Genomic DNA, 262833 nt, shown 5'->3' on the forward strand with positions numbered 1-262833 from the left:
CGGCGGACATGTTTAAACATCACTTTTTCTTGCGGCAGCCATATTACTGGAGTCTGAATGCACAGCAGACATTCTTGAATAGGATGACACATTCCTGCGGCGGACATACTTTAAGAGTCTGAATAAACGGAATATTGTCTGTATGTCAATTGGATCCAAAACTTGGTCATCTCCAGATCGGATATAAAACAGAGGAAGGATATGTTTTTTCTGAACATATCCTTCCTCTGTTTTATATCCGATCTGGAGATGACCAAGTTTTCTTCTCCAAAGCTCCAATCACTAATTGTAACTTACATGCTGTGCAACACACACCTTTTGGACAATATCTGAATAGTCATGTTAATTGATCACAGGAAGTGATGCGTACATCACTTCCTTTTAGTTTGGGTATATAAATATGGTCTGTCTCTAGTCTCAAATCACCCCTTGATGAAGTCCAGATAGGACGAAACGCGTTTGGTGCTACTCTTTGGTCTAACCTCACCACAAGTTAAGCTATTCGATTCCTCTTTTATATCCTTTTGAACGCCTTTATTTCTTTTTGTGCTTTTTAAACTTTTTAAGTATTTTTTACCCTCTGTGCTAAAGTGATACTTCAAAGTTTTTTAAGTAATACATATAGTTTTATGTCACCATGCTCCTTTCTTTTCTTTTTTAAATTTTATTAATCTTTTTAATTGTATTTTTTTATATGGGTCATATGAATAGGTTTTTATATGAGCTTGTATGTTTTTATAACCAGTTTTGTATAGTGCGTCCCACTGCAATAAATTTGTACACATTTTTTATATCACCACTCTGCTTTTAGCATTTATTCGGCACCTTTGGTCGCTCTCTACCGCCTCATCCTTTGTCCACATATATATATATATATATATATATATATATATATATATATATATATATATATATGTCAAGTGTAACTTAGAAAGGTGAAGACAGAAAGAAAAGTGATATGAGATGAAAACACCAGCATAATAAAAATATGAAGAAGGTAAATTGCTCCTACAAAGTGTACATCATAACGTCAGCCGATATAGCCTCACAAGGAGGCAGCAGATAGGAACATATGACATTGAGTGAGCGTAGAATAATAACAATAGAATACAGGATAACATTGCAAAACAATATGAGGACGTAAAATGCAACAGGACTGGAACTGGATGGAGAACACTCATTAAGGCGCAGTGAAAGTCAAGGAGGGGGTACTCATGCCGTCACTCAGATCTGAGAGGAGGCAGGGTCAGAAATATCAACATGCAAGGCCATATCCACATCTCGGAGAAATGCATCCGCATCAGAGGGGTTCTGAAAGTCATAAAACTTGTCATCCACATAAATACGAAGCCGAGCTGGATAGAGCAATGCAAATTTTTTCTTTTCTCGGGCCAGGTGAGCACAAACAGGAGCGAAGGCTTTTCTAGCATGAGTCAATTCTGCAGAGAAATCCTGAAACAACAAAAGCTTCACCTATGAGACAATTGCTGGAGCTGTGCAGAAATATCAGACACTGCTTGTGTTAATAGAGGACCCATAGTGTGCTTTATTGCGTCAACCATGTCTGAGTAAGTGATGGGAGAGTCAGGGGGGGCAACACACCTGAGGATTATTGGAGCAGTCTGGGTCACAGGCAGTCTTCTTAGGCGCAGGAGAAGCAGGTGGTGTGGTCGTGCCAGGTGCCATATTAGGATCAGCCCTGCATTTCTCTTGCCGGGTAGGCTGTGATTTGACAGGGGTGGACGGTGTCAGGAATTTCTCCATGAGCTAGTGAATAGCATCGGTGGTTACCCTGGGTGACGGTAGAGGTAGTGGGGTATGTGCCGGGAGAGCCGCAGGCACTGTCAGAGGTCACCGGCGGGCTGCAGATGTAAGCGCCGTGAAGGAGTGCGTCACCTGATGAGAGTGGAGCCGGTGAACGCCGCCCACAGGCAGAGGAGAGCTCCGGGAAGGAGCGCGGCAGCTGCGGAGAATGGGGCCGGTGAACGCTGCTTACAGGCAGAGGTGAGCTCCGGGATGGAGCGCGTCAGCTGTGGAGAGTGGAGCAGGTGGACGCAGCCCACAGGCAGAGGTAAGCTCCGGGAAGGAGCACGGCAGCCGCTGAGAATGGAGCCGGTGAAAGCTCCATGTGCAGGAGGAGGGTAACGCTGGTGGCCCATTTCCAAAGAGGCTATAAATAGCCTTGTAAGAGAGTATATTGTCGGGCAGGTCCTGGGAGCTCAGACACCACGCTGTTTGCAGCATGAGGCCGGAACCAGAAGTCTATTCTTATCTTTAATTATTTGTGAAGTATTCCAAGTTTTCATCATTCATCCATTGCACCCATCCCCCACCTCAGTCTCTACAACGTATCATACACCTGTCTCATTACATTGTATTACTATATAGATTTATGATCCTGAGCAGCACATTTGATTAGAGTGTGTCAGAGGGGTGTCTCTGCCACCTACTTGGGGTGTTTCTAGCACCACCCAGGCAGCATGTCAACCACTGTTTTCATGTCATGCTACTCAAGGAGGCATGGTCAGTCGACTGTGATATATTTGCCTCTTCTTAATTCTTGAAGATGGGTGGTTGTGATGTTTGGCTGCACAAATCACTGAGAATTTTGGTAGGCCAACATTGCTGATTGGTTGTGTCACAAAATCCCATTAGTGACCAAATGGGAATTTCAGCTGGATGAATAGAATGTATAATCTGGCAAAAATCATTATTTAGTAGCTTAATTATAAAAATCAGAGGATTCAGCTTACCTGCTATCCTAAGGGTCAGTATGTTACATTGGATGTGGTAGTCCTCTTCGCATCTATTCAGCAGCCACCAAGCCTCCATAGACATCAGCAGGAGAGAAGTAGAAAGCAATGGGTTAATAGGGCACAATTAGAAGAAGGGAGAGGCAGGAGAAAACAAAGGGCAAGAGGAAACTTGTAAAGTGAACAGGGGGAAATATAAATACAAAAGAGGTCAAAGAGAGACAGAAGGGGAGACACAGGTACACATACAAAATTAGAGACAGACACAACTCTGGGCAAAGAACGGCAAAATAAAAAACACAAATAAGAGTCAGAGATACATACACAAAGGTGGGGCAGTGTACTTATAGGAAGATATTGGCGCAGCCAAGCAGGGAAGAGACTATCACAGATAGTGGAAGGGTAGAGGCATCCACAAATAAGGGAAGGAGAAAGACTGGCACAGACAGGAGACTGATGCAGACAGAGAGAGAGCAGGGAAGTTGGTGTAGACAAGGAATGGTAAGAGACTTGTTCAGACAGAGGATGGGCAGAGAGGTGAAGGTCACAAAGGATAGCGCAGACATGATAGACAGAGAGGAGTAGGCAGGGAATGGGCAAAGAGGATAGCACATACCAGGAATGGGCAGAAGCTGACACAGACAGGTGATGGGCGAATAGGCTGGCACAGACAGGTGAAGGGCAGAGGCTGGCACAGATGGCAAGAGTGAAAAAAAACCTGTACAGGCAGATGATGAACAGAGTTGCTGGCACAGGTAGGAGAAAAGGCAGATAGTATGGGCAGAGAGGCTGACACATAAAAGAAAAGGGCAGAGAGGCTGACACATACAGTAAGTAGAGAGGTTGGCACAAATATAAGAGAAGGTAAGAAAAAAATACACCTACAGTGAGAGACTTGTTTTCCTTGATTCAGTGGTTCCTAAACTTTCTAGAGTCACAGCTCCATAGAGGCTCAGCACATTTTTCACAGCATCCCTTGGCCAAAAGTGTCTTATTGAGAAATACAGCAAAAAATATTCAATTACAGTACCTGTCATCTGTAGGTGCAAGTATGTGCTGGTGGACTGGTGGGGTAATTCAGATCTGATTGCAGCAGCAAATTTGTTAGCTAATGGGAAAAACCATGTGCACTGCAGGTGTGGCAGATGTAACGTGCAGAGAGAGTTAGATTTGTGTGGGTTATATTGTTTCTGTGCAGGGTAAATACTGGCTGCTTTATTTTTACACTGCAGTTTAGATTTCAGTTTGAACACACCCCACTCAAATCTAACTCTCTCTGCACATGTTATATCTGCCCCCCCTGTAGTGCACACGGTTTTGCCCATCAGCTAACAAAATTTGCTGCTGCAATCAGATCTAAATTATGCCCTGGGTTGGTGTCAGGGCCGAGTGTTTTTGTGAATCCGTTAACCCTGGACCAATCAAAGGTGTAGGTGCTGGTGTATGATGAAAGCAGGGAGGACGAAGAAGTTCCGTTTCATATATTTATTAAAGGCAACAATTCCAGTAAGGAGTTAAATGACAATTATTAGTCACTATATATATATATATATATATATATATATATATATATACACACACACACACACACACACACACACACACACACACACACACACACACACACACACACTGACGTATTGCAATGAATGGTATAATGATAAGCATGAACAGTCTTAAAGATGCATTGAAGAAATGTTCATACAACAGAGTTTGAACAGGCTTGTGAAGAATTGTTCAAATGAAGCAATGACAGGTGCCAAACTGTAAGGAGTGTTAACTGGATATTGTAGACATAAATGAATAACTGTAGATACTTATACTGAAGCTTAAAGGTTAAACTGAAAGGCTGTGAAGAATTGTCCTTGATTGCAGCAACAATGAAGATACAATACTGAATAGAATACTTGCAAATTGTGAAGATAACACTTGAAGCTCTGTGAAACTGCAGCAGACGACAATGGTGAAGAATGAGTTAAACTGAGAGCTGATTAAACGAGCACCTGAGTTTAGTAGAATCTTCCAAAGGCTGTGTGATTGAAGCAGGCAGACAGGGTAACCTCTCACAGGCTCTGGAAATCCACTTGATGCCACTGGGAGAGCGATTGACTGACAGCACAGCAGGGAGCTGGTGGATCTTTTGCAGTGAAGGCTGCAGGCAGACCTCTGGGAGCGGGGGCGAAACTGGACCACTGGAATCGCACAGAAAACCACGGAGAGAGCACAGAGCTAGGGTACAGAGTAACTACAACAGTGCTGGCTCAGAGTAACATAATCCCAGCCTACTTAAAGGCAGCACAAGCACGGGATTGGCTAACACTTACCCACAGGTGTTTCACAAGTGCTCTCATGTGCTCATTTGGTCTCCAACATGCCGCCTCCTATACTGCAGACACACAGCGGTGCCTTTGGCCATTTGGTCCCCGCACTCCCGGCTCCCAGAACCTGCATCACCTCTGCCGCTGACCAAGCCGCGTCCCCACACAGCCTCACAGCACTGCGAGCAACCGCGCTGGCAGCGGACGAACCCCAGAACCCGCAGAGGTGAGTGATCGGTTCGTGACAGTACTCCCCCTTTAAGAGTGGTCTCCGTTCACCTTTGAGCTTTGTCAGGATTCTTGGAATATAATTTTTGTACCAGTCTTGGAGCGTGAACATCTTCGGCAAAAACCCAGGACCTCTCCTCCGGACCATAACCCTTCCAATCAATCGGAAACTGCAGACATCCATATCGACAACATGAATCCACAATCTCCTTTACCTCAAATTCCTCATCCTGCAAATAGTGAACTTTAGGAGGTTTGGACAGGGCAGTACAAAACTTATTGAGAATCAAAGGTTTCAACAACAATGTATGAAAGGCGTTAGGAATTTTCAAAGAAGGTGGCAACTTGACTTTGTATGACACAGGATTGAGTACCTTTTCAGTGGGAAATGGACCAATAAACTTGGGACCAAACGTCTTAGAATGAACTTTGAACTTAAGATTGCGAGTAGAAATCCAAACATGGGTCTCCTACCTTGTAGTTTGGTACAGCCTTACGTTTTCTATCTGCAAAAGATTTAGAACGAGCAGAGGATTTAATCAATGATTTGCGCACACAACTCCAGATTCTAAACAAACGTTGAAGCACTTGATCTGCTGCTGGAACCTCTTAAGCTGGCAACGGATGGAGCTCTGGCACACAAGGATGAAAACCAAAGTTAGTATAAAACGGCATAGATTCTGAAGACGAATGAAAGAGATTATTATGAGCGAATTCTGCCAATGGAAGGTAGTCAATCCAATCATCCTGTCAGGAAGATATATATAACCGAAGAAAGGTTTCAAGATCTTGATTTACTCTCTGTTTGTCAATCTGTCTGGGGATGATATGCCAAAGAAAAATTCAACTTAATGTTTAAAGATGAACAAAGCGACCTCCAAATCTTGGCTACAAACTGTGTTCCCTGATCAGAGATGATCTCTCGAGGAAGGCCATGCAACTTTAAAGATCTCAGAAATGAACAATCTGGCTAGTGAAGTGGCTGATGGAAATCCAGTTAATGGAATGAAATGCGCCATTTTCGAAAATCGATCCACAATCACCCAAATGGTATTCCGCCCTTTTGATGGAGGTAAATCGGTCACGAAATCCATTGAGATATGAGTCTACGGTTGTTTAGGTATAGATAACGGATGTAACAAACCTGGAGAACCCCATGGACTCTTATGTTGGGCACATTTAGAACATGCTGCTACAAACTCTTGAACATCGGCTTTGAGACGTGGCCACCAGTAAGACTGTTGAATAAATTTGAGAGTCTCTAGGACCCCAGGGTGACCCATGAAAGATGAAGAGTTCGAAGGTTTGTGGCGACAAAGGTTTTGGCAGGCGGAGGAACTGGGACCGGAGAAGTTCGAATCGTTAGAAAGGACGTAGGACTCACAATGGCATGATTTGTGGTAGCATCATTTGATTCAGAAAAATTGAAAGATCGAGAAAGGGCATCTGCTTTTTTGTTTTGAGACCCTGGACGATAGGTGAGCTTAAAATTAAATCGGGTGAAGAGAAAAGCACATTGAGCTTGTCGTGGATTCAAACACTGAGCCGACAGCAGATAAAGAAAATTCTTATGATCAGTATATACTGTAATGGGGTGTTGTGCTCCCTCTAAAAAGTATCTCCACTCCTCAAATGCCAATTTGATGCCAAGTAATTCCTGCTCCCCAATTGCATAATTACGTTTGGCCAGTAGGAACTTACGGGAGAAATATCCGCAGGGATGGACTTTTTTTTTATCTTCAAAGACTTGTGACAACACAGCTCCCACTGCTTCTGTAGATGTGTCTACCTCCACTAGAAAGGGACGGTTCAAATCTGGCTGTCGAAGAATGGGGGCTGACACAAAGGCTTGCTTTTAATCGGAGAAGGCTTTGATTGCTTCAGAAGACCAGTTCGTGAGATTTGCTCCCTTGCGAGTCAGGGCTGTGATTGGAGCGGCCAATGTAGAGTAATTCTTAATGAATTTCCTATAAAAATTAGCACAGCCAAGGAATCGCTGAATCCCCTTGAGAGTTGTAGGAGTGGACCAGTCTCGGATAGCTTGTACCTTTACAGGATCCATAGATAGCTCTGATCTGGAAATAATGTAACCAAGGAACGATATAGAAAATACTTCAAATGTACACTTCTCCAACTTACAATATAGTCTATTTTTCCTCAGGCGGGTCAGTACCTCTTTAACTTGGTGATGGTGAGACTTCAGATCCTGGGAGAATATTAAGATATCATCCAAGTACACTAGTAAACACTTGTAGACAAGATCTCGAAAAAGTTTGTTTACATAGCTTTGGAAAACTGCAAGAGAATTACAAGGTATTCGTAATGCCCATCCCGGGTATTAAAAGCAGTCTTCCACTCGTCCCCTGCACGGATGCGGATTAAACTGTAGGCTCCACGAAGGTCTAATTTTGTAAACACAGTAGCTGCCTTTACCCGATCGAATAATTCTGGAATTAACGGCAATGGGTACTTGTTCTTCACAGTGATCTCATTAAGTCCGCGATAATCTATGCATGGTCGTAAACCACCGTCTTTCTTCTTAACGAAGAAGAATCCGGCTCCTGCAGGTGAGGAAGATGGTCTCATAAATCCTTTGATTCAATTCTCTTGTATATGGGGGTCATTCTGATCCGTTCGCTCGCTGCTTTTTATCGCAGCCGAGCGAACAGGTACCCACTACGCATGCGCCGGCGCCGTAGTGCACCGGCGCATGCCAGACGGTTGAAGGCCGTAGCTGGGCTGCGATCGCCTCTGCCTGGTTGACAGGCAGAGGCAGTCGCTGGGCAGGAGGGGCGTAACGGCGTTTGCCCGCCATTTCGTGGGCACGGTCCAGCCAACGCAGGTGTGGCCAGACCGTGCGGGGAGCAGGCCGCAGCAGCTGCGTGACATTATACGCAGCCGCTGCGGGCCGGGGAGCGATGAGTAGCTCCCGGCCAGCACGCTAAAGCTGCGCTGGTCGGGAGCTACTCATGAAGTGCAAAGGCATCACCGCTGTGCGATGCCTTTGCACTTCTGCGGGGAGGGGGGGGGGGGGCGGCACTGACATGCGGGGCGGACTAGCCCTGTGCTGGGCATCCCCCTGCATGTCAGTGTGAATGATCGTAGCTGTTCTAACTTTAGCACGGCTATGATCATCTCGGAATGAGGGCCATAATCAGACATAGCTTGAGTCTCTGGGATGGACAGCGGATAAATTCGCCCCCTAGGAGGTGTTTTGCCCGGCACCAAAACGATTGGGCAGTCCCATTCGCGATGAGGGGGTAAGGATTCTGCCGCTTGATTGATAGACTGTAGGTAAATCGGGAAGACTGACTGACCGAAGGGGTATAATTGAAGCTAAATAGTCCTTGGTACAAGATTCACCCCACAAAAGAATTTCCATGGTTTGCCAGTTGATTTGTGGATTATGTTTCTGCAGCCAAGATAATCCAAGTATCACATCATGAGAGGCTTTGGGAATCACGAGGAAGGAAATATATTCGGAATGGAGCACACCAACTTTCATCTTGAGACATACGGTTTGATGAGTAATTATGCCGTCTGGAATTCGACTTCCATCCAGCAACTGCTACTTTCAGAGGCACGGTTTGAACTTTAGCTTTTATGACAAAGGCTGAGGTGATGAAGTTCTTGGCTGCACCGGAATCTAGGAGAGCTGAAACTTTAACTGTAGAACTCAGAGCTTCTAAACGAATAGGCAAAGTTGTCTCTTTCCCGGAACGTGATTCCAAGGTAACTCCTAGCTTTACCTCTCTTGAGTAAGCTAGGAGCGAGAGTTTCCGTCCGGAGTTTGCAAGACTTAATGAAATGTTCGGAGGACCCGCAGTACATGCAGAGGTTACCCTGTCGACGTCGAATTTGTTCCTCCTCCGTAAAGGCGAGAGCGCCCGATCTGCATTGGCTCTTCTGTCGTTACAGGAGACTGAGATGAAAAAGAATCTTGTCGAGGTCTGGGACGATAGCGCGGACTAGATTGCTCTGCCTTGGATTTCTCTAAACATCGCTCTCTGAAGCGCAGATCAAGTTTATTGCAGATGGAAATTAATTCATCCAGCTTAGTTGGCACATCACAAATGGTTAAATCATCCTTGATTCTTTCTGAGAGTCCATTCCTAATGCTGCGACCAGGGCCTCCTCATTCCAGTTTAACTCTGAAGACAACGTGTGAAACTGAATAATATATTGACTAACGGGACGTAAACCTTGACGTAGACGGAGAATCTCCAAAGATGCAGAGGTGGTTCTACCTGGTTCATCGAAGATTTTCCGGAAGGGTTGATATGAACTCTTTATAATTAGAGAGAATAGGATCTCCCCTCTCCCACAGTGGCGACGCCCACTCCAAGGCCTGACTGGACAGGAGGGCAGTAATATATGCAATCTTAGAACGGGCTGATGGAAAACTAGCAGACAACAGTTCGAACTGGATCTCGCATTGGTTCAGAAATCCTCTGCAAAGCTTTGGGGTTCCGTCAAACTTACTTGGTGAAGGTAACTGCAGACAAGACATAGGCACCGTCACTGGAGAAACCGTTGCGGAAGCCGAGACAACCGGAGCTGGAACTTGAACTTGTGGTGTCTTTATAGCCGTATGGAGAGCCTCCAAATGATCTGCTATAATTTGCATAAACTGAACTATTTGTGTCTGTATGGACTCCTGATTTTCCAGTTGGGAAAGGATGTTTACCGTAGCACCGCCCTCTGCGAATTGGTCACCCGACGGATCCATGTGGCCAGTGCTTACTGTCAGGGCCGAGTGTTTTTGTGAATCCGTTAACCCTGGACCAATCAAAGGTGTAGGTGCTGGTGTATGATGAAAGCAGGGAAGACGAAGAAGTTCAGTTTCATATATTTATTAAAGGCAACAATTCCAGTAAGGAGTTAAATGACAATTATTAGTCACTATATATATATATATATATATATATATATAATAATAATTTTGCTTATATAGCGCTCTTTCTCCAACAGGACTCAGTGTATATATACACTGACGTATTGCAATGAATGGTATAATGATAAGCAGGAACAGTCTTAAAGATGCATTGAAGAAATGTTCATACAACCGAGTTTAAACAGGCTTGTGAAGAATTGTCCAAATGAAGCAATGACTGGTGCCAAACTGTAAGGAGTGTTAACTGGATATTGTAGACATAAATGAATAACTGTAGAGACTTGTACTGAAGCTTAAAGGTTAAACTGGAAGGCTGTGAAGAATTGTCCTTGATTGCAGCAACAATGAAGATACAATACTGAATAGAATACTTGCAATTGTGAAGATAACACTTGAAGCTCTGTGAAACTGCAGCAGACGAAAATGGTGAAGAATAAGTTAAACTGAGAGCTGATTAAACGAGCACCTGAGTTTAGTAGAATCTTCCAAAGGCTGTGTGATTGAAGCAGGCAGACAGGGTAACCTCTCACAAAACTCTGGAAATCCACCTGATGCCACTGGGAGAGCGATTGACTGACAGCACAGCAGGGAGCTGGTGGATCTTTTGCAGTGAAGGCTGCAGGCAGACCTCTGGGAGCGGGGGCGAAACTGGACCACTGGAATCGCACAGAAAACCACGGAGAGAGCACAGAGCTAGGGTACAGAGTAACTACAACAGTGCTGGCTCAGAGTAACATAATCCCAGCCTACTTAAAGGCAGCACAAGCACGGGATTGGCTAACACTTACCCACAGGTGTTTCACAAGTGCTCTCATGTGCTCATTTGGTCTCCAACATGGCCGCCTCCTATACTGCAGACACACAGCGGTGCCTTTGGCCATTTGGTCCCCGCACCCCCGGCTCCCAGAACCTGCATCACCTCTGCCGCTGACCATGACGCGTCCCCACACAGCCGCACAGCACCGCGAGCAACTGCGCCGGCAATGGATGGACCCCAGAACCCGCAGAGGTGAGTGATCGGTTTGTGACAGTTTGTCCACATATTTTATGATTACCACCAGCACTGGTATTGCCTATCACATTGACCATAAATAATCTGATTTGGTCCTGGACCATCAACCTCTTGCATGCCTTTAAGTGTCAAGACACTCAGGGGGACATTTACTAACCCGTGATAAGAGCGAAGAAGTGAGCCAGCGGAGAAGTTGCCCCATCAACTAATCAGCAGCCCTGTATAATTTTATAGTATGCAAATTATAGATGTTACTTCAGTGCTGATTGGTTGCCATGGGCACTTCTCCACTGGCTCACTTCTCCACTCTTATCACTGCTTAGTAAATGTCCCCCTCAGTTTGGAAACCACTGTGTTAGGATCTGTAAGTGGACTCCTAGCAGCATTATTTGTATCAGTGTTTTTGCTTCTTAGCTGTACCTTTCCTTCGATATCTTCTATGAAAAATAAGTATTATTTGCTATACCCTTATTTCCCTCTGTTTGATTATTCCTTTTATTTTTTCTTTCACTTCTATTCTTAAAAAGGTTTGTCCCCTATTCCTACAGACTTTGGCATCTTCTCCTCAGCTTGTGCATTTGCATCAGCGTCGGTCCATTTATGCTGGGACAATGTTTAGAAGCTCCTGACACCTTACACCTGCATTACTGTCATCACACAAGGTGATTGCAGGTGTGAGTGCAGAGAACTGGGTGCCTCTAAACTAGGGGTGGGCAAAATACGGCCCGCGGGCCGGATGCGGCCCGCAAACCGATCCTGTCCGGCCCACTGCCTCCCACCAGCGAGCAATGACGAGCGGCCCGAATGGCTGAGCTGCTTGTCATTGCTCTGAGCTGCAGTACCTCCAAGCTGCCGGCGGCGCCTCTCTCCCCTGCTGCTGCGTTTTAGCACCCTCCTCCAGAGTCCCCAGTGACAACGGCTGGGTTCAGCCGAAAAGGGGCGGAGCTACATGCCGAGGAGGGGGCGGGGCTACACGGGACCTCAGGGGGCGGAGCTACACGGGACAAGAGCCAGACTTGTACAGAATAGATCCATCCTTCCTGCCACTGCCAGCCAGCCAGATCAGTAAAGTTAATGGAAAAGTGAGTGAGAGAAAGAAAGGGGTGTGTGTGTGTGTGTGTAATAGTGTGCGTATATTTGTGTGCGGGCAGTGGCGTCAGTCTGTTTTTAGGTTTGGGGGAGAGATCTTTAGCTCTCGCTGTACCAACCCCTCCCGTGTTCTGTCACCATGTCACCCCCGTGTTCTGTCACGTATAACCCCCCCGTGTTCTGTCACTGTCACCCCCCCTGTGTTCTGTCACTGTGTCACACCCCCCGTGTTCTGTCACCGTGACACCCCCACCGTGTTCTGTCACCGTGTCACACCCACCGTGTTCTGTCACCGTGTAACACCCACCGTGTTCTGTCACTGTGTCACACCCCCCGTGTTCTGTCACTGTGTCACACCCCCCGTGTTCTGTCACCGTGTCACACCCGCCGTGTTCTGTCACCGTGTCACCCCCACCGTGTTCTGTCACCGTGTCACACACCCCGTGTTCTGTCACCGTGTCACACACCCCGTGTTCTGTCACTGTCACCCCCCTCCCCGTGTGTTCTGTCACTGTGTCACACATTTCCCCAGGGGCCATAAGACACTGGATAATTTGCTTGCTGCACAATAATTATCCTAAATAAAATGTTAATGTGTAAAAGGGGGCTCTACCTGCTGTAATGTGTAAAAGGGGCTCTACCTTCCATACTGTGTAAAAGGGGCTCTATCTGGTGTAATGTGTGTAAGTGGCGCAATTTGAATAATGGAGACTATTGTGCAGCCTAATATGAATCTGTATTATTTCTCTGACGTCCTAGTGGATGCTGGGGACTCCGTAAGGACCATGGGGAATAGACGGGCTCCGCAGGAGACTGGGCACACTATAAGAAAGATTTGGTACTACCTGGTGTGCACTGGCTCCTCCCTCTATGCCCCTCCTCCAGACCTCAGTTAGATTTCTGTGCCCGGCCGAGCTGGATGCACACTAGGGGCTCTCCTGAGCTCCTAGAAAGAAAGTATATGTTAGGTTTTTTATTTTACAGTGAGACCTGCTGGCAACAGGCTCACTGCAACGAGGGACTAAGGGGAGAAGAAGCGAACCTACCTGCTTGCAGCTAGCTTGGGCTTCTTAGGCTACTGGACACCATTAGCTCCAGAGGGATCGACCGCAGGACCCGTCCTTGGTGTTCGTTCCCGGAGCCGCGCCGCCGTCCCCCTTACAGAGCCAGAAGCAAGAAGATGGTCCGGAAAATCGGCGGCAGAAGACTTCAGTCTTCACCAAGGTAGCGCACAGCACTGCAGCTGTGCGCCATTGCTCCTCATACACACTTCACACTCCGGTCACTGAGGGTGCAGGGTGCTGGGGGGGGGGGGGGGGGGGCGCCCTGAGCAGCAATAAAATCACCTTGGCTGGCAAAATAACCACAATATATAGCCCCAGAGGCTATATATGTGGTAATTACCCCTGCCAGAATACAGAAAAAAGCGGGAGAAAAGTCAGCCGAAAAAGGGGCGGAGCTATCTCCCTCAGCACACTGGCGCCATTTCTCCCTCACAGTTCCGCTGGAAGGAAGCTCCCTGACTCTCCCCTGCAGTCTACACTACAGAAAAGGGTAAAAAAGAGAGGGGGGGCACAAATTTGAGGCGCAGTAAATATTATAGCAGCTATAGGGGACATAATTCAGTTAGTCGCTGCATTATATAGCGCTCTGGTGTGTGCTGGCATACTCTCTCTCTGTCTCCCCAAAGGGCTTTTGTGGGGTCCTGTCTCCTTTAAGAGCATTCCCTGTGTGTGTGTGCGGTGTGTCGGTACGGCTGTGTCGACATGTTTGATGAGGAGACTTATGTGGAGGCGGAGCAGATGCCTATAAATGTGATGTCACCCCCTGCGGGGCAGACACCTGAGTGGATGGACTTATGGAAGGAATTACGTGCAAGTGTCGACTCCTTACATAAAAAATTTGACGACATGCCAAATGCGGGACAGCCGGCTTCTCAGCTCGTGCCTGCCCAGGCAATTCAAAGGCCATCAGGGGCTCTAAAACGCCCACTACCTCAGATGGCAGACACAGATGTCGACACGGATACTGATACCAGTGTCGACGACGATGAGTCAAATTTAATGTCCACTAGGGCCATTCGTTGCATGATTGAGGCAATGAAAGAGGTTTTACACATTTCTGATATAAACCCAGGTACCTCAAAGAAGGGTATTATGTTTGGGGAGAAAAAACTACCAATAGTTTTTCCCCCATCTGAAGAATTAAATGAAGTGTGTGAAGAAGCGTGGGCTTTCCCTGATAAGAAATTGGTGATTTCAAAAAAATTACTAATGGCGTTCCCTTTCTCGCCAGAGGATAGGTCACGTTGGGAAACTCCCCCTAGGGTGGATAAAGCGCTCACACATTTGTCTAAAAAGGTGGCACTACCGTCTCCGGATACGGCCGCCCTAAAGGAACCTGCTGATAGAAAGCAGGAGGCTATCCTAAAGTCTATATATACACACACTGGTGTTATACTGAGACCAGCTATTGCTTCAGCCTGGATGTGCAGTGCTGCTGCTGCTTGGTCAGATTCCCTGTCAGAAAATATTGACACCCTGGACAGGGACACTATATTGCTAACCGTAGAGCATATAAAAGACTCAGTCTTGTACATGAGAGATGCACAGAGGGAGATCTGCCGGCTGGCATCTAGAATAAGTGCATTGTCCTTTTCTGCTAGGAGAGGCTTATGGACTCGGCAGTGGACAGGGGATGCAGATTCTAAAAGGCACATGGAAGTTTTGCCTTATAAGGGTGAGGAGTTATTCGGGGATGGTCTCTCAGACCTTGGTTCCACAGCAACAGCTGGGAAGTCAGCATTTTTGCCCCATGTCCCCTCACAGCCTAAGAAAGCACCGTATTATCAGGTACAGTCCTTTCGACCCCAGAAAAACAGGCGGGGAAAAGGCGGGTCCTTTCTATCTAGAGGCAGAGGAAGGGGAAAAAGGCTGCACCACGCAGCAGGTTCCCAGGAACAAAAGTCCTCCCCCGCTTCTTCCAAATCCGCCGCATGACGGTGGGGCTCCACAGGCGGAGCCAGGTACGGTGGGGGGCCGCCTCAAAAATTTCAGCGATCAGTGGGTTCGCTCACGGGTGGATCCCTGGATCCTTCAAGTAGTATCTCAGGGGTACAAGCTGGAATTCGAGGCACCTCCCCCCCGCCGTTTCCTCAAATCGGCCTTACCGACAACTCCCTCGGGCAGGGAGGCTGTACTAGAGGCAATTCACAAGCTGTATTCCCAGCGGGTGATAGTCAAAGTACCCCTACTTCAACATGGCCGGGGTTACTATTCCACACTGTTTGTGGTACCGAAACCGGACGGTTCGGTGAGACCCATTTTAAATTTGAAATCCTTGAACACATACATAAAAAGATTCAAGTTCAAGATGGAATCGCTCAGGGCGGTTATTTCAAGCCTGGACGAGGGGGATTACATGGTATCCCTGGACATCAAGGATGCTTACCTGCATGTCCCAATTTACCTTCCTCACCAGGAGTACCTCAGATTTGTGGTACAGGATTGCCATTACCAATTCCAGACACTACCATTTGGACTGTCCACGGCACCGAGAGTGTTTACCAAGGTAATGGCAGAAATGATGATACTCCTTCGAAAAAAGGGAGTTTTAATTATCCCGTACTTGGACGATCTCCTAATAAAGGCGAGGTCCAGGGAGCAGTTACTGGTCGGAGTAGCACTATCTCGGGAAGTGCTACAACAGCATGGCTGGATTCTAAACATTCCAAAGTCACAACTGGTTCCTTCCACACACTTACTGTTCCTGGGGATGATTCTGGACACAGAACAGAAAAAAGTGTTTCTCCCGCAGGAGAAAGCCAAGGAGCTGTCATCTCTAGTCAGAGACCTCCTAAAACCAAAACGGGTATCGGTGCATCACTGCACACGAGTCCTGGGGAAAATGGTGGCTTCATACTGTCACAACTGAGGGCCTGAGCTGACGGAAGGCAGCCTCAGTTGTAGGGGCTGAGATGTACCGGAACCTGGGAGGTTGTATCAGACCCCTGGACATGTAAGTAACATGAAGAGAAACCGCCCGAAGGCGTGACCACGACAACTTGAGTAAAAGTCAATGATATTTATTTATGACAAACTCCATGCATCACAGTAGCAGTAAAAGTAACATAAAAATCAGCAGAGAAATAATAATACAGTTCCTGGGTACTACAGGGTGGCAGGGGCCACAGAGCTCTGGTGGTATGAGACAGTTCTTATTATCTGCAAGTTGGAAAGTCCTTACCAGGCTCAACTGTAGCAATGAGGAAAGCCCAGGGTCGTACCAGCTGGTGTTCCAGGGAAAGCTGGACTGCTGTAGATAAAATGCTGCTGTGGGTACTGGTTAGAACCAGACAGGTGTTGGCACGGAGTGGATACTGGCTGGAACCAGTTAAATAATAAATAAAGCTTGAGAGCGATGCAATGTAGATGAAATGTAGAATTTGAGAGCGGAGAAATAATAATACCGGTGGAGAGTGGTAAACTGCAGAAAGGACACCGGCCCTTTAAGAGAAGCTGTACACTGCTGGAAGCTGAGCTGGAAGCAGGTGATGTTGTAGCTGGAAACAGGTGAGTCCAGTATGGATCGGAGAGTCAGGCTACACCGCAGATGGAATGCTGGTGCGGGTCTCTATAGCAGAAGTCTGGAGACAGGAGCTGGAACCTGGAAGACATTCACAGAAGAGAGACAAACTGGAACTAGGTTTGACAACCAAAGCACTGACGCCTTCCTTGCTCAGGCACAGTGTATTTATACCTGCAGCAAGGAAGGGATTGGCTAGGCAATTATGCAGATTAACAAAACTGACAACAGATTGGAGGAAATGATCAGCTGACAGAATCCAAGATGGCTGCGCCCATGCAGACACTTGGAGGGAAGTTTGGTTTGTAATCCATGTGGTCTGGAAAACAGTAATGGCGGCGCCGGCCACCGGAGACAGGAGACGCCAGGCTGACAGATGCACATCCAACCACGCGGACACAGCGGAGGCCGCGGCTGACGTAATCGCCACTCTGAATGCAGAAGCTCAGGGACGGCGGCGGAGGCCGCGGGAGACGCCATGCCAGATGTATAAGGCGTTACTGTGACTGCGTCCAGAGAGACAGGCGAGGATGCGGGAATGTGCACATCAGGATGACAGATGGGATCCGGTCCTGGAGCGCTGAGCCAGCCTTAGGAGGCATCTGATAGGTAAGAAATGGCGTCCAGATACCCGGATCGTGACAGCACCCCCCCCTTTAGGAGTGGCCCCAGGACACTTTTTGGCTTTTGAGGAAACTTGGAATGGAATCTCCGGACCAAGGCAGGAGCATGGACATCAGAAGCATTGGTCCATGAACGTTCCTCAGGGCCATAACCCTTCCAGTCAATAAGATACTGAAGTTGACCGTAACGGTGACGTGAGTCCAGGATCTTGGCTACTTCATACTCAACGCCTCGTTGAGCTTGGACTTTCGGAGTTGGAGGAAGTGAGGAATGAAACCGATTCAAGATTAGCGGTTTCAACAGGGAAACATGGAATGTCCTGGGTATCTTTAAGAAGGGAGGCAACTGGAGTCTGTAAGCAACAGGATTGATGACTTGATCAATTTTAAAAGGACCGATGTAGCGAGGTGCAAACTTCATACTGGGAACTCTTAACCTCAAATTCTTCGTGGATAACCATACCCGATCACCCACCTTGAGAGCAGGAACTGCTCGACGCTTCTTATCCGCAAACTTCTTGTACCTGAACGATGCCTTGAGCAGAGCTGATCGTACGCTCTTCCAGATATTGGCAAACTGATGCAAGGTGATATCCACTGCGGGAACAGAAGTTGCTGGAAGCGGTTGGAACTCAGGGACTTTAGGGTGGAATCCAAAGTTGGTGAAGAATGGTGTTGAAGAAGATGAAGAATGATACTGGTTGTTATGACAGAACTCGGCCCAGGGAAGTAATTGAACCCAGTCATCTTGAGAGGAGGACACATAGATGCGGAGGAAGGACTCCAAGTCCTGATTCACCCTCTCAGTTTGACCATTGGTCTGAGGATGGTAAGCCGTGGAAAACTTTAGCTTGACTTGGAGGGCTTGACATAAACTTCGCCAGAATTTGGCTGTGAATTGAACTCCTCGATCTGAGATAATTTCTTCTGGAAGACCGTGGAGTCGAAAGATCTCTTGTATGAATACTTGAGCCAACTTGGAAGCTGACGGAAGGCCGGTGAGAGGAATGAAGTGTGCCATCTTGGTGAACCGGTCAACTACCACCCAGATGGTATTAAACTTGTTGCACATGGGCAAATCTGTAATAAAATCCATCGACAAATGGGTCCATGGACGACGGGGAACAGATAGTGGAACCAGTTGCCCCGCAGGCGACTGGCGGGATACTTTATGTTGAGCACACTTTGGGCAAGATGCAATAAACTCCAAAACGTCCTTTTTCAGAGTTGGCCACCAATAGGACCTAGAGATAAACTCCAGGGTTTTTTGGATACCTGTATGTCCGGCAAAGCGGGAAGCATGGGCCCAATGCATGAGCTTCTTCCTTAGTGTCGGCTTCACAAAACTTTTCCCTGATGGGGGCGTAGAGTCCATCCCTACCGTGGAGAATGCCAACGGATTTATAATAGGATGCTTGTCTGAAGACTCTGACTCATTTTCTTGCTCCCATGAGCGGGAAAGGGCATCGGCCTTGCGATTCTGAGAGCCCGGACAGAACTGGAGTTTAAAGTCGAACCTGGAAAAGAAAAGTGCCCATCTGGCCTGACGAGGGTTGAGACATTGTGCGCCTTTCAGATATAGAAGGTTCTTGTGGTCTGTAAGGATGGTGATTGAATGAGAAGCTCCCTCCAACAGATATCTCCACTCCTCTAGAGCGAGCTTGATGGCTAGCAACTCCTGGTCGCCAATGGCATAGTTGCGCTCAGCTGGGGAGAACTTCCGTGAGAAGAAACTGCAAGGATGTAAATGGCCATCTTTAGCCCTCTGAGATAACACCGCTCCTACTCCAACGGAGGAGGCATCCACCTCTAGGATGAACGGAGAGTCGATGTCAGGCTGTTTCAGGACAGGCGCAGAGATGAACCTCTGTTTTAAAAGATGAAAAGCTTGCATGGCTTCTTCAGACCACTTGGACGGGTTAGCACCCTTCTTGGTGAAAGCAGTAATAGGCGCCACAATGGTGGAAAAGTCTCGTATAAACTTTCGGTAATAATTGGCGAACCCCAAGAACCTCTGGACCCCTTTGAGGGTTAAGGGTACCGGCCAATTCTGGATTGCTTGTAGTTTCTCAGGATCCATCTCTAGTCCGGAACCGGACACAATGTACCCTAGAAACGGAATGGACTTGACTTCAAAGACGCATTTCTTTAATTTGCAATAGAGATGATTGACACGGAGACGGGACAGAACCTCCTTTACCCAAAAACGATGTTCCTCTAAATTGTTGGCAAAAATGAGGATATCATCTGGATAGACCACGACATGACGGTATAGAATGTCTCTGAAGATCTTATTGACGAAATGCTGGAAGACAGCTGGAGCATTGCTCAATCCGAAGGGCATGACGAGGTACTCATAATGTCCGTCACGGGTGTTAAATGCGGTCTTCCACTCGTCACCCTCACGGATCCGGATGAGATTGTATGCACCTCTCAAGTCCAGCTTTGTAAAGATGGTAGCTCCGCTAACTCTGTCAAAGAGCTCAGTAATCAGGGGTAAAGGATAGCGGTTCTTGATGGTAATGTCGTTCAAACCTCTGTAGTCGATGCACGGCCGCAGACCACCATCTTTCTTTTTTACGAAAAAGAAGCCTGCGCCGGCTGGAGAAGAAGAAGGTCGAATGAACCCCTTTGCTAGGTTCTCTTTAATGTATTCCTCCATAGAATGCGTCTCAGGCAGAGACAACGGATAAGTTCGGCCTCGAGGTGGAACCTTCCCTGGAACGAGATCAATCGGGCAGTCCCATTCTCTATGAGGAGGAAGGATATCAGCAGAAGCTTTACTGAACACATCCGTGAAATCTTGATATGGAGGAGGTGGAACATCAGACGACCTGGGGGAGGAAGAACAGACAGGCAATACTTTGAACAAACATGTCTCAGCACAGGAGGAACCCCATGCCAGGATTTGCGTAGTCGTCCAATCAATTGTAGGATTGTGAAGACGGAGCCATGGAAGGCCCAGGACCACAGGATGTGTGGCTCTTGAAATCACTAAAAGTGAAATAAGTTCGGAATGAAGAACTCCCACTCTCAGACGAACTGGTAGAGTCCTTAGAGCAATAACTGTATCAAAAATTTTACTGCCATCCACGGCAGTTAAGGAAAAGGAGGAAGGAAGTCTCTCGGTGGGTAGGGACCACCGTTTAACATAGGCTTCGGTAATAAAGTTCCCAGCTGCTCCGGAATCCAGGAGGGCAATGACGTTTTGATAACGTTGAGCAACTTGAAGCGAGACTGGGAGATTACAATCTTGAGGAGATGGAGAGGAGATCATTACTCCTAGCCGGCCCTCTCCTTGGCGAGCTAGGATTTGGAGTTTTCCCGGACGTTTGGGACAGGCATTAATAGTGTGAGACGGAGCTGCACAATACAGACAGAGAGACTCAGAGAGACGTCTTCGGCGCTCAGCAGGAGTTAAACGGGAATGGCCAATTTGCATGGGTTCATCTTTAGTTGGTGACAGTTGGCGAGGAGGAGGAGCAGAAGATTTTAGAGCAGATGATCTTCCACGCTCAGTTGCTCTCTCTCTGAAACGTAAGTCAACTTTTGTACAAAGTGAGATTAGCTCATCTAACTTGGAGGGCAAGTCTCTGGTAGCTAACTCATCTTTAATACGCTCGGATAAACCATGCCAGAATGCAGCATACAGGGCCTCGTCGTTCCATGCCAGTTCAGATGCCAGGATCTGGAACTGTATAAGATATTGTCCCACAGTATGTGATCCCTGGCGTAAACGGAGAATCTCAGACGAAGCCGAAGCTACCCGGCCTGGCTCGTCGAAGATGCGCCTGAATGTTGACACGAATGCAGTGTAAGAAGATAGCAGGGTGTCGGACCTCTCCCATAACGGTGATGCCCAGTCAAGGGCTGAGCCACTGAGAAGTGAGATGATGTAGGCAATTTTTGTACGGTCACTGGGAAAATTGCCAGGTTGTAGCTCAAACTGAATCTCACACTGGTTGAGAAATCCCCTGCAGAATCTTGGAGATCCGTCAAATGTTGCTGGCGTTGGAAGATGAAGACGTGGAGCAGAAACGGGTAAGGTGGGTGGGGTTATAGTTGGAGTCACTGTGGTTGACGCCCCAGATGCGCCTGATCCACGGAGAGTTGTCTGAATCCCATCCAGCCGAGTAGAGAGATCCTGGAGACAGCGGATGATGTGGCCCTGTGCAGCCTCCTGATGTTCAAGTCGGGCTGCCAGTTCTTGCATCGGCCTGGCCGCTTGATCCTGGTCTCCGGCTGGATTCATTTGGTCAGTGCTTACTGTCACAACTGAGGGCCTGAGCTGACGGAAGGCAGCCTCAGTTGTAGGGGCTGAGATGTACCGGAACCTGGGAGGTTGTATCAGACCCCTGGACATGTAAGTAACATGAAGAGAAACCGCCCGAAGGCGTGACCACGACAACTTGAGTAAAAGTCAATGATATTTATTTATGACAAACTCCATGCATCACAGTAGCAGTAAAAGTAACATAAAAATCAGCAGAGAAATAATAATACAGTTCCTGGGTACTACAGGGTGGCAGGGGCCACAGAGCTCTGGTGGTATGAGACAGTTCTTATTATCTGCAAGTTGGAAAGTCCTTACCAGGCTCAACTGTAGCAATGAGGAAAGCCCAGGGTCGTACCAGCTGGTGTTCCAGGGAAAGCTGGACTGCTGTAGATAAAATGCTGCTGTGGGTACTGGTTAGAACCAGACAGGTGTTGGCACGGAGTGGATACTGGCTGGAACCAGTTAAATAATAAATAAAGCTTGAGAGCGATGCAATGTAGATGAAATGTAGAATTTGAGAGCGGAGAAATAATAATACCGGTGGAGAGTGGTAAACTGCAGAAAGGACACCGGCCCTTTAAGAGAAGCTGTACACTGCTGGAAGCTGAGCTGGAAGCAGGTGATGTTGTAGCTGGAAACAGGTGAGTCCAGTATGGATCGGAGAGTCAGGCTACACCGCAGATGGAATGCTGGTGCGGGTCTCTATAGCAGAAGTCTGGAGACAGGAGCTGGAACCTGGAAGACATTCACAGAAGAGTGTCATGACTAAGGTTTTTGTGAACCCGGTGCTAGCGAAGTCTGCGCGGGCGACTGGAGGACTACACGAATACCACCACTGACCTGGTTTTGGAAGTGTTGTGGACTCGGGGTCTCTTCCGGTGACTGGGAAGAGGAACCGCGGCAGAGATGGCCGAATCCAAGTTCTCCTCATGCAGGATGAGGTCGGCAGACAGGAAGCACGTGTGGGCGCTGAAGGTCTCCTGAAAGACAGAACTGGAAAGGCGCTGATGAATCAGTGAAGAATAACAGGTACAACTGTGCTAAAGGGCACGGGGTGCTTGGGGACACTGAGGTGCTTGGAGACACTGAGGTGCTTGGAGACACTGAGGTGCTTGGAGACACTGAGGTGCTTGGAGACACTGAGGTGCTTGGAGACACTGAGGTGCTTGGAGACACTGAGGTGCTTGGAGACACTGAGGTGTTTGGAGACACTGAGGTGCTTGGAGACACTGAGGTACGTAGAGGCACTGAGGTGCGTAGAGGCACTGAGGTGCGTAGAGGCACTGAGGTGCGTAGAGACACTGGGGTGCGTAGAGACACTGGGGTGCGTAGAGACACTGGGGTGCTGAGGCACGGAGGCACGGAGGTGCTGGAAGCACGGAGGTACTGAGGCACGGAGGTGCTGAGGCACGGAGGCACGGAGGTGCTGAGGCACGGAGATGCTGAGTCACGGAGATGCTGGAAGCACGGAGGCACGGAGGTGCTGGAAGCACGGAGGTACTGAGGCACGGAGGTGCTGAGGCACGGAGATGCTGAGTCACGGAGGTGCTGGAAGCACGGATGCACGGAGGTGCTGGAAGCACGGAGGTACTGAGGCACGGAGGTCCTGAGGCACGGAGGTACTGAGGTGCTGAGGCACGGAGATGCTGAGTCACGGAGGTGCTGGAAGCACGGAGGTGTTGGAAGCACGGAGGTACTGAGGCACGGAGGCACGGAGGTCCTGAGGCACGGAGGTACTGAGGTGCTGAGGCACGGAGATGCTGAGTCACGGAGATGCTGGAAGCACGGAGGCACGGAGGTGCTGGAAGCACGGAGGTACTGAGGCACGGAGGTGCTGAGGCACGGAGATGCTGAGTCACGGAGGTGCTGGAAGCACGGAGGCACGGAGGTGCTGGAAGCACGGAGGTACTGAGGCACGGAGGCACGGAGGTCCTGAGGCACGGAGGTACTGAGGTGCTGAGGCACGGAGATGCTGAGTCACGGAGGTGCTGGAAGCACGGAGGTGCTGGAAGCACGGAGGTGTTGGAAGCACGGAGGTACTGAGCTCTGGAGATCCCAACTACAACAGTAGTAAAACTGAAACACGACAGCTGTGGTTTTCAGTGGAGAACATGGAATTCAGTACTGTGCCTTTAAGACGAAACATTGCAGTTGTGCCTTTACATTGAGACTCAGGGAAATGGTGAAATCAAATGGCAACACACAAGTAACCATACAGGAACAAGGGAACAGAGTTTCCACAGGAACTTAGGTACAATGGTTACCTTAAGGGAGCTCAGCATAAAGACTCTCACAAGGCTGTATGTGACACGAGGAAATGGCCCAGATTCCAACTCAGCCTCCTGATTTATACTTCCTGGTCCTTGATGATTGGTGGGCAGGATTAGGTGATGTCACTGTCATGTGACTACTCTAGCCAAGGCTGTGATGTAGAATGAGGCCTAGCAGGCCAAGAGAACACTGAAGCCTGGACTTCTGCAAAACACAGGATGCTTGCTTTTAGATTACTGAATTCAGCCTCACACAGGAGATCACCACAGGTGGAGCTGATTACCTCTCAGGCAGAGAACTCAGGAAACTCAGTGCTGACAAGCTGTTTAACTCCGTGAGTGAAAAGACACAGGATCCAGGACAGAAAGCAGGGGTAAGTCACCAAATATGAGAATTACAGTCAGGATTGTGACAAAGAGAGACAAACTGGAACTAGGTTTGACAACCAAAGCACTGACGCCTTCCTTGCTCAGGCACAGTGTATTTATACCTGCAGCAAGGAAGGGATTGGCTAGGCAATTATGCAGATTAACAAAACTGACAACAGATTGGAGGAAATGATCAGCTGACAGAATCCAAGATGGCTGCGCCCATGCAGACACTTGGAGGGAAGTTTGGTTTGTAATCCATGTGGTCTGGAAAACAGTAATGGCGGCGCCGGCCACCGGAGACAGGAGACGCCAGGCTGACAGATGCACATCCAACCACGCGGACACAGCGGAGGCCGCGGCTGACGTAATCGCCACTCTGAATGCAGAAGCTCAGGGACGGCGGCGGAGGCCGCGGGAGACGCCATGCCAGATGTATAAGGCGTTACTGTGACTGCGTCCAGAGAGACAGGCGAGGATGCAGGAATGTGCACATCAGGATGACAGATGGGATCCGGTCCTGGAGCGCTGAGCCAGCCTTAGGAGGCATCTGATAGGTAAGAAATGGCGTCCAGATACCCGGATCGTGACACATACGAAGCAATTCCATTCGGCAGGTTCCATGCAAGGACCTTCCAGTGGGACCTCTTGGACAAGTGGTCGGGATCGCATCTTCAGATGCATCAACTGATAACCCTGTCTCCAAGGACCAGGGTGTCTCTACTGTGGTGGCTGCAGAGTGCTCATCTTCTAGAGGGCCGCAGATTCGGCATACAGGACTGGGTCCTGGTGACCACGGATGCCAGCCTTCGGGGCTGGGGCGCAGTCACACAGGGAAGAAATTTCCAGGGACTTTGGTCAAGTCAGGAGTCGTCCCTACACATAAACATTCTGGAACTGAGGGCCATTTACAATGCCCAAAGTCGGGCAAGGCCCCTGCTTCAAAACCAGCCGGTTCTGATCCAATCAGACAACATCACGGCAGTCGCCCATGTAAACCGACAGGGCGGCACAAGAAGCAGGGTGGCGATGGCAGAAACCACAAGGATTCTCCGATGGGCGGAAAATCACGTACTAGCACTGTCAGCAGTGTTCATTCCGGGAGTGGACAACTGGGAAGCAGACTTCCTCAGCAGACACGACCTACACCCGGGAGAGTGGGGACTTCATCCAGAAGTCTTCCTACTGTTAGTAAACCGTTGGGAAAGGCCACAGGTGGACATGATGGCGTCCCGCCTCAACAAAAAGCTAAAGAGATATTGCGCCAGGTCAAGGGACCCTCAGGCGATAGCTGTGGACGCTCTAGTGACACCGTGGGTGTACCAGTCGGTTTATGTGTTCCCTCCTCTGCCTCTCATACCAAAGGTACTGAGAATAATAAGAAGGCGAGGAGTAAGAACGATACTCGTGGTTCCGGATTGGCCAAGAAGAGCTTGGTACCCGGAACTTCAAGAAATGTTAACAGAGGACCCATGGCCTCTACCGCTCAGACAGGATCTGCTACAGCAGGGGCCATGTCTGTTCCAAGACTTACCGCGGCTGCGTTTGACGGCATGGCGGTTGAATTCCGGATCCTAAAGGAAAAGGGCATTCCGGAGGAAGTCATTCCTACGCTGATAAAAGCCAGGAAAGAAGTAACCGCAAACCATTATCACCGCATTTGGCGGAAATATGTTGCGTGGTGTGAGGCCAGGAAGACCCCTACAGAGGAATTTCAGCTGGGTCGTTTTCTGCACTTCCTACAGTCAGGAGTGACTATGGGCCTAAAATTGGGTTCCATTAAGGTCCAGATTTCGGCTCTGTCGATTTTCTTCCAGAAAGAACTGGCTTCACTGCCTGAAGTTCAGACTTTTGTAAAGGGAGTGCTTCATATGCAGCCCCCTTTTGTGCCTCCTGTGGCACCTTGGGATCTCAATGTGGTGTTGAGTTTCCTAAAATCACATTGGTTTGAACCACTTAAAACCGTGGATCTGAAATATCTCACGTGGAAAGTGGTCATGTTATTGGCCTTGGCTTCGGCCAGGCGTGTGTCAGAATTGGCGGCTTTGTCATGTAAAAGCCCTTATCTAATTTTCCATATGGATAGGGCAGAATTGAGGACTCGTCCCCAGTTTCTCCCTAAGGTGGTATCAGCTTTTCACTTGAACCAACCTATTGTGGTGCCTGCGGCTACTAGGGACTTGGAGGATTCCAAGTTACTGGACGTAGTCAGGGCCTTGAAAATTTATGTTTCCAGGACGGCTGGAGTCAGGAAAACTGACTCGCTTTTTATCCTGTATGCACCCAACAAAATAGGTGCTCCTGCTTCTAAGCAGACTATTGCTCGCTGGATTTGTAGCACAATTCAGCTGGCGCATTCTGCGGCTGGATTGCCGCATCCTAAATCAGTGATAGCCCATTCCACGAGGAAGGTGGGCTCATCTTGGGCGGCTGCCCGAGGGGTCTCGGCTTTACAACTTTGCCGAGCTGCAACTTGGTCAGGGGCAAACACGTTTGCAAAATTCTACAAATTTGATACCCTGGCTGAGGAGGACCTTGAGTTCTCTCATTCGGTGCTGCAGAGTCATCCGCACTCTCCCGCCCGTTTGGAAGCTTTGGTATAATCCCCATGGTCCTTACGGAGTCCCCAGCATCCACTAGGACGTCAGAGAAAATAAGAATTTACTCACCGGTAATTCTATTTCTCGTAGTCCGTAGTGGATGCTGGGCGCCCATCCCAAGTGCGGATTGTCTGCAATACTTGTATATAGTTATTGCCTAACTAAAGGGTTATTGTTGAGCCATCTGTTGAGAGGCTCAGTTATATTTCATACTGTTAACTGGGTTTAATATCACGAGTTATACGGTGTGATTGGTGTGGCTGGTATGAGTCTTACCCGGGATTCAAAATCCTTCCTTATTGTGTCAGCTCTTCCGGGCACAGTATCCTAACTGAGGTCTGGAGGAGGGGCATAGAGGGAGGAGCCAGTGCACACCAGGTAGTACCAAATCTTTCTTATAGTGTGCCCAGTCTCCTGCGGAGCCCGTCTATTCCCCATGGTCCTTACGGAGTCCCCAGCATCCACTACGGACTACGAGAAATAGAATTACCGGTGAGTAAATTCTTATTTTTTTGCCCACACCCCTTCCACATGAAGCACGTCCATATATTTTTGGCAAGTGGAGGGAGCTGCTATTTTGTATGTGGCCCTCGGATACTGACAGGAAATGTCAAGTGGCCCCTCAGCTGAAATAATTGCCCACCCCTGCTCTAAACACTGCCGGCATAAATGGACTGGAAAAGTATCCCCAGTGAGGCAGTCCGACGCAGATTTGCATATCTGATTAACTTCTTTGGGGTATATTCAATAAGAGTCGGGTCCATTCCGACATGCAGTTGGCCCTATTCAAAAGAGGCGGCCAAATCCAACTGTTGAATTTGGGCACTCCCGTTGTCATGGCCTGCTGCTGTCAGCGGCGCCTGGGGGAGGGATCTGTCTGCGGCGCCGGGAGGAGGTGTTATCGGTCCGCCGGGAGGAGCGATTTACGGACAGCCGGGAGGAGGTGGGGGCGGCCAGCCGGGAGGAGTTGTTATCGACACCCCTGGGGGGAGGTAAAGGCGGGCTGCCGGGTGGAGTTGAAGGCGGCCACCCGGGGGAGACGGGGGATCAGCGGCTGCAGCAGCGGAGGCTCATGGCTGTGTCCACCCGGCTCCATCAAACGGGATGTTGCTTGCTAGAGCCGGGTGGACGCTGCCGCTGGGTCCCTGCTCTCCCCGCTGCTCCCCCGTCTCCTGCTCTCAGATCACTTATCTCAATCCGATTTTTTTTAAAGTGGATTGAGATTGTCGGAAACGGGGCTAAAACCTGTCGGGTTTGGCCCCGCTTCCGACAATGCACGCTGATCGCCGGCTGAAGCCGCCGATCAGCGTGCATTCCGACAAGTCGGGTTTCCCGACTTGTCGGAATAAATGGGGCCGTAATGAATAGGTCGGAACCCCTTCCGACCTAAAACTGTTGGAAGCTGCCGTCTTTCCGACAAGACGGCAGCTTCCGACAGTTATTGAATATACCCCTTTTTATTAATTCTACTATATTAGTATTAATCTGTTATTTGTTACCATTATTTATATAGCACATACATATTCCCCAGAGCTGTACAAAGAGTATGTAAGTCATTCACATCAATCCCTTCCCCAAGGGAGCATAAAATCTATATGCCCTACCACATGGACACATTAGAGTTAATTTTCTCTCTGAAGCCAATTAACCTGCCTTTTTGGACTGTAGGAGGAAATGGAAACCCATGTAAAGACTGGGGGGAGACACAAACAAACTCCACACAGATAGGCAGTGACCAGGAATTTAACTTGTGACCTCAGCGCTGTGTGGCAGTAATGCCAACTACTACACCATCTGTGCTGCCCTATGTGCACTTGCAATTCATCCAATTTTTTTAGATGGTTGTCTGCCCCTTCCTTATCCAAACTTTTATTAACAGCTAAAGTCACTAAAGATGTATTTCAGAATTATCTGCAGCAATATGTTTCTTTGCACCAGTATCAGTTTTTAAGTTAGTTTCTAATTATTCCTCAAATTATCTTTACCTGATGTTATCAGCCATGACCCCAGTGTCTGGTTCCCCCTTCTAGAATGCAGATCAGAAACATTTAATCCAATGGTGGCCAGCGCTAACTCAATGTAGCCTTTTAGGGGCCACTTCAGATTCTCTTGGTTTTGCCCTGTCACAGTCTATCTGCAGTGGGCAAATATTAACCTTAAACTTTATATTTCTAAATCTGTGGGGTATATTTACTAAGCTCCCGATTTTGACCGAGATGCCGTTTTTTCTTCAAAGTGTCATCTCGGTTAATCTCGGTCATTTACTAAACACTAATCACGGCAGTGATGAGGGCATTCGTAATTTTTTGCAAGTTCAGGTAAAAAATTACGAATGAATACACCATCGGTCAAAACGCGGCTGTTTAAGTATGAATCTCGGTCATTTACTAAGAAGTGCAAAGCCAAAAAAGAACAAACACTGCCGTGAAAAATTTCAACTCGTAAAAAAGTGCTAAAAAAAAACAGAACTTTTTTTTTTATTCGTGATTGGATAGGCATGCACGGATCCATGAGATCCGTGCATGTATATCAGTGGGAAGGGGTGGGAAAGTGCTTATTTTTAAAAAAAAAATTGCGTGGGGTCCCCCCTCCTAAGCATAACCAGCCTCGGGCTCTTTGAGCCGATCCTGGTTGCAGAAATATGGTGAAAAAAATGACAGGGGTTCCCCCATATTTAAGCAACCAGCATCGGGCTCTGCGCCTGGTCCTGGTCCCAAAAATACGGGGGACAAAAAGAGTAGGGGTCCCCCGTATTTTTAAAACCAGCACCGGGCTCCACTAGCTGGACAGATAATGCCACAGCCGGGGGTCACTTTTATACAGCGCCCTGCGGCCGTGGCATCAAAAATCCAACTAGTCACCCCTGGCCGGGGTACCCTGGGGGAGTGGGAACCCCTTCAATCAAGGGGTCCCCCCCCCCAGCCACCCAAGGGCCAGGGGTGAAGCCCGAGGCTGTCCCCCCCCCATCCAATGGGCTGCGGATGGGAGGGCTGATAGCCTTTGTTGTAAAATAAAAGATATTGTTTTTAGTAGCAGTACTACAAGTCCCAGCAAGCCTCCCCCGCATGCTGGTACTTGGAGAACCACAAGTACCAGCATGCGGCGGAAAAACGGGCCCGCTGGTACCTGTAGTACTACCACTAAAAAAATACCCAAAAAAACACAAGACACACACACCGTGAAAGTATAATTTTATTACATACATACACACATACATACATACTTACCTTAAGTTCCCACGCAGGTCGGTCCTCTTCTCCAGTAGAATCCAAGGGGTACCTGTTGAATAAATTCTACTCACGAGATCCAGGGGTCCAGGCTCCTCGGCAAATCCAGGGATAATCCACGTACTTGAATAAAACAAAAAAACGGTTGCCCGACCACGAACTGAAAGGTGACCCATGTTTGCACATGGGTCACCTTTCCACGAATGCCAGAAACCCACTTTGCCTTCTGGCTAAGTGGGTTTCTTCAGCCAATCAGGGAGTGCCACGTTGTAGCACTCTCCTGATCAGCTGTGTGCTCCTGTCCTCACTGACAGGCAGCACACGGCAGTGTTACAATGTAGCGCCTATGCGCTACATTGTAACCAATGATGGGAACTTTCTGCCCTGCGGTTGACCTAAAGTGACGTCACCGCTGAGCAGAAAGTTCCCATCATTGGTTACAATGTAGCGCATAGGCGCTACATTGTAACACTGCCGTGTGCCGCCTGTCAGTGAGGACAGGACCACACAGCTGATCAGGAGAGTGCTACAACGTGGCACTCCCTGATTGGCTGAAGAAACCCACTTAGCCAGAAGGCAAAGTGGGTTTCTGGCATTCGTGGGAAGGTGACCCATGTGCAAACATGGGTCACCTTTCAGTTCGTGGTCGGGCAACCGTTTTTTTGTTTTATTCAAGTACGTGGATTATCCCTGGATTTGCCGAGGAGCCTGGACCCCTGGATCTCGTGAGTAGAATTTATTCTACAGGTACCCCTTGGATTCTACTGGAGAAGAGGACCGACCTGCGTGGGAACATAAGGTAAGTATGTATGTATGTGTGTATGTATGTAATAAAATTATACTTTCACGGTGTGTGTGTCTTGTGTTTTTTTGGGTATTTTTTTAGTGGTAGTACTACAGGTACCAGCGGGCCCGTTTTTCCGCCGCATGCTGGTACTTGTGGTTCTCCAAGTACCAGCATGCGGGGGAGGCTTGCTGGGACTTGTAGTACTGCTACTAAAAACAATATCTTTTATTTTACAACAAAGGCTATCAGCCCTCCCATCCGCAGCCCATTGGATGGGGGGGGACAGCCTCGGGCTTCACCCCTGGCCCTTGGGTGGCTGGGGGGGGGGGACCCCTTGATTGAAGGGGTTCCCACTCCCCCAGGGTACCCCGGCCAGGGGTGACTAGTTGGATTTTTGATGCCACGGCCGCAGGGCACTATATAAAAGTGACCCCCGGCTGTGGCATTATCTGTCCAGCTAGTGGAGCCCGGTGCTGGTTTTAAAAATACGGGGGACCCCTACTCTTTTTGTCCCCCGTATTTTTGGGACCAGGACCAGGCGCAGAGCCCGATGCTGGTTGCTTAAATATGGGGGAACCCCTGTCATTTTTTTCCCCATATTTCTGCAACCAGGATCGGCTCAAAGAGCCCGAGGCTGGTTATGCTTAGGAGGGGGGACCCCACGCATTTTTTGGGGGGATTTTACATTGTTTAATTAAAAATAAAAAATAAAAAGAACCCCAGCACGGATCACACAGATCCGGCCGAGATTGATTGTAAAAAAAAACGGCAGTGTTTTGCTAATCACTGCCGTAAAATTAGGTAAAAAAAAACGAATGACATCGACATCGGAAGAAAAGAAAAACACGAATACGACAGCTTAGTAAATCCATCGTAATAAATTCAAAAAGTTGCAGTTTTACACTGTCGATGTCATTCGTGATTGAACTTTGACCTATTTTCGGAAATTACGAATGTTAGTAAATGTACCCCACTGTGTTAAAACAAGTAGCTCTGTTTGTAAAACATTTGGATGGAGCGCCTGAATTTCTCATGCTTTGTCCAGGGGGCAGTATTTCCGGGGTGAACACATTAAGCACATCTAAAGTTCTTTGAATGGCATAGCTGCAGATTTCCTTATATGGTTCAGCTTGTCTACTAACTATTTCAGGGAAAACATTGCAGGAGACAGTTTATTATTGGTTTTGGAGGCAGACAAATGTGTGATTAGAGGATACTTCATACAGTAGTTCCTGGCACTTACCTCATAGCAGCTCATAGACAATTAATACCATCCTCTTGGACATAGTTAAGCTGGCGCTTTGTACACAAGTGATCTCACTCTACAGCTGCACTAAGGGGCATATGTACTTATTTTCGGGTTTCAGGACAGATAATTATAATTTCTTATTTTCGCGGCAATAAGAATTTATACATCGCCCGAATGTACTATTCAGGGATATGGGTTGGAAAGGAGCCATCCCTGTAATGTGTTAAAATTATCACAGACGTGATTATTTCACTTCTTCTTTGGAGTTCTGCACATGCGCAGTCTGTTGAGCATACGTGTGCAGTGGCCATTGCCAGGATGGGTTCCGGAGAGAGGAGAAAGAAAGGGATAGGTTGCAGATATTAGCAATACAATATTACATATGATTAATAATCAATTGCCCACTGGTAATGTTGGGAGGATAGGTAATGTAACCTGAGCCGAGTGATTGATAATGATAATCAGTTTATTGATTTAAACAGAAAAAGTTCCAAAATTTAACTTTGAACTATTTTAATGATCAATTCTGCCAATCAGAATGGATCTCTGACCACCAGAGCCTTTCCTGGTACTGGCACAGTGCTCTGAAAAATGTATTCAGCCATATTGGGTGCCAGAACGGTGCTATGACCACAGTAGCCAGCCATTCTGGTTTAGAACAGACTCAGTTTAGAAAATGTGCCCGAAGGAGCCGGTCACAGCTAGGGGAGCTCTACAGAGCTTCTTTAGAAAAGTTTATTTTAGAGTTTGTTTTTTTACAGGGAGGCTGCTGGCAACAGCCTCCCTGCATCGAGGGACTGAGGGGGGAGCAGTGTCCGCCGTGCGGGGTTTGAGCCACTGTCTCCGCTGACTGTACACTGAGCTCCAGAGGGGATAGATCGCTCCCCACCGCAGGGGAGCGTTCACCCCGGCAGCATGCCGCCACCCCCTTACAGAGCTGAAGTGTGGCGAGTGAGTCATCGGCTCCCTAACAAGGGAGAAAGCGTTGGTGATTCAAACCATGGTCCGGGATGTCTTGATGCCTGCCAGGGTGTTTTTTCATCAGTGCATCCGCCTTCTGGGGAAGATGGTTGCCTCCTACGAGGCTCTGCAGTACGGAAGGTTTCATGCTCGATCCTTTCAACTGGATCTCTTGGACCAGTTGTCGGGATCTCACCTACACATGCACCAGAGGATACGTCTGTCTCCGAAAGCCAGGATTTCGCTCCTCTGGTGGCTACAACTACCACACCTTCTGGAGGGCCGAAGGTTCAGAGTTCAGTACTGGATCCTTCTAACCACGGATGCAAGTCTAAGAGGTTGTGGAGCAGTCGCTCAATGGGAGACCTTCCAAGGAAGATGGTTGAGTCAGGATCTTCCGATAAACATCCTGGAGCTAAGAGCCGTATATAACGGCCTTCTTTAAGCAGCACACCTTCTACAGGGTCGGGCTGTTCAGGTGCAGTCGGACAACGTGACCACAGTGGCCTACATAAACCGACAAGGCGGAACGAAGAGCAGGGCTGCAATGTCAGAGGTGACAAAAATCCTCCTCTGGGCAGAAAGGCACGCTGTAGCGATGACCGCAATCTTCATTCCGGGAGTAGACAATGGATATGGGCCTGAGATTGGGTCCCATCAAGGTCCAGATCTCAGCTTTGTCCATTTTCTTCCAGAAAAAATTGTCTGTCCTCCCTGAGGTTCAGACCTTTTTGAAAGGGGTTCTGCACATCCAGCCTCCCTTTGTGGCTCCAACGGCACCCTGGGATCTTGATGTGGTGTTACAGTTCCTGCAATCGGATTGGTTTGAGCCTCTACAGGAGGCTGAAATCAAGTTTCTCACGTGGAAGGTGGTAACTTTGTTGGCCTTGGCTTCGGCTCCACGTGTGTCGGAATTGGGGGCTTTGTCCTGTAAAAGACCCTATCTGGTCTTCCATGAAGATAGGACGGAACTCAGGACTCGTCAACAGTTCCTTCCTAAGGTTGTGTCGGCATTTCATATCAACCAACCTATTGTGGTGCCAGTTGCGACTGACTCCTCAATTGCTTCAGAGGCCTTGGATGTTGTGATGGCTTTGAAGATTTATGTGAAGAGGATGGCACGTCACAGAAAATCTGACTGTTTGTCCTCTATGATCCCAAGAAAAGTGGGTGTCCTGCTTCTAAGCAGTCGATTTCCCGCTGGATCAGGTTCACCATCCAGCATGCATATTCTACGGCAGGATTGCCGTGTCTAAAATCTGTTAAGGCTCACTCTACTCGTAAGGTGGGTTCTTCCTGGGCGGCTGCCCGGGGTGTCTCGGCTGTACAGCTTTGCCGAGCAGCTACTTGGTCTGGATTGAACACGTTTGCTAAGTTTTACAAGTCCGATACTCTGGCCTCTGATGACCTCAAGTTTGGTCAAGCAGTTCTGCAGGAGCCTGCGCGCTCTCCCTCCCGTTCTGTGAGCTTTGGTACATCTCCATGGTACTAATATGGACCCCAGCATCCTCTAGGGCAGGCATTCCCAACCACGGTCCTCAAGGCACACTAACAGTGCAGGTTTTAGTGATATCCAGGCTTCAGCACAGGTGACTTAATTAGTAGCTCAGTTATTTTGATTTAACCATCTGTGCTGCAGCCTGGATATCACTAAAACCTGCACTGTTGGTGTACCTTGAGGATCGTGGTTGGGAATGCCTGCTCTAGGACGTAAGAGAAAATAGGATTTTGGTTACCTACCGGTAAATCCTTTTCTCTTACGTCCTAGAGGATGCTGGGGACTCCAAAAGGACCATGGGGTATAGACGGGATCCGCAGGAGCTTGGGCACACTAAAAAGACTTTGACTGGGTATGAACTGGCTCCTCCCTCTATGCCCCTCCCCCAGACCTCAGTTAGACTTTGTGCCCAGGAGTGACTGGACACACACTAGGGGAGCTCTACTGAGTTTCTCTAGAAAGACTTTTGTTAGGCTTTTTATTTTCAGGGAGACCTGCTAGCTACAGGCTCCCTGCATCGAGGGACTGAGGGGAGAGAAGTCAGACCTACTTCTGCTTAGTTAAGGGCTCTGCTTCTTAGGCTACTGGACACCATTAGCTCCAGAGGGTTCGATCACTTGGTTTGCCTAGCTGCTTGTTCCCGGAGCCGCGCCGTCACCCCCCTCACAGAAGCCGGGTGAGTATTAGAAGATCCGAAGACTTCAGTGACGGCAGAAGACTTCAGTAACGAGGTACAGCGCAGCGGTAGCGCTGCGCTCCATGCTCCCACACACACCACCACCGGCACTCACAGGGTGCAGGGCGCTGGGGTGGGCGCCCTGGGCAGCAGTTACTGAGGTTTTTAAAACTGGTGAAAGCCATATTCGGTGCCCGGGCACCGTATATAAGACCCCCGCCAGTATAAAGAATTTAAATTTGAGCGGGACTGAAGCGCGCCGGGAAGGGACGGGGTTTAGCCGCACAGCTCACCAGCGCCATTTTCTTCTCTCCACAGCCGCTGCAGAGAACGCTGGCCCGGACCTCCAGGCTCCTCGCAAGTAACAGGGAGCAAAACGGGGGGGGGGGGGGGGGGCACAAATAATTTTGGTGCTTTTATTGTTATTATACAGCGCTACTGACATATATTATTGTGTGTAGTATATGGGCGCTGGCATACTCCCTCTGTGTTTCTCTCTCCGGGCTTCCCTGTAGGCTGTCCCCTTAATTTGTCCAGTGTGTGTGTTGGGTGTCGGTACTTGGTGTCGGCATGTCTGAGGCTGAGTGTTCCTCCCCGGAGGAAGTTACTGGGGGTGCAGAAAAGGAGCTGGAAATGGCGCTGTCGGCACAGCCGACTGCTGATTGGGTTGCTATGTTGAGTACACTTAGGGGGTAATTCCAAGTTGATCGCAGCAGGAAATTTTTTAGCAGTTGGGCAAAACCATGTGCACTGCAGGGGAGGCAGATACAACATGTTCAGAGAGAGTTAGTTTTTGGTGGGTTATTTTGTTTCTGTGCAGGGTAAATACTGGCTGCTTTATTTTTACACTGCAATTTAGAATGCAGATTGAACACACCACACCCAAATCTAACTCTCTCTACACATGTTATATCTGCCTCCCCTGCAGTGCACATGGTTTTGCCCAATTGCTAACAAAGATCCTGCTGCGATCAACTCAGAATTACCCCCTTAATGCTAATGTGGCTTTGTTGTCTAAGAGGCTGGATAAATCTGATTTTCAGACACAAACATGGAGAAAATCCATGGAGGATGCTTTGGCTCAGGTGCAGACCCCCTCGTGGTCACAAAAACGTTAATTTACCCAGATGGTAGATACAGATGCCGACACGGACTCTGATTCCGATGTCGATTTTAATGAGGCTACTTTACACCCAAGGGTAGTTAAGAGTATTCAGTACATGATTGTGGCTATTAAAGATGTCTTACGTATCTCTGATGAACCGGCTGTTCAGGAAACAAGGATTTGCCTTTTTAAAGGGAAAAAACCTGAGGTGAAGTTCCCCCCTCTCATGAAATGAATGCTCTTTGTGAAAAAGCTTGGGAGTCGCCGGACAAGAGGTGGCAGATTCCCAAGAGAATTTTTATGGCGTATCCTTTCCCCTCTGATGACAGGGAAAAATGGGAGTCGTCTCCGAATGTTGACAAGGCTCTATCCCGTTTGTCCAAGAAGGTGGCGCTTCCGTCCCCTGACACGGCTGCTCTCAAGGATCCGGCAGATCGCAAGCTGGAGACGTCTTTGTAGGCCATTTTCGTTAATACTGGTGCATTGCTCAGACCTGCTGTGGCGTTGGTATGGGTGAGTAGTGCTATTGCTAAATGGGCTGATAATTTAGCTTCTGATATGGATACCCTTGATAAAGATAATATTCTTTTGACTCTTGGTTATATCAAGGACGCTGCAGATTACCTAAAGGATGCGGCGAGGGATGTTGGCCTCTTGGGATCAAGAGCCAATGCCATGGCGGTCTCGGCCAGGAGGGCGCTGTGGATCCATCAATGGAATGCTGATGCCGACTCCAAGAAAAATATGGAAGCTCTCCCCTTCAAAGGTAGTGTCTTGTTTGGTGACTGCCTGGCTGACCTGGTGTCTACCGCTGCTGCGGGTAAGTCATCTTTCCTTCCTTATGTTCCCACACAACAGAAAAAGGCACCCCATCAACAGATGCAGTCCTTTCGACATAATACAAACGAGGTAAAGGCTCGTCCTTCCTCGCTTCAAAGGGTAGAGGAAGGGGAAAGAAGTCGCCTGCAGGATCAGGCACCCAGGACCAAAAGTCCTCCCCCGCCTCTACCAAGTCCACCGCATGGCTCTGGGGCTCCCCTGCAGGAGTCCGTGCCGGTGGGGGGCCGTCTCCGGATCTTCAGTCAGGTCTGGTTTCAATCAGCCCTGGATCCTTGGGTCTTAGACATAGTGTCCCAAGGGTACAAGCTGGAGTTTCAGGAGATGCCCCCCCGCCACTTTTTCATATCGGCCTTGCAAGTTTCTCTTCAAGAAAGAGAAGTAGTAAATGCTGCGATACAAAAGTTGTGTCAACAGAGGGTTGTTCTTCCCGTTCTCCCGTCCCAACAGGGGGAAGGGTTCTATTCGAGCCTCTTTGTCGTTCCGAAGCCGGATGGTTCGGTCAGACCGATTCTGAACCTAAAATCCCTCAATCCATACTTGAAAACTTTCAAGTTCAATATGGAATCTCTTCGAAGCTGTGATCTCCAGCCTAGAAGGGGGGGGGATTTTATGGCATCAGTCGACATAAAGGATGCCTACTTACACGTCCCGATTTATCCTCCGCATCAGGCCTTCCTGAGATTTGCGGTGCAGGATTGTCATTACCAATTTCAGACGTTGCCGTTTGGGCTTTCCACGGCCCCGAGGGTTTTCACCAAGGTTATGGCAGAAATGATGGTGCTCCTTCGCAAGCAAGGGGTCACAATTATCCCGTACTTGGACGATCTCCTGATAAAGGCGAGGTCAAAGGAACAATTGTTAAAGAATGTGGAACTCTCCCTGACAGTTCTGCAACATCACGGTTGGATTTTAAATTTGCCAAAGTCTCAGTTAATTCCGACGACTCGGCTGCCCTTCCTGGGCATGATCCTAGACACGAAGCTTCAGAGATTGTTTCTTCCGGAGGACAAAGCTCTAGAAATACAGACCATGGTCAAGCAGCTTTTGAGACCGTCAAGAGTGTCGATTCATCAATGCACTCGAGTGCTAGGGAAGATGGTGGCGGCTTACAAGGCCATTCCGTTTGGCAGGTTTCATGCCAGGGTGTTTCAGTGGGACCTACTGGACAAATGGTCCGGGTCTCACCTACACATGCACCGGAAAATAAGTATCTTCCAGGGCCAGGATCTCTCTCCTGTGGTGGCTGCAAAGCTCTCACCTCCTAGAGCAGGGATGGGGAACCTTCGGCCATCCAGCTGCTGTTGAACTACACATCCCAGCATGCCTTGCAACAGTTTTAGCATGGCCAAATAGCAAAACTGTAGCAAGGCATGCTGGTATGTGTAGTTCAACAACAGCTGGAGGACCGAAGGTTCCCCATCCCTGTCCTAGAGGGACGCCGTTTCGGAATTCAGGACTGGGTCCTGCTCACCACAGATGCAAGTCTCTGAGCCTGGGGCGCAGTCGCGCAGGGAAGTAGTTTCCAGGGAAAAAAGTCAAGCCAGGAATCTTCTCTCGACATAAATGTTCTTGAGTTAAGAGCCATTTACAATGGCCTCCTGCAAGCGAAGACCTTTCTTCGGGGTCTCCCTGTACTGATCCAGTCGGACAACATAACAGCGGTGGCGTATGTAAACCGCCAAGGCGGAACAAGGAGCAGGAGGCCACAAGAATTCTCCGCTGGGCGGAACAGCACGTGAGCGCTCTGTCAGCAGTCTTCCTAACCGGGCGTGGACAACTGGGAGGCAGATTTTCTCAGCAGACACGATCTCCATCCAGGAGAGTGAGCTCTTCATCAAGAGATATTTGCAGAAGTGACAAGGCGTTGGGGAACTCCTCTGATAGACATGATGGCGTCTCGCCTCAACAAGAAACTTCCGAAGTATTGTTCCAGGTCAAGAGACCCCCGAGCCTGTGCAGTGGACGCCCTGGTAACTCCGTGGGTGTTTCAGTCGGTGTATGTTTTCCCTCCACTTCTTCTCATTTCAAAGGTGTTGAGGATCATAAGGTTCGGGCAATACTCGTCGCTCCAGTTTGGCCACGGAGGGCCTGGTACCCGGATCTTCAGGATTTACTAGTGGAAGATCCCTGGCTGCTTCCTCTAAGAGAAGACCTCTTACTGCAGGGCCCCTTCCTATTTCCGGACTTACCGCGGCTGCGTTTGACGGCGTGGAAGTTGAACGCCAGATTTTAGCTTGGAAGGGTATTCCCAGGAAGGTCATCCCCACTCTTCTTAAGGCTAGGAAGGAGTTCACGGCGAAACATTATCACCGTATTTGGAGAAAATATGTGTTGTGGTGTGAAACCAAAGCAGCTCCTGCGGAGGTGTTTCACTTGGGTCGTTTCCTCCATTTTTTGCAGGCAGGCGTGGATGCAGGCCTGAAGTTGGGTTCCATCAAGGTGCAGATTTCCGCCTTATCTATTTTCTTTCAAAAGGAATAGGCCGTCCTTCCTGAGGTTCAGACTTTCGTGAATGGAGTGCTGCATATCCATCCTCCTCCATTTGTCCCACCAGTGGCGCCGTGGGATCTTGAAGTGTGTCACTGACCTGGGTTGGGGGTGTTGTGAACTCGGGGGTTCTTCCGATGGTCGGGAAGAGGAACCACAGCTGGGTCGGAGCAGAGATGGCCGGATATAGGTTTTCCTCATACAGGACTCTGACAGTTAGAATTGGTGTAAAAATGCTAAAGAACTTTATTATGGGACGGGAGCAATACAGCGACACATAAAAGGGAGAGAAGTTGTGGGTGATGTCCAAGGTTACTGAAGAAATTGTGAGCGATGTCTACAGACACAGATGAATGAAGAACTTGTGAGCGATGGTGAAAGACACTGATGAATGAAGAACTTGTGAGCGATGGTGAAAGACACTTGATGAATGAAGAACTTGAGAGCAATGGTGAAAGACACTTGATGAATGAAGAACTTGTGAGCGATGGTGAAAGACACTTGATGAATGAAGAACTTGTGAGCGATGGTGAAAGACACTTGATGAATGAAGAACTTGTGAGCGATGTTTAAAGACGCTGTTGAATGAAGAACTTGTGAGCGATGGTGAAAAACACTTGATGAATGAAGAATTTGGGAGCGATGTTTAAAGACACTGTTGAATGAAGAACTTGTGAGCGATGGTGAAAGTCACTGAAGAATGAAGAACTTGTGAGCGATGGTGAAAGACACTGAAGAATGAAGAACTTGGGAGCGATGTTTGGAGACACTGTTGAAGGAAGAACTGGTGAGCGATGGTGAAAGACACTGATGACTGCACTGCAAAGAAACACGCTGGTTGCTGGGAACTCTGGAAACTTGGCTTCCGAAAGACACCCTGAAACGCTGGAAGCACTGGAGTACAGCTGCAGGGAGACACACGGTGAACAGGAGCACTGGCATCCACTTTAGGGGAAAAGACGATACTCAGGCGCCGGGGCTCTGCCCGGCATCTGGTTTGAATTCCCCGCCTTTTCGCGATTGGTGTAGCGGATAGGTGACGTCAGCCGCTCTCCGCCCCCCGTGACGCCGGACGTCATGGCGGCGCCCACGCTCCGGGGAACCGCCGGGAGCCACGCCAGCTAGACGCCGGAACCCGAGGACAGCCGGAGGTGAGAGCCGCCGGACCGACCAGCAGACACGCAGGGGTAAGCGTGGCCACCGCTGCCCCTGGCGTGTGACAGTACCCCCTCCTCCAGGAGTGGCCCCTGGACACTTCCCGGGCTTAGTTGGATGTCTGGAATGGAAGATCCGCACCAGTCGGGGGGCCGTCACCTCAGTAGCATTGACCCAGCTTCTCTCCTCAGGACCATAACCTTTCTATTCTACCAAATACTGTAGATTCTTGTGAAGATAACGAGAGTCAAGAATAGCTTTGATTTCAAATTTCGTTCCAGCTTCAGTCTCTACAGAGGTTGGCCTAGGGGATTCTGAATGGAACCGATTCAGAATAAGGGACAGAGGAGAGAGACATGGAAGGAATTTGGTACCCGAAAGTGGGAAGGCAATCCCAATTTGCAGACAACCGGGTTCAGGACTTGCAACACTGGGTAAGGACCAATGAACCTCGGAGCAAACTTCATAGCGGGCACTCTTAAACGGAGATTGCGGGTAGAGAGCCATACCCTGTCGCCAACTTTGTATTGAGGAGCTGCCCGTCGCTTCCTATCCGAAAAGAATTTGTAGCGACCGGAGATTTTGTTGAGGTTAGCGTGAATCCTACTCCAGATTTGACTGAAGTGTCGGAGAGTAGAGGCTGCAGCAGGAACATCTTCCGGAGGACAGACGGGTAGTTCTGGAACTTGTGGATGGAATCCATAATTAATGAAGAATGGGGACTCGCCAGTGGAAGAGTGGTACAGATGATTATGGGCAAATTCGGCCGAGGGAAACAGTTCCGCCCAATCATCTTACGAAGGAGAGAGATAAACGTGGAGAAAAGTCTCTAAATCTTGATTAACGCGTTCAGTTTGTCCATTGGTTTGAGGATGGTAGGCAGATGAAAACTTGAGCTTTATTTGTAAGGCTGAACAGAGGGCCCTCCAGAATCTTGCAGTAAACTGCACCCCCCGATCAGAGACTATTTCCAGAGGTAACCCGTGCAAGCGGAAGTGTTCACGGATAAATAATAAAGCCAACTTGGGAGCCGACGGTAGCCCGGTTAAAGGAACAAAATGTGCCATCTTAGAAAAGCGGTCAACAATCACCCAGACGGTATTGTGACTCTTGGAGAAGGGCAAATCGGTGACGAAGTCCATAGAAATATGGATCCAAGGCCTCTTAGGAATGGACAGTGGATGAAGCAACCCCGCTGGAGGCAGCCGAAGAATTTTGTGCTGAGCACATTGAGGACAAGAGTTGACATAATCTTGTATATCCTTCTTCATAGTGTCCCACCAGTATGACCTTCGTAGAAACCCCCACATTTTTTGAACTCCAGGATGTCCGGTGAACTTGGAGACATGAGCCCACTGCAGCAACCTTGGTCGAAATCTAGCTGGTACAGACATTCTCCCAGGAGGAGGACCCAGAGCGGTGGGAGCTGCCGAAATAGAAACTGGACTGAGAATCAAAGCCTTTTCAACAGAATTCTCCTCATCCGAAGCTGTTAAGGAATGAGACAGAGCATCAGCCTTAGTGTTAAAAGTCCCGGCCCGGTACTTAATGACGAACGAAAATCGAGTGAAGAAGAGTGCCCATCTAGCCTGTCGGGGATTCAGGCACTGGGCCGTCTTGAGGTACAGCAAGTTCTTATGATCGGTGTAAATTGTAATTAGGTGTTTAGCACCTTCCAATAGGTATCTCCATTCTTCCAGAGCAGATTTTATTGCCAAAGGTTCCTGGTCTCCAATGGTGTAGTTTCGTTCAGCAGGAGAGAACTTGCGAGAATGGAAACCACATGGATGTAACTTCCCGTCAGAGGAGTACTGTGGAAGCACGGCACCGATGCCTACTGAGGAAGCATCGACTTCCAAGAAGAATGGTTTGGAAAAATTTGGTTGCTGGAGTACCGGAGCGGACATAAAGGCTGCTTTCAACTGGGCGAACGCTGCCACAGCTTCGGAAGACCAGTTACTTGGGTCAGACCCCTTCTTGGTTAGGGCAGTAAAAGGTGCCACAATGGTAGAGAATCCCTTTATGAATTTCCGGTAGTAGTTTGCGAAACCCAGAAATCTTTGTACCGCTTTCAAGGAAAGAGGCTGAGTCCAGTCCCGTATGGCAGTAAGTTTTTCCGGATCCATGCGAAGCTCCGTACCTGAGATGACATAACCAAGGAATGGAATTGAAGGGACCTCAAAGGTACATTTGGAAATTTTGCTGTAGAGATGATTCCTTCGTAGACGAAGAAGTACCTCCCTGACCTGTACTCTGTGCTCTGTGAGATTCTTAGAAAATATCAGAATGTCATCCAAGTATACCACTACACTTAGGTATAACATATCTCGGAAGATTTCATTCACAAATCCCTGGAAGACGGCAGGGGCATTGCTGAGGCCAAACGGCATTACCAGATATTCGTAATGCCCGTCCCTGGTATTGAAGGCCGTCTTCCATTCGTCCCCCTGTCGGATACGTATCAAGTTATAGGCTCCCCTTAAGTCGAGCTTGGTGAAGACATGGGCTCCGCGAACCATATCAAATAGCTCCGTGATGAGCGGCAAAGGATATTTGTTCTTAATGGTGATATCATTGAGGTCACGATAGTCGATACAAGGTCTCAAGCCTCCGTCCTTCTTCTTCACAAAAAAGAAGCCTGCACCCGCCGGGGAGGTAGAGGGGCGGATGAATCCTTTCAGCAGATTAGACTTGATATAATCCGACATAGCTTGGGTCTCGGGTAATGATAAGGGATAAGTGCGTCCCCGGGGTGGCATTTTCCCTGGGATGAGCTCAATGGGACAGTCCCAGGGTCTATGGGGTGGCAACTGATCGGCCGCCTGCTCCGAAAACACGTCTGTGAAATCCCGATAGGCCTCTGGAATGAGCTCCTCATCCGACTTGGAAGATGCACGAAGCGGATAGACAGGAGTGAGACAATTAGAATGACAAAATGAACTCCAGGATATTATTTGTGACGACTTCCAGTCGACGTGAGGGTTGTGAGTTTTAAGCCAAGGAAGACCAAGAACCAGATCGTGGGGCATCTCCCGAATCACTAGGAACTCCAGATGCTCTTGATGCAGAGCTCCAACCTGCAGCTTGATCGGCACTGTGCGACTTGAAATAAGACCATTAGAAATTTGAGTACCATTGATGGCAGTCAATGTAATAGGTCGTTCTACAGACCGTAACTGTAAACCCAGATTCTGGACACAAGAAAGGGAAACAAAATTCCCCGCAGCCCCAGCGTCCAGCAGAGCCTTAACAGGTTTGGCTATAGACTCAGAAAACAAAGACACGGAGAGTAAACAGTCCACTATCGGAGAAGATTTAGATGTAACCCCTAACTCGACTCCTCCAGAACCAGCTAGGACTGCCCGTTTCCCGGACGGGACTTGCAAAACTTGAGAAAATGATCCGCGGCTCCACAGTAGAGACAGAGTCTACCCTCACGACGGCACTGTCATTCTTCCGGGGACAGCCGAGATCGATTGATTTGCATGGGTTCGTCTGGACTTGGGGTAACCGTTTGTTTAGATGGGAGAGCCCGGAATCTGTATCGATCTGACCGACTACGTTCGCCACCTCGTTCCTGCATGCGAAGATCCACCTTCACACAGAGTGAGATCAACTGTTCTAAAGAATCTGGCAAATCCCTAGTGATCAGTTCGTCATTAAGACGGTCGGACAGCCCGTTCCAGAAAGCGGCCCGGAGAGCATCATTATTCCAGCGCAGTTCAGAGGCTATGGTCTGAAAATGAATCACATACTGTCCCACTGAACGGGAGCCTTGTCGGACTCGGAGCAAATCTGAAGAAGCAGCGGTCGTTCTGCCGGGCTCATCAAAGATCCTTCGGAAAGACGCGATGAAATTGGTGTAGCTGGAAACCAAAGGATCAGATCGCTACCATAACGGAGATACCCAATCCAACGTTGAACCCTCAAGCAAGGAAATAATGTATGCCACCTTGGACCGATCCGTGGGGAAGTTGTGTGAGAGAAGTTCAAACTGTACCTCGCACTGGTTGAGAAAACCACGGCAATTCTTCGGATTCCTGTTATAGCGAGAGGGAGTGGGGAGCTGAAGGCGTGACCTGGTTCCGGGCAAGGATTGAACATTACCAGGGACAACTACTGGAGCGGGTACTGGGGCTGGAGCCGGAACTACTGAAGCCAGGGAAGCCTGAATTTGATCCAGCCGGCCGGATATTTCCTGGAGATACTGCATCACCTGGTTCTGTGCCGCCTCCTGACTCTGAACTCGGGAAACCAGGTCCTGGATGGCGCTTGCCTCTGGGTTCCGATCCCCCGGGTCCATGAGGCCTGAGTATACGGTCACTGACCTGGGTTGGGGGTGTTGTGAACTCGGGGGTTCTTCCGATGGTCGGGAAGAGGAACCACAGCTGGGTCGGAGCAGAGATGGCCGGATATAGGTTTTCCTCATACAGGACTCTGACAGTTAGAATTGGTGTAAAAATGCTAAAGAACTTTATTATGGGACGGGAGCAATACAGCGACACATAAAAGGGAGAGAAGTTGTGGGTGATGCCCAAGGTTACTGAAGAATTTGTGAGCGATGTCTACAGACACAGATGAAGAACTTGTGAGCGATGGTGAAAGACACTGATGAATGAAGAACTTGTGAGCGATGGTGAAAGACACTTGATGGATGAAGAACTTGTGAGCGATGGTGAAAGACACTGACAAATGAAGAACTTGAGAGCGATGGTGAAAGACACTTGATGAATGAAGAACTTGTGAGCGATGGTGAAAGACACTTGATGAATGAAGAACTTGTGAGCGATGGTGAAAGACACTTGATGAATGAAGAACTTGTGAGCGATGGTGAAAGACACTGATGAATGAAGAACTTGTGAGCGATGGTGAAAGACACTGATGAATGAAGAACTTGTGAGCGATGGTGAAAGACACTTGATAGATGAAGAACTTGTGAGCGATGGTGAAAGACACTGACAAATGAAGAACTTGAGAGCGATGGTGAAAGACACTTGATGAATGAAGAACTTGTGAGCGATGGTGAAAGACACTTGATGAATGAAGAACTTGTGAGCGATGGTGAAAGACACTTGATGAATGAAGAACTTGTGAGCGATGTTTAAAGACACTGTTGAATGAAGAACTTGTGAGCGATGGTGAAAGACACTTGATGAATGAAGAACTTGTGAGCGATGTTTAAAGACACTGTTGAATGAAGAACTTGTGAGCGATGGTGAAAGACACTTGATGAATGAAGAACTTGTGAGCGATGTTTAAAGACACTGTTGAATGAAGAACTTGTGAGCGATGTTTAAAGACACTGTTGAATGAAGAACTTGTGAGCGATGGTGAAAGACACTTGATGAATGAAGAATTTGTGAGCGATGTTTAAAGACACTGCTGAAGGAAGAACTTGTGAGCGATGGTAAAAGTCACTGAAGAATGAAGAACTTGTGAGCGATGGTGAAAGACACTGAAGAATGAAGAACTTGGGAGCGATGTTTGGAGACACTGTTGAAGGAAGAACTGGTGAGCGATGATGAAAGACACTGATGACTGCACTGCAAAGAAACACGCTGGTTCCTGGGAACTCTGGAAACTTGGCTTCCGAAAGACACCCTGAAACGCTGGAAGCACTGGAGTACAGCTGCAGGGAGACACACGGTGAACAGGAGCACTGGCATCCACTTTAGGGGAAAAGACGATACTCAGGCGCCGGGGCTCTGCCCGGCGTCTGGTTTTGAATTCCCCGCCTTTTCGCGATTGGTGGAGTGGATAGGTGTCAGCCGCTCTCCGCCCCCGTGACGCCGGACGTCATGGCGGCACCCACGCTCCGGGGAACCGCCGGGAGCCGCGCCAGCCAGACGCCGGAACCCGAGGACCGCCGGAGGTGAGAGCCGCCGGACCGACCAGCAGACACGCAGGGGTAAGCTCGGCCGCCGCTGCCTCTGTCGTGTGACAAAGTGGTGTTGCAGTTTATTATGTCTCACTGGTTTGAGCCTTTGCGTAAGGTTGAGTTAAAGTTTCACACTTGGAAAGTGGTCATGCTTTTGGCTCTGGCGTCTGCCAGACGAGTGTCCGAGTTGGCGGCCTTGTCTCACAAGAGCCCATATTTGATTTTTCATTCGGATAGAGCGGAATTGAGGACTCGTCAACAATTTCTGCCGAAGGTGGTCTCTTCGTTTCACATAAACCAACCTATTGTGGTGCCTGTGGCTACGGATGCTGTGGCAGTCCCAAAGTCTCTTGATGTTGTCAGAGCTTTGAAAAATAAGAATTTACTTACCGATAATTCTATTTCTCGGAGTCCGTAGTGGATGCTGGGGTTCCTGAAAGGACCATGGGGAATAGCGGCTCCGCAGGAGACAGGGCACAAAAGTAAAGCTTTTACAGGTCAGGTGGTGTGTACTGGCTCCTCCCCCTATGACCCTCCTCCAGACTCCAGTTAGGTACTGTGCCCGGACGAGCGTACACAATAAGGGAGGATTTTGAATCCCGGGTAAGACTCATACCAGCCACACCAATCACACCGTACAACTTGTGATCTAAACCCAGTTAACAGTATGATAACAGAGGAGCCTCTGAAAGATGGCTTCCTAAACAATAACCCGAATTAGTTAACAATAACTATGTACAAGTATTGCAGATAATCCGCACTTGGGATGGGCGCCCAGCATCCACTACGGACTCCGAGAAATAGAATTATCGGTAAGTAAATTCTTATTTTCTCTATCGTCCTAAGTGGATGCTGGGGTTCCTGAAAGGACCATGGGGATTATACCAAAGCTCCCAAACGGGCGGGAGAGTGCGGATGACTCTGCAGCACCGAATGAGAGAACTCCAGGTCCTCCTTTGCCAGGGTATCAAATTTGTAAAAATTTACAAACGTGTTCTCCCCTGACCACGTAGCTGCTCGGCAGAGTTGTAATGCCGAGACCCCTCGGGCAGCCGCCCAAGATGAGCCCACCTTCCTTGCGGAATGGGCCTTAACAGATTTAGGCTGTGGCAGGCCTGCCACAGAATGTACAAGTTGAATTTTGTTACAAATCCAACGAGCAATCGACTGCTTAGAAGCAGGTGCACCCAACTTGTTGGGTGCATACAGTATAAAACAGCGAGTCAGATTTTCTGACTCCAGCCGTCCTTTAAATGTATATTTTTAAGGCTCTGACAACGTCCAACAACTTGGAGTCCTTCAAGTCGTCTGTAGCCGCAGGCACTACAATAGGCTGGTTCAGGTGAAACGCTGATACCACCTTAGGGAGAAAATGCGGACGCGTCCGCAGCTCTGCCCTATGTCGAATGGAAAATTAAATAAGGGCTTTTATAAAACAAAGCCGCCAGTTCAGATACTCTCCCGGCCGAAGCCAGGGCCAGTAACATAGTCACTTTCCATGTGAGATATTTCAAATCCACATTCTTTAGTGGTTCAAACCAATTGGATTTGAGGAAATCTAAAACTACATTTAGATCCCACGGTGCCACCTTAGGCACCACAGGAGGCTGTATATGCAGTACTCCTTTGATAAAAATCTGGACCTCAGGGACTGAGGCCAATTCTTTTTGGAAGAATATTGATAGGGCCGAAATTTGAACCTTAATAGATCCCAATTTGAGACCCATAGACAATCCTGATTGCAGGAAATGTAGGAAAACGACCCAGTTGAAATTCCTCCATCGGAGCACTCCGCTGCTCGCACCACGCAACATATTTTCGCCAAATACGGCGATAATGCTTCGCGGTGACTTCCTTCCTTGCCTTTATCAAGGTAGGAATGACTTCTTCTGGAATGCCTTTTCCTTTTAGGATCTGGCATTCAAACGCCATGCCGTCAAACGCAGCCGCGGTAAGTTTTGAAAAAGACAAGGACCCTGCTGAAGCAGGTCCCTTCTCAGAAGTAGAGGCCACGGATCGTCCGTGACCATCTCTTGAAGTTCCGGGTACCAAGTCCTTCTTGGCCAATCCGGAGCCACTAGTCTTACTCCTCTTTGCCGTATAATCCTCAATACCTTTGGTATGAGAGGCAGAGGAGGAAACACATATACCGACTGGTACACCCAAGGTGTTACCAGCGCGTCCACAGCTATTGCCTGCGGATCTCTTGACCTGGCGCAATACCTGTCCAGTGTTTTGTTGAGGCGAGACGCCATCATGTCCACCATTGGTTTTACCCAACGGTTTAATAGCATGTGGAAAACTTCTGGATGAAGTCCCCACTCTCCCGGGTGAAGGTCGTGTCTGCTGAGGAAGTCTGCTTCCCAGTTGTCCACGCCCGGGATGAATACTGCTGACAGTGCTATCACGTGATTCTCCGCCCAGCGAAGGATCCTGGCAGCTTCTGCCATTGCCCTCCTGCTTCTTGTGCCGCCCTGTCTGTTTACATGGGCGACTGCCATGATGTTGTCCGACTGGATCAACACCGGTCTTCCTTGAAGCAGAGGTTCCGCCTGGCTTAGAGCATTGTAGATTGCTCTTAGTTCCAGAATGCTTATGTGAAGAGACTTTTTCAGGCTCGACCACACTCCCTGGAAATTACTTCCCTGTGTGACTGCTCCCCAGCCTCTCAGGCTGGCATCCGTGGTCACCAGGATCCAATCCTGCATGCCGAATCTGCGGCCCTCCAATAGATGAGCCTCCTGCAACCACCACAGAAGGGATACCCTTGTCCTCGGCGACAGGGTTATCCGCAGGTGCATCTGAAGATGCGACCCTGACCATTTGTCCAACAGATCCCTTTGCATGGAATCTGCCGAAAGGGATTGCTTCGTAAGAAGCTACCATTTTTTCCCAGGACTCTTGTGCATTGATGTACAGACACCTTTCCTGGTTTTAGGAGGTTCCTGACCAGGTCAGATAACTCCTTGGCTTTTTCTTCGGGAAGAAAAACCTTTTTCTGAACTGTGTCCAGAATCATCCCCAGGAACAGCAGACGAGTTGTCGGCATTAATTGGGATTTTGGAATATTCAGAATCCATCCGTGCTGCTTTAGCACCTCTTGAGATAGTGCTAAACCCATCTCTAGCTGTTCTCTGGACCTTGCCCTTATTAGGAGATCGTCCAAGTATGGGATAATTAATACGCCTTTTCTTCGAAGAAGAAATATTATCTCGGCCATTACCTTTGTAAAGACCCGAGGTGCCGTGGACAAACCAAACGGCAGCGTCTGAAACTGATAGTGACAGTTTTGTACAACGAACCTGAGGTACCCCTGGTGTGAGGGGTAATTGGAACGTGGAGATACGCATCCTTGATGTCCAAGGATACCATAAAGTCCCCTTCTTCCAGGTTCGCTATCACTGCTCTGAGTGACTCCATCTTGAACTTGAACTTCTTTATGTACAGGTTCAAGGACTTCAGATTTAGAATAGGCCTTACCGAGCCATCCGGCTTCGGTACCACAAAAAGAGTGGAATAATACCCCTTCCCTTGTTGTAGAAGAGGTACCTTGACTATCACCTGCTGAGAATACAGCTTGTGAATGGCTTCCAAAACCGTCTCCCTTTCTGAGGGGGACGTTGGTAAAGCAGACTTCAGGAAACGGCGAGGTGGCTCTGTCTCTAATTTCAACCTGTACCCCTGAGATATTATCTGCAGGATCCAGGGATTTACCTGCGAGTGAGCCCACTGCGCGCTGTAATTCTTGAGACGACCGCCTACCGCCCCCGAGTCCGCTTGCGAAGCCCCAGCGTCATGCTGAGGCTTTTGTAGAAGCCGGGGAGGGCTTCTGTTCCTGGGAAGGAGCTGCCTGTTGCTGTCTCTTCCCTCGTCCTCTGCCTCGTGGCAGATATGAATAGCCTTTTGCTCTCTTATTTTTAAAGGAACGAAAGGGCTGCGGTTGAAAGGTCGGTGCCTTTTTCTGTTGGGGAGTGACTTGAGGTAGAAAGGTGGATTTCCCGGCCGTAGCCGTGGCCACCAAATCCGATAGACCGACCCCAAATAACTCCTCTACGCATCGCCTGTCCACTGTCGTGTCCATAAAGCTCTTCTGGCCGAAATGGACATAGCACTTACCCGTGATGCCAGTGTGCAGATATCTCTCTGTGCATCACGCATATAAAGAAATGCATCCTTTATTTGTTCTAACGACAGTAAAATATTGTCCCTGTCCAGGGTATCAATATTTTCGATCAGGGACTCTGACCAAACTACCCCAGCACTGCACATCCAGGCAGTCGCAATAGCTGGTCGTAGTATAACACCTGCATGTGTGTATATACCTTTTTGGATATTTTCCATCCTCCTATCTGATGGATCTTTAAGTGCGGCCGTCTCAGGAGAGGGTAACGCCACTTGTTTTGATAAGCGTGTTAGCGCTTTGTCCACCCTAGGAGGTGTTTCCCAGCGCTCCCTAACCTCTGGCGGGAAAGGGTATAAAGCCAATAACTTCTTTGAAATTAGCAGTTTTTTATCGGGGCACCCCACGCTTCATCACACACGTCATTTAATTCTTCTGATTCGGTAAAAACTACTGGTAGTTTTTTCACACCCCACATAATACCCTGTTTAGTGGTACCTGTAGTATCAGCTAAATGTAACATCTCCTTTATTGCCAAAATCATATAACGTGTGGCCCTACTGGAAAATACGGTTGATTCGTCACCTTCACCACCGGAATCAGTGCCTGTGTCTGGGTCTGTGTCGACCGACTGAGGCAAGGGGCGTTTTACAGCCCCTGACGGTGTTTGAGGCGCCTGGACAGGCACTAATTGAGTGTCCGGCCGCCTCATGTCGGCAAACGACTGCTTAAGCGAGTTGACGCTATCCCGTAATTCCACAAATAAAGGCATCCATTCTGGTGTCGACCCCCTAGGAGGTGACATCCTCATATTTGGCAATTGCTCCGCCTCCACACCAATAACGTCCTCATACATGTCGACACACACGTACCGACACACAGCAGACACACAGGGAATGCTCTATACGAAGACAGGACCCACTAGCCCTTTGGGGAGACAGAGGGAGAGTCTGCCAGCACACACCAAAAAGCGCTATATATGACAGGGATAGCCTTATGATTAAGTGCTCCCTTATAGCTGCTTTTATATTAATATATTGCCATTTATTTTGCCCCCCCTCTCTGTTATACCCTGTTTCTGTAGTGCAGTGCAGGGGAGAGACCTGGGAGCCTTCCTGACCAGCGGAGCTGTGACAGAAAATGGCGCCGTGTGCTGAGGAGATAGGCCCCGCCCCTTTTTCGGCGGGCTCGTCTCCCGCTATTTAGTACATTTAGGCAGGGGTAAATATCTCCATATAGCCTCTGGGGCTATATGTGAGGTATTTTTAGCCTTTTTAAAGGTTTTCATTTGCCTCCCAGGGCGCCCCCCCCCCCAGCGCCCTGCACCCTCAGTGACTGCCGTGTGAAGTGTGCTGAGAGGAAAATGGCGCACAGCTGCAGTGCTGTGCGCTACCTTAAGAAGACTGCAGGAGTCTTCAGCCGCCGATTCTGGACCTCTTCTTGCTTCAGCATCTGTGAGGGGGCCGGCGGCGTGGCTCCGGTGACCATCCAGGCTGTACCTGTGATCGTCCCTCTGGAGCTTCATGTCCAGTAGCCAAGAAGCCAATCCATCCTGCACGCAGGTGAGTTCACTTCTTCTCCCCTCTGTCCCTCGTTGCAGTGATCCTGTTGCCAGCAGGAATCACTGTAAAATAAAAAACCTAAGCTAAACTCTCTAAGCAGCTCTTTATGAGAGCCACCTAGAATTGCACCCTTCTCGGCCGGGCACAAAAATCTAACTGGAGTCTGGAGGAGGGTCATAGGGGGAGGAGCCAGTACACACCACCTGACCTGTAAAAGCTTTACTTTTGTGCCCTGTCTCCTGCGGAGCCGCTATTCCCCATGGTCCTTTCAGGAACCCCAGCATCCACTTAGGACGATAGAGAAATTTATGTCGCCAGAACGGCTTTTACTAGGAAGACAGAGGCTCTGTTTGTCCTGTATGCTTCCAACAAGATTTGAAATCCTGCTTCTAAGCAAACTATTGCACGCTGGATTTGTAGTACGATCCAGCAAGCTCATTCTTTGGCTGGGCTGCCGTTGCCGAAGCCATTCTACCAGGAAGGTGGGCTCATCTTGGGCGGATGCCCGAGGGGTCTCGGCGCTTCAACTTTGCCGAGCAGCTACGTGGTCGGGTTCAAACACTTTTGCTAAATTTTACAAGTTTGATACCCTGGCTGATGAGGACCTTATGTTTGCTCAATCGGTGCTGCAGAGTCGTCCGCACTTTCCCACCCGTTCTCGAGCTTTGGTATAGACCCCATGGTCCTTTTGGAGTCCCCAGCATCCTCTAGGACGTAAGAGAAAATAGGATTTTAATACCTACCGGTAAATCCTTTTCACCTAGTCCGTAGAGGATGCTGGGCGCCCATCCCAGTGCGGACTGTTCCTTGCAGTTGAGTTGATACTGGTTATTTTCGGTTACACATGGTTTGTGTATCAGTTATGTCAGCTTGTTGCTGTGGTTAGTTCATACTGTTGTCTGGTTTCATGCTACTCCAGTTGTACGGTAAGTTTGTGGTGTGGGCTGGTTTGTTTCTCGCCCTTAGTTAACAAAATCCTTTCCTCGAAATGTCCGTCTCTCCTGGGCACAGTTCCTATAACTGAGGTCTGGGGGAGGGGCATAGAGGGAGGAGCCAGTTCACACCCAGTCAAAGTGTTTTAAGTGTGCCCAAGCTCCTGTGGATCCCGTCTATACCCCATGGTCCTTTTGGAGTCCCCAGCATCCTCTACGGACTAGGAGAAAAGGATTTACTGGTAGGTATTAAAATCCTATTTTCTCGTAGTCCATAGAGGATGCTGGGCGCCCGCCCAGCGCTTCTTTGTCCTGCAGTGGTTCTTTGGTTCAGTACTGCCTGGTTCCTAGGTAAGTTCTGCATTCTTTACTGTTCCAGTACTGTTTCAGCTGTTGCTGAGTTTTCCGGCATGTTGGTCGGATTTGCCTTGTTGTATAAGCTGGTATGACTCTCGCCACTATCTGTGTATTTCCTTCGCTTGAAGTATGTCGCCGCCTCAAGCACAGTTTCTAGACTGAGTCTGGTAGGAGGGGCATAGTGGGAGGAGCTAGCCCACACTGTTAAACTCTTAAAGTGCCAATGGCTCCTAGTGGACCCGTCTATACCACATGGTACTAATATGGACTCCAGCATCCTCTACAGACTACGAGAAAAGGATTTACCGGTAGGTAACCAAAATCCTATTTATTCTACTTTAACTGATTTACACACTCCCTCCCCACATTGGCTCTCATTGTTTCTGCACTCATTTCATATACTGTTCACACCATTGCTTCAATTACTGCCTGTTATGCCACTGTGCCCTGTTGTGCTCTTACATTTTCTTCCTGTAACCCCTACTGTATGCTATACCTATACTGACTCTCCATCAATAAACAAGTGGTTCCACCACGGATTGTGCATGAACTGCATCTCTTTTTGCTGTAGTTACTGTTCCCTACTTTGTGCCATGTACTTCCACTCCACTGTATGCTATGCATGTGCTATACCTGCACTGAAGTGCATCTTCTGTGGTCAGGATGTACGTCACGTGGATCTATTCATACAGGGTTTATCATACCGCCACAAATGTGTCAGTTTTCCCAAGTATGCCTTGGGTCCGTGTAAGGTCTTATCTTGCACAGTAGCTGCCTCACCTGGTACGCTTGTGGATGGGATGAAAAATACATGGACCTAATGGTTATGGTGGGACCCTACTCCAAGCGTCAGGATGCTGCAATTACCATGTCTTGTCATCTCTTCTAGGCGTGACCTATTTCATCCACGGTAATCCTACGTACTGCGCCCAAGACGGCTGCCTCATTTAGTACCTTTCGTGTGTGGAATATAAAAACCGTGGAAGTTATTACCCAAAATGCCTGCACCAACCCTGCAATATGCTTACTGTGCTCTCTAGGTTTTGCCGTTTTAATTATTTCTGTGTGGTTTTTCTATTTTCTGTAATACCAAATCCTTTGTAAATTGTACCATGTTTCTGATGTCTGTAAAACGACTGAGCCCTAAGGGAGAAAAGCACTATATAAATAAAAATAAGAATTTACTTACCGATAATTCTATTTCTCGGAGTCCGTAGTGGATGCTGGGGTTCCTGAAAGGACCATGGGGGAATAGCGGCTCCGCAGGAGACAGGGCACAAAAAGTAAAGCTTTAGGATCAGGTGGTGTGCACTGGCTCCTCCCCCTATGACCCTCCTCCAAGCCAGTTAGGTACTGTGCCCGGACGAGCGTACACAATAAGGGAGGAATTATGAATCCCGGGTAAGACTCATACCAGCCACACCAATCATACCGTACAACTTGTGATCTAAACCCAGTTAACAGTATGATAACAGCGGAGCCTCTGAAAAGATGGCTCACAACAATAATAACCCGATTTTTGTAACTATGTACAAGTATTGCAGATAATCCGCACTTGGGATGGGCGCCCAGCATCCACTACGGACTCCGAGAAATAGAATTATCGGTAAGTAAATTCTTATTTTCTCTATCGTCCTAGTGGATGCTGGGGTTCCTGAAAGGACCATGGGGATTATACCAAAGCTCCCAAACGGGCGGGAGAGTGCGGATGACTCTGCAGCACCGAATGAGAGAACTCCAGGTCCTCTTTTGCCAGGATATCAAATTTGTAGAATTTTACAAACGTGTTCTCCCCTGACCACGTAGCTGCTCGGCAGAGTTGTAATGCCAAGACCTCTCGGGCAGCCGCCCAAGATGAGCCCACCTTCCTTGTGGAATGGGCCTTAACCGATTTAGACTGTGGCAGGCCTGCCTCAGAATGTGCAAGTTGAATTGTGTTACAAATCCAACGAGCAATCGCCTGCTTAGAAGCAGGCGCACCCAACTTGTTGGGTGCATACAGTATAAACAGCGAGTCAGATTTTCTGACTCCAGCTGTCCTGGAACATATTTTCAGGGCCCTGACAACTCCTAGCAACCTGGAGTCCTCCAAGTCCCTAGTAGGTGCAAGGCACCACAATAAGCTGGTTCAGGTGAAACACTGACACCACCTTAGGGAGAGAACTGGGGACGAGTCCGCAGCTCTGCCCTGTCCGAATGGACAAACAGATATGGGCTTTTTTGAGAAAAAACCACCAATTTGACACTCGCCTGGTCCAGGCCAGGGCCAAGAGCATGGTCACTTTTTATGTGAGATGCTTCAAATCCACATATTTGACTGGTTTTAAACCAATGTGATTTGAGGAATCCCAGAACTACGTTGAGATCCCACAGTGCCACTGGAGGCACAAAAAAGGGGTTTGTATATGCAATACTCCCTTGACAAACTTCTGGACTTCAGGAACTGAAGCCAATTCTTTCTGGAAGAAAATTTACAGGGCCGAATTTGAACCTTAATGGACCCCAATTTGAGGCCCATAGACACTCCTGTTTGCAGGAAATGCAGGAAACGACCGAGTTGAAATTTCTTTGTGGGGCCTTCCTGGCCTCACACCACGCAACATATTTTCGCCACACGTGGTGATAATGGTGTGCGGTCACCTCCTTTCTGGCTTTGACCAGGGTAGGAATGACCTCTTCCGGAATGCCTTTTTTCCCTTAGGATCCGGCTTTCCATCGCCATGCCGACAAACGCAGCTGCGGTAAGTCTTGGAACAGACATGGTACTTGCTGAAGCAAGTCCCTTCTTAGCGGCAGAGGCCATAAGACCTCTGTAAGCATCTCTTGAAGTTCCGGGTACCAAGTCCTTCTTGGCCAATCCGGAGCCATGAGTATAGTTCTTACTCCTCTACGTCTTATAATTCTCAGCACCTTAGGTATGAGAAGCAGAGGAGGGAACACATACACCGACTGGTACACCCACGGTGTTACCAGAACGTCCACATCTATTGCCTGAGGGTCTCTTGACCTGGCGCAATACCTGTCCCGTTTTTTGTTCAGACGGGACGCCATCATGTCCACCTTTGGTATTTCCCAACGGTTTACAATCATGTGGAAAAAACTTCTCAATGAAGTTTCCACTCTCCCGGGTGGAGGTCGTGCTGAGGAAGTCTGCTTCCCAGTTTCCATTCCCGGGATGAAAAACTGCTGACAGTGTTATCACATGATTTTCCGCCCAGCGAAAAGTCCTTGCAGTTTCTGCCATTGCCCTCCTGCTTCTTGTGTCGCCCTGTCTGTTTACGTGGGCGACTGCCGTGATGTTTTTCCCACTGGATCAATACCGGCTGACCTTGAAGCAGAGGTCTTGCTAAGCTTAGAGCATTATAAATTTACCCTTAGCTCCAGTATATTTATGTGGAGAAAAGTCTCCATACTTGATCACACTCCCTGGAAATTTTTTCCTTGTGTGACTGCTCCCCAGCCTCTCAGGCTGGGCTCCGTGGTTACCAGCATCCAATCCTGAATGCCGAATCTGCTGCCCTCTAGAAGATGAGCACTCTATAACCACCACAGGAGAGACACCCTTGTCCTTGGATATTGGGTTATCCGCTGATGCATCTGAAGATGCGATCCGGACCATTTGTCCAGCAGATCCCACTGAAAAGTTCTTACGTGAAATCTGCCGAATGGAATTGCTTCGTAGGAAGCCACCATTTTTACCAGGACCCTTGTGCAATGATGCACTGTTTTTAGGAGGTTCCTGACTTGCTCGGATAACTCCCTGGCTTTCTCTTCCGGGAGAAACACCTTTTTCTGGACTGTGTCCAGAATCATCCCTAGGCACAGCAGACGTGTCGTCGGGATCAGCTGCGATTTTGGAATATTTAGAATCCACCCGTGCTGATTGTAGCAGTATCCGAGATAGTGCTACTCCGACCTCCAACTGTTCCCTGGACTATGCCCCTATCAGGAGATCGTCCAAGTAAGGGATAATTAAGACGCCTTTTCTTCGAAGAAGAATCATCAATTCGGCCATTACCTTGGTAAAGACCCCAGGGTGCCGTGGACAATCCAAACGGCAGCGTCTGAAACTGATAGTGACAGTTCTGCACCACGAACCTGAGGTACCCTTAGTGAGAAGGGCAAATTTGGGACATAGAGGTAAGCATCCCTGATGTCACGGGACACTATATAGTCCCCTTATTCCTGGTTCGTTATCACTGCTCTGAGTGACTTCATCTTAATTTGAACCTTTGTAAGTGTTCAAAAACAAATTTTTAGAATAAGTCTCACCTAGCCTTCTGGCTTCAGTACCACAATATAGTGTGGAATAATACCCCTTTTCTGTAGTAGGAGGGGTAATTTAATTATCACCTGCTGGGAATACAGCTTGTGAATTTTTTTCCATACTACCTCCTTGTCGGAGGGAGACTTGGTAAAGCAGACTTCAGGAGCCTGCGAAGGGGAAACGTCTCGACATTCCCATCTGTACCCCCGGGATACTACTTGTAGGATCCAGGGGTCCTGTACGGTCTCAGCGCCATGCTGAGAACTTGTCAGACGCGGTGGAACGCTTCTGTTCCTGGGAATGGGCTGCCTGCTGCAGTCTTCTTCCCTTTCCTCTATCCCTGGGCAGATATGATCTTATAGGGACGAGAGGACTGAGGCTGAAAAGACGGTGTCTTTTTCTGCAGAGATGTGACTTAGGGTAAAAAACGGTGGATTTTCCAGCAGTTGCCGTGACCACCAGGTCCGATGGACCGACCCCAAACAAGTCCTCTTCCTGTATACGGCCATACTGTGCCGTTTGGAATCTGCATCACCTGACCACTGTCGTGTCCATAACATCTTCTGGCAGTTATGGACATCGCGTTTATTCATGATGCCAGAGTGCAAATATCCCTCTGTGCATCTCGCATATATAGAAATGCTCTATAGTCAATAAAATACTGTCCCTGTCAAGGGTATCAATATTTTTAGTCAGGGAATCCGACCAAGCCACCCTAGCTCTGCACATCCAGGCTGAGGCGATCGCTGGCCGCAGTATAACACCAGTATGTGTGTATATACTTTTTATTATATTTTCCAGCCTTGTCAGCTGGTCCTTGAGGACGGCCCTATCTATAGACGGTACCGCCACTTGTTTTGATAAGCGTGTGAGCGCCTTATCCACCTTAAAGGGTGTTTCCCAACGCGCCCTAACATCTGGCGGGAAAGGGTATACCGCCCATAATTTTCTATCGGGGGGAACCCACGCATCATCACACACTTTATTTAATTTATCTGATTCAGGAAAAACTATGGTAGTTTTTTCACATCCCACATAATACCCTCTTTTGTGGTACTTGTAGTATCAGAAATACGTAACACCTCCTTCATTGCCTTTAACGTGTGGCCCTAATAAGGAATACGTTTGTTTATTCACCGTCGACACTGGATTCAGTGTCCCTGTCTGTGTCTGTGTCGACCGACTAAAGTAAACGGGCGTTTTAAAACCCTTGACGGTGTTTTTGAGACGTCTGGACCGTACTAATTGTTTGTCGGCCGTCTCATGTCGTCAACCGACCTTGCAGCGTGTTGACATTATCACGTAATTTCCTAAATAAGCCATCCATTCCGGTGTCGACTCCCTAGAGAGTGACATCACCATTACAGGCAATTGCTCCGCCTCCTCACCAACATCGTCCTCCTACCTGTCGACACACACGTACCGACACACAGCACACACACAGGGAATGCTCTGATAGAGGACAGGACCCACTAGCCCTTTGGAGAGACAGAGGGAGAGTTTGCCAGCACACACCAAAAACGCTATAATTATATAGGGACAACCTTATATAAGTGTTTTCCCTTATAGCATCTTAATATATATATAAGCATATCGCCAAATTAGTGCCCCCCCTCTCTGTTTTAACCCTGTTTCTGTAGTGCAGTGCAGGGGAGAGCCTGGGAGCCTTCCCTCCAGCCTTTCTGTGAGGGAAAATGGCGCTGTGTGCTGAGGAGATAGGCCCCGCCCCTTTTTCGGCGGCCTCGTCTCCCGCTCTTAACGGATTCTGGCAGGGGTTAAATATCTCCATATAGCCTCCGGAGGCTATATGTGAGGTATTTTTAGCCAAAATAGGTATTCATTTGCCTCCCAGGGCGCCCCCCTCCCAGCGCCCTGCACCCTCAGTGACTGCCGTGTGAAGTGTGCTGAGAGGAAAATGGCGCACAGCTGCAGTGCTGTGCGCTACCTTTAGAAGACTGAGGAGTCTTCTGCCGCCGATTCTGGACCTCTTCTTACTTCAGCATCTGCAAGGGGGCCGGCGGCAAGGCTCCGGTGACCATCCAGGCTGTACCTGTGATCGTCCCTCTGGAGCTGATGTCCAGTAGCCAAGAAGCCAATCCATCCTGCACGCAGGTGAGTTCACTTCTTCTCCCCTAAGTCCCTCGTTGCAGTGATCCTGTTGCCAGCAGGACTCACTGTAAAATAAAAAACCTAAGCTAAACTTTCCTAAGCAGCTCTTTAGGAGAGCCACCTAGATTGCACCCTTCTCGGCCGGGCACAAAAATCTAACTGGCTTGGAGGAGGGTCATAGGGGGAGGAGCCAGTGCACACCACCTGATCCTAAAGCTTTACTTTTTGTGCCCTGTCTCCTGCGGAGCCGCTATTCCCCCATGGTCCTTTCAGGAACCCCAGCATCCACTAGGACGATAGAGAAATTATTATAATTTAAGAATGGATGAGACTAGGGCGTGTTTGAGAAAGAGGGCACAGCGCCAGAAGAGAGGTACAGATTGAAGAGGCGTGTGAGGTGGAAGCTTAACGCGGGGAAGGGGGTGGGGGGTTGAAGGCCAAAGGTTTGAAATTTGTGAAGTCAGAAATTTTATAATGGTGGGTAAAAACTGCTGGACTGAGAGGGGTAGGCGGTCCAATAAAGGAGGTAAGGGAGAGCACCTTTGGATTGTCCAGTATGATACTGAAGTCACCAAGGATAAGAGAGGGAATATCAGAGGAGAGGAAGTGGGGAAAACAGGTGCCAATGTTATCTAGGAAGGGGGAAGAGTGACCAGATAGAACTGTGATATGAAGAAGAGTGTGGACCTCAGGGGTGAAATAATACATTAGGTAGAGTGATGCACCTAACACATGAGGGAGAGATATATAAACAGTAATGGTAGAATGATGGATGAGGATGAAAATGGTAAAATTACATATATAAATAATTGTAAAAACATATACAGTACGTAGATAATGGAGGCTAGAGCAAGTTTGGTAGATCAGAAGTATGGGGTAAAAAAAAACATGAGAGAAAAGCAAGCATACTTGAATATAGGGAGTGAACCAGGTGGTCCAGAGACCAAGAGTTTGTAAATATAGTCAGCTGGTGAAGCAGGCAGAGTATTATGGAGGGATGGGACCCATGATACTGCAAGATACCAGGTAAGTTATAGATCCAACTAGAGAAGGATGCCAGCAATGAGGAGTTGGAAGTACCCAGTCCAGGTGAAGCATAATAAAAGCACTCATTGGAGGCAGAGAGTAGGTGCATCCGGTGAGCGGTGTTGCCTGACGGGAGTGGATAAGCAGCAAGGTCAGAGCAGTGGGGGCCCAGAGAAGGTGGCCTGCAAGAGCAGGGGATCAGGAGCATGGTTGGAGTGTCCTCCCTGACTGGATGATTGTTTTCTACCTCATTCCCTTTCAAGTCATCCTTCACCTGACTCTACTCTTTCTGCCACATCCCCCTTTCCTTTACCTCCCTCATTTATTTCATCTGCCTAACTCTGTTATCCTTTCTTTAACAGCCTCAGTAGTTTTAACTCTCCCCCATGTACCTGCCTCACTTCCTTTATCTATTTAACACCTCCCCCTTGCCTGCCCCCTCCAACTTTACTCCGTCCTCTGCCTACTGCTCCCTATTCCCATCACAACCTCCCCCGCCAGTCACTACTAGTGTAATAGCACACACACTTACACGACTCTAGCTACAGGGACACCCATAACACTACTGCATGAGCCTGGGGCACACTTTTGCGGACCTGTGTGACGTCAGTGCTAGGCCTGTGTGCGTTCAGTTCTCTCTCCCTGACAAGGGGGTGCTGTTGCTTTATACTGCCTGAGGCTCTTCCATAGAGTATTCCATGCTGTACTCACTATATCTTCCTGTATTATGTAGTTTGTTGTGGGTGACTGATAAAACAGGTTTCGGGGCAGGGACTTATAAACATTACATGGCTAACATTCCTAAGAAATTAGCTTACAGACATTGCAGATATAATAATACATACCCAATATTATGCGAGTGAATGGCTCAGACACTTAAGAGCCCAATGTCAGCACCCAGAATTGATGGCTAAGGTACTGGGAGCCCCAAACCCGCAACTGGAAGGCATGTCTAAGGTACTCAAGAGCTCTTCTTTGGTACCCGGACGGGTTGGCTAAGGTGGTCAGAGCCCCATTCCGGCACCAGATGGATACCGTACTCAACTTCCCATTCCAGCATATAGAATGGCTTGGTAAGGAGGCCAATGCTCCATTCCAGCATCTAGAAATGCTGGATAGCGTGCTCAGTGCCCCATTACGGCACCTGTAATGGTTGGCTATGGTGGTCAGTGGCCCATTCCGGCTATTGTGGTCACTGGTCAGTGCCCAATTCCGGCACCTGGAATGGCTGGCTAAGGTGGTTTGTGCCCCGTTCCAGCACCTGGAATGGCTGGCTAAGGCTGATAATGGTGGTCTCAACATGATTCCTAGAACATATAGATAGTGTATTGAGCACCCTATTCTGGTACCTGGAAAAGCTGGGCAAGATCAGCATCCCATTGCAGCACACAGAAAGGCTGGATAATGTACTCATTGCCCCATTCCAGCGCTCGGAATGGCTAGCTAATGGTCAACTCCCTGTTACGGCTAGCTACAGGATTTTGGTCAGAACACTATTCCAGTATCCGTAACATCTGCATGGTGTATTTAGCACCCCATTTTGGAACCCAAAACAGCTGGCTAAGGTGATCTGTGCTCTGTTCCCGGCCCACACATGGAACGACTGATGGTAGTCCATGTCGTTTCGGCACCCTGAACGGCTGGCTTAAGTGGCTGTTCCAGCACTTGTAATGGCTAGATGGTGAGAGCACCATTCTGGCTGGCAAAATTGATGATTCAAATAGTCCACAGTTCTAATTTGGAACTTTCTATGCAAGAAATACCTGGAGCTCGAATAAGAAGTGAATAAGAAGCTGGAGCTTGAATAAGAAGTGAATAAGAAGCTGGCCGAATAAGAAGCTAACTTCAGCCTCGTGCAAGAAATTGTAATATTTTTTTTTAAAATCAATAAACTGATTGGCATTCCCAATCGCTCAGTCAATCGCTCATCCCCCGACCTCCCAACATTATCAGTGGGCAAAGGCTAATTAATCATATGTAATACTGTATTGATCAGATATCTGCCCACCATCCTTGCTCCCTCGTATACAGCACGTGTGTATAGATTAGTAGTAGTGTGGTAGCTGCCATCTCCTGGTGTCCGGGAGCAGCCGCTGCAGGTTAGGAGGCTGTAACATCTCGCCGGCACATTCCCGGGTGCGCTGTGCACAGAGCAGCGCTTGGCTCAGTACAGGGTCTGCTCCGGTCCGGAGCAGCAGCTTCATATGGGGAGGCTGTAATCTCTCCCTCCCCAGTGACATCTGTCAGCAGCACAGCACCGGGCGGGATCACGCTGTCACTGAAGAAGGGGGCGCTGCAAAGAGAAGAGCCGTTCCGGAATCTGTAGCGTTCCGGTTTTTACCTACTCCTCAGATAGATTACTGTCAATGCACATAGCACCTTTCCCCATTTCGCACATCACAGGGGGGCGGGGCCGGGCGCCCGCTTCGGTTACAGCTGCTACAGTATATCCGGATAAGATGGCGGCGCCCTCTGTGCTTTGGAGGCGGCTCCGGGGTCCCGGGCTTATGGCTCTACTTGCCCGCCTCTGGGGCTGGGACCGTGCGGCCAGGTATGCGCCAGTGTCCCCAGGCGGCTGTGTCCCTTTAATCTATGTATTTGTCCCATCATACCCTACTTGCCCCGGGCACAGGGTAACTGCTCTCTGCTGTGCTAGCAACGTCCATCTTATTTATATTCAAATACCCACTGTATATGGTAGGGCTTCCGCTGTGTGCCTGCTGTGCAGGGGTGCTACTGCCCTCACAGCGGCTGCCATGCGTACTCCACCGTCTGCCTAGTAATACCCCCAGGGTCAGTATATCTATGTAACTGCCCGGTGTATGCTCATGTGTAAATACAAGTCATCACTCCTTGTAATACCCCCTGCGTCTGTATATGTCACAGTAATACCCCTGAGTCTGTAAGTCTTACAGTAATACCCCTGCGTCTATATATCACACAGTGTATCACACAGTAATACTTCTGCGTCTGTGTATCACACAGTAATAACCCTGCGTCTGTGTATCACACAGTAATACCTCTGCGTCTGTGTATCTCACAGTAATACCTCTGCGTCTGTGTATCTCACAGTAATACCCCTGCGTCTGTGTATCTCACAGTAATACCCCTGCGTCTGTGTATCTCACAGTAATACCCCTGCGTCTGTGTATCTCACAGTAATACCCCTGCGTCTGTGTATCACACAGTAATACCCCTGCGTCTGTGTATCACACAGTAATACCTCTGCGTCTGTGTATCTCACAGTAATACCCCTGCGTCTGTGTATCTCACAGTAATACCCCTGCGTCTGTGTATCTCACAGTAATACCCCTGCGTCTGTGTATCTCACAGTAATACCCCTGCGTCTGTGTATCTCACAGTAATACCCCTGCGTCTGTGTATCTCACAGTAATACCCCTGCGTCTGTGTATCTCACAGTAATACCCCTGCGTCTGTATGCCTATGTAACTGCCCTGTGTATACTCGTGTGCAATTAAATTTATTGACTCCTAGTAATTCCGCGGGTCATATAGTAGTGTGTACTCAACTTTAGTGTGAATGCAGGGACAGATGTAAATGACAAGTATTTGTTGTACTGCGCTGCATAAATGGTGGCTCTATATGAATTATTTTAAATTAAAATGATTTTAATGAAACTCTCAGTAGAGTCCCCTATTCTGTAACTATATAACTGCCTGATCTACTCAGATACAATTACACCTAATATATGGTAGTGCCTCTATTCTATACCTGTGTAACTGGCTGGTATATTTATGTACAATCACACCTTCTTTCCTGCTGGTAGAGCTCCCCCTGTTCTATACCTATATAGACTACTTGTGTACAATAATACCTTCTGTCACATGGTATTGCCCACTGTATCTGTAACTGTATAACTGGTAGAAATACTATTCGCACCTAAAGTAGAGAGGTACAGGAGCATATGGATCAGAGGTAGCCAATTTGGGCGTACTAAAGTTATGCATAAAGTGCGTAGGGGACATTCCGTGAGGGAGAGGGCCCTGCATTTGCAACCTTACAATAGAGGGGTTGGGAATGTTCACACATGAAGAACTTCTGGGACTGGAAATGAAGATTAGGTAAATTCACTAAGGTGGGAGTTTTTTTTAGAACTGGTGATGTTGCCCATAGCAACCAATCAGATTCTATCTATTATCTTCTAGAAGCAGCTAGATAAATGTTAAGTAGAATCTGACTGGTTGCTATGAGCAACATCACCAGTTTAAAAAAAAAACTAAAGGGCTTCATACACTAGAACGATTAAGCCCGATTTCATCCAATTTCGGGCATTCAGGCCGATGTATCGGGTGAAATCGGGTATTTCGGATGTGTTTCCGATCCGATCCGCGTTCCCATGAGGGTCGGATCGGCTCCCTTAGATCGTTAGTGCTCCCTGTGATATGTTGGTTCCCGCAGGCATGGCTGGGATCGCATAAGATATATCACATGCAAAATGTACCAAATCTTATGGCAGACATATCGCTGTAGTGTATGGGGGCCTTAAAACTCCCTCCTTAGTAAATTTACCCCTCTGGGTGATATCTGGTAATGCTGGTGTAGGTATTGTAAGGTTGGGTGTAGAATAGAATAACTTGTGTGTAGCAAGGGCAGGTTGGAGGTATCCATACAAGTGAGCACTATAAGTGCAGACCAGGCCTAGTGGTGCAGGGAAATTGAAGTAGTGTGGTGAATGATGGCACGAAGGCCTACACGGTAAACTCACAATAGCCAGAATTCTTTATCTGATGAAGAAATATTGCAACTTGAAATTATGATAGTTCAATTAAAGTGGCTAAGTAACTATAAGGACTCTAAACTTTTTATTTCTTTTTGTGGTGTATTCTTTAATGTACTTATTAAAACTGCATAAGACCAGGATCATTTTAGCATTGCTCTATCCTCAGAGGCTGCTCCATGGTTAGTTTCACAGGTTTTGCATAGGGTATAGTTTGGGAAGTAGGACCAATGAAATCCATAATCCTGGACATTGCTCTCCTAGACACAACCCTTCTGCGGTTAGATCAAACCCATGAACAAAAATGTTAATCACTTTAAATATTATGCCCCTTTCACATCGTACAAATAACCCGGTATCGACGCGGCATATTGCCGTGTCGAAACGTGTCAGTGTGCGATGTGAAAGCTCCTTTGCTGAATTAGCGGGTCGCCTGACCCGGTAATTCAACCCGGTTAAAAAGAAGGGTTATTACCGGGTTGAATACCGGGTCAGGCGCAGTGTGAATGGGAGCCGTTTCGATGCAACACGGCTCCCATTCACAGCATAGGGAGAGGCGGCGCAGGAGATGAGCTCATCTCCCAGCGCCGCCTCCACCCCCGCACCTGCTGCTGCTGCCCCCCAACCCCCGCTGCTATGGCAACCGACCCGGTATAATGCCTGGTCGGTAAGCCACCAAAGCAGAGCCAATGCCGGATCCCACCCGGTAAGGACACGTTTCTTACCGGGTGGGATGCGGCATTTGCGATCTGAAAGCGGCATTAGTGTAGTTGCTGTTAATTGCCTTTTCTCTCGCAGCTAGAAAGAAAAATGTTTTTGTTTAGGCTGGGTACACATTAAAGGTCCATACACATTAAGCATTAAAGGTCCATACACATTAGATGATGTCGCTTTGTGAGCGACGTCGTCTAGTGTTTCCCCTCCCGGGCCGGCCGGCCGGTCGGCGGCTGACTGTACTGTACACACTGAGCGATATGACTGCTCATATCGCTCAGTGACGTTACGCCTCCGCCTGCCGTGCATGCAGCTCCTGGACGACAGTCCAGATTGAGCATGCATGCACTGCCAACAGCGACGATCCTTGCCGACCTGCGGAGCCGCACATCGGTCGTCGCTAGCGGTATACACACTTGCTGATAAAATGAGCGACGTCGCTCAGGGAGGGGGAAAATGAGCAACGTCGCTCATTTTATCAGCAAGTGTGTATGGGCCTTAAGCGATATATTGGCCGATACATTGTTCCAATTTGCATCATAAGAATATATCGGCCATATTGTTCAGTGTGTATGCTCAATCGGTTCTGCACATGCGTCAGGGATGTTGTTCCATCTGAAATGCTGCATGTCAGATGGGATTACTCAGCTGACGACGCTAAGAAGGTGAATGCAGGATGTAACACTATATTGTGCAGTCGTACACCGGATTGTGAAGTGTGTACAGCCACTTGATATATCGGTACATCAGTCCTCTTGGGTGGAATACACCGCTTTCTGATGGGGATACGGTCCTTCGGTCGACATCTGCAAAAGGTCGATATGAGCATTAGGTTGACATGTCAAAGGTCGACATGAGTTTTAAAAAAATATTATTTTTTTTAACTTTTTCATACTTTATGATCCATGTGTTCTATGATTGGGAATATTAACCTGTGCCGAGCGCAGTGGAGTGAGAAACCTTGCCTGAAGCATGCCAAGCAGACACAGTGCACTGATTGGGGTTTCCAGTCACTTTACAAAGAAAACAACACCAAAAAAACTATAAAAAAAAAACCTCAAAAACTCATGTCAAACTTTTTAAATGTCGACCTTTGCCATGTCAACATGCTGACCATGTCGACATTTGCCATGCGTCGGCCTAAATAGGGTCGACCCAACAAACCCATTCCTTCTGATGTGTACCACACCTTAATCTGCATTCCTCAGGCATGTGGCACCCACAGTAGTTGAATTCCTCAGGGCAGAGCAATTACCTGCGGATAAATGAATCTGCCCTTTTATCTCTTAATAGAGCTTTCCTTGCAATCTTACTGAAGAGCAGATTCAATTAAGCAGCTCGTGCTGCGCTATCCAGCCAGTTCTGACAGCTGATTACTCCTCGCATCTACATAGGCTACGGGAAGAAATCAGCTGCTGTGAGTTAATGCGTGTGGCCCTCTCTAGCGGACAGCAGATTAAGGTGTGGTACACGTCAGAAGGAATGGGTTTGTTGCGTCGACCCTATTTAGGTCGACACATGGCAAATGTCAACATGGTCGGCAGGTTGACATGGCAAAAGGTTGACATGAGTTTTTGGGTTTTTTTTCTCACACGTCCTAGAGGATGCTGGGGTCCACATTAGTACCATGGGGTATAGACGGGTCCACTAGGAGCCTTTGGCACTTTAAGAGTTTGAGTGTGGGCTGGCTCCTTCCTCTATGCCCCTCCTACCAGATCCAGTTTAGAAAATGTGCCCAGAGGAGCCGGTCACAGCTAGGGGAGCTCTGCAGAGCTTCTTTAGTAAAAGTTTAATTTAGAGTTTATTATTTTACAGCAACAGCCTCCCTGCTTCGAGGGACTAACGGGGGGGGGGGGGGGGAGTAGCGTCTGCCCTGTGGGGTCTGCGCCACTATCTCCGCTGACAGGACACTGAGCTCCTGAGGGGATCGAACGTTCCCGGTAGCATGCCGCCACCCCCTTACAGAATCAGAAGAGGTGAGATATGGCGGCACAAGGGTAGGAGCGCAGCTCTGAGCGGCTGCCCTTCGGGAAGGCTCAGCGGCACACAGTGTTGGCGCTTTGAGGGCCGTCCTGAGCCAGCAACTTAATACCCTACACTGGTCACAGACGCTAACTAGAGACTGAATCCCCAGGCTAGCGTCACAATCCTCCGTACTCAGACGCTCAACAGGGGACGGAATCCCCCACCTTGCGACGGAGTCCTCAGGCCAGTATAAAGAATTTATGCGGGAAGACGCGCCATCTTCAAGGGGCAGAGCTTCTCCTCAGAGTGGACCCAGCAGCATTCAGCGCCATTTTCCTGCCTGCAGTTCCTGTACACAGACGCTGACAGAGCTGTCCCTCAAAGCAACTCCAGCTATCCTGTGCGGTACCAAGGGGTTGTAGAAAGGGGGGGAGGTGGTGAATTAGATCTGTGCAACTATTACAGTACACAGTGGGCGCTGATAAGGGGTGTCCTTTATATATAACAGCGCTGTGAGTGGGTTGGCTCTGATCTCTGTGTCTCTCTTGCCACTCTCAGGGGGGAAACTGTCTAACATACCCTGTGTGTGTGGAGTGTTTGGGGTCTCCTGTCGGCTATGTCCAGGGACTCCAGCTGAGGACATGTCCTCTCAGGATGATCTCATTCCATGTAATCAGGATTGCAATGTTGTAGTGCAGATACCAAGCAAGGGAGCCGGAGTGGTTATCCTCTATCAAAACTATGATTTCTCAGATTTCTGCTAGGGTTGCTCAGAATGAATCTGCAACTCAGGTTTTACAGAATTCTATGGCTGTGTGTTCTGGTTCTGTCACCTCAGGCCCCCCCTCTGTGGGTTCCCACAAACATGCTCTTGCCCAGATCATGCAAGACGACACGAATACCGACTGACATGGCAGACGGTGATGGGGATGTGCTCGGGGGGGCCGCACTCTTGCAAAAGGGGTGCAGTTGATGATAGAGCCTATTAGAGATGTGTTGAATGTTACTGATACAGCACCTGAACAGGTTGAGGAGGCTTACTTCACTGACAGTAAGAACGCTTCGCTAACCTTCCCTGCGTCCAAAGAATTAAATGGTATATTTGAAATAGCATGGGAAAATCCAGAGAAAAAATTCCAGATCCCTAGGAGGGTTCTGGTTGCTTTCCCCTTCCCTGAGGAGGATAGAAAAAAATGGGAAAACCCACCAATAGTGGACGCTTCTGTATCCAGACTCTCAAAAAAGGTGGTTTTACCTGTCCCAGGATCAACCGCCTTGAAGAAGCCAGCTGATCGCAAGATTGATACTATGCTCAAATCCATATACACGGCTTCAGGGGCGATACTCCTTCCTACTATTGCCTGTGCATGGATTTCCAAAGCTATAGTAAAGTGGTCAGGCACGTTACTTGAGGATTTGGATACATTAGATAAGAGTGACATTAAATTGTTTCTCCGTAACATTCAGGATTCTGCAGGTTTTATGGTGGAATCCATGAAAGACCTCGGTTCAATGGCTGCATGAATTTCTTCCATGTCCGTCTCAGCTCGTCGAGGACTGTGGCTGTGCCAGTGGTCCGCCAACGCGGAATCCAGTAGAGGTGTGGAGACCCTACCCTGCACAGGTCAGGCTCTTTTTGGGGTAGCATTGGATGTGTGGATCTCCACGGCTACAGCGGGTAAGTCCCCTTTTCTTCCCTCAGCAATGAAGAAACCTTTTTCTTCACCTGCATCTCAGTCCTTTCAGGTTTCTAAACCAAGAAAGATCAAACCGGCCAACACCTTCTTTAGAGTGGGCCGACCAAAATCCAAGAAACCTGCTGCGGCAGGTTCCCAAGAACAGAAGCCTGCTTCAGGTGCGCCAAAGTCCTCCGCATGATGGTGGACAGCGCAGCCTGGAGTTAGGGCCGGTGGGGGCGAGATTCAGACATTTCACTCACGTCTGGGTGTCATCCGGCCTGGACCCCTGGGTGCTAGATATTGTGTCCCAGCGGTACCGGCTGGAATTTCAAGATCTCTCTCCTCATCGGTTCTTCACATCGGGCTTGCCAGCTTTGCCGGCAGAAAGGGCTACCCTACAGGGAGCCATCCGGAAGTTGGTGGAGGCACAGGTCATTGTACCAGTCCCTCCTCAAATGCAGAACACAGGTTGCTATTCGAACCTTTTCGTGGTACCGAAACCGGATGGTTCGGTCAGGCCCATTCTGAACTTAAAATCACTAAACCCCTTTCTGAGGGCGTTCAAGTTCAAAATGGAGTCTCTAAGGGCAGTGATATCAGGTCTGGAAGAGGGGGAATTCCTGGATATCAAGGATACGTACCTCCACATTCCGATTTGGCTGCGACATCAAACTTATCTCCGATTCGCTCTGTTGGACTGTCATTTTCAGTTCCAGGCCCTACCATTCGGCCTCTCCGCAGCACCAAGGGTTTTCACCAAGGTGATGGTGAAAATGATAGTTCTCCTCCGCAGGCAGGGGGTGAACATAATTCCGTATCTGGACGATCTGCTGATAAAGGCATCGTCCAAGGTGAAGCTGTTTCAGTCAATAGCTCTCACGACCCAGCTTCTCAAGGAACATGGTTGTATCCTGAATATCCCAAAATCACATTTGGAACCAACCAGGAGGTTGTCCTCCCTGGGAATGATTCTTGACACAGAGGTGCAGAGGGTGTTTCTTCCAGAGAAAAAAGCGTTGGTGATACAATCAATGGTCCGGGATGTCCTGAAGCCAGCCAGTGCATTCACCTTCTGGGGAAGATGGTGGCCTCTTACGAGGCTCTGCAGTATGGAAGGTTTCACGCTCGGTCCTTCCAACTGGATCTCCTGGACAAGTGGTCGAGATCCCATCTACACATGCACCAGAGAATATGTCTGTCGCCAAAGGCCAGGATTTCACTCCTCTGGTTGCTGCAATTACCTCATCTTCTGGAGGGCCGCAGGTTCGGGATTCAGGACTGGATCTTTCTAACCACGGATGCAAGTGTCTGGGGCTGGAGCACAGTCACTCAAGGGGAAACCTTCCAAGGAAGGTGGTCAAGTCTGGAAGCCGGCCTGCCGATAAACATTCTGGAACTAAGAGCCGTCTACAACGGTCTTCTCCAAGCGGCCCATCTTCTGAGAAATCGGGCCGTTCAACTACAGTCGAACAACGTAACGACAGTGGCTTACATAAACTGACAAGGTGGAACGAAGAGCAGAGCTGCAATGTCAGAGGTAACAAGAATCATCCTCTGGGCAGAAAAACACGCGTTGGCGCTGTCAGCAATCTTCATTCTGGGAGTAGACAACTGGGAAGCGGACTTCCTCAGCAGACACAATCTCCATCCGGAGGTGTTCAAGGAGGTAACTGATCTTTGGGGCGTACCCCAAATCGACATGATGGTCTCTTGTCTCAACAAGAAGCTTCGGCGGTATTGTTCCAGGTCGAGGGACCCGCAAGCAGTGGCGGTGAACGCCCTAGTGACTCCGTGGGTGTTCCAGTCGGTGTACGTGTTTCCTCCACTTCCACTCATTCCAAGAGTTCTCAAACTCGTAAAGAGAACAGGAGTTCAAGCAATCTTCATTGCTCCGGACTGGCCAAGAAGGGCTTGGTATGCGGATCTTCTGGATCTACTGCTAGAAGAGCCAAGGCCTCTTTCTCTTCGGGAGGACCTGTTGCAGCAGGGGCCGTTCGCCTATCAAGACTTACCACTGATACGTTTGATGGCGTGGAGGTTGAATGCCAGATACTAGCTCGGAAGGGCATTCCGAACAAGGTTATTCCTACCCTGATACTGGCTAGGAAAGGAGTAACGTCTAAACATTACCATCGTATTTGGAAAAAAATGTGTCTTGGTGTGAGTCCAAGAAGTTTCCTATGGTTTCAACTGGGACGTTTTCTCCTCTTCCTGCAAGCAGGTGTGGATATGGGCCTGAGGTTAGGATCCATAAAGGTCCAGATTTCGGCTCTATATATTTTCTTTGAGAGAGAAAATCCCGCACCAGAACTAATAATAAATGAATGAATGTTAATATAAGGGGTTAAGCGTTAAATTTCCATTGAATATTCAAATAATTTTGACGCTGGTGCTACCTACTGATCTGAAAATGTATACAAAGAAGAAAAATTGTGGCAGAGATCAGTTTACCTAGGTGCACTCTACCCCCTTAATAAATCTAATCTATGATATTTTTACTTTAATAAATTGTAATTTTTGTTTTTTTTACAAACATAAGGTACCAATAATCACATGGAATGTCATCCTTTATTCTTAATATCCCATATGGTATTATAATGCTAGACGCCCAGAAGAAGCTCTAACAAAGAGCGAAATGCGCATAGGTTTAGCCGTGCGCCGCTAATGTTAATGTGTTGTTTCCTAAGCTCCTAATTGATCTATCCATGTACCGTACATTTATGTGATAGCTTTGTACCTTAAGAAAATATATACTTAAAGGTAGTGTTACCCGGAGATTGTCATGCACAATGACAAGTGACCATAGGAGGAGGGCATGAGGACTATATGATTAAATTTAGGCTGTCAGAAATTTGTATCTTTTTGCTTAATAGTTAGCTTGGTTTGCCTTGTGTGTGAGCTGGTGTGAATCTCGCCACTATCTGTGTAATCCTTCTCTCGAAGATGTCCGTCTCCTCGGTCACCGTTTCTAGACTGGGTCTGGTAGAAGAGGCATAGAGGGAGGAGCCAGCCCACACTCTCAAACTCTTAAAGTGCCAGTGGCTCCTGGTGGACCCGTCTATACCCCATGGTACTAATGTGGACCCCAGTATTATCTACGGACTACGAGAAAAGGATTTACCGGTAGGTAATTAAAATCCTATTTTTTATATATATTTTTTGTGGTGGTTTCTTTGTAAAGTGACTGGGATCCCCAATCAGTGCACTGTGTCTGCTTGGCATGCTTCGGGCAAGGTGCCTCACTCCGCTGCACTTGGCACAGGTTAATATTCCCAATCGTAGTCCAAGTGGATCGTAAAGTATAAAAAAGTTCCAAAAATGAAACAAAAATGTGAAAAACTCATGTCGACCTAATGCATGTCGACCAATAGTGCTCAACCTAAAAACCGAATACCGTGGCAGATTGGGCATCAGGCCAACTTTATTTTAATCCAGCTTCTTCTACACAAATGTGCTGGGTGTGTGGGATGGGCTTATCCCTAATGCAAGCTGCCAATTTGAATAAACCTTTCCAGGAGGCTTCACCTTAAACACTGCACACATTATTTTGGTAGGATGGTTCTATTACAAGCAAACAGTTTGTTTGTTTTTGGGGTTGTCCGTCTCGCTGTTGTGGGGGCCTGCTCAGGTGATCTCACGCTGAGGTTTCTCCTTTGGTTATTTAGTAACATTTCCCAGAAGTGAAACATCTGTTGAATCAGTGTGGTAGGCAGCCCTCATATCCTGCAGGGTGAGCAATTGCCAGCCTGTTATCCTTGAGATCCCATCCCCCTCCCGTGACTCTGCTTGAGTTGGACAACTTTTGGGAACTGACAGAACCACAGGAACTTTATATCAACAAATTACTGGTGGTTTGTCTTGTGACTCTGCCAGCTGTGTAGAGAGATAGACATCTATATGATTTTCTGCTGTATGCAGGAAGTGCACATGACTTATAATCAGTATGAAAACGTGTGTTAACAAGTCTGATCATAGCTACCTACCCTTACTTGCAATCTCACTATTTCATCAGATTTACGCAAATTGAATACTCATAGTTTCTAATTTGTAAAATGTGATCTCATTTTGTTCAACTACGTCTTAGTAGTCCCTATTGTTTTACACTAAGAGTCTAGTTGTGTTATGTGTCTCAGAGTCTGCAGTTTTGTTTTTTATGTTGTGTTAATTAGATCAGCAGTTTATTTCACCAAGCATTTGAAACGGAGAACGTTGGTGTATTTGGAAGGTAGCTAAAAAATTGAGTAAGCATTCTCCCACCAGTTCTGGCTGCTGCGTAATATTTCTACTTAGTCCTTATCATAACCCCACCCTAACGCCCCACAATCCATACAGACACGCACGAAAAGATTTGTGAAACCTGGTGAGTATAACAGGCTCAGGTCACTCCTGCAATTCAGAGGTGACCAGTTGGTAGTGATTCCCTTATTTGTATATCTTGTCCAGTTCTTTCCTCTTCGTGCAGAATGTGGGGATGTTTACAGTTGGGCCACCCCACGCTTTCAAGTGTCTGGAATGTTATGATCAGGCAAGAGTCCATGTGTGGTGTTACGTAATGCTTCCATTAGTAGCATATATAGAATTTTTTGCCGCTCTGGCGAAAGTTTTGTGTGGTAAATATTGTGCTGTCACCTTTTATGTGTTATCATTATGTTACTGCTGGCCCCATTTTTTACGATGGGCTCCATGGGCCACATTAAAAATCAGCAGGGGACGTTGTTTCTTCCGTATAAAGATACGTCTAGCTGCTATATTTGACTGTCTGTGTCTAGATTTGTGTATTACTCTATCCTATCTAGGAAATAACTTCTGCATTCTCTCAGTGTCTTTAAAACTCTAAAACCGGACACACAGCACAGGGTGATTGGTTCAGACATGTAGTGCCCAAAGTGGGCATTCCGGTGGCTTTTTTCATACTGTTGGAAGCTGACCAGGCGTATGGCTATAATCTTGTCCCATTTATTATTACTACCTGAGCTGAGCTGCTGGAAGGCAGCTGGCTGACAGATCACTGTGGAAGCATGTACTGAGCATGGCAACCTAATAGAATGGAGCTGTGATCATCCAATCAGGTGCCACTTTTATGCTGTACATCATGTCTGTGCAACCTAAGGAAAAGATTTGGTTAAGTGCGTGTTAAGTCTCACGCTGTTTTATTGGACTAAAGTGCAATAACCTTTAACTTATAGCCCCGTGATGAGCATAGGGCTTGAAATCTGTGATTTTTACATCATGCTCCATCGTCTATCTAATTGATCGCTCTCTCTTCATCCTAGTCACACCATGGGGCAAACGAAAATAAGTAATGTTAAGCCGCAGCCCCCCCTCCCCCTCCTCCCTTAAATGTCTTAGATTTAGCTACTCTTCCGCTAACAAATGTGGCTTTGTAATGGTTTAGGTAATTATTAAGCTTTTAGATGGGTTTCTGAAGACTAATATTTTTTTTATTGTCAGATAAAGGATGAAGTAATGGGTATATTATTTGCTGAATTGCGTAATGTTTATCCCTGTATCTTTGGGAGACAGGATGCCTATTAGGAGTAAAAAGATAGGTGAAACTGGTAGTATTGCAATAACTGATTCCCTTTGCTTACGCATTAGAGTGTTACACAATAATTGTTGAAGTTGGCTTCTTTGCTCCAGTCAGTGTTTTGTTAGACGTGTGCAAGTGTTCTCCATCTATACTGTAGTATTGTACTGGGTGGATCAAATACAATTCTGTGATGGTTGAGTATCCCATTAAACATTAAAGGTAACGGAAAGGATAAATGTTACAAAGAGAGACTACTACAGTAGAAGTGCTGTTCAATGCATCATGTGAGTGTCAGCAAATACTTCTGGGAGAAACTAGTTAAGTAACAAAATACATAAACCCAGCATATAAGAAGTCCTTCATCTAGGTGGTAGCAGCAGTTGCATGATACTAGCCGCCTGATGTGTATTCAGAAATAGCAATGTTTCTAGTTCAAATAAAGTAATGAAACTTTTTCCTACGCTACTTCATGGCAGCCATTACTCTGGGATTACATCCCATTCCCCTAGTTCTAGACAGGAAGTTTTTTCACCTTTTTAAGGACCGCCCACCTCAGGTATATAGCTCTACTCCTCCCCTTCCTCCTTAGTCTTTTTTCCTGTCTCCAAGTTAGGATGTTTGTTTGATTTTCTCTAAGGGCTTACCTCTGTTATTATACCCAGGTATGCGCTTCTTGGAACCGTGGCTGGAAGAGGGGCACTCCCTGGGGAGAATGGCAACGGTGGTGCTAGGGGCGGACAAGTAAGTCCCCATTTCTAAGCTTAATGTCCCCGCTGCTATCACTTTACAGCTCCAGTCCCATCGTTCAGTTTCCCTGTGGAGCGGTGTGGCTGTGCGGCGCTAGGTCCGAAAATTCCGCTGGTGGGCGTAAGTGCTGTGGCATGTGAGCTGGGTGGTTGGCGGCGGGCAGAAGTGCTTCTGATGTGGCTGTCCCAGGATACGTTGCGGGACGGTCTGCGCATGCGCCCGCCTTCTATGGAGGTCAAAGGATTTAAAAATGGCGCAGCACACCGAAGCAGCATGGCGGAGCAAAACCCCACTGCTTAATAGGTTTTCTGACTGGATTTAATGCCGCTATGGATAAAGAGCCTTTTCCCCAAAAGCTTATAGATGCCCGAAAGCGGTAAGTCCTCGTTAGAGGGGACGTTTTTTTATTATTATTATTATTATTATTAGTCAGGTAATTAGTACTGGTTCTTAAGTGTGTCCACCTAAGAAGAGAAACAGTAAGAAGAAGCATCTTAATAAACAATGTGCGGCCTGTGATTAAAGTTTTCCCAGGAAAGGAAAATACTGAATTTTGTCAGGACCATGCAGGAGATAGTGCACCTGTTTTGAATCAGTCTAAGCAATTACGAAGTTTAATGGACTGGATGAAGAGATCGTTTGTTACAAAGGAAGAGTTGTGTGAGATTCAGGACACTAAGAGGTCTAGATCTCAGACTAGTTTGGAGTCTGTTTATGAAGCTATCTCACCTGAATATGTTTATGAATATGACTATCGGGGGTCCTCAGTCTGAAAAATTACAGGAGGATGTTAGATCACTCAATTTGGAACTTGTGGATAGTTTATTAAAAAATATCTTTAAGACTATGAATTATAAAGAACCTGTTGAGAAAGATGAAGATCAAGATATCTTGTTTGGAGACAGATCTAAAAGAAACATGTTTTCCGGTTCACAAAGCGGTAAAGGATATTGTGTCCAGAGAGTGGAAAAATGTGGACAAAAGGTTAGGTAACATCAAGAGAATTGATCGTATGTTTCCTATCAAGGATGAGCGATTTGCAAATTGGTGTTCTGTTCCTAAGATTGATGCTGCAGTTACAGAAATGGTGTCAAAAATTACCATCCGCTTAGAGGATGGGTCTGTGTTAAAGGATGGCATGGATAAACGCATTGAGAGTGCTTTAAAAAATTAGCAGTATCTTTAAAATCAGGCATAGCTATTGCCTTGGTCTCCAGAGCCTTGAGAATTTGGGGTTCCACAGTGTCTAATGATTTAGAGGAAAAAATCTCAAGACAGTACCTGCAAAGAAATTTGTGCATTATGATGAAAGCGGTTGAGTATCTGTGTGAAGCCTCACTGGATGTGTTAGATTTTGCTGCAAAGTCTATGTATGCAGGAGTGATGTTGTGATGGGCTTTGTGGCTTCACTTATGGGCAGCAGATATGCACTGTAAAAATATACTTGTCTCTTTGCCGTATGAAGGTACTTTGTTATTCATTATTAAATTGGAAGCAATCATACAGAAAATGTCAGGGGGTAAATCAGCTATATTACCTCAGGACAAGAGAAACATATATTCTATTCCATCTTCTAAGCAACACTTTAGAGAAGCCAGAAGTTATAGACTAGGGTGTACTTATGGAAACAGATATGCTTCAGGTACTACAAGACAGTCCTTTCGATAGCCTTACAGAAGAAGTGGTAGAAGGCAATGACTATATGGGAGTTTGAACATATTTTCCGGTAAGAGGCAGACTTCGGGAATTTATCAGTCATTGGCAAGAATCGGTGCAAGACCGATGGGTTTTGGATGTGATATCTCAGGGATATCGCAGTTAAAGAAAGTATTCTATTCCCAGATATTTTTGGTAGAAAAGGTAATGGGGGGTTTCAAAACGATTCTGGGTCGCAGACAACTCAACAAGTTAGTAAAAAACAAAGAAGTTCCATATGGAAACCCTAAAGTCCATTCTGCCTGGTATAAAGAAATAGGATTTTATGGTATCAATAGAACTAAAGGATGCTCACTTCCATGTTTCAGTAGCCGAGCAGTCCTGAAAATATCTCAGATTCTGTGTCCAGGGAAAGCATTTCCAGTTACTCGCCTCCCGTTTGGGCTTGCAACGTCTCCAAGGACATTTACAAAGGTTCTCTCGGCTCTCATGGCCTTTGTAAGAGGTCAAGGCATTGCAATATGGTCATACCTGGATGATCTTCTGATATTTGGAGAGTCAGGAGAAATGGTAAAGAAAAAGCTCTCGACAAAACATTGTGTATCCTGCAATATCACGGATGGATGATAAATTGGAAAAAAGAGTCCGTAAAAAACGACACAAAAGATACAGTTTTTGGGGGTAAAAGTGGATACTCGTCAGTATGTGGTAACCTTATCCGAAGAAAGGTGCAAGAAAATTCAGGATCTAGCTTTTTTGATAAAAATATGCAACAAGATAACATTACGTCTGGGAATGCATTTTCTGGGAATGATGTCTTCCACCATAGGTATAATTCCTTGGGCAAGATGGAGGATGAGAGAATTACAGTGGAACATAGTAAATTACAGCCGAAGAGGAAATTTGTGGGTTACCATGTAAAACTACTTTAGGCAGCAAGAGATTCCCTATCCAGAATCGAGAGACAGAAAAACATCTCTGTCCCATCCTCATTGCCTGGTATTAACAAAAGACGCAAGTGCAACCAGATGGGGGGCACATTTATTACATCAAAGTTGCCAAGGTCGGTGGAGTTCCCAGGAGATTAAACTCTGTTCAAATCAAAGAGAGATGAGGGCAGTATGGAATGCAATAAAATACTTTCAAAAACAATTGATAGAAAACCATCTAAAGATATTCTCAGACAATGTAGTGGTGGTAGCGTATATATCAACCGGCAAGGTGGCACAAGAAGCTGTTTACTTCTCAAGGAAGTGGCAAAGATTTTGGAGTGGGCAGAAGTTCATCTCAAATCATTATCAGCGCTACATGTACCAGGAAAAGACAATGTAGTTGCAGATTTCCTCAGCAGGCAAGAAGTATTGCCAGGGGAATGGGAGTTAGACGGCAAGGTCTTTCAAGAGATTATAAGCAGGTTTGGGCAACCTCAAGTGGATCTTATGGCTACAAACCTAAATGCAAAGGTTCCTCTCTCTTTCTCCCAGTATCATCTTCCAGGAACTGGAGGGGTAGTCGCTCTTTCAGTGGCATGGAACTTCAAACTGGGTTACATGTTTCCCCCGTTCCCATTAATAATGCAAATTCTGAAGAAAATCAGGGAGGATAAGGTATGAGTTATAATAATAATTCCGTACTGGCCGAAGAGAGTATGGTTTCCATTAGTGATCAGAATGGCGGAGGAAGGACCATGGATACTTCCAAGAACGGTGGATTTATTACATCAAGGTCCGCTATTTCATCCACATCTGCGACAGCTTCGCTTACCGGCAAGGAAATTGAACTGGAACTATTGAGAGAAAAGGGTCTAGCTGAACAGGTTATTGATCTCTATTACAGTCAAGAAAGAAGGTATCCTCTAATAATTTATTGTAGGATCTGGAAGACTTTTATTTCTTGGGCTGATTCAAGATTTGATGTCAAAAAAGCGGAAACACGACAGCTATTACAGTTTCTGCTTGGCGGTTTCAAAAAAAGGCTTGGCAGTGTCAATCATTAAAGTTCGGATAGCAGCTCTCAGTGTGTTATTGGACAGAAGGCTGACTGAAGATGATCTTGTGAGAAAATTCTGCCAGGCAATTAAAATAATATGATCTTAAATCAGATCAGTACTAGCTCCTTGGGACTTGAATTTGATATTAAATGCCTTAATGCTACCTTTTGAACCATTACAAGACATTCCAGTTAAATTCAACATACATGTTGTTGCTCACACCTTCAGTAGCGCGCCACACACATCAAATATATTAATACAGTTATTATACCAATAGGGGTCTTCGCATAGTCCCTAAATTTCAGTCCTAAATTCTTCTGATGGGGCCGTACTTTTTTGATCTCCGTGTGTATATAAGAAAGAAACACAATAAAAATGTCTCGGTTCATATATAAAATGGATTAATAACAAGTGTTAATAATAATGGAAGGTCCTATTCCTTTCCCAATATGGGTGGTGATCACTTCGTGATGGAAAATTTAACTGGTTCACCTCTGTGTTGAATATTCAATCGATGCTCACACTGTTCTTACATGAAGCTTAGTAATGACGTACTCATCAAGGTTTCTTTTTATAATTCTATCACCCAAAAACAATCCACAGTGTATGCTTACACGAATAATGATGTTTCTACACGTGCAAAGGTTTCTTTTTGGATCCCTGTTGACAATTCCAATCTCCACTCATCGGTTTGTAGTTTGATTGGAGGCACATAAAGTGGAAAGGAAGGTATTAATTTTATCTCTGTAGGTATACTCCTCTCCCCTGGATATACAGTCAATTTTAGGCTTAAGTTAAGTTACTAACTTGGAAGGTAGTCTTTCTAACTGCTATCACCTCAACCGAAAGAGTTGGTGAGTTGCAGGCTGTCTGGGCAGAAGAGCCCTATTTGAATTTTTTTTTTCTTTTTTACCAGATAAAATTGTTTGGAGAACAAATCCAAATTTTCTGCCTAAGTTAGTGTCAGAATTCCATGTGAACCAGGAAATTATTCTGCCTTCCTTTTATCCTCAACCACAAAACAAGGAAGAGGAAAAATTGCATTGCCTGGATTTGCTACGAGCAATTTCAATCTATCTAGAGAGACCTAATAGGCCCTACACACTGGGCGATATTACTGAAAGATATGAGCGATCTTGTTCATTAATGAACGAGATACCGTTCATATCTTTCAGTGTGGAGGCACCAGTGATGAACGATGTGCGGCCCCACGCTCGTTCATCGTTGGTGCCCCGTTGCTTGTGCATGCAGGCCAATATGGACGATCTCGTCCATATTTGCCTGCACTGCTATGGAGCCGGGTGACGGGGGGAGTGAAGTTTCTTCACTCCCCCCGTCACTGCCCTTCCGCCGCCGGGTCGGCCGTATCCGCAGTCGGGCAGCCCAGCGGTGGATCGCATAGTGTGTAGGGCCCTTAAGGGTTTTCGAAAGACAAAACATTTGAGTAATGGCTGCCATGAAGTAACGTAGGAGAAAAAAAGCAAATTATACTTACCGATAATTTCTCTGACGTCCTAGTGGATGCTGGGAACTCCGAAAGGACCATGGGGAATAGCGGCTCCGCAGGAGACTGGGCACAAAAGTAAAAGCTTTAGGACTACCTGGTGTGCACTGGCTCCTCCCCCCATGACCCTCCTCCAAGCCTCAGTTAGATTTTTGTGCCCGAACGAGAAGGGTGCACACTAGGTGGCTCTCCTGAGCTGCTTAGTGAAAAAGTTTAAGTATAGGTTTTTTATTTTCAGTGAATCCTGCTGGCAACAGGTTCACTGCACCGAGGGACTAAGGGGAGAAGAAGCGAACTCACCTGCGTGCAGAGTGGATTGGGCTTCTTAGGCTACTGGACATTAGCTCCAGAGGGACGATCACAGGCCCAGCCATGGATGGGTCCCAGAGCCGCGCCGCCGGCCCCCTTACAGAGCCAGAAGACAGAAGAGGTCCGGGAAATCGGCGGCAGAAGACGTCCTGTCTTCAATAAGGTAGCGCACAGCACCGCAGCTGTGCGCCATTGCTCTCAGCACACTTCACACTCCGGTCACTGAGGGTGCAGGGCGCTGGGGGGGGGGGCGCCCCGAGACGCAATAAAAACACCTTAGATGGCAAAAAATACATCACATATAGCTCCTGGGCTATATGGATGCATTTAACCCCTGCCAGTTTTTCCTTAAAAAAGCGGGAGAAAGGCTCCGCCCCCTTCTCGGCGGCCTATCTCCTCAGCACACTGGCGCCATTTTCCCTCACAGCTCCGTTGGAGGGAAGCTCCCTGACTCTCCCCTGCAGTCCTGCACTACAGAAACAGGGTAAAACAAGAGAGGGGGGGCACTAATTTGGCAGATAAATCAATACAGCAGCTATATAAGGGAAAAACACTTATATAAGGTTATCCCTGTATATATATATAGCGCTCTGGTGTGTGCTGGCAAACTCTCCCTCTGTCTCCCCAAAGGGCTAGTGGGGTCCTGTCCTCTATCAGAGCATTCCCTGTGTGTGTGCTGTGTGTCGGTACGTTGTGTCGACATGTATGAGGAGGAAAATGGTATGGAGGCGGAGCAATTGCCTGTAATAGTGATGTCACCCCCTAGGGAGTCGACACCTGACTGGATGGTCTTATGGAAGGAATTACGTGATAGCGTCAGCACTTTACAAAAGACTGTTGATGACATGAGACAGCCGGCAAATCAGTTATTACCTGTACAGGCGTCTCAAACACCGTCAGGGGCTCTAAAGCGCCCGTTACCTCAGATGGTCGACACAGACCCAGACACGGACACTGACTCCAGTGTCGACGGTGAGGAAACAAACGTATTTTCCAGTAGGGCCACACGTTACATGATCACGGCAATGAAGGAGGTTTTGAACATTTCTGATACTACAAGTACCACAAAAAAGGGTATTATGTGGGGTGTGAAAAAACTACCCGTAGTTTTTCCTGAATCAGATGAATTAAATGAGGTGTGTGATGAAGCGTGGGTTTCCCCCGATAAAAAACTGCTAATTTCTAAAAAATTATTGGCATTATACCCTTTCCCGCCAGAGGTTAGGGCGCGTTGGGAAACACCCCCTAGGGTAGATAAGGCGCTCACACGCTTATCAAAACAAGTGGCGTTACCGTCTCCTGATACGGCCGCCCTCAAGGAACCAGCTGATAGGAAGCTGGAAAATATCCTAAAAAGTATATACACACATACTGGTATTATACTGCGACCAGCAATCGCCTCAGCCTGGATGTGCAGTGCTGGGGTGGCTTGGTCGGATTCCCTGACTGAAAATATTGATACCCTGGACAGGGACAGTATATTATTGACTATAGAGCATTTAAAGGATGCATTTCTATATATGCGAGATGCACAGAGGGATATTTGCACTCTGGCATCAAGAGTAAGTGCGCTGTCCATTTCTGCCAGAAGAGGGTTATGGACGCGACAGTGGTCAGGTGATGCGGATTCCAAACGGCATATGGAAGTATTGCCGTATAAAGGGGAGGAGTTATTTGGGGTCGGTCTATCGGACCTGGTGGCCACGGCAACGGCTGGGAAATCCACCTTTTTACCCCAGGTCACCTCTCAGCAGAAAAAGACACCGTCTTTTCAGGCTCAGTCCTTTCGTCCCCATAAGGGCAAGCGGGCAAAAGGCCACTCATATCTGCCCCGGGGCAGAGGAAGGGGAAAAAGACTGCAGCAGGCAGCCTCTTCCCAGGAACAGAAGCCCTCCCCCGCTTCTGCCAAGTCCTCAGCATGACGCTGGGGCCTTACAAGCGGACTCAGGCACGGTGGGGGCCCGTCTCAAGAATTTCAGCGCGCAGTGGGCTCACTCGCAAGTGGACCCCTGGATCCTGCAGGTAGTATCTCAGGGGTACAAGTTGGAATTCGAGACGTCTCCCCCTCGCCGGTTCCTGAAGTCTGCTTTACCAACGTCTCCCTCCGACAGGGAGGCGGTATTGGAAGCCATTCACAAGCTGTATTCCCAGCAGGTGATAATCAAGGTACCCCTCCTACAACAGGGAAAGGGGTATTATTCCACGCTGTTTGTGGTACCGAAGCCGGACGGCTCGGTGAGACCTATTTTAAATCTGAAATCCTTGAACACTTACATACAAAGGTTCAAATTCAAGATGGAGTCACTCAGAGCAGTGATAGCGAACCTGGAAGAAGGGGACTATATGGTGTCTCTGGACATCAAGGATGCTTACCTCCATGTCCCAATTTGCCCTTCTCAACAGAACTGTCACTATCAGTTTCAGACGCTGCCGTTTGGATTGTCCACGGCACCCCGGGTCTTTACCAAGGTAATGGCCGAAATGATGATTCTTCTTCGAAGAAAAGGCGTCTTAATTATCCCTTACTTGGACGATCTCCTGATAAGGGCAAGGTCCAGGGAACAGTTAGAGGTCAGAGTAGCACTATCTCAAGTAGTACTACGACAGCACGGGTGGATTCTAAATATTCCAAAATCGCAGCTGATTCCGACGACACGTCTGCTGTTCCTAGGGATGATTCTGGACACAGTCCAGAAAAAGGTGTTTTTCCCGGAGGAGAAAGCCAGGGAGTTATCCGAGCTAGTCAGGAACCTCCTAAAACCAGGCCAAGTGTCAGTGCATCAATGCACAAGGGTCCTGGGAAAAATGGTGGCTTCTTACGAAGCGATTCCATTCGGCAGATTCCACGCAAGAACTTTTCAGTGGGATCTGCTGGACAAATGGTCCGGATCGCATCTTCAGATGCATCAGCGGATAACCCTGTCTCCAAGGACAAGGGTGTCTCTCCTGTGGTGGTTGCAGAGTGCTCATCTTCTAGAGGGCCGCAGATTCGGCATTCAGGACTGGGTCCTGGTGACCACGGATGCCAGCCTGAGAGGCTGGGGAGCAGTCACACAGGGAAGAAATTTCCAGGGCTTGTGGTCAAGCATGGAAACGTAATTTCACATAAATATCCTGGAACTAAGGGCCATTTACAATGCCCTAAGTCAAGCAAGGCCTCTGCTTCAGGGTCAGCCGGTGTTGATCCAGTCGGACAACATCACGGCAGTCGCCCACGTAAACAGACAGGGCGGCACAAGAAGCAGGAGGGCAATGACGGAAGTTGCAAGGATTCTTCGCTGGGCGGAAAATCATGTGATAGCACTGTCAGCAGTGTTCATTCCGGGAGTGGACAACTGGGAAGCAGACTTCCTCAGCAGACACGACCTCCACCCGGGGGAGTGGGGACTTCACCCAGAAGTCTTCCACATGATTGTGAACCGTTGGGAAAAACCAAAGGTGGACATGATGGCGTCCCGCCTCAACAAAAAACTAGACAGATATTGCGCCAGGTCAAGGGACCCTCAGGCAATAGCTGTGGACGCTCTGGTAACACCGTGGGTGTACCAGTCAGTGTATGTGTTCCCTCCTCTGCCTCTCATACCCAAGGTACTGAGAATCATAAGAAGGAGAGGAGTAAGGACTATACTCGTGGCTCCGGATTGGCCAATAAGGACTTGGTACCCGGAACTTCAAGAGATGCTCACGGAGGACCCATGGCCTCTACCTCTAAGAAAGGACCTGCTCCAGCAGGGACCCTATCTGTTCCAAGACTTACCGCGGCTGCGTTTGACGGCATGGCGGTTGAACGCCGGATCCTGAAGGAAAAAGGCATTCCGGATGAAGTCATCCCTACCCTGATCAAAGCCAGGAAGGATGTAACTGTGCAACATTATCACCGTATTTGGCGTAAATATGTTGCGTGGTGTGAGGCCAGGAAGGCCCCTACAGAGGAATTTCAACTGGGTCGTTTCCTGCATTTCCTGCAAACAGGACTGTCTATGGGCCTAAAATTAGGATCCATTAAGGTTCAAATTTCGGCCCTGTCGATTTTCTTCCAGAAAGAACTAGCTTCTGTTCCTGAAGTTCAGACGTTTGTCAAGGGGGTACTGCATATACAGCCTCCTTTTGTGCCTCCAGTGGCACCTTGGGATCTCAATGTAGTTTTGGGGTTCCTAAAATCACATTGGTTTGAACCACTCACCACTGTGGACTTAAAATATCTCACATGGAAAGTGGTAATGCTGTTAGCCCTGGCTTCAGCCAGGCGTGTCTCAGAATTGGCGGCTTTATCCTATAAAAGCCCTTACCTAATTTTTCATACGGACAGGGCAGAATTGAGGACTCGTCCTCAATTTCTCCCTAAGGTGGTTTCAGCGTTTCACTTAAACCAGCATATTGTGGTACCTGCGGCTACTAGGGACTTGGAGGATTCCAAGTTGCTGGACGTAGTCAGGGCCCTGAAAATATGTTTCCAGGACGGCTGGAGTCAGAAAATCTGACTTGCTGTTTATCCTGTATGCACCCAACAAGCTGGGTGCTCCTGCTTCTAAGCAGACTATTGCTCGTTGGATTTGTAGTACAATTCAGCTTGCACATTCTATGGCAGGCCTGCCACAGCCAAAATCTGTAAAAGCCCATTCCACAAGGAAAGTGGGCTCATCTTGGGCGGCTGCCCGAGGGGTCTCGGCTTTACAACTTTGCCGAGCAGCTACTTGGTCAGGGGCAAACACGTTTGCTAAATTCTACAAATTTGATACCCTGGCTGAGGAGGACCTGGAGTTCTCTCATTCGGTGCTGCAGAGTCATCCGCACTCTCTCGCCCGTTTGGGAGCTTTGGTATAATCCCCATGGTCCTTTCGGAGTTCCCAGCATCCACTAGGACGTCAGAGAAAATAAGAATTTACTTACTGATAATTCTATTTCTCATAGTCCGTAGTGGATGCTGGGCGCCCATCCCAAGTGCGGATTGTCTGCAATACTTATACATAGTTATTGTTACAAAAATCGGGTTATTATTGTTGTGAGCCATCTTTTCAGAGGCTCCTCTGTTATCATGCTGTTAACTGGGTTCAGATCACAAGTTGTACGGTGTGATTGGTGTGGCTGGTATGAGTCTTACCCGGGATTCAAAATCCTTCCTTATTGTGTACGCTCGTCCGGGCACAGTATCCTAACTGAGGCTTGGAGGAGGGTCATGGGGGGAGGAGCCAGTGCACACCAGGTAGTCCTAAAGCTTTTACTTTTGTGCCCAGTCTCCTGCGGAGCCGCTATTCCCCATGGTCCTTTCGGAGTTCCCAGCATCCACTACGGACTATGAGAAATAGAATTATCGGTAAGTAAATTCTTATTTTTGTTTCTTAAAGATACATCATGGCAGGCTATAATAAACGGCTCCGGTATGAATGGTCGACCATGTTATGGTCGACAGTCATTAGGTCGACCACTATTGGTCGACATTGACATGGTCGACATGGACACATGAAAATGGTCGACACATGAAAAGGTCGACATGAGTTTTTTGGTTTTTTTTTTTACTTTTTTTGGTGTCGTTTTTTGCGGAAAGTGACTGGGAACCCCAATTAGTGCACCGCTTCGCTCGCCATGCTTCGGGCATGGTGCCTTCGCTCCGCTACCGCTTCGCTCGGCACAGATTACCGTTCCAATCGTAGTCCACGTGGATCGTAAAGTATGGAAAAGTTCCCCAAAAGAAAAAAAAGGTAAAAAACTCATGTCGACCTTTTCATGTGTTGACCTTTCATGCGCCGACCATTTTCATGTGTCGACCATGTGCCCATGTCGACCATGTCAATGTCAACCAATAGTGGTCGACCTAATGACTGTCGACCATAACATGGTTGACCATGTGAACGGATACCATAATAAACCCTCCCTTAGTATGTTTTTTCACAGTACCGAAATGTGAGGAGACGCTCAAAAAACTGAGGAAGGGGAGAAGTAGAGCTATATACCTGAGTTGGGCGGTCCTTAAAGGTGAAAAAACTTCCTGTCAAGAAGTAGGGAAATGGGATGTAATCCCAGAGTAATGGCTGCCATGAAGTATCTTGAAGGAATGAAATTATCGGTAAGTATAATTTGCTTTTCTCTAACGTCCTAGTGGATGCTGGGAACTCCGTAAGGACCATGGGGAATAGCGGGCTCCGAAGGAGGCTGGGCACTCTAGAAAGATCTTAGACTACCTGGTGTGCACTGGCTCCTCCCACTATGACCCTCCTCCAAGCCTCATTTAGATTTCGTGCCCGGCCGAGGTTGGATGCACACTAGGGGCTCTCCTGAGCTCTTAGAAAGTTATAGTCTTAGAATTTGTTATTTTCAGTGAGACCTGCTGGCAACAGGCTCACTGCAGCGAGGGACTAAGGGGAGAAGAAGCGAACTCGCCTGCTTGCAGCCGGATTGGGCTTCTTAGGCTACTGGACACCATTAGCTCCAGAGGGATCGACCGCAGGCCCAGCCTTGATGTTCGGTCCCGGAGCCGCGCCGCCGTCCCCCTTACAGAGCCAGAAGCAAGAAGATGGTCCGAAAAATCGGCGGCATGAAGACTCTGTCTTCACCAAGGTAGCGCACAGCACTGCAGCTGTGCGCCATTGCTCCTCTCACACACTTCACACTCCGGTCACTGAGGGTGCAGGGCGCTGGGGGGGGGCGCCCTGAGGCAGCAATAAAAACACCTTGGCTGGCTAAAATACCTCAATATATGGCCCCAGGGGCTATATATGAGGTAAATACCCCTGCCAGAATTCCATAAAAAACGGGAGAATAGGCCGCGAAAAAGGGGCGGAGCCTATCTCCTCAGCACACTGGCGCCATTTTTCCCTCACAGCTCGGCTGGAGGGAAGCTCCCTGGCTCTTCCCTGCAATTCTACAGTACAGTAAGAGGGAAAAGAGAGGGGGGGCATTAAAATTGGCACTGTATACAGTATATTATATAAAAGCTATTAGGGACATAACTCAGTTAGTCCCTGTATATATATAGCGCTCTGGTGTGTGCTGGCATACTCTTACTCTGTCCCCCCAAAGGGCTTTTGTGGGTCCTGTCCTCGTTTAGAGCATTCCCTGTGTGTCTGCGGTGTGTCGGTACGGCTGTGTCGACATGTTGAATGAGGAGGCTTATATGGTGACAGAACAGAGGCCGATATATGTGATGTCACCCCTGTGGGGCCGACACCAGAGTGGATGGATAGGTGAAAGGTATTAACCGACAGTGTCAACTCCTTACATAAAATGGTGGATGACGTAACAGCTGTGGGACAGCCGGCTTCGCAGCCCGCGCCTGCCCAGGTGTCTCAAAGGCCATCAGGGGCTCAAAAACGCCCGCTCTCTCAGATGGCAGACACAGATGTCGACACGGAGTCTGACTCCAGTGTCGACAAGGTGGAGACATATACACAATCCACTAGGAACATCCGTGACGTGATCCCGGCAATAAAAAATGTGTTATACATTTCTGACTTTAACCCAAGCACCTCTAAAAATGGGTTTTAGGTTTGGGGAGAAAAAACAGGCAGTGTTTTGTTCCCCCATCAGATGAATAAATGAAGTGTGTGAAAGCGTGGGTTCCCCCGTTAAGAAACTGGTAATTTATAAAAAGTTACTGATGGCGTACCCTTTCCCGCCAGGTGGATAAGTTACGCTGGGAGATATCCCCTAGGGTGGATAAGGCGCTCACACGTTTGTCAAAAAAGGTGGCACTGCCGTCTTAGGATACGGCCACTTTAATAGGTACCTGTTGATAAAAAACAGGAGGCTATCCTGAAGTCTGTTTTTACACACTCAGGTACTAGACTGAGACCTGCAGATAGTGCTGCTGCAGCGTGGTCGGTGACCCTGTCAAACAGGGATACTAGTTGGCAAACATAAAAACATATTAAAGACGTCGTCTTATATATGGGGGATGCACAGAGGGATATTTTGCCGGCTGGCATCCAAAATAAATGTAATGTCCATTCTGTCAGGAGGGTATTAGAGACCTGTCACTGGACAGGTGATGCTGACTTAAAAAGCGCATAGAGAGCCTTATAAGGGTGAGGAATTATTTGAGGATGGTCTCTGGGACCTCGTATCCACAGCAACTGCTGGGAAGAAATAATTTTACCTCAGGTTTCCTCACAGACAAAGGTACAGTCCTTTCGGCTTCAGAAAAGCAAGCGGGTCAAATGGCGCTTCCTTTCTGTACAGAGACAAGGGTAGAGGGAAAAAAGCTGCACCAGTCAGCCTGTTCCCAGAATCAAGATTCTTCCCCCGCCTCCTGTGAGGCCACACCATGACGCGGGTGCTCCACAGGTGTAGCCAGGTACGGTGGGGGGCCGTCTAAAAAATTTCAGCAATTAGTGGGCTCGCTCACAGGTGGATCCCTGTTTCTTTCAAGTAGTATTTCAGGGGTACAAGCTGGAATTCGAGATGTCTCCCCCCAGCCGTTTCCTAAAATATGCCTTGCTGACAACTCCCTCAGGCAGGGAGGCTGTGCTAGAGGCAATTAATAAGCGGTATTCCCACCAGGTAATACTCAAGGTGCCCCTACTTCAACAAGGACGGGGTTACTATTCCACACGGGTTGGGGTACCGAAACCGCATGGTTCGGTGTGACCCATGTTATATTTAAAATCCTTGAACACAAAAATTCAAGTTCAAGATGGAATCGCTCAGGGCGGTTATTCCAAGCCTGGACGAGGGGGATTACATGGTATCCTGGGACATCAAGGATGCTTACCTGCATGTCCCCATTTACCATCCTCGCCAGGAGTACCTCAGATTTGTGGTACAGGATTACCATTACCAAGTCCAGACACTGCCGTTTGGACTGTACATGGCACCGAGGGTGTTTTATCAAGGTAATGGCCGAAATGTTGATACTCCTTCAAAAAAAGGGAGTTGTAATTATCCCGTACTTGGACAATCTCGTTATAAGGGCGAGGTCCAAGGAGCAGTTGGTAGTCGGGGTAGCACTATTTTGGAAAGTGCTACAACAGCATGGTTGGATTCTAAACAGTCCAAAGTCACAGCTGGTTCCTATGACACGTCTACTGTTCCTGGGGATGGTTCTGGACATAAAACCAGAAATAGTGTTTCTCCCGGAGGAGAAAGCCAAGGAGTTGTCATCTCTAGTCAGAGACCTCCTGAAGCCAAAATAGGTAGCGGTGCATCATTGCACGCGAGTCCTGGGAAAAATGGTAGCTTCCTACGAAGCAATCCCATTAGGCAGGTTCCATACAAGAACTTTTCAGAGGGACCTGTTGGACAAGTGGTCCGGATCGCATCTTCCGATGCATAGGCTGATAACCCTGTCTCCAAGGACCAGGGTATCTCTACTGTGGTGGCTGCAGAGTGCCCATCTTCAAGAGGGCCGCAGGTTCGGCATACAGGACTAGGTCCTAGTGACCAGGGATTCCAGCCTTTGAGGCTGGGAGGCAGTCACACAGGGAAGAAATTTCCAGGGACTTTGGTCAAGTCAGGTTATTTCCCTACACATAAATATTCTGGACCTGAGGGCCATTTACAATGCCCTGAGGCCGGCAAGGCCTCTGCTTCAAAACCAGCCGGTACTGATCCAATCAGACAACATCACGGCAGTCGCCCATGTAAACCAACAGGGCGGCACAAGAAGCAGGATGGCGATGGCAGAAGCCACAAGGATTCTCCGATAGGCGGAAAATCATGTGTTAGCACTGTCAGCAGTGTTCGATCTTCTCAACAGACACGACCTCCACCCGGGAGAATGGGGACTTCCTCCAGAAGTCTTCCAATAGGATTGTACACCATTGGGAAAGGCCACAGGTGGACATGATGGCGTCCCGCCTCAACAAAAAGCTATAAAAGATATTGCACCGGGTCAAGGGACCCTCAGGCGATAGCTATGGACGCTCTGGTAACACCGTGGGTGTACCAGTCGGTTTATGTGTTCTCCCCTCTGCCTCTCATACCAAAGGTACTGAGAATAATAAGAAGGCGAGGAGTAAGAACGATACTCGTGGATGGCCAAGAAGAGCTTGGTACCCAGAACTTCAAGAATTTATATCAGAGGACCCATGGCCTCTGCCACTCAGACAGGACCTGCGGCAGCAGGGGCCCTGTCTGTTCCAAGACTTACCGCGGCTGCGTTTGTCGGCATGGCGGTTGAACGCCGGATCCTGAAGGAAAAGGGCATTCCGGAGGAAGTCATTCCTACGCTTACTAAAGCCAGGAAAGAGGTTACAGCAACTCATTATCACCGCATATGGCGAAAATATGTTGCATGGTGTGAGGCCGAAAGGGCCCCAACAGAGGAATTTCAACTAGGTCGATTTCTGCATTTCCTGCAAGCAGGAGTGACTATGGGCCTTAAATTGGGTTCCATTAAGGTACAGATCTCGGCTCTGTCGATTTTCTTTCAAAAAGAACTAGCTTCAGTACCTGAAGTTCAGACATTTATAAAAGGAGTGCTGCAGAGTCAGCCCCCGTTTGTGCCTCCTGTGGCACCTTGGGATCTCAACGTGGTGTTGAGTTTCTTAAAATCACATTGGTTTGAACCACTAAAAACCGTGGATCTGAAATATCTCACGTGCAAGGTGGTTATGTTATTGGCCTTGGCTTCTGCCAGGCGAGTATCAAAGTTGGCGGCTTTGTCTTGTAAAAGCCCTTATTTGATTTTCCATATGGATAGGGCAGAATTGAGGACTCGTCCCCAGTTTCTCCCAAAGGTGGTGTCAGCGTTTCACCTGAACCAGCCTATTGTGGTGCCTAGGCTACTAGGGACTTGGAGGACTCCAAGTTGCTAGACGTTGTCAGGGCACTGAAAATATATGTTTCCAGAACGGCTAGAGTCAGAAAATCTGACTCGCTGTTTATCCTATATGCACCTAACAAGCTGGGTGCTCCTGCTTCTAAGCAGACTATTGCTCGTTGGATTTGTAGTACAATTCAGCTTGCACATACTGTGGCAGGCCTGCCACAGCCAAAATCTGTCAATGCCCATTCCACAAGGAAGGTGGGCTCATCTTGGGCGGCTGCCCGAGAGGTCTCGGCTTTACAACTTTGCCGAGCAGCTACTTGGTCAGGGGCAAACACGTTTGCAAAATTCTACAAATTTGATACCCTGGCTGAGGAGGACCTGGAGTTCTCTCATTCAGTGCTGCAGAGTCATCCGCACTCTCCCGCCCGTTTGGGAGCTTTGGTATAATCCCCATGGTCCTTACGGAGTTCCCAGCATCCACTAGGACGTTAGAGAAAATAAGAATTTACTCACCGGTAATTCTGTTTCTCGTAGTCCGTAGTGGATGCTGGGCGCCCATCCCAAGTGCGGTTTATCTGCAATACTTGTACATAGTTATTGTTAACTAAATCGGGTTATTGTTGAGCCATCTGTTGAGAGGCTCTATTGTTTCATACTGTTAACTGTGTTTCATATCACGAGTTGTACAGTGTGATTGGTGTGGCTGGTATGAGTCTTACCCGGGATTCAAAATCCTTCCTTATTGTGTACGCTCGTCCGGGCACAGTACCTAACTGAGGCTTGGAGGAGGGTCATAGTGGGAGGAGCCAGTGCACACCTGGTAGTCTAAGATCTTTCTAGAGTGCCCAGCCTCCTTCGGAGCCCGCTATTCCCCATGGTCCTTACGGAGTTCCCAGCATCCACTACGGACTACGAGAAACAGAATTACCGGTGAGTAAATTCTTATTTTTTTTTAATGCATATACTAACATGCAGGTATGTATAGTGATAGTAGTTTCTTCTGTTATATATTTCAATGTCTGCACAAAAATATAGTATGCATAATATAGAGCGTTACCTGTAAGCAACACGTTTTACTATTAAAGATATATATATATATATATATATATATATATATATATATATATATATATATAATATATAGTAACGAACATTTGGCACTCGGTGGACTTGTAGTTCATCAGAAAAATCACAGCAGAAACATCTGAACTTGCAACGTTTCGGGTTTATTACCCGTCTTCAGGCATCACAAACATAGATCTATGTTTGTGATGCATGACGGCGGGTAATATACCCGAAACGTTGCAAGTTCAGATGCTTCTGCTGTAATTTTTCTGATGAACTACAAGTCCACTGAGTGCCGTATGTTCGTTACTGTATGCTGCTAATTGGTTCCTGGCTCCGTGGCAGATGTGGATTTGATCGGGAGTGCCTACCAGCTCGTGAAGTGTGTGTGTGTGTGTTTATGTATGTGTGTGTATATGTATGTATGTGTGTGTATATATATATATATATATATATATATATATATATATATATATATAATATTATAAAAAATTGTTTTATGTTGGATAGAAGTAGAATAGGATAGGCAAGACTCGCACAATTATTAAGAACAAAAAAATGGAGAAAATCCTTGGTGGTATAAAGGTCAGAGACTATCAGTGTTGCTAAGGTAGCAGGCAGCAACGCATTAGTATATTGTCCAGAATTGGAGATATTGGACCCGAACTCATTTTTCTCATACGTCCTAGAGGATGCTGGGGTCCACTTATTGACCATGGAGTATAGATAGTTCCGCAGGAGCCATGGGCACTCAAGACTTTTCAATGGGTGTGAACTGGCTCCTCCCTCTATGCCCCTCCTCCAGACTTCAGTTTTAGAAATGTGCCCAGGAGACTGAATGCACTCTGAGGAGCTCTACTGAGTTTCTCTGAAAAAGACTTGTTAGGTTTTTTATTTTCAGGGAGAACTGCTGGCAACAGACTCCCTGCTTCGTGGGACTGAGGGGGCAGAAGCAGAACCAACTTCCTGAAGAGTTTCATGGCTCTGCTTCTGGCTGACAGGACACCATTAGCTCCTGAAGGGAACTGAATGCTAGCTGTGCCTAGATGCTCACTCCCACAGCACGCCGTCACCCCCCTCGCAGAGCCAGAAGTCTGAAGACAGGTGAGTATGAGAAGATAGATCTTCTAGCAACTAAAGTGACGGCTGAGGTACAGCACGGCTGGCGGGAGCGCATCGCGCCATTGCTGCCCACACACACAGTGCACTGCAGGGTGCAGGGCTTGTGGGGGGGGGGGGGGGGGGGGTGCCCTGGGCAGCAAAATATTACCTTAAACTGGCGCAATGGGGGCATAAGATGCTGCTGGCACAGCCCTACCCCCGCCAGTATAAATATTAACAGACCTTGCGGAGTGAAAAACGTGCCATTTGCGGGGGCGGAGCTTCTTCCTCAGGCAGCCAGCACACTGCTCAGCGCCATTTCTTCTATCTCCTCAGCTGCAGAGACAACGCTGGTCCTTTCCTCCACTTCTGGCAACAAGTACAGGGTGCAAATAAGGGGGGCACAAAGCGTTTGGTGGTGCATTACTAGTGTGAATTACTGTGTAAAAGCGCTGTTGTCTGTGGGCATTCTGTGTTCACAGACATTACATACTGGCGCTGGGGTTGTGAACTGGCTGCTCCTATACTGTGTCCCATTGACAGATTTTGCTATGGGTCTGTCCCCTTATAAGTCCCAGTGTGTCTGTGAGTGTGTGCTGTACACGTGTAAGGCATGTCTGAGACAGGGAGTTCCTCCCCGGAGGAAGGCATTTTAGGGACACAGAGCCTGCATGGGTGAAAGAAATACGTGACAGTATGCATCTTATTAACAGGAGGTTAGATAAGTCTGAATCTCAGGCTGCATGCTGGAGAAAATCTGTGGAAGATGTGATTTTTCAGGACTCAGTTCTTCCTTCTGCAGGCGGCCCCTCTGGGTCACATAAGAGACCATTTGTGAATACTGATACCGACACAGACTCTGATTCTTGTGTCGACGATAGTGGCTCTAGAGAAATAGATCATAAATTGGCAAAAAATATACAATATATGATTGTGGCTATAATGGACGTGTTGGAAGTTACAGAAGCCACTCCTGTACCTCAGGAGAAGGCGTATTTATGTAAGGAAAAGAAATCCAAAGTCACGTTCCCTCCTTCCCACAAGCTAAATGCTCTCTTTGCAGGGATGTGTGTGAATCCTGAGAAAAAAAAAATTCATATTCCTAAGCGGATTCAGGTAGCTTACCCTTTCCCAGCAGAGGACAGGAAAAAATGGCAATCGCCCCCTGTGTTAGTGCACTATCCAGGTTGACAAAGAAGGTTATTCTCCCTGCACCGGCATGGCTTCACTAAAAGAGCCGGCTGACCGTAAGATGGAAACTACATTGAAATCCATTTATGTTGCCAATGGTACACTGCTCAGACCCACTATTGCCTGCGCGTGGGTCAGTCGCGCTATTGAAAAATGGTCAGAAAGCGTGTCTTCAGAAATTGACACGGTTGATAAAGATGAGATACTCCTTAAGTTAGGGTATATCAAAGACGCTGCCGCCTACATGCTAGAAGCGATGAAAGATATTGGACTCTTGAGTTCACAAGCCGATACCATGGCGGTATCAGCTAGGCGGGCATTGTGGATTCGCCAGTGAAATGCGGATTCCAAAAGAAACATGGAGGCTCTTCCATATAAAGGTGAGACCTTATTTGGCGATGGTCTGGATGCGTTAGTCTCGGCGGCTACTGCAGGTAAGTCAACGTTTTTGCCCTCTGCACCTGCATCGGCAAAAAAGACCTATCACACACACATGCAGTCCTTTCGGCCCAATAAATACAAAAGAGCGAGAGGTTTCCCCTTCTTTGCAGGAAGGGGAAGAGGAAGGAGAAAGAAGCCCACACCGGCTCCAGGTTCCCAGGAGCAGAAGTCTACCCCTACTTCTGCCAAATCTTCAGCATGACGCTGGAACTCCCTTGCGGGAGGCCGCTCGGGTGGGGGCACGTCTAAAACTGTTCAGCCAAGGTTGGATTCTGTCTGGCCTGGATCCCTGGGTATTGCAAATAGTATCCCAGGGATACAAGCTGGAGTTTCAAGACGTTCCCCCATGCCGATTTTTCAAATCAACCTTGCCAGCTTCTCTTCCAGAAAGAAAAGCAGTAACAGCGGCAATCCAAAAATGATGTCAGGACCAGGTCGTAGTTCTGGTGCCTTTGCCGCAGCAAGGGGAGGGGTTTTATTCAAGCCTCTGTGTAGTTCCGAAGCCGGACGGCTCGGTCAGACCGATCCTGAACCTAAAAAATTTGAATCTCTACTTGAAACGGTTCAAGTTCAAGATGGAATCACTCCGGGCAGTGATTTCCAGTCTGGAGGAGGGGGATTACATGGTGTCGGTAGACATCAAGGATGCTTACCTGCATGTTCCCATTTATCCTCCTCACCAGGCCTATCTGAGATTTGCGGTTCAGGATTGCCATTACCAGTTCCAGACGTTATCTTTCGGTCTCTCCACGGCGCCGAGGGTATTCACCAAGGTAATGGCGGAGATGATGGTCCTCCTTCGTCAAAATGGAGTCAATATAATTCCTTATCTGGACGATCTCCTTATAAAGACGAGATCCAGGGAGCAGTTGTTACAAAACATCACGCTCTCCCTGATGATATTCCAACAACACGGTTGGATCATAAATTATCCAAAGTCACAATTGGAACCAACAACAAGATTGTCTTTTCTCGGGATGATTCTGGACACGGAAGTTCAGAGTATTTCTTCCGGTGGAAAAGGCTCTGGAAATCCAGAAAATGGTAAAACAATTATTGAAACCATCCAGTGTGTCGATCCATCAGTGCATTCGGTTGTTGGGGAAGATGGTGGCGGCCTACAAGGCCATACAGTTTGGCAGGTTCCATGCCAGAGTATTCCAGTGGGACCTGTTGGACAAGATGTCGGGATCCCACCTTCACATGCACCGAAAAATAGTCCTGTCATCAAAAGCCCTGATTTCACTCCTGTGGTGGCTACACAGTCCGCACCTACTAGAGGGACGCAGATTCGGGATTCAGGACTGGGTCCTGGTAACCACGGATGCAAGTCTCCGAGGCTGGGGAGCTGTCACTCAGGGGGAAAGCTTCCAAGGAAAATGGTCAAGTCAGGAAGCCTGCCTACACCTAAACGTGCTGGAATTGAGAGCCATTTAAAACGGCCTCCGACAAGCGGTACATCTTCTTCAAGATCATCCCGTGCAGATCCAGCTGGACAATGTAACAGCAGTCACGCACATAAACAGGCAGGGCGGAACGAAAAGCAGAGCAGCAATGGCAGAGGTGACAAAGATCCTCCTCTGGGCAGAAAGGCATGCAAAATCTCTGTCAGCAATTTTCATTCCGGGAGTAGACAACTGGGAAGCAGACTTCCTCAGCAGACACGATCTCCATCCAGGAGAGTGGGGCCTCCACCAAGAAGTCTCCGCAGAGGCGACAAGTCTTTGGGGAGTTCCTCATTTAGACATGATGGCATCTCGTCTCAACAAGAAGCTTCAGAAATATTGTTCCCGGTCGAGAAACCCTCAAGCAATAGCAGCGGATGCGCTAGTGACCCAGTGGGTTTTCCAGTCAGTGTATGTCTCCCCTCCACTTCCGCTGATCCCAAAAGTTCTCAGGATCCTAAGAAGAACAAGGGTTCGAGCAATCTTCATTGCCCCAGACTGGCCAAGGAGGGCTTGGTACCCAGATCTTCAGGAGTTGCTCATAGAGGATCCTCAACCTCTTCCTCTTCGCGAGGACCTGCTGCAGCAGGGGCCGTGCGTGTATCAGGACTTACCACTGCTACGTTTGATGGCATGGCTGTTGAGCGCCGGATCCTAGCCCGTAAGGGTATTCCGAAAGAAGTAATTCCCACACTTATTCAGGCCAGAAAGGAGTAACGTTGAAACATTACCACCGTATTTGGAGAAAGTATGTGTCTTGGTGTGAATCCAAGAAGACTCCTACGTTAGAGTTTCACTTGGGACGTTTTCTCCATTTTCTGCAGGCTGGTGTGGAGGCGGGCCTCCGATTGGGGTCAATCAAGGTCCAGAATTCGGCCTTGTCAGTTTTCTTCCAAAAACAATTGTCCTCTCTTCCAGAGGTTCAGACCTTCGTGAAAGGCGTTCTGCACATCCAGCCTCCTTTTGTGCCTCCAGTGGCACCATGGGACCTTAATGTGGTGTTGCAGTTCCTTCAATCGGATTGGTTTGAGCCTCTACGAGAGATAGAGTTGAAGTTTCTCACTTGGAAAGTGGTGATGCTTTTGGCATTGGCATCCGCACGGCGGGTGTCTGAATTGGGGGCCTTGTCTCACAAGAGACCTTACCTGATTTTCCATGAAGATAGAGCAGAGTTACGAACTCGCCAACATTTTCTTCCAAAGGTGGTTTCTTCTTTCCACATAAACCAACCTATTGTGGTGCCAGTGGTTACTGACACGTTCACTGAGTAAAAGTCTCTAGATGTGGTTAGAGCTTTGAAGACTTATGTCGCTAGAACAGCTCGAATTCGGAAAACAGAGTCTTTGTTTGTCCTGTCTGCTCCCAACAAGATTGGGTGTCCTGCTTCCAAGCAGACTATTGCATGTTGGATCAGAGGTACGATTCAGCAAGCTCATACTACGGCTGGATTGCCGTTGCCGAAGTTGGTGAAGGCCCATTCCACTAGGAAGGTGGGCTCATCCTGGGCGGCTGCCCGGGGGGGTCTCGGCATTACAACTTTGCCGAGCAGCTACTTGGTCTGGGTCAAACACGTTTGCAAAATTCTACAAGTTTGATACCTTGGCCGATGAAGACCTCAAGTTTGGTCAATCGGTGCTGCAGGTTCATCCGCACTCTCATGCCCGTACTGGAGCTTTGGTATAAACCCCATGATCAATAAGTGGACCCCAGCATCCTCTAGGACGTATGAGAAAACAGGATTTTAATACCTACCGGTAAATCCTTTTCTCCTAGTCCGTAGAGGATGCTGGGCGCCCGTCCCAGTGCGTACTTTACCTGCAGTTTAGTTATACACAAGTTGTGTTATGTTAGTTTCAGCTTGTTGCTGCAATTGATTCATGCCTGTTGGCGTGTGTTATGTTGATTGCCATGTGTGCGGCATGGTTGAGGTGTGAGCTGGTATGTTTCTCACCACTAGTATTAAAGTAAATCCTTTCCTCGAAATGTCCGTCCCCCTGGGCACAGTTCCTATAACTGAAGTCTGGAGGAGGGGCATAGAGGGAGGAGCCAGTTCACACAATTGAAAAGTCTTAAGAGTGCCCATGGCTCCTGTGGAACAGTCTATACCCCATGGTCATGAAGTGGACCCCAGCATCCTCTACGGACCAGGAGAAAAGGATTTACCGGTAGGTATTAAAATCCTGTTTTAACTGACATAGAAATTATAAAGACTACAGGGTAAATTTGCTAGGTGGTGGTGTTCAAATCCAATGCGTCTTCTGTGCTTTCAGCTACAGGATTTAAACGGGCAATAATATGAAATATAAAACCAGTCCTTTTATATTTTTAATTTCTCTTACAGGGGTCCACATTTCTCTTACGGGGGTCCACATTAGTACCATGGTGTATAGACGGTTCTTGGGCTTTTTAAGAAATCAACAGTGTGCACTGGCTTCTCCCTCTATGCCCCTCCTACCAGTCTCCGTTTAGACAATGTGCCCGGAGGAGCCGGTCACGCTTAGGCACCAGACTGCCTGCTACGTGGGACTTAGGGGGAGAACGGTGCAACTTCTGAACTCCTGAGGGAGTCATTCGCAAGCCCCACCACGGCGAGCGTACCCTCCCGCAGCACACCGCCATCCCTAACAGAGCCAGAAGATAGAAGAGTGGCGAGTACAGCACCAGCGTCCCGGATATCAGGTCGCCGGCGGGAATGGCGGCACAAGGGTAGGTGCGCAGCTCTGAGTGCAGGCTGCGCTCCAGGGGACTCAGGAGGACATACAGTGTAGTGTGTCCCACTGTGAGGGGCGCGCTGAGCCACCACTGATTACCCACACTGGCTAACACCCCTAACAGGGGTTTTAACCCTTTGTTAGGCATAAAAATTACCTTAGGCCAGTCTAAAAAGCGGGAAGCCGAGAGCCATTAAGGGGGCAGGGCTTCACTATGAGCAGATCCAGCAGCTCACCAGCTCCATTTTCCCTCTGCAGCTTACACTGACAGGAATCACAGGGAAGCGCAGCTCCTCCACAAAGATTCCACGTCTCCTCAGTGGTACCAGGGGATCTTAGAAGGGGGGGGGGGGAGAGTGTTGTAGTATATTAAGCCCTGTTAAGGGACTTAGTGTGGCGACCTAGCTAAGTTTTACTTGGTTACAGGGGCGCTGTGTGGCTGGCTCCAATTTCTGTGTCTCCCTGAGGGCTCTGTGTGGGTTAAACTGTGTTTTCCCCTTCTGTCTGTGGGTGTGTCTGTGTCCCTTCACGTTACCATGTCCAGGGACTGTGTTTCCTGCACAGCTGAATGTCTTTCCTCCCCCGGAGACTCACTACCCTGTACTCAGGATAGTGCACATTCTCAAGTTAGTGGGGCAGAACTCCCATGGTTAGCTTCCATTAAAGGGATGATATCTAATATTTCTACTAAATTTATCCCATAATGAGAAAGAGTTGCATATTTTAATACAGTCTATGGATGACCTGATGAATAGAGATTCAGTTCCCATACCAGGGTCTCAAATCACCGCCATTTGCCCACAAAAGCGTACTCTGGCCCAGCTTATGCAGAGGAGGGTGAAGTGGATGCGAATGGGGGGGGGGGGGGGGGGGATGCGGTCCTGTCACTAGGAATACAGGCCCTGATAGAGGCTATCAGAAATGTCCTGCACATTCCTGACAAGATGGCGGAAGTAGAGGAGGAATCTTTTTTTAATGTAAAAAAATGAAATCTTCAGCTACTTTTCCTTCATCAAAGGAATTGAATGCCCTGTTTGAAGAAACTTGGGCTAACCCTGACAAAAAATTTCAGATCCCTAAAAGATTAACTTACTTCCTTACCCTTTCCTCTGGAAGATAGAAAAAAATGGGAAAACCCGCCGATTGTGGACGCATCGGTATCTAGGTTGTCACGTAAGATAGTCTTACCTGTTACTGGGGCAGCATCCTTAAAGGACACAGCTGACCCCAAGATTGAGAACACTCTCAAATCGTTATACACTGCTGCTGGGGTGGCCCAGAGACCCACTATTGCTTGTGCATGGATCACTAAAGCTATTGCAAAGTGGTCAGGTAACCTAATTGACAGATTAGATACCTTACCCATGGGGAAGCTAGATTTATTCCTGCAGCATATTCAAGACTCTGCTAACTTTATGGTTTAGGCCATAAAGGGAATTGGTTTGCTCAACGCACGCATCACTGCCATGGCAGTGTCAGCATGCAGGGGCCTGTGACTACGCCAGTGGACTGCGGGTGCGGATTCCAGGAAAGGCGTGGAAAACCTACCATTCACAGGTGAGGCTCTTTTTGGAGATGAACTGGATACGTGGATATCCAAGGCTACGGCGGGTAAGTCTACGTACCTTCCTTCCGCAGCACCCCCAGCTAGGAAAACCTACTCTGCTACCTACTCTGCTCCCACTCTGCAGTCCTTTTGGACAGCGAAATTCAAAGGCAAAGCCAAAGTTTCTTCTACAGCCTTCAAAGGTAATAAAGGTAACCCCAGAGAACCTGCAGCTGCCAGAAAACCAGCAGCTGCAGGTTCTCAGGAACAGACCTTCGGGTCTGCTTCCTCAAAGCCTTCAGGATGACGGTGGTCCGCACTGCCTGGTAGACAGGCAGATGGGAGCTCGGTTACGTTATTTCAGTCACATTTGGGCAACATCTTGCCAGGATCCCTAGGTCACACACCCTATCACCCAGGGATATAGACCTGAGTTTCAGGAACTCCCACCTCACAGATTCTTCAAATCAGGCTTACCAGCTTCTCCGGAAGCAAGTACGACTTTTACAGGCAGCAATCCAAAAACTGGTACAGACTCGAGTCATTGTCCCAGTTCCAATTCAACTACACAACAAGGGATATTACTCCAGCCTGTTTGTGGCACCAAAACTGGACAGTTCGGTAAGGCCCATTTTAAACCAAATCAAATCACTGAACTCGTATTTAAGGGTGTTCAAGTTCAAGATGGAGTCTCTGAGAGCGGTGATCTCAGGTCTGGAGGAGGGGGAATTCCTGGTGTCTGGACATCAAGGATGCATTCCTTCATATTCCGATTTGGCCGCCTCATCATGCTTATCTACGGTTTGCACTACAGGACTGGCACTACCAGTTTCAGGCCCTGCCATTTGGCCTCTCCACGGCACTGAGGGTATTCACCAAGGTAATGGCAGAGATGATTTTTCTCCTCCGCAAGCAGGCAGTGAACATAATACTGTACCTGGACGACCTGCTGATAAAAGCGCCTTCCAGGGAGAGGTTGTTGGACAGCATTGCTCTCTCAACCCGTCTACTTCAGAATCACGGATGGATTCTGAACCTACCAAAATCCCACCTGGAACCAACACGGAGGCTTCCGTTCCCGGGGATGATGATATGGAGGAACAGAATGTATTCCTTCCGTTGGGAAAGGCATTGGTAATCCAGTCGATGGTGCGTTATGTTCTAAAACCAGCCCGGATATCGGTGCATTTATGCATTCGCCTTCTGAGGAAGATGGTCGCCTCTTACGAGGCTCTGCAGTGCGGAAGGTTTCATGCGAGGCCCTTCGAGCTGGATCTGTTGGACAAATGGTCCGAATTGCATCTTTACATGCTCCAGTGGATACGTCTGTCGCCAAAAGCCAGAATTTCTCTTCTGTGATGGCTTCAGACTTCTCACCTAACCGAGGGTCGAAGGTTCGGGAATCTAAATTGGATTCTGCTAACCACAGACGCAAGCCTCAGAGGTTGAGGAGCGGTCACCCAGGGGGAACAGTTCCAAGGAAAATGGTCAAGTCAGGAAGCCATTCTTCCAATCAACATTCTGGAACTAAGGGCCATATACAACGCTCTTCTACAGGCATCGCATCTTCTTCAAGATCAAGACATTCAGGTTCAGTCGGACAATGTGACGGCAGTAACGTACATAAACCAACAGGGCGGAACGAAGAGCAGAGCAGCAATGTTAGAGGTAACAAGAATTCTCCTCTGGGCAGAAAGACACGCGGTGGCGCTGTCGGCAATCTTCATTCCGGGAGTAGACAACTGGGAAGCGGATTTCCTCAGCAGACATGACTTCCACCCGGGAGAGTAGGGCCTTCACCCACAGATGTTCGAGTCCTTAACACGTCGATGGTACATTCCACAAATAGACATGATGGCCTTTGGTCTCAACAAGAAGCTAAAGCGGTATTGTTCCAGGTCGAGGGACCCGCAAGCAGTGGCGGTGGACGCTATGGTGACTCCATGGGTCTATCAGATGGTTTACGTGTTTCCACCTCTTCCACTGATCCCAAGAATTCTCAAAAGAATAAAAAGGGAAAAGGTTCAAGCAATTCTCATTGCTCCGGATTGGCCAAAGAAGGGCCTGGTACGCGGATCTACTGGAGATGCTCCTAGAGGACCCGTGACCTCTACCTCTTCGAGAGGATCTACTGTAACAGGGGCCGTTCGTCTTTTAAGACTTACCATGGCTACTTTTGACAGCATGGAAGGCATTCCGGACAAGGTTATTCCAACCCTGATCTAAGCCAGGATAGGGGTAACGATAAACATTACCACCGTATTTGGAAAAAATATCTCATAGTGTGAAAACAGGGTATTTCCTGCAGTGGAATTTCAGCTGGGATGTTTTCTCCTTTTTCTACAGTCGGGTGTGGATGTGGGCCTACGTTTGGGCTCCTTGCAAGTCCAGATTTCGGCATATCCATTCTCTACCAGAAACAATTGGCTTCCTTCCCTGAGGTTCAGACGTTTTTGAGAGGGGTTATGCACATCCAACCGCCCTTTGTGCCTCCCACGGCACCTTGGGATCTTAACGTGGTGTTGCAGTTCCTACAATCGGAATGGTTTTAGCCTTTACAGGAGGTTGACGTAAAGTTTCTTGCGTGGAAGACCGTTACACTGTGGGCCTTAGCTTCTGCAAGGCGTGTGTCGGAACTGGGGGCGTTGTCTCACAAAAGCCCCTATTTGATTGAAGTTAGAGCTGAACTCGGAACTCGTCAGCAATTTCTTCCTAAGGTGGTGTCTGCGTTTCATATCATCCAACCTATTGTGGTTCCGGTGCTTACTGACACCTCTGCTACCTCAAAGTCCTTGGATGTTGTGAGGGCTTTGAAGATCTATGTGAAGCGGACAGCTCGTCACAGGAAATCTGACTCGCTGTTTGTTCTCTATGATCCCAAGAAAATTGGGTGTCCTGCTTCAAAGCAGTCTATTGCTCACTGGATCAGGATTACTATCCAGCATGCTTATTCCACGGCAGGATTGCTGGTTCCTGAAGTACAGGCCTACTCTACTATGTAGGTGAGTTCTTCCTGGGCGTCTGCCCGGGGTGTCTCGGCTTTACAGCTCTGCCGAGCAGCTACTTGGTCGGGGTCGAACACGTTTGCTAAGTTCTACAAATTCGATACTTTGGCCTCTGAGGACCTTCAGTTTGGTCAATCAGTTCTGCAGGAACCTCGGCAATCTCCCACCCGGTTTGGGAGCTTTGGTACATCCCCATGGTACCAGTATCCTCTAGGACGTAAGAGAAAATAGGATTTTAATTACCTACCGGTAAGTCCGTAGAGCAGGGCTGGCCGAACCAGTCCTCGAGATCTACCAACAGTTCGCATTTTCCAGACCACCTGGCTAGTGCACAGATGTAGTCATTACTAATTAAGATGTGCTGCATTCATTCCTAACTGACAATTCTACAGATCTCCAGGAGGCCTGGAAAACATGAACTGTTGGTAGATCTCGAAGACTGGTTTGGCCAGCCTTGCCGTAGAGGATACTGGGCGCCTGCCCAGTGCTTCATTTTCCTGCACTGTTACTTTAAGTAATGTTGTTGGTTCAGCTGTTGCCGTTTCTGTTCATGGCTTTCCTCTTGTTTGTGTGTGCTGGTTCGAATCTCACCACTGTTCTGTTACATCCTCCCTCAGGATATGTCTGTCTCCTCGGGCACAGTTTCTAGACTGAGTCTGGTAAGTGGGGCATAGAGGGAGGAGCCAGTGCACACTGTTTATTTCTTAAAGTGCCCAAGGCATCTAGTGGACCCGTCTATACCCCATGGTACTAATGTGTACCCCAGTATCCTCTACGGACTACGAAAAAAGGATTTACTGGTAGGCAATTAAAATCCTATTTTTATTGCCCCTTTAAGTACAGTGGGCACAACACTGGGCGTTACTGCTTTGAAAAACAAGATCCACCATGTCCTGTTAATTAAATCCGTTCTCACAGAGCAGCTGTCATTCTCTGTGGTTGCCACAGCACATTTTGTGTCTGTACAAGTATTCTTCAATTTATTCAATTGGTTCAAATCATCAGAGGCAGTCATGGAAAATTTCTAAGAAAATACACAGGATAACTATAAACCCAATAAAACAGTGTGTGAGGGAGTAGTAGATGTTGGTATAGAGAGTCTCACCAAGGCTCATAATGGCAAACAATCATGGTTTGCACAGGGGTATACAGAGTGGATTAGTGTCACTGGTGGGAAATTACAGGCGTAAGCAAGAGGACCAAACACAAGTAACAATCCCCTAAATTATTGTTTAATTGGTTTGCTGGTTGGATTTTCCTACCATTGTTGAGCCCCAGGGGTTACTATATACAGCCATATTACTCTTATGTGATAGATTTCACCATTTTGAAGTGTTGCATTTGGATATATCGGAACCGCTGTGAGGAAAATAGCTTCTGAAGCCACAATGTTGTAGTCTGTTATGGGGGGAAAAGTTTAAGTATAAACTGAGCATCAGAATTTTGTGTTTCAAGCCATATTATTGGCCCTCCACAGTGCTCAAGCGTAATGGATACTTAGATAAAACATCAACTATCTTGCTTTGTGTTATGACTCATTAATGCAGTAGCGCTAACAAATTTTACTTCAGAAAGTCCAGTCGTGATAGTCTAATGGAGGATATTTGATATACCCATACACTCCTTCTCTTAGATCCAGCCAACACAAACCTCTTGATTCTAAAGTGGTAATTCAGTTCTTGTTAGAACTACTTCAGTCAGGCTTTTGTTCCCAACATTCCAGAGACAGCACTGACTAAGTGAATGATCTGGTCAGGTACGTTTTAACAGAGGAGGGTGCCCGTGTGCAAACTTCGGGTAGGCCCACTCCTCTCTACGGTGCAGTGGGCTCTAGCATTGTGCCACAGCCCATTCTTGGTTCTCATCTTACTTATCTAATTACTCTTTCATTGTTTCTCTGAATTCATCTCTCCTTTACTACCTCTATCAGTTGGAGTACTGCAAGGCTCAGTCTTGGGTTCACTGCTTTTTTCAATCTATACCTCATCTCTTCGCAAACTAATCACCTCTTTCGGATTTCTGTATCATCTGTTTGTGGTTGATGCTCAAATCTACCTATCCTCACCAGATTTTTCACAATTTGTGTTGGTCCCTGTCACTAAATGCCTTTCTGCCATTTCATCTTGGATGTCATTATGCCACCTCAAACTTAATACAGGTTGAGTATCCCTTATCCAATATCCAATATTCAACATTTTTGGATCCCCTACTGAGATAATGACATATGTATTACAGGTTGAGTATCCCATATCCAAATATTCCGAAATACGGAATATTCCGAAATACGGACTTTTTTGAGTGAAAGTGAGATAGTGAAACCTTTGTTTTTTGATGGCTCAATGTACACAAACTTTGTTTAATACACAAACTTATTAAAAATATTGTATTAAATGACCTTCAGGCTGTGTGTATAAGGTGTATATGAAACATAAATGAATTGTGTGAATGTAGATACACTTTGTTCAATGCACAAAGTTACAAAAAAATATTGGCTAAAATTACCTTCCGGCTGTGTGTATAAGGTGTATATGTAACAAAAATGCATGCTTAGACTTAGGTCCCATCACCATGATATCTCATTATGGTATGCAATTATTCCAAAATACGGAACAATCCGATATCCAAAATACCTCTGGTCCCAAGCATTTTGGATAAGGGATACTCAACCTGTATACGTATTATATATATATATATATATATATATATATATACACACTGCTCAAAAAAATAAAGGGAACACTAAAATAACACATCCTAGATCTGAATGAATGAAATATTCTTATTAAATACTTTGTTCTTTACATAGTTGAATGTGCTGACAACAAAATCACACAAAAATTATCAATGGAAATCAAATTTATTAACCCATGGAGGTCTGGATTTGGAGTCACACTCAAAATTAAAGTGGAAAAACACACTACAGGCTGATCCAACTTTGATGTAATGTCCTTAAAACAAGTCAAAATGAGGCTCAGTAGTGTATGTGGCCTCCACGTGCCTGTATGACCTCCCTACAACCCACACAAGTGGCTCAGGTAGTGGAGCTCATCCAGGATGGCACATCAATGCGAGCTGTGGCAAGAAGGTTTGCTGTGTCTGTCAGCGTAGTGTCCAGAGCATGGAGGCGCTACCAGGAGACAGGCCAGTACATCAGGAGACGTGGAGGAGGCCGTAGGAGGGCAACAACCCAGTAACAGGACCGCTACCTCCGCCTTTGTGCAAGGAGGAACAGGAGGAGCACTGCCAGAGCGCTGCAAAATTACCTCCAGCAAGCCACAAATGTGCATGTGTCTACTCAAACGATCAGAAACAGACTCCATGAGGGTGGTATGAGGTCCCGACGCCCACAGGTGGGGGTTGTGCTTACAGCCCAACACCGTGCAGGACGTTTGGCATTTGCCAGAGAACACCAAGATTGGCAAATTCGCCACTGGCGCCCAGTGCTCTTCACAGATGAAAGCAGGTTCTCACTGAGCACATGTGACAGACGTGACAGAGTCTGGAGACGCCAAGGAGAATGTTCTGCTACCTGCAACATCCTCCAGCATGACCGGTTTGGCAGTGGGTCAGTAATGGTGTGGGGAGGCATTTCTTTGGGGGGCCGCACAGCCCTCCATGTGCTCGCCAGAGGTAGCCTGACTGCCATTAGGTACCGAGATGAGATCCTCAGACCCCTTGTGAGGCCATATGCTGGTGCGGTTGGCCCTGGGTTCCTCCTAATGCAAGACAATACTAGACCTCATGTGGCTGGAGTGTGTCAGCAGTTCCTGCAAGACGAAGGCATTGATGCTATGGACTGGCCCGCCCGTTCCCCAGACTTGAATCCAATTGAGCACATCTGGGACATCATGTCTCGCTCCATCCACCAACGCCACGTTGCACCACAGACTGTCCAGGAGTTGGCGGATGCTTTAGTCCAGGTCTGGGAAGAGATCCCTAGGAGACCATCTGCCACCTCATCAGGAGCATGCCCAGGCATTGTAGGGAGGTCATACAGGCACGTGGAGGCCACACACACTACTGAGCCTCATTTTGACTTGTTTTAAGGACATTACATCAAAGTTGGATCAGCCTATAGTGTTTTTCCACTTTCATTTTGAGGGTGACTCCAAATCCAGACCTCCATGGGTTAATACATTTGATTTCCATTGATAATTTTTGTGTGATTTTGTTGTCCGCACATTCAACTATGTAAAGAACAAAGTATTTAATAAGAACATATCATTCATTCAGATCTAGGATCTGTTTTTTTAGTGTTCCCTTCATTTTTTTGAGCAGTGTATATAATGTTGAGTCTCCCTTATCCAAAATGCTTGGGACCAGAAGTATTTTGGATATGGGATTTTTCTGTATTTTGGAATAATTGCATACCATAATGAGATATAATGGTGAGGGGACCTAAATCTAAGCACAGAATGCATTTATGTTTCATATACACCTTATACACATAGCCTGAAGGTCATTTAATACAATATTTTTAATAACTTTGTGTATAAAACAAAGTTTGTGTACATTGAGCCATCAAAAAACAAAGGTTTCACTATCTCACTCTCACTCAAAAAAGTCCGTATTTTGGAATATTTGGATATGGGATACCCAACCTGTGTGTGTGTGTGTGTGTGTGTGTGTGTGTGTGTGTGTGTGTGTATATATATATATATATATATATATATATATATATTATGCTATTATCTCAGTAGGGGACCCACAAGTTTGGAATTTTGGATAAGGGATACTCAACCTGTATTTCTAAAACAGAATAAATTATATTTCCACCAACAAATAGTAGTACCAACCTGCTATTTCTATTACTGTTGGTCGCTCAACAATAAACCCTACCCCACAAACTCACTGCTTAGGTATAATCTTTGGCTCTGAACTGTCCTTGTCCCCACATTCAATCTGTCTCAAAATCATGTTACATATATCCAAAATACAACTTTACCTTACACAAGACACTGCAAAAACTGTAATACATGTACTCGTTCTCTCTCACAATGATTATTTCATTATTTTCCTTACTGGTCTTTCCAAAAAGAGACTCTTAACACTATAATCCATTTTGAATGCAGCTGCAAGGCTGATCTTCCTCGCCAACTGTACATCATGTGCATCATTCTGTCAGTCACTCCATTGTTTTCCGGTTTCTACCATACTCAGTATAAAATACTTTTTTCTTCCTACTTCATGGTAGCTATTATCAAATAACTAGTTCAACACAGGTGATGGCAATCATACATTAAGATGGAAGTCCTCTTCAGGAGAGAGAGGGCTAATAAGGGAGGGGGTGTTTTTCTTTTTGTTAAACCTTTCTTAAAACCGTATTTAAAGGAAGTCATATATGAGGGGACTGGAGATAACGTGGAGTCATTGTGGGTTGAGATTTCGAGTGGGGGTAAAGATACAAAAAAACTTGTAATAGGGACGTGCTATAAACTGCCAGATATTAGTGTGTCTGACGAATTACTACTCTGGCAGCAAATCGAAAAAGCTGCAGGTATGGTGGACGTCATTATTGTTGGGGGCTTTAATTACCCAGACATAAACTGGAACACCGAAACAGTAAATACAACTAGGGGTAATAGGTTCTTAAACATGCTTAAAGATCACTACTTGTCTCAGGTAATCGGGGAACCAACTAGGCATAGGGCTATACTGGACCTAGTACTAGCTAATAATGAGGAAATAATATCCAATACTAAAGTAGGGGAGACCCTAGGAAATAGCGATCACAATATGATCACATTCAAGATCAGCTTTCAAAAACAATACAAGGGTCTGACTAAAACTTTCAACTTAAAGAAAGCCAGTTTCTTTTTGCTGAAACAAGCAATGAGGGACATCAATTGGGAAATTGCATTGCAAGGTCAGAATACTGCTGAAATGTGGAATGGTTTTACAACTACGCTCAATAAGTACACTCATTTGTATATTCCCAAAGTCAACAAAAACAGGAGTAGGAAATTCAAACCGATGTGGCTTAATAAGAGGGTCAAGGAACAAATGAATAAAAAAAGGCGTGCTTTCGAAGCATTTAAGTCTGACGGAACGGTGGAATCATTCCAGTTCTTCAAGGAATGTAACAAAAAATGCTAAAAATAAATCGGAGCAGCAAAAATAGAAAACGAAAAACAAATCGCAAAGGAGAGTATAACAAACCCCAAAAAGTTCTTTAAATACATAAACGGAAAAAGGTTAAAAAGGGAGAATATTGGGCCTTTAAAGGGCTAGTTGGATGTCTTGATTAATGATGATAGGGATAAAGCAGATTTATTTAATAAATTCTTTTCATCAGTATTCACGAATGAGGACAGGTTGATGCGAGTAGAGCATAACATAAGCTACGAAAACGACCCGATTCTAAAGACTTGGTTAAACGAGGATGTAGTCCGGGAGAGACTAAATAAAATTAAGATAAATAAATCTCCTGGGCCGGATGGACTGCACCCCAGGGTTCTTATGGAACTTTAATATAGAGCTATCGAGACCCCTATATTTGATTTTCAGAAAGTCAATTAGATCAGGAGCGATGCCAAAGGACTGGCATATAGCAGAGGTAGTCCCAATATTTAAAAAGGGTATTAAAACTCACCCATGTAACTATAGACCGGTAAGTTTGACATCTATAGTAGTGAAATTACTGGAAGGTATATTAAGGGACAGCATACTTGAGTACTTGGATACCTCTAAGGTTATTACTAGGAATCAGCATGGTTTTGTGAAGGACAGATCCTGTCAAACTAACTTAATATGCTTCTGCGAGAAAGTGAGCGATAATATTGATCAGGGTCATGCAGTGGATGTGATCTTTTTGGACTTCGCTAAGGCCTTTTACAAAGTTCCACATAAGAGACTAATTCTCAAATTAAGGGAGCTTGGGGTAGGGGACACTATTTGTACTCTGGTGAATAATTGGCTGTTCAATAGGGAACAGCGAGTGGGGATTAATGGGATGTACTCTGAATGGGCTCCAGTGCTCGGTGGTATACCACAGGGTTCAGTACTCGGACCATTGTTGTTTAATATATTCATTAATGACCTAGGAGAAGGACTGGAAAACACAGTATCAATTTTCGCAGATGATACTAAGCTATGTAGAGTAAATCATACAAGGATGTTGAGTCTCTTCAGAATGACTTATCTAGACTTGAGGTCTGGGCAGATAGATGGAGAATGAGGTTCAATACAGACAAATGTAAAGTTATGCACTTTGGGACTAAGAACAATCAGGCAGCCTATAAACTACAGTAAATGGGGAAAATATAGGGATAACAGTAGTTTAAAAAGATTTGGGGGTGCTCATCGACAATAAACTTGGTAGCAGTACGCAATGTCAGAATGCAGCAAAAAAAAGCAAATAAGGTGTTAGCATGCATTAAACGGGGAATGGAGACAAGGGATGAGAGTGTAATCCTGCAACTGTATAAATCATTGGTGCGTCCACACCTGGAATATTATGTACAGTTCTGGGCACCTCACTATAAAAAGACATCTTGGAGCTCAAAAAGGTTCAGAGGCGAGCCACCAAATTGGTTAAGGGGTTAGAGGCACTGAATTATGAGGAAAGACTTAAAAGGTTAGATTTGTTTACACTGGAAAAGAGGCGACTGAGACGGGACATTATTAATATTTCTAAATACATTAAGGGACAATACAAGGATTTATCAAACGATTTGTTTATCAAAAACACTACATAGGACACCCCCTGAGGTTAGAGGGGGGAAAAAATCCATACACAACGGAGAAAGGGGTTCTTCACAGTAAGAACAGTAAAGATTTGGATTTCTTGACCAGAGATGGTAGTAATGGTGGACTCAATAAATAAGTTTAAAAATGGATTAGATAAATTCCTAGCGGAAAAAAATATCCAAGGATACAGCATTTAATTAAGATTAATAAAAAAACAAATAAAAAAACATTTATTATACAGGTTGAACCCGATGGACATCTGTCTTTTTTCAACCTCAACAACTATGTAACTATGTAAGTCCAGGAACAGAGCATTCTGTCCCTCCTGGAGAGGGTCATGTTGGGAGGTATGCCCTAGTTCTAGACAGGAAGTTTTTTTCACCCAGGGACAGGCCAATTAGGGTATAGAGGGGTACTTCTTCTCTGCTTCCATAGTATTTTTCCTATCTCCTAGTCAGAGCAGTATAAGGAAGTCTATATTTTGATGTGAGTTCTTACCTCATTTTCTCATACGTCTTAGAGGATGCTGGGGATGCTTCAAGAACCATGGGGTATAGACGGGATCCGCAGGAGACATGGGCACACTATAAGACTTTGAATGGGTGTGAACTGGCTCCTCCCCCTATGCCCCTCCTCCAGACTCCAGTTAGATTCTGTGCCCGGTGAGACTGGATGCACACTGAGGAGCTCTCCTGAGTTTCTCAGCAAAAGGCTTTATTTAATTTTGTTATTTTCAGGGGGGTGCCCTGGGCAGCATGAGACCTCAGATCAGATTTGCTTGTATAGTAGCAGTGCTCCGGGCACTAGTTCAGGGACCCCCGCCAGTATAATCAGTATTTTGAGCGGGACTGAAGCGCGCCATGTAGGGGTCGTGGCTTGGCCGCACAGCTCTGACCAGCGCCATCTTCTCTCTCCTCAGAAGCTGCAGAGACGCTGACCCTGTCCTCCGCACTGCTGTACAAGTAACAGGGTGAAAAAGGGGAGGGCACAGGCAATTTGGTGCTGATTGATTATATTAAAAAGCGCTAACAGGGCTGGGCAGTCACCTTACTGGCCTCAGTATCGGGATAGGCGCTTGGTGTGAGCTGGCAGATCTCTTTCTGTGTCCCTCTTGCAGGCTTTATTATAGGTCTGTCTCCTATAGCCCCAGTGTGCTTGTGGCTGTCGGTACGTGTGTGTCGACATTTCTGAGGCGGAATGCTCTTCCCAGGAGGAGGCTGGAGTGGGGACAGAAAATACTGTGAGAGTGGCTGTGTCGGCACCGCCGACGGATGATTGGGTGAATATGTTGAGTGTTTTAAATGAAAATGTGACAAAATTGACTAAGAGATTTGATAAATCTGAGTTTAAGAACCAAACATGGAGAAAATCCATGGAAGATGCTTTGTCACAGACCCAGACCCCTTCGGGGTCGCAGAAACGTGCATTTGCCCAGATAGTAGATACAGATACCAACACGGACTCTGATTCCAGTGTCGACTATAGTGATGCCAGATTACATCCAAAACTGGGTAAGAGTATTCGGTACATGATTGTGGCGATAACGGGCGTACTACATATTACTGAGGACCCTGCTGTCCCTGATACAAGGGTCTGTATGTTTAAAGGAAAGAAACCTGAGGTAACATTTCCTCCCTCTCATGAACTGAACGCACTTTTTGAAAAGGCTTGGGAAAATCCGGACAAAAAGATTCAGGTTCCCAAAAGAATTCCAGTGGCATATCCGTTCCCCTCGGGGGACAGGGAAAGGGTGGGAGTCAATCCCCACGGTAGACAAAGCTTTATCGCGTCTATCCAAAAAGGTGGCGCTTCCGTCCCCAGACACGGCAGCCCTAAAGGATCGTAAGCAGGAAAATACAATAAAATCCATATATGTCACTACAGGGTCGCTACTCAGGCCTGCCGTTGCTGCGGCATGGATGAGTAGCACTATTGAAAAGTGGGCAGATAACTTGTCATCTGAGGTAGATTCCCTAGACAGGGATAGTGTACTTTTGACTCTGGGTCACATCAGGGACGCTGCAGCATATTTAAAAGAAGCTGTAAGGGATATTTGCCTTTTGGGTTCAAGGGCCAATGCCATGGCGGTCTCTGCAAGGAGAGCGTTGTGGTTACATCAATGGAATGCTGATGCTGACTCTAAGAAGGCGATGGAGGCTCTACCGTTTAACGGTAGGGTTTTGTTTGGCGACGGCCTCACTGACCTGGTGTCTACGGCTACCGCGGGTAAGTCTTCCTTTTTACCTTATGTCCCTGCACAGCAGAAGAAATCGCCTCACTATCAGATGCAGTCCTTTTGGCCCAATAGATTCAAAAAAGGACGTGGGTCCTCCTTCCTTGCTGCAAGGGGGAGAGGTCGGGGGAAAAGGTCACAGGCTGTGGCAAGTTCCCAGGAGCAGAAGTCCTCTCCGGCTTCTACCAAATCCACCGCATGACGCTGGGGCTCCTCTGCGGGAGTCTGCGCCAGTGGGGGCACGTCTCAAGCTCTTCAGCCACGTCTGGGTACACTAGGACCTGGATCCCTGGATAGTAGACATTGTAACCCAGGGGTTACAGAGTTTCAAGACGTGTCCCCTCACAGATTTTTCAAATCGGCCTTGCCAGCTTCTCTTCCAGAAAGAGAGAGAGTAAGCGCTGCGATACTAAAGTTGTGTCAAAATCAAGTGATTGTCACGGTACCCCCGTCTCAACAGGGGGAAGGTTTTTATTCGAGCCTGTTCGTGGTCCCGATTCTAAACCTAAAATCCCTCAATTTCTTTCTGAAAAGATTCAAGTTCAAGATGGAGTCTCTAGGAGCAGTGATCTCCAGTCTGGAGGAGGGGGATTTTATGGTGTTGGTCGACATAAAAGATGCATACTTACATGTCCCCATATATCCTCCACATCAGGCTTACCTGAGATTTGCGGTGCAGGGTTGTCATTACCAATTTCAGACGTTGCCGTTTGGTCTATCCACGGCCCCGAGGATTTTCACCAAAGTAATGGCGGAAATGATGGTTCTCCTGCACAAGCAGGGAATCACAATTATCCCATACTTGGATGATCTCCTCATAAAGGCGAGGTCCAAGGAGCAATTGTTGAAGAATGTTGCCCTTTCACTGACTATTCTGCAACAACATGGTTGGCTCCTAAATTTGCCAAAATCACAGTTGGATCCAACGACACGGCTGTCGTTCCTGGGTATGATTCTGGATACAGAATTGCAGAGAGTTTTTCTTCCAGTGGAAAAAGCTCTGGAAATACAGAACATGGTAAAACAGATTCTGAAATGGGCAAAGGTGTCAGTTCTTCGCTGCACTCGGTTGCTGGGGAAGATGGTGTCGGCCTTACGAGGCCATTCCGTATGGCAGGTTTCATGCCAGGTTGTTTCAGTGGAACCTGCTGGACCAGTGGCCCGGGTCTCACCTAGTTATGCACCGGAAAATAATTCTATCTCCCAGGACCAGAATTTCACTTCTGTGGTGGCTGCACAGTTCTCACCTTCTGGAAGGACGCAGGTTCGGGATTCAGGACTGGATCCTGGTGACCACAGATGCAAGCCTCCGAGGCTGGGGAGCAGTCACACAGGGAAGAAACTTTCAGGGAAAGTGGTCAAGCCAGGAAGCTTGTATACACATAAATATTCTGGAATTAAGAGCCATATACAACGGCATACTGCAAGCAGAACATCTTCTTCGAGGTCTGCCGGTCTTGATTCAGTCAGACAACGTGACAGCAGTGGCGTACATAAACCGCCAAGGCGGAACGAAGAGCAGAGCAGCGATGGCCGAGGCCACAAAAATTCTTCGCTGGGCGGAAAAGCAGGCCAGCGCTCTGTCAGCGGTCTTCATTCCAGGAGTGGACAACTGGGAAGCAGACTTCCTCAGCAGACACGATCTCCATCCAGGAGAGTGGGGTCTTCATCAAGAGGTCTTTGCAGAAGTGACTAGTCGTTGGGGAGTTCCTCAAGTGGACATGATGGCGTCCCGCCTCAACAAGAAACTTCAGAGATATTGTTCCAGGTCAAGGGACCCTCAAGCGATAGCGGTGGACGCCCTAGTGACACCGTGGGTGTTTCAGTCGGTCTATGTGTTCCCTCCACTTCCACTCATTCCAAAGGTGATAAAAATTATAAGAACAACAAGGGTTCAGGTGATCCTCATTGTTCCGGATTGGCCAAGAAGGGCCTGGTATCCAGATCTTCAGGAGTTGCTCATAGAAGATCCCTGGCCTCTTCCTCTTCGGGAGGACCTGTTACGACAGGGGCCATGCGTGTATCAGGACTTACAGCGGCTGCGTTTGACGGCGTGGAGGTTGAACGCCAGATCCTAGCCCGAAAGGGTATTCCTAGTGAAGTCATTCCTACACTTCTTCAGGCTAGAAAAGAAGTAACGGCAAAGCATTACCACCATATTTGGAGAAAATATGTCTCTTGGTGTGAATCCAAGAAGGCTCCTACGGAGGAATTTCACCTGGGGCGTTTGCTCCATTTCCTACAAGCAGGTGTGGATGCGGGCCTAAAGTTAGGCTCTATTAAAGTACAGATTTCGGCCTTATCGATCTTTTTTTCAAAAAGAATTGGCCTCTCTTCCAGAGGTTCAGACCTTCGTAAAAGGCGTGCTGCACATCCAACCTCCCTTTGTGCCCTCAGTGGCACCATGGGACCTTAATGTGGTGTTGCAATTCTTGCAATCACATTGGTTTGAACTTTTGTGCAAGGTTGAGTTAAAATTCCTTACTTGGAAAGTGGTCATGTTGTTGGCCTTGGCGTCTGCAAGGCGAGTGTCTGAGTTGGCGGCTTTGTCTCACAAGAGCCCCTACTTGATTTTCCATGCTGATAGAGCGGAGTTAAGGATTCGTCAGCAATTTCTACAAAAAGTGGTTTCATCATTTCATGTTAACCAGCCAATTGTGGTGCCAGTGGCTACTGACGCCCTGGCGGAGTCAAAGTCTCTAGATGTGGTTAGAGCTTTGAAGATCTATGTCGCCAGAACGGTGCAAATTAGGAAAACAAAGTCTCTGTTTGTCCTGTGGGCTCCCAACAAGATTGGGGCTCCTGCTTCCAAGCAGACTATTGCGCGTTGGATCTGTAATACGATTCAGCAGGCTCATTCTACGGCAGGATTGCCGTTACTGAAATCGGTGAAGGCCCATTCTACCAGAAAGGTGGGCTCATCTTGGGCGGCTGCCCGAGGGGTCTCGGCATTACAGCTTTGCCGAGCTGCTACTTGGTCGGGATCAAACACCTTTGCGAAGTTTTACAAGTTTGATACCCTGGCTGAGGAGGACCTCTTGTTTGGTCAATCGGTGCTGCAGAGTCATCCGCACTCTCCCGCCCGTTCTAGAGCTTTGGTATAAACCCCATGGTTCTTGAAGCATCCCCAGCATCCTCTAGGACGTATGAGAAAATAGGATTTTAATACCTACCAGTAAATCCTTTTCTCCTAGTCCGTAGAGGATGCTGGGCGCCCGTCCCAGTGCGGGCTGTATCTGCAGTTATTGGTTAAAGTTGCACACAGGTTGTGTTGAGTTCAGTCAGTTTGTGACTGATGTTAATCATGCCGTTGCATGCGTTGTTGTTGAATGCCATGTTGTACGGCGTGTTAGTGGTGTGAGCTGGTATGTATCTCACCTTAGTTTAAAATAATTAAATAAATCCTTTTCCTCGAAATGTCCGTCTCCCTGGGCACAGTTCCTATAACTGGAGTCTGGAGAAGGGGCATAGGGGGAGGAGCCAGTTCACACCCATTCAAAGTCTTATAGTGTGCCCATGTCTCCTGCGGATCCCGTCTATACCCCATGGTTCTTGAAGCATCCCCAGCATCCTCTATGGACTAAGAGAAAAGGATTTACCGGTAGGTATTAAAATCCTATTTTATTCCCAGCATATTTACCCCTGGTAGTCGTAGTCTAGATGTGGTGGCTCTCTGGGGAGACGTTGGTGCACGGCAGTAGGACTGGTGATTCTGCTCCCCAGTTATGATCCTCCTCTGCCGGCTGTGTGTGTATACTCCGTGACCCTGGCTTTTGCCGAGCGGCAGGGTGGAAGTGCTGGGTGGGTGGAAGTGACAGTGACGCGGCCATTCAGGACAGTCTGCGCATGCGCCAGCCCCTGGTTATGGGTTAAAGTATGATAAATGGACACCACGCACTGGGACTATGTATGGAGCTACTTGTCCCTACACCTACAAACACAAGCTTGTGATTAGCTGTAATGCAGAATGGAAGCAAAATGTAAAACGAGCCTTCTCCCCAAACACCTGTATGTGTAGCTTCACCTGTTGATCAGTCTAAACAGCTGCAAGATTTAATGTATTGGATGAAGAAGTAATTTTTTACTAAGGAAGAGCTTAGGAACTGCAGGGATCTAGGTCTCAAACTAGTTTTGACTCTGTGGTGCAATGGCACCAGAGTTTGCATTTGAGGATTGATGAGTGTTTCTAGTACAGGGTCTGGTGAAATACAAGAGGATGTTGGGATGCTTAATTGGGATCTTGTGTATAGTTTATTGAAAAATATTTATAAGACCATGAATTATAAAGAAAAAGTGGTTCAGTGAAAATGTGATTATCAGGATTTTCTGTTTGAAGACCGATCCAAAAGAAACCGATGTTTTCCAGTACATAAAGTTTTAAAGGAAATTATGTCTAAAGAATGGCAGAACGGTGATAAGCATCTGGGTGCTGCCAAGAGACTTGCTCGTATGTACGCGATTTAATGATGAGCAGTTCCTAAGCTGGTGTACCATACTGAAAGTTGATGCTGCAGTGGCAGAGGTTGTTCCAAAAACTATAATTCTTCTTGAAGACTGGGCTGTATTAACAGAGAGCATGGATAAACGAATTGAGAGTTCATTAAAGAAATTGCAGAGTTCTGCGGCAGTGTCCTTAAAATCTGCTATTGCCTCGATCTCTAGGGCACTGACACTTTGGGGAGCTACGATGAATACAGATTTGGATGAAGAAATATCACAAGACTATTTACAGAGGAGCTTAACACTAATGCAGAAGGCTATAGAATACTTGTGAGGCTTCACTTAATGGGGTAATTCAGATCTGATCGCTGGGCTGCGTATTTTTGCTGTCCTGCGATAAGGTAGTCGCCGCCTACAGGGGGAGGGGAGATCGCTGTGCAAGTGTGTGATCAGTTTGTGCAGTCTTTGCGCAGCCCAGGACTTACTCAGCGCTGCGCTTGAATCCTCCTGATCGGGGTCGAAGCTGATGTTAGACACCTTCCCTCAAAACACCTGAGCCCGCCTGCGTTTTTTCCGGACAGTCCCTGAAAACTGTCAGTTGCCACCCACAAACAGCCTCTTCCTGTCAATCTCCTTGCGAATGCCTGTGCGACTATACCCTTTGCACCATCCCGTCGTAGGGCACCGATCCCCGTAGCAGACATCCGTCGCGCCAACTTAGTACGGCTCAGATGCATGCACAGTTCAGATGTGATCGCCCGCTGAGGGAAAACGCACAGCAGCGATCAGATCTGAATTGCCCCCAATGTGCTGCAATTTTCTGCAAAATCTATGGCTGCAGGAGTGATGGCGAGAAGAGCTCTGTGGTTGTTTTTATGGGCAGCAGATGCACATTCAGAGAATAGGCCGGTGTCCTTGCCCTATGAAGGTGCTACATTGTTTGGCTGGAGGAGATGATGCAGAAAATGACGGGAGGTAAATCTGCCAGGTTATCTCAGGATAGAAGAGGCAATTATTGTCATCTACCAAACAGCAGTTTAGAGAAGCTAAAAGTTATAGACCAGGACATCAATATAGTGGCAGATATTATGCAGGAACGATGAGGTAGTCCTTTTGCCAATCCTACAGAAGAGCCGGGCAAAGGCTCTGACTATGGCAGGTCTCTCGCATTTGTATCAGTAAGTGGCAGACTTAAAAAATTTCCACGCAGCAATATGTTTAGGACGAATGGGTTCTGGATGTGGTATCCCAGGGATACCTAATACAATTTTTAAAGGTTCCAAAAATTAACAATTTTGTGAGATCAGAAGTCCAATTGTGACTGGAAGTAAGGGCACTAGTTGACAGTTTACACAAACTGATCAGTTCAAAGGCTGTAGAAATTGTCCCGTCATCAGAGGAGGAGAAAGGGATTTTATTCTCTAATATTCTAGTGGAAAAATTCACGGGAGGATTCGGAAAAATCCTAGATCTCGGATAACTAAAAAAATGTGAAGTTAAATAATTTTCATATGGAAACCCTGAAATCCATTCCGACAGGTGTGAAGAAAGAGGACTCCTGGTATTCATAGATCTAAAGGATGCTTATTTTTACGTTCCATTATACAGAAAAATTTTAAGTATTTGAGATTCTTCATCCAAAAAAAAACCTTTCCAATTTCCCTTTTTTCCCTTTGGCCTAGCAACGTCCCCAAGAGCTTTTACAAAGATCCTTGTTACATTTATAGTCCATTTAATACTGCAAGGAATAGCAATTTGGCCATATCTGGATGATTAACTAATCACTGGAAGCATAAGAGAACTAGTAAGAGGCTGTAGACAAGACTCAACAATTCTTCAGTACCATGGTTAGGTAATAAATTGGGGAAAAAGTCCGTTAAATCCAGTACAGCAAAATGCAGTTTTTTGGGTGTGCATGTAGACACTACATTATGCGATCACAAGGTACCGTTACGTCTGGTACTCCGTCTGCTTAGAGTTATGTCCTCAACGATCGACATATTCCCATGGGAAAGGCGGTGGAAGAGAATTCTACTATGGAATTGACTGAAATACAACAGGTAGGGGACTTTCTTGGGTTACCAGGTGGAACTGCATCTAACTGCAAAAAGCTCTCTATCCCGATGGACAAGCACAGAACTAAACTACAGAACTAAACTTGTCTGAGTCCAAGTATCTGGTATTAACAACCGATGCATGTGCAGCAGGATGGGGTGCACACGTGTTGCAGCAAAGTTGTCAAGGATCCTGGACTCCCCAAGATAAAAGGAGTTCCTCATATCAGAAAGAAATGAGGGCACTTTGGAAGGCAATAAATTACTTTGAGGATCAGTTAACAAGAAAACATCTAAATGTATTTTGAGACAACCTAGCAGTAGTAGCTTATTTGAATCATCAAGGTGGCACCAAGAATTTAGCCCTAATGGAAGAAGTGACAAAACTTTTGGAATGGGCAGAAGGACATTGCCATTCCCTGTCAGCTTTACATGTGCCAGGAAAACATATTATGGCAGATTTTCTGAGCAGACATCAAGTATTACCAGGAGAATGGGTGTTGGATGTGCAGGTGTTTCAAGACTTAGTAAGGAGGTTTGGTTGTCCACTAATAGATTTGATGGCTATGCATCAGAACATGAAGGTGCCTCTGTTCTCCCAATACCATCTGCTGCAAACAAGTGGAGTGGATGCATTCTCTCTGGCATGGAACTTCAAATTGGGGTACGTGTCAGATCAGGAAACAGTGAATTGAATTAATAATAGTTCTCCCGTACTGGCCAAGAAGAGTATGGCTCCCAATGGTGGGGGAAGATCCATGGATATAAACAATCATTTCAAGACTACTACATCAAGGTCTGTTGGTCCATCCAAACCTGAGTACACATTGTTTGATGGTATGGAAGTTGAATGGGAATTGCAGTACACCAATATACACTAAGTTGGTGGTCCCGGGGGGGGAAAAATCCTGTCTAGAAGCAGGGGGATGGGATGTAATCCCAGAGTAATGGCTGCCATAAAGTATCTCAAAGAAATGAAATTATCGGTAAGTATAATTTGTTTTCTCTTACCTCCTAGAGGATACTGGGTCCATTTAGTACCATGGGGTATAGACGGGTCCACTAGGAGCCATAGACACTTACAGAATTTGATAGAGTTGGCTGGTTCCTCCCTCTATGCCCCTCCTACCAGACTCGGTTTAGAATATGTGCGCGGAGGAGCCGGTCACGCTGAAGGAAGCTCCTGAAGAGTTTTCTGCATTTATTTTTTTGTTTGATATTTTCAGGCAGGGCTGGTTGGCACCAGCCTGCTTGCTTCGTGGGACTTAGGGGAGGGGGGGAACGGCCCAACCTCTTGAAGGGTTAATGGTCCCGTTCCCCGCTGACAGGACACTGAGCTCCTGAGGGAACTATTCGCAAGCATCACCACGTCGAGCGGCCATTTCCACAGCACGCCGCCACTCCTAACAGAGCCAGAAGAATGATGAGTGGGGAGTACTGAACCAGCGTCCCGGTTAGCGGGGCACCGGCCATTATGGCGGCACAAGGGTATGGAGACGCACGGCTTCAAAACAGGCCGGAATGCGTCTCCAGACACAGTACACAACTGTGTCTCAGTACACTGTACACAGTACCCAAACTGGCAAACACAGCCTTAAAACAGTTCTGCTCCATTTTAAGCACAAAAATTACCTCAGCCAGTATAAAAAAAAGCGGGAAGACCGCGCACCATTAAAGGGGCGGGGCTTCACTATGAGAGGATCCAGCACCAGTTTCCCTCTGCAGTGGACACAGATACTGACTGACAGGGACGCACGCAGCTCCTCCGGTGTGACTCCAAATTACCTCAGTGGTACCAGGGGGTCATAGCAGGGGGGGAGCGACTATTAGTGTACTAAGTCCCCTATCAGGGCACTTAGTCTGCGACCCGGCTAAGCTGGCATTAGCGGTAAGGGCGCGGAGGGGGCTGACTTCAAACATCTCTGTGTCTCCCTGAAGGGCTGTTTGTGGGTTACTTGTGCTCAACCTTTTCCTGTGTGTGTGTGTGTGTGTGTGTGTGTGTGTGCGTGTGCGTGTGTGTGTGTGTGTGCGCGTGTGCGTACTGTCACATTTACATTATGTCAGGCAAAGGGTGTGTTTCTTGTACAGAGGAGTGTTCCTCTTCACCAGGGGGCTCACTACTGGGTACTCAGGGTTCACAGAATAGTGGAGCTGAACCGGAGTGGGTTAATTCTCTTAAAGGAATGATCTCCACTCTTTCTACAAAATTGTTCTGCAGTGAGAAAGAGACACAATACTTAAAACAGACTGTGGGTGAGTTTATGAACAGAGACTCAGTCCCCAAAACAGCGTCTCAATCTCCTCCCATTTGTCCGCAAAAGCAATCTCTGGCCCATATCCTGCAGTCTGACGCTGACAGGTCAGACATGGGAGGGTGGTGGGGGGTGGAATCAGAGGGTGTGGGATGCGGCTCTGTCACAGGGAATAGAGGCTCTTATAGAGACTATCCGAGATGTTCTGCATATTCCTGATAAGGTGTAAGAGGAGTGTGAGGAATCTTATTTTAATGTAAAAAAGAAGTCCTCAGTCACTTTTCCTGCATCAAAGGAATTGAATACCCTTGTTTGAAGAACCATGGGTTAATCCTTATAAGACATTTCAAATCCCTAAAAGGTTGCTCTCATCTTTTCCTTTTCCTCTGGAGGATAGGAAAAAATTGTAAAATCCACTGATAGTGGACGCATCAGTCTTTAGGCTGTCACATAAAATTGTATTGCCTGTTCCTGGTGCAGCCTCCCTGAAAGACACGGCTGATTGTAAAATTGAGACTACACTCAACTCATTGTACACAGCTCCTGGGGTGGCCCAAAGACCCACTATTGCATGTGCGTGGATCACAAAAGCCATTGCAAAAAATGGTCAGGTAACCTAATTGAGGGGTTAGATTCCTTGTCTAGGGGGGATGTTTTTTTACTCCTGCAGCATATACAGGCTCTCTGCAAACTTTATGGTGGAAGCCATAAAAGAAATAGGCTTGCTTCATGCACACACCACAGCTGTGGCAGTGTCGGCACGCAGGGGCTTGTGGCTATGCCAGTGGACTGCTGACGCGGACTCCAGGAAAGGCGTGGAAGGCCTACCATTCACAGGAGAGGCCTTATTTGGAGATGAATAATAAAAATTAATTTACTACGCTTGTTAGATGAAAAAGCTGCTTTCTTGGAGGATAGTATTATGATAGTAAATGGAAAGCGCTATAAGGGCTAAATGATTATATATGGAAATGGAATAGATAAAATGTTATTTAAAAAAATGCGGTACCTGTAAAAAAGATTTTTGGTTAAATGGAAAATGTTTACACTCCTTTGAGTGAATATGTGATGGAGTAGCCAGCAACACTATGTTTGATTGATCCTGGTTTGCAGGTGATTGCCCTACCTTTCCCTGCACTTCGATGTTCCTGAGCCGCTGGCTCCAGGTGCAGGAGAGAGACTACAGCAGCGCACAGCCCCGCTGGACGCAGCGGGACTTGAAGCGCCGCCGGCCTCCGCACAGCAAGAGACATCAGAGCCGCAGCGGCTCAGGAACATCGAAGCGCAGGGAAAGGTAGGGCAATCACCTGCAAACCAGGATCAATCAAACGTAGTGTTGCTGGCTACTCCATCACATATTCACTCAAAGGAGTGTAAACATTTTCCATTTAACCAAAAATCTATTTTACAGGTACCGCATTTTTTTAAATAACATTTTATCTATTCCATTTCCTTATTTGGAGATGAACTAGACAAATGGATCTCCACAGCTACTGCGCGTAAGTCTACGTATCTTCCCTCCGCAGCCCCTCCCCAGCCAGGAAGACTTATTCAGCTTCTAAGTTGCAATCCTTTTGGACAGCCAAGTTCAAGGGCAAATCCAGAGGTGCTTCTACGTCCTCCAACGGCGCAAGAGGTAAACCACCCAAACCAGCAATTGCCAGTGCTCAGAAACAGAGCTCAGGCTCTGTTTCCTCAAAGCCTTCAGCACGACTGTGGACCGCAATTCCTGGAAGGCTGTCTGGTGGGAGCCCGACTAAAATTCTTCAGTCAGATCTGGCCAAGTTCGTGCCAGGATCCCTGCGTCATAGATCTTATTTCCCAGGGCTACAGACTGGAGTTGCAAGAGATCCCACCTCACAGATTCTTCAAATCAGGCTTACCAGTTTCACAAGAGGCAAGTATAACTTTACAGCATGCCATCCAAAAGCTGGTACAGACTCAAGTCATTGTTCCAGTTCCACCTTATCTGCAAAACAAGGGGTATTATTCCAACTTTTTTGTAGTAACGAAACCGGACGGTTCGGTAAGACCAATTTTGAACCTCAAGTCATTGAACCCGTACTTGCGAGTGTTCAAATTCAAGATGGAGTCTCTGAGAGCGGTGATCTCAGGTCTGGAGGAAGGGGAATCCCTAGTGTCTCTGGATATCAAGGATGCGTACCTTCACATTCCAATATGGCCGCCTCATCAGGCTTATCTATGGTTTGCACGGCACGACTGTCGCTACCAGTCCTAGGCCCTGCCATTTGGTCTCTCCACGGCACCGAGGGTGTTGACCAAGGTGATGGCAGAGATGATGTTTCTACTCTACAAACAGGGAGTGAACATAATTCCGTACCAGGACGATCTCCTGATAAAAGCACCATCCAGGGAAAGATTCCTGGAAGCATTGGTCTCTCAACCAAACTCCTCCAGGATCATGGGTGGATTCTGAACCTTCCGAGATCTCACCTAGAGCCAACATGGACGCTCCCATTCCTGGGAATGATACTGGACATGTAGTCGCAGAAAGTGTTCCTTCCGTTGGAAAAGGCATTGGTAATCCAGTCGATGGTTCGGGATGTCCTGAAGCCAACCCGGGTATCGGTGCATCTTTGCATTCGCCTTCTGGGGAAAATGGTGGCCTCTTATGAGGCTCTTCAATACGGAAGGTTTCACGCAAGACCCTTCCAGCTCGATCTGTTGGACAAATGGTCCTGATCGCATCTTCACATGCACCAGAGGATCTGTCTGTTGCCAAAAGCCAGGATCTCCCTTCTGTGGTGGCTACAGACTTCTCACCTTGTCGGAGGTTCAGAATTCAAAACTGGATTCTGTTAACCACAGACGCAAGCCTCAGAGGTTAGGTAGCAGTAACTCAGGGGGTGCAGTTTCAAGGAAGATGGTCAAGTCAGGAAGTCGTCCTTCCAATCAACATCCTGGAACTCAGGGCCATATACAATGCCCTTCTGCAGGCCTCTTATCTTCTTCACGATCTGGCCATTCAGGTCCAGTCGGACAATGTGACGGCAGTGGCGTACATAAACCGACAGGGCGGAACGAAAAGCAGAGCAGCAATGTCAGAGCTGTCAAGAATTCTCCTCTGAGCAGAAAGAAACGCTGTGATGTTGTCAGCGGGTCTTCATTCCAGGAGTAGACAACTGGGAAGCAGACTTCCTCAGCAGACACTACCTGCACCCGGAAGTGTTCAGGTGCTTGACATGTCGGTGGGGATATCCACAAATCGACATGATGGCCTCTCGTCTAAACAAGAAGCTCAAGCAGTATTGTTCCAGGTCCAGAGACCCACAGGCAGTGGCGATAGAGGCTCAGACCCATGGAGTCGTCAATCAGATGGTGTACGTGTTTCCTCCATTTCCTCGGAATGAAGAGCAGAGCAGCAATGTCAGGTGTCAAGAATTCTCTGTGCAGAGAGAAATGCTGTGGCGTTGTCAGCGGTCTTCATTCCGGGAGTAGACAACTGGGAAGCAGACTTCCTCAGCAGACACGACCTGCACCTGGGGGAGTGGGACCTTCACCTGGAAGAGTTCAGGTGCTTGACAAGTCTATCCACAGATCGATATGATGGCCTCTCAGCTCAACAAGAAGCTCAAGCGGTATTGTTCCAGGTCGAGAGACCCACCGGTGGTGGCGGTAGATGCCCGGACGACTCCATGGGTCTATCAGATGGTGTATGTGTTTCCTCCACTTCCTCTGATCCCAAGAATTCTAAAGACAATAAAAAGGGAAAAGGTTCAAGCAATTCTCATTGCTCCAGACTGGCCAAGAAGGGCCTGGTATGCGGACCTTCTGGAGATGATCCTCGAAGATCCGTGGCCTCTACCTCTTCGCGAGGATCTTCTGCAACAAGGCCCGTTCGTCTATCGGGACTTACCACCGATACTTTTGACGGCATGGAAGTTGAACGGCTGGTTCTAGCCAGGAGAGGGATCCCTAACAAGGTTATCCCGACTATGATCCAAGCCAGGAAGGGGGTAACATCAAAGCATTACCATCGTATTTGGAAGAAATAAGTCTCTTGGTGTGAGAGCAAAAATTATTCTGCGATGGTATTTCATCTAGGACGTTTCCTGCTTTTTATACAGGCTGGTGTGGAGGTGGGCCTGCGTCTGGGCTCCTTAAAAGTCCAGATTTTCGGCCATGTCCATTTTCTTTCAGAAACAATTGTCTTCTCTCCCTGAGGTCCAGACGTTCTTGAAAGGTGTTCTGCACATCCAATCTCCCTTTATGCCTCTCACGGCACCTTGGGATCTCAACGTGGTGCTGCAGTTCCTCCAATCGGACTGGTTTGAACCATTACAGGAGGTGGACTTGAAGACCGTCACACTGTTAGCCTTGGCTTCAGCAAGACGTGTGTCGGAGTTGGGGTCTTTGTCTCGTAAAAGTACCTATTTAATTTTCCATGAGGACAGAGCTGAACTCAGAACTCGTCAGCAATTTCTTTGTAAAGTGGTATCTGCGTTTCACATCAACCAACCTATTGCGGTTACGGTTGTCACCGACACTTCTGCTACTTCAAAGTCTTTGGATGTTGTGAAGGCTTTGAAGGTTTATGTGAAGAGAACAGCTTGTCGCAGAAAAAACAGACTCGCTGTATGTTCTTCATGATCCCAATAAGATTGGGTGTACTGCTTCAAAGCAGACAATTGCATGCTGGATCAGACTTACTATCCAGCATGCTTCTTCCACGGCAGGTTTGCCATGTCCAAAATCTGTACAGGCCCACTCTACTAGGTCGGTGGGTTCTTCTTGGGCGGCTGCCCGGGGTGTCTCTGCTTTACAGCTCTGCTGAGCAGCTACTTGGTCAGGTTCGAACACATTTGGTAAGTTCTACAAGTTCGATACTTTGGCCTCTGAGGACCTTCAGTTTGGTCAATCAGTTCTGCGGGAACCTCAGCACTCTCCCACCCAGTTTGGGAGCTTTGGTATTATCCCATGGTATTAAATAGACCCCAGTATCCTCTAGGACTAGTAAGGATTAGTAAGAGAAAATAGGATTTTAATTACCTACCGGTAAATCCTTTTCTCGTAGTTCGTAGGGGATACTGGGCACCCGACCAGTGCTTCATTTTTCCTGCAATGTTACTTTATTTTATAAGTATTGTTGGTTCAATTGTTGCTCTTCCTGTTTAAAGATGGGTTAGCTTAGCTTTCCTCTGTTTGTGTGTGTGTGTGTGTGTGTGTGTGCTGGTTCGGAATCTCACCACTATCTTTATCTATCCTTCTCTCAAAGTATGTCCATCTCCCCGGGCACAGTTTCCTAGACTGAGTCTGGTAGGAGGGGCATAGAGGGAGGAGCCAGCCCACACTATCAAATTCTTAAAGTGCCCATGGCTCCTACTGGACCCATCTATACCCATGGAACTAAATGGACCCCAGTATCCTCTATGGACTACGAGAAAAGGATTTACCGGTAGGTTATTAAAATCCTTTTTTTTTTTTTTTTAACTTGCATATAAACCACCAAAATGCATGTTGGCTTATCGCAAAATATCTCCGAACCTGACCTCTCTGCTCTGAACAAGACCTATGTCTCTCATCCCCACACACGCATTTCTTGCTCCTTGCTTCTGCATTTTTTGGGCTGCACCCGCTCTGTGGAATGCCCTCCCTTGAACATTAAGATTCTCCTCTAGTCTCCAACCCTCCTTGTCAAGTCACCTCTTCAGGCAAGATTATCAAGTTCCAGAAACGCCCATATAACCTTCATGAACTAACCTACTTAATTGATTTCCCTCTATAGAGTCCACAAATAACCTCACATATTTTGTCTCTATTTACTTTTACATTTTCCTGACCTCAAGCCAACTTTGCTGTGTGACCATATCATACAGACTATTAAGAACCTTTGCAATCTGGCAGAACCAAATGCAATAAGTAGCACCTTTTTCTTGTGTCTCAGTGCCATTTTCCCTAAAGATTGTAAGCTTGCAAGCAGGGATTTCCAACAGTACCTCGATGTCTGTCTGTTATTACCCAATTTTGTTCTATTATTGTTGTTCCAATTGTAAAGAGCTGCGCTATATAAGAAACTGTTAATAATAATTATAATTGTCAATGAGGGTTATTCAGATCACGACTGCAATAACCCCATCGGCGGCTCCAGTGCTGGTACCCAAATGGATGGGAACGCCTCTGTCTGATTGACAGGCAGGGGCATTTGCGGGGCAGGCAGTGATGGACCATTGTGGGAAGGGGGGGGTGGTGGTGTTGTTAATACCAGGGGCGGGGCAGCAGCTTATTCGGGGGCGCTGCGTGGCGCTCCGATCTGAAAAATGGCGGCGGATCTCCTGCATATGCAGCCTAGATGTGGCTGCAGGGAGTCAGTTGCTGCGACCGCAACTAAATTGTGGTCGCAGCCGTTGGGCAGGCCATTCTGCATGCTGGTTGCCCTTGCCCTGCAATGGGCGGCCCCCAGCATGCAAAATTAAGGTTTGCAGATTCTGCTCTTAAGCATGATCTGCAATCCGTACTGAATAAACTCCAATGTCAGCATTGTGCCACTGGGATAGTCGGAAAATGCCCTATGGTCACCAATATCATCAAATATCTTTGCTCTGAATAGATGTGCATAGTAAAATAAGCGATGATGGGCTGGCTACGTTATTTGTCTTTGATGAATTCACACATTTTCTTCAGTTTAAGATGAAATGCCTTTAACCCTTTATGACCCATTGCATATTTCCGGTGTGTCTCGGTGATTACACTGGTACAGTAGACAAATGAGGCTCAAAAGTAACCCCAAAATAATCATTGTTTGGCCATGTTAGTATTTAGTACAGAAAGCATTGTAGCTTGTACACCAAAACATTGCGATTTGTTCGAATTCTCTATATATCATCTGCCGGAGAATTTTTTACAGTATTTTCATACATTTAAATGGACATTGGGATTTGAACAGTCCCACAGTCATCACAATACAATGTACGCAATACAATTTTTAATGATGTCCATTTAAAGGGTTAAAGTGGATATTGAGGTAGAGAAAAACATGCATTTACCAAAGGCCTATCTTGACTGGATTGATCCTGCTAAGGAGAGTATCATAAAGGACCTTGTAGATGCCCATGCTTTATTATATGCTAGTGTACAGAGGGTGGTTCAGTAAGTAAGGTAATAAGACCTCTCGCGTGTGTAAGTAATCTATTTAATTCTAATTTCCTGACAGACCAGAGCAAGTATACTACTGCTTCCCTGGTGGTATACAGTGGTAACGTCATGTCACAGAAACAGATCGCATTTGATACATCGTATGCAGTCCTTTTGTATACAATGCATCGTATGCGACCCTAGCCAAGGCTGCCGCTACAATATATCTATAGTACAGTACTTCTGATCTAGGGACTCCGATCCGATGCTCATGGGACTGCGCATCGGATCAGAGGTAAAGTACATGCGAGTTGCCAGTTTTCATCCGATTTTTCGGCCCGAAACGTCTACATTAAATCTGTCAAAATCGCACTAGTGTATGGGCACCTGTAGAATTTGATGGCAGATAACAACCCATCTAGTCTGTCCTTTTACATTTATCCTTTTGCCAACTTCAATCCTATTTGTTCCTTAGGTCTCTGTAAGAATACTCGTATGCCTATCCTGGGACAGTATGACTGAGGCGCAGTCTAATGGCCGTGAGGGAAAGCAGTTGTCTACCTGCTCTGGTCTGGTGGTAAATTAGAATGAAATAGAGAACACTACACACGTGAGAGGTCTTGTTACCTTACTTATTGAACCACCCTCGTAGTTTTCCTTACTATTGTGTAGCACCTCTTGATTAATCTTAATGCTACACAGTTAATATGGTAACTCCCTTAATACAATATGGGTACTTATGCTTGTTAATAAGAGAGGACTGTGGTAACGACAGATTTTATTGTAGACTCTGGAACAGATTTGCATCGAAGCATGTGATGGTGTGCCAAGGTACACACACATACATAGTTTGTGGTGTAATTAGCTAATGGAATATCGGTGATTCCCTGACCTGATAGCGCACAGTTCAGCAGTGTTAAAATGCAGTCATTTCCTTTTATATTTTTTATATTGAACAATGTGTGACTTTATTTACTCTTGTATGACGTTATTTGCGGGAAACCCAGATTGTGTTACCAAATACGCCTAATTTCACTGGGCAGTCGCGGGTTTTGAATTTTTCTGGGAACTTGTAATGTCCTTATCTGTTTTCAGAACAACTGCACAGTCCCATTTCTCATGTACTGGACCATGGGGGTAATTCAGAATTGATCGCAGCAGCAAATTTGTTAGCAAATGGGCAAAATCATGTGCACTGCAGGGGGGGCAGATATAACATATGCAGAGAGAGTTAGATTTGGGTGGGTTACAGTGTTTCTGTGCAGGGTAAATACTGGCTGCTTTATTTTTACACTGCAATTTAGATTTCAGTTTGAACACACCCCACCCAAATCTAATCTCTGCACATGTTATATTTGCTAACAAATTGCTGCTGCGATCAGATCTGAATTACCCCCCATATTCCCAGCATCTTTCTATATTCTGTATTATGCTCGTGGTTATAGCTATTCAAGTGAATTCTAGCAAAAAGCCTTTTTATTGGAAGTAGCGCTGAGTACAGAGTGCATTGTAACTTCTCTCCTGTCAGTATCAGCTAGGGAGGCCAATCCCGGGATTCGGGATTGAAAAATGCTCAATTCCGGGATTCCTGGGAACGTGGGACTGCAGTAGGGAGCAGGGAGAGTGGGAGTGGAGGACAGTGAAGAATAGTGTAGGTAGCACGGAGGCTGTAGGGTGCAGTGCTGGATAGTGGGTGTAGTGTAGGGAGCAGCGCTGGATAATGATGTAGTGTAGGCAGCAGCACTGGATAGTGGGTGTAGTGAAGGGACTAGGGAGCAGCGCTGGAGGGTGTAGGAAGCGGAGCGGGAGGGAGGCTGCAGTGAGGGAGGGTGGGTGTCGGTAATATTTAGGGAGGCCAATCCCGGGCGGTTTTTTCAATCCCGGGATTCGGGATTGAAAAACGCTCAATCCCGGGTATCCTGGGATTGCAGCAGGGAGAGTGGGAGTGGAGGGCAGTGGAGAAGAGTGGAGGGAGCACGGAGGCTGTAGGGAGCAGCACTGGATAGTGGGTGTAGTGTAGCATGCAGCGCTGGAGGGTGGGTGTAGTGTAGGGAGCAGCGCTGGATAGTGGGTGTAGTGTAGGGGGCAGCGCTGGATAGTGGGTGTAGTGTAGGGAGCAGCGCTGGATAGTGGGAGTAGTGTAGGGAGCAGCGTTGGATAGTGGGTGTAGTGTAGGGAGCAGCGTTGGATAGTGGGTGTAGTGTAGGGAGCAGCGCTGGATAGTGGGTGTAGTGTAGGGTGCAGCGCTGGATAGTGGGTGTAGTGTAGGGTGCAGCGCTGGAGGGTGGGTGTAGTGTAGGGAGCTGCGCTGGATAGTTGGTTTAGTGTAGGGAGAAGCGCTGGATAGTGGGTGTAGTGTAGGTAGCAGCGAAGGAGGGTGGGTGTTGTGTAGGGAGCAGCGCTGGATGGTGGGTGTAGTGTAGGGTGCAGCGCTGGAGGGTGGGTGTAGTGTAGGGTGGCAGCGCTGTAATAGTGGGTGTAGTTTAGGGAGCAGCGCTGGATAGTGGGTGTAGTGTAGGGTGCAGCGCTGGATAGTTGATGCAGTGTAGGGAGCAGCGCTGGATAGTGGGTGTAGTGTAGCGTGCAGCGCTGGAGGCTGGGTGTAGTGTAGGGAGCAGCGCTGGATAGTGGGTGTAGTGTAGGGTGCAGCGCTGGACAAGTGGGTGTAGTGTAGGGTGCAGCGCTGGATAGTGGGTGTAGTGTAGGGTGCAGCGCTGGAAAGTGGGTGTAGTGTAGGGAGCAGCGCTGGATAGTGGGTGTAGTGTAGGGAGCAGCGCTGGATAGTGGGTGTAGTGTAGGGAGCAGCGCAGGGGGGTGGGTGTAGTGTAGGGAGCAGCGCAGGGGGGTGGGTGTAGTGTAGGGAGCAGCGCTGGATAGTGGGTGTAGTGTAGGGAGCAGCGCTGGAGGGTGGGTGTAGTTTAGGGAGCAGCGCTGGATAGTGGGTGTAGTTTAGGGAGCAGCGCTGGATAGTGGGTGTAGTGTAGGGAGCAGCGCTGGACAAGTGGGTGTAGTGTAGGGAGCAGCGCTGGATAGTTGGTGCAGTGTAGGGAGCAGCGCTGGATAGTGGGTGTAGTGTAGGTTGCAGCGCTGGAGGGTGGGTGTAGTGTAGGGAGCAGCGCTGGATAGTGGGTGTAGTGTAGGGTGCAGCGCTGGAGGGTGGGTGTAGTGTAGGGAGCAGCGCTGGATAGTTGGTTTAGTGTAGGGAGCAGCGCTGGATAGTGGGTGTAGTGTAGGGAGCAGCGCTGGATAGTGGGTGTAGTGTAGGGAGCAGCACTGGATTGTCGGTGTAGTGTAGGGTGCAGCGCTGGAGGGTGGGTGTAGTGTAGGGAGCAGCGCTGATAGTGGGTGTAGTGTAGGGAGCAGCGCAGGGGGGTGGGTGTAGTGTAGGGAGCAGCGCTGGATAGTGGGTGTAGTGTAGGGAGCAGCGCTGGAGGGTGGGTGTAGTGTTAGGGAGCAGCGCTGGATAGTGGGTGTAGTTTAGGGAGCAGCGCTGGATAGTGGGTGTAGTGTAGGGAGCAGCGCTGGACAAGTGGGTGTAGTGTAGGGAGCAGCGCTGGATAGTTGGTGCAGTGTAGGGAGCAGCGCTGGATAGTGGGTGTAGTGTAGGTTGCAGCGCTGGAGGGTGGGTGTAGTGTAGGGAGCAGCGCTGGATAGTGGGTGTAGTGTAGGGTGCAGCGCTGGAGGGTGGGTGTAGTGTAGGGAGCAGCGCTGGATAGTTGGTTTAGTGTAGGGAGCAGCGCTGGATAGTGGGTGTAGTGTAGGGAGCAGCGCTGGATAGTGGGTGTAGTGTAGGGAGCAGCACTGGATAGTCGGTGTAGTGTAGGGTGCAGCGCTGGAGGGTGGGTGTAGTGTAGGGAGAAGCGCTGGATAGTGGGTGTAGTGTAGGGAGAAGCGCTGGATAGTGGGTGTAGTGTAGGGAGCAGCGCTGGATAGTGGGTGTAGTGTAGGGAGCAGCGCTGGATAGTTGGTGCAGTGTAGGGAGCAGCGCTGGATAGTGGGTGTAGTGTAGGGTGCAGCGCTGGTGGGTGTAGTGTATGGAGCAGCGCTGGATAGTTGGTTTAGTGTAGGGTGCAGCGCTGGAGGGTGGGTGTAGTGTAGGGAGCAGCGCTGGATAGTGGGTGTAGTGTAGGGTGCAGCGCTGGAGGGTGGGTGTAGTGTAGGGTGCAGCGCTGGAGGGTGGGTGTAGTGTAGGGAGCAGCGCTGGATAGTTGGTGCAGTGTAGGGTGCAGCGCTGGAGGGTGGGTGTAGTGTAGGGAGCAGCGCTGGATAGTGGGTGTAGTGTAGGGAGCAGCGCTGGATAGTGGGTGTAGTTTAGGGAGCAGCGCTGGATAGTGGGTGTAGTTTAGGGAGCAGCGCTGGATAGTGGGTGTAGTGTAGGGAGCAGCGCTGGACAAGTGGGTGTAGTGTAGGGTGCAGCGCTGGATAGTGGGTGCAGCACTGGATAGTGGGTGTAGTGTAGGGAGCAGTGTTGGATAGTGGGTGTAGTGTAGGGAGCAGCGCTGGATAGTGGGTGTAGTGTAGGGTGCAGCGCTGGTGGGTGTAGTGTAGGGAGCAGCGCTGGATAGTGGGTGTAGTGTAGGGAACAGCGCAGGAGGGTGGGTGTAGTGTAGGGAGCAGCGCTGGAGGGTGGGTGTAGTGTTAGGGAGCAGCGCTGGATAGTGGGTGTAGTTTAGGGAGCAGCGCTGGATAGTGGGTGTAGTGTAGGGAGCAGCGCTGGACAAGTGGGTGTAGTGTAGGGTGCAGCGCTGGATAGTGGGTGTAGTGTAGGGAGCAGCCCTGGATAGTGGGTGTAGTGTAGGGAGCAGCGCTGGTGGGTGTAGTGTAGGGAGCAGTGCTGGATAGTGGGTGTAGTGTAGGGTGCAGCGCTGGTGGGTGTAGTGTAGGGAGCAACGCTGGATAGTGGGTGTAGTGTAGGGTGCAGCGCTGGTGGGTGTAGTGTAGGGAGCAGCGCTGGATAGTGGGTGTAGTGTAGGGAGCAGCGCTGGATAGTTGGTGCAGTGTAGGGAGCAGCGCTGGATAGTGGGTGCAGCGCTGGAGGGTGGGTGTAGTGTAGGGAGCAGCGCTGGATAGTTGGTTTAGTGTAGGGTGCAGCGCTGGTGGGTGTAGTGTAGGGAGCAGCGCTGGATAGTGGGTGTAGTGTAGGGTGCAGCGCTGGATAGTGGGTGTAGAGTAGGGAGCAGCGCTGGATAGTGGGTGTAGTGTAGGGTGCAGCGCTGGTGGGTGTAGTGTAGGGAGCAGCGCTGGATAGTTGGTGCAGTGTAGGGAGCAGCGCTGGATAGTTGGTGCAGTGTAGGGAGCAGCGCTGGATAGTGGGTGTAGTGTAGGGAGCAGCGCTGGAGGGTGGGTGTAGTGTAGGGAGCAGCGCTGGATAGTGGGTGTAGTGTAGGGAGCAGCGCTGGATAGTGGGTGTAGTGTAGGAAGCAGCGCTGGTGGGTGTAGTGTAGGGAGCAGCGCTGGATAGTGGGTGTAGTGTAGGGAGCAGCGCTGGATAGTGGGTGTAGTGTAGGGAGCAGCGCTGGATAGTGGGTGTAGTGTAGGGAGCAGCGCTGGATAGTTGGTGCAGTGTAGGGAGCAGCGCTGGATAGTGGGTGTAGTGTAGGGAGCAGCGCTGGTGGGTGTAGTGTAGGGAGCAGCGCTGGATAGTGGGTGTAGTGTAGGGTGCAGCGCTGGAGGGTGGGTGTAGTGTAGGGAGCAGTGCTGGATAGTTGGTGTAGTGTAGGGAGCAGTGCTGGATAGTTGGTGCAGTGTAGGGAGCAGCGCTGGAGGGTGGGTGTAGTGTAGGGAGCAGTGCTGGATAGTTGGTGCAGTGTAGGGAGCAGCGCTGGATAGTTGGTTTAGTGTAGGGTGCAGCGCTGGAGGGTGGGTGTAGTGTAGGGAGCAGCGCTGGATAGTTGGTTTAGTGTAGGGTGCAGCGCTGGTGGGTGTAGTGTAGGGAGCAGCGCTGGATAGTGGGTGTAGTGTAGGGTGCAGCGCTGGAGGGTGGGTGTAGTGTAGGGTGCAGCGCTGGAGGGTGGGTGTAGTGTAGGGAGCAGCGCTGGATAGTGGGTGTAGTGTAGGGAGCAGCGCTGGATAGTGGGTGTAGTGTAGGGAGCAGCGCTGGATAGTGGGTGTAGTGTAGGGTGCAGCGCTGGTGGGTGTAGTGTAGGGAGCAGCGCTGGATAGTGGGTGTAGTGTAGGGAGCAGCGCTGGATAGTTGGTGCAGTGTAGGGAGCAGCGCTGGATAGTGGGTGTAGTGTAGGGAGCAGCGCTGGAGGGTTGGTGTAGTGTAGGGTGCAGCGCTGGAGGGTGGGTATAGTGTAGGGAGCAGTGCTGGATAGTTGGTGCAGTGTAGGGAGCAGCGCTGGATAGTGGGTGTAGTGTATAGAGCAGCACTGGATAGTGGGTGTAGTGTAGGGACTAGGGAGCAGCGCTGGAGGGGTTGTAGGAAGCAGCGCGGGAGGGAGGCTGCAGGGAGCACTGCAGTGAGGGTGGGTGTCGGTAATACTACACTTACCATTAGGCGGGCGGCAGCCATGGACAAGACACACTGAACGCACCGGAGGCCTTTTAAATTGTAGCGCTGGCCGGCAGCTTCCCTAATTGGCCGCCGGTCCGCCAGCTGTGATTGGCTGGCAGCCGGAGCAACATTTGAAATGCCGCCGCGATCTGTGTTCATGGCTGCCACCCGCCTATTATTAAGTGTTACTTACACCCACCCTGCCTCACTGTACATGTGCAATGCAATCCCGGGATTGAAGGCTCCAATCCCGGGATTCAAATCCCGGCATTTTTGGGCCAAAATCCTGGGATCCCGCCGATCCCGGGATTGGCCTCCCTAGCATCAGCCAATCTAAATGTGTTTCTTTGCTTATTTTACTTGTCATTTAAGTGGCTTTATTTTTGGAGTAAATATTACATTGAATATAAAGCTTTTAGAACGTATGTGCCTCAGGTAAGGGATAACTTGTAATTTTGCAGCGTTTTTCTTCACCTATAATGAAAGTAATTGATGAGTTCCTGAGTATAAAATCAGCAATGCCACAGGCTTCTGAGTAAAATAAATGGAAAATAAAACTGGTGGTAGTCCTTGTCCTAAATAATTTTAAAACCATTCATTCGATCTGTGTTAAACAGTGTGAGTATAAGGGGCTTTATAAATGGTCCAGATATTACTTTCTTTATGAAGCATCTGATCACATCAGGGGTTCAAAGAGGTTTGATTTCTGGAACTGTGTAGAATAGATGCTGTTGTACGTAGCTACAGATTGTGACTCTTGCTTTCACTTTCATAACTGCTAGAAAAATGATACAGTACAAAACTACTGGTTACTGTAACAAGTTGTGCATTGGCCACTAACTAGCTCCTCTATGTGTCCTGATAGAAATCCCTATTCTTTCAGAGAGCGCAAGTAGGTACCTCTGTCAGGTGATGGTGTGACTGTCTTGTGCTAATGTAAATATCTGTAATTGTGAGATAAACATGTTTCTGAAACTAAAATGCAATCATGAATATGGGCCTATAAGTGCATCAGGCTGTGCATATATGGTATACCTAAACTCTGGTACTGTAGAGATCTAGCTGATTACATTTTAGGAGTTAAGTTGGGCATATACTATACCATTATCCAACAGGCCACCTGTCCAATCTGACTGGTTGGAATGAATATCTGGTCATGTATGGGAGCAAATGACAATCAACCATTTGCTGTCATACACTGGAAATTGAAAAAAACTGTTGTTAAATCCGCGAATTAACCAGTTTGTCAGAATTACTGGTTTTGGCCATTTTTCAGTATTTGGGAACAAACAAACAAATGGTCTGCTGGATAATTGTATAGGGTATGGCCAGCTTAATTCCTACCTTTCTCTAACGTCCTAAGTGGATGCTGGGGACTCCGTAAGGACCATGGGGAATAGCGGCTCCGCAGGAGACTGGGCACATCTAAAGAAAGCTTTAGGACTAACTGGTGTGCACTGGCTCCTCCCCCTATGACCCTCCTCCAAGCCTCAGTTAGATTTCTGTGCCCGACGAGAAGGGTGCACACTAGGGGCTCTCCTGAGCTTCTTAGTGAAAGTTTTAGTTTAGGTTTGTTATTTTCAGTGAGACCTGCTGGCAACAGGCTCACTGCATCGAGGGACTAAGGGGAGAAGAAGCGAACTCACCTGACTGCAGAGTGGATTGGGCTTCTTGGCTACTGGACATTAGCTCCAGAGGGACGATCACAGGTTCAGCCTGGATGGGTCCCGGAGCCGCGCCGCCGGCCCCCTTACAGAGCCAGAAGAGCGAAGAGGTCCGGAAAAATCGGCGGCAGAAGACGTTCCTGTCTTCAATAAGGTAGCGCACAGCACTGCAGCTGTGCGCCATTGCTCTCAGCACACTTCACACTCCGGTCACTGAGGGTGCAGGGTGCTGGGGGGGAGCGCCCTGAGACGCAATACAACATGTTTAAACCTTATATGGCTAAAGAAATACATCACATATAGATCCTGGGCTATATGGATGCATTTCACCCCTGCCAGTTTTCCTAAAAAAAGCGGGAGAAAAGGCCGCCGTGAAGGGGGCGGAGCCTATCTCCTCAGCACACAAGCGCCATTTTCCCTCACAGCTCCGTTGGAGGGAAGCTCCCTGGCTCTCCCCTGCAGTCACTACACTACAGAAAGGGTTAAAAAAGAGAGGGGGGCACTAATTAGGCGCAGTATTAACTATACAGCAGCTATAAGGGGAAAAACACTTTTATATAAGGTTATCCCTGTATATATATAGCGCTCTGGTGTGTGCTGGCAAACTCTCCCTCTGTCTCCCCAAAGGACTAGTGGGGTCCTGTCCTCTATCAGAGCATTCCCTGTGTGTGTGCTGTGTGTCGGTACGTTTGTGTCGACATGTATGAGGAGAAAAATGATGTGGAGACGGAGCAGAGTGTCTGTAACAGTGATGTCACCACCTAGGGGGTCGACACCTGAGTGGATGTACTGTTGAAAATTACGTGACAGTGTCAGCTCTATATAAAAAAACAGTGGTTGACATGAGACAGCCGGCTACTCAGCTTGTGCCTGTCCAGACGTCTCATAGGCCGTCAGGGGCTTTAAAGCGCCCGTTACCTCAGATGGCAGATACAGACGCCGACACGGATACTGACTCCTGTGTCGACGGTGAAGAGACAACCGTGATTTCCAGTAGGGCCACACGTTACATGATTGAGACAATGGAAAATGTTTTATACATTTCTGATAATACGAGTACCACCAAAAAGGGGTATTATGTTCGGTGAGGGAAAAACTACCTGTAGTTTTCCTGAATCTGAGAAATAAAATGTGTGATGATGCGTGGGTTTCCCCCCGATAACAATTGATAATTTCTTAAAATGTTTTGGCTGTATACCCTTTCCCGCCAGAGGTTAGGGTGCGTTGGGAAACACCCCCTAGGGGGGATAAGGCGCTCACACGCTTGTAAGAACAAGGGCTCTACCCTCTCATGAGATGGCCGCCCTTAAGGATCCTGCTGATAGAAAGCAGGAGGGTATCCAAAAATGTATTCACACACATACTGGTGTTATACTGCGACCAGCAATCGCCTCAGCCTGGAGGTGCAGTGCTGGGTTGGCATGGTCGGATTCCCTGACTGGAAATATTGATATCCTAGATAAGGATAGTATATTATTGCCTATAGAGCATTTAAAAGATGCATTTCTATATATGCAGGATGCACAGCGGAATAATTACCGACTGGCATCAAGTATAAGTGCGTTGTCCAATTCTACCAGTAAAATGGTCAGGTGATGCGGATTCCAAACGGCATTTGGAAGTATTGCCTTTGAAAGGGGACATTTGGGGTCAGTCTTTTAGACCTGGTGGCCATGGCAACAACTGGGAAATCCACGTTTGTACCCCAGGTCGCCTCTCAAAATAAGACGCCGTATTATCAGGCGCAGTCCTTTGTTGGCAAGCGGACAAAAGGTTCCTCTTTTCTGCTCGTGACAGAGGGAGAGGAAAAAAGGCTGAAGAGATCAGAAATCCTTTCCCGCCTCTGCAAAGCCCTCAGTATGACGCTAGGGCCTTACAAGCTCAGGCACGGTGGGGGCCCGTTCTCAATGAATTTCAGTGCGCAGTGGGCTCACTCGCAAGTAGACCCCTGGATCCTTCAGGTAATATCTCAAGGGTACATATTGAAATTCGAGACGTCTCCCCCTCGCCGTTTCCAAAGGTCGGCTTTACCGACGTCTCCCTCTGAAAGGGAGGCAGTTTTGGAAGCCATTCACAAGCTGTATTCCCAGCAGGTGATAATCAAGGTACCCCTCCTGCAACAGGGAACGGGGTATTATTCCACACTATTGTGGTACCGAAGCCAGACGGCTCGGTAAAACCGATTCTAAATCTAAAATCTTTGAACACTTACATACAGAGGTTCAAATTCAAGATTGAGTCACTCAGAGCAGTGATTGCGAACCTGGAAGAAGGGGACTACATGATGTCTCGGGACATCAAGGATGCGTACCTTCATGTCAAAATTTACCCTTCTCACCAAGGGTACCTCAGGTTATGGTACAGAACTGTCACTATCAGTTCAGACGCTGCCGTAGGGATGGTCCACGACACCCCGGGTCTTTACCAAGGTAATGGCCGAAATGATATCCCTTCGAAGGAAGGGAATTTTAGTTATCCCTTACTTGGACGATTCCCTGATAAGGGTAAGATCCAGGGAACAGTTGGAAGTCGGTGTAGCACTATCTCAGGTAGTGTTGAGGCAGCACGATTGGATTCTCAATATTCCAAAATCGCAGCTGGTTCCGACGACTTGTCTTCTGTTTCCTAGGAATGTTCCTGGACACAGTCCAGAAAAAAGGTGTTTCTCCCGGAAGAGAAAGCCAGGGAGTTATCCGAGCTAGTCAGGAACCTCCTAAAATCGAACCAAGTCTCAGTGCATCAATGCACAAGGGTTCTGGGTAAAAATGGTGGCTGTCCTACGAAGCAATCCCATTCGTTAGATTCCACGCAAGAACTTTCCAGTGGAACCTACTGGACAAATGGTCCGGGTCGCATTTTCAGATGCATCAGCGGATAACCCTGTCACCAAGGACAAGGGTATCCATCCTGTGGTGGTTGCAGAGTGCTCATCTTCTAGAGGGCCGCAGATTCGGCATTCAGGACTGGGTCCTGGTGACCACGGATGCCAGCCTGCGAGGCTGGGGAGCAGTCACACAGGGAAGGAATATCCAGGGCTTAGGGTCAAGCCTGGATACATCACTTCACATAAATATCCTGAAGCTAAGGGCCATTTACAATGCTCTAAGCTTAGCAAGACCTCTGCTTCAAGGTCAGCCGGTATTGATCCAGTCGGACAACATCATGGCAGTCACCCACGTAAACAGACAGGGTGGCACAAGAAGCAGGAGGGCAATGGCAGAAGCTGCAGGGATTCTTCGCTGGGCGGAAAATCATGTGATAGCACTGTCAACAGTATTCATTCCGGGAGTGGACAACTGGGAAGCAGACTTCCTCAGCACGACCTCCACCCGGGAGAGTGGGGACTTCACCCAGAAGTCGTCCACATGATTAAAAAACTCGACAGGTATTGCGCCAGGTCAAGAGACCCTCAGGCAATAGTTGTAGACGCTCTGGTAACACCGTGGGTGTACCAGTCAGTGTAGGTGTTCCCTCCTCTGCCTCTCATACCCAAGGTACTGAGATTGATAAGATGGAGAGGAGAAAGCACTATATTCGTGGCTCCGGATTGGCCAAGAAGGACTTGGTAACCGGAACTTCAAGAGATGCTCACGGAGGATCCGTGGCCTCTACCTCTAAGAAGGGACCTGCTCCAGCAAGGACCCTGTCTGTTCCAAGACTTACCGCGGCTGCGTTTGACGGCATGGCGGTTGAACGCCGGATCCTGAAGGAAAAAAGGCATTCCGGATGAAGTCATCCCTATCCTGATCAAAGCCAGGAAGGATGTAACCGCAAAAACATTATCACCGCAATTGGCGAAAATATGTTGCGTGGTGCGAGGCCAGTAAGGCCCGACGGAGGAAATTCAACTGGGTCGATTCCTACATTTCCTGCAAACAGGAGTGTCTATGGGCCTGAAATTGGGGTCCATTAAGGTTCAAATTTCGGCCCTGTCAATTTTCTTCCAAAAAGAACTAGCTTCAGTCCCTGAAGTTCAGACGTTTGTAAAAGGGGTACTGCATATACAGCCTCCTTTTGTGCCTCCAGTGGCACTTTGGGATCTCAATGTAGTTTTTGGTTCCAAAAGTCACATTGGTTTGAACCACTTAAATCTGTGGAGTTAAAATATCTCACATGGAAAGTGGTCATGCTGTTGGCCCTGGCCTGGGCCAGGCGCGTGTCAGAATTGGCGGCTTTATCCTAAAAAAGCCCTTATCTGATTTTCCATTCGGACAGGGCGGAATTGAGGACTCGTCCTCAGTTTCTCCCTAAGGTTGTTTCAGCGTCTCACCTGAACCAACCTATTGGTGGTGCCTGCGGCTACTAGCGACTTGGAGGCCTCCAAGTTGCTAGACGTTGTCAGTGCCCTGAAAATATATGTTTCCAGGACGGCTGGAGTCAGGAAATCTGACTCGCTGTTTATCCTGTGTGCACCCAACAAGCTGGGTGCTCCTGCTTCTAAGCAGACTATTGCTCGTTGGATTTGTAGTACAATTCAGCTTGCACATTCTGTGGCAGGCCTGCCACAGCCAAAAATCTGTAAATGCCCACTCCACAAGGAAGGTGGGCTCATCTTGGGCGGCTGCCCGAGGGGTCTCGGCTTTACAACTTTGCCGAGCAGCTACTTGGTCAGGAGCAAATACGTTTGTAAAATTCTACAAAATTGATATCCTGGCTGAGGAGGACCTGGAGTTCTCTCATTTGGTGCTGCAGAGTCATCCGCACTCTCCCGCCCGTTTGGGAGCTTTGGTATAATCCCCATGGTCCTTACGGAGTCCCCAGCATCCACTTAGGACGTTAGAGAAAATAAGAATTTACTTACCAATAATTCTATTTCTCATAGTCCGTAGTGGATGCTGGGCGCCCATCCCAAGTGCGGATTGTCTGCAATACTTGTACATAGTTATTGTTACAAAAATCGGGTTATTATTGTTGTGAGCCATCTTTCAGAGGCTCCTCTGTTATCATGCTGTTAACTGGGTTCAGATCACAGGTTATACGGTGTGATTGGTGTGGCTGGTATGAGTCTTACCCGGGATTCAAAATCCTTCCTTATTGTGTACGCTCGTCCGGGCACAGTATCCTAACTGAGGCTTGAAGGAGGGTCATAGGGGGAGGAGCCAGTGCACACCAGTTAGTCCTAAAGCTTTCTTTAGATGTGCCCAGTCTCCTGCGGAGCCGCTATTCCCCATGGTCCTTACGGAGTCCCCAGCATCCACTACGGACTATGAGAAATAGAATTATCGGTAAGTAAATTCTTATTTTTTGCATTCTCTCTCTCTAATATATATCACTGAGGAAGCCGGAAAGCGAAACAGCTGTCTGAGGCTCAGTGCAGTGCAGCCAGAGCCGTACACCCTGACATCCACGCGTACTCTCAGGTGGCTGATGTATCAAATAATATAATAGAAATCACACAGTAAAGAAGATCTAGCAATAGAAAAGATTGAAAAGAGGGGAAATTAAAGTGATTATCCCCTTGATGAGGTCCACATAATAGGACGAAACGTGTTGGAACAGGGACCTGCTACTTACCCTCTGGACTCCCCATATGCGGACAGATAAGCTGTTTTTATTATTCAATCCTGTACGTGTGCTACCTGCATTTATGGACAGATGAATCGCCTACTTTTATAAGTCTCTTGTACGTTTGCTACCTATATGTGTGGCAGGACTGTGCCTATTAAATTGTTGCTGTTTTTTACTATGCTTGCTTAATATTTATTGGAATGAGCCACATTCCTAATTTTTAAGCCGTTGTGAAAACATTGTTTTATGTAGCTTTTATCTTCTCTATACATGCTTTTAAGAGTCATCAGTTTTGCTTACCTGATATTTTGGAATGAGCCATATTCCTAACTTTTGAGCCGCTGTAAAAATTATTGTTTTTTAAAAACAGTACACACTATGTTGCTTTTATCTTCTCTTTACATGCTCGGTTTCTAAGTGTCATCAGCCTGAAAGTATTTGAAGCTAAGTTGCTATTTATTTTTTTAATAACTACACCTGACTGCACAGGTTTTATTCACCAACACTATTAGGCGCTTTTATTTACTCCATTTTTCTATCTCTCTCTCTCTGTGTGTGTGTGTGTGTGTGTGTGTGTGTGTGTGTGTGTGTGTGTATATATATATATATATATATATATATATATATATATATATATATATATATATACCAGGTGTGTTGGAAAATCCAACAGAGGGCACTCACCAGTCCATAATGATGATAAAGGTTTTATTAATACATCCTGATCACCAGTAGTGTGTCGACGTTTCGACCCATAGGGCCTTTCTCAAGACAGTCAGAGAGGACATCCAGACAGCATGCCAGTTACACACATACTGACACAGCCTCTTGCGGTGTATGTGGACCAATTCTTACAACCTCTGGTACTTAATACCACTAGTTATGTTCGTGATACCACTGATTTCCTTCATAAGATTAAGGATTTTGTATTCCCTGATGGTGAAGTTTGGTTAGTGACCCTTGATATTCAGTCACTGTATACAGTAATACCACATAGAGATGGTATTGATGCCATCAGACGACACTTGATTGAAGCTGCCCATAAACAGCCACCTATTGAATTCCTGACCAGCTTGGTGGAGTTGGTATTAAAGCAGAATTATTTTATGTACGGCTCTACATTTTTTGCCCAAATCAATGGCACGGCCATGGGGTCTAACTTGGCGCCGGCATACGCCAGTTTATATATGGCCATATATGAGCGCAATTATATCTTTCGCCAATTTGGACATAAATGTTTGATATATGTCAGATTTATTGATGATGTCTTTTTGCTGTGGTCTGGCACTGGGGACGAAGTAACTAGTATGGTTGAAACGCTTAATGCGTTGGATGAACCAATTAGATTTACCGTCAACATGGATCTACACTCTGTAAATTTTTTAGATGTAACGGTATGGAGGGAGGATTCCCGACTGTGTACCACCTTGTTCCGTAAGCAGACGGATAGGAACACATTGCTACAGGCTACAAGCCAACACCCTCCCACCCTGAAGGAAAGTCTACCGATTTCCCAGTTCCTGAGGGTTCTCAGGATCAACTCCTCTAGTGAACTTGCTCAGCTACAGATTATTGAGATGAAATCCAGGTTCTTACAACGAGGGTACTCACCCAATACACTTGAGAGATGTATCAAGAAAGCATACCAGCGGTATAATCACCCTAAGGACAAATTACCTAAGAAGGCCACTGATAATCGGATGATACACGTGAGCACATATGACCATACTTCTCAGATCACTAAGAAGACTGCAGGACTTTCATCGGGCTGCACCCACCCTGTGGAATGCCCTACCACGCACAATAAGACTCTCCTCTAGTCTCCAAACCTTCAAGCATTCCCTCAAAACTCACCTCTTTAGGCAAGCGTATCAAATTCCTGAACCGCCCACATAACTTTCATAAACCTTCCTATCAAATTACATCCACTCTGTACAGTCCACACATATCCTCACATGTCTTCTCATTCTATGCAATAGATAGCACCTTTCCTTGTGTACATATGCCTATTTCCCTATAGATTGTAAGCTTGCGAGCAGGGCCTTCCTACCTCTATGACTGTTATCACCCAGTTTGTTATTGTTATTTCAAATTGTAAAGCGCAACGGAATTTGCTGCGCTATATAAGAAACTGTTAATAAATAAATAAATTAATAAGATATATGAAAAGAATTGGCCATTACTAACCACTGATCCAGGTTTGAAATTACGTGGTGTTAAACCCCGATGTGTGCTTATAAACGAGGTCCTAATCTGCGACAACTCTTGATGCGCCCCACTTTGCAACCAAATGTTGGGTCCACAAGTTGGTTGCGCTCTGGTAGGACTGGATGCTTCAAATGCAAGGGGTGCACTACTTGTAACTCCATGATCAGTGGCAAGGACTTTCGCCATCCACATAATGGCACTAGAATATCCATCAAACATAATCTCACGTGTACCAGTGCCTTTGTGGTGTATATAATCATCTGCCCCTGTGGACTCTACTATACAGGGATGACCAAGAGATCCTTTAGGGATAGGATGGCAAATCATAGATACTCCATCCGACAGGCCGTCGAATCAGGTTGTACTGATAAACCAGTTGCCAAACACTTTCTTCTTGCCAATCATCAAGTAGCTTCATTACGTTGTATGGTCATTGACCACGTTCCTGAACCTCTACGGGGTGGAGATCGTATTCTAACCTTGAAGAAGTGTGAAGCAAGGTGGATCCACAGGCTGGACACTATAACTCCGCGTGGTCTTAATGAGAACAACCCACTTAGTATATTTATTCATTAACTGGTGTAGAATATGGGTCAATAACTGACCCTCTTTTCCCAGAGGCACAGGGTTATTGATTATATTATTGTTTGTTTCTCTAACATCCTAGTGGATGCTGGGGACTCCGTCAGGACCATGGGGATTAGCGGCTCCGCAGGAGACAGGGCACAAAAATAAAGCTTTAGGATCAGGTGGTGTGCACTGGCTCCTCCCCCTATGACCCTCCTCCAAGCCTCAGTTAGGTTTTTGTGCCCGTCCGAGCAGGGTGCAATCTAGGTGGCTCTCCTAAAGAGCTGCTTAGAAAAAGTTTTTAGGTTTTTTATTTTCAGTGAGTCCTGCTGGCAACAGGCTCACTGCATCGAGGGACTTAGGGGAGAAAATGCAGGATGGATTGGCTTCTTAGGCTACTGGACACCATTAGCTCCAGAGGGATCGAACACAGGCCCAGCCATGGAGTCCGGTCCCGGAGCCGCGCCGCCGACCCCCCTTGCAGATGCCGAAGATGGAAGAGGTCCAGAAGCAGGCGGCAGAAGACTTTTCAGTCTTCCTGAGGTAGCGCACAGCACTGCAGCTGTGCGCCATTGTTGTCAGCACACTTCACACAGCGGTCACGGAGGGTGCAGGGCGCTGGGGGGGCGCCCTGGGCAGCAATGTATAATACCTTTTTATGGCTAAGAAATACATCACATATAGCCCTTGAGGCTATATGGATGTATTTAACCCCTGCCAGATCTCACAAACTCCGGAGAAGAGCCCGCCGAAATAGGGGGCGGGGCTTATTCTCCTCAGCACACAGCGCCATTTTCCTGCTCAGCTCCGCTGTGAGGAAGGCTCCCAGGACTCTCCCCTGCACTGCACTACAGAAACAGGGTAAAACAGAGAGGGGGGGCACTTTTTTTGGCGATATTACTATATTTAAGCTGCTATAAGGATACAACACTTATATAGGGTTGTTCCCATATATATTATAGCGCTTGGGTGTGTGCTGGCAAACTCTCCCTCTGTCTCCCCAAAGGGCTAGTGGGGTCCTGTCTTCAATAGAGCATTCCCTGTGTGTCTGCTGTGTGTCGGTACGTGTGTGTCGACATGTATGAGGACGATGTTGGTGTGGAGGCAGAGCAATTGCCGGTAATGGTGATGTCACCCCCCAGGGAGTCGACACCGGAATGGATGGCTTTGTTTATGGAATTACGTGATAATGTCAGCACATTACAAAAATCAGTTGACGACATGAGACGGCCGGAAAACCAGTTAGTACCTGCCCAGGCGTCTCAGACACCGTCAGGGGCTGTAAAACGCCCTTTACCTCAGTCGGTCGACACAGACCCAGACACGGACACTGAATCTAGTGTCGACGGTGAAGAAACAAACGTATTTTCCAGTAGGGCCACACGTTATATGATCACGGCAATGAAGGAGGCTTTGCATATCTCCGATACTACAAGTACCACAAAAAGGGGTATTATGTGGGGGGTGAAAAAACTACCTGTAGTTTTTCCTGAATCAGAGGAATTGAATGATGTATGTGATGAAGCGTGGGTTAACCCAGATAGAAAAGTGCTAATTTCAAAAAAGTTATTGGCATTATACCCTTTCCCGCCAGAGGTTAGGGCGCGCTGGGAAACACCCCCTAAGGTGGATAAGGCGCTCACACGCTTATCAAAACAAGTGGCGTTACCGTCTCCTGATACGGCCGCCCTCAAGGATCCAGCTGATAGGAGGCTGGAAACTACCCTAAAAAGTATATACACACATACTAGTGTTATACTGCGACCAGCCATCGCCTCAGCCTGGATGTGCAGTGCTGGGGTGGTCTGGTCGGATTCCCTGACTGAAAATATTGATACCCTGGATAGGGACAGTATTTTACAGACTTTAGAGCAATTAAAGGATGCTTTTCTTTATATGCGAGATGCTCAGAGGGATATTTGCACTCTGGCATCGAGAGTAAGTGCGATGTCCATATCTGCCAGAAGAAGTTTATGGACACGACAGTGGTCAGGTGATGCGGATTCCAAACGGCATATGGAAGTATTGCCGTATAAAGGGGAGGAATTATTTGGCGTCGGTCTATCGGATTTGGTGGCCACGGCAACTGCCGGGAAATCCACCTTTTTACCTCAGACCCCCTCCCAACAGAAAAAGACACCGTCTTTGCAGCCGCAATCCTTTCGGTCCTATAAGAAGCGGGCAAAAGGACAGTCATATCTGCCCCGAGGCAGAGGAAAGGGTAAGAGAGGGCAGCAAGCAGCTCCTTCCCAGGAACAGAAGCCCTCCGCGGGTTCTGCAAAGCCCTCAGCATGACGCTGGGGCTTTACAAGCGGACTCAGGAACGGTGGGGGGTCGACTCAAGAATTTCAGCGCGCAGTGGGCTTGCTCACAGGTGGACCCCTGGATCCTGCAGGTAGTATCTCAGGGTTACAGGTTGGAATTCGAGAAGTCTCCCCCTCGCCGGTTCCTAAAGTCTGCTTTGCCAACGTCTCCCTCAGACAGGGCGACGGTATTGGAAGCCATTCACAAGCTGTTTTCTCAGCAGGTGATAGTCAAGGTACCCCTCCTACAACAGGAAAAGGGGTATTACTCCACGCTATTTGTGGTACCGAAGCCGGACGGCTCGGTAAGACCTATTCTAAATCTGAAATCTTTGAACCTGTACATACAAAAATTCAAGTTCAAGATGGAATCACTCAGAGCAGTGATAGCGAATCTGGAAGAAGGGGACTTTATGGTGTCCCTGGACATAAAAGATGCTTACCTGCATGTCCCAATTTGCCCTTCACATCAAGGGTACCTCAGGTTCGTGGTGCAAAACTGTCATTATCAGTTTCAGACGCTGCCGTTTGGATTGTCCACGGCACCTCGGGTCTTTACCAAGGTAATGGCCGAAATGATGATTCTTCTGCGAAGAAGAGGCGTATTAATTATCCCTTACTTGGACGATCTCCTGATAAGGGCAAGGTCCAGAGAACAGCTGGAGGACGGAGTAGCACTAACCCAAGTAGTGCTGCAACAACACGGGTGGATTCTGAATTTTCCAAAATCTCAGTTGACCCCGACAACACGTCTGCTGTTCCTGGGAATGATTCTGGACACGGTTCAGAAAAAGGTGTTTCTTCCGGAGGAGAAAGCCAAGGAGTTATCCGAACTTGTCAGGAACCTCCTAAAACCAGGAAAAGTGTCTGTGCATCAATGCACAAGAGTCCTGGGAAAGATGGTGGCTTCTTACGAAGCAATCCCATTCGGCAGATTCCACGCACGAACTTTTCAGTGGGATCTGCTGGACAAATTGGTCCGGATCGCATCTGCAGATGCATCAGTGGATAACCTTATCGCCACGGACAAGGGTGTCTCTTCTGTGGTGGTTGCAGAGTGCTCATCTGTTAGAAGGCCGCCGATTCGGCATACAGGACTGGGTCCTGGTGACCACGGATGCCAGTCTGAGAGGCTGGGGAGCGGTCACACAGGGAAGAAACTTCCAGGGAGTATGGTCAAGCCTGGAGATGTCTCTTCACATAAATATACTGGAGCTAAGAGCGATTTACAATGCTCTAAGCCTGGCAAAACCCCTGCTTCAGGGTCAGCCGGTGTTGATCCAGTCGGACAACTTCACGGCAGTCGCCCACGTAAACAGACAGGGCGGCACAAGAAGCAGGAGAGCAATGGCAGAAGCTGCAAGGATTCTTCGCTGGGCGGAAGATCATGTGATAGCACTGTCAGCAGTGTTCATTCCGGGAGTGGACAACTGGGAAGCAGACTTCCTCAGCAGACACGATCTACACCCGGGAGAGTGGGGACTTCATCCAGAAGTCTTCCACATGATTGTGAACCGTTGGGAAAAACCAAAGGTGGATATGATGGCGTCTCGCCTCAACAAAAAACTGGACAGGTATTGCGCCAGGTCAAGAGACCCTCAGGCAGTAGCTGTGGACGCTCTGGTAACACCGTGGGTGTTCCAGTCAGTGTATGTGTTTCCTCCTCTGCCTCTCATACCCAAAGTACTGAGAATTATACGGCAAAGGGGAGTAAGAACGATACTCGTGGCTCCGGATTGGCCAAGAAGAACTTGGTACCCGGAACTTCAGAAGATGCTCACGGAAAATCCGTGGCCTCTACCTCTAAGACGGGACCTGATTCAGCAGGGACCGTGTCTATTCCAAGACTTACCGCGGCTGCGTTTGACGGCGTGGCAGTTGAATGCCGAATTCTAAGGGAAAAAGGCATTCCAGAAGAGGTCATTCCTACACTGGTTAAAGCCAGGAAGGAGGTGACTGCACAACATTATCACCGCATTTGGAGAAAATATGTTGCGTGGCGTGAGGCCAGGAAGGCCCCCACGGAGGAATTTCAATTGGGTCGATTCCTACATTTCCTGCAAACAGGATTGTCTATGGGCCTCAAGTTGGGGTCCATTAAGGTTCAAATTTCGGCCCTGTCGATTTTCTTCCAGAAAGAATTGGCTTCAGTTCCTGAAGTCCAGACTTTTGTAAAAGGAGTACTACATATACAGCCCCCGGTTGTGCCCCCAGTGGCTCCGTGGGACCTTAATGTAGTTTTGGATTTTCTCAAATCCCATTGGTTTGAGCCACTCAAATCGGCGGATTTGAAATATCTTACATGGAAAGTAACCATGCTACTGGCCCTGGCTTCAGCCAGGAGAGTGTCAGAATTGGCGGCTTTATCGTATAAAAGCCCATATCTGATTTTCCATTCGGACAGGGCAGAACTGCGGACGCGTCCTCATTTTCTGCCTAAGGTGGTGTCAGCGTTTCACCTGAACCAGCCTATTGTGGTGCCTGCGGCTACTAGCGATTTGGAGGATTCCAAGTTGCTGGACGTTGTCAGGGCATTGAAAATATATATTTCAAGGACGGCTGGAGTCAGAAAATCTGACTCGCTGTTTATACTGTATGCACCCAACAAGCTGGGTGCTCCTGCTTCTAAGCAGACGATTGCTCGTTGGATTTGTAGCACAATTCAACTTGCACATTCTGTGGCAGGCCTGCCACAGCCTAAATCTGTCAAGGCCCATTCCACAAGGAAGGTGGGCTCATCCTGGGCGGCTGCCCGAGGGGTCTCGGCATTACAACTCTGCCGAGCAGCTACGTGGTCGGGGGAGAACACGTTTGTAAAATTCTACAAATTTGATACCCTGGCTAAAGAGGACCTGGAGTTCTCTCATTCGGTGCTGCAGAGTCATCCGCACTCTACCGCCCGTTTGGGAGCTTTGGTATAATCCCCATGGTCCTGACGGAGTCCCCAGCATCCACTAGGACGTTAGAGAAAATAAGATTTTACTTACCGATAAATCTATTTCTCGTAGTCCGTAGTGGATGCTGGGCGCCCATCCCAAGTGCGGATTGTCTGCAATACTTGTACATAGTTATTGTTACAAAAAAAAAAAAAATCGGGTTGTTCTTGTTGTGAGCCGTCTGTTCAGAGGCTCCTACGTTGTCATACTGTTAACTCGGTTCAGATCACAAGTTGTACGGTGTGATTGGTGTGGCTGGTATGAGTCTTACCCGGGATTCAAAATCCTTCCTTATTGTGTACGCTCGTCCGGGCACAGTATCCTAACTGAGGCTTGGAGGAGGGTCATAGGGGGAGGAGCCAGTGCACACCACCTGATCCTAAAGCTTTATTTTTGTGCCCTGTCTCCTGCGGAGCCGCTAATCCCCATGGTCCTGACGGAGTCCCCAGCATCCACTACGGACTACGAGAAATAGATTTATCGGTAAGTAAATCTTATTTTTTTGTTTTTTATTGTCATTTTCTTGTTTTATTGTCATTTTTTTGTGTTTGGTGATATTGATCACCATACATTGTGATTTTTTTAAATTGGGGGTATTATTGGGTGTATTGCTTCTGCCGGGTCCTCTTCTATAGCATCATCCCTTGTTGCCTGCTATATTATTAAGTTGCGGATCTTATGTTCAATCGCTATGTCTGATCTGTGGTATCTCACGGTGGGATTTAGGGATTGATAAGATGATTGATGGTATATATGATGACGAGCTAACAAACTTTAATATACTGTCTATATATATATACAGCCCATTAGCAGTGTCATTATCCTGTTTCTGCATTTTATTTTTCTATTGATATAATATGAGATTTTCTTGAATCATTGATGCTGTGATAATGTGGTATTGGAACTACTTACACAGATGACTAATTTTTATAATGTTAAATGACGTCTATATCTTTAATTAGTCGCTGACCTATTATGTATACCATAAGTCTGTTTAATATTTTTGATATAGTATATCGGATGTCTATGAAATCCATGTAGTCTAACATTTGGGTCACAGTGTGATATATTGCTGGTTCTAGGCTTATTGATAGTCTAGTTATTGGATGGAGCAGCGTGGAGCGCTATTGGAACGCATATTAGTTCCTTAATACTTCCGGGTTTTGTAATCTATATCTTGCTGTTGTTATCTTGGCTACGAGTGACACAGATGACACGCCTCTATGCGCGGTTAGCACACTATTTATGCGCCGCGCTGCTATGGTTACTACTGACGCGAATGGTTTGACTTCCGTTGCCATGACAACGCGTGACACGTTTGACGTACTTCCGGTAGATCCGGATGCGCAGCATAGCGTCTCCAGCTGTCTCCAATCCTCTAATGACAATGTCTACTCCGGCAACATGTATGACGACTCCCATATTGCTCTGTGAGTACAGATGTTATACTATATGCAGAATGGGGGGTTTTGATTAGCACTGCATGTGTCCTATTTAGGACGATTACATTGTTGATTAATATTGATATGCTATATAAGGGGACCCGGTAGGCAGTGTCAGTATGTGTGTAACTGGCATGCTGTCTGGATGTCCTCTCTGACTGTCTTGAGAAAGGCCCTATGGGTCGAAACGTCGACACACTACTGGTGATCAGGATGTATTAATAAAACCTTTATTATCATTATGGACTGGTGAGTGCCCTCTGTTGGATTTTCCAACACACCTGGTATATGTGAAACCTTTCCTTTGGGGTTATCATGAGGAGCACCCCACGGCGATGACATATTGGACGTGAGTGCGGACACCTTTATGGATATATAGATATATATATATATATATATATATATGTGTTTCCTGAAGACGGGGGCTTGTACCCCGAAACGTTGAAATAAACAGCACTACTTTTTCACCACTTTAAACTCAGTCTCCAGAGTGCCGCCATTGTTTCTTTGGTTTTATATATATATATATATATATATATATATATATATATATGTAAAAAAAAGGGGGGGGGGAATATAGCGACCAACGGTGTCTTTAAAAACTCACAAAGAAGGTAAAAAATATAAATACAATTTATTCACATAAAATAAAGTTTTCACATAAGGTTTTACAAATAAAAATATATCTTAATAACAGTTCTCTTTAAAAAATGGGATAAAAACAATTTACACAATTCTAAGTATATTACCAGTTACGCGTTTCGTCATACAGACTTCATCAAGGGGTGTCACCCCTTGATGAAGTCTGTATGACGAAACGCGTTGGGCAACCTGGCAGTGACCTTATATCCAGTTAAGTTACAATCTTCTTATCCATTTTTAACTGGTAATATACTTAGAATTGTGTAAATTGTTTTTATCCCATTGTTTAAAGAGAACTGTTATTAAGATATATTTTTATTTGTAAAACCTTATGTGAAAACTTTATTTTATGTGAATAAATTGTATTTATATTTTTTACCTTCTTTGTGAGTTTTTAAAGACACCGTTGGTCGCTATATTCCCCCCCCCCCTTTTTTTACATTCTCTTATATCGCAGGGAACTACCATCCCTGTCTGGGGGTCAGCTGACACCCTTTTGAATCTTTAGGGAGTGTCTATTTTAAACTTTACTTTTTATGTTATATGTTATTTCCTATTTCTCTGACGTCCTAAGTGGATGCTGGGGACTCCGTCAGGACCATGGGGAATAGCGGCTCCGCAGGAGACAGGGCACAAAAGTAAAAGCTTTAGGATCAGGTGGTGTGCACTGGCTCCTCCCCCTATGACCCTCCTCCAAGCCTCAGTCAGGTTTTTGTGCCCGGCCGAGAAGGGTGCAATCTAGGTGGCTCTCCTAAAGAGCTGCTTAGAGTAAAAGTTTTATTAGGTTTTTTATTTTCAGTGAGTCCTGCTGGCAACAGGCTCACTGCAACGAGGGACTTAGGGGAGAAGAAGTGAACTCACCTGCGTGCAGGATGGATTGGCTTCTTAGGCTACTGGACACTAGCTCCAGAGGGACGATCACAGGTACAGCCTGGATGGGTCACCGGAGCCGCGCCGCCGACCCCCTTGCAGATGCTGAAGAGAGAAGAGGTCCAGAAATCGGCGGCTGAAGACTTCTCAGTCTTCATGAGGTAGCGCACAGCACTGCAGCTGTGCGCCATTGCTCTCAGCACACTTCACACCAACGGTCACTGAGGGTGCAGGGCGCTGGGGGGGGCGCCCTGGGCAGCAATGAAAGTACCTATACTGGCTAAAAATACATCACATATAGCCTCTGGGGCTATATGGATGTATTTAACCCCTGCCAGGTTGTCAGAAAAACGGGAGAAGAAGCCCGCCGAAAAGGGGGCGGGGCCTATTCTCCTCAGCACACAGCGCCATTTTCCCTCACAGAACTGCTGGTGGGAAGGCTCCCAGGCTCTCCCCTGCACTGCACTACAGAAACACGGTTAAAACAGAGAGGGGGGGCACTTATTTGGCGATATGATTATATATTAAGATGCTATAAGGGGAAAACACTTATATAAAGGTTGTCCCTGTATAATTATAGCGTTTTGGTGTGTGCTGGCAAACTCTCCCTCTGTCTCCCCAAAGGGCTAGTGGGGTCCTGTCCTCTATCAGAGCATTCCCTGTGTGTGTGCTGGGTGTCGGTACGTGTGTGTCGACATGTATGAGGACGATGTTGGTGAGGAGGCGGAGCAATTGCCTGTAATGGTGATGTCACTCTCTAGGGAGTCGACACCGGAATGGATGGCGTATTTAGGGAATTACGTGATAATGTCAACACGCTGCAAGGTCGGTTGACGACATGAGACGGCCGGCAAACAAATTAGTACCTGTCCAGGCGTCTCAAACACCGTCAGGGGCTTTAAAACGCCCATTTACCTCAGTCGGTCGACACAGACACAGACAGGGACACTGACTCCAGTGTCGACGGTGAAGAAACAAACGTATTTTCCTTTAGGGCCACACGTTACATGTTAAGGGCAATGAAGGAGGTGTTACATATTTCTGATACTACAAGTACCACAAAAAAGGGTATTATGTGGGGTGTGAAAAAACTACCTGTAGTTTTTCCTGAATCAGATAAATTAAATGAAGTGTGTGATGATGCGTGGGTTTCCCCCGATAGAAAATTATTGGCGGTATACCCTTTCCCGCCAGAAGTTATGGCGCGTTGGGAAACACCCCTTAGGGTGGATAAGGCGCTCACACGCTTATCAAAACAAGTGGCGTTACCGTCTCCAGATACGGCCGCCCTCAAGGAGCCAACTGATAGGAGGCTGGAAAATATCCTAAAAAGTATATACACACATACTGGTGTTATACTGCGACCAGCGATCGCCTCAGCCTGGATGGGCAGCGCTGGGGTGGCTTGGTCGGATTCCCTGACTGAAAATATTGATACCCTTGACAGGGACAGTATTTTATTGACTATAGAGCATTTAAAGGATGCATTTCTATATATGCGAGATGCACAGAGGGATATTTGCACTCTGGCATCAAGAGTAAGTGCGATGTCCATATCTGCCAGAAGATGTTTATGGACACGACAGTGGTCAGGTGATGCAGATTCCAAACGGCACATGGAAGTATTGCCGTATAAAGGGGAGGAGTTATTTGGGGTCGGTCCATCGGACCTGGTGGCCACGGCAACAGCTGGAAAATCCACCTTTTTTTTACCCTAAGTCACATCTCAGCAGAAAAAGACATCGTCTTTTCAGCCTCAGTCCTTTCGTCCCCATAAGGGCAAGCGGGCAAAAGGCCAGTCATATCTGCCCAGGGATAGAGGAAAGGGAAGAAGACTGCAGCAGGCAGCCCATTCCCAGGAACAGAAGCCCTCCACCGCTTCTGCCAAGTCCTCAGCATGACGCTGGGGCCGTACAAACAGGTGCGGTGGGGGGTCGTCTCAAGAGTTTCAGCACGCAGTGGGCTCACTCGCAAGTGGACCCCTGGATCCTACAAGTAGTATCCCAGGGGTACAGATTGGAAATTCGAGACGTCTCCCCCTCGCAGGTTCCTGAAGTTTGCTTTACCAACGTCTCCCTCCGACAGGGAGGCAGTATTGGAAACAATTCACAAGCTGTATTCCCAGCAGGTGATAATCAAAGTACCCCTCCTACAACAAGGAAAGGGGTATTATTCCACACTATATTGTGGTACTGAAGCCAGACGGCTCGGTGAGACCTATTCTAAATCTGAAATATTTGAACACTTACATACAAAGGTTCAAATCAAGATGGAGTCACTCAGAGCAGTGATAGCGAACCAGGAAGAAGGGGACTATATGGTGTCCCTGGACATCAGGGATGCTTACCTCCATGTCCCAATTTGCCCTTCTCACCAAGGGTACCTCAGGTTCGTGGTACAGAACTGTCACTATCAGTTTCAGACGCTGCCGTTTGGATTGTCCACGGCACCCCGGGTCTTTACCAAGGTAATGGCCGAAATGATGATTCTTCAAAGAAAATGGACGATCGCCTGATAAGGGCAAGGTCCAGAGAACAGTTGGAGGTCGGAGTAGCACTATCTCAAGTAGTTCTACGACAGCACGGGTGGATTCTAAATATTCCAAAATCGCAGCTGTTTCCGACGACACGTCTGCTGTTCCTAGGGATGATTCTGGACACAGTCCAGAAAAGGGTGTTTCTCCCGGAGAAGAAAGCCAGGGAGTTATCCGAGCTAGTCAGGAACCTCCTAAAACCAGGAAAAGTGTCAGTGCATCATTGCACAAGGGTCCTGGGAAAAATGGTGGCTTCTTACGAAGCGATTCCATTCGGCAGATTTCACGCAAGAACTTTTCAGTGGGATCTGCTGGAAAAATGGTCCGGATCGCATCTTCAGATGCATCAGCGGATAACCCTGTCTCCAAGGACAAGGGTGTTTCTTCTGCGGTGGCTGCAGAGTGCTCATCTACTAAAGGGCCGCAGATTCGGCATTCAGGACTGGGTCCTGGTAACCACGGATGCCAGCCTGAGAGGCTAGGGAGCAGTCACACAGGAAGAAAAAAAAAAAAAAAAAAATTTCCAGGGAGTGTGATCAAGTCTGGAGACTTCTCTCCACATAAATATACTGGAGCTAAGGACAATTTACAATGCTCTAAGCTTAGCAAGACCTCTGCTTCAAGGTCAGCCGGTATTGATCCAGTGGGACAACATCACGGCAGTCGCCCACGTAAACAGACAGGGCGGCACAAGAAGCAGGAGGGCAATGGCAGAAACTGCAAGGATTCTTCGCTGGGCGGAAAATCATGTGATAGCACTGTCAGCAGTGTTCATTCCGGGAGTGGACAACTGGGAAGCAAACTTCCTCAGCAGGCACGACCTCCACCCGGGAGAGTGGGGACTTCATCGGGAAGTCTTCCACATGATTGTGAACCGTTGGGAAAGACCAAAGGTGGACATGATGGCGTCCCGCCTGAAAAAAAAACTGGACAGGTATTGCGCCAGGTCAAGAGACCCTCAGGCAATAGCTGTGGACGTTCTGGTAACACCGTGGGTGTACCAGTCGGTGTATGTGTTCCCTCCTCTGCTTCTCATACCCAAGGTACTGAGAATTATAAGACGTAGAGGAGTAAGAACTATACTCGTGGCTCCGGATTGGCCAAGAAGGACTTGGTACCCGGAACTTCAAGAAATGCTCACAGAGGACTCATGGCCTCTGCCGCTAAGAAGGGACTTGCTTCAGCAAGTACCATGTCTGTTTCCAAGACTTACCGCGGCTGCGTTTGACGGCATGGCGGTGGAACGCCGGATCCTAAGGGAAAAAGGCATTCCGGAAGAGGTCATTCCTACCCTGGTCAAAGCCAGGAAGGAGGTGACCGCACAACATTATCACCACATGTGGCGAAAATATGTTGCGTGGTGTGAGGCCAGGAAGGCCCCACGAAGAAATTTCAACTCGGTCGATTCCTGCATTTCCTGAAAACAGGAGTGTCTATGGGCCTCAAATTGGGGTCCATTAAGGTTCAAATTTCGGCCCTGTCAATTTTCTTCCAGAAAGAATTGGCTTCAGTTCCTGAAGTCCAGAAGTTTGTCAAGGGAGTACTGCATATACAACCCCCTTTTGTGCCTCCAGTGGCACTGTGGGATCTCAACGTAGTTCTGGGATTCCTCAAATCACATTGGTTTAAACCGCTCAAATCTGTGGATTTGAAATATCTCACATGAAAAGTGACCATGCTGTTGGCCCTGGCCTCGGCCAGGCGAGTGTCAGAATTGGCGGCTTTGTCTCACAAAGCCCATATCTGATTGTCCATTCGGACGGGGCAGAGTTGCGGACTCGTCCCCAGTTTCTCCCTAAGGTGGTGTCAGCGTTTCACCTGCACCAGTTTATTGTGGTACCTGCGGCTACTAGGGACTTGGAGGACTCCAAGTTGCTAGATGTTGTCAGGGCCCTGAAAATATAGGTTTCCAGGACGGCTGGAGTCAGGAAAACTGACTTGCTGTTATCCTGTAGGCACCCAAAAATCTGGGTGCTCTTGCTTCTAAGCAGACGATTGCTAGTTGGATGTGTAGTACAATTCAGCTTGCACATTCTGTGGCAGCACTGCCACAGCCAAAATATGTAAATGCCCATTCCACAAGGAAGGTGGGCTCATCTTGGGCGGCTGCCCGAGGGGTCTCGGCTTTACAACTTTGCCGAGCTGCTACTTGGTCAGGGGCACACCCTGGCTGAGGAGGACCTGGAGTTCTCTCATTCGGTGCTGCAGAGTCATCCGCACTCTCCCGCCCGTTTGGGAGCTTTGGTATAATCCCCATGGTCCTGACGGAGTCCCCAGCATCCACTTAGGACGTCAGAGAAAATAAGAATTTACTTACCGATAATTCTATTTCTCGTAGTCCGTAGTGGATGCTGGGCGCCCATCCCAAGTGCGGATTGTCTGCAATACTTGTACATAGTTATTGTTACAAAAATCGGGTTATTATTGTTGTGAGCCATCTTTTCAGAGGCTCCGCTGTTATCATGCTGTTAACTGGGTTCAGATCACAAGTTGTACAGTGTGATTGGTGTGGCTGGTATGAGTCTTACCCGGGATTCAAAATCCTTCCTTATTGTGTACGCTCGTCCGGGCACAGTATCCTAACTGAGGCTTGGAGGAGGGTCATAGGGGGAGGAGCCAGTGCACACCACCTGATCCTAAAGCTTTTACTTTTGTGCCCTGTCTCCTGCGGAGCCGCTATTCCCCATGGTCCTGACGGAGTCCCCAGCATCCACTACGGACTACGAGAAATAGAATTATCGGTAAGTAAATTCTTATTTTCTAATAATTGTGAAACACAAGTGGCGCAATAACTCCCCCCTATCCATATATATATATATATATATATATATATATATATAATATGTGTGTGTGGTATTGGGGACCGTCAAATTTAAGTGATCTTTACTTCACAATTTTCTCATACCACCGTGCACCCATCTTTTTAAAGTTGATAGCTTTCTTTTTGTAATCTGAAACACACTTAAAATGTATTTTGCATCACGCATGCATCATCAAACATCTGTTTTACTCGCAGTCACCCTTAGGCAGGGCGCGCTGTAGTTGACAGCTTGTTCAACCCACTTCTGATCATGATATCCTATTCAGCAAAGCGTTTCATCATAAAATGACGTCATCAGAGGTGTTTCATTTATAGTGTGTACTTCCAATGGGTACTAACTTCTGTTAAAAATGCCAATCTCACATCCATTTAAATATTGGTATTTTAAATTTTAAAAAGATGTGAATTGAATAGCTCTGGTAGTCACCCTTTGCGTTTGGATCCCCACAAATTAACTGAATTTCCCCCATTGTATGTTGTAGACCTTTTAATCTTGAATTATTGGTATACCAAAAAATAATTGTGTACCCAAGGCGCAAACACATTTATGCAGCCACTTGAGAATGAAAAGGCCACTTAACCCTTAAACAGAATACAGTAGAAAAGAAAATTGATTTATTGGTAACTGTAGCACAGTATGGGTCCCATCATTGTTAAAAAATATATAGAGAGAGAGTGAGAGAAACTGTTTTAAAGAATGGTTGGGTTTTTTTTGGTCTCTTTTTTTAACCATTCACTCCTGTCCTTAGCTGGTGGGAGAGAAGAGAATTATAATCTCTGTAAGAATAAAAACATTGGTGTAATATAGGAATACGGGGGGTCATTCCGAGTTGTTCGCTCGCTAGCAGTTTTTAGCAGCCGTGCAAACGCTATGCCGCCTCCCACTGGGAGTGTATTTTAGCTTAGCAGAAGTGCGAACGAAAGGATCGCAGAGCGGCTACAAAATAATTTTGTGCAGTTTCAGAGTAGCTCCAGGCCTACTCAGCGCTTGCGATCACTTCAGACTATTCAGTTCCTGTTTTGACGTCACAAACACGCCCTGCGTTCGCCCAGCCACGCCTGCGTTTTTTCGAACACTCCCTGAAAACGGTCAGTTGACACCCTGAAATGCCGTCTTCCTGTCAATCACTCTGCGGCCAGCAGTGCGACTGAAAAGCTTCGCTAGTCCTTGTGTGAAACTACATCGTTCGTTGAAATAGTACGAAGCGCGTGCGCATTGCGCCGCATAAGCATGCGCAGAAGTGCCGATAGAGTACTTGCTTGTCGACCATGCCAGGCAAGTGGTTAAGTGGACCACTTGCTTGTGGTATCTAGGATGACATATATTGGTAAACTGCTGAATAGGAAATGTCTCATTTTTGACCATCTCTGAACCACCTAGTGATCGCGATCCGCCGCCCAGCCACCCGAAGCCGCGCCTCTCCTGCCTGCCGCTCTGCCTCCTCAGTCTGGTCTGCGGCAGTGACGGCCGAGTGTATAGCTCAAATCAGGTGCCGGTTCGTTAGCCAATGAGAGCTCGCGGACCGGCGCCTGATTTGAGCCATACACGCTGCCGTCACCGCCGGAGATTAGACTGAGAAGCAGGGCGGCAGACTGGAGAAGCGTGCACTGCGCTCTCCACTCCGGTGAGCTCTACTATGGGGGCATATCTGGCATTGTGGGCACATGGCTCAGTGGGGGCATATCTGGCAATGTGGGGCATATCTGGCACTGTGAGGTCATATGTGGCACTGGGGGCATATCTGGCTCTGCGGGCACATAGCACTGTGTTGGCATATCTGGCACTGTGGCGGCATATCTGGCACTGTGGGCACATGGCACTGTGGGGGCATATCTGGCACTGTGGGCACATGGCACTGTGGGGGCATATCTGTATCTGGCACTGTGGGAGCATATCTGGCACTGTGGGGGCATATCTGGCACTGTGGGCACATGGCACTGTGAGGGCATATCTGGCACTGTGAGGGCATATCTGGCACTGTGGGGGCATATCTGGCACTGTGGGGGCATATCTGTATCTGGCACTGTGGGGGCATATCTGGCACTGTGGGCACATGGCACTGTGGGGGCATATCTATCTGGCACTGTGAGGGCATATCTGGCACTGTGGGCACATGGCACTGTGGTCACATGGCACTGTGGGGGCATATCTGTATCTGGCACTGTGGGGGCATATCTGGCACTGTGGGCACTGTGGGGGCATGTGTATCTGGCACTGTGGGGGCATATGTGTTTGAGGTTTTTACCTGTGGGGGCCAATGTGTTATTTCGTGTGAGGCAGTCATTACACTCTGTGCAGCAAGGCTAGGTCCCTTTTTTTGTTATACCACGCCCACTTTTTGTTATGCCACGCCCCCTTTTTGCCCTCTGGCCGCCTCTGACCTAGTGCATTCCTTACTTACTGCATGTCCAGGTGTAATTATTTTGAAGTGGGCAGATCTAGAACATCCAGTAGCCACTCAGACCACTTGAATTTCAGCTTCCTGGGTACTTCAGTTCAGACATCTCCTACGTTTATCTGCGTAGCACAGTTTGAAGTAGTAGGGGCTGTGCTAACATCATGCGAATCAGGCATCTACAAGAACTCATGTTACACCGATGCCGGAAAGTTGTGATGTCAAACACACTCAGGTCCATTTAGTCATGAAGAAAGATTAAATGTTTTGTTTTATAGATGGGACATCTTGTACTAAGTGAAAATCTAGTGTTCCTGTGTATATAAATATTTATATATTGTGTAATGGAAATATTTTATCTTGTGTCATCAGTAATCTCTGTTAACTGCAACTGATCCCAATCATTGTGTCTTAATGTAAAACAAAAAAGAAACACACGTCTACATGACTGAGCAATGCAGTATAGTGTCCAGAAATGTAACATTGTCTGTGGAACTCTGATAAATGTATTGTAAAATGGTGGTTTGGTGAAAGCTGACTTTAGTATATCCAATAGAATTTACTGGTAGGTTAATTGGCTTCCGACTAATATGGAGCCTATTGTATAGATAGGGAGATCACAATGAGAGAGAAGGATGAGGAGTCAGTAGGCTATAGAAAGTGACTATCTCACTCCTACATCGATCTCATTCCTGCAACATTCATGCTTTTTGAATTGTGATAAGTAACCTGCAACTTTGTTTATAATTAGTTATTCCTAGCCACTCCTATAGTAGGAAATCACTGTGTACTAGTGGGGAATCTACTGGTCTGTTGTTATTCACACCTATATCTTACCTTTTGTTGTGGGTGGGGTTTCAGAGAGTGGGTGCTGTTAGCAATCAAGCCTGTATCAATGTGTACATATTTGGCTGCAAGCCTCTGGCTGCATAGCATCTTAGTTGTAAAGTATGAAGATATGACCTTTGGAGATACTCGGAGAGAAACAGAACGACAGCAGACTCTCTTCCCCACCTGTAAAAGACCTGCAATCAACATCCTACAGAGAGTAGCCTAATCCAGTACCACCAACGCTTGCAGCCCGCACAGCCTGGACACTGACCTCACTGTCTGACTAAGTAACAGCCATTCTGCTCTCACACATTGCTTTCTGCACCTCATTTCTACTGTTGACAACGCAATCATCTCCCCCATTCCCCAACTCCGCTGCCTGGGCGTCACTTTTGACTCCTCCCTCTCCTTTGCACCCTACATCCAAGCTGTAGCGCAATCTTGTCGGTTCCAGCTACGCAACATTGCTCGCATCAGGCCATTTCTCTCCCAGAGTGCAACTAAACTTATCATCCACTCACTGGTCATCTCACTTGCTCCCACCTCGCTCCCCTCCAATCTGTCCTCAACTCCGCAGCTGGGCTCCTCTTCCTCTCCTGTCTCTCCTCTTCTGCCACTCCCCTACGACAAAATCTACACTGGCTCCCATTCCTCTACAGAATCCTCTTCAAACTCCTTACCCTCACATACAAGGCCATCTCTAATTCCACTGCTCCCTTCATCTCCAACCTTCTCTTCCTTCATACTTCCTCCCGACACTACGGTCGTCCGATGACCACCGCCTCTCCTCTGCCTTGGTCACTGCTTCCCATGCACGAGTTCAAGATATTGCCTGTGCTGCACCCCTTCAGTGGAACGCGCTCCCTCGCTCCATTAGACTCTCCCCGACCTTGCAAAGCTTCAAACGGGCACTGAAAACCCACCTATTTATCAAAGCGTACCCCTCCAATGCATAACCTAGTCCTTAGGCTGCTCCTCCATCCCCCTGCCCCATGCCTTGGACATCTCTGCTTTGCTCGCATACTCCCATCAGGCTTCCTCCTGCTTGCTTGCTTGCACCTCATGTCATCTGTCTGTCGCCCCTCCCCACTAGATTGTTAGCTCTTCAGAGCAGGGCCCTCTTTCCTCTTGTTGTCTTGCTCTCTTCTCGACACATTTCACTCAGCGACAATCTTTACCTGCTTTTTCTTCTAATGGTAAAAGCTCCTCTCTATCTATGGCTGCCAGCCACATGTAGTACAATGATTACTCCCTCGCTACTTACATCTTAGCTGTATTATGTATGAGAATTGTGGTGCTCTTTGCTACCTGTACTCTATTTTTGCTATTTATTTACTGTTATGCTACGTTTTGTCTCCCTTTGTACGGCGCTGCGAAACACATGTGGCGCCCTATAAATAAAATGTAATAATAATACCAGTCAATAGTTAGGACACACCTTCTCATTCAATGGTTTTTATTATTTTTTTTTATTATTTTCTACGTTGTAGATTAATACTGAAGACATCAAAACTATGAAAGAACACACTAGGAATTATGTTGTAAACAAAAAAGTGTTAAACTAATCAAAATATGTTTTATATTTAGTAGCCCCCTTTTGCTTTGATGACAACTTTGCACACTCTTGGCATTCTCTCAATCAGCTTCATGAGGTAGTCTCCTGGAATGGTTTTGAATTAACAGGTGCGCCTTGTCAAGAGTCAATCTGTGGAATTACTTGCCTTCTTTATGTGTTTGAGACCATCAGTTGTGTTGTGCAGAGGTAAGGTTAATACACAGTGGACACCCCTATTTGGCTACTGTTGTAATCCATATTCTGGCACGAACCACTCAACTCAGAATATTGAATACTGCATTGTCAGATCCTCTCCGTCAAGGGGGCTACTTTGAGAAATCTAAAATATAAAACATATTTTGATTTAACACATTTTTTGTTTACAACATAATTCCAGATGTGTTCTTTCATTGTTCTGATGTCCATGTGTAAACATGGGACCTCTTTCAGTCCGTGTGGATCGGGTAAATGCGTTTTTTGATTTTGCCAAGTACGTGGATTACAAATATCACTGTACACTGGATTTAGGTGAGTATAATTTTATTTTCAGGTACACCCCGTGGATTCTACTTGGACAAGTGGACCGAACGTCGTGTCAACATAGGTAAGTGTGTGTGTCGACATGTATGTAATAAAGTTGTACTTTCAAGGTGTGCGTGTCCTGTTTTTATTTGGGTATTTTTTTTGCAGTAGAACTACAGGTACCAGCGGGCCCGTTTCCCCCCCGCATGCTGGTACTTGTGGTTCTCCAAGTACCAGCTTGCGGGGGAGGCTTGCTGGGACTTGTAGTTCTGCTGCAAAAAACAATATTCTTTCATTTCACAAAAGGCTATCAGCCTCCCATCCGCAGCCCATGGATGGATGGGGGGGGGGGGGGGGGACAGCCTCGGGCTTCACCCCTGGCCCTTGTGTGGCTGGAGGGAGGGTCCCCTTGATTGAAGGGGTCCCCACTCCTCCAGGGTACCCCGGCCAGGGGTGACTAGTTGGGGTTTTAATGGCACGGCCGCAGGGACCGATATCAAAGTGTCCCCCGGCTGTGGCATTATCTCCCTAGCTAGTGGATCCCGGTGCTGTTTCCAAAAATACGGGGAACCCTACGCTTTTTGGCACCAGGACCGGATGCAGAGCCCGGTGCTGGTTGTTAAAATACGGTGGATTCCCTGTCATTCCCCCCCCCCCCCCCCCCCCCCCGTATTTTTACAACCAGGACCGGCTCAAAAAGCCCGAGGCTGGTTGTGCTTAGAAGGGGGGACCCCACGCATTTTTTTTTCTGATTTGTAACCCATTCCATAAAAAATAAAAAAATATTTAAAAAAATACTTGTGCCTCCTAAATAGACAAACCAAGTACCTAATCCCTTCTAATATAAATAGATATGCTATTACCAATAAAAAAAACACACAAAAAACATGTTTTTACATTTTTTTTTTATTAGATTCCGCCAGCAAAGTGAGGCGGATTGAAAATTACGAATTTACTGTCTAAAAGCACTGTTGTCGAATTTACAATCTTCAATTGAATATACTTTTGTCGAAATGCCGCATTTGTACCATTGCAGAAATGTCGAATTTGTCAAATGTCGAATTTCAAAATGTCGAATTTGGAAAGTCCGTTTTTTTGACGAAAAGTACTGAATTGCATTGTCGATTTTTGTTTTTGGGCGAAAATGTCCCGTTTATCGACATTTTCGGGAATTCGACCGCAATTGCATATACCCCTAAAACACTGTAACTATACGTGTACCAGCTCATAAAGACTAGTAGCCTAATACAGGTGGCTAGGTCCCCTATCAAAATTAAAATAATCATCCAAACAATAGATCATAGCAACGATACATGGTTACTTTACAAAAAGCATGATAAGGGAGCGTCTCATTTAACCCCTTAGGGTGTGTCACATCTAACTTGTGAATCCAAAAGGAGTCTTTTCTGAGCAGAATATTGTCCCTATTGTCTCCCTTCTGTAGCGGAGGGACATGATGGATCATTCTGTATCTCAAGCTAGCCAAATTATGTTTGGCATTGATAAAATGGCGTGTTATGGGTTGATCGCTCTTACCACACTCAAGAGCTAATCTTATAGATGACCTGTGTGCTGACTTAAACCTCTTTAAACTTACGCTTGGCTTTACTAATGTCTATGAGGCCACAAGGACAGATTATTTAGTAAATCACATATGATCTTGCACACGTCAAATGATGTTGTATGTGAAAGACTTTTCCTGTGTGAGGATGATTAAAGTTGTTACCTGTAAGTAGAAAACCACAGGTCGTACAGAAACACCTGAAACAACAATCTTTTTTTTTTTTTTTTTCTGTGCTAAATTTTTATTTTTTTGTGTGACTTCTGTCCTGAAGATGTACGTTCTAAGTAAATAATCATGCAAGTTACGCGAGCTTGGATAACAAGCTATGAGATCAATATTCTGTAATCCTAGATCTTTGTTTTAATTATGGGTCAATGTTCTTTAGAGATGCGATTAATAGCTGGAGATAAGTCATTATATTGCGTCACCCATGGTCATTTGTTTATGGGCGTGTATTGCTCTCTTTTTAAGTAAAGAATTGCGATCCATTGCTAACACTTTAGCCTTTGTTTCCTTCAGCTCATATAATGGGCAACCTGTTATATGAGTTACAGGAAACAAAGGCTAAAGTGGCAGTATGTCGGGTCTGAAAGGGGTCTCAAGCCAGGTCACACCCAGAAAGCACCAGTGTACAAATTCCCGGGTTGCACCCGGCTCTGCCAGTCTGAAAGGGGTATAATTGATGCACATAATGATACTGATCATGATACTTTGGATGCCTAAACCTCTCTGAGGCCTGCTGTTTTTTTAAGTATCTTTTGTTGGGTATCACCTCGAGAGAGTTCATTCAACCATTTTTATGTCTGGCTATCCTGTGGCCATTATTTAGTCTAGTCTTCTCCAGGCGGGACTATTGTAACCTTTACTCACATCCAAGTCTTTTAAAATACCAAATGTTATTATAGGGTATCTGTTAAATTTGTGTGCGGTATTTTGTTTAGCGTAAACGTTTTTTCTTTGGCATATAGAAATAGGTGTAGGAGGTATTGTGTAGTCTGGCAAGTACAGTCCTAGTTAAAGGAAACCGTTTCTGTGCTGCTGTGACTCAGACCCTTATTGCATTGACCTGGCATTAACAAATAGCAGGCTTCTGGGAATCTTGTCTTTGTAAGGAACTGTTAGTGATTCTCTTTTGTCATGAATCAGACTGTGGAAATGGACTTCCAGAAATCATATGAATGATAGTTACGTGTAATGTTACCACTATGGCCCTTCCCCGATTTATGGAATATATTCTTACTAAGCTTATGTTATAAAATTGTTTTCTTCAACAATTTATACACTAGTGGATAGCAGTCAATCCAGTTTGCAGTCTAATTAATTGTTACATAGCCAGTACATAAGACGTAATTATTATTATTTTTTTTTAAAGTAGCTAGAGTGCTGTTGCTAGATTGTACCACTTAAAATGGGTATTGCTTCCTAGTACTATTAAGACATGTAATTTAAAATTTTTGAATTCATCAATTGTTAGATTAGCTCAAGGGAGGTCCAAAGACTTCTGATTTTTTATTTTGAAACTTTTTTTGTGAAATGGGAATAGGTGAATAGCACCATAGTTTATTTTGTAGTAACAGCTGTTCTACAATATGGGTGGTTCTGGAGATCGGCACATAGTGGTCTCTTCAATGCATGTCTGATCCTCTCCAATGGAGAGGGTCTGGCAATGTAGTATTCAATATGCAGGCAAATCCGACTGGTTTTGCCCGTTTTCGACAATGACGGTCCGACTTTTTTTAAAGTCGGATTGATATTGTCGAAAATGGGACTAAAACCTGTCGGATTTGGCCACAAATGCAACAAAACACATGGATTTGCGGCTAATCCGACGATCCACGTGTTTTCTGACAAATCGGGATTGCCGACAAGTCGGAAAAACAACAGCCCTATTGAATAGGTCGAATCATGATTTGACCTAAAAAAGTCGGTAACTGCCGTCTTTCCGACTAGACGGCAGTTCCAACTTCAGTTGAATGGACCCCATGGCATTCAAATTACATCATTATCCAAACACAACTGTAGTTTCTGACAATAGCACATTTTACATACAATGAGATATTTAAATGCTGTTGTAGTAGGTTGTTGTTTCTTAAAAAATTTAGATTTGGTTAAATTCTACAAGATCTTACATGTACAGTACGGATTGTGTAATGGTTAGCATTACTGCCTCTCAGCACTAACGTCATGGGTTCGATTCCCACCATGGCCCTAACTGTGCAGAGTTTGTATATTCTCCCCGTACTTGCGTGGGTTTCCTCTGGGTACTCCGGTTTCCTCACACAATCCAAAAATATATTGGTAGGTTAATTGGCTCCCAACAAAAATTAACCCTAGTGTGAATGTGTCTGTGTGTACATGTGATAGGGAATATAGATTGTAAGCTCCACTGGGGCAGGGACTGATGTGAATGGGCAAATATTCTCTGTACAGCGCTGCGGAATATGTGTGCGCTATATAAATAACTGGTAATAAATAATACATTTGGTATGTTCATACCAAGCCAGCATGAGGAGCAAGAAAATTAATTCCCACTGTATGTAGAACATATACAACTATGCCCAGATATTTGAAGATCTTTGTTACTTTAAGAATGCTTCTAAACACAGCACTGAGATACAGACCAGAGTGTGCTAGAAGCATGAGAGCAGAGAGCCACACCCCAGCCAGGACGGAGGAAATGCACGGGTTGTGATAGGTACAGGGTGCTAGAATGTACATGACTGAAACCCTCTACATACAGTATATTAAATCATTTTTTTTTTTTAAATACCAAAAGAAATGCTTATTAATACCTTATCTGAAGTTTTGCTTCAAATCCTGAATTAAACGGATTCATTACAGCGGTTTAAACTTTTCCATTAATTGTAGTTTTTACACTCCACCAGAAAATACGTCTCATTAGAAATGTCAAAATCTTGAAGGTTGATCCGTGGACTACCTGATTATTACTATGCAAGTAATCAATTGAACAGGTCATTTCAAAATATTAAACTCCCTTTTAAGATATTTACTCATAAGCGCAAAATTAAAATGCAAGTATTTATACAACCATGGGGATTATCAAATACAATAAAACTGTTTCTACTTAAATCCCTCTTGTAATATTTTCAGTTACTTAAATGCAATACCAAGTGAGCAGGACATATCATCTGGTTATTGGTGGACACAGTTTCACAATTTTACAAAGATGCAAGTTAGTGCATCTTTTTAAGATAAAACAAGTACTATGTTTTTTTTTTTTTTTTTTCACTTTACGGGGTATATGCAATTGCGGTCGAATTCCCGAAATTGTCGAATTTCGGGTCATTTTCGACCCAAAAAAAAAATCGCCTATGCAATTCAGTGCTTTCCGACCAAAAAACGGACTTTCAAAATTCGACTTTTTGAAATTCGACTTTTTGCAAATTCGACTTTTCTGCAATGATACAAGTGCTGCAATTCGACCAAAGCATATTCAATTCAAGTTTGGAAATTCGACAGCAGTGCTTTTAGACAGCAAATTCGTCATTTTCAATCCGCCACACTTTGGAGGGTGAAAACAAAAAAAAAAATTTTAAACATGTTTTTTTTTGTGTTTTTTTGGGGGGAATAGCAGATCTATTTATATTAGAAGGGATTAGGTACTTTTTTTTTTTTTTGGAGGCACAAATATTATTTATATATTTTTTAAAATATATATATTTTTTTTTTATGCTGGAACGGTGAAATCATAAAAAAAAAATGGCGTGGGGTCCCCCCTCCAAAGCATAACCAGCCTCGGGCTAAATATCCAACTAGTCACCCCTGGCCGGGGTACCCTGGGGGAGTGGGGACCCCTTCAATCAAGGGGTCCCCCCCCCCCCAGCCACCCAAGGGCCAGGGGTGAAGCCCGAGGCTGTCCCCCCCCATCCAATGGGCTGCGGATGGGGGGGCTGATAGCCTTTTGTGATAATAAAAAGATATTGTTTTTTCCAGTAGTACTACAAGTCCCAGCAAGCCTCCCCCGCAAGCTGGTACTTGGAGAACCACAAGTACCAGCATGCGGGAGAAAAACGGGCCCGCTGGTACCTGTAGTAGTACTACTGGGGAAAAAATACCCAAATAAAAACAGGACACACACACCATCGACAGTAAAACTTTATTTCATACGTCGACACACACATACTTACCTATGTTCACACGCCGACATCGGTCCTCTTCTCCATGTAGAATCCACGGATACCTGAAAAGAAAAGATCAATATACTCACCTCAGCCATGGTCCAGAGATAAATCCACGTACTTGGCAAAAAAACAAACCGAACACCCGCTCCATGCCGGACTGAAAGGGGTCCCATGCTGACACATGGGACACCTTTCCACGAATGAGACCTGTCAGTGACAGCTGTCACAGAAAGGTCTCTAAGCCAATCAGGAAGCGCAACTTCGTTGCGCTCACCTGATTGGCTGTTCGCTGTCTGTACTGTGACAGCACATCGCAAAGCCGCTCCATTACTTTCAATGGTGGGAACTTAGCGGCTAGCGGTAAGGTCACCCGCCGGTCAGCGGCTGACCGGCGGGTGACCCCACCGCTACCCGCAAAGTTCCCACCATTGAAAGTAATGGAGCGGCTTTGCGATGTGCTGTCACAGTACAGACAGCGCACAGCCAATCAGGTGAGCGCCACGGAAGTAGCGCTTCCTGATTGGCTGAAGGGACGTCAGTGACAGGAGTCACGTGATGTCCCGGCATTCGGGAGAAAGGGGTCTGATGTGAAAACATTGGACCCCTTTCTAGTCCGGTATGGAGCGGGTTTTTGCGTGTTTTTTTTTTTAAACAAGTACGTGGATTTTACTCTCTGGACGTGGATTTATCTCTGGACGCTGGAAGGTGAGTATAATTTTTTCACAGGTACCCTCGGATCGTCGGAGACCGTGGCAGTCGGCGTGTCAACATAGGTAAGTATGTGTGTGTCGGTAGTGTGTAATAAAGTTTTACTATCAAGGTGTGTGTGTCCTGTTTTTATTTGGGTATTTTTTTTCCCAGTAGTACTACAGGTACCAGCGGACCCGTTTTTCTCCCGCATGCTGGTACTTGTGGTTCTCCAAGTACCAGCTTGCGGGGGAGGCTTGCTGGGACTTGTAGTACTACTGGAAAAAACAATATCTTTTTATTATCACAAAAGGCTATCAGCCCCCCCATCCGCAGCCCATTGGATGGGGGGGGGCAGCCTCGGGCTTCACCCCTGGCCCTTGGGTTGCTGGGGGGGGACCCCTTGATTGAAGGGGTCCCCACTCCCCCAGGGTACCCCGGCCAGGGGTGACTAGTTGGATATTTAATGCCACGGCCGCAGGGCACGGCATAAAAGTGACCCCCGGCTGTGGCATTATCTGTCCAGCTAGTGGAGCCCGATGCTGGTGTTAAAAATACGGGGGACCCCTACTCTTTTTGTCCCCCGTATTTTTGGCACCAGCACCAGGCGCAGAGCCCGGTGCTGGTTTTAAAAATACGGGGGATCCCTGGCCAATTTTTCCCCTGCATTTTTAGAACCAGGACCAGCTCGATGAGCCCGAGGCTGGTTATGCTTTGGAGGGGGGACCCCACGCCATTTTTTTTTCGGGTTTTTCACGTTTTTTTACCGTTTTTTAAAATCGCGGCCAAATCGGCCGATTTTCGCCCGCGACTCTGGCGAATCCGTTTTTCATTGAATATGGTGAATTCCGGAAGCCACCTTCCGGGATTCACCTGTCGAATTGAGTCGAATTAAAAAACGGCGAAAATTGCCGCGAATTCGACCGCAATTGCATATACCCCTACATCTCTAGAAATGTTTGCTAAAACATGTACAGATCTGTAATTTCGTGTGTAGCAATCAGGAATGGTACAAGCACTAATTCAGTAGAATTGATTGAATATGTAGTGGGACAGGTGGAAGTTTTCAGTTGGACTATCAATTACCAGAATTTGAGCTTCAAATATCAGCCTTTGGCTTAACACACTCCAGGGGAATTGTCATCAAGCTTCATTTCCTGCTCTGTTCTCTTCCATTCATATCTGGTTTATTATACTTGTTTAAGGGAGTAATGCACTTGGCAGTGGTGGCCAGTTTGGCCTAATAGACTACCAAGTTGCCCACGTACTCAAAATGTCAGTGTAAGTATATATTCTTTAAAATACTAGGTGCCCCCCTCCTTAAAATGTTCCAAGAATGTTTCAAAATATTAGTATGAAAATTACGCATGGAGAAATTATCTTTTCTATTGGAAACCCACTGAAAAGCCAGTTCGAGCAATTGGTGGAGAGTTTCTGTAGAATAACTATCCGATATCGCCAGTTGTAAAATGTTTTTGTTTTTTTTTTACTCCAAAATAATTTCATGTTTTTGTTGTTGAGGTTTTTGTTTTTTATAACCCCTTTTTCATCGCTGGGAAAGAGCGACATTTTACAACTTTGATTATTCAGTTATGTTAGCAGGGAAACCTTTGCAAATTGCCTACTATTTCCTCTTGTATGTGAGGCATGCAGTAATTAACAGCCAGTATCTTATGGCTTTCCGTCAGTGATGTTGGTTCCTTCTTTCTGTTACATTTCTGTGAAGTTACTAATACAGTACTGGCAAAAAATAAAAAAAACTACGGGACTTCCCATTACCAGATGCATTTTTTTCCTATTATGTGATTTTATTGGGAATCTCCATAGTTCTTTAAACAGAGAGAATTTGAAGAAGAATATCTGCAAGCAAAAACTAATAAAAGAAAATACTAGACAGCCGTAACCTGCCCTCAGTTTAGTACGGTCACTGAGTATCTGGCGTGAACTGTAATATTTCTTACATTCTTTACTTTTAAAATGTCTCATTTTTTGCACATTGTGCAGTGCAAGAGGAAGGGGTCTTTGACCATTTTTATAAATATAGCTGCTTTAGTTTTTCAGTCGTAAAAGCCCCGATAACCTAGCTCAAGCCGCAGGCAGGTGAAGCAAAATCCCAGATAAGCGCCAGCTTTTCGGGGCTACAGTGACAAAAGCACACACGTTACGTTGAACCTGTATGTTTTCGCATGAAAAAGTATTTGGACAGCCTGTAAAAAATTAGTTTTGAAACATCGGGGAAAAATCGCAAGTAGCTGTTTTTAGCCCTGATTGTTTCATCGCACCTAATTGGATACCCCTCAATATTGATTGGCTATCTATATTTCTGCACACATGTGCAGTCTAACAGAGGCTGTTGGAAGAGAACTGACAACATCTGTGTTTCTTCATGCTGCAGGACAGACTCTGAGATGAGTAATAGCCTTTTCCAAGTCTGCGGATGGCAACCAATGAAAACAAAATGAAACCATTACTTAAAATCTTTTTTTAAATACTTCTAGTAAGTTCATTTTGCATACTAAGCATTATAAATATTTTCATTTCTCTAGGACCCCTGTGTTTCTTTTGGCTCCACTTGTGGCTCCTACAGTCCCGCCAGCCCCTGCCCAGTGTCCTCCTTTTGGTTATGTATGCAGGGGCACGCACAGATTCCAATGGGTGGGGAACCTGGTTCCAGAGTTTGGAATATCAAGTACAAAAGTGAAGATTCTTTCCACTCCCTCCGAGTTCTACCAAGTCATGAAAGTAAGCGGTCAGTGAAAGTGTGGTTATAAATAATTAGGGTCATTTATATGCATTAATTGAGGCTTTTCCCCCCCAGGTGTTCTTTAAGAACCCTGCAATAAAGAAACAATTGTAGCAATAATATAGGTCAAACAAATGCTGGTAACTCTCGCAGTTCTAGTAGACTTGTCAGCGAGCAACTCGTTTGGCAGCACAGCCCTGGAATCTCAGGCTCACTAATGCACACTATCATTTGTTATGAAGACCACCCATTTGGGGTGTAGTAGGGTATTCCGGCAGCTGGGCTCCCGGCGGCCAGCATACAGCAGTTGGCATACCGACAGCTGGGCAAACGCAAATGTGCCCCTTGCGGGCTTGCTGCGCTCGCCACACTATCTATTCTCCCTCCAGGGGGGTAGTGGACCCCCAAGAGGGAGAAAAGGTGTCTGTATGCCGGCTGTCGGGATTCCGGCGCCGGAATACTGTGTGCCGGGATCCCGACAGCCGGCAAACTGAAGACCACCCATTTGGGGTGTAGTAGTTATGCCGGCGGCCGGGCTCCCGGCGGCCAGCATTTGTTATGTTTAAGCAACTCCCAACGCAAGCTTTTTTAGCATAATGAAGGAGTTGCTGTAAGGAAATTGCCCATGACTATTAAAATAAATGTAATCTGTAAAGCTATGAAAACTGAAGGGATGAGACAATTTTGGTGACGGAGCAATTTTGACGACTGCTATTATGGATGGAAACTTTTGCTTAATAGAACAGCAAATCATATATAATTATCAGACTTGAGTAACAGTAACAATCTCTTGTTCCCCCCCTTTTTTGTTTTTGTCTTTTCTTATACATTCTAGACACAGGTGAAAATTGCCAAGAAGCGAATCATCCTGGCATCACTGTACCTTGGCACAGGCCCCCTGGAACAAGAGCTGGTGAGTGTCTTTTAGGATGTCACTAATTTTTGTGTTGTGGATCGTTTAAAATGGCAATATTCTGTTTTGTATTTGATTTGATGGTAAAGCTGGATACACACTTGTTCGATCCCGCTGATTGGCTAAACGCTCCTGATAAGCCGGGCTCTGTGTGTATCCAGCTGTAACCCCCTGAGACATCTTGTGAGGTAGGGGCAACAGCAGGGGGTTTGCGGCTCCTCTCTGGGGATCAGGAGGTTCCATGTGCAGCACATAAGATGCAACCTCCTGGTCCCAACCATTAAAGGGGCATTAGAAGTTGTCTATCAACTAACGCACCTGCATTGGCGCTGCATACACACCTATCAACACCCATTCACGCGATATCGGGAGAACAGGCCAACAATTGTATAGATGTGTACCCAGCTTTACTCTGAACTGAGCACTCATTGCTGTTATCCTCGTCTTCTTTTATATGTATGGAAGAGTCGCTTTGTACAGTGTGAAGATCTGCTTTTAGCTCATATCAGATAAAATGGGTTTCCCATTACAGTGTTGGCTTGGTTAGGTGTTGCTCTATTCCAATAATCTACTTTTCATTCCTCTCTTCAGGTGGATTGCATAGAGGAGACGCTGCACAGCTCAGGCTCGTCTGACCTACAAGTTTCTATCCTGCTGGACTTCACCAGAGGATCCCGGGGTCAGTGATGGCCCCTGGAACAGGTTATGACACCTCCCCTCTGATGTGATAACAGGCAATCAGATGGTAATCACTGGGATACTCTCTAATCACAGAAGAGGATGGTGGCACATGGCCTGTGAAAAGTGTGCATGTCATTTTTGTTCTGAAAATCTGAGCACCCTATTTAAATCATCTTGTTGACTTTAGAGTGTTTTGTTTTATACCCCTGAATAACATTTACACAATTTATTTCCCTTCTGCCACAGGTACAAAGAATTCCCGCACTATGTTGCTGCCTTTGCTGCGCAGATACCCAGAACGTGTGCGCGTATCTCTCTTCCACACGCCAAACCTGCGGGGACTCCTGCGTATGCTTGCACCCGAGAGATTCAATGAAACCATTGGCCTGCAGCACATGAAGGTCTATCTGTTTGATGACAATGTCATACTTAGTGGGTAAGGATGCCATGCTATTACATGAGGCTGTGTCTATTGGTTTTTTTTATATTTCCTTTCTGCATTAAAAATAAATACTTGTGATTTTCCTACAATTATATTAACATTGTTATAGCACCAGCACTTTGCAGTTGGACACAAACTGTATATTAACAGGTTAGAGCGCCATCCTTGCAAAACTACAATCTGTTGGAAAATATGCATTTGACGCCCAGTTTGAGGTCTTGCTAAATGGCAATGAGAGAAAAGTGCTCAATAGGACTGCACGATTCAGTCACACCGCATTGCTGGAAAGAGAATACATAGAAGTTTTGAGTGATCTGTCAGCGGAGGTGGTAGTCGTGCAGAATAATTTTAGGGTCATGAAGAAAGTGGATTCAGGAATTGATCTTACTTTCCCTGAAGATGTGAGCATTCAGTGACCTCTCAAATGTGTGACATTTCATAGGTTGGGTGCAGCCCAAGAAGCAGTCTGTGTCCAGCATTAGGAACTGGATAGGAAATGGCAATATTAATGACAGCTAAAAAAGTATGTTCTGAAGTCATGTCTGATGTGATTGGTTTGTACTCTCGTTTCACATCATGGAACATTAATATACGTTTGTGCACCAATCATTTTTTATTTCTCTGACGTCCTAGTGGATGCTGGGGACTCCGTAAGGACCATGGGGAATAGCGGCTCCGCAGGAGACTGGGCACAGCTAAGAAAGATTTAGGACTACCTGGTGTGCACTGGCTCCTCCCACTATGACCCTCCTCTAGACTTCAGTTAGAATCCTGTGCCCGGCTGAGCTGGATGCACACTAGGGGCTCTCCTGAGCTCCTAGAGAGAAAGTATATTTTAGGTTTGTTATTTTACAGTGAGATCTGCTGGCAACAGACTCACTGCAGCGAGGGACTAAGGGGAGAAGAAGCGAACCTACCTAACTGGTGGTAGCTTGGGCTTCTTAGGCTACTGGACACCATTAGCTCCAGAGGGATCGACTGCATGGAACCGGCCATTGGTGTTCGGTCCCGGAGCCGCGCCGCCGGCCCCCTTACAGAGCCAGAAGCAAGAAGAATCCGGAAAATCGGCGGCAGAAGACATCAGTCTTCACCAACGTAGCGCACAGCACTGCAGCTGTGCGCCATTGCTCCTCATACACACTTCACACTCCGGTCACTGAGGGTGCAGGGCGCAGGGGGGGGGCGCCCTGAGAAGCAATAAATACACCTTGGCTGGCAAATATATCACAATATATAGCCCCAGAGGCTATATATGTGATAAATACCCCTGCCAGAATCCATAAAAAAGCGGGAGAAAAGTCAGCCGAAAAAGGGGCGGAGCTGTCTCCCTCAGCACACTGGCGCCATTTCTCCCTCACAGCTCCGCTGGAAGGAAGCTCCCTGGCTCTCCCCTGCAGTCTACACTACAGAAAAGGGTAAAAAAGAGAGGGGGGGCACTAAATTTAGGCGCAATATACATATAGCAGCTATAAGGGGATATAATTTAGTTAATCCCTGATTTATATAGCGCTCTGGTGTGTGCTGGCATACTCTCTCTCTGTCTCCCCAAAGGGCTTTGTGGGGTCCTGTCTTCTGTCAGAGCATTCCCTGTGTGTGTGCGGTGTGTCGGTACGGCTGTGTCGACATGTTTGATGAGGAGACTTATGTGGAGGAGGAGCAGGTGCCTATAAATGTGTTGTCACCCCCTGCGGGGCAGACACCGGAGTGGATGGACTTGTGGAAGGAATTACGCGAAAGTGTCTACTCCTTACATAAAAAATTTGACGACATGCCAAATGCGGGGCAGCCGGCTTCTCAGCCCGTGCCTGCCCAGACGTCTCAAAAGTCATCAGGGGCTCTAAAACGCCCGCTACCACAGATGGCAGACACAGATGTCGACACGGATACTGATACCAGTGTCGTCGACGACGAAGAGACTAATGTAATGTCCAATAGGGCCACTCGTTATATGATTGAGGCAATGAAAAAGGTTTTACACATTTCTGAGGTGACCCCAGGTACCACAAAAAAGGGTATTATGTTTGGGGAGAAAAAACTACCAGTAGTTTTTCCCCCTTCTGAAGAATTGAATGAAGTGTGTGAACTAGCGTGGGCTTCCCCCGATAAAAAATTTGTAATTTCAAAAAAATTACTAATGGCGTACCCTTTCCCGCCAGAGGATAGGTCACGTTGGGAAACACCCCCTAGGGTGGATAAAGCACTTACGCGCTTATCAAAAAAGGTGGCACTGCCGTCCCAGGATACGGCCGCCCTAAAGGAACCTGCTGACAGAAAGCAGGAGGCTCTCCAAAAAGCTATATATACACACACTGGTATTATACTGAGACCAGCTATTGCCTCAGCATGGATGTGTAGTGCTGCAGCTGCATGGTCAGACTCCCTGTCAGAAAACATTGACACCCTAGACAGGGACACTATATTGCTAAACGTAGAGCATATTAAAGACGCTGTCTTTTACATAAGAGATGCACAGAGGGATATTTGCCGGCTGGCATCAAAAATAAGTGCACTGTCCATTTGTGCCAGGAGAGGGTTATGGACCCGGCAGTGGACAGGTGATGCAGATTCCAAAAGGCACATGGAAGTTTTGCCTTATAAGGGTGAGGAGTTGTTCGGGGATGGTCTTTCAGACTTAGTGTCCACAGCAACAGCTGGGAAGTCAGCGTTTTTGCCACATGTCCCCTCACAACCAAAGAGAGCGCCGTATTATCAGGTGCAGTCCTTTCGCCCCCAAAAGAGCAGACTGGGTAGAGGCGCGTCCTTTCTGCCCAGAGGCAGAGGTAGGGGAAAAAAAAGCTGCAGCATACAGCCACTTCCCAGGAACAAAAGTCCTCCCCCGCTTCTTCTGCTAAGTCCGCCGCATGATGCTGGGGCTCAGCAGGCGTAGCCAGGTACGGTGGGGGGCCGTCTCAAAAACTTCAGCAATCAGTGGGCTCGCTCACAGGTAGATCCCTGGATCCTTCAAGTGGTATCTCAGGGGTACAGGCTGGAATTCGAGACATTCCCCCCCCCCCCCCCCCGCCGTTTCCTCAAATCTGCCTTGCCAACGACTCCTTCAGAAAGGGAGGCTGTGTTAGAGGCAATTCACAAGCTGTATTCCCAGCAGGTGATAGTCAAGGTGCCCCTACTTCAACAAGGACGGGGTTACTATTCCACAATGTTTGTGGTACCGAAACCGGACGGTTCGGTGAGACCCATTTTAAATTTGAAATCCTTGAACACATATTTAAGAAAATTCAAGTTCAAGATGGAATCGCTCAGGGCGGTTATTGCAAGCCTGGAAGAGGGAGATTACATGGTATCTCTGGACATCAAGGATGCTTACCTGCATGTCCCCATTTACCATCCTCACCAGGAGTACCTCAGATTTGTGGTACAGGATTGTCATTACCTATTCCAGACGTTGCCGTTCGGACTGTCCACGGCACCGAGGGTATTTACCAAGGTAATGGCCGAAATGATGATACTCCTTCGGAAAAAGGGAGTTTTAATTGTCCCATACTTGGACGATCTCCTGATAAGGGCACGGTCCAGAGAGCAGTTGTTGGTCGGCGTAGCATTATCTCAGGAGATGCTACACCAGCACGGTTGGATTCCAAAGTCTCAGCTGGTTCCGGCGACACGTCTACTGTTCCTGGGGATGATTCTGGACACAGTCTAGAAAAAAGTGTTTCTCCCAGAGGAGAAAGCCAAGGAGCTGTCGTCTCTAGTGAGAGGCCTCCTGAAACAAAAACAGGTGTCGGTGCATCATTGCACGCGAGTACTGGGAAAGATGGTAGCTTCCTACGAAGCGATTCCATTCGGCAGGTTCCATGCCAGAACCTTTCAGTGGGACCTGTTGGACCAATGGTCCGGATCGCATCTTCAAATGCATCGGTTGATAACCCTGTCTCCAAGGACCAGGGTGTCTCTGCTGTGGTGGCTGCAGAGTGCTCATCTCAGAGAGGGCCGCAGATTCGGCATACAGGACTGGGTCCTGGTGACAACGGATGCCAGCCTTCGGGGCTGGGGGGAAGTCACACGGGGAAGAAACTTCCAAGGACTTTGGTCAAGTCAGGAGACTTCCCTACACATACATGTTCTGGAACTGAGGGCCATTTACAATGCCCTAAGTCAAGCAAAGCCCCTGCTTCAAAACCAGCCGGTTCTGATCCAGTCAGACAACATCACGGCTGTCGCCCATGTAAATCGACAGGGCGGCACAAGAAGCAGGACGGCGATGGCAGAAGCCACAAGGATTCTCCGATGGGCGGAAAATCACGTGTTAGCACTGTCAGCAGTGTTCATTCCGGGAGTGGACAACTGGGAAGCAGACTTCCTCAGCAGGTACGACCTCCACCCGGGAGAGTGGGGACTTCATCCAGAAGTCTTCCAACTGATTGTAAACCGTTGGGAAAAGCCACAGGTGGACATGATGGCGTCCCGCTTAAACAAAAAGCTAGAAAAATATTGCGCCAGGTCAAGAGACCCTCAGGCGATAGCTGTGGACGCTCTAGTGACACCGTGGGTGTACCGGTCGGTTTATGTGTTCCCTCCTCTTCCTCTCATACCCAAGGTACTGAGGATAATAAGGAGAAGAGGAGTAAGAACTATACTCATTGTTCCGGATTGGCCAAGACGAGCTTGGTACCCGGAACTTCAAGAAATGATCTCAGAGGACCCATGGCCTCTGCCGCTCAGACAGGACCTGCTGCTGCAGGGGCCCTGTCTGTTCCAAGACTTACCGCGGCTGCGTTTGACGGCATGGCGGTTGAACACCGGATCCTAAAAGAAAAGGGTATTCCGGAGGAAGTCATTCCTACGCTTATTAAAGCTAGAAAAGATGTAACCGTACAACATTATCACCGCATATGGCGAAAATATGTTGCGTGGTGTGAGGCCAGGAAGGCCCCAACGGAGGAATTCCAGCTAGGTCGATTTCTGCACTTCCTACAGTCAGGGGTGACTATGGGCCTAAAACTGGGTTCCATTAAGGTCCAGATTTCGGCTCTGTCGATTTTCTTCCAAAAAGAACTGGCTTCACTGCCTGAAGTTCAGACATTTGTCAAGGGAGTGCTGCATATTCAGCCTCCAGTGGCACCGTGGGACCTCAACGTGGTGTTGGGTTTCCTAAAGTCACATTGGTTTGAGACACTCAAAACCGTGGATTTAAAATATCTCACGTGGAAAGTGGTCATGCTTTTGGCCTTGGCTTCGGCAAGGCGTGTGTCAGAATTGGCGGCTTTGTCATGTAAAAGCCCCTATTTGATTTTCCATATGGATAGGGCAGAATTGAGGACTCGTCCCCAGTTTCTTCCTAAGGTGGTATCAGCTTTTCACTTGAACCAACCTATCGTGGTGCCTGCGGCTACTAGGGACTTGGAGGATTCCAAGTTACTGGACGTAGTCAGGGCCTTGAAAATTTATGTTTCCAGGACGGCTGGAGTCGGGAAGACTGACTCGCTATTTATCCTGTATGCACCAAACAAGATGGGTGCTCCTGCTTCAAAGCAGACTATTGCTCGCTGGATTTGTAGCACAATTCAGCTTGCGCATTCTGTGGCTGGCCTGCCGCAGCCTAAATCTGTAAAAGCCCATTCCACGAGGAAAGTGGGTTCTTCTTGGGCGGCTGCCCGAGGGGTCTCGGCTTTACAACTTTGCCGAGCTGCTACTTGGTCAGGGGCAAACACGTTTGCAAAATTCTACAAATTTGATACCCTGGCTGAGGAGGATCTTGAGTTCTCTCATTCGGTGCTGCAGAGTCATCCGCACTCTCCCGCCCGTTTGGGAGCTTTGGTATAATCCCCATGGTCCTTACGGAGTCCCCAGCATCCACTAGGACGTCAGAGAAAATAAGATTTTACTCACCGGTAAATCTATTTCTCGTAGTCCGTAGTGGATGCTGGGCGCCCGTCCCAAGTGCGGACTGTCTGCAATACTTGTATATAGTTATTGTTAACTACAAGGGTTATTGTTGAGTCATCTTTTGAGAGGCTCTGTTGTGTTCATACTGTTAACTGGGTATATTATCACGAGTTATACGGTGTGGCTGGTATGAGTCTTACCCGGGATTCAAAATCCTTCCTTATTGTGTCAGCTCTTCTGGGCACAGTATCCTTACTGAAGTCTGGAGGAGGGTCATAGTGGGAGGAGCCAGTGCACACCAGGTAGTCCTAAATCTTTCTTAGCTGTGCCCAGTCTCCTGCGGAGCCGCTATTCCCCATGGTCCTTACAGAGTCCCCAGCATCCACTACGGACTACGAGAAATAGATTTACCGGTGAGTAAAATCTTATTTTTTATTTATACTTATATCCCTTAACTTTCATTGGCTCACACAAAATCCATGTCTCCAGTACGTACTTCTACATTTCTCTTTATTGGCATACATACTTTATTTCCATAAAGATTATAATAAAGTTTCTTTGTTGTCTCATCTTTCAGTACCAGTTAGGGAGTATGGACCTGATTCAGAGATCGGAGCGGAACTGATGTCACTGTTGCAATCCCATGCACAGCGTATTTGCGAAAATATGCTATAGCCGCAGCCATGGTTGTCTGTACATAAATGTGCATTGGCGGTGTCTCTTTTCCGCTGCTTGTGTACAAAGGGCCTAATTCAGATGTGATCGCAGCAGCGAATTTCTTAGCTAATGGGCAAAACCATGTGCACTGCAGGAGGGACAGGTATAACGTGGAGAGAGAGAGATATTTGGGTGGGTTATTTTGTTTCTGTGCAGGGTAAATACTGGATGCTTTATTTTTACACTGCAATTTAGAGTTTATGTGTGAGAAAAACTACCAAGGTAGGATGGCGCTGACAATTGTTGTGGATCCTCAAGCTGCTGAATAAAAGGGCTAGTTAGACCCTTATTAGAAACAGAAAAAGATAAAAACAATTCAGCGCTAATAACTGGTTAGATATATAAAATAAGAAATTTATTTAGAACATAAACCATCAATTTCATTCACATTAGCATATAATTACTGTTGCAACAGATAAAAATTGATAAAAAATACCAAGATTAAAAATAGGGCAAAATCAACACTGCTGAATTTTTTGAAAATTTCTTGAAATGCTGGGTATATTGCAAGAAGCCTTATCCTAGGGAAATTTTGTACGGTGTTACCAGTTCACTGTATTGAGTCCTCCAATAGGTTAGCACTCCTTGGAAATGGAGATCCTCTCACTGGTTTGCTTGTCCCGTGCTGGTACTGGTAGAGGGAATGAACCGTAGCAAGGTCCTGATGTTGTTACCTTCCCAGAAATTGCCCCAAAGGGGTCACCGTTCCCAGTAGATGGATTACAGGCAGATCTCGCAGTTTGAAAGTCCCAGTCTTATCACCCTGGATTTCCAAGGAGTGCTAACCTATTGGAGGACTCAATACAGTGAACTGGTAACACCGTACAAAATTTCCAGAGGATAAGGCTTCTTGCAATATACCCAGCATTTCAAGAAATTTTCACAAAATTCAGCAGTGTTGATTTTTGCCCTATTTTTAATCTTGGTATTTTTTATCAATTTTTATCTGTTGCAACAGTAATTATATGCTAATGTGCACGAAATTGATGGTTTATGTTCTAAATAAATTTCTTATTTTATATATCTAACCAGTTATTAGCGCTGAATTGTTTTTATCTTTTTCAATTTAGAGTTCAGTTTGAACACACCACACCCAAATCTAACTCTCTCTGCACATGTTATATCTGCCCCCCTGTAATGCACATGTTTATTCCCATTTGCTAACAAATGTGCTGCTGCAATCAGATCTGAATTAGGTCCAAAGACACACCATCGGACTTCTGAGCAACCCAGAATGTCCATCGCAACCAAGTCGTCGAATCCTTTAAAATTGCTTAAGACATGCCGCCGAAATGGTCACAGCACGCCTCCTCCGTTAGCTCCCACAAATGCTCACTACCTGTTGCTCACTTTGTTAATAAATTCTCAGTGTGCCTGCTTCACTGATCGATTGACGTATGTGCAGTTCGACTCTGATACATGTGCAGTACAGCAAAAAAGTCTCTTATCTGCGGAAACATCAGCATTGGGTCCACCTCTGAATCGGCCTCCGTGTCAACGGAGTCTAATTGACTCCTACTTAACATTTTCACATATGAAGCAGGAAGGTATTCTATGCTGTTCAGTGTTAATTTTACTTTCCTGTCAAATTGAAACTTAAGTATAGAGCATCTTCACCCAAATTATATATTTTAATATATGTCTGTTTCAGCCTACCTGTAACGTAAATTTGAGAATTGTCAGCTTTTGTGTGACCTGTTCATACTGCTATAGTTACTTAATAAGATTAGATCCCCGCACTTGCCAGCAAAGTGGAAACGTTCTTGATAATGATGCAGCCCAATCTAGCGCTGCCAAAACTCCTGCCGATCATGCTAGTTCACCTTGTTGTGTTCTTCCAAACTAGTCAGTTTGTCAAAGTGTAACCAGGCAATAGTTTTACCTAATGAAACTCCCATCAGATCTTCTGTATCTGTGTCTCTTCATCAGTGCAGGTGTGGTCTGACACAGGAAAAGCATTCTGTCCAGGTTAGTCCTCCATCTCTATTGCAAAATTGTCGGGCTCTGTAGCTAATCTTTGACTGTTTTGAGAAAGTGCTCAGCATTGATCCTCTCAGGAAACTCTTTATTATTAATGGAAGAATGAACAATGGAAAGAGTGGACCACTCTCCTTATCGTAGACCCTTCTTGTTTCATGGTACTATAATTCCTTCTAAGTTGTAAAGCGTTAATTAATGACGGTCACTATTTTGTTACTTTCAGCAAAACAATTCACTGACTACGGGTGGTACACTTGTGGTAAGGCAGGCTCAGGGAAGACAGACTTCCTGCGGAGCAGAATGGTTAAATATAATCATACATTACAGTAATTGTGGAATACATATCACGCACACATATTCTGCAGTGCTTTACAGAATATTTGGCCATTCACATCTGTTCCTGCCCCAGTGGAGCTTACAATATATATTCCCTACCACATGTACACGCACACACTAGTGTTAATTTTTTTTGGGGGGAGCCAATTAACCGTCCAGTATATTTTTGGATTGTGGGAGGGAACCGGAGCACCCGGAGGAAACCCACACAAAAGAGAATATACAAACTCCTCACAATTAGGGCCATGGTGAAATCAAACCCATGACCTCAGTGCTGTGAGGCAGTAATGCTAACCATTACATTGGCTTTGTACTTACAGTTCACCTAGACACAACAGTGGCAGCCGCTATGTGAGAATGCTGTCCACGGTGTCACTTTGAGTGATATGTTGCTGTTAGGCTGAAGGGGTTTCGGATGATAGGGTGACAGTGCATCAGGTCAACAGGTACAAAAGGTCGACATTTAAAAGTGCTTAAGATTGACAGGTTCAAAAGGTCAACATGACAATGATCGACACATGTTGGCGTTTTTTATTTAAACTGTGGCTTGAGTTACTATCCATGTGGCTTATGATTAGGATCAGTAGCCTGTGGTGAGCGCAGCAGTGGCAGAACGAGCCACCTTCCCTGAAGCGTTATGAGTGAAACGCGCCCACGTGGGTACATTTTCCACTAATTAGGGTCACACATGGTTAAACATACAAAATGACACCCAAAATAGAAAGGATTTGTGTGTCGACCTTTTGACGCTTTCAACCTTTGGTACAGTCTACCTTTTGATCTTGTTGAGCTAATACAGGTTGAGTATCCCATATCCAAATATTCCGAAATACGGAATATTCCGAAATACGGACTTTTTTGAGTGAGAGTGAGATAGTGAAACCTTTGTTTTTTGATGGCTCAATGTACACAAACTTTGTTTAATACACAAAGTTATTAATAATATTGTATTAAATAACCTTCAGGCTGTGTATATAAGGTGTATATGAAACATAAATGAATTGTGTGAATGTACACAAACTTTGTTTAATACACAAAGTTATTAATAATATTGTATTAAATAACCTTCAGGCTGTGTATATAAGGTGTATATGAAACATAAATGAATTGTGTGAATGTAGACACACTTTGTTTAATGCACAAAGTTATAAAAAATATTGGCTAAAATTACCTTCATGCTGTGTGTATGAGGTGTATATGTAACATAAATGCATTCTGTGCTTAGATTTAGGTCCCATCACCATGATATCTCATTATGGTATGCAATTATTCCAAAATACGGAAAAATCCCATATCCAAAATACCTCTGGTCCCAAGCATTTTGGATAAGGGATACTCAACCTGTACGTGGCAACCATATGGTGTTGATCTGTTTATTGTCAATCTTTTAATCCACACCCAGACTGAAAAATAAAGACTATTGTTTTGATGATTGTTCCTTGCTTATTTAGTAGCTTTATTTTCTCCTTCTCATTGTTTTAATGAACTTGGTTTCTAGGGCGAACCTGAGTGACTCTTACTTCACCAACCGCCAGGACCGGTACATTTTGCTCCAGGGATGCTCAGAGGTAGCAGATTTCTTTAGCGAGTTGGTGGGAGCTGTCGGAGACGTTTCTCTTCAGCTGCATCCAGATGATTCAACTCAAATAGAAGAAATGATGGTGCATCCATATGAAGGTAAGACCACTCCTCCACTGTCTCTCTGGCAGGCTTCAATAGATGTGTTCACCCTGTTAACTATATGTTGTATTTTACTCGATAATTGACAATATGATAAAACCCTTATTTACATACAAAGTGATATATGCGATATCGCACGCAGAGCAGGAGGTAACCTACAGGGAGGTCTCACTCCAACCTCACCATGCACTAGCAACATTTTGACACTGCTACTTTTATTGGTTGTGCTTTATTTATTTATCTTTTTACCTACATTGTAGTAACGCAATATTATTCAGACACTGAATCCTGCCACAGCTGTTAGGGCTTGGATCTAATATTTTAATTGGCATGTCTAGCATTGAATAACAAGAGAACTAAAGTTACATTGTTTATTTTCAGCAGACATTAATGCTAACTCCCCGAATTTGTTCTTTGTTGCTGTCAGCTGCATCTGTAGACTTAGTACAAATTCTATCCTTGAATAACATGAATATTCATTTTTTTCTTAACTAATTTGATGTTCTGAAGGTATAGGTCTGGAAATATATATGGATCATTGCACAGATTGGGGGATGTGGCAGTGTGTACAGCTGGCCAGACATTCAGATATTTTGATCTTGCAAAATGGAAAATGTAGGATTGCAGATTACCTCACATAGGTTATACGAGATTATCTATTGTGCAAGAACATGGTATTAGAAGGACATATGTGCAATAGGATGTGGTACAAAATGTCATCATTGACTTTATGTTGACAGTCTTCATGTCGACATAGCCTGTTCAGGTGATTACAGTTCTAACCCTTAATCACAGCCTAACCCTAACATTAAAAAGTAAACTGTTGACATTGTGTCCATGTCACCATAATGACTGCATACTGGGCCTGAATGAGATGTGGTTGGAGTTAGCAGCAGTGATAGCTCTATATGGTGATGCAGCAGGAGGGGTCTATTACAAGCAGACGCATCCTGCTGCAACATTGAGCCCACCAGTGTCCTAGGATGCAGCATTGGATCACTCACCCCCCATCAGGTGGCTAGCAGTATCCATAACCGCCCATCGCATAGGCCAGGAACCCCCCTCCATCCCAAATGGCATCAGACTGTCAGTCACTGACAGGTTGATGCTTGACTGCATCTTGTGTTGTAGGACCAGTTCACGCATGTGCGCAAAAGTAACGGTTATCTGTACCTTGGGGCGCAAGCTGCACCTCTGTCCACATCTGAATTAGGCCCACTGTGCAACCACCGTGCTCAGTCAGGACCTTGTACTGCACAGGTTCTGCCACTGGGATGTGTTATGATTTGTCATACGTCCTAGAGGATGCTGGGGTCTCCATGGGGTATAGACGGGATCCGCAGGAGACATGGGCACTTTAAGACTTTCAAAGGGTGTGAACTGGCTCCTCCCTCTATGTCCCTCCTCCAGACTCCAGTTTTAGAATTGTGCCTAGTGAGACTGGACGCACTACAGGGGAGCTCTACTGAGTTTCTCTGAAAAATACTTTTGTTAGGTTTTTTATGTTCAGGGAGGCTGCTGGCAACAGTCTCCCTGCTTCGTGAGACTTAGGGGAGAGAAGTATGACCACCTTCTAGTGAGTTCAATGGCTCTGCTTCTGGCTAGAGGACACCATTAGCTCCTGAGGGTGCTGATCGCTGGGTACGCCTAGATGCTCACTCCCGCAGCCGGCCATCACCCCCTTTCAGAGCCAGAAGACAGGTGAGTAACAGAAGAAAAGAAGACTACTTCTTCAGTGACGACATTTTCTGAGGTACCGCGCAGCGAACGGATGCTGCTCGCCAAGCTCCCACACACAGCACTACAGGGTGCAAGTGGCGGGGGGGCGCCGGCGCCCTGGGCAGCTAAAAAAAATCCTCAATCTACCACTGGCAAGAGGGGACACTAGTGCCAAGGCACTGTCCTAACCCCCGCCAGTATAATTAAAAAAGCGGGACAGAAGTGCGCCATTAAGGGGGTGGAGCTTCCTCCTCACGGCGCCATTTCCTCTCCGCAAGCTGCAGAGACGCTGGTCCTCCTCACACTGACAAGTATCAGGGGTGCAAAATGGGGGGGAGGCACAGTATAAATTGGTAAAAAAACCGAAGAGGAGAAACTCTCTTTGTTGGGGCACTCTTTGTCAAATATTAGACATTTAAAATATAACTTAATAATTTTATTAAAAATAAAGTGACACAGTTAGAGATATATTGACAAATAATGATGCATATCAATTATGCTTATCTTAACAAATTATTTAACAAATGTAAAAATAATGAACGCCTTGGTGAGAATTATTAGTAATTAATAGATAATTAATTAAGCTGGGAATATGTCTGTCTATAGTGTACGACAGATTATTTTTCTAGTCCCAAAGAGAAAAAAAGGGATACCTTGGTTTAGTTACCTCCGTGTTTGAGTGCTTCCAATGAAAAGGAGAGTATATGTGATCTGACAGATTAGAATGTTGCCTATGTGGGTTCTTGAACACCTTCTGCTCTATGTTTAGGCAGCCGTGTACCCGGGAAGGCTTTTACTTAATGAATATTGTATTATTCGACTTTTTGCTACAGACAGAAGTCTGAAAGTCTGAATAATTGCTGATTTGGTATGAAAATATACTATTCACACAGGTAGTATAATAAAAATAAATAGAGAGAAAATTAATAAATTGGGTATATAGTGTATATGATAGTTATTGCTAGATTTTATTAGGATACAGGAAAGACAAGGTAAAGAAAAAGATAGAATAATTTGAGGGGGTGTCTTACTTCTGCTGTTCAGCTGGGTTGTTTACTGCACCTGGTACTCACTGCTGGTCCCCCACACAGTTACTGACCAGGCCTGCCACAGATTTGCTTCCAAGATCGAACGGGATCAGGCGTATCCTGTGGAGTATGGCCGTAATCTGCTGAATGAGAGAGTACGACTACCAAGATGCTTCTGCTGTCCAGATTAGTGGATGAGAGAGCATGAAATTTATAGACTGTATATCAGGAAGAACACATATAAGCTGTATATCAGAAAGAGCATACATCAGAGAGAGCATAAACCAATCATTTGGCTGCTATTGATAATAGAGGACTAAATGCTCTAGGTGCTTGCCAATGTTATCGGCCTATACATGTTAATCACCAAGATTAACTTCGGTTTAGTAAGCGCCCAATCAGGGCAACAAGATATTATTCTCTATTATCATTATCTATCTAGGAAGTGCCCATTTAGGGCAACAAGATTTACCATATTATTTTCTATTATTTATCGAGTGACCTCCTTGGCTTATGTGCTTTAATTTGCAATATGAGTTAAACTATGATGGATATATCTATGTGATCTAAACACAATACTACCCTTTATTCTTAAAGCAGCTATTTAAAGTAAGATTTATTATATTATTTTTCAGTATCATTATCTATCTAGTGACCCCCTTTTTTTGGATGTGCTTCAAATTACAATAGGAGGAAAACTGAGATGGATATATCTATGTGATCTGAACACAATACTATTCTTTACTTTCTAAGCAGCAATTTACATAATACTTTAGCCTTTTTCTCGCAAATAACAAACCAGTGTGTGTCTGTTTTGTTGTTTATTCATTTTTCATTTTTCTTTATTGCTTAATTTGCATTATAATCTGATATGAAATTATCAACAACAGTGCACAGATGTTTGCTTTGCACTAGGGATTAGAAAACCCATATTTTCAGAAAATATCCTTTTTGCAAGGTGGAGCAAGGATTTCTCCTCTTGGTGATTAACATGTATAGGCCGATAACATTGGCAAGCACCTAGAGCATTTAGTCCTCTATTATCAATAGCAGCCAAATGATTGGTTTATGCTCTCTCTGATGTATGCTCTTTCTGATATACAGCTTATATGTGTTCTTCCTGATATACAGTCTATAAATTTCATGCTCTCTCATCCACTAATCTGGACAGCAGAAGCATCTTGGTAGTCATACTCTCTCATTCAGCAGATTACGGCCATACTCCACAGGATACGCCTGATCCCGTTCGATCTTGGAAGCAAATCTGTGGCAGGCCTGGTCAGTAACTGTGTGGGGGACCAGCAGTGAACACCAGGTGCAGTAAACAACCCAGCTGAACAGCAGAAGTAAGACACCCCCTCAAATTATTCTATCTTTTTCTTTACCTTGTCTTTCCTGTATCCTAATAAAATCTAGCAATAACTATCATATACACTATATACCCAATTTATTAATTTTCTCTCTATTTATTTTTATTATACTACCTGTGTGAATAGTATATTTTCATACCAAATCAGCAATTATTCAGACTTTCAGACTTCTGTCTGTAGCAAAAAGTCGAATAATACAATATTCATTAAGTAAAAGCCTTCCCGGGTACACGGCTGCCTAAACATAGAGCAGAAGGTGTTCAAGAACCCACATAGGCAACATTCTAATCTGTCAGATCACATATACTCTCCTTTTCATTGGAAGCACTCATAAACACGGAGGTAACTAAACCAAGGTATCCCTTTTTTTCTCTTTGGGACTAGAAAAATAATCTGTCGTACACTATAGACAGACATATTCCCAGCTTAATTAATTATCTATTAATTACTAATAATTCTCACCAAGGCGTTCATTATTTTTACATTTGTTAAATAATATGTTAAGATAAGCATAATTGATATGCATCATTATTTGTCAATATATCTCTAACTGTGTCACTTTATTTTTAATAAAATTATTAAAAGTTATATTTTAAATGTCTAATATTTGACAAAGAGTGCCCCAACAAAGAGTCTTTCTCCTCTTCGTTTTTTTGCTTTAAACCTACTGACTCTGGGAGCACCACCGACTGGTAATTGATACACTGAATGTACATTATTTGTTTAAAGTCGGTCACAGACCAAGAACCTATTTTGGTTAACGTCTGTATCAACAACCTGTTGCGGAACTATCCCTATAAGCTTTATCACAGTATAAATTGGTGCAATATCCATGATAGTTAAAGTGCTACAGGTCTGAGGCAATTTCTTAGTGGTTTCAGACCCGTTGATTTGGCGCTGGGTTGTGAGCTGGCAAATCCCCTCTGTGTCTCTCTGACAGACTTTACTGTGGGTCTGTCCCCTATATGCCCGGTGTGTCTGTGGGTGATTGTTGCACGTGTGTCGACATGTCTGAGGCTGAAGGCTCTTCCCAGGAGGAGGCTGTATTAGGGACACAAACGGCTGCGGGGGTGACCCTGTCGGCACCGCCGACACCTGATTGGGTAAATATGTTGAACGCCTTGAATGCCAATGTGGCTCTTATTAGTAAGAGGTTGGATAAGTCTGAATCTCAGACCCAGGCATGGAAGAAATCTGTGGAAGATATGTTATTGCAGGTCTCCTCAGGGTCACAAAAACGTACGTTGGCCCAATTGGCAGACACTGATACCGACACGGACTCTGATTCCAGTGTCGACTATAGCGATTCCAGATTAGATCCAAAATTGGCAAAAAGCATTCAGTACATGATTGTGGCGGTTAAAGAGGTATTACATATCACTGAGGACCCGACTGTCCCTGATAAAAGGGTCTGTATGTATAAGGAAAGGAACCCTGAGATAACGCTTCCTCCCTCTCATGAACTGAACACGCTATTTGAAAAAGTCCTGGGAAAGTCCTGAAAGAAAGTTTCAGATTCCCAAAAGAATTACGGTAGTTTATCCGTTTCCCTCTGCAGATAGGGAAAAGTGGGAGTCACCCCCCACTGTAGATAAGGCCCTGTCACGTTTGTCTAAAAAGGTGGCTCTCCCGTCACCTGACATGGCAGCCCTTAAGGATCCTGCGGATCGTAAACAAGAAACTACGTTAAAGTCCATTTATGCGACCACAGGTACGCTACTCAGGCCTGTCATTGCATCTGCGTGAGTAAGTAGTGCTATCGAAAAGTGGCAGACAACTTGTCTTCTGATGTAGATACCCTAGATAGGGATAGCATCCACTTGACGCTGGGTTATATCAAGGACGCTGCAGCATACCTAAAGGAAGCTGCAAGAGATATTGGCCTTTTGGGATCAAAGGCCAATGCCATGGCAGTCTCAGCTAGGCGAGCATTGTGGATTCACCTATGGAATGCTGATGCTGATTCCAAGAAAAGTATGGAATCTCTACCATATAAAGGTAAGGCCTTGTTTGGTGACAGCCTCGATGTTTTGGTATCTACGGCTACCGCGGGTAAGTCATCCTTTTTGCCTTATGTTCCTCCACAACAAAAGAAAACGCACCACTATCAGATGCAGTCCTTTCGGCCCAATAAGTACAGAAAGGGCCGAGGTTCTTCCTTCCTTGCTACTAGAGGAAGGGGAAGAGGTAAACGATCACCAGCCTTGTCGGGCTCCCAGGAGCAGAAGTCCTCCCAGGCTTCTGTCAATTCCACCGCATGATGTTGGGGCTCCTATGCGGGAGTCCGCACCGGTGGGGGCACGTCTCAAACTCTTCAGTCAGTTCTGGGTTCGTTCGGACCTGGACCCATGGGTTTTACAAATAGTATCCCAAGGGTACAAACTGGAGTTTCAAGACGTTCCCCCTCGCCTTTTTTTCAAATCGGCCTTACCAGCTTCTCTTCCGGACAGGGAGGTAGTTTGCGACGCAATACAAAAGTTGTGTCATAATCAAGTTATCGTCAGGGTTCCCCAGTCACAACAGGGAGAAGGCTTTTATTCGAGCCTGTTTGTGGTCCCGAAGCCGGACGGCTTGGTCAGACCAATCCTAAACCTGAAATCCCTAAATTTCTACCTAAAGAAATTCAAATTCAAAATGGAGCGTCTCCGAGCAGTGATCTCCAGTCGGGAGGAAGGGGATTTTATGGTGTCGGTGGACATAAAAGATGCCTACTTGCATGTTCCCATATATCCTCCGCATCAGGCTTACCTGAGATTTGCAATTCAGGATTGTCATTACCAATTTCAGATGTTGCCGTTTGGTCTGTCCACGGCTCCGAGGATTTTCACCAAAGTGATGGCGGAGATGATGGTTCTCCTTCGCAAGCAAGGAGTCCCGATTATCCCATACTTGGACGATCTCCTGATAAAGGCGAGATCCAGGGACCAGTTGGTGCAAAACGTTGCACTCTCCCTGGAGGTTCTTCAGCAACATGGTTGGCTCCTAAACTTGCCAAAATCACAGTTGATTCAGACGACGCGGTTGTCGTTTTTGGGAATGATATTGGACACAGAACTACAGAGAGTCTTTCTTCCAGTGGAAAAGGCTCTGGAACTTCAGTGTCTGGTCAAACAAATTCTGAAACCAGCAAGAGTGTCAATCCATCAGTGCATTTGGTTGCTGGGGAAGATGGTTGCGGCCTACGAGGCCATTCAATTTGGCAGGTTCCATGCCAGAGTGTTTCAGTGGGACCTGTTGGAGAAGTGGTCCGGGTCTCACCTGTACATGCACCGGAAAATAATCCTATCTTCCAGGACCAGAATCTCACTCCTGTGGTGGCTGCACAGCTCTCACCTCCTGGAGGGGCGCAGGTTCGGGATCCAGGACTGGATCCTGGTAACCACGGATGCAAGTCTCCGAGGCTGGCGGGCAGACACGCTGGGAGAAAACTCCCAAGGAAGATGGTCAAGTCAGGAAATTTGTCTCCACATAAACGTTCTGGAGTTAAGGGCCATTTACAACGGCCTTCTGCAAACGGAACATCATCTTCGAGTACTGATCCAGTCGGACAATGTAACAGCAGTAGCGTACATAAACCGTCGGGGAGGAACGAAAAGCAGAGCGGCGATGGCAGAAGCCACAAGGATTATCCGCTGGGCGGAAAAACATTACAAGCGCTCTGTCAGCGATCGTCATTCCAGGAGTGGACAACTGGGAAGCAGACTTCCTCAGCAGACACGATCTCCATCCAGGAGAGTGGGCCCTCCACCAAGTAGTCTTCGCAGAGGTGACAAGTTCTTGGGGAGTTCCTCAAGTAGACATGATGGCATCTCGTCTCAACAAGAAGCTTCAGAGATATTGTTCCAGGTCAAGGGACCCTCAAGCAATTGTAGTGGATGCACTGGTGACACCGTGGGTGTTTCAGTCGGTGTATGTATTCCCTCCACTTCCCCTCATTCCAAAAGTTCTAAAGATCATAAGAAGAACAAAGGTTCGGGCGATCCTTATTGTCCCAGACTGGCCAAGGAGGGCTTGGTATCCAGATCTTCAGGAGTTACTTATAGGAGATCCCTGGCCTTTTTCCTCTGAGCGAGGACCTGTTACAACAGGGGCCGTGCGTGTATCAGGAATTACCGCGGCTACGTTTGACGGCATGGTGGTTGAGCGCAAAATCCTAGCCCGTAAGGGTATTCCCAGTGAAATCATTCCCACACTTATTCAGGCCAGAAAAGGGGTAACGTGTAAACATTACCACCGTATTTGGAGAAAATGTGTTTCTTGGTGTGAATCCAAGAAGGCTCCTACGGAAGAGTTTCAGCTAGGACGTTTTCTCAATTTTCTACAGGCAGGTGTGGTTTCGGGCCTAAAATTGGGCTCAATTAAGGTACAGATTTCAGCCTTATCGGTTTTCTTTCAGAAACAATTGGCCTTTCTTCCAGAAGTTCAGACTTTCGTGAAAGGTGTGTTGCACATCCAATCTCCATTTGTGCCTCCAGTGGCACCTTGGGATCTTAATGTGGTGTTGCAGTTCCTTCAATCACATTGGTTTGAACCTTTGCAGAAGGTGGAGTTGAAATTCCTCACTTGGAAAATGGTCATCCTGTTGGCCTTGGCATCTGCAAGGCGGGTGTCTAAATTAGCGGCCTTGTCTCACAAGAGCCCTTATATGATCTTCCACGAAGATAGAGCTGAATTGAGGACACATCAGCAATTTCTACCGAAGGTGGTTTCCTCTTTCCACATGAACCAACTTATTGTGGTGCCTGTGGCTAATGACGCCTTCGCTGAGTCAAAATCTCTGGATGTGGACAGAGCTTTGAAGCTTTATGTTGCCAGAACAGCTCAGATTAGGAAAACAGAGGCTCTGTTTGTCCTGTATGCTCCCAGCAAGATTGGGTGTCCTGCTTCCAAGCAGACCATTGAACGCTGGATCTGTAATACGATTCAGCATGCTCATTCCACGGCTGGATTGCCGTTGCCGGAATCGGTAAAGGTCCATTCTACTAGAAAAGTGGGCTCGTCCTGGGCGGCTGCCCGGGGGGTCTCGGCATTGCAACTATGCCAGGCAGCTACTTGGTCAGGTTCAAATAGTTTTGCAAAGTTTTACAAATTTGAATTTGATACCCTGGCTGATGATGACCTCAAGTTTGGTCAATCGGTGCTGCAGAGTCATCCGCGCACTCCCGCCCGTTCTAGAGCTTTGGTATAACCCCATGGTTCTAATGGTGACCCCAGCATCCTCTAGGACGTATGAGAAAATAGGATTTTAATACCTACCGGTAAATCCTTTTCTCTTAGTCCGTAGAAGATGCTGGGCGCCCGTCCCAGTGCGTACTGTATCTGCAGTTAGTAGTTGTGGTTACACACATATATTACGGTTTTGATCAGCCTGTTGCTGAAATTGTTCATGCCGTTGGCTTGTGTTTTGTTAAATGCCACGTGATGCGGCATGCTTGTGGTGTGAGCTGGTATGAATCTCACCTTAGTTTAACAATAAGTCCTTTCCTCGAAATGTCCGTCTCCCTAGGCACAGTTCCTATAACTGGAGTTTGGAGGAGGGGCATAGAGGTATGAGCCAATTCACACCCTTTGAAAGTCTTAAAGTGCACATGTCTCCTGCGGATCCCGTCTATACCCCATGGTTCTAATGGTGACCCCAGCATCCTCTACAGACTAAGAGAAAAGGATTTACCGGTAGGTATTAAAATCCTATTTTTTTAAAGTAAATATGTGTACAGAAGGAAATCATGTACATTTTGAAAATATTGTCCTTTTATTGTCGTTTTAGCCCATGTTCCTTTTTGAGTTTAAATGACCTAAATATGCCTTAATAAAAACTGTACGATTGTTTCTTTTTCCAGGTGATAAATCCAGGTACTGTGACACTGCAAGGAACAGAGTAATGGAAGTTATAGAGATGGCACGACGCAAGCAATGTGATCTACGCAGCACCAGCTTCCAGAGCAGGGATACTGACTCTGAAATAGACCCTCCAGATACCTGGGTTTACCCACTAGTGCAAATGAAGCCATTTGGCATCCAGATAGATGAGCTAGTCACAGAGACATTGCTCACTGAGGCTGAAAGAGGGGATCACCTACATCTGACCACTGGATATTTTAACCTGACACAGGGCTATATGGACCTAGTACTCGGTACACGAGCTAACTATAACATTCTGCTGGCGTCACCAGAAGTGAATGGCTTCTATGGGGCCAAGGGTATTGCAGGTGCTATACCGGCTGCTTATGTGCACATAGAGCATCAGTTTTATAATGCAGTGCGTAGGCTTGGACAAGACCAGCGAGTCAAGCTCAGAGAGTACTTCAGAGACCATTGGACGTTTCATGCTAAAGGTAAGTCTTTAGTCTGATCAAGCAATTTCTCAACTACTAATCGCGTAATGAGATCTCAGAAGTACCTGTTACTGTATCTCTGCTTTTGTTTTTAGTGTATTTTATTCAGTCAAACTATTAGCCACCTGCTGTCTATTGCAAATAAAATTAAAACTATTTTCCTACCAAAAACTTCAGCACGTATGCCCTGATGTGATGTCATGTTACTTTTGTGCCCCTGTGTTTTGCAAAAGTTTGCATCAGCTGCTGGGAGACCGTAAAGGTTCTTTGCCTTTCCAACATAAAAAGCATATTTAGGGCCTGATTCAGGGTGGACTGCAAATTCTGCTTCTGCTAAGTAGCAGAATTTGCAATCCATGTGAACGCATGCTGGGGGGACTGCCCATCGCAGGGCAAGGCCGCCCAGCATGCTGACCGCCACCTCCCCCCCTCGATCAAGCAGAAATTGCGATCGCATCGCACTTTCTGCTTGATAGCAGGAATTAAGGTTGCCTCCTGTTGGCGCAGCTAATATTTCTGATCGCGACGATTGCATGTGACATGACGCAGCTGCCGCGATCACTTCCACGCAACGCCCGCACCCCCACCCTCCCGTTTGTCCGCCTCCGCAACGCTCTGTCTCCGCCTAGGAGACGGAGCCCCGCAAACGCCTTTGCCTGATTGACAGGGAGAGGCAATGACATTTTCTGCACCCACCCCACACAGAAAATGCTGGTGCATGCGCAGGACGGATGCTCCACATGCGCCCACATCTTTTTTGTAATCTTTGCGGTTGGATTCTGCGATCCAACTTGAATCAGCCCCTTAGTTCAGGTTTTCGCCAATAGTTTTAATAGACTTCATTCTACATTTCCCAGATGCACTTCTGAGAAGCTGCTCATTGGCTGGCGGTCCGCAAAGCCGTGATTGGCTCACGCCAGATTTTAAAAAAGCCGCCTCTTCTTTTGATTGGCAACTGGTCTGCGAGCCGGGACTGCCAACTTTAAACTGCACAGTCCGCGGGATCTTTTCTGGTGGAAGTGGGCAGTGGGCGGGCGCAGATGGTGCTGACGGGGGTGACTGTGACCGTGCTGTCAGGCTGCAGCACCCCAGGCAGCTGTCCTGCTAGCCTGATCGCCCAAAACATTAAGGTTGCTGTCTCTAATTCTCTCAAACACAATGCGCTCATTAGTAAACTGTCAGTTATATTTTTGTGACCCAAATGTAATTTATTGTTATTATTAAATACTTAATTTCCGGGGGGGCGTGGCCACGGCGGCATCCGGGTAGGCAGCAGAGTACGGGAGCTCCCTGGCCGATTAATCCTGAAACCCCTCCTAGCCCCCGTTCCGGAGCTTGTACCCGCACACACTGCCTGCTGAGTGCTCGGGGCAACGGCGGGCGTCTTCTGGCTGTCTCCGGGGAGCGTTGTCTGGCCGCGCCGGCTGCCGCCCGCACTTCCAGCCTAGGCTGCAGGAGCATCCCCGGCCTCGAGTTTGGTGGCGCTTGGCCGCGCCCCCACTTGGCCGCGCCCCAGCTGCGAAAACTGAGCGCTACACGCTGCCTGGTGGACGTGGCACCCCCCTGCACCCGGTAATACTGCTTTTCTATTACTGTCCCCTGGTGCATGGGAATACTGAGCTGCGGGGGGAGAGGGGAGGCTGTGGGCCCGGTGGCCATTTTGGAAGCAGCTTCCTCCCCTCTATTTCATATTACACTGCACTGAGACTCAGGGGAGATTGTGGGGCTGATTGAAGTGCCTGTGGGCGCGCTGCCCTACTCCCTAATATACTGTCCTAATATACTGCCTCGGTTCACTGTCCTTTCCTGTACCCCTGGGACCTCCTGGCTCACCTCTCCTGTTTACCACCGGCTGTTTTGGGGCACATTTGATACTACATTGCTCGCTCACTGTTGGGCCCTCTGACACTGAACACTTGGGACCTGCGTGCCGGCTGAGCCCGATTGGATCCGTGTTGTACCCGGTTGGTGGTTTCAGCTGCGTTAATATGGTAAAAGACGGTCAACGTGCGGCTGCGGCCAAGTTGGAGAAATTTGCCCACAAATCTGCCACCCAGCCGGTGCAGCCATCTCCTAAATCATCCCCTCCTACCCGCCCTGATCCCCCGGCTGGGGCCGACTTGGGCACGGCTATGCAGCCCTCCGCTCCATCTATTCAGCAGGTACTAGAGGCGATAGTGGCCAGCGAACAACGCTTGTCGGACAAAATGGAGAAGGTGCAGTGCGATCTTTCTTTACTACGTCAGGATGTCCAACGAATCCGGGAGAGAGTGGGTGAGGCCGAGACGCGGGTTTCCAATCTGGAAAAGCAATCCGTGTCGGCGGTCTCTCAGCAAGTTTCAACAATGCAAACAAAACTTCTGGATATGGAGGGGCGCCTCCGTAGAAATAATGTGTGGTTTGTGGGCCTGCCTGAAAGGGAAGAGGGTGCACACCCTGAAGATTTCTTGGAATCATGGCTCAAAGAGGTGTATGGTGCAGAATCCTTCACCTCCCAGTTTGCGGTGGAGCGGGCCCACAGAGTGCCTTTCCGGCCTTTACCTCCAGGTGCCCCACCACGAACTTTCATAGCCAAATTTTTGCATTACAAAGACCGGGACTCTGTGCTACGCCTGGGTCGCACGAAGGGCCCCCTGCTTCGGAATGGTGTTCGGGTGTCGGCGTTCCCAGATTTTGCAGCGGACGTCCAGAAAGACCGGGCCCAGTTTCTGTCTATTAAACGGCGTCTTTGCGACTTGACTCTTCCCTACTCGATGTTGTTCCCCTCCAGATTGCGGGAGGTGGCAGACTGGGAAACCAAGTTCTTCAGTTCTCCACGGGAGGCGGCGGCCTGGCTGGACAGATATGCTCCAGGCAACCGCCAACTTGCTCCAGACTGATATCCTGATCTTCCTCCTACATGGGCCTTCAGCATGCAAGTATATGTCCGGGGAGCACCCTTTTGTTACGGTGGTTCTGGACTTTGTTGCGTTGTGTTATATACCTCTAGGGTTTCTTTTTGCACTGGGACTCTAGGTCTTTATGCTATGCATTAGTTTGCCGTAGGCACTTGGATCTCCAGGGTTGGGTTTTGTTAGGGATATGTGTATGCCACTGGGAAGATATACGGGGAGGGGGGTTGTTGGTTTCTATGCGGGTTCTGTTTTTCTTTCTTCAGTTTGTTTTCTATATTTATGGGGTTTTTTTATGTGAGGTGCTGATGTGCTGTTCAGGCCGGCTAGGCTTGTGGCCCGGGGTCTGCAGACGACACTGTCTTCGGGATAATGTTTTGTGTGGGCGGGCGGGGGCGCAGGCATTTTTGATTGCGAGTTCCTTTACTCACCCTGCGAGGTGTGTATGTGATGTGTCCCGGATGACCACATGGATACCATGCCTGCCTTAAAATTTTGGGCGTGGAATGTCCGGGGTATCAATAATAAAGTAAAGCGATCCCTGGTACTTAAAATGATTAAGAAATACGACCCGGACATTGTCTGTCTGAGTGAGACTCATTTAGAGGGAAATAGACTGCTGTCGCTCCGCAGGCCTTGGGTGGGATGGGCGTATCATTCCTCTCACTCCTCCTTCTCCCGAGGGGTGTCAGTCATGATTAAAAGATCTGTCCAGTTTGAATTGTTTACGGTAAATACTGACCCTTATGGTAGGTTTGTGTTTTTGGAATGCAAATTGAATTCTCGTCATTTTCTCTTACGTCCTAGAGGATGCTGGGGACTCCTTAAGGACCATGGGGTATAGACGGGCTTCGCAGGAGACATGGGCACTCTAAGACTTTAGATGGGTGTGAACTGACTCCTCCCTCTATGCCACTCCTCCAGACCTCAGTTAGATCCTGTGCCCAGAGGAGACTGGATGCACTGCAGGGGAGCTCTACTGAGTTTCTCTGAAAAGACTTTTGTTAGGTTTTTTATTTTCAGGGAGCACTGCTGGCAACAGGCTCCCTGCATCGTGGGACTGAGGGGAGAGAAGCAGCCCTACTTAACTGATAGGCTCCTCTGCATCTTTGGCTACTGGACACCATTAGCTCCAGAGGGTCGGAACACAGGTGTCGTCCTCGCTGTTCGTCCCGGAGCTGCGCCGCTGTCCTCCTCACAGAGCCGGAAGATAGAAGCCGGGTGAGTATAAGAAGAAAGAAGACTTCACAGGCGGCAGAAGACTTCAGATCTTCACTGAGGTACCGCGCAGCGGTCACGCTGCGCGCCATTGCTCCCACACTCACACACACATAAGGCACTGTAAGGGTGCAAGGCGCAGGGGGGGCGCCCTGGGCAGCAATAATAACCTCAAGGGACACTGGCCAGCATAATAGATACTGCGGAGGCAGTATATTACAAAACCCCCGCCAGTGTAAAGAATTTGAGCGGGACCGAAGCCCGCCGTTGAGGGGGCGGAGCTTGATCCTCCAGCACTGACCAGCGCCATTTTCTCCACAGCAAGCTGCAGAGAAGCTGCTCCCCGGACTCTCACCTGCCGAACACAAGTACAGAGGGCAAAAACGAGGGGGGGGGGGGGCATATTTAATTGGCGCAGTAAGTGTATTATATATCTATAAAAGCGCTGTACAGACTGGGACTGGGTTCCAGTGTCCAGTGGCGCTGGGTGTGTGCTGGCATACTCTCTCTCTGTCTCTCCAAAGGGCCTTTTTGGGGGGCTGTCCCCATATTTGTATATCCCAGTGTGTGTGGGGGTGTCAGTACGTGTGTGTCGGCATGTCTGAAGCGGAAGGCTCGTCTAGGGAGGAGGCAGAGCAGATGATTGTGGTGTCTCCGTCGGCACCGCCGACACCTGATTGGTTGAATATGTGGAATGTTTTAAATGCAAATGTGACTTTATTACATAAAAGATTGGACAAAGCAGAGTCCAGGGAAAATGCAGGGGGTCAATCCATGGCTTTGACTGTGTCACAAGGCCCTTCGGGGTCTCATAAACGTCCCCTTTCACAGATAGCAGACACTGATACCGACACGGATTCTGACTCCAGTGTCGACTATGATGATGCGAGGTTGCACCCAAGGGTGGCCAAGAGCATTCATTATATGATTATTGCAATAAAAGGTGTTTTGCATATCACAGAGGACCCCTCTGTCCCTGACACGAGGGTCTGCATGTTTAAGGAAAAGAAACCTGAGGTAACCTTTCCCCCATCTCATGAGCTGAACGCCTTATTTGAAAAAGCTTGGGAAACTCCAGACAAGAAACTGCAGATTCCCAAGAGAATTATTATGGCGTATCCTTTCCCCTCGCAGGACAAGTTACGGTGGGAATCCTCGCCCACGGTGGACAAGGCTTTAGCTCGCTTGTCCAAAAAGGTGGCGCTACCATCTCCAGACACGGCAGCCCTCTAGGATCCTGCTGATCGCAGACAGGAAACTACCTTAAAATCAATTTATACGCATACGGGTGCCTTGCTCAGACCGGCAGTAGCGTCGGCATGGGTGGGTAGCGCAATTGCTGCATGGGCAGATAACTTGTCATCTGACATTGACACCCTAGATAAGGATAGCATTCTGTTGACCTTGGGTCACATTAAAGACGCAGCGTTATATATGAGAGAGGCTGCGAGAGACATTGGACTGTTGGGTTCAATTTCTGCTAGACTGTCCCTGTGGACCCGCCAATGGACGGGTGATGCCGATTCAAAAAGACATATGGAAACTTTACCTTACAAGGGTGAGGTTTTATTTGGGGAGGGCCTCGCGGACCTGGTTTCCACGGCTACCGCGGGTAAGTCATCTTTTTTGCCTTATGTTCCCCCACAGCAAAAGAAAGCACCTCAATATCAGATGCAGTCCTTTCGGTCGCATAAGTTCATCGCCAGAAGTAAAGGTAGAGGGAAAAGAACGCCTGCTACGGCTAGTTCCCAGGAACAAAAGTCCTCCCCGGCCTCTACAAAATCCACCGCATGACGCTGGGGCTCCGCTGAGGGAGTCCGCACCGGTGGGGGCACGTCTTCGACTCTTCAGCCAGGTCTGGGTTCAGTCGGATTTGGATCCTTGGGCGATCGAAATTGTGTCCCAAGGCTACAAACTGGAGTTCGAAGAAGTGCCTCCTCGCCGATTTTTCAAATAGGCTTTGCCAGCTTCTCCCCCAGAGAGGGAAATAGTTTCAGCTGCCATTCAAAAGCTGTGTCAACAGCAAGTGATTATCAAAGTTCCCCTAATGCAACAGGGAAGAGGGTACTATTCAACCCTGTTTGTGGTCCCGAAGTCGGATGGCTCGGTCAGACCCATTCTGAATTTAAAATCCCTGAACCTGTATTTGAAAAGGTTCAAATTCAAGATGGAATCTCTCCGGGCAGTGATCTCCAGCCTGGAAGGGGGGGATTTTATGGTATCACTAGACATAAAGGATGCATACCTTCATGTCCCCATTTATCCCCCTCATTAGGCGTACTTGAGATTCGCTGTACAGGATTGTCATTACCAGTTTCAGACGTTGCCGTTTAGGCTTTCCACGGCCCCGAGGATTTTCACCAATGTAATGGCGGAAATGATGGTGCTCCTGCGCAGACAAGGAGTCACAATTATCCCATACTTGGATGATCTCCTGATAAAAGCGAGATCGAGAGATCAATTACTGAAAAGCGTGTCACTCTCCCTGAGAGTGCTGCAGCAACACGGCTGGATCCTAAATCTACCAAAGTCGCAGTTGATTCCGACAACTCAGCTATCATTTTTGGGTATGATTCTGGACACGGAAAAGAAGAGGGTTTTTCTCCCAACGGAAAAAGCCCAGGAACTCCAGAACATGGTCAGGGACCTGCTAAAACCAAAAAGAGTGTCAGTTCATCAATGCACTCGAGTATTGGGAAAAATGGTGGCGGCCTACGAGGCCATCCCCTTCAGCAGGTTCCATGCGAGGACGTTTCAGTGGGACCTTCTGGACAAGTGGTCGGGGTCCCATCTACAAATTCATCAGAAAATAAGCCTGTCCCACAGGGCCAGGGTGTCTCTCCTGTGGTGGCTTCAGAGTGCTCACCTGCTAGAGGGTCGCAGTTTCGGCATTCAAGACTGGGTTCTGGTGACCACGGACGCGAGCCTCCGAGGATGGGGAGCAGTCACACAACGGAGAAATTTTCAGGGACTGTGGTCAAGCCAGGAGGCTTGTCTACACATCAACGTGCTGGAATTAAGGGCCATATACAACGGCCTACGACAAGCGGAGAATCTTCTTCGCGACCTACCCGTTCTGATTCAGTCAGACAATGTCACAGCCGTGGCGCATGTAAACCGCCAAGGCGGGACAAGGAGCAGAGTGGCAATGGCAGAAGCCACCAGGATTCTTCATTGGGCGGAAAATCACGTAAGCGCTCTGTCAGCAGTTATCATTCCGGGAGTGGACAACTGGGAGGCGGACTTCCTCAGCAGACACGATCTCCATCCAGGAGAGTGGGGTCTTCATCAAGAAGTTTTCGCGGAGATAACAAGTCGTTGTGGACTTCCTCAAATAGACATGATGGCGTCGCGCCTCAACAAGAAACTTCGGATGTATTGTTCCAGGTCGAGGGACCCTCAGGCAGTAGCGGTGGACGCCCTGGTGACACCATGGGTTTTTCAGTCGGTATATGTGTTCCCTCCTCTTCCGCTCATCTCAAAAATATTGAGAATCATAAGACGAAAAAGAGTGCAGACAATACTCATTGTTCCGGATTGGCCTCGAAGAGCCTGGTATTCCGATCTTCAGGAAATGCTCACAGAAGATCCGTGGCCTCTTCCTCCCAGGGAGGATTTGTTGCAACAGGGGCCCTGCGTGTTCCAAGACTTACCGCAGTTACGTTTGACGGCATGGCGGTTGAACACCAAATCCTAGCTAGGAAAGGTATTCCCGGGGAAGTCATCCCTACTCTGATAAAAGCTAGGAAGGAGGTGACGGCGAAACATTATCACCGTATCTGGAGGAAATATGTATCTTGGTGCGAAGCCAAGAATGCTCCTACGGAAGATTTTCAGCTGGTCGTTTTCTCCATTTTCTACAGACAGGAGTGGATATGGGCCTAAAGTTAGGCTCCATTAAGGTGCAGATTTCGGCCTTATCTATATTCTTTCAGAAGGAATTGGCTTCTCTCCCAGAAGTCCAGACTTTTGTAAAGGGAGTGATGCACATCCAACCTCCTTTTGTACCCCCAGTGGCACCGTGGGACCTTAACGTGGTGTTACAGTTCCTTAAGTCACACTGGTTTGAACCTCTTCAAACGGTTGAATTAAAATTTCTCACTTGGAAAGTGGTCATGTTGTTGGCCTTGGCATCTGCGAGGCGGGTGTCCGAATTGGCGGCCTTGTCTCACAAGAGCCCCTATCTGATTTTCCATGTGGATCGAGCAGAGTTGAGAACTCGTCCTCAATTTCTACCTAAGGTGGTTTAGTCGTTTCATATGAACCAACCTATTGTGGTGCCTGTGGCTATGGGTGACTTGGAGGATTCCAAGACCCTTGATGTAGTCAGGGCCTTAAAAATTTATGTAGCCAGGACGGCTCGAGTGAGGAAAACAGAGGCACTGTTTGTCCTGTATGCGGACGACAAGGTTGGCGCTCCTGCTTCTAAACAGACTATTGCTCGCTGGATCTGTAACACGATTCAGCAGGCTCATTCTACGGCTGGATTGCCGTTACCTAATTCGGTAAAGCCCCATTCCACTAGGAAGGTGGGCTCTTCTTGGGCGGCTGCCCAAGGCGTCTCGGCATTACAGCTTTGCCGGGCAGCTACTTGGTCGGGTTCAAACACTTTTGCAAAATTCTACAAGTTTGATACCCCGGCTAATGAGGACCTCATGTTTGCTCAATCGGTGCTGCAGAGTCATCCGCACTCTCCCGCCCGGTCTGTAGCTTTGGTATAATCCCCATGGTCCTTACGGAGTCCCCAGCATCCTCTAGGACAGGAGCGGCCAGACTTTTGGAGTTGGCGATCTACTTAGAAAGCTAAAAAGCTTTTGTGATCTACCTAGGAGGAATAATAGAGCGCGCGTGCAAAAAAAAGGGGCGTGGTATAACAAAAAAAGGGACGTAGACTTGCTGCACAGAGTGTAATGACTGCCTCACACAAAATAATATATTGGACCCCACAGGTAAAAACATCAAACACATATGCCCCCACAGTGCCAGATACACATGCCCCCACAGTGCCATGTGCCCACAGTGCCAGATATGCCCCCACAGTGCCAGATACAGATATGCCCCCACAGTGCGAGATTACAGATATGCCCCCACAGTGCCAGATATGCCCCACAGTGCCAGATATGCCCTCACAGTGCCATGTGCCCACAATGCCAGATATGCCCACACAGCGCCAGATTACAGATATGCCCCCACAGTGCCATGTGCCCACAGGGCCATGTGCCCACAGTGCCAGATATGCCCTCACAGTGCCATGTGCCCACAGTGCCAGATATGCCCCCACAGTGCCAGATACAGATATGCCCCCACAGTGCCATGTGCCCACAGTGCCAGATATGCCCCCACAGCGCCAGATTACAGATATGCCCCACAGTGCCATGTGCCCACAGTGCCAGATATGCCCCCACAGCGCCAGATTACAGATATGCCCCCACAGTGCCAGATATGCCCCCACAGTGCCAGATACAGATATGCCCCCACAGTGCCAGATATGCCCCCACAGTGCCAGATACAGATATGCCCCCACAGTGCCATGTGCCCACAGTGCCAGATATGCCCCCACAGCGCCAGATTACAGATATGCCCCACAGTGCCATGTACCCACAGTGCCAGATATGCCCCCACAGTGCCATGTGCCCGCAGAGCCAGATATGCCCCCAGTGCCACATATGACCCCACAGTGCCAGATATGCCCCACATTGCCAGATATGCCCCCACTGAGCCATGTGCCCACAATGCCAGATATGCCCCCATAGTAGAGCTCACCAGAATGGAGAGCGCAGCGCGCGCTTCTCCTGTCTTCCGCCCGCCCTGCTTCTCAGTCTAATCTCCGGCGGTGACGGCAGCGTGTATGGCTCAAATCAGGCGCCGGTCCGCGAGCTCTCATTGGCTAACGAACCGGCACCTGATTTGAGCTATACACTCTGCCGTCACTGAGGAGGCAGAGCGGCAGGCAGGAGAGGCGCGGCTTCGGGTGGCTGGGCGGCAGATCGCGATCGACTGGTCGCATGTCCGCGATCGGCCAGTCGATCGCGATCGACTGTTTGGCCACCCCTGCTCTAGGACGTAAGAGAAAATAAGATTTTAAACCTACCGGTAAATCTTTTTCTCCTAGTCCGTAGAGGATGCTGGGCGCCCGTCCCAGTGCGGACTATTTCTGCAAGGCTTGTATATAGTTGTTGCTTACATTAAGGGTAATGTTACAGTTGAGATCAGTCTCTGGCTGATGCGGTTTTGTTCATGCTGTTAACTGGTTTAGTGTATGCCAGGTTGTACGGTATATATGGTGTGGGCTGGTATGTATCTCGCCCTTAGATTAACAAAAATCCTTTCCTCGTACTGTCCGTCTCCTCTGGGCACAGTTCTTTAACTGAGGTCTGGAGGAGGGGCATAGAGGGAGGAGCCAGTTCACACCCATCTAAAGTCTTAGAGTGCCCATGTCTCCTGCGGAGCCCGTCTATACCCCATGGTCCTTACGGAGTCCCCAGCATCCTCTATGGACTAGGAGAAAAAGATTTACCGGTAGGTTTAAAATCTTATTTTTTCCTGCTATCAGTATATGTCACTCCACCTTTCTCATATGATGTTTTGCAGAAAGCCACCTCATTTGCTGCCTCTTCCCCCCCCCCCCCCCCCCCCCCATACCCCTGTTATTTGCTTGGGGGACTTTAAAAATGTGTTGGATGTGTCTCTGGATAGGTGGAGGTCCCCTTTGGCTCCCGGGGTAGGGGGTACCCCGTCTAAATTTGCAGATTTCCTGAGTAGTGTGCAGTGGGTGGATGCATGGAGAGTTTGACACCCTACACTTAGGCAGTCTACGGTTGTGCAGATGTCTGGTCCTGATGGCTCCATTGTAGACAACACCCCAGACATTGCGCAGTTGTTCCTTTCATATTACAGGGATCTGTATGAGTCTCGGCTGGCGTGCCCCGTGGCAGACTTAGGTGTATACTTGAATAGTGTTCCCCTCTCCAGACTCTCCTCTGAGGCTTGCAATCTTTTGGAGGCACCTCTGACTTTGGAGGAGGTGACTGCGGCTGTGGGTCTGTCCCCCAGCGGTAAGTCTCCGGGTTGTGATGGCATCCCTGCTGAGCTGTATAAAACGCATATTGAGTTCTTTGGCCCTCAGTTGCTTAAGATGTTTACGGATACGTTTACTACTAATCAACTTCCTCCCTCGATGTCCGAGGCTGTTTATTATAGTGTTACCAAAGCCCGGTAAGGACCCCAGACTCTTGGAGTCCTATAGGCCGATCTCCCTTATTCCTACTGATGCAAAGATTCTGGCGATTCGGCTTAACTCGGTTATCAAGTCCATAATACATCAGGATCAATCCGGCTTTATGCCGGGTATGTCCACGTCTATTAATTTGCGCCGGCTGTATACCATTCTACAGGCTCCACATGCCTTCCCCTCAGACTCGGTCGTGGTCTCATTGGATGCGTCTAAGGCGTTCGATAGCGTTGAATGGTCCTACCTTTGGGGAGTCATGAGATGCATGGGCTTTGGCCCTAATTTCATACAGTGGATCAGACTGCTGTATCAGACTCCGTGTGCCAGGATCTTGGTAAATGGTTACATTTCATCTTCCTTCACCCTGTCTCGGGGTACTAGACAAGGTTGTCCCCTCTCCCCTGCCCTATTTGCTACAGCCATAGAGCCTCTGGCCTGCCTTATTAGGACGTGCCCGGACATCGAAGGAATTGCTACGGGCCCTTGCGTAGACAAAATTGCCCTTTATGCGGACGCTATAGCGCGTATTTTACCCGGATCTGAAGGCGGGGACTCACTTTTCAAAAATGTAAGGGTCCCCGGGGACGCGCTCCGCTGCAGCCAACTCCTTGTAAATTGACGGCGACGGCGCTTCTTGCCCGTACAGAGCGGAGGTGGAGCCTTACCACTGGCAGTCTGGCGGTGCCCCCTCCTGGTCACGTGCAGTGGCTTCACACGGGGGCCGGACAGAGAGAGAAGACGGCTCTGCGGCTGCTGTACGCTGTGCTGCGGGCGGGCGGTGACTCGCCAAGACCGTGAACTGCAGCTCCCTCCCAACCCGATATCTGCCTCCCTCTCGGCTGCCTCCAGTGTGCTCTCCCGCGATCTGTGTGAAGGAGAGCAGCGGTGACCGGCCAGGAACCTCACCTCCAGCCCCTGCCGTGCTCTGCCACCATACTGCTGCCGTGAGAAGAGCGGGCTGCACCATTACCATCAGGTGTCCCCAGCTTCCCTACGGACGCCCAGCTAGCGGGCCTGTGACAGGGGAGCCTGTTCCCGAGGTGCCCCCCCCCCCTCAAACTTCTTCTCACTTCTTTTACCTGACGGAAACAGCGGTGACAGCACAGGGCCCTGGTGGTGCGGAAGGTACGTGCTCTACCTGGCGCAATGTGTATAACGGCGTGCTCTACCTAGCGCAATGTGTATAACGGCATGCTCTACCTGACGCAATGTGTATAACGGCGTGCTCTACCTGACGCAATGTGTATAACGGCGTGCTCTACCTGACGCAATGTGTATAACGGCGTGCTCTACCTGACGCAATGTGTATAACGGCGTGCTCTACCTGACGCAGTGTGTATAACGGCGTGCTCTACCTGACGCAGTGTGTATAACGGCGTGCTCTACCTGACGCAGTTTGTATAACGGCGTGCTCTACCTGACGCAGTGTGTATAACGGCGTGCTCTACCTGGCGCAGTGTGTATAACGGCGTGCTCTACCTGGCGCAGTGTGTATAACGGCGTGCTCTACCTGGCGCAGTGTGTATAACGGCGTGCTCTACCTGGCGCAGTGTGTATAACGGCGTGCTCTACCTGGCGCAGTGTGTATAACGGCGTGCTCTACCTGGCGCAGTGTGTATAACGGCGTGCTCTACCTGGCGCAGTGTGTATAACGGCGTGCTCTACCTGGCGCAGTGTGTATAACGGCGTGCTCTACCTGGCGCAGTGTGTATAACGGCGTGCTCTACCTGGCGCAGTGTGTATAACGGCGTGCTCTACCTGGCGCAGTGTGTATAACGGCGTGCTCTACCTGGCGCAGTGTGTATAACGGCGTGCTCTACCTGGCGCAGTGTGTATAACGGCGTGCTCTACCTGGCGCAGTGTGTATAACGGCGTGCTCTACCTGGCGCAGTGTGTATAACGGCGTGCTCTACCTGGCGCAGTGTGTATAACGGCGTGCTCTACCTGGCGCAGTGTGTATAACGTGCTCTACCTGGCGCAGTGTGTATAACGTGCTCTACCTGGCGCAGTGTGTATAACGTGCTCTACCTGGCGCAGTGTGTATAACGTGCGCTACCTGGCGCAGTGTGTATAACGTGCTCTACCTGGCGCAGTGTGTGTAACGTGCTCTACCTGGCGCAGTGTGTATAACGTGCTCTACCTGGCGCAGTGTGTATAACGTGCTCTACCTGGCGCAGTGTGTATAACGTGCTCTACCTGGCGCAGTGTATATAGGAGATTCTACCTGGTGCAATGTGTATAAGCGGCGCTACAGTGTGGTGTAATGTGAATTGGCACTATTATGTGGTCACGCCCCTTCCCCATGAAGCCATGCCCGTAAATTTTTGCGCGCGCCTGCGGCGCGCACCGCCTGTAGTTTCGATTCTGGCAGGTGGAGCTCCAATTCACTTTCTGCCAAAGGGCACCAAAATATCTAGTTAAAGCTCTGGGGCAGAGTGTACTGCATGTTACACAGCCCAGCAGCACTGTCACCCCATTCCCCCACCTTGCAACACTTCTGTAGTGTCCAAATAAGATTAATATTAATAAAAACCTTAATTCCGATGGGACCCAGAACAGAACCGGTAGGACCCCAATTTTTAAAAGTGAGGGGTCCCTGGGACCCACTTTTTTTTGGGCTCAGCGCGATCACTGATGACATGCTGTTTTTCCTCCATGATTATGCTGTGGCTTTGCCAGTCTTGCTGCAGGTCATTGAGGAATTCGGTGGCTTTTCTGGTCTCCGCATCAACTAGCCCAAGTCATTTATAATGCCTGTTATTGGCTCTCCTCCTCAGACCCCGAGGCTCTCCTTGCCGCTATGTTGGAGTGACCAATTTAAATATCTTGGAATTCAGGTTACAAACGACCCCTCTGACTTCATACCCCTGAATCTAAACCCACTGACGCAGCTGATTATACGCAAGTCGAGAGCGTGGTGCAAGCTTCCTCTGACAGTGACTGGCAGGATTAGTATAATTAAAATGATAATTCTGCCCAATTTACTATATATTGTTTTACAATCCCTGGTCTATATTTTCCCGGCATTCTTTAAGAAATTGAATGGTATATTGTCATCCCTGATCTGGGCCAACAGGCGGCCTAGAATAGGGCTGAACACCCTCACTAGGCTGAAAGCTGATCTGGTCTAGCCCTTCCCAACTTCCAAATGTACTATTATGCGTCCCAGTTATCACACCTCAGCACCACCTCAGCACCTGGATACAGGGCGGGGATACCGGCACATTACAATGGGCGTTTCTCCAGTGCTACTATCCGGGCCTCTCTCCGGTGCAGGTTTTATTGAGTGGGAATGTTTCTCGATATTCTCCCCCTATTGTCTTCCAGGCCATGAAGATATGGCTCTCTTTGAGAGGCCTGCTTGGGTTTGATGGTTTGGACCCGGACACTCCCCTCTGGCACTCTACTTCTCTACCTGAGCTGTGGGCCCTTAAGGGCGGGGTGGTGTGGGCTCCGTACTCCATAGTCTCCATATCCCAATTGTACATCAATGGTACACTGAAGTCGTTCCATCAGCTGAAAGAGGAATTTGGTTTCCCTAATTCTTACTTTTTTAGGTTCCTGCAACTCTGGCATGCCCTGCAATCGCAATTCCGGGACTCGCCCCCGGCGCTCCTCCACTTCCCCATAAAGACCTTTTTGAGTTCGCTGGGCCGGGTTAAGGTGATATCTTTTACCTGCTCGTACCTATTAAAAACACTTCTTCACGCAGACCCTCTGTCGGGTCTCCGTGGGCGTTGGGAGGGTGATTTGGGCCCCATTAGCGAGGAGGATTGGGAACTTGCCCTGGAATACCCAAGTGTGGTGACCAAGTCACTCCGATTTCAACAAATACAGCTCTTTATCTTGCATAGATCCTATATGACACCGGCTCGGTTGGCCAGGTTTGGGGCTGGCAGTGCAGCTAGTTGCCCTAAATGCGGGGTTGACGGGGGATCCTTTTGGCACCTGGTGTGGGAGTGTCCGTCCATTCAGGTGTTTTGGTCTGGGGTCGGGTCGATTCTGGAGCACACGGGGATGCCTGGGAGCATGCTGTCTCCGAGATTTTGTATACTGGGATTGGGGGGTCCTGCCTTGGGGTCCAGGTGGGAGGGCCTTTATGCTCGTACTATTTGTGCTTTAGCCAAAGTGTGCATTGCACGGACTTGGATGGCCCCACGTTCCCCTTCTATATCGGCATTTAAAGCCCTGGTCAATGATACTCTCCTTAAAGACCGCTATGTGTACATGAAAAATAACGCCATGTCTAAGTATGAGAAAATATGGTCCCCTTGGATTAATTCTGTGTACTCCTCCCCCGCCCTGGCGATGTGAGAGGCACTGTGCCTCGGAAGAGGTGTGTGTTATGGGTTCGTGTGATACCAGGCTGTGATATTACTCGCTACTATGTACACCTCACATATTTTCTGCGTTAATGTACTACTGCCTCTTGTCTTTTCTTTCTCTTCCTTTTTCTTCTTATTCTATTGGTTTTTTTTTTTCTTTTTCTTTTATTATTTTTCTATTAGTGTTATAGGAGTTTTTGTAGGCTATGTTACGGTCTACTAGGTGGAGCTGCTACTGTTAGATAACTGGGGTGAAAATTAAAAAAGTCTACTATGCGATATATAACCTGTTTACAGACATTAGCTTTTTTTTTTCCCCTGGCACCGTGAGTTTGGTAACCATACGGGAACAAATGTACATGTGATGTAATATACCCTGTAACTGAGATTCACATATACTCTAAACTGGTGTAATGCGTATCCTGTATTACCTGATTTCTCATGTACAGTGATTTGTCTGTACTGCCGCTCCTTTTTCGAATAAAAATATTCTATTTAAAAAAAAAAATACTTAATTTGCATTAAACTACAAAGGCAATATTAAAATTACATGACTGTAATTTAAGAAGCTGATTTATGCATAATTTAGTGTTTTAAGGAGACTATGGCCTTTTCTTCTACAGTAATATAATTAGGGATCAATGACCCCTGTGCCAATTCCTGTAAGTGTAGTCACTGTCTTTATGCAATTAATTATAAAATCCTCTTGCTTTGTTTTCAATCATTTCTAAAGCAGGGAAGCTCTGTGTAGCCACAGGCAAAACCACCAGATTGTACATCCTGTATGAGGTGGTCTAGGTAGGATTAGAGCTATTCCTGTTACATCTGTCACAAATGGAATACTTTTGTACTGACCTTTTGCAAGCTGTGATTGGGCTGAGCCTAATTTTGGTTTTCTTTTCCGAAATACACAGGAATAGTAGGAGGAATTAGACCTGCACAATAACATTGCTTTTGGCAAACGTAACTAAAACCTAATATTGCTATTATTATGAGCCAAAGTAAGGTAACTTTGTATCCTGTGCCCAATTTTCTTGACACCCAAGAGAGGTATGGTGGCACTGCATGACTCTTCCATCAAACATCAGGATTATATAACATTATAATAACATTAGAATGATAAGAGACGTGCTACACTGATATTTTCCCTTTACAGGAGAAGGGATTCTTGGGATATAAAAAAAAAACATGTTGATCATGCTGAAAAAAATAGCTTGTAAATTCAGAAAATGTAAAAAATACTTATTTTAAATTGGTATGCATGGATAGAGAAATACAGTATATTTGCATTGACATATCATGGCATATTTGAGATTTATATTGACTGTCGCTTGGCAGCTGAGTAAGCGCAGTTCTGCAGTGATTTGTACTAAATATTTCCTGCTTTTGGTAATGTGAAACTTTACTGCTATCTGTGTAATAATTTTTCTATATCGTGTGTGTTTGGGCAAGGTCACACAGGTGCACTGAATGAAAGGCTTTGGAAGTACATGAGGGACACTGGTGATGCCGTCATCAGAGCTATTCCGCTGTCAGGACAACTGCATCCAGCACTTGCAAAATGACTCTGGTGTCACAGGGGAACAGTGTTTCCCATTCACTTTAATGTGTTTCTGACGGAGTATATCCTCTCTTTAGAATGTTGTAGTTTCCTGGTCAGGAAATTGTGACATTAATATTGTTAACAGAAATCTTGTATTTGAGATTAAGTGGTGCATTTAGAAATGATCAGCACTGAGCAGGTTGCAGAATGGTGGTGACTGTATGTGCAGCAGCTATCTAATCCTTTACCAGCTACATCCTGGCACAATCTTTCCCTTTTGAAATACTTCACGTACCTATGACTATAGCACATAAAGCTTGAGTGTTCCTATGATCTGAACAGCAAGTTCCCAATCTCGGTGAGTCCAGCTACATGGAATGTTTAAAGCTCAGAGGTATACACACAGGGCCAGAAGTGGCCGCAGCGTGATGTTGCACGTAAATGGCCAATGTTTTTATGCTCACACAGGACGTTACGTTCAGGTGGAGAAACTGCACGTGCCATAGGACTTGTGCAAATGTCAATGGTGTGTCCCATGTTGCCACTAAAGGCGCATTGAAGACTGATTTGTACAGCTGGGGCATCTCCGTATGAAGATCATTGGCTGCGGTATTAGCATAATGCTACCTCTGCATCCGACTCAGAATATTGCCCATACTGTGTGTCTCCATAAACATGTTGAATTGCAAAGCATGACTAACATTTCTGCATAAATAAATGTGTGTGTGAGTGCAGGAAGAACAATGTCTGGATTGGCTCTGGTTCCACTTCTGCTTTCTCTGTTATACAGAAACACCGCTCAGGTGTCTAGAGTTATGAAACTGGCTGAACTTGACAAGCTACTGACCGTAAATCTTAATATACTCAGACTGCCAGTAAGCTACAGTAAAGTGAATGCCTGTGTGTGCATAGATATTTTTGTGGGAAGTGTTAATCCCTTTTTCTGTTATATAAGCACAATGCCGATGCTATATTCATCTGCGTGTCATTTTTGTAAAGTGTGAATATTTGTTATATAAGGTTTCCCTTGTCTCTGCTGATTCCCTGTCTGCTTTTTCACCTCCTGCAGGTCTGTGGCTGTATCCTGCAGGTAAAGACATGCCCTGCCTTACCCTCATCGGATCTCCAAACTTTGGGTACAGATCAGTTCACCGGGATTTAGAAGCCCAAATTGCCCTAGTGACCGAGAGTCCAGACTTGCAGCAGCAGCTCCATGAGGTGACCCACGTTCTCCGGGGGCTGTGGGTGTAATATATGTAACCTGTGCCCTCATTCGTGAGCAGAGGAGAACTCGTTCTATTTTAAGAGTCTGTGTCTTTTGTCATCATTAAAGTTTTTGTAAGTGTGTGTAGCTGTGGTGCCTGCCAAATCACTATTCCAAGCAATTCATACCCTGTTATGCCAGTTTAGAATTTGCAAAGTGTCTCACATGACCCTCCCCGGGATAGTCTCCCATGACAGATGATTTTATTTATATCCCTTCTGAGAAACTACAGACTTGGCCTGAGGAAAATAGGTGATGACGGGTTGGAAAATGCATGCCGTGAAATGACTAGGTCAGGACAATCATAATTTAGTTTCTACAGTTACTGCTATCACCAACTCAGCTGTATAAGCACACACTGTCTATCCATGGAGTCATATATACTGGTTTGTGACGTATCTGTAGTAAATGTAGGCAGGACTCTGTAGCCTGTTGGCAGTGGTATCAATGGGGTTCTATAGTGTGGCCAGAATGTAGTGCTCAGGTGAGGACCACACTGGAAATAGAGCAGGTATTACAGAGCATTGGGGCAGATGTATTAACCTGGAGAAGACATAAGGAAGTGATAAACCAGTGATATGTTCAAGGTGATAAAGGCACCAGCCAATCAGCTCCAATATGTAAATTAACAGTTAGGATCTGATTGGCTGGTGCCTTTATCACCTTGCACATATCACTGGTTTATCACTTCCTTATGTCTTCTCCAGTTTAATGCATCTGCCCAATTGATCCCAAAAGCCACATCCTTATTTGACATATTACTATTTTTCATTATGTCCATAAAAGATGTGGCAGGACACACTGCGTGCATGTCGTTTAGTGTTCTGTGCTGTTGATGTCTTAATTACAGTATTGGGCAGTGTGGGTGTACCTGTCTCCCAATCTCCCTCGCTGGCCACCCCTGTAGTATATTTTGGGGACACTTTCTTTTTCTTTGTAAAATAGGTGTCTGTGGTGCTGGATATGCACTTCAGATGGGAGGTACGGTAACAGCTCATGGTTCTTGTTGTTTGAGTAACTTATTTTAAAATGAGCTCATTTGAGTATCCGCTTCCTCCTGTATACTGTGCCTCGGACAATTGGCACAAATCATACTGTGGCGTAAATCAGGTTTATTTTGTTTGTAGAAGTCTGAGTTTAGCAGCATGTGAGGCCACTGCTGACGACTTGTCACATATTTCAGCTTTACTGCCTTTTCCTCTATCTCCCTTTGCTCAGATTTACTGTAAATCAGGAAGTCCCACATCTCCCTTTTCCTCACACTGAGCTGTACTTGTGATGTACAGTAGCCTCAGTTCCCGATGCTAATGGGTAATTTTCCAGATTACACATCCTGCATTGTGTAGTTAATGGCACAGATTTGTTATCAGAGGTTTTACTACAAATATCATTACTCATAGCTGTGGTTCCAAGGATCATAATGACAGAACATTTACAGAGACGTAATTACCTAGTCTTCTGACTGTTGTGAACCGTGTTTTCTGCTTAATGTAGTGCAAATTTGAAATTACTGGTTCAGTGAGCTATTGAAATGTAAATTAATTTGCAAGTGAGATCAATGTTAATCTAAAGACTATTTTTTAATGTATCCCACATCCAAGTAGTATAACTATTAGAGTGCATATAAGGAAACACATTATGATTGTCCTAGCCCCAGTGCCTGTATAGCAATGAGGCGGGTTGGGTATTTGTCACCGCCAGTCACCATACCAACGCCAGAATCCCGGCTTGCAGATGCCCGGGGGTGGGGGAGGGGTGATGCGAGCGGAACGAAGCACGGGTTATATTCCCGCTCTATGGGTTTCGTGGACACCCATAAGTGGGAATAGTCCCTGTTAGTCGGCATGCCGACTGTAAGGGTACTGGATTCCGGCGTCTGTATTGTGACTGGCGGTCTCCTGACTGCCGGTCATGTGACTGCCTCCCGATCTAGCTAGTAAGCACCTGTCAGTCGGGTAGTACAGATGTGTCCTCCTACATCTTGCCTCAGTACGCCATGTAGCAGGAGATGCCTGGCGTCAGTGGGCGGACAGGTTCCCGTGCAACTACGTTGGCATCGGGCGTCTTTTTTTTTTGCTTTTACATGCGTCTCATTCGCGTCGCTATGCATAAAGGACGCACACGTATACTGTGCTGATTAAAATGATATGCAGCATGCCTGTATTCTGTGTGCGGCTGTGGCTGCATGTGCATATGAAATTGTAGATAATTGTTTTCTAGGAAGACACTGTATTGTAGCATTTCGTATGCAGATACGGCCGCAGTCGTACCCAGAATACATGCATGCCGCATAGCACTTTAATCAGTCTGCTTGTGCGTCCTATTTGCATTGTTTTGTGAATAAGACGTGTTGAAATGGAAAAAGTCTCATGAAAAGACTTCAGCACTACCGAGTTACGCACTAGAAGGGCTGTTTAATGTGCAGGGAGGCTAGATGTATTTGGACAGCTATTCTTTGTGAGAAAGTAAATGAAGATTTTACATTGTCTTTTGACATTTGTCTTTTAGGAGCAGCTGCATTTGTACAACCGATCAACTGAAGTGACGCCTGCTACCTTCCAGCACCAGAGCCGCTACGTGAAGCTTTGGGTGAAGTTGGTAACGCCGCTGATAAAGAATTTTTTTTGAATCTCTGGTTAGTGATTTCCGGGTTTATTTTTTGTAAAGATCAGAACTTTCCTGGTGTGAATATAGTTAGGGTTTCTTGACACCGATTCTCAAGTTACGCCAACAGACGTTTAGAGGAAATCTACAGTATCTGTGAGACCAGGTTTAATAATGGAATATCTAAGAAGTGGAATGATTTAACTGAGGAAATGTAGGGTCCTTGCATAATCTGTTGGTGATTACAGGAATTCAGAGAGCAATCAGTCTGCACAGCCACAGGTAATTTGTCTAGTCTAAGCACAGATTATACCATACACATACATTAAACATATTTGATTATTTTCTGCTTTATATCTGAGGCTGCATCAAGTGTTATTTTGGGAGTGCTGCAATTATTGGTTCACATGTGGTTAGTTCAGGGCACTTTGCTGCCTATGCTGTCTCTCGCTAAGTGCAGTATTGGTGCAGGAGCTTTGAAGATGCCTGTTTATCACTGCGTCCTCGGCAATACTGAGAATACTTTCACAATGCAGTACTCAGAAGAGGAAGTACTGACATACATGCTGACGGCCTTTACCAAGATGTCATAGGTTTTGCTTTGTTTTATGCATTTTATTTCTGTGTGACATGACTCATTTGACTTTTTACAATGAAGACATCCAGCGGTCTGGTGTTTCATTACTCCTTAGTGTACACCCCCCACTTCTTTACAGAAGTAAGCTGTTCAGCAGAAACAGCAACAATGAGGTCATACTTCCTATTAATGTAATCGCTTCTGCTACAGAAATCCAGATGAAATTAAAGTTTAAAATCGTGTTGAAGGGGCGGATTACAGAAACTCCCTCACAGTCTGATATGAGTGAATTTATGCAAATTCAGGCTAGATAATTTTGCCTGTTTCAGGGGCTCTCGCTGGCTGAAATTCTGGGATTTCTAACTTGTCTCTCACCTTCTACCTCCTAAGTCTAAATATAGAGCGCGTTGCCCTGACACGACATTACAGGAAAGCTCTGAGTAGGGCAGCCTGTCTGGTGTTTTTTGTTTTATAGGTATATTCTTATAATAGTATGATATGTAGAGTCAGTGTAGCTTTGTTTACAGGCAACACAACACTTAAAGGGCTTGCACACTCCCCTTTGACCTGCTGTTGATTGCTGCCAAAAGCAGCATTGGCTGGAGAGTTTGTACAGTCCCTCATATAACCACACACGTGCCCAAGTTGAGTGACTGAAATTAATATTTTTTTTAGCTTATTTCCTCTAAATGAACCTCCAATTTACTTACTTTGTGAACTGCTAGAATGTTTGTTGCATTATTCCCTTCTCATTTGCATAGAAGTTTGGTGGCTTTAGGTGTTGTCTATCAGCATAGCTGTGGAGGGATAATGCTGATGTAGAAGTGTAGACTTTTATGAACTTCCTAAATGAATGAGCTTGAGATATCGCTGAAAGCTCACACATCACGTATTGCACAATGTGCTAAGTCAGACACTGGCACCAGCCCAGTGAGACAGGACAGCAGCAGCAGACTGTTTGTGGCATATAGTGTAAAGTGGTAATTTGCATATAGTTTTTATAGACCATGTTTACAGTTAATCTATTTGTGGAAGGACTTGCCTTTCTGTGCCCTGTTGTCTCAGGGATGGCCCAGGGAGCTACTATCATGTGACACTAACAAAAATAACAAGGAGTATTGCAGTTCCATCTCACAGGTTTGTAGTCATTGGGCCTCATTTACTAAGCACAAAATGGCAGAGGAGCACTTTGGTCCTGTGCTCCTTTGTTTACACCAAAATGTGTGTATTTGGGTCATACAATGGGGGTTTTTGTTTTGGCAGATGAGCGCTTAAGGGAAGAGTAGGTATAATATTAGGTGAAGTTTACAGATCACTGAATTACACCAGATTTCATTTTGCCATTTACTGAAATTACATTCTATACAGACTTGAATGTTGCGCCAGATCCACTGTAACACCCCCTTTACCTGGGTTTACTGGGTTATGGTGTGCATTTAAAGTTTGTTCCCTCGCTGTGCTTCTTACCTCGCGACTCTTTTTATCAGTGCCTCCACCCGAATCTTGGCATGATGTGCACTTCTTGGGGAGTGTTCAGGAACACCAGAGGTTGATTCGGGGAGACCCTCTGCCCAACACAAGCTTAGACTACAAACACCATAGGAATGTATCAGACAGATCTATTGCAAAACCACCCTGGCACATTGATTAAAAGGGTCCTGGATAGCGACTGCTTTTATGCATTTTATATGAAAAGTAACAGTGATGTAAAAAAAAACATATACAAGATAAGCATGGAGATATAACTTGAACAATCAGTAATGTGCATAAACGTCTAAAGGTCATCTAATGCAGTAATCTAATTACAGAGACAGTGTTCTATTACCATAATCTGCTAACAAACTCAAATTTGCTTACACAGTGCAAAATCATTTATTAAAACTGTAAGGCAGTTAGAAAAATCCAAATCTTTGATACTCTGTGGTATTCAGGATGCAAGTGCTTATTACTCGCTCCGATCTTCTAGTCATATCAGTACATGCAATTCGGATGGGTAATGATACTGCCTTTCATTCCTCCCACTCACTGCTTGACCCGTTCCAGTTTTGTTTCCGTTCTCTCCACTCCACTAAAACTGTCCTCAAAAAAGTCTGCAATGACCTCCATGCAGCCAAATCTAAGTGCCACTACTCTCTGCTTATTCTTCTTGAACTCTCTGCCGCTTTTGACACTGTGGAACCACCCTCTCCTCATGCAAATCCTTCACTCCTTTGGTCTGTATGATGCTGCCCTCTCCTGGCTTTCCTCCTACCTCTCTGATCATTCTTCTCTCTCTCTCCTCTCATAAGGTCACCTCCCCCTAATTCCACTAACTGTAGGTGTCCCCCAAGGTTCTGTCTTTGGTCCTCTTCTTTTTTTTTTCTCTCTATATGTCCTCTTTAGGTGAAATCATTAGCTCTTTTAACTTCCAATATCATCTCTATGCTGATGACACTCAAACCTACCGTTCCTCCCCTAACGTCTCCCCTGCTCTCCTCACTCGTATCTCCAACTGTCTCTCTGCTATCTCTTCCTGGATGTCCCAGTGCTTTCTTAAACTCAACATGTCTAAGACTGATCTGATCATCTTTACACCCTCCTGCGCAATCTCATAATCTATTGATGGCACGACTATCTCTAGCCCCCAAGTGTGCTGTCTTGGATTTATCTTTGACTCCTCCCTCTCATTCAATCCACACTTTCAGCACCTCTTACAAACCTGCCATTTTCATCTCAAAATATTTCCAGGATTAGATCCTTTCTCACCCAGGATGACATAACACCATTATCCACTCTCTGGTCATTTCTAGACTGGACTACTGCAATCTCCTCCTAACTGGCTTCCCTGACAAGTACCTCTCTCCACTTCAATCTATCCTCAATGCTGCAGCCCAGCTAATCTTCCCCACCAACACACTACGTCCATCTCCCCTCTCCTACAAGCCCTTCACTGGATTCCCTTCCATTTCAGAATCGAATTCAAACTTCTCACACTCAAAAAGCCCTCACCGACTCCTCTCCCATTTTCATCTCTGACCTTATCTCCCTTTACACTCCCACCCATCTTCTTCGCTCTGCTATAGTACATGCCGCCTCTCCTGGCTGATTACCTCCTCCGTCTCCTACCTTCAAGATTTCTTGTGCTGCTCCCTTTCTCTGGAATTCCCTACCTTTCCCCCTCAGTCTCTTCAGTTATCTACTAAACTTCAAACGGGATCTTAAGACTCATGTCTTCATCAAACTCAGCCAAATCTCATCCTAACCCTCTGTTCCACGCTCACTGTCTACCTCATCTGTGTCACCCTGTCTGTCTTCCCATCCCCTTTAGAATGTAAGCTCTTACGAGCAGGGCCCTCAACCCTCATGTGCTTATGCTTCTCTTACTTAAACCAGCCTCAACGGCACAGCACCTAATCCCATGTTTCTGCAGCAGGGTACATTGCGTTCCACAGGGAAACATTGAGGTGTAGAGTGGATCTTGACCCAGAGGCACCAACAGGCTAAAGCTTTAGGCTGTTCCAGGATGCATTGGGGCCTCCTCTATAAACCCCTATAAGTTTCCAGTTGGTGCGTACAGCAGCAGGTCACTGAAGGGGGGTGCTGCACTGGGCAGCCCTGAAAAGCTTTCTAAGAAGACTTCATGGGCCACATCGCTGATATGTCAGTGTGACATTCTGTACTGCGGCTCCATCACCTCCCAAGCGGCGTAGCATACTCCTGCGGCCTGTTCCCAGGTACTTGTGACGAGACGCCCCGGCTTTAGGCACACGGTCGCAGACGCTCTCCTAGTTCACGTGGCTGCTACGGGGAGGAGGTAAGAGGGTCCCCCAGGCGGGACCAAACATTAAATTGCGTTCTTGTTGCGGTCTAGGGAGACGGACCGCAATGCTGGCATGGACACTGTCACCAAGCAGGGACCCCACTAGACCGCCAGGGCATAGGAGTGCAGGTCGGGTGTACTAACGCCCATTTCTCTTACGTCCTAGAGGATGCTGGGGACTCCAAAAGGACCATGGGGTATAGATGGATCCGCAGGAGCTTGGGCACACTATAAAGACTTAAACTGGGTGTGAACTGGCTCCTCCCTCTATGCCCCTCCTCCAGACCTCAGTTAGACTTTGTGCCCAGGAGTGAATGGACACACACTAGGGGGGGAGCTCTACTGAGTTTCTCTAAAAGACTTTTGGTTAGGTTTTTTTATTTTCAGAGAGACCTGCTGGCTACAGGCTCCCTGCATCGTGGGAGTGAGGGGAGAGAAGTCAGACCTACTTCTTCTTAGTTCAAGGGCCCTGCTTCTTAGGCTACTGGACACCATTAGCTCCAGAGGGTTCGATCACTTGGTTCGCCTAGCTGCTTGTTCCCGGAGCCACGCCGTCACCCCCCACACAGAAGCCAGAAGAAAGAAGCCGGGTGAGTATTGGAAGAAAAGAAGACTTCAGTGACGGCAGAAGACTTTGGTAACGGAGCTCCATGCTCCCACACAATGGCACTCACAGGGTGCAGGGCGCTGGGGGGGAGCGCTCTGGGCAGCAAGTTACTGATCTTTTTAACAAGGCTGGCATTAAAAAAGCTTTCTCGTGCCTGGGCACCGTGTCCCATACCCCCGCCAGCAGAAAGCAGAGCTGCGCGCCAGTTGCTCCCGCGCAGGAGGCTCAAACGGGCGCAGGGGGGGGCGCCCTGGGCAGCATGTTATGCATTTGTTCAGGGGGTAGACATTATGTACTGTGTGTGGACAGTGTCCCGTTCCCCGCCAACATAAAGCAGCGCTACACGCCATTTACTCCCGCGCCGGAGGTTCACGGGGGTGCGGGGCGCGAGGGGGGGTGCCCTGGACAGCATGTTATACATTTTGTTCAGGTGTAGACTTATGTACTGTGTGTATGCAGTAGAAAAATGAATAATACATTCCTTATATATCCACAATGATGTTCCTTATTCCTCCGTCTTCGATATTGTGGTAGCAATTGATTCCACTCCAGTCCCAATGTATAAAAAACAGAAAGAAAACACAATGTGTAAAATTGCTTAAAGTCTATCCCGATGTATATAGCCCACTGGACCCACGGAGAGAGAAATTTTAAGAGTCTGGAGTTCGTACCACGACTCACAATATAGTATCATGCTCTGTACACGTAGCAGTTTCTTTATCCTAGACCTCGTATACCCTTCACCAGAGGATCCCAGACTCGCAATGGTATCTCCCAAAATGTGTATTGGATGATAATATCACATGGGACATCTACCCAACGTTTTTATGAGAGAATGCGTACCCAACTCACTTGAGAGAGGGGAGGAGACAAGCCTCAAAAGGTTTCTTTACTCGGGCCCAATGGTGGCTCCACCAGTATTTCCTGCTTTTCAATCACTCCTTTTATTCCTCTCAAAGTTCTCAATTCTCGTGAGTATGTGGAAAAAGAATGACATACAATGTGTAGCACTGTTTTATGGCCGTATATTGATCAACCCTCAAAAAATCCCAAACGGAAATGGAGGAAGTATATATATACCACATGTGCAAAACGGTTTCTTTACAGCTGAACCCAGTATGGCCTCCACCAGAGTGTGTATAAGAGGCGTGCGTACCCAACTCACTTCTAAACAATGGATTTTCAATCCTAATAAAGGTTTCTTTTATCTTGTTAAAGGTGATGCGTACCCTTACTCACACATATAGATGGAGATATCCCTCTTATCAGGGTTTCTTTTCATCTATGGATTCCACTGCTATAGTCCCCAAGGGCACAAGCTCCAACCTTAACCCGTGTGTGATGTTCTTTTCCAAGGAAACCAGTCCACAATGGTTAAAAACAAATCTCTTTATAGTTTTTTAAAAAGGAATTGTACACATCCCATAGTTGGAATAAAAGGTACACTTATTACAAACATCCAAATGGCAAAAAAAACAAACAAACAATATTCCAAAATAAGAAGAAGCAAAAACGGTTCCCCAAGAAGGAAAGGTTAACCACCATCCAACACAAACGGGGAAGTCCGGACCCCCAAATGTATAGATAGTGAAACGGTACCTTCTGGTCCCCGAGCTGAATGGAAAAGCGTTTCAAAGTCACAGTACCAGGATCTGTCAACACGTTTCGGCCCTTTATGGAGCCTTTGCCAAGACATGCTGGTACTGTGCACACAAGTAGTATTTAACTGGTAAGTGACCAATCGGGTCTAACCAGGAAGTGACCTTCTAATTATCATTCCCACCTTTTAAATTTAATAATAAACACAATAATGGCTCATAATCTCACAATATAATACCCAGTAATACTGTCCTACATGCAAAAACCTAAAAATACATTTTAAATGCAGTAAAAAAAAATAAAAAAAATTTTTTTTTTATTATCTTTTTGGAAGGGATCCCTATTGACCCGGAAGTGAAAATATAAACTTCCTTCCGGCACCAAAAATGTAATAGATAACATCAATTTAACATATATTAGTCTCCAGATGAAAAAACCTCCTTTAATAAAAAGTAGCCTAAGTGTCTGGACTTTTTCTGTAAGAACTTTGGACGGTGTGGAGCGACTGGTGCGTTCCTCCGCCGTCCGGATGCGTGTCACGCCGTGCTTCCGGCCTCACTCGCGCCACTTCCGGCTTTACCGGAAGTGCGCGTATGTATTAGCCGGAACCCGAAATCCCCACTACGGAGATGATGTAAGGAACCAGGACATCCTGTCCTTGCGTTCCATTCAAAAACGGGTACAGGAAATGACATTATTGTCAAACCCAACCAAGCTCCATGATTATAATTCTAACATCAGAAAAGTCCAATCACTTGAACCCATAATCATATATAATTTATAAAACAAAAACAATGTTTAAAATATCCTTCTCACCAAAAACCTAAACTTAAAGAGGATCTCACATTCATAGAATGAATAGTACAATAACATATTCTTCATAACATGTTGGACATCGGTGATTGGACGAGTATCCACAACAAATTACATGGAGTCTCTCCCACGTTACAGGTCTTTTCTGAGATCATAAGGTTCAGATAGTCCATAATTAATATTCATACGTGTTCATACCTACAAATAAACTGAGAAAATGTGCATCAGGACATTATTTAAGCATATTCACCTGCATCTCCATCTAGTCTATAGAAACCACTTAAGCTCGAAATCTTTATTAAGCCCGTAGGGATGAAGGGTTTGATATTGATGGATATATTTCATTTCAGTTTTGGCTAACATTATGGCCACACTGCCCCCTCTTATATTGCTCATAACTTGCCGAAGACCCACAAAACTTTCTAAATGGTTCAGAGAGCTTCCATGAACTTCCTTAAAATGTAGTGACAGAGCATGTCTCGAGGCCTTTTTTAATGTTCCTCAAATGCTCTCCTAAACTGACTTTTAACGGCCTCGAAGTCCTTCCGATATAGAATTTATTGCATGAACACTGGATAGTGTAGATCACATTTTTTGAATTACATGTCATGAAATCTTTAATTGACACCTCTTTTTCATTGATAACAACATTTTCAAATTTACTTATACCCTTATATGTAATATTTTTGCACGCCTGGCAACTCCCACATCTATGGAAGCCTCGTGTTTTAATGCCCCCTTCTCTAGTTTTTAAATGGAAAGTACTGGACACCAATTTAGTTTTAAGGTTCGGTGCCCTTCTGTAGATGTGGATGGGTCTTTCAGGTAATAACTTCCCAATCACTGGGTCTTTTTTCAGTATATTCCAGTGTTTTCCTAGAAAAAAAATGTGATCATATGTGATGCAGGGAGGGACGGGGAGAGGCAGAGAGACTGGGGGTGGGGAGATGGGGGAGAGCCGCGGGCAGACGGGAGAGAGCAACGCTATAGAACGGCTAGCCGCTGCTGTGGCGCTGCTCTCCCCCATCTCCCCTCCCGCATCTCAATTCGACTTTTTTAAAACTCGAATTGAGATGTCCATTGAATAGCCCAGGTCGGATCCATTCTGACAAATGAATGTCGGAATGGATCCGACTTCAATTGAATATACCCCATAGTGTATCAAATTATTTTGCGGTAATGCACAACAAAAACCCACAAGGATTAAAATTTGTGATAATTCGAAAAGTGCAACATAACTGGAGAGGTAGAGACATTTCAGAAGAGTTGAAGAAAATCGCAACAAAATGGATTTTTGAATTAACTTTAAAACCGAGAGGGCTAAACATAGACATTGAATTAAACCCATTCCTATATAGACACAAAAACATTCTAAAATTATTCTTAGAAAGTGGCACCTCAAGAGAAAAGTTTTTTTTTAAAGTTTTTTATTTTATTATTAGATTTTACTTGTAATAAACTTAATAGGAGTATTTTTCCTAGAATATGCGGTTCTCGCAAATAAACTCCACTTCCGGAGGGAAGTTTCCGGTATTTTACCAATAAAGTTTTATACAAATAATAGTACTTTTAATTAACAGAATACATCCTCGAAAAAGTGTGCTCTGGACGCATGAAACGCGTTGGACCAACAAAATCAAAAGGTGATAGGATTCCCTGCACGGCCGCATCACGAGCCGCTCCCGGAACCTGTCCAGTGACGTCACTCCGCTCACAAGCCCCGCTGGACGCAGCTTGATCTGAAGCGCTGCCAGCCCTGCCATCGGCTGCAAACAACAAGAACGGAAGCAGTGGTCAGCCTTGCCATCGGCTGTAAACACCTCCGCTTGAAGCAGGGACAGGTAGGCAGGTTGAAATACCATCATGCACGGCTACCAGAATATCGAGATCACGTGGTTTGCAGGTCACCCATTCACTCAAAAAGGAGTGTAAACATTATTCACCTAACAAAATTTATTTTTCCACAGGTGCCACTTTCTAATTAATTTAACACTCTCTCATGTCACATAAAAAAAGATGCATTAAAATGGTGATTGCACAAGTTTACGCGCAGGCTTGACTCCCAGCTCCTGCTGCTATTAAAGCCCATTCTACTCGGTCTGTAAGACCTTCTCAGGCAGCACGCCGTGGCACGTCCGTAGAACAATTGTGCAAGGCAGCAACGTGGTCCTCAGTGAACACGTTCATTAGGTTCTATGCCTTTGATACTTTCACCTCCCAGGATGCTTCCTTTGGACACTGGGTTCTCACACCAGCTAAGGTGCGTCCTCTCCCTTGAGGAACTGCTTTAGGACATCCCCGATGTTGCCCTGTAGAACACAATGTACCCTGCTGCAGAAAAGGAGAGTTATGGTAGACTTACCATGGTTAACTCTCTTTCTGTGAGGTACATTAGGTTGCACAGGGCGCCCACCCTGACGCACCTAGCTTCTATGGGTTTGTATGGCATTAGCCGCTGGTCCTTTCTCCTGTCGTGAGATTGTGGCTCTATGTGACTAACATCTGCCTTCTCTCTTGACTGCTCCTGCATTTGACTAGTTAACGAAACTGAGCTCCAGTGCCTGGAGGTGGGGTTTATAGAGGAGGCCCCAATGCATCCAAGGACAACCTAAAGCTTAGCCTGTTGGTGCCTCCGGATCAAGATCCACTCTGAACCCCGGTGTTTCCTTGTGGAACCCAATGTACCTCTCAGAAAGAGAGTTAACCATGGTAAGTCTACCATAACTCTCCTTTTTTTTTTTTTTTTCTTTTCTTTTTTTTTGCCATCCTGATACTTAAGTCAGTGTTTATTTACCCTGTACTTGTCCTATATTGACTTTGTCTATAAGTCACTATTGTCCTGTTTTGATTTTTCATTTATGTACTCTGTAGTTGGGCGCTGCGGATCCCTTGTGGAACCACATAAATAAAGGATGATAATAATAAATTAATAAAAATCAGGGGCCCCTGTACATCAGGTCTTGTCCGTAATATTAAAAGGAGATGCAATGATTAAACACAATATTGGCACATGTATTAGAGGACACATCAATGTCCCAATAGCATGATAAAAAGAGCCTGAACTGAGCAGTATAGTAGGAGACCTAAGGGAAAGTTTGAATGAAAAAGGTGGTTCTAAAATAGGAGGAAGTTTTTTTGCGATGTTGTGAAAGTGCTAGTGTGGGGGAGGGAGGGTCGTCATTAACCTCTTAAAGGGTTAATGGTCCTGAGGGTGTTCACCAAAGTGATGGCAGAGATGATGTTTATACTCCGCAAGCAGGGAGTGAACATAATTCCGTACCTGGACGATCTTCTGATAAAGGCGCCATCCAGGGAGAGGTTGCTAGACAGCATTGGCCTCACAACCCAACTAATCCAGGATCACGGGTGGATTCTGAACCTTCCGAAATCTCACCTAGAGCCAACACGGAGTCTCCCACTCCTGGGAATGATACTAGACACGGAGTAGCAGAAAGTGTTCCTTCCGTTGGAAAAGGCATTGGTAATCCAGTCGATGGTTCGGGATGTCCTGAAGCCAACCCAGATATCGGTGCATCTATGCATTCGCCTTCTGGGGAAAATGGTGGCCTCTTACGAGGCTCTTCAATACGGAAGGTTTCACGCAAGACCCTTCCAGCTCGATCTGTTGGACAAATGGTCCGGATCACATTTTCACATGCACCAGAGGATCCGTCTGTTGCCAAAAGCCAGGATCTCCCTTCTGTGGTGGCTACAGATTTCTCGCCTCGTCGAGGATAGGAGGTTCGGCATTCAGGACTGGATCCTGTTAACCACGGAGGCAAGCCTCAGAGGCTGGGGAACAGTCACCCAAGGGGTGCAGTTTCAAGGAAGATGGTCAAGTCAGGAAGTCATCCTTCCAATCAACATTCTGGAACTCAGGCCCATATACAATGCCCTTCTGCAGGCCTCTTTTCTTCTTCACGATCTGGCCATTCAGGTCCAGTTGGAAAATGTGACGGCAGTGGCGTACATAAACCGACGGGGCGGAACGAAAAGCAGAGCAGCAATGTCAGAGCTGTCAAGAATTCTTCTCTGGACAGAAAGAAACGCTGTGGCGTTGTCAGCGGTCTGCATTCCAGGAGTATACAACTGGGAAGCCGACTTCCTCAGCAGACACGACCTGCACCCGGGGGAGTGGGGCCTTCACCCGAACGTGTTCAGGTACTTGACATGTCGGTGGGGATATCCACAAATCGACATGATGGCCTCTCGTCTAAACAAGAAGCTCAAGCGGTATTGTTCCTGGTCCAGAGACCCACAGGCAGTAGCGGTAGACGCTCTGACGACTCCATGGGTCTATCAGATGGTGTACGTGTTTCCTCCATTTCCTCTGATCCCAAGAGTTCTCAAAAGAGTAAAAAAGGAAAAGGTTCAAGCACTACTGATTGCTCCGGACTGGCCAAGAAGGGCCTGGTACACGGACCTTCTGGAGATGCTCCTCGAAGATCCGTGGCCTCTACATCTTCACAAGAATCGTCTGCAACAGGGTCCGTTTGTCTATCAGGACTTACCGTGGCTACGTTTTGACGGCATGGAAGTTGAACGGCTGATTCTAGCCACAAGAGGGATCCCTAACAAAGTTACCCGACTATGATCCAAGCCAGGAAGGGGATAACGTCTAAACATTACCACCGTATTTGGAAGAAATACGTCTCTTGGTGTGAGAGCAGATTATTCTGCGGTGGAATTTCACCTGGGCCATTTCCTGCTTTTTCTGCAGGAAGATGTGGATGTGGGCCTATATCTGGGCTCCATAAAGGTCCAGATTTCGTCCATGTCCATTTCTTTTCAAAAACAATTGTCTTCTCTCCCTGAGGTCCAGACGTTTTTGAAAGGTATTCTGCGCATCCAACCTCCCTTTGGCACCTTGGGATCTCAATTTGGTGCTGCAGTTCCTCCAATCGGACTGGTTTGAACCATTACAGGAGGTGGACGTAAAATATCTTACGTGGAAGACCGTCACACTGTTGGCCTTGGCTTCAGCAAGACGTGTGTCGGAGCTGGGGGCTTTGTCTCACAAGAGCCTCTATTTAATTTTACATGAGGACAAATCTGAACTCAGAACTCGTCAGCAATTTCTTCCGAAAGTGGTGTCTGCGTTTCACATCAGCCAAACTATTGTGGTTCCGGTTACCACCGACACTTCCGCTACTTCAAAGTCTTTGGATGTTGTGAGGGCTTTGAAGGTATACGTAGAGAGGACAGCTCATCACAGGAAATCTGACTCGCTGTTCGTTCTATATGATCCCAATAAAATTGGGTGTCCTGCTTCAAAGCAGACAATTGCACTCTGGATCAGGCTCACTATCCAGCATGCTTATTCCACGGCAGGTTTGCCAGTTCCAAAATCTATACAGGCCCACTCTACTAGGTCAGTGGGGTCTTCCTGGGCGGCTGCCCTGGGTGTGTCTGCTTTACAGCTCTGCCGAGCGGCTACTTGGTCTGGTTCAAACACGTTTGCTAAGTTCTACAAGTTCGATACTTTGGCCTCTGAGGACCTTCAGTTTGGTCAATCAGTTCTGCAGGAACCTCAGCCCTCTCCCATCCGGTTTGGGAGCTATGGTACTAAATGGAACCCCAGCATCCTCTAGGACTTAAGAGAAAATAGGATTTTAATTACCTACCGGTAAATCCTTTTCTCATCCGTAGGGGATACTGGGTGCTCGCCCGGTTCTTCGTTCTTCCTGCACTGTTACTTGGTTAAGTAATGTTGGTTCAGCTGTTGCTCTTCCTGTTTAAAGTTGGGTTAGCATAGCTTTTCTCTGTTTTTGTGTGCTGGATCGGAATCTCACCACTATCTTTATCTATCCTTCTCTCAAAGTATGTCTGTCTCCTCAGGCACAGTTTCCTAGACTGAGTCTGGTAGGAGGGGCATAGAGGGAGGAGCCAGTCCACACTATCAAACTCTTAAAGTACCCATGGCCCCTAGTGGACCAGTCTATACCCCATGGTACTAAATGGAACCCCAGTATCCTCTATGGACTACGAGAAAATGATTTACCAGTAGGTAATTAAAATCCTATTTTTCTATCATTTAAAAATGAGCATAAAAAATCATTTGTTAGTGTGTGTGTGTTTTTGTCTCCTAGACCTAACATTGATTAAGATCGATTTTCATCAATTTGAAAATGATGAGTCAACCTTTCGCAAATAAATTCATAGGTGTCTACATTCAAGCTCATTGGTGCAGAACCAAAGCAATGTACAGCCCATATTAAAAATGAGATCACTTATGAAATGTCTGAATGATTCGAATGACAACAAAACAGTCCTGTAGTGAAGGGATCACTTACCTGCTAACAGGGCTCTGGCAAGGTCTTCTGGGTCCAACAGTCAGGTGATGATGACTTATGGCTGTCATCTAGTGGTGAGTAACACCCCTAACCACGATCCTAACCCTCTGATCTTGCAGCCTAACCCCAATGTCTGCGTTCTACAATATATCAACAATGTAGACATTGTGACAGCATCTCCTTTTTGATGTGTAGTGCACCATCATTAAATAGTGGAAGTGTAATCACATTTTATATGGGGCTTTCAAAAACTTACAGCCATGTATAAGCCCAATAAGTTATTTTCTGCTAGGTCGATTCTGGACCGTGCTATTGCCATGAAGATGTCCCCCTTTCACCTCCTCTATTAACTGAAGCCAGTATTGGTGACGATAAACAGATTTTGGGGAAGCCACGATAAACACCACCATTAGTCGCGCCAACCCTATGACAGGTGCAGATTTTCTGACTGCGTAGGGCCTCCAGTGTGAACCATGCAGCATGTGTGTACACAAACACTTTAGCAACATGCCCATAAAGCAAACCTACTACGTGTGACTAATCAGACACCACCCTGCAGTGCCAGTCCTCTTCCAAGACATTACTGATACCGTGCATCTCAGTCACTGCTACTCCTTTGTGCATACACTCTGTGTAGGACATGCACCATAGTAAGTTTTAGGGACTTTCACACACGTGCAGTAGCAAACAATTGCAAACATTGGCATTGCGTTCAACTCTGAATCAGGCCATACACCAGTGGTTCCCAAACGCGGTCCTCAAGGCACCCCAACAGTCCATGTTTTAGAGAGATCCCTGCATGCGCACAGATGGTATAATCAAACTGTGGTACTAAGTAAGTCACTTGTACTTAAGCATGACTTTCCTTAAAACCTGGACTGTTGATGTGCCTTGAGGATTGTGTTTGGGAACCCCTCCCATAGACTATAAAAAGATTTCACTGTGTGTCTGGAATGGGTTCACTTTAACGCATTCAGCTAGTTACAGTTCTATTTATTGCATATATTGAACTCTGTGATTTCCATCATTGTTTTTCAGGCGGCATTTGCAAGTGGGGCAGTAGGCAGCAGTGACAAATATGCACTGGATATGCAAACATTCCCGGTCTCACGAAGAGCCACTGAGATACCTTTTCATGGGTTTATTTATTTCCCAAGTCTCCATGTTCAAGAGAGGTCCTGAGGAAGCCGCCTTCCTCTCTGCCAACGCAAGTTTTCCTGGGAAAGTTTCTTCCTGATCTCCTGACGAGAACTGTTATACTAATAATATAAAGAGCTATTCAATAACACTAAGTCAATAAAGCAATAAACATTGGTTTTGTGTTTTTCTATAATGACATCATCTAGCCAGCTTGCTATAGACATTGCTGTCATTTTGCTAAAAGTCACCTAGACCAGTGGTCCCCAAACTCTGTCCTTAATGTTCCCTGACAGGTTTTAAGGCTATCTATGTGTAAGCACAGATGGTTAAATTAAACTGAGGTACCAGTTAAGCGACCTATACTCAAGCATGAATAGCCTTAAAACCTGGACTGTTAAGGATGCCTTGAGGCCAGAGTTTGGGAACACATGACATAGACACAATTGTAGCTAAATTCATATTTTTAATGTCTAGATTTGTACTCTAAAAGAGTGCAATTTGCAAAGTTTAACCCTAATATTAAACAACATCACCTAAAAATGCTTAGAAAAGATTACAACAGTTAAGAACAAAATGCACTAAAATATTACTGGGTGTGGTATGGAAGGTAGATACAGGTTGAGTATCCCATATCCAAATATTCCGAAATACGGACTTTTTTGAGTGAGAATGAGATAGTGAAACCTTTGTTTTTTGATGGCTCAATGTACATAAACTTTGTTTAATACACAAAGTTATTAAAAATATTGTATTAAATGACCTTCAGGCTGTGTGTATAAGGTGAAAATGAAACATAAATGAATTGTGTGAATGTACACACACTTTGTTTAATGCACAAAGTTATAAAATATATTGGCTAAAATTACCTTCAGGCTGTGTATATAAGGTGTATATGAAAAATAAATGCATACTGTGCTTAGATTTAGGTCCCATCACCATAATATCTCATTATGGTATGCAATTATTCCAAAATACGGAAAAATCCCATATCCAAAATACCTCTGGTCCCAAGCATTTTGGATAAGGGATACTCAACCTGTAGTAACTAGGTCGACAGTGTCTAGGTCAACCACTATTGGTCGACAGGGTCTCTAGGTCGACAGGTCAAAAGGTCGACATGAGTTTATTTTTGCTGACGTTTTCTTCGTAGAGTGACCGGGAACCCCAATTAGTGCACCGTGTCCCCCATGGCTTCGCTTGTCATGCTTCGTGCAAGGTTACCGTTCCGATCGTACTGTAGTCCATGTGGATCATTAAGTATGAAAAGGTTCAAAACAATAAAAAAAAATCATGAAAAACTCTTGTCGACCTTTTGACCTGTCGACCTAGTTACTGTCGACCTAGACACCGGATCCCAATATTACTATGAAAAAAAGTCAAAGGGCTACAGAGAACCACTTGTGGAGCCTAAACAATGCTTCGACATGGCTGCTGGTGTGGAAGAAGATAGGTTATTGCATCATAACAGAAAAGTGATTAGAGCCTACTAACTGCTGATGTCGGACAGACTTCTACATGTAACAAAGTTTAAACTTATTAATGCCACCGTACTAATTTGTTGGCTATGGAAATGTAGAACACTCAACTCTTTTGGAAACCTTATACTATACGGTAGCTTTCTGTTATTGGAATAGTAACTCCACTGTATTTATACAATCGGAATGATTCCTGTGTGAATTCTTATGTATTTAATTCCAAACTGTCTTTCATATGTAGCTAATAAAATATTATTGAACAATTTATATTGGTTGAGTGTTTAATATAAATTAATTGGATCAAGCTGCTCAACCTGAGAACTGAACGGCTGCATCACTGACTTTACCTATGTGTGCAACCAATCTGATCAGTGATACTTTACATCTTAAAGTGTACTGCTGCATGTTGACAGAGTACATGTCAGCATTTTATAATGTTGAAGAACAGAAACATGGGGAAACTGCTATAAAATCTACATGTTGAAATGTCAATACCTAACGTTAAGCCTAACATTTGTATTGTTGACATTGTCAAAAGGTCAAATTTGATGTTCGGGCGTCATCCTCATGACTGTTCTACATTGTGAATGTAGACGTGCTGACTACTTCTCGTATCTATAGAAGGTCAAAAGAGAACGAAAAGAATCCTTGTATTGGGCACACTCGGACTAATATTTTCTTAAAGTCAAATATCCGTCATGATAGATGACTACAAATTCTAAAATTTAACTTTTATTAGAATGTTTAAAAACATAGGCGAAATATGGTGCATGTGAATAAAGTTGTGAAAATAGTAAAGTGAATTTAAAAAGCTTAGCCACTGTGGTTGCTTTTATGTTTCCTCACTGTCTCCAGTGTCTGTACAATGTTGCAATATTTGTAACAATGCTAGTTGCCTTATATCTGATACTTTTGTATCTATCAAGGATGACTCCTGTTAGAATTTCAATACACCACCAGTATTTTACTTTTATTCCATATCAGCAGTGTGCGCATCACTAACTGTTCATACTACAGTGGTAACTCATCCTTAACGTGTCTGTTACTCTTTATTAGGGACTCATTATTCTTGGAATGATTATCCGTGTGCTGCTGCTCTCCATATATGAGACAAGTGGTGTTCAGGGCACTTTATTTCATATGTCAATATACCTTATTTGTTCAACCATGCATCAATACCCATTATACACATATGTGACATATTAGCAGGATGTATCACATTCCAATAGGTTTTTCAGTGCACCTATTGTCATGAGAGCGGTTCTTTTATTATCAGAATCACAATGCTCTTATTCGGTGTGGTTAAATTCACATTTATTAATTTGTATATCTACACCAGTCACTTGCACATGTGTAGGATATAATAGGGTTTAGTGACACATTCATATATATCCCATACAGCTTTTATTCCCTTTAAGCTGTGGGGTATGCGTTTTGTATGATGAACAAATATATAACTTTTCCTAATATAGTATAGTGCCCTGTGTTCATGCTCATTTGTAGCAGAGAAACATCCTTATTCCCATCTATGTTCCCAATCAGCTGTCAATAGCTATGGTGTGCATACATTTTTTGCATATAAATATATGTGTGTTAACATTGATAATGCCCCCACACTTTGACTGCTAGACGCTGCCCTATTGTATTAAAACGTTCGGCTCTCCAGCGCCGCGTGTACCCGCTGGCAGCCGCTAACCGCGGCTCTCATGTGTGAGAGATCCCGCGTGACTCAGTGTGGTCAGAGGGCTGTTTTCAAAACGATGTGCATACAGTTAACTCTGCTATGAGAGCTGCGTTATTTCACACAGACAAGTATCAGATCCCTATCAGACCGGCAATATATCAGTGGCTAAGCTGAACTAATGGAAAGGACACAACCATTATGTGTCCTTTCCATTAGTTCAGCTTAGCCACTGATATATTGCCGGTCTGATAGGGATCTGATACTTGTCTGTGTGAAATAACGCAGCTCTCATAGCAGAGTTAACTGTATGCACATCGTTTTGAAAACAGCCCTCTGACCACACTGAGTCACGCGGGATCTCTCACACATGAGAGCCGCGGTTAGCGGCTGCCAGCGGGTACACGCGGCGCTGGAGAGCCGAACGTTTTTATACAATAGGGCAGCGTCTAGTAGTCATAAAGTGTGGGGGCATTATCAATGTTAACAGATATATTTATATGCAAAAAATGTATGCACACCATAGCTATTGACAGCTGATTGGGAACATAGATGGGAATAAGGATGTTTCTCTGCTACAAATGAGCATGAACACAGGGCACTATACTATATAAGGAAAAGTTATATATTTGTTCATCATACAAAACGCATACCCCACAGCTTAAAGGGAATAAAAGCTGTATGGGATATATATGAATGTGTCACTAAACCCTATTATATCCTACACATGTGCAAGTGACTGGTGTAGATATACAAATTAATAAATGTGAATTTAACCACACCGAATAAGAGCATTGTGATTCTGATAATAAAAGAACCGCTCTCATGACAATAGGTGCACTGAAAAACCTATTGGAATGTGATACATCCTGCTAATATGTCACATATGTGTATAATGGGTATTGATGCATGGTTGAACAAATAAGGTATATTGACATATGAAATAAAGTGCCCTGAACACCACTTGTCTCATATATGGAGAGCAGCAGCACACGGATAATCATTCCAAGAATAATGAGTCCCTAATAAAGAGTAACAGACACGTTAAGGATGAGTTACCACTGTAGTATGAACAGTTAGTGATGCGCACACTGCTGATATGGAATAAAAGTAAAATACTGGTGGTGTATTGAAATTCTAACAGGAGTCATCCTTGATAGATACAAAAGTATCAGTATCAGACATAAGGCAACTAGCATTGTTACAAATATTGCAACATTGTACAGACACTGGAGACAGTGAGGAAACATAAAAGCAACCACAGTGGCTAAGCTTTTTAAATTCACTTTACTATTTTCACAACTTTATTCACATGCACCATATTTCGCCTATGTTTTTAAACATTCTAATAAAAGTTAAATTTTAGAATTTGTGGTCATCTATCATGACGGATATTTGACTTTAAGAAAATATTACAGTCCGAGTGTGCCCAATACAAGGATTCTTTTCGTTCTCTTTTGACCTTCTATAGTTATCACATTTCTTGGAGCACCTCCCAATATAAAAGATATATATATCTATATCACTGAACAAAAGGGAAAGGATGTAAAAGAATATATGAATATAATTTGATCAAAATAAAGTCTGTGCGACCCTCCATTCTCTCTTGTACTTCTCGTATCTAGTTTGACCTATACCTGCCTGTGGTTGTCTAAGTGAGAGATTTAGACAATCGCTAGTTGGGTTCAATTACAACGGAGCAAGTCAATTACAGGTTCCTCTTTGGCCGTAAGATGTGATTCTTTGCAGAATAAATCTGGAAGTCTTGTTCTCTACTCTACACTGCTGATACACTGTTCCTGGACTAGATATGGGAATGTCACGGTCCGGTGGGAGACTGTGCAGGGGAGCCGGCTCTTACCTGTCCGGTCTCTTTGGAGAGGTCCAGCTGGCGGAGGTGCGGGCTGCTGGCGCCGGGCAGGGTGTGCACGGAGGACAGGTAGGGGCACTGGTTGGCAGCTCAGCAGACTGGCAGCATGTCCCTCCGGCAGGGGTTAGCAGTGCTGCTGTGGAGCCAGGGCTTCTGTGAACAGGCTGGGCTGTGTTCCTGGTGGCCATCTTGGATGTGGGCAAAAAGCCTGTCTTGCCCACACTTCACCAATTTATCACTTTCCTGTTGCCAATTAGCTCTGAGCAGGTGCTATAATACAGGAAGGCCTGGAGGAGGGAATTTGTCAGTGCAATGTCTTTCAGAGTATCTGTGAAGCTAGTTCTCTGTGCTCCCGCAGCGTCTCCAGTGTCAGGTTCTTGTTACAGCAAATTACCCAAGCCTCCTGATATAGCCTTACGCAGACTGCCTACTCTGTTCCCATGTCCTACCTAGCTACCTATTCCGGACGCCGCAGTAACCAGCCTTCGGAATTCCTCCTTTAAAGTACTAGGTCACGGTTCCGGTATCCTCAGCCACCCGCTAACTTACAGTCGTATCTCTATTCAACTGTCTTTGGCGAACCCTGTTAAACTACTCCAAGTAATAAATGCGCAAGACCTTCATCTGTGCCGCTCGTTTGTTATTTAGAGATCCAAGTGCACCAGAATCATCTTCCCCAAATCCGGATCCACAAGAATCCTCAGACGTAACAGGGAAAACACTGTCTAGAAAGTATGTTTTAAGCTGGGTACGCACAGAACAATTTGTCAAACGATGTTGGGGTTCTTGATCGATCTGACGACCATTCGTTCCGTGTGTATGCGCTATATTGTACATGGCACGCTCCCGTGGGGTCGTCCGTCGGTTCCCCTGATCTTTCTGCATGTTCTATACTAAATTGGTTGTGGGGGAAAAGAATGGCGCACTGGGCTACCCTATTGCAGGTATAACATATCAATAAACCGGAATATAGAAAAGTAACTTTAGATAAATATTACCCTCTTTATGGGCAGAACAAATTACTACATTCATAAATAGAAAAAGCCGGCGGTGCTCCCTCAAGTTGTAAAGAACAAGTCACATGAATATAAAAGAAGAAAAGACAACTCTTTTTCATGGGGCACTCTTATCAAATAATCTAAAACTTAACTTTTATTATTAGAAATTGAACTCACATTGACATACTAACATATAACATATATTCTCATTAATCAAGACATCACTGACTAGGCCGCAACAGGTACTACCTGACACTACCTTTTGGCTCAAAAAATTTTTTTAGTATGTACTACTAATTGTATGAGTATCAATAATTGATTGATCTCATGCCACAGATTAATTATAAACAAACCAATCAATTGTTTATTCAACCATAATCTTTGATGTACTGCAACAATTGATGGTTCCCAAGGTTATATCTGAGGTATTTAACGTGGCTAACTACACATACTTCCCACTATTCATATATGGTAAGGCCAGGTTTCTCAGCCTATCACACGTGTGTAGTTTTTTTGACCAACTAAAAATGTAACACAATATAATTGTATACAAAAGATTAAGTCAGAAGGAAGATAGGGAAAAATAGGTGACTAAATGCCGGGTTTCTGCTTTTGGTAATCTGCTATAAAGCATCGAATTCCCAATGAGAGAACCACCTGGAGCACACGCACCAATCCCAAGACCTGTATCTGCTGTTAACTTATATTGCCCAATGAAGGGCAAAGTTAATGAGAGTGCAGGGGAGAGGTCCCTAGTCAATGAGTTGCATCTATAAAACTTGGTTCTTATAAGCCCATTGAAAAATAATAATAATAATAATTATGATGATAACCACATAGTTACAGTTATTATCCACATGTGTCCATTAAGTCACAATTGGAGCTGTAACTACCAAAGAAAACACTCAGAAATCTAATGGAACAGAGGAGTAACTAGATAATCAAATATTTCTCCTATCCAAATTGTGAATACAGATAATTAATTGATACAATTGACCGAATGATCTCTAAGAAATACAGATTTCATATGCAATAACACCCAGGATTTCTACTGTCCTCAATCATATCTGATGACATCGAATTGAGGATGAGAGGATCCTGTGGGTGTTTATGCAAAATGAAAAAAGCGTGCTTCTGCTGTTGGTATCTCAATAAATGAGTTAAGCCAATGAGAGTACACAGAAAAGAAAGAAACAATTAGAAACAATTGTTGTAGAAAAAATGTTATAATTGGTACAAAATGTATCCTCCTGAGTGTATCAATGGATTATATATTAATGTCTCATGTACCCAAGTATCTAGTCAATTAGCGCTCATATATTTTGTTAGTAATAAATATAACCGTGTTTTTCCAAAATATGACTATAATCATTCAAATTGAAACAGACTATATTAGTCTGGGTACAGGTATAATGGTATTATCAAAATTGCATCATATTTTCAAAAAGCTGCATCGTATTTGCATCATAAAAATATGACGTGCACGTTTCACCTGGGCGGCTTCGTCAGGGAGTGTGATAACCTACCTAATTGTCTTGGTATTTACCTGTAAAGGTGTATTCCTCTAGCCCAGTGGTTCTCAAACTCGGTCCTCGGGACCCCGCACAGTGCATGTTTTGCAGGTAACCCAGCAAGTGCACAGGTGTATTAATTACTCACTGACACATTTTAAAAGGTCCACAGGTGGAGCTAATTATGTCACTTGTGATTCTGTGAGGAGACCAGCAAAACATGCACCGTGTGGGGTCCTGAGGACCGAGTTTGAGAACCTGTGCTCTAGCCAATCGCTGTATGCGTTAAATCAGCTGAATTGGTTCCCAAACAGATTGAATTATGGGGCATGTAGTTTCTAACACAAACAGATTCTTATAAATGAGTATACAAGTCTATAAACGGCCAGCAGTGATACAGGTTGAGTATCCCATATCCATATATTCCGAAATACGGAATATTCCGAAATACGGACTTTTTTGAGCGAGAGTGAGATAGTGAAACCTTAGTTTTTTGATGTCTCAATGTACACAAACTTTGTTTAATACACAAAGTTATTAAAAATATTGTATTAAATGACCTTCAGGCTGTGTGTATAAGGTGTATATGAAACATAAATGAATTGTGTGAATGTAGACACACTTTGTTTAATGCACAAAGTTATAAAAAATATTGGCTAAAATGACCTTCAGGCTGTGTGTATAAGGTATATATAAAACATAAATGCATTCTGTGCTTAGACTTAGGTCCCATCACCATGATATCTCACTATGGTATGCAATTATTCCAAAATACGGAAAAATCCCATATCCAAAATACCTCTGGTCCCAAGCATTTTGGATAAGGGAGACTCAACCTGTAATAAAAATTCTTTCTGCATGTTCAAAAGATAGGGGATGCAGCTGACAATCCCATGCAGTGCTATGTGGGGGGTGGGACATAGCGGGCGGTCGTGCACCGGATCGCTCCGTGTGTATGGCCACCCGATATGTCGGTCCTAGGATCGTTTGTCACATTGGTGGGTATGCATCGTACCATGTATACCCACCATTAGGGAGAGATGTGTTTTTAGTGGGAGGTATTTATGACTTACCCTCTGCCACATTGTATGGATTTGCCAATCTGTGTACTGGATTTCTGCAGAGAACGTCCACACACTCACTACTGGATCAATTGGAGAAGCATCCTGAATATAACAACCTGCTATAAACACTTTTTATTTCAGGAATATTATTTGTCTCTAATACACAGCCTTTGATTTGCTTATGTCAAATAGGTGCTTTTATTTCTCTCATGTTAAATTGGGATAATTCTCCAACTCTCCAAACGTGTTCTGAGATGGAGACCTATGGGTTGTACTGAAATATAGACTTTAGTGTGGGCACCCCAGGCACTGCCACAGGCAGCGTGGGGAAACATAGATTGCGTCATTTTCTTACAATTATAGGTGGGAAATCTGATCATAAGCATTTATTCTGAAATTGCTAACCTCCTATGCCTTTTGCATATCAACTAGTACAGATTCATCTTCTGCTTCATGACAAATATATAGCTAATGCACACCATGCAAGCATTTTGCAATGTTATTGTGACAATTTTGGCTACTGGGTGGTGCTCTAGTGTGTGGCTGTTATTTCCTCATACCGCAGTATATCAATTCATATACTGATATTGCAGCTTATTACATGCCATCTTATGGAACATTGCAATTAGACTCTCTTCTAATTAGCTCCTGCTTCTGATCCTCTGTGTACAGTATCCCTTATTCTGTTATGCTTGTTTTGTTTTATTTCTTTATGAATATGTTGTCCCATTAAAGTAAAAGTAAGTTTCTGCTGCCACAGTTGTTTTCAAAGCTCTACGCATCGTTTAGGGCTTGCAGCAAGCAGCTGTAATAAAGCACTTTGAATGGGAATCAATATGGTATCCCACCACACAGGATGCCGAAGGTCAGTATACCGACATCGGTATCCTGAGCAGTGGAATGCTGGCAGGGGGGCGAGTGTAACAAAGCGGGCTACGCTCACCATAGGTTCTATTCTCTCTTTATGGGTGTCGTGGACACCCATAGAGGGGAAATCACCTACCTCGGCGGTATGGTGCCCCAGTCGGGATCACTGCATCGGTATTATGACAGGCGCGATCCCGGCGAGCGGTATGGTGACCGCATACCCTTTGAATGAGCATTGGTCACACTAGTCATTAAATGCCTGCAGAAAAACTGCTTGTAATACCGTGAAGGAATTTGCAGGCAGCAGGATACTGGTTTTAAAATAGTAAAAGAGCTGAATTTCCCAATCTGCTGTGTCGAAAAGCTCTTGTGTGCAATATCTCTCCTGGGTTCAGTTCCTAACATCGGTTGTGATGGTTTAGTGCAAGTTGTGCACCCAGGTTCAATCAAACAATTCCTTTCATTGTCTAACTTGCACTAGACAACTATTTGCTAATTCACAGGCACTTGCTGTGGTTTTCTGTTCAATTCTTGCAACTAAATGTAATATTGCCAAATTATACACTGTGTAGAGTTTGTATGTTGTAATACATTGTAAATAGCCTGCAACTTGCAGGAATCGGCAAGCTTGCCTGATGTTTCAACAAAAATAACAAAACCGGTTATTGACTGGTACAGAAGCAACAATGAGTATCGCAATTGTAGTGGCTGTAGGGTAGAGCAGGTTAGGGGGGAGAAGTTAAAAATACTCTTCATAATGCCAGTAACTGTAAAGGCCTAAACGCTCATTCTAAACTGAGCTTCTGGTAAATTGTCATAGCAGCATAACTAGTAAAACAAGTCTTGGTCTTACATAATCGATTATTTTTTTTTCTTCCCTTTGAACTTTTATTTTTGGCAACACATAATAATGCTCGGTGTGTAGGTGAGAGGTAACCCCTTGTTGTGTGGTTTTAAAATTTTGGTAGTATCTTTTTTTTGTTTTTTAAATCACAAGATATTGAAATATTTGTTATGTCTGCGGATGTCGTACAAATCCGCATTGTCCTATAGATCTGAAGATGGGGTACGCTGATTATTTAAATTTAAAAGACCCAAGTGTGTAGGGCACTGATATTGAATTAATCACTCAAAACCATGCATTGTATTTTCTGCTGCTATATCAGGTGTGGCTGCACATCTGTGTCCAATTGCACGTAACGTCAAGTGGTGAGTTGTAATGGCATCCAAGTTCTGAAAAAGTGTGAGTTTAGCGCTTTTTTTATTTAAAGAACTCGCACAATGTAATAGGATGCGGGAACATGCTAACTCGCATCTTTCCTGCAACTCACAATGGCAAAACTCGAATCCAGATGTTTTGCCATTGCACACCTAAAACTCAGGCGGTGTAATAGGGTGCGAGATGTAATCGCGCACATAAAACAATACCAAAAAATACACTAAAACAGACCAGCGCAATGTTGTTGTTTTTTTTAAGTTTTAACTATGTTAACTTTCACAGATCAGTGAGATCTGAACATATATCTATGATGGTTTTGTCAAAACTTGCACCTTGTAATGAAACTCTCATTATAAGATACGAGTTTACTATCAAAAAAATCTCTCCTTACATCACACATTGTAATAGCCTTGAGCTTACAAACTTGCAGGCTATTACTTTGTGCGAGCTGCAGGACAAACTAGCACCTTGTGATGTGCAAGAAGGTGTGAGCTTGTCCCACATAAAAACCTTGGATCTTATTACATCCGCCCAAGGGATCTAGGGACCGAATCAGACCCTGACGCTGATGTGCAAAAATCGCTATGAAGCAATCTCTGCAACGTCGGTACGTGCATGTGCAGGGTCCTAAACCGTGTTCTCTTCAGAACGCTGTTTAAGACCTGGAGGGAGGCATGAACGGCTCATCGACACCACGTTTTGTGGGAATCGATGCTCTGTTTTAGGGGACCGTTTGCGGAGCGGGCCATGGCGGCTTCGTGACATCACACGCAGCCGCTACGACCTTTAGCAGGACTGACAGCCGTCTTCCTTCACAGATAGGCTGCGCAGACAGAGGACTACACTAAACATGAAAAGCATCCCTACTGTATACACGTTTCTTCATATCTGTACTTAAGGTAATACATTGTATGATAAAACGACAGTGAATTTGTTATTTGTGAAAATAAATAATGTAACCATTGCGCAATTCTGTCTTGGTATCTACAGTGCAGAACATTTGAAGTACAATTCTTTTTTTTCTGTGAAGTTTACTGCTATTTCCTGAAACAGCTGCGATTCCAAACCAGTTCTTTTAAAGTTAATTTAGAAAGAACCTCCAAGTTGTAGTCTTCCTAACTCTAAATAATTTTGCACAATTAATAAGGTGAATAAAATGTAACAGATGCATTACTTATTGTAAACTTTGTATAGTCATATCTCTCCTGTGAGTTCTGTTTCCCTATTCTATGGAGCTTATCCACCTCTGCCGAAACACTCTCTTCTGTGAAGTGAATGATTTCTGTAAAACTTCCACCCTCTGCTTTCTCAGTGAGAACTGTGCTGCTGCTGCCGTTTCTGGATTAGTCATGTACCTGTGAATAGATTTTCTTTTACAAGTAACAGGTCTGCTTTTACTGAGGAAACCTAGATGTATACTGTACATTGCTGACTGCTTGTGTGGGAGTATGGGCAGAGTTTGCTGTGATAGGGTAATGGGTGTTAAGCGTATTTTGTTATTTGCATTATTGTAAACATGGATTTGCTTGAGGCTATACCAATGGAGGCAGAACAGTCAAATCAAGTAGTAACTTTGTATTGTGTTGTGTAGGGATATATGGGTTTACATCTTAACATTTTCGCTTAGTGTCATTAGACATTTTTAGTTCTATTTGAAATTAATTTGCTCAGACCTCAGCTTCTTAACTAACCAGGTTAATTAACCCAACAGTTTGACCGTACCTTTGATTTGTCTTATCCAATGCAAAAGGACAGCTTAGAGTGACCGATCGCGGAAACAAAAAACAGATGGGTTTCCTTACCTGCGCAACAAAGTTAGACCAATCTTTCTACTCCAGAAAGCAACTTCCGGGATACTAGATTGGTAGGTCGGTATGGAGAAGACTTTGCTTTGGACAATTTAACAATGTTTTCTTGTGTAAACCTCATGGTTAGTCTCTCTCTCACACAGACACACACACACACAATAAAAATAAACAATATATAGTATAATACTGTAAAACCGTAAGTCCACCGTGGTGGTATTAAGAACACAAAAAAAGAGTGCTTGTGACAAATCCTCTGGCTGGACCGTGATGGCAGAAAGATGGTAGGGACTCTCACACCGTACGGAGCACCAACCCTCTAGGGCAGGGGTTCTCAAACTCGGCCCTCAGGACCCCACACAGTGCATGTTTTGCAGGTAACCCAGCAGGTGCACAGGTGTATTCATTACTCACTGACACTTTTTAAAAGGTCCACAGGTGGAGCTAATTATTTCACTTGTGATTTTTGTGAGGAGACCTGCAGAACATGCACTGTGTGGGTTCCTGAGGACCGAGTTTGAGAACCTGTGCTCTAGGTTATGTGTTTACAAGATATAGATCAGAGGTTCCCAAAGTCTGTCCTCAAGGTACTCTTAACAATCCATGTTTTAAGGATATCCATGTTACAGCACAGGTGACTTGATTAGTACTTTAGTCCACAGGTTCTCAAACTCAGTCCTCAGGACCCCACACAGTGCGTGTTTTGCAGGTCTCCTCACAGAATCACAAGTGAAATAATTAGTTCCACCTGCGGACCTTTTAAAATGTGTCAGTGAGTAATTAATACACCTGTGCACCTGCTGGGTTACCTACAAAACATGCGCTGTGTGGGGTCCTGAGGACCGAGTTTGAGAACCTGTGCTTTAGTCAATTTGATTTAACTACCTGTGCTCTAGCATGGATATACTTAAAACCTGGACTGTTAGGGTGCCTCAAGAACTGCATCTGGCAACCTCTGATATAGACGTTAAAAAAAAAAACTTTTTTTTTTTTTTTAAATGTATTCAACACCTGCAGATAGGTATAACCAAAGATTATTATGTTTACAACAGCATAGATGTATTAACTCCTTAAGTAAATAATTTTTATGGTAATTGGACTCAGTCGTCAAGAAGATCATTTGTAATTTGTGGACAAAGGAAGAATATAGTGTATACGTGTTAAAATAAGTAATAAGCATAGGGACACTTACATTAGTGTCAGGGGCATTACAGAATTAAGGCTGGATTCTAGTCCCTGCTCCTTTATCAACATGTGTCCCTCCAGCTGGCACAGAGTAGCATAAACAGTGAGGGCGGTCTGGATAACACAAATGGCATCCATGACCAAGCATTTCCAGAACCAGGTCATTTCTCCGCCCAGACTATTTCAGTGATATCTGAATCTGTAAACCACATAAGCATTAATAGACACCTTTTATACTGTTACTTTCACTGTGCTTTAACACTGATAGTGAATGTGTCATGTAACAGGAAATGGGTTAATTAACTTTCAGTGTATATTTTTATTACTGGCATTGATTGCCTGGTACAGTGTCCTCCAGTATAGATGTCTGATGTCTGGAGGTTATAACTATTGGTGTTAGTATTTATACTGTAGGTTGATTCTACAGGTGACAATCACTCAGCAGGGGCACTTTCAGCTCTAAAGCTGTTTTACATTACTCACTCAACTTTAAATCACTGTTACATGTTGCTATTATTAAACCCCCCATTATGCACGTTCATAGTGGCAAATATCTGCTGGGTACAGGTACTGCGGCGTGGGTCCCGCTATGACCTATGGGCCCATGTGTACTCAGAGCTGTAACAAGGGTGTACACAGAGTGCTGGGTGGGGATGGCACTATTGCTGCCCCACTGCCCTTGCTCCTGAATAGCACTGCAACTACTTTGAGTGTCCTCGGGACACTACGGGGTGCACTTACCGGTACTGTTGGGCCTGGCCCCCTCTGCTTTATCATGGTGTTATACGCTTAGGGGGTAGCACAGGGAGCATTGCCGCCGTGTTATGCCGCCAGGGCTGGCCCACAGGGGAAACCACCAGTGGACCCCACTGCCTGTGGGCCCACCTCCTCCTGTTATTAATCTTCTACATTACCATGCACGTACAAGCAGTGTTTACTATATATATTTATCAAGGGACCCAGCCCATGCACTCTCTACTGGTTAGCCGGGACTCTGTGGTGATTGGCCACACCTCCACTATTGCCTGGCCACAACCTTAAGCATGGGCCCCTACCACTGCATTTCTCTAACGTCCTAGTGGATGCTGGGGACTCCGAAAGGACCATGGGGAATAGCGGCTCCGCAGGAGACTGGGCACAAAAGTAAAAAGCTTTAGGACTACCTGGTGTGCACTGGCTCCTCCCCCTATGACCCTCCTCCAAGCCTCAGTTAGATTTTTGTGCCCGAACGAGACGGGTGCAGGCTAAGGGGCTCTCCTGAGCTGCTTAGTGTAAAAGTTTAAAGTAGGTTTTTTATTTTCAGTGAGACCTGCTGGCAACAGGCTCACTGCACCGAGGGACTAAGGGGAGAAGAAGCGAACTCACCTGCGTGCAGAGTGGATTGGGCTTCTTAGGCTACTGGACATTAGCTCCAGAGGGACGATCACAGGCCCAGCCATGGATGGGTCCCAGAGCCGCGCCGCCGGCCCCCTTACAGAGCAAGAAGACTGAAGAGGTCCGGAAAATCGGCGGCAGAAGACGTCCTGTCTTCAATAAGGTAGCGCACAGCACCGCAGCTGTGCGCCATTGCTCTCAGCACACTTCACACTCCGGTCACTGAGGGTGCAGGGCGCTGGGGGGGGGGGGGCGCCCTGAGACGCAATAAAAACACCTTTTTTGGCAAAAAATACATCACATATAGCTCCTGGGCTATATGGATGCATTTAACCCCTACCAATTTTTCCATAAAAAAGCGGGAGAAAGGCCGCCGAGAAGGGGGCGGAGCCTATCTCCTCAGTACACTGGCGCCATTTTTTCCTCACAGCTCCGTTGGAGGAAGGCTCCCTGACTCTCCCCTGCAGTCCTGCACTACAGAAACAGGGTAAAACAAGAGAGGGGGGGCACTAAATTGGCATATAAATATATACAGCAGCTATATTAGGGAAAAACACTTATATAAGGTTATCCCTATATATATATATATATATATATATATATATATATATAGCGCTCTGGTGTGTGCTGGCAAACTCTCCCTCTGTCTCCCCAAAGGGCTAGTGGGGTCCTGTCCTCTATCAGAGCATTCCCTGTGTGTGTGCTGTGTGTCGGTACGTTGTGTCGACATGTATGAGGAGGAAAATGGTGTGGAGGCGGAGCAATTGCCTGTGTTAGTGATGTCACCCCCTAGGGAGTCGACACCTGACTGGATGGTCTTATGGAAAGAATTACGTGATAGTGTCAGCACTTTACAAAAGACTGTTGACGACATGAGACAGACGGAAAATCAGTTAATACCTGTACAGGCGTCTCAAACACCGTCAGGGGCTCTAAAGCGCCCGTTACCTCAGGTCGATACAGACACGGACACTGACTCCAGTGTCGACGGTGAGGAAACAAACGTATTTTCCAGTAGGGCCACACGTTACATGATCACGGCAATGAAGGAGGTTTTGAACATTTCTGATACAAGTACCACAAAAAAGGGTATTATGTGGGGTGTGAAAAAACTACCCGTAGTTTTTCCCGAATCAGATGAATTAAGTGAGGTGTGTGATGAAGCGTGGGTTTCCCCCGATAAAAAACTGCTAATTTCTAAAAAGTTATTGGCATTATACCCTTTCCCGCCAGAGGTTAGGGCACGTTGGGAAACACCCCCTAGGGTAGATAAGGCGCTCACACGCTTAACAAAACAAGTGGCGTTACCGTCTCCTGATACGGCCGCCCTCAAGGAACCAGCTGATAGGAAGCTGGAAAATATCCTAAAAAGTATATACACACATACTGGTATTATACTGCGACCAGCAATCGCCTCAGCCTGGATGTGCAGTGCTGGGGTGGCTTGGTCGGATTCCCTGACTGAAAATATTGATACCCTGGACAGGGACAATATATTATTGACTATAGAGCATTTAAAGGATGCATTTCTATATATGCGAGATGCACAGAGGGATATTTGCACTCTGGCATCAAGAGTAAGTGCGATGTCCATTTCTGCCAGAAGAGGATTATGGACGCGACAGTGGTCAGGGGATGCGGATTCCAAACGGCATATGGAAGTATTGCCGTATAAAGGGGAGGAGTTATTTGGGGTCGGTCTATCGGACCTGGTGGCCACGGCAATGGCTGGGAAATCCACCTTTTTACCCCAAGTCACCTCGCAGCAGAAAAAGATACCGTCTTTTCAGGCTCAGTCCTTTCGTCCCCATAAGGGCAAGCGGGCAAAAGGCCACTCATATCTGCCCCGGGGCAGAGGAAGGGGAAAAAGACTGCAGCAGACAGCCTCTTCCCACGAGCAGAAGCCCTCCCCCGCTTCTGCCAAGTCCTCAGCATGACGCTGGGGCCTTACAAGCGGACTCAGGCACGGTGGGGGCCCGTCTCAAGAATTTCAGCGCGCAGTGGGCTCACTCGCAAGTGGACCCCTGGATCCTGCAGGTAGTATCTCAGGGGTACAAATTGGAATTCGAGACGTCTCCCCCTCGCCGGTTCCTGAAGTCTGCTTTACCAACGTCTCCCCCCGACAGGGAGGCGGTATTGGAAGCCATTCACAAGCTGTATTCCCAGCAGGTGATAATCAAGGTACCCCTCCTACAACAGGGAAAGGGGTATTATTCCACGCTGTTTGTGGTACCGAAGACGGACGGCTCGGTGAGACCCATTTTAAATCTGAAATCCTTGAACACTTACATAAAAAGGTTCAAGTTCAAGATGGAGTCACTCAGAGCAGTGATAGCGAACCTGGAAGAAGGGGACTATATGGTGTCGCTGGACATCAAGGATGCTTACCTCCATGTCCCAATTTGCCCTTCTCACCAAGGGTACCTCAGGTTTGTGGTACAGAACTGTCACTATCAGTTTCAGACGCTGCCGTTTGGATTGTCCACGGCACCCCGGGTCTTTACCAAGGTAATGGCCGAAATGATGATTCTTCTTCGAAGAAAAGGCGTCTTAATTATCCCTTACTTGGACGATCTCCTGATAAGGGCAAGGTCCAGAGAACAGTTAGAGGTCGGAGTAGCACTATCTCAAGTAGTACTACGACAGCACGGATGGATTCTAAATATTCCAAAATCGCAGCTGATTCCGACGACACGTCTGCTGTTCCTAGGGGTGATTCTGGACACAGTACAGAAAAAGGTGTTTCTCCCGGAAGAGAAAGCCAGGGAGTTATCCGACCTAGTCAGGAACCTCCTAAGACCAGGCCAAGTGTCAGTACATCAATGCACAAGGGTCCTGGGAAAGATGGTGGCTTCTTACGAAGCGATTCCATTCGGCAGATTCCACGCAAGAACTTTTCAGTGGGATCTGCTGGACAAATGGTCCGGATCGCATCTTCAAATGCATCAGCGGATAACCCTGTCTCCAAGGACAAGGGTGTTTCTCCTGTGCTGGTTACAGAGTGCTCATCTCCTAGAGGGCCGCAGATTCGGCATTCAGGATTGGGTCCTGGTGACCACGGATGCCAGCCTGAGAGGCTGGGGAGCAGTCACACAGGGAAGAAATTTCCAGGGCTTGTGGTCAAGCATGGAAACGTCACTTCACATAAATATCCTGGAACTAAGGGCCATTTACAATGCCCTAAGTCAGGCAAGACCTCTGCTTCAGGGTCAGCCGGTGTTGATACAGTCGGACAACATCACGGCAGTCGCCCACGTAAACAGACAGGGCGGCACAAGAAGCAGGAGGGCAATGATGGAAGTGGCAAGGATTCTTCGCTGGGCGGAAAATCATGTGATAGCACTGTCAGCAGTGTTCATTCCGGGAGTGGACAACTGGGAAGCAGACTTCCTCAGCAGACACGATCTTCACCCGGGGGAGTGGGGACTTCACCCAGAAGTCTTCCACATGATTGTGAACCGTTGGGAAAAACCAAAGGTGGACATGATGGCGTCCCGCCTCAACAAAAAACTGGACAGATATTGCGCCAGGTCAAGGGACCCTCAGGCAATAGCTGTGGACGCTCTGGTAACACCGTGGGTGTACCAGTCGGTGTATGTGTTCCCTCCTCTTCCTCTCATACCAAAAGTACTGAGAATCATAAGAAGGAGAGGAGTAAAGACTATACTCGTGGCTCCGGATTGGCCAAGAAGGACTTGGTACCCGGAAATTCAAGAGATGCTCACGGAAGACCCGTGGCCTCTACCTCTAAGAAAGGACCTGCTCCAGCAGGGACCATGTCTGTTCCAAGACTTACCGCAGCTGCGTTTGACGGCATGGCGGTTGAACGCCAGATCCTGAAGGAAAAAGGCATTCCGGATGAAGTCATCCCTACCCTGATCAAAGCCAGGAAGGATGTAACCGTACAACATTATCACCGTATTTGGCGTAAATATGTTGCGTGGTGGTGCGAGGCCAGGAAGGCCCCTACAGAGAAATTTCAACTGGGTCGATTCCTGCATTTCCTGCAAACAGGACTGTCTATGGGCCTCAAATTAGGGTCCATTAAGGTTCAAATTTCGGCCCTGTCAATATTCTTCCAAAAAGAACTAGCTTCTGTTCCTGAAGTTCAGACGTTTGTCAAGGGAGTACTGCATATACAGCCTCCTTTTGTGCCTCCAGTGGCACCTTGGGATCTCAATGTAGTTTTGGGATTCCTAAAATCACATTGGTTTGAACCACTCACCACTGTGGACTTAAAATATCTCACATGGAAAGTGGTAATGCTGTTAGCCCTGGCTTCAGCCAGGCGTGTATCAGAATTGGTGGCTTTATCCTATAAAAGCCCTTACCTAATTTTTCATACGGACAGGGCAGAATTGAGGACTCGTCCTCAATTTCTCCCTAAGGTGGTTTCAGCATTTCACTTAAACCAGCCTATTGTGGTGCCTGCGGCTACTAGGGACTTGGAGGATTCCAAGTTGCTGGACGTAGTCAGGGCCCTGAAAATATATGTTTCCAGGACGGCTGGAGTCAGAAAATCTGACTCGCTGTTTATCCTGTATGCACCCAACAAGCTGGGTGCTCCTGCTTCTAAGCAGACGATTGCTCGTTGGATTTGTAGTACAATTCAGCTTGCACATTCTGTGGCAGGCCTGCCACAGCCAAAATCTGTAAAAGCCCATTCCACACGGAAGGTGGGCTCATCTTGGGCGGCTGCCCGAGGGGTCTCGGCTTTACAACTTTGCCGAGCAGCTACTTGGTCAGGGGCAAACACGTTTGCTAAATTCTACAAATTTGATACCCTGGCTGAGGAGGACCTGGAGTTCCCTCATTCGGTGCTGCAGAGTCATCCGCACTCTCCCGCCCGTTTGGGAGCTTTGGTATAATCCCCATGGTCCTTTCGGAGTCCCCAGCATCCACTAGGACGTTAGAGAAAATAAGAATTTACTTACCGATAATTCTATTTCTCATAGTCCGTAGTGGATGCTGGGCGCCCATCCCAAGTGCGGATTGTCTGCATTACTTGTACATAGTTATTGTTACAAAAATCGGGTTATTGTTGTTGTGAGCCATCTTTTCAGAGGCTCCTTCTGTTATCATGCTGTTAACTGGGTTCAGATCACAAGTTGTACGGTGTGATTGGTGTGGCTGGTATGAGTCTTACCCGGGATTCAAAATCCTTCCTTATTGTGTACGCTCGTCCGGGCACAGTATCCTAACTGAGGCTTGGAGGAGGGTCATAGGGGGAGGAGCCAGTGCACACCAGGTAGTCCTAAAGCTTTTTACTTTTGTGCCCAGTCTCCTGCGGAGCCGCTATACCCCATGGTCCTTTCGGAGTCCCCAGCATCCACTACGGACTATGAGAAATAGAATTATCGGTAAGTAAATTCTTATTTTCTTCGGTGGGCCCTTCTTGCCCCAGTCCAACACTGTATGCCTCTGTGTGTACTGTTCACCCTGCACCCATTATCGATACTGGGATGCCCCAAGGACCATGTAGATCTACTAGTAGATCATTTGCCTCATGCCTTAGTCATGTTACTAAAATGTACGAATATTGATTTACTCCTTGAAATGGCTAATTTCACTCTACACAGACAAAGTATACGTTATTTTCTGATTTGTCATACAAGTGTACTTTGTAGCAGCTACATCATTGCCCTATTGTGGGTGAAATATCTCTTGCACGCACTAATAGTGTAATAGAAGTGGCAGCAATATCTCATGGTATGAGCTTCTAGCTCACAGGGTTCCCACAACCAGCAGTGTGAGAAAGTCTGAGCAATAACCTATTGTGTCAGCAGTAACAGGCACACAGGCCATTATCTGACACCTGTTTGCACAAGGTATCATTTGTCACTGTTACAGAGGTACAGGCACAAGGTAGATAGTGGGATCTAGTTGCGTAGCAATAGCCGCTTGAGGAAGGGGGGGGGGGGGGGTGCTGACTCACACGCTTCCTTCTACCCATAGGCGAATCTAAGGGGTGGTCCGGCTGTGCACTGGACCACCCACTAGCCAGACAGCTGATCTGCACGTTCTATACTTGTATTTAAATGTATATAATGTCCGCCAGGTCAGGAATGGATTAATCCACTGGTTTCCAAGCGTTTTCGAGTCATGGCGCCCTAGTGTATCGGAATCTTTTCCGCCTCACACCTAGGCCAAAAGTTTCTTATTTAGAAATTCAGAAATAAATTAAGTAAATTGGGTTTATATGTCATCCTTAGGTTCAGTAATGTTGTGAGGGCCAGGATTCACTTTTGTTTGTCCAGATATGTGATGACTGGAAGCCACAAGCACTGGTCTTGTCTGTTACACTGACCGTAAATAAATTGAATTGGTCCTGGACCAGCAACCCAGGGCACCCCTGCAAGTACCCTGAGGCCCTCCGGGATGCCGCAGCACAATTTAAGAACCACTGGATTAATACATTCCTGACCAGGAGGACCATGGCTGACTTGCACATTCCCAGCTCCGCCTCTCCTGCTTTCTACCCAATTGAAATTGAGTAGCTTTGTGCGGGCACGATGTGACCTGATGACGCTCACCACTCCACCTGTGCATGTGAAAAGGAGCAGCAATCCCCGAAAACGCTCCTCCGGTGTCCGAACCACACACAGTGTGTTTAAAAGAGCATTCTATGGGATAAATTTACTAAGATGGGCATTCTATTTAAGATAGGATGTTGCCCATAGCAACCAATCAGATTCTACTTCTCATTAATCTAGCACCTTCTAGAAGATAATACCTGGAATCTTATTGGCTGTTATGGGCAACATCCCATCTTAAATAGAACTCCCATCTTAGTAAATTTACCCCTATGTCTGTGAGAGTGAGGGTTTACAGGTTGACCACTCACTGAACCGGAATGTGGGGCAGATTTATTAAGCTCAGTGAAGTGATGAATTGGAAGGTGATATTGCACCAGCCAGTCAGCTCCTAACTGTCATTTTTCAAACCCAGCCTGTGAAATGGCAGTTAGGATCTGATTGGCTGGTCCTTTATCACCTTCCACTTTATCACTTCACCGAGCTCAATAAATCTGCCACTCAGTGTATGCCTAGATGGCCAGGCAGCTTTCGGGTAGGAGAAACACTGAAGCTGCAGGGGAAGGGGAGGAGATATATATTATACAATTTTATTTGTGATAACGCCTGATCTATATAAATATGTTCTTGCATGCAGCATTTTACAAGCCATACGGACTACCGCACATCACAATAAAGTTATTTTTCTTTTCTTTTTTTCCCCCAAAATGCCATGCCAGAAAAAAAATTTGGTGGGGGGAGCAAACGTTCTAGTTACACTACTGGTACAGATACTCAATGTAAATATTGGGCATTCGTTATTTCCCTGTGGAGAAACAATTTCCATGTGACTTATGTGTAGCTGCCCAGATAAATAATACCCTTACTGTATAACACACTAGGTTTTGCATATTTCCTGTCTTTGGAAACCAGTACAATGAAGACATCTATCAGGCTCCATCTTCATACGCACTACTGAGAGGTATGGTGTAAGTGTGACCAGTGTTTGAAGATTTAGGAAGTTCTGTGCACACAATGACGTGAACAAAGCTTATTCCCAGGTTGTACACTTAATATTTTACAGTACAACCATGATATAGGAAATAGACAAACCACTATTTTACATCACTGTTTTTGCACTTACATAGAATTAACACTTTTGCATTGACTAATGCATTTCAATTGGTTATTTCTCTGGCTGGGTCCACAGGATTATTCACAGGATAACATTGGGATATTGTCGAGCGACAGCGAAAATGGCACCAACACGGTCACGAGCTTTCTGGCCTCCCAGGATGCATTGGGGCTTCCACTATATAGTCCCGCCCACTGACTCAGTCAGGTCAGTTTTTTGCTTGGTGCGGCAGGAAGCCGCATGGTCACAGGGCTGCTGTGAGAAAGATAAAACAGGTGAATAAAGCAGCGTTAAGCTTTTATTATTATTTTATTTTTATAGACTTCTATATTTTTAGAGCGACTTATCTTAACAGCGTCTTAAACGCATATTAGAAAGAGTCGCTCCAACAACTCCCCACCGGGTCGCAACAACGCTTACCTTCGGGTATCAGTGCTGTCTCGACGGGCGTCTGTGTCGGATGTTCTAGCAGGTCCAGCAGACGTAACCAGGCTGTGGCCGGAGCATGGGGAGACGGTGAGTCTATGGATTTCCTCTTACTAGAGGGGTCAGGACACAGCTACACTGATTTGGTGGAGACTACAAACAGTGTGTTGATGCGCCGAACATCTCGAGTGTGACAGCGCTACGCTCTGGGGATCATAGGCGCCAGGACTAGGTAGAGGCCGCGATCCTGGGAGTTTAAGTCAACGGGGGGTTTCAGACGCTCTCCTGGCCGTCCCTCCTCCGAGTTCATGGCCAGTTCCCGCGTGTCTCTCGTTTCATGAACTAAATGACCTCACTTCCGGCTCAGACGCTACCACGAAGGTACTCGGTCGCAGCTTAGACACTGCGGTTGTGTACACTGGATATAAACCCGCCCAGACCGAGTCGCAGGCCTTAGCGTCTGCATACACGTGGAAGTCGGTGATCGTCCGTGTCCGTTATCAGTTATCAAGAGCGGCAGTGTACACCAGTAGCGTCTGAATCCACTCAGCGTCTTAGGAGCGTATTTGCTTGGATATGGAAGTGTGGTGAGTTTCCCTGTATCCCGCTCTCTGGAGGCAGGGTATACAGTACTAGAAATTCTCTCTACTTTTTAGTATGCATTGTTAATTTCTCTAACGTCCTAGTGGATGCTGGGGACTCCGTAAGGACCATGGGGAATAGACGGGCTCCGCAGGAGACATGGGCACTTTAAGAAAGAATTTAGATTCTGGTGTGCTCTGGCTCCTCCCTCTATGCAGAGCCGGATTAAGGGGGGGCTCCGGGGTTAAGTACCCTGGGCCCCCCTGTCTGAAGGGGCCCCCGTCACGCGCCACAGATCGGATCTGTAATCCGATCCGCGGCACTGCACTGCGCTCCCCTCCCCACTATGAGCCCAGCAGCAGCCGCCGCTCACACAGCCGCCGGCGCCGCTGAGCGCTTCCTGGGCTGCTTGTGCTGAGCGACGGCTCAGCTGCCCAATAATGTGTCGCGCTGCAGCCTGCTGCTCAGCGACTGGCTGAGCACGCAGGCTGCAAGAAACAAGGAAGCTCCCTGCCAGCGCGGGTGAAGAGACAGGCTCTAGTCCTGTCTTTAAGGTCAGGATGGGCTGTTCATTTTTTCTTAAAGTTATGTAGTAAATTTAAACGTAGGTTCTGGGGGGTGTGTGTGTGTGTGTGTGTGTGTGTATATATATATATATATATATATATACAGTGCTCAAAAAAATAAAGGGAACACTAAAATAACACATCCTAGATCTGAATTAATGAAATATTCTTATTAAATACTTTGTTCTTTACATAGTTGAATGTGCTGACAACAAAATCACACAAAAATTATCAATGGAAATCAAATTTATTAACCCATGGAGGTCTGGATTTGGAGTCACCCTCAAAACTAAAGTGGAAAAACACACTACAGGCTGATCCAACTTTGATGCAATGTCCTTAAAACAAGTCAAAATGAGGCTCAGTAGTGTGTGTGGCCTCCACGTGCCTGTTTGACCTCCCTACAATGCCTGGGCATGCTCCTGATGAGGTGGCGGATGGTCTCCTGAGGGATCTCCTCCCAGACCTGGACTAAAGCATCCGCCAACTCCTGGACAGTCTGTGGTGCAACGTGGCGTTGGTGGATGGAGCGAGACATGATGTCCCAGATGTGCTCAATTGGATTCAGGTCTGGGGAATGGGCGGGCCAGTCCATAGCATCAATGCCTTCGTCTTGCAGGAACTGCTGACACACTCCAGCCACATGAGGTCTAGCATTGTCTTGCATTAGGAGGAACCCAGGGCCAACCGCACTAGCATATGGTCTCACAAGGGGTCTGAGGATCTCATCTCGGTACCTAATGGCAGTCAGACTACCTCTGGTGAGCACATGGAGGGCTGTGCGGCCCCCCAAAGAAATGCCACCCCACACCATTACTGACCCACTGCCAAACCGGTCATGCTGGAGGATGTTGCAGGCAGTAGAACGTTCTCCTTGGCGTCTCCAGACTCTGTCACGTCTGTCACATGTGCTCAGTGAGAACCTGCTTTCATCTGTGAAGAGCACAGGGCGCCAGTGGCGAATTTGCCAATCTTGGTGTTCTCTGGCAAATGCCAAACATCCTGCACGGTGTTGGGCTGTAAGCACAATCCCCACCTGTGGACGTCGGGCCCTCATACCACCCTCATGGAGTCTGTTTCTGATCGTTTGAGTAGACACATGCACATTTGTGGCTTGCTGGAGGTCATTTTGCAGGGCTCTGGCAGTGCTCCTCCTGTTCCTCCTTGCACAAAGGCGGAGGTAGCGATCCTGCTGCTGGGTTGTTGCCCTCCTACGGCCTCCTCCATGTCTCCTGATGTACTGGCCTGTCTCCTGGTAGCGCCTCCATGCTCTGGACACTACGCTGACAGACACAGCAAACCTTCTTGCCACAGCTCGCAATCAGCCAACGTTTTAATGTTATTTGTTCAACATTTTCGTCAAGGCATGATACAATAACAAACATTACATACCTTTATACTACCACCGATCCGTCCATTCCTCCCGCCGTCCGCGCGCTTCGCTCAATAAAATGACGTCATCACGGTGCGCCCGGACACCAAGTATTCTAGCACTTTGCACTTTGTATAACTTTGGTGTTCTGGTCCCTCCGTACCTACTTGGTGTCCGGGCGCACCGTGATGACGTCATTTTATTGAGCGTGGCGCGCGGACGGCGGGAGGAATGGACGGATCGGTGGTAGTATAAAGGTATGTAATGTTTGTTATTGTATCATGCCCTGACGAAAATGTTGAACAAATAACATTGAAACGTTGGCTGATTGGAGCTGCCTTTTGTCTTTATTGCCGTGAGTGCCGCCGGACGACTTCTATACATGTGTGGGGAACCGTGCAGGTTCTTTATGGAGGGCACCGGCTGTTAATGTTTTATTTAATTGGGGAAGGAGTGCCGCTTGACTGTGTTACTATTTTAACGATTGATCTTTGGATGAACCGTTTTTGAAGGCACCCTCCGCATTATTTTACCAGCATCAGGTTGTATTGGGTGCTTGCTGCAGCATCTACTTTTACACACTGGGATAATAGCTTGGGTGTGCACGTGTGGTTTCTGGCACATATTCCAGCACTGTGGTTTGCCTTACCCTTGTCAGGAATGTCGACAGCTGCCGACACCGATACAGATGCATTATTGGCTGGGTTCGATTTAACCCCAGGAGAGACTTTCAGCTACTCGGATAATGATGCCATCAATATTCGTTTTAAGGATAATTTATCAGCGACTGGAGGCAACATTGAGAATATAAATTTATATAGAGAGCTATTGAAGCTCAAAAAGCGTGAACAAGATTACTATTATCATGGGGTGACACTGTCTGATTACCATCGGGATGGTAAAATACCACGTGGTTTCAGGATAAGGAACATTCCAACTATTGGGAGGCTTAATGCCACTTTCTGTAAAAAATGGATAGCCATTTTAAATAAATGTTCTTATGATCTCATCTTGTTGGTGATAGAGGAGGTAACGAAGGAGTTAATGACTATCAGGTCCCAAATAGATGAGTTTGAAACCACTCACAAACCCACGTTATTGGCTGATACTACCTCCAATTGGCTGGAACAGTTATCGACACAGGTCGACAAATATCGTAAGGACCTGGTGCAATATAAACGCCTGAAATTGGAGAAAGTGAATCAAGATTATGCCAAGAAACAGGTATATCCCTGGATATCAGGCACCACCCCCTATTCAAGAGCCCCAAGAAAGCGGATGTCTAATCGGTACAATAGGGGCCAATTTGATACAGACACATCTACAGATGGCACAGCTTCGGCTAGCGAAAATGAGCGTGGCAATATCTCTGGTCGTCACCCTTTAGGGGTTCGGACAAGAGCCCAGATTTCCGACCCAAGCGGAGGTACACGAGGAGGGGGGGCCAAAACCAAAGGTCGTGGTGGAGGACGTCCTCCAGTACAGAAGAGGAGCTGATCATCAATATTTCTGATCGAGTTCTCACTCCTAATGAAAACAAGGTACTGTCTAGAGGTTTGAACTTTGTCCCTACACAGCGGTTCGAACCGTTGGAATGGAAAATTGAACGTTATAAATTGAGTAGACAACTACGTCTCAAAGAATATTTTAATTCACCTGGTAAAGTGACTGTGACCAGTGACCCATTACCCAGCTTTCTGCATAAAAAAATCAGTTTTTGACCCTGGTTCAACGAATGCAGCCATTAAGTCCTTCTGTCGTACTATTGACATGAACATTGATGGCATGTTGACTTCTTCTAAAGATCAGTTTAGTAATTTATCGAAGGAGGAATGGCAGGCATTGATGTCTCTCAGTAAATATGATGACGTGGTGTTCAGACCGGCGGACAAGGGTGGAGCCATAGTTGTGCAAAATACAGCAGACTATGTATTAGAATTAAATCGGCAACTTAGCGATCATTCCACCTATGGTGTCCTGAGGTCTGATCCCACGTCATCATATAAGAAAGAATTAGATGCTATTTTGCACAAAGCTGTTCTTGATGGTGATATTTCGGTTGATGTGTGTGATGCTTTGAAGGTGTCATATCCGATTGTGCCACTGTTGTACTCGATTCCCAAGATACATAAAGATAGATATGCCCCTCCAGCCCGTCCCATTATATCCGCGAGGGGATCATTATTTCAAAAAATCTCTATGTACCTTGATTTTTTTCTACAACCATGTGTGCAGACTCATGATTATTATTTAAAGGATACTACTTCACTCTTGACTAAATTGGCAGAGATTCAGACAGTTCCTCTGGGTTGTTTTTTGGTGACCATAGATGTTAAGAGCCTTTACACGTGTATTCCCCATGGCGCTGGCCTGATTGCTGTACAGAAGGTGATTGACAATCATCCCCTATACAAAGGGCCTTGTGTTGAACTGTTTATCCGATTATTGCGTCTTACGTTAGAACGCAATTATTTCATGTTCAACAATGCGTATTATGTGCAGCGACAAGGCTGCGCCATGGGGAGTAATGTGTCTCCATCACTGGCTAACTGCTTTATGTTTGGTGTAGAAGAAGAATTATTTTTTTCAAAAGAGGAGGTCAAGTCAAATGTATTACTGTATCTTAGATACATTGATGACTTGTTGCTCCTGTGGACTGGTCCGGGAGAGCAACTGGAGTCGTTGATTGAAACTCATAATGAAACCAACTCGCCAGTGAAGTTCACTTATACTATGAGTACATCTAGTGTGAACTTTTT

The 262833-nt window shown here is 46.7% G+C and overlaps 1 protein-coding gene across 2 annotated transcripts; it reads left to right on the forward strand.

The window, feature by feature from the left end:
- The first annotated feature begins 63497 nt into the window (after positions 1–63497).
- Positions 63498–236172, forward strand: PGS1 (phosphatidylglycerophosphate synthase 1). Of its 2 annotated transcripts, XM_063961311.1 has the most exons (11): positions 63498–63802; positions 131529–131630; positions 175287–175482; positions 176319–176396; positions 176988–177075; positions 177324–177513; positions 187895–188073; positions 198034–198528; positions 216806–216954; positions 219509–219635; positions 234331–236172. In XM_063961311.1, exons 2-10 carry the CDS (start codon positions 131587–131589, stop codon positions 219626–219628), a joined length of 1539 nt encoding a protein of 512 aa, XP_063817381.1. In that variant the 5' UTR covers positions 63498–63802; positions 131529–131586; the 3' UTR covers positions 219629–219635; positions 234331–236172. The 2 variants fall into 2 exon arrangements, with proteins under 2 accessions (XP_063817381.1, XP_063817380.1); XM_063961310.1 differs by lacking the exon at positions 131529–131630 and having other exon boundaries at positions 63499–63802.
- Positions 236173–262833: the final 26661 nt, after the last annotated feature.

The sequence above is a fragment of the Pseudophryne corroboree genome, chromosome 3 (genome assembly GCF_028390025.1).
Source record: "Pseudophryne corroboree isolate aPseCor3 chromosome 3, aPseCor3.hap2, whole genome shotgun sequence".
NCBI classification, from domain to species: domain Eukaryota; kingdom Metazoa; phylum Chordata; class Amphibia; order Anura; family Myobatrachidae; genus Pseudophryne; species Pseudophryne corroboree.

Bases quoted from the DNA above. Each gene is read 5' to 3' on its own strand.
- PGS1 (XM_063961310.1), top strand. From the start codon at position 63,618: ATGCACATAGCACCTTTCCCCATTTCGCACATCACAGGGGGGCGGGGC. The intron at 176,397-176,987 runs GTGAGTGTCTTT...TCCTCTCTTCAG, and splicing joins GCCCCCTGGAACAAGAGCTG to GTGGATTGCATAGAGGAGAC. The intron at 216,955-219,508 runs GTGACCCACGTT...TTTGTCTTTTAG, and splicing joins TGCAGCAGCAGCTCCATGAG to GAGCAGCTGCATTTGTACAA.